This window comes from Pongo pygmaeus, chromosome 10, assembly GCF_028885625.2.
Source record: "Pongo pygmaeus isolate AG05252 chromosome 10, NHGRI_mPonPyg2-v2.0_pri, whole genome shotgun sequence".
NCBI lineage: Eukaryota > Metazoa > Chordata > Mammalia > Primates > Hominidae > Pongo > Pongo pygmaeus.
In genome coordinates, this window is record NC_072383.2 from 11,004,192 (window position 1) to 11,286,898 (window position 282,707).

General features: G+C 36.9%; 10 protein-coding genes and 1 pseudogene across 12 annotated transcripts; 1 reads left to right on the plus strand and 10 right to left on the minus strand.

Annotated features, from left to right (window-relative positions):
- Positions 1–1,052: 1,052 nt before the first annotated feature.
- Positions 1,053–2,156, minus strand: TAS2R7 (taste 2 receptor member 7). Its single transcript, XM_054444950.1, has one exon. It carries the CDS (start codon positions 2,089–2,091, stop codon positions 1,135–1,137), a length of 957 nt encoding a protein of 318 aa, XP_054300925.1. The 5' UTR covers positions 2,092–2,156; the 3' UTR covers positions 1,053–1,134.
- A 3,892-nt stretch (positions 2,157–6,048) lies between these two features.
- On the minus strand, positions 6,049–7,284 carry TAS2R8 (taste 2 receptor member 8). The gene has a single exon (XM_054444721.1). It carries the CDS (start codon positions 6,976–6,978, stop codon positions 6,049–6,051), a length of 930 nt encoding a protein of 309 aa, XP_054300696.1. The 5' UTR covers positions 6,979–7,284.
- Positions 7,285–9,091: 1,807 nt separating this feature from the next.
- Positions 9,092–10,165, minus strand: TAS2R9 (taste 2 receptor member 9). Its single transcript, XM_054444799.1, has one exon. It carries the CDS (start codon positions 10,070–10,072, stop codon positions 9,134–9,136), a length of 939 nt encoding a protein of 312 aa, XP_054300774.1. The 5' UTR covers positions 10,073–10,165; the 3' UTR covers positions 9,092–9,133.
- Positions 10,166–25,207: 15,042 nt separating this feature from the next.
- On the minus strand, positions 25,208–26,176 carry TAS2R10 (taste 2 receptor member 10). Its single transcript, XM_054443521.1, has one exon. The coding sequence runs from the start codon at positions 26,174–26,176 to the stop codon at positions 25,208–25,210; it is 969 nt and encodes a 322-aa protein (XP_054299496.1).
- Positions 26,177–66,339: 40,163 nt separating this feature from the next.
- On the minus strand, positions 66,340–69,963 carry PRR4 (proline rich 4). Its single transcript, XM_054445368.1, has 4 exons — positions 69,862–69,963; positions 68,858–68,893; positions 67,535–67,857; positions 66,340–66,441 (listed from the first exon to the last, which is right to left on the minus strand). The coding sequence occupies exons 1-3, from the start codon at positions 69,923–69,925 to the stop codon at positions 67,553–67,555; spliced, it is 405 nt and encodes a 134-aa protein (XP_054301343.1). The 5' UTR covers positions 69,926–69,963; the 3' UTR covers positions 66,340–66,441; positions 67,535–67,552.
- LOC129010833 (salivary acidic proline-rich phosphoprotein 1/2) lies at positions 67,755–142,691 on the minus strand. Of its 3 annotated transcripts, XR_008493064.2 has the most exons (5): positions 136,049–142,691; positions 135,080–135,115; positions 134,299–134,717; positions 68,858–68,893; positions 67,755–67,857 (listed from the first exon to the last, which is right to left on the minus strand). XR_008493064.2 is itself a non-coding variant. In XM_063672435.1 (4 exons), exons 1-3 carry the CDS (start codon positions 136,110–136,112, stop codon positions 134,317–134,319), a joined length of 501 nt encoding a protein of 166 aa, XP_063528505.1. In that variant the 5' UTR covers positions 136,113–142,691; the 3' UTR covers positions 111,842–113,626; positions 134,299–134,316. The 3 variants fall into 3 exon arrangements, 2 of the variants coding, with proteins under 2 accessions (XP_063528505.1, XP_054301341.1); XM_063672435.1 differs by lacking the exons at positions 67,755–67,857; positions 68,858–68,893 and adding an exon at positions 111,842–113,626; XM_054445366.2 differs by lacking the exons at positions 67,755–67,857; positions 68,858–68,893 and adding an exon at positions 133,118–133,208.
- Positions 142,692–143,214: 523 nt separating this feature from the next.
- Positions 143,215–162,828, minus strand: TAS2R13 (taste 2 receptor member 13). The gene is made up of 2 exons (XM_063672433.1): positions 157,829–162,828; positions 143,215–147,110 (listed from the first exon to the last, which is right to left on the minus strand). Exon 1 carries the CDS (start codon positions 161,057–161,059, stop codon positions 160,148–160,150), a length of 912 nt encoding a protein of 303 aa, XP_063528503.1. The 5' UTR covers positions 161,060–162,828; the 3' UTR covers positions 143,215–147,110; positions 157,829–160,147.
- A 17,944-nt stretch (positions 162,829–180,772) lies between these two features.
- Positions 180,773–183,714, plus strand: LOC129010835 (salivary acidic proline-rich phosphoprotein 1/2-like; annotated as a pseudogene).
- Positions 183,715–217,943: 34,229 nt separating this feature from the next.
- TAS2R14 (taste 2 receptor member 14) lies at positions 217,944–220,738 on the minus strand. The gene has a single exon (XM_054445352.2). It carries the CDS (start codon positions 220,396–220,398, stop codon positions 219,442–219,444), a length of 957 nt encoding a protein of 318 aa, XP_054301327.1. The 5' UTR covers positions 220,399–220,738; the 3' UTR covers positions 217,944–219,441.
- Positions 220,739–220,919: 181 nt separating this feature from the next.
- Positions 220,920–229,992, minus strand: LOC129010830 (taste receptor type 2 member 50-like). Its single transcript, XM_054445362.2, is given in 2 exon segments — positions 220,920–229,632; positions 229,635–229,992. Coding segments are annotated over 2 exon segments (861 nt in total). The 3' UTR covers positions 220,920–229,129.
- Positions 229,993–272,909: 42,917 nt separating this feature from the next.
- On the minus strand, positions 272,910–277,669 carry LOC129009933 (taste receptor type 2 member 45). The gene is made up of 2 exons (XM_063646903.1): positions 277,453–277,669; positions 272,910–274,335 (listed from the first exon to the last, which is right to left on the minus strand). The coding sequence occupies exons 1-2, from the start codon at positions 277,667–277,669 to the stop codon at positions 273,317–273,319; spliced, it is 1,236 nt and encodes a 411-aa protein (XP_063502973.1). The 3' UTR covers positions 272,910–273,316.
- Positions 277,670–282,707: the final 5,038 nt, after the last annotated feature.

The following is a 282,707-nucleotide window of genomic DNA, read 5'->3' on the forward strand; positions in this document are numbered from 1 at the left end:
GTATGTCCCAAATACATATTTCCTTTTGTGGCCTGACATATGGTATTGTCTGGAGAATATTCAATATATGCTTGAAAAGAGAACGTGTTCTCTCTTCCTTTTATGGAGTCTTCCATAAATATCAGATCAGGTTGCTTGATAGTGTTTGTTAATGTATTCTATATTCTTACAGATGTTCTGTTGTTCAACAATTACTGAAATAGAATCATTGAACCCTTTAAAAAAAGATGTCTTATATACAATCCAAACAATATTTCTCTGGGATGTAGAGATGATCTACATTGAGGCAATATATCCTTTGAGAGTTTTGACATTTTAGCATAACCATATATTAGCTTTTGATTGAATGTCTTGTCACAACATCTTGACAATCATTGCCTGGTGCAGTCTGTCGACATGCGTCTTTTGTGGAGAAATTTTCTTTGATAAATAATTAATAGTTCAATTTAGGTTTCTTATTTTATAGACATTTTCTACATAATTTTTCCCACTTTTACTTATAGATTGTCCTTCATTCATTGATCTGCAATTCTCAAATAATCTTTGAACTTACTGTGACAATATATTTGGCCATAATATATAACTTTTCTGTGATTATAAGATTATTCATAGAATTCCACAGCATTTATTAAGAACTGTCACTTTATTGAGTCTGTGCCTAAAGTAGAGCTTTGTTGGATGATCCAAGAAGAACCATCTAGTGAGGACTATGAGAAGGAACTAGTTGCTTTTCATAAAGATGCAAATAACAGCAAGATGCTGTTACAGTTGTTTTGAATTAGTCACACAACTTTGCATCTGGAAACAGGGTTTGGAACTATGAAAATGCCCTGTACTCTTGATAGTTGATATTATGATATTAATTTCTATTTGTTCTGAAACATGTTTTAAAAAACAGCAACTCTAAAGAAGGAAGAGTTAGAGAAGAGAGAAACAGGGAGACACAGACAGAGTTAGAAACAGAGACAGAGATAGAGAGATCCAGCCAGCTGTACATAAGATTCCCTACATTACAATTACAGATACACTAATTAAGTTTTAGGAGTAATTAATCACATAAAACATTAATGCAAGAACTGAAGTTAATTTAGAAACATCTTGTCTTTGTTTGTCCTAGAAAAGCATAGTTCCTCTTCAGATCTGTTTATGTTGTTGGAATTTTCTTCCTTTTAGGATAGACATTACTTTCCAAATCACCTTTAGAGATGCATGTCTTAATTTATTGTTCCCCAGTATTAGGATAAATGAATGACTTGAGGGGTAGATTAGAGCTATGGACTCACCAAAAATCACAGCTAATTCCGTCTCTGGCATAAAGTAGCTGGAGGTGGCGATGAGAAAGGACAAATAGTAGGCAATAAAGAGGAGAAGGAAGGAAATGACAGCTTTCAGGGCTCTCACATGGGCTTCTGTGCTGGGGTCTCTGCACCCTGTGGCACTGAGCTGCATTCGCCTGATATGTCTCCGCAGGGAGAGGATCAAGAGGAAGAAGGACATTAGGCACACACAAAAGGGGAGCAGGGTTGCCAGGTTGAGCAATAACTTGATAGAAGCATGTTGAGTTTTATTTACTCTGCAACTCCAAGTTAAGTTTGTTTTCCTCTTTGCCTTCACACAAAACCTGAAATCAGCATTCAAATTCTCAGTGGCTGGAAGGCTAATAAACACAGAGAGAACCATGCACCCCAGTAGAATCCAGGAAATCACCCTGTCAATTCTCCACTTCATCCAGAGGAAAAGTGGGTGAAAGAAATTAGCTATCTTGAAGAAGTAGTAAATGCTGAGGCAGGTTGCAAACCAGATACTTAAATGATTGGTTAGTATCCAGAAGAAGTCAATGATTCTCATTTCTTTACCGGTGGCATAGACATCTGGATATAGCACCAATATAAAACAATCTAATAGTATTACACACAATAGACAAATTCTGGATATGGCCAGACTTGTGAGGATTAAATCAATGGAGGCAATTTTCCTCTTCTTGATCCAGTCCATGCAGTTTACCAATCCGATGAATGCATTCCCTAAGATCCCCACTGAAAACTCTCCAACTGCTAAGAACAGTAAAGTAGTCTGCACTTTATCTGTCATGTTTAAATAGAGAAATATGCAATTAGTTTCTAGTTGACCTGATGGAGTTTGACATCCACACCTGCTTCTTAGATTTTGATGTAGTTTTCTTTACCTCTTTGTTGTGGTCTGTTTTGTGATGGAGACTGGAATGATAAATGAAGACTGAAGCTATCTTCATTAAATCCTAATTAGTCTTGACAAACAATGTGGTTGGCGATCCTTGGCCTGGCCACTGGATGCCCATTTACCTACTCAGCAGGTTGTAATTTTCCACATATGGTTAATTTAGGTTGAGCTACTGTTTACTAAGATGCAAATTAGGCCAATTCCCTTTCATGGTCCTGCATTGTCTTTCTGAGGCTAAGGTGTACGCATTTTGGATTCATTAATTTGTGATATATACTAGTAACCTCAGTAGGGTTGCTAGATTTAGCAACTAAAAATTCAGGACACCGAGTTAAACTTGAATTACAGGTAAAAAAATGAATAATTTTTTAGTGTATGTCCCTAATTACTTAAGATCAGTGCTTTCAGGAAGCACTGAAATTAGATTGAGTGTTCCATTCTGGCAACCTAAACATCAAGAATTTGGTAGCAAGTATAAAACTGGCAAAAATTGAAATTTCTTGAAGAATCTTTATTTTGCTGAATGTTAATATTGATAACTAGTAAAGAATCCGAAGTTTGGTTCCATAGTGAGAGTTATATGTTTTCAGGAAACTTAAAAAGTTAACACTAAATGTAGATTATTTGATTCCAAAGAAACTTTCGGTCTTTATTTTGGCTGTTCAGATGAACAATTATATGGCATAGTGTCTCTTAATACAATGCATTGTCTTATTGACCAAATGACATTTAATGGTTACTTAGCAATATTATATATAATAAGGTAAAGGATCTATAATAAAAAAGAGACTATTGATTATCTTTAAATTTTTCATTTTCACTTAAAATGTTCTCAAGGAAACTTTGAGAGGTATTAGATATGTCTGTTACCTTGTTTGTGGTGAAGATATCATGGGTGTTTGAAATTGTATACATTAAATATATGCAGTTCTTTTCATACCAATTATACTTTCATAAAGATTTCAAAAAATTTAAAAAATGTTCTCGAGGGTAGTTGTATGCATGAGAGAGAAGATAGTAAAATTCTGTATTTCATTCTCTCCACTGTCCCCCATACAAACTGCATGAGTATCTAGATCCTCAACTCTTCTAGCAGGAGACTGAAGATTAAACTTTCCACATCTCTAGAGATGAATTCTTAGTTTGAAATAGCTTCTCTAATTTAGAGTTACTGAGAAGCGCTTTACTACATGGGATTCCATAGAGTAGTTCTTGGATACTCACACTTTCCTGGGAATGCATGTATTCTCTTATCTTTCCTTAAAGGACACACCGTCATTCTGGAGATGTAGCCTTAATTTTTGGGCAATCTGCATGATTATGTAGCCATGTTCACAGGCAATTGGAACATCATCTATGATGGGACGAGCTTGGAAATGATCCCTGACCTAGACTCATCATTTCTTTTTGTTTTTTTTTTGTTGAGATGGAGTTTCTCTCTTATTGCTCAGGCTGGAGTGCAATTTTGGCTCACTGCAACCTCCACCTCCCAGGTCCAGGCGATTCTCCTGCCTTAGCCTGCCAAGTAGCTGGGATTACAGGCGTGTGCCACCATGCCTGGCTAATTTTGTATTTTTAGTAGATTCGGGGTTTCTCCATGTTGATCAGGCTGGTCTTGAACTTCTGACCTCAGGTGATCTGCCCGCCTTTGCCTCCCAAAGTTCTGGGATTACAGGTGTGAGCCACTGTGCTCGGCCTAGACTCATCATTTCTACCCCACAGTTTATCCTGGTAAATGAAGTGCTCACAGGAACTATGATGATATATTTGCTCAAATAATTTTTAGACTTTTTTTTGTTTAGTTTTGGAAATAAATGTAGATTTTATGCATACCAATGTTGCATAGCATGAAGTTATGTGAATACATAGTTAAGAAAAAAAGTTCTACAAGAGAGCATTTTGTCCTTGCGATAGTTTGCTGAGAATGATGGTTTCCAGCTTCGTGCATGTCCCTACAAAGGACATGAACTCTTCATTTTTTATGGCTGCATTGTATTCCATGGTGTATATGTGCCACATTTTCTTAATCCAGTCTATCATTGTTGGACATTTGGGTTGGTTCCAAGTCTTTGCTATTATGAATAGTGCAGCAAAAACCAAACACCGCATGTTCTCACTCATAGGTAGGAATTGAACGATGAGAACACATGGACACAGGAGGGGGAACATCACACACTGGAGACTGTTGTGGGGTGTGGAGAGGGGGGAGGGATAGCATTAGGAGATATACCTAATGCTAAATGATGAGTTAATGGGTGCAGCACACCAACATGGCACATGAATACATATGTAAGAAACCTGCACGTTGGGCACATGTACCCTAAAACTTAAAGTATAATAATAATAATAAAAAAGAGAGCATTTTGTAAAAAGCTTACTACTTTGAACCCCTGTCACTGTGGTCACTGGAGATGCCTGAAACATTGGAGAGGCAGGAAACAAAATATGGAAGAAAAAACCTTAACCCTAACGGGGTAAAACTTTCCCAAAAGTACTAATTCAATAAAACATTTATTTCATCTAAATCTTTGGAAAAATATAAAGTTCATCCTAGTATAAAATCTACAGGTATTTTGTAGAATACATTAATATATTTCATCAAGAGAACATGAATTCTTGTGTCTTGTAAAACAAAGAGTAACACACACAGCTAGCATATTAGAAATATAGTTCATAAAATTTATATACTTAGGGCTATAAATATTAGTATTTTACAGAGTGAGTTTTACATAATAAGACAAACAATTGGTAATTTTCTGGTAATTATATTTTAGTTATAATAAAAGGAAATTAGTAGATTGAAATACATCAGAATTAAACATAGAAAGTAATGGGAGTAAAAGCAATAATGTACAGCCATATTAGAACATATACAACCTGAGACATGCCAGACCAAACGTTTCAATAATATTATAGTGAGGATGGATTTCATGTTCACAGCAAAATTAAAAATTTTAGTGACTTATTTTCCTTCTTTTTTTAAAATAAAAATTACTCTGTATTTTTTGTAAGCATTCGTTGCTTCTTCCAATGACAGTATGTGCTTATTCCATGTTATACGCTATTTTCTTCCCAATTTCTTTCTTTTGTTAAGTCCTGAGTGAAAACGTTTGCAGGGTCTGGTTAGAGAAAAGAACCTGAGTGAGCAGTCTGATTGATATTTGTTATCCTCATTCTTTTATCCAGATTGTGAAGAGGGCTTAGGAACACCCCTTGGTGGGTGGCACTTGAATGGGTTTGATTCCCACGCAGGTGCTGCATGAAAAGCAAGTTGTTTGAGAGGAAATTTAATTTCAAGGAAAATAAATAGAAATCATCAGAATAAGATCAACCAGAAAATATTACCTAGGAGACCATGGAAATCATCATTCGGGAAAACCAAAGACAGACCAGAGAACATCTGAGTTCCTAGTCAATAAGCCAAATGGGAGTGACTCAGCAGAGCCACGAAAGGAGCACAGTTAAGGAGCGGCAATAAAAATGTATGACAGAGAAAAATGAAAAACCAGTTACTGTAGCTCAGGTTCACTTTACCATGAGCCAAAGTAAAATCTAAAAAGACTTCAACTAGGCAATACATGCCTAACACTTGCGTTGAGGAGACAAGAAGAGAAGCATGAGCTCTGAAATTCTTCGAGGAAAAGGAGTGTAAAGATGAGCATTTCTGGGTTGTAAAGAGACATAAAATATGTATTCATTAGTTTGCTACTAGGTCCTGATAATACTTAAAGGTATGCATCCAAAATAAATGAGATAACTGCAGAAAAGTGAGAATAGACTTATAAGAAAATTATATTTTTTATTAGAGAAGAAGATTTGATTTTAAATTCCATTTATGAAACTAAGATTTCATATCACGCAGGTGATTTTTATACATGTCAGCATTCTGACAGATGCCTGCCTCAGTTTGTTATTTAAAATAATTAAAATAAATGAGTGACCTGAAGGATAGAGAATTGCTACAATCTCTCCAAACGCCATAGCTAACTTGTATTTTGTCATAAGATAGCTAAAGGTCACCAAAAGAGAAGTAATATAGTATAGGAAAAAAAAGAAGATAAATGAAGTCATAGTTTTAATGGCTTTCACATGAGCTTCTGTGCTGGGGTCTCTACCGCTGGTAGCATAGAGTTTTATTTGCTTGGTATGTCTCTGTAAAGATCTTACTAAAAGGAAAAATGACATCAGTGACACAATAAATGGGACAATTGCAAGCAGGTTAAAGAGAGTCAAGGGTTCAAAATACAGCATTTTACTCACATGGAACATTTCAGTAATATTTCTTTTGTGTTTGGCAATTGCATGAAACCTATAATCACGACTCAGTACTATTGCTATTATAAGGCTGACCAACAAGGAAATGGCAAAACATCCCAGCAGGATCCAGCGAACCACCATATCAATTTTCTGCTTCAGCCAGAGAAAAAGTGGGTGAGAGGAATTTGCTATCTTGAGAAAATAGAAGACATTAAGGCAGGTGGTAAACCACATATTTAAGTAGTTGGCAAATGTCCAGAAGGTAGAAATGGCTATCTGTAGTTTACTTTTTGTATAAACATCTGGGTAAAGTACTGTTACAATGCCATTTACAACAATTACACTGATCAAACAAATTCTGGAGATAACTAAATTGGTGAGGATGTAGTCAGTTGTGGAGATCTTTTTCTTCTTAATCCAGTCAATCCAGTTGACTAGTGCAATGTATCCATTCCCCAATATTCCTAGTATGAATTCTCCAGTTATTAGGATTATAAAGATGTTATCTGCAGGACTGAACATATTTGCAGAGAGAACAATCTGATTTCAAATATCACTGTAGATGAGCTAATTTACAGGTGACCTGTTGAAGCGTGATAAATCAATTCTTTGAATCATGCAATAATGTTTTCATCTGCTGTTACTTTGACTTTGTTATCATTCCAGAAGTGTTCAGCTCTCCTCTGAAATAGGATTGTCTCTACATTCCTGAAGATGAAACCAACTAATGAGCAGCTTGACTACTTATTTATAGCCTGGAAAAATTATAATTATTACCCTTTAGTGAGTGATAACTGAAATGTTTGGCTGAAATTGCTCTCATGCAAATTCAAAGAGATTTTATATCATGAATTTGCAACAGGCTTCTTGCTGCAGCTCTATATTTGGACCTTCAAGTTGAGTTTTGAATAGGGAGTTGCAAAAAAAGGATAAATGTTTAATAAAAATACAACTGCATAAATAAAACTTCATTTTCATCATATAAGTTATAAATAAGCCACAAATCAGTTCTCCCAGATGCAAACAAATTTTCACTTTGGAAGTAATTAGTACAATTAGATTGTAGATAGTTAACATTTAGTCAGAGGATAATAATTCTTGTCTTCATTTAAATGGCTAATTAGGGAATGATATGATACAAATCTAATTAGAAATGACTTTTTTTTAGGCAGGCACATAGCAATATTTACTAAGAATTTGCTTTCTTTTCAATTGTTCCTTAGAAGTGAAATATGCCAGGTAAAGATTTGTTATCTTTAGTTTTTTTTAATGTGAGAAATACCCTTGAAGACAATTCACTTCCTGAAACATTGTCTCTTGTATAATAAGCATTGTAATCTAAAATTAAGGAAGTTTAAATTTTACATTATTCTAGTTCCAATCAACTCCTTTTATAAGATTTGTAATATCACAGTGCATATTATAGTCATATTTCCAGATAGGGCAAACACATAAAAAAGTAACTACTCGGGAGACTGAGGCAGGGGGTCACTTGAACCAGGAGGCAGAGGTTGCAGTGAGCCGAGATCGCACCACTGCACTCCAGCCTGGGCGATACAGTGAGACTCCATCTCAAAATAATAATAATAATAGTAATAATAATTTTTTTACCTACCAGTATTTCCAAGGAATAGTATGAATTCTACTATTAAATTAGATTTATTTGTTTTGGGGTGAGGGAAAGTACAACTTAGTCCAAAATACATTTGAATGTAGGTAATACAAATCACAATACCGTAGGGCTTCTTGTATTTAAATAGTTCTACAATGTATACAACACATGCAGGATTTTTTCTATTTCTTACCTGTGTAATGTGTAACAGGAAAGCATAAACTTAGTAACTTAAAGAAAACTAGTTACCTATAAACTACTGCTGGAAACAAAATAGAAAAGAAAATGATGCAGAGGGAAAAAAACACGTCAGAGATTTCTGAGTTAGAAGGCTAGAGAGAACATTCCAAAGCATCTTTGGGAACTGACTTCTAAAATTGCCATCACCAGCTAGAGTACTTATGAACAAGCTGACTACTGGGACCCTCAACCTTCTTTCTCAAGGTGGTTCTGCTATACATAACTGTGCCTCCTCTCCTGGTCAAACTTTCATTCTTGAGATTATACTCCTTTTCCCACATCATATCTCATCTTAGATAGAATCTCATTAAATACTGTTTTTCTCCTTTCTTAATCAAGACAAACCCTTCCAGAAATGGAGGGGAAAGGGCAGTGAAGGTAAGGACCAGCCTTCATTTCAAAGTAGAGAGTTGTTTTGCATGATTGATTTTATAGCAAGGGTTGATGAGTTCTAAAATCTTTTCCCCAAAGCTGGTTGCCTGACATTCTTCCACTCATTGAGTTCAAGGCCTTTGCCAGTTATTTGTCAGAAAATAAGTAGAACCTCTTTGTATTTAGTCAATGACATAAAATGATGCAATGTTAGTGTGGGATTTAGATGCATTTTTTTTCTGCAATGACAAAGAATATATGGTGCAATGATAACATTAGATTACCAATTAAACAAGACAAAAATGTGAAGGAACACAAAACAAATCTTCAGAATCATGATAGATATTAATGACTTCCAATAGCATATAAGAGAAAATGAATGCAAACAGGAGAAGGGAGAGTGGCTTTTGTTGATTTCTTTCTCCTTGTAGTCAGGATACTCTTTAGGGGTCTCTATGGAACAAAAGGCTTTCTTCTTCTAAGGAAACGCTTCACAAATCTTAACATCTTCAGAAAAGCTTCCCTCAACTTGCTGTTTCCCATGATTAGAATGAATGAATGGCTTGATGGGAAAGTGATAGTTACTATGTCACCAATCATCAACACTAATTTTCCCTGAGGAATGAGAGCACTAGATGTCATAACAAGAAAGACTGGGTAGTACACAATGAGGAGGAGCAGAAAGATGATCACTGCCTTTATGGCCCTCATGTGGGCCTCTGTACTGGGGTCTCTGAACCCTGTAGCAAGCAGTTGAATCTGCTTGGTGTGTCTAACTAGGGAGAAAAGTAACAAGGAAAACGAGATCAGGCAAAGGATAAAGGGAACCATCGCCCCCAGGTTCAGGGTTAACTGTTTGAAAGTACCTGGAATTTTACTCACTTTGAATTCCCAAGTAATGTTTTCTTCATGACTGACCTTGAAAAGGTGATACCACATATCATCATTCATTGCAACACTAATAACTAAGGAGATAAGAAAGGACCCCAGAAGAATCGCAAGGATGACCTTGTTGATCTTTAGCTTCAGCCAGAAGAAAAATGGGTGCGATATATTGGCTATCTTGAGTAAATAGAAGATACTGAGGCAAGAAGTAAACCAGAGACTTGAATTATTGGCAAATGTCCAGACAATATCCACAATGCTTACTAGCACGCTATTGCCATATGTAGTTGGAAAGAGCAGCATAAAGAAGCCATCTAATGATATTACACACAGCAAACAGATTCTGGAGATGGCCAAGCTGATCAGGATAATGTCAATCAAGGAAACATCTCTTCTTTTGAGCCAGTCAATGCAGTTAACTAGTACAATGAATCCATTTCCCCAAATCCCTATGGTCAATTCACCAGCAATTAAAATAATATATATTGCCTCTATTGCACTTGGCATGCCAGCAGATACTTGTGATTTTTGAATATCACTGATGATGAATTGACTTTCAGCTGACCAGTGAAGAACAATGTCTCTGTCTGCCACTTAGACCATGATATAGTTGTCTTTATCTCTCCTTTTTGTTAGCTGTGATGCAGACGAAGAAGATAGCCAGTCCTGCTCTGGGCTAGAGCTGCCTAAAGACTTCAATGACTGGGGCCAGTAATTTCCTTTGGTGCACTGATGACTGAAAGCCTCTAGGATGCAAATGGGAATGGATCTGATTTCTTAAATTTGCACAATCTTTCTCATTCTAAGCTCTGTATATTTTAGATTTACCAATCTGAGCTGTTGACCAGGAACTTCAAGAAGGTATCGATTGCTTGGAAAATATGGCTAGAATTTAATTTGCTGGACGACTATCCATCCTTGTTAGTATATTGACATAGCTATCGCTATTACAGATTTTAGGTTTAATGTGTTAGCTTGTGTAGCCAGTTTACTTGCTTGGTTGACTAAAACTTTAAACAAATTATTATTAACATTAAATGAGGCTTAAATGGCATAACTGGTGGAATGTAGAGGAAAGAATCTAAAGGTGTAGGAAGATAGGAGTATTAAGGTGAATTTATCGTATGGGAACTTCACCTTCTCCCCATTGTATGACTTAAGAGGGCCAAAAGAACACTCCATTCACTAGGGCATTGAGAAATACATTACTGAGGTAATTCCCTGTATCCTCAAAAAGCTCTGCAGTGTTTGTCTTCTCAACAGAAGGTACAATGAGGGAAATAAACATGACATTGTAGTGTTGTCAGTAAATGGGACACAGAAAATTCTGGTTTAGATGTTAGGGTTTCTTAGAGTGTTCTTGCTTTGTACCTGAATGTAGTTTCCGTACATAGAAAAAATAGTCAAAATACTGGTCACTTATCTTTAGAATGGAAACAGATCAGTCTGAACTGTGAGGAGGACAAAAAGCAAGAAAGTGATATTTTGGAACTAAAAAGCCTGACAGATATACAAGACTCTTCAATCTGTACTGAGTAATAAGAATACATGCTCTGAATTTTCTTAGCTCTATTTTTTGGCAGCAGGCGTCTTATAAATTAGTATGTTATTTATACACACACTGGAAACATACTGTTTTATTGGGACATATTGAAACATGTCATTGGGCATAGTAGAACATATCTGAAATAATAGAAAAAGGCACACAGCAATACACGGTTTCCAGAAATTTTATTTTGAAACTAATATTAAATTTTAAGGCAATGTTAAATGTTACTTATCAAACACAACAATACAAAGTATTTAATGAGATAATGTATCATATGTTCAGGGTTTTAGACAAAATAAAGAGATAAAAATTAATCTTGCAGATTTTTATGAGAAAGTAAATGGCTGTTGTTATTCTGTTAAGTAAAATTTGGGGTTTCTTTCATGCTTCTCTGTGAATTTTGTTTCTGAAGAAATATCAGATTATACAACTCAAAAATACGCATTGTGCTTGTCATGACCAAAGCCATAAAAGAGGTAATATTCTGAGAAGGACTTCACTAGAGTAAAGAAATTGATTTGCATCCAAATGACAGACAAGGTAGCACCATGTTTACATCTCAGGGAATGCAACATTTCATTATTTTAATTAAACTTTTTGAATGATAAAATTTTGTGGAGGGGAATAAAGTAGGTTCAACGTTATTATTTGGAAATGGAACTACTCTGGGATCAATTTGTAATGTTCAGAAAAGATGAAGATGAAAATATATCATGTAGTTGGGTGATTAATAACTGACATATTAAAATTTCTTGGTAAATTCAGATATAGAATCCAAGCTTGCCTTCTGAATCACAGTCTTTTCCCCTACATCAGTTCTTTTCTTTAGCCATGTGGAATACTGATCAATTTAAGAAAGTTATTATGCCTATATTCAAATGTAAATGAAAATATGCTATAGGATATGACCAGAGCTACCTAAGGGCCTATACTTACTAAAATGCCACCTTCTTTTATCTTTTCTTGCTATAAACAAAGCCCAAATGATCTCAATTTATTTGACACCATTGAATATTTTTTTGTGTGTGTATGTGTGTGTGTGTGTATGTGTTTATGTGTTATTTGCCCTTTGGATTTTATCTTAGCATTGAGAAGTTAAAGAGGGATCGTAGCTGACAGACTTTAATATGTATTTCCATTGCAGAAACACTTTAATCTAGAATGTTAGTTTATTGATTATTTCTGTCTCTACTAGAAAACAGATGAAATACTGGGAAACTTATGACATCATTTCCTGTATGTCTTTCTATGAGAAGTGAACAAACACAAACCTACTTAGGCAGATGTTTCTTAAATTTCATTTTCTTTCTTTGTTGAAATACTGTTTACCATTCTTTAGAACCTTACATCTTTTACAGGCATTTGTCCTTGAATTATGCCACTGATTATTACTGATCAAGAGAAATGACTATACTGTTCATATTTATAAATCAAGAACAGAATACTGCCACATTGTCCTATTTTCTGACAACTTATATTTTGAATAGTTGCTGACTTTATCTCCCACCCCATTCTAAACTCTTCACTATATCCATTGGGATCCCTAGTAAACCATTAGCAGAAGCTTTATATTCTCATTCATTTCTTTAACAGTTTACTTTATCTTCCTCATTCGAACTCTAGGTTCTGGAACTTTTTTGTTCAATGGGCTACTTTGCCAGTCTGTTGCATGCTATAATTTCAGAATAATGTTTTTAAGTGCATGAAATAAAAATATTTGAAATTTATAAGGAATCCATATATAATGCCTTTTTCCTGCAGTATGAAATATATTTTTAATATAATATAGGAATTTATGTGCTTTTTAATTGACATAACAAAAATATCTGGCAGATAAAGACCAGTGGTGAAAGTAAATGATAATAGGAGGTACCTGTAACAATAAAGATTTTTGACTTCCCGAAGTGAAAAAATTACAGATACTGCTGGTATGGTATGTGCTTGTTACTTACATTCAAGACAGAAGAAATACTAGATTTAAGCTAAGGATTAATAAAAATGAGTATATAATTTGGTGCCCCTCCCAGTTCATTCATCACTCATGTCCATGGATCTTTTCATTTTAATACTCTACAATTAAATCCTGTGGCAGCTGTTCACACCCTCATAGAAGTGGGTCTAAAGCTGGGGTGGGTATTCTTCTTTCCCTCTCTTGTAACTTTCAGATTATTCTCTTTCCTTTTTTTTTTTGAGACAAAGTTTCACTTTGTTGCTTAGGCTGGTCTTGAACTCCTGGCCTCTAGCGATCCTCCAGCCTTGGCCTCCCAAAGTGTTGAGATTACAAGTGTGAGCCACCATGCCTGGTCAGTTTATTCTTCCTCTAATTCCTCACAAGACATACAGCAGTTTGTTATCTCCTGTCATCACTCTGTACAAAATATTACCTTTCCTTGTCACAATCATAAGCCAGTCTTCCTTCCTTGATTTTTGCTTTCTACCTGAAATTAAGTAGTTAAATATACTAAATTTCACCACCATTCCTTTTGCTAAAGTTCCCCTATCTTTTTGTTGGATGAAATAATCTTCTATTTTTTAAAAATTCATTCAGTAATTTTGTTTGTTGTATTTTTAATTTTTTAAAATTTAATTATGGACATATAATAGTTGTACAGATGTATGGGGGTACATGTAAAACTCATGAAAACAGAGCAACATAAAGACCCCTGTTGAGAAGGGATACTATGAGTGAGAAATATGCATGTCTCTTTAAGAAGAGGAACAGTCTTAATTAATGGAGAACTATATAGAGGCAATAATTCAAGCATAAAACACTTTATTATAATAGTATATTGGGAATAGTCTTGTCTGTTTGTATAAAAATGGTGAAGAAATAGAATATTTGGGATCCATGGAGACAAATAATTTGTTTGCTAAATAACAAAGTTTGGACATGGCTTGAAATATATATAACAGTTAAGAGCTTCAGCTCTGGTGCCAGATAGCTGGAGTTGAAGCTCATTCTCAGTTTTAATGATTGTGTGATTTAGACTGTGCCGAATCTTTTCTTTCTCCAATGTGTAAAACATTGATCATAGTGCTATCTATCTCATAGAAATATTATACTTAAATAAAGTCTTGCATTTAAATACTTAGAATAGTTCTTACCATATATACTCAAAAAATTTTAGGTACTATTATTATTGAATTTTTTGGCATTCCATTCAATAAATCATGATTCTCTTAACTAGTTGTTTTGCTATAGAGCCTTTATTAATGTGTCTTAATTACAATTTCCTATCCATAATATTTGGCCAAATTTTATATTTTTTGATTGCCATAGTTTGAATGTTTGTATGCTCTTCAAAATTCATGTGGAAATGTAATCCCTAATGCAACAATATTAAGAGGTGGGACCTTTTAGGAGATGATTATGATGGGTTTGCCATTATGATGGGATTAAAAGGCCTGAAGGGAACTAAATAGGTCTTTTAGCCTTTCCCCTCTTCTGCTGTGAAAAGATACAGCATTCAAGGTTCCATGTTGGAAGCAGTGACGAGGCCCTCACTAGACACCAAACCTGCCACTGCCTTCGTCTGGGACTTTCTAGCCTTCAGCACTATGAAAAAATAAATTTCTGTTATTTATAAATTACCTCATCTCAGACATTTTTTATAGCAGCAAAATGTACTAAGACAATGCCAGTCACATGAAATCATAAAATATGGCAACATAATAATCATGGTTTAACAATTTGTTTTCCATTACTCACTGAAAATGTAAACAAACTTAAATGGACTTAGTTGTTTTTTTCCTTCATATGTAGTTCTTTTCTTTATTCAGTATTAATGCCCAGTGCATCTCATAATATTAATGGACAGGTGATTATTTTGTTTCTCTCTGCAATGGCATAAATCAAATGATTTTAATAGCATTTCAACTTAAACACAATAAGATATTTATTTATATTTGACAACACATCTAAATGTTCAGGTTAAGTAAAAATATTCTCAGATATATAGGTTTCAGCCATTTACTAAACATAGACTTTTTTTCAACATTTTGGAGGATGCACTAACAAAAACTATAATGGGGTGAGGAGATACCTATATGACATATGTAGAGTAAAGTTTATAAGAAATTTTGTAAGGCTTAGGATGTCAAAAAGTTTTAAAAAAATTAAGAAAAGAACACCTGTATACTATAAAAATCTTAAAACTCCAGTTGTAGGTACAAGATCAACACATAAAACTCTGTTGTGTTTCTACACACCAGCAATCTGAACAGTGAATATAAAAGGTAAATTAAGAAAACAATTCCAAAATAACGAAATAATTAGGAATAAATTTCACTAAAGAAGCAAAATACTTATATACAAAAAATGATGAAACATTGCTGAAAGACATTAAGGAAGACACAAGTAAGTAGAAAGACATCCCATGTTCATGGATAAGATGACTTGATATGGTTAAGATATCAATACTACCCAAAGAAATCTAAAGGTTCATTAAAATTCCTATCAAAAATTTCTACAGGTTTCTTTTCAGAAAGAGGAAAACTAATCCTCAAATTCGGGTGAAATTACAAGGGAATCCAAATATCCAAAACAATCTTTAAAAAGGAGAACAAAGTTGGAAAACTCACACTTAATATTTTTATTGTATATATATATGTATATATATATATTTTTTTTCCCTGCAGGCCTCATTAAGGCTTCCCTGAGCCCTGGGCTGGTTTCTGCCGTGGCAGATACCAGAAGATGCAAGCCTTGTCCCTGTTCACAGAAGATTCTAGCCAGATCAGGAGCTGAAGATAGCAAAAGAGGGAGAAGTCCAACCCACAGTCCCAGGCCCTGGTGAGTAAGGTCTGGTGTGAGGAGAAAGCTGATGATATGGAAGAGCATTCCAGTTCTGCTCCTTCTGCTTGGAAGTGGAGAATCCGGAGAACCTGGGGGATGCAAGATGGACGGGCTGCTCCTTGAGAACATCCAGTCTCCTAGAAAGAATGGTTGCTGTCAAGGTGACTGAATGAACTCAGCTATGCCTTGTTATTTTAAAGCCCACTGTCTGCTTTCTGAATTGACAATCAAGAATCCATGTGTGTCTTAAAGAATGATTATTCATTGTAGTAGAACCCATTGGGAGAAGCCTCTTGGCTCAGGAACTCCATCTGGCCACAGCTGATTGAATTAGGGATGGATACCTAACCCAAGTGGAGCCAATCTCATTCTGTGCCCACTGCAATGTAAGATGTAAAATAGGTATTTTTGTCTCCTTGGATGAGTGCTGTATCTTTGGTGTCTAGAATTCTGCCTACCACACAGTAGGGGCTCCATGAATGTTTAATGAACAAATGAATGAATAAATAAGTCTCTGTGAGGAATTTGGAATTTTGATCTTGGAAACACAGAGACTGGGAATTGTGGAAACTGAGTCACATTGGCTGCATAAGCTGGAAAGAATACCCACTTCTTCCCATATCTGAGGTCCTTGGGGCTATCTCAGTCATGACTAAGTCCTGACTCTTTCTAAAGATGATTGGGCTCCTCTTAACTTTAGGACAGGTGGCTCAACATCCTAACTATAAAGCTCCTTCCTCCTTTCCTGCTTACATTCATATCTGTTGCAACCAAAAACCTTTACTGACATGCTGAGAAATTTTGCACCTTAACATATCCTGTTCCCCACTCTAGGAGCTTCTCTAGGAGTGATAATCACTCCTGGCTGTACCTTGGGCTGCATCCAGATCTGCCCCAATGCCACCACCCCCAGCTCTGTGGGCTGTGGCTCTAAGACTACAGGGACCCAGAGGCAGGAAAAGGTGGCATCATGGAATTCCATGTCCTTTAGGGCAGGTGGGAGGTACTATGCCTCTTCTCCTTCCAAGACCCCTCACTATATCCTGCCCTCAGATATGGCTCTTGGGACCCTCAGGTCAGATACTCCTAATTTTTCATCTGCTTTTACTCTACAGATACAAAGGGGAGATGGCAAAGAAATCTACACATTCATTCAAATCCTTATTAAAAATTCTCACAGATGTTTTTTCAGAAACAGAAAAATTTATCCTCAAATCCATATGGAATTACAAGAAAACTTGAATTTCCAAAACAGTCTTAAAAATGGAGAACAAAGTTGGAAGGTTCGCACTTAATATTTTTAAAATTCACTACATTATTTCTCAGTCTTTTTGGCTAAGATCAAGTATAAAGCTTACTACAAAGCTACGGTAATCAAGACTGTGTTTTATTGGCATAAAGATAGACATATAGACCATTGTGATAGAATTGAGAATCTTGAAGTAAACCCATATATCTATGATTAATAGATTTTGACAAGTGTGTAAAAATTCCTTAGGGCATAAAGAGTCTTTTTGACAAATGATGCTAGGACAATTAGATATCCACATGCAAGAGAATGGACTTGGACCCCTAATTCACATCATATACAAAACGTAGCTCAATACAGATCAATGACCTAAATATAACGACTAAAACTAAATACACTTAGAAGAAAATCTAGTGATAATCTTTATGACCTTGGATTTGGCAATGGATTCTTACACATGACATAAAAAAGTAAGCCACAAAAGAAAAAAATACTTAAACTGGATTTCACGCAAAATAAAACTTTTGTTTATCACAAGCCACTCCAAGAAAGTGAAAAGACAATCTGTAGACTGGGGGAAAATATTTGCAGATCAGATAGTTGCGGTAGGTTTAACATTCGGAATATGTGAAGAATCTCTACAACCCAACAAAAAATCCAATTTTAAATTGGGCAAAAGATTTCAATGGACATTTCTCCATTGATTTACAAATGTCTAATAAGCACATAAAAAGACGCTAAGCATCATTAGTCGTCGGGGAAATGCAAACCAAAACTACAGTCACGTATTATTTCACATCCACTAGAATGGCTATAATAAAAATCCTGGAAAATAACAAGGGTGGGCAAGGATGTGGAAAATTTGGAACTCTCATACATTCTTGGTGGAAATGTACAATGATAAAACTACTGTGGAAAACAGTTTGGTGGCTCCACAAGAAGCTAAGCATAGGAATTGCTATATTATCTAGTAATTTCATTCCTAGTATATATTGAAAACAGGAACTCAAATAGATACTTATGTGCCAGCGTATATTGCAGCATAATTCACAATAGCCAAAATGTAGAAATCACCCAAGTGTTTTTCAACTGATGAATATCTAAACAAATTGTGGTGTATACACACAATAAAATATTATTCAGTCATACAAAAGAATGATGGTCTGATACATGTTAAAATATTGGTGAGCCTTAAAAACATGCTTAGTAAACTAAACCAGACACAAAATGAGAAAATCTGTGTGATTCTATTCATATGAATTATCTAGACTAGGCCAATTCATAAAGCCAAAAAGCAGATCAGAGGTCACCAGGAACTGTGGGAAAGGAAAAATAGGGAGTTACTGCCTCATGAGTCCAAATTTCTATTTGTGGTAATGTAAAAGTTTTGGAGACAGTGGTGATGCTTGCACAACATTGTGAATGTAATTAGTGCCACAGAATTATACACTTAAAATGGTTGAAATGACAAATTTGTTATATAAATGTTATCACAATAAAATTAAAACAAAATAAATCTGTAAATTAAAAAATTTAATATTCCAGACCATAAAAACATGCAGCATGGAAATGACTATCATTAGATAAGAACAAGTTAAACTTTTAATTTTATATGAAATGAACATAAAGATATCAATTTTAAACCCAGCACATGAAAATTTGATATCAATAGAAAACAGGAAAGGAAAAAAATCTAAAATAAAGCATTAAAATAGAGTAAAAAGAAGAAGTGAGAAGACAGAAAACAATGTAATCACAATTAAGTGTAAAAATGTTTCTCAGTAATAATTTTGAGATTACATTATTAAATAAAGTGTCAAAAATGAGATATTTGTTTTCTACAAGAGACATCTAAAAAATAAAATGCAGAAGTGTTGAAAATGCAGAGGTGGAAAACACATAATCTAGAAATAATAAATGCTTGAAGTGATGGGTCCTAAATATCTTGACTTTTATTGCACATTATATACATGAAACAAAATATCACATATACCTTACAAAGTTGGACAAATATTATGTATCAAAATAAAATAAAATAAAATGTAACAAAATTAGGGAATTTGCCAAGGGCAAAATAAAATTTAAAGCAAAAACTTTCATGACAAGGGTTTTTAATATCAGTAAAAATAACCATAAAAAAGTAATGACCATGAATAAAAATGCAATTATCAACATTGCTTCAAATTAAATGCAACTACAAATAAAATAATTATGAGCATAAACAAATAAATCAGTAATTGTCAGTGTAAGTTTACTAATTTAACTATTGGAAATTGTCATATATTAAAGATGTAAACAAGTAATATCATTAATATTGTTCAACTAACGTATATGCATTTAACTTTAACACCATCAAACTCGTTTAAAGAAAATCATTCACAAAAATGGATCATATATTGGGCCAAATAAATCTTATCCTAGGCCAAATATCATACACATATGCTGTCTGACTCAACTTAAATAAAATAAGATATCAATACAAAAGTTACCTCTAAAAATCTCATTATTGTTAAATATCTCTTGCATTAAAAGGAAAGTGTAAAGAATATTTTGAAATTCTTTGAATTGAATACAATGTAAGAACCATGTGCCAACATTTGTGGAATACATATAAGTTGATATTTGGGCAGAAAACATGCAATTTTGAACACCTTTACTAAAAAACAAAAAGAAAGAAAGATTGAACAAAGCTAGCGAAACAAACAACTTTTGCCTTCAAAAGTATGGCAAACCATTATCCTAAGCAAATTAACGCAGAAACAGAAAACCAACTATCACATGCTCTTGCTTATAAGAGGGAGCTAAACACTGGGACACACAGACAAAAAAATGGGAATAGACACCGGGGACTAAGTGGAGAGGGAGGGATGGCAGGGGTCAGGGGGCAAGGACTGTCAAACTACCTATTGAGTACCATGCTCACTACCTGGGTGATGGGTCCAATTATACCCCAAACCTCAGCATCAAGGAATATAACCTACTAACAAACCTGCACCTGTACTCCTTAATCTAAAATAGAAGTTAAAATTATTTTTATAAATTAAAAAAACTGTATACAAATATATGAAAAATCAGATGTCTGGAAAAATCCTTCCAGTCAGGAAAACATAAAGATACTGAAAAAGAAGCCTTCAGAAATATTTTTAAAGTGTATGGTCCAGCTGTCAAGAGAGTTAAAAAAGAATCCTCAGATGCCAAAAATAGTGGGAAAGTGCAAATCATGAGAGGAAACAGTGATGAAGATAGAGTTAGCCCCTAACTAACTATCTTGGAGTTGGATAGAGGAGGTTATCTAGGGGACCGCCTTGTCACTCTCCTGAGACCGCCTTGTCACTCTCCTTTAAACCAGTGTTTAAGTATTTTTTTATTTTGTTATTTTCTTAAATTGATGTTCTGCAGTGAAAAGGTATATGCAAAACTATCCCTAAAGGCTGAGGGAGCTGAGAGGCCAAAGAAAGAATCTAACAATTCCAGTTTCTCAAAAAGAAATGTATTTATTTATTTATAATTTTTACTTCAACAACTTTTTGGGTCCAAGTGTTTTTTTGTTACGTGGATGAGTTATATAGTGGTGAATTCTGAGATTTTAGTGCACCCATCACCTGAGTAGTGTAAATTGTACCTAATATGTAGCCTTTTTATCCCTATCCTCCCTTCCAGCCTCTCCCTTTTGAGTCTCTGAAGACCATGATATCACTCTGTATGTCTTTGTACACTCATAGCTTAGCTCCCACTTATAACTGAGAACATACAGTTTTTGGTTTTCCAGTACTGTGTTACTTCACTTAGAATAATGGCCTCCAGGTCTATCCAAGTTGCTGCAAAAAATATATATATATATCTTATACATATATATCTTGTACATATATATATCTTATACATATATATACAATCTTTTTTAAAAGAAAGGAATATTTAATAGGAACTTATAAACAGAAGCAATGTCTTGGGTGGCCTCAAGATATTGGATCCCCCCACCGCCCTCCAGAAAATATCCTTTATATATTAAGCTTTTTGGGTAAAACATGTGCAGCTCTTCATACCTCAGACTCCCTTGCTAAAACTTATGACCATTAAGAAGTTTAGATAAGCATCTTTATGAGGGTCTCTCTATGTCACAGGAATTATTTAAAGAACTTGCTGCAGAACACATTGGTATGCAGAAGTTAAACATCAGTCGTTGTGGTAGTTTCGCTTCAGGATGGCATCACTCTTTCTACGCAATAGGCTGTTTTCCTACGTTATATAATAATTACTGTACACATTTATCAGGTACATAGTGATATTTTGAAACATACAATGTATAGTGATTTGATAGGTTAATTAGAAGATCTATCATCTTAAACGTTTATCACTTCTTTGTTGGGAATATTAAAATCCTCCTTCCTGGTATTTAAAACTATGTATTATTGTTAGCTATAGTCATCCTATAGTCCTATAAAACACTAGAACGTATTCCTCCTATCTAGCTGTATTTTGTATACTTTTACAAACCCCTATCCTTCCCAGCCTCTGGTATACTCTGCTCTTCTTTTTACTTCTATGAGATCTTCTTTTTTTAGTTTCCTTATATGAGCGAGAATATGTGGCACTCAACTTTTTGTTTCTGGCTTATTTCAGGTACCATAATGTCTTCCCTTTCCATCCGTGTTATTGCAAATGACATTTCATTCTTTTAAAAAAAAACTGTTATGGCTAAATAGTATTCCATTGTGTACATATACAGCATTTTCTTCATCCATTCATAAACCAGTGCTTATGTTTTAAAAGACCATATGCATGTTGGGTAAGATACCTGGCTTGGACTTCTCCAAAGTTAGAAGTGAGATTGGATACTATCAATAAGCAAAGATCCCTGAAAGGCAAAGCCTTAATAGGCAAATGAGAAAATAATATACGTCCAACAAAAGGCTAAAGCAGGAGTACTTAACACTCAGCCAGGGCAGTGAATGCAAAGGGGAATGTAAAGGGGAATGAAAGAGGAATGTTGCTCTAAGAACTTGTTATAATAGCCTTTTACTCATGTATATTTGGGGCTAGAAGTTAAATTCTGTATAGCCTAAATCATTACAAACTGAAAAGTTTAGCTTAAAGAAGTTGAGACTGGAAGCGACCCCAGTCAGCCTTTACAAAGTCAAACTCTTTCTGGCAGACGTCACTGTAAACCTGACCTCAAAGAATTCCCACAGATAATATTCTAATAAAACTGAGTTCAAAATAAAATCATAAAACATATGAGGACCAAGCCAATATAATTGAAAGTTAGTACAAACAACAAAGTTAGTAATCAGAGCTACAAAGCCAGCAGATATCAGAATTAGAGCTTATGCAGTCTGTGCAAATGCTAGGGAAGGTTCTTTCTCTTCCCCTTGTTTCTCAAAGCAAGTATTACTAAACAGGTATTTTTTCACATGCCTCATCTTTTATTTAATTATATTTTTCATATGACATAAATTATTGCATAGAAAATTACATAATACTACAAGAAAATAAAAATTATCTATAATCCCAATATCCACAGATAAAGAACCTAGCCATCCAGTTTATGTATAAATGTAATCGAAACAGATTTTTTAAGTAACATGCTTATTATCTAACTGTCATCTATCTATGTTGAGATCTATTTTACAATGTATGTAGAAACATGTTAACAATGGTTAGTTGAGTACTGCAAATGTGCATAATCAGTTTATTCTTTATATATTTTTGTGTTTGCTAATTTTAGATGAAATGAAACTGTGTTTTATAGTAAAAAATACAGCTTTTGATGAAAGGAACATGTATCGGTAAAAATAAGCTAATATTGGCAAAAATAGCAGAAGAAAACATAAATCAATATGAGATCACGTAAATTACCCACCTATTTCCCCAAGCATTGCAAACTAAGTTACTTACTAAACAGCAAATTAAGAAAAAATCATAACACATATATGGCATAGTGTTAATGTATAAAGTAGTCACAAAATTGGTAAGAAAAACTATAAGACATTAACAAATAAGGAGAAAACAAATGAACAATTCCCAAATAGTATGTGCTATTGGTTAATCCTGTAATAATGCTTAACTTCACTAGTAATCAAATATATGTGAAGTAAAGATATTTTTGCAATCAAGGTAATGACATTAAAAATAATAACCTGTTTGATTTTGAGACTGGAACAAGATGGATATTTTTTCACTATTAACATATAGGTTTACTATATCTACAGAGCAATTTATCAGTTCTTCAAGGAATTTATCAAATTTCTCCCCATTGGAATTTTCATTAAAAATAATTTACATATTGCTCTCTCTATATAGTAGTCATACTGGACCTTTAGTTTCTGGAATATCCTCTACTCCTTCTTGCTTCAAGACCTCGACATGATGCTTTCCCACCCCAAATTTCTCCTCGTTTGTCCACCTTACTCCTACACATTATTTAGATATCAAATTAAACCATCTTAACCTCAGTGACATCTTGTCCATTCCCATGACCAGGTCAGGTCAGCATCCTATAGTTTTTCTCTCCCAATATCATAAATATAATTGTTTAAGTTAGCTAGCTATTCATTTGTTTTCTATTAGAATATATTATTAATTGTATTGATGTCTTGTTCACTACTATATCCTCAATATCTAGCCAAGTTAGCATTCAAATAGTATTCATATGAATGAATAGTATTCATGCTCTATAATACTCATATTATGTTTATTTCTAACAGTGGAAAACTGAAGACAACTTAAATGTAAATGATATGATAAACATTAAGTATATCATTGTATATTTGCAAGGGGAGTTATGCACCCCTTAAAACGATAATTATAAATAATTTTTGAAAACATGGGAAAATGAATAAATTCTACATAATCAACATAATCTATACAGAGAACATAGTTCTTTATACAATATAATTTCAAAGAAGCCAACCTGGTATATTTTGTTGAAATAGTCAGCAGCATTAGGTTTTTTTTTTCTGTTATCTCTTAACTATCTGTACATTCTAAACACAATAGTTTAAAAATATAAAAATATTGATTTGGAAACGCGACATAGAAAATTAATTAAGTCCTTATATTTGGAAATATTCCACTCATTAGGCCATAAGTATGAGATCAAGGCACTTTTGGAAGTTGCCAAAATAAGTCACTGAGTTTATAACCTCGGTTGGACACAAAAATTCACTTTAAAACCCAAAATTTGAAACATGCCTGTGAGTGCAAGTTTGTGTATATGAATGTGTGTGTGTGCATGTGTGTGTGTGTATGAAGCCCTAAGACAGAATATTTCATATTTCACACAGATTCTATCCTGTGTTCATCTTGTGTCGTTTGGTCAGGGACTGTGTTGAATCTTGCAGCCTTTGGATCTATGCTTCTAGAAAAATCTTTACTCAACTTTAATTGGTTCATAACCTGCCTTATCTCAAATCACTGATTTTGAAGAGTGTATTTACTTCATCAGTGTTTTGATCCCATATCCCTCAACTAGACTCTTGTTTCCCTAGCTATATTTCACAGAAGTACATCTATTACTCTCACTACTTGCTACACATCAAACATACACCAGTAAAAAAGGATGTTAGATTTTAAAAAATGAAAAAAAAAAACCTTTAAATAATTAAAATAGCATACTGAAAAGAAGCACCACCATCTGTCCTCACTTCCTCACTTCCATGTTCTAAACGTCAAGATTGATCTAATTTTCTTTCTTTCTTTGTTTGTTTTTTTCTTTGGGTTTTCTGGGAGAATGGGTGTCCTTGCTTCAGAAAAGTCAGGTAAAGCACAACAAGAAGTCTTATTTTAGAGCTTATTCTCACCGTTATAATCTTTACAGCAAATAGTCTCCAGGCTGATGGTTTTCCTCTAGGAAGTTTGTAGGAAGAAGTTGCAGGGTGGGGAAGCTGACTAAGCCACTGAATTTGCATGTGAGATTAAAATCCCCTCAAAGACTGAGATTCCCTGAAACATAGTCAAAACAATTATGGAAGATTTCAGTGATCTTTAATGACACAGTTAAAAAGACAATGCAAGAATGCAGTGCAATGAAACAGATCTTCACGGATTTATTCACTGGATTCTTCCCATGGAACATCCATTTCTTCCCAAGGTGTCTATGTGACTCTGAGATTTTTTCCTTTTCTCACAGCACTTCAATTGCTGTAGTACCCTCAAAGAGGCTTGCTTTAGCTTGCTGTTTCCTAGAATTAAGATAAATGAGTGACCCCAGGGATAGATGGCTGTGGTTGTCATTCCAAACATAAGCAGCAGTTTGTTTTCTGGCACAGTAAAACGTGATATTTCTAAGGCCATGCCTATAAAATACAAGATAAAAAGGATGATGAAAGATATCAAAACTTTCATTGCCTTCACGTGAGCTTCTGTGTTGGAGTCTCTCAATCCTGTCACATTCGATTGCATCTGCCTGTTGTGTCTCCAAAGGGAAATGATTAACAAAACGCATGTAATTAGGGATAGTGTAAAGAAGAAAATGACTCCCAGATTTAGCAAAATCTGTTTAATAAAGTATTCACTTTTATACATGTTGAGATGCCAGACTGTGTCATTCTTCATTTTGTGATCATTAAGAATCTTCACAATGTGTGCAAAATTAAGTAACGATGAAATAAGTAAGAATGCCATCATAAAGGGAAGAACCATATTTGTTCTACTCTTCAACCAGAGAAATATGTAGTTGGAAAAATTTGCTATCTTCAGGAAATAGAAGATGCTGAGGCTGGTGGCAAACCACATACTTGATTGATTACCAATTACCCAAATGTAACTAATATATTCAATTAGGTTACCGGAGGCATATATATCTGGAGAGAATATCTGTATAAATCCATCTGTAATTATTACCCATATCAGAAAAATTCTTGAAATAGCTAAGCCGGTGAGAATAAAGCCAATCGTAGATAACTTATTCTTGGCACAGTCAATGCAGTTTACAAGTCCAATAAATCCATTCCCCAAAACCCCAAATACTGACTCACTAATTACAACAAAAATGAAGATGCCTTCCACTACACTTAGCATATCTGCTAATTCTTAATATTGCTTCTGTTACATCTATCTTAGATTACCTGCTGCAGAATGAGGCATATATTGGCTGCTCGACGGAAGTGTGACTTTCTTCTCATTCATTATATAAAGACTTGAAATTGCCCCAGTAATGGCTTGAGATGGAATCAGAAATTTCTTAATGAAGACCTTTCCAAATATGTCTACAAAACATAGATAGTCTAGAGAATGTATGTTCAGACTGAATGCCTATCTATAATTTGTTAAAATGCAAATGAAAGTTTCTGTTTCATGGATTTTACATGTCCTCCTGAGACTATTTTGCATTTAATAAATTGAATTGTGGAGGAGGAGTGTCAAACATATACCTATAGAATGTAATGCAAAACAGAAACAAAAATTTTGACTTTATCTTTTAAAATATCAAATCATTACTTATGTCATTTATAATCAATTTATATATGTACAGAAAATACTATATAGAAGTGAAAAACAAATTTGGCCATTGTAGATACTTACTCTAAATGATTGATTTAATTTTTAATTAAAATTTAAGCTCAACTCTAGGTATGACAAGTTTCACAAATATATCACAAAACTGTTGCTGTTGTTTTATACTTATGGTTATTACACCCTTGAAGGTAGAAGATTATGTTGACTACCCTTGACATGAAAGGCTCTTAGGAATAATCTCTTCATTTAACACATTACTGTTTGTTGGCACCCATTCATTTATCCAACAAGTATTTACTGAATGTCTAGATACAACAAGTTCTCTTTTGATCTTTGAGGGAATATAGTGGTAGACAGAATTTCAAAACTTGTGTTATTTATAGAGTGTATATTCTAATGAGGGAGGTGGGAAACAATTAAGTAAATCAACATACTGATTTAAGAATTAAAAGTGAAATTAAAAGTGAAATCTAACATTTATTGAGATTTTATTATATTCCTAGCACTACGTTAAGTACCTTTTTCTCATCTTAATTCCACAAGCCTTCAATCCTTTAAAAGAGGGGCTACTTTTGTATTTACATTAAATATGAATAAACTAAACTTTGGAGAAAAGAAGACCTTCTCTCATTTATCCTGGCATGACTACCATAAATAAAATTGCACAATGATTTCAAAATGAAGTTAAATTAAGCATAGGAATAGACTACAAATGATAGCAAAACAAAACAAACCAACCAAAAGCAAGTAGAAAACTTAAATTCTCATGGGCTGCACATACTGAAATTGACAGATAAGAATATGTGTAGATAAATTAGCTAATGTATACACTGTTTACAAAAAACAAGATGTAATTTCAGAGAAGAGCAGCAAGAGACTGTCAGAAAGAAATGGGAACATTTGGGGAAAAAACTTCTAGAAATGGAGAATATAATTATATAAAATGTAAATGAACTAAAATACTCCAAGTAAAAAATTAATAGTAACACAGAAGAATTTAAAACTCTGACCATATACTGCTTACAATAAACACAATTTAAATATAGAAAAGGAAAACTTTAAAGTAAAATTATGGAAAAATAAGCCATGCAAACATCATCCAAAAGAAATCTGGCATAATTATAACAATATTATATAAAGCAGACTTTAAGGTAAGAAGCAGCATTAGAGAAGAAATGGGGAGTGTACTTCATAGTGATAAAAATGCTCAAATCTACAGAAAGGTAGGGTAATCCCAAAAATTTATGAACCAAATAATCTACCAAACATTTACAGAAAAGGAAAAATAAGACAAATCTACAATCATAATGAAAGACTGTAAAATACATAACTCAATAACTCATCTTAGAAACACCAAAAATCAATAGATGGAAAATACATGAAAAAACAATTGACAAACTTGTGTTCAACGGTAAAATAATTCATATTCTTTTCAAGCGCACATAGACTATTTTTACCAAGACTGATCATGAATCCAAAAGAATATCTCACAAGTGTTGAATGTTCTCTGAATTCAAAGGAATAAAATGAAGTTCAATGATAAAAAGATAACTAGAGAAAGAAACAATTTACTAAGACAAAAAACCTGTAAATACTCTTGAGTCAAAGAAGAAATAACAAAAATTAGAAAAATATTTTAAGTAAATAATACAGGTTGTGTATCCCTTATCTGAAATGTGTGAGACCAGAGAGCTTTGGATTTCGGATTTTTTTTCTTTTTTTTTAAATTTTGGAATATTTGCATCATACTGATTAAGCATCTCGAATCCAAAAATTTGAAATCCAAAATGTGCCAATGAGCATATCCTTTGAGTGTCATGTCAGTGCTCAAAGAGTTTCAGATTTCGGAGCATTTCAAATTTCAGATTTTTGGATTAGGGATACTCAACGTATAATAAAGAAATGACCTATTAAAATTTACATAATCCAATTAAAGCCATTCTTTGAAGGAAATTTGTAGCCTTGAATGCATCTTTTAGAAAGGAAGCGTAAAAACAGATGAATTTTGTTTTCATCTCAAGAAGCTGGAAAGTTAAGAGTGAAAGAAAATAGAAGTCAAGAAATTATAGTAACAGCAGAAATCACTGATAGAAAAGAATTAGGTACAGTAATATACTAATGTTGGTCAAAAGAAAATACAAATTACTACAGTCCTTAGAGATACCAAAAATATGGCCTGGGTGTGGTAGCTAATGCCTGTCATTTCAGCACTTTGGGAGGCCCAGGTGTGAGAATCACTTGAGTCCAGGAGTTTGAGACCAGCCTGGGAAACATAGCAGGACCCTATCTCTACTAAAAAAAATAAATAAATAAAAATAATTTAGCAGGGCATGGTGGTGTGCACCTGTAGTCCCAGCTACTTGGGAGGCCAAGGCAGGAGGATTGCCTGAGCCCAGGAGTTTGAACTTTCAGTGAGCTATAATTGGGCCACTGCACTCTAGCCTGAGTGACAGAGTGAGACCTCATCTCTCTCTCTCTCTCTCTCTCTCTATATATATATATATATAATATTATATAATATAGTTACATATCCTTGTATATAATCTTTTATTATAAGACGATACTGTGAACAACTTCATACAAAATTTCATCAAGAACACTTATAAGACACTTACAGGCTAATATAGCCTGAACGTAGATGCAAAAATTCCAAACAAAATAGAGTTCAGCGATATATAAAAGAATAATTCATTATAACAAATGGAGTTTTAAAAGCCAATTGTGAGACTAAAATGAAATAATTGAAGATACAGTCAGTTAACACAAAAGAAAGCCAGAAAAAGGACAGAGGGACAAAAATAAGTGAGATAAATGAAAAACATAGAGCAAAATGCAAGACTTACAGCCAACCATACTGATAATTACATTAAACATGATTTGACTAAACACTCTGATGAAAAGATAGAGATCATCAGAATGAATAAATGAAAGCACAATTAAATGTTATGCCTAGAACATAAAACATTAAACATAAAGGCACAGATAGATTGAATGTAAAGGAAAGAAAAAGCTATACTACGGAATTTGTAAACACAGAAAGCAGGACTGGTTCTATTCTCAAAGTGGCCATATTATCAAGACAAGTAGTAGAAAAACAGAGGGAAGTTGTATAATGACAAAATATTCAATTTATCAAAAATACTTAACAATCCTGAAGGTGTATCAGACTAATAATTGTGACTCAAAATAAATAAAGTAAAATTAACAGAACTAAAGCAAGTGATAGGCATAGCAAAGATGTAAAAACTCCTTTGCTGTGATCTGCATGTGTCTCCTCCAAAGTCTATATGTTGAAACTTAATTGCCAGTGTGCCAGTATTAAGAGATGGTTCCTTTAGGAGGTAATAAGGGCAGACCTCTCATGGATGAGATTAATGACCATTTTGATGTGCATTCTAGGTAAGATAGCTCTACATGCTTTAGATTGTGCAGTAGTAACTGGGCTCTTATGAAAGGGTTTTAACAACTTCCACAAGTTCTAGACTAATTTCTGCAGTTACATCAGCAGCAAAAATATTCACAAAAACAATGGTGCCACTGCATTTCAGCCTGGGTGACAGAGTGAGACTCCGTCTCAAAACAAACAAACAAACAACAAACAAAAAACATAAAGTAACTGGCTAAATCCACATTATTACAGAGACAAGATTGTTACCTAGAGGAAATAAGTGGTTTTCATTCTATTTTGCTTACTTCTGTTAAATTTCTAACATCCACCTTCTGTAGATCTTAATGAGTGGATTACAACCTACTCACACCTCTTTTTTTATATATAGGTGATTATTTTCTCTTTAAAATATTTTAAAAACTATTTTAGACGTCAGTCCTGGCCCAGGAAGAATTTATTTTATTTATTTATTTATTTATTTTTGAGACAGAGTCTCTCTCTGTCGCCCAGGCTGGAATGCAGTGGCGCGATCTCGGCTCACTGCAAGCTCCACCTCCTGGGTTCACGCCATTCTCCTGCCTCAGCCTCCCCAGTAGCTGGAACTATAGGCACCCGCCACCACGCCTGGCTAATTTTTTGTATTTTTAGTAGAGATGGGGTTTCACCGTGTTAGCCAGGATGGTCTCGATCTCCTGACCTCGTGATCTGCCCGCCTCGACCTCCCAAAGTGCTGGGATTACAGGCCTGAGCCCGCACCCGGCCAGGCCCAGGAAGAATTTAAATGGTACTCAGTGACACAGGACATATACAAAAAAAGAGTACAATGAAGCAAGAAAGATTCCACCAAGACTTCTTGTTGACTTCTCTCTCAGGCCAATCTGTGTAGCTAAGAGTGCCTGTCCTTTCAGGTCACACTTCAGGTGCCAGAGAATCCCCAAGAAAGTTTTCTTCATTTGGCCTTATCCAAAAATCACAACATATGAGTGACCCAAAGGATACTGACTTCATATCATAAACCAGATATCACAACCAGTTTGTTCTGTAGCAAAAAATACCCCCGTAAATGTCAAGAAAAGGGCAAATTTTTATAGAGCAACAAGACAAAGAAGGAAAACAGTTTTCTTGGCTCTGAAATGGGCCTGTATACTGGGGTCTCTGGAGTCCTTGAAATTGAACCTAATGTGTTTCATGTGTCTTCACGAAGAAAGGAGTAACAAGAAAAAGAAAATCAAGGAAATAGAGAAAGAAGAGAGAGATCCAATAATGAAGATAATTATATTATTAACATTTTTATTATTACTTACATTGAGTAATCCAGTCATATGTCCTTCATATTTTTTTGGACATGATACCAGAAGACATCAAAACTGTACGTCAAAGGAAAGTTGGTAAACAGAAAAGGCAGATACCAGTGGAAGTATGAAAGCTACCTTGTTAATTCTCCATTTTAGCCAAAAGTAAAAGAGGTAGGAGAAACTGACGATCTTTAGGAAATAAAAGACAGCAAGATAAGTAGCAAATCAAGTGCACAAGTGGTTGGTCAGTCTCCGGATGATGGTAAGTATATGGTTTCTTTCCCTAGCATCAGGGATTTTCTAATAGAAGAATATTGATTCTGGCTAAGGCCAAACTAGTAAGAATGAAGCCAACCATGCATAACTTTTGATTTCTCATCCAGGCAATGCAATTTGTGAGTCCAATGAATTAATTTCCTACATTCCTTTTATAAATCTCCCACCTATTACAATCATGAAAACCTCCAATATACTCAACATGGCTACAAAGAGAAAATTCCGATCTGCAGTTTGTTGTGTGACTAACTTTCAGATGACTTACTGGATAATAACATAGGTCTTATGTTTGATTGTACAGTGTTATTATTTTTATTTTATCATGGCTCTTCTTTTAGCTATAAAGTTTAGCAAACTGCAATAAGACAGTGAAATCACTCTCTGTAACATTCATTGAAAATTTCTAACTACCTCTGCTAAGAATTTCCAGTCTTGGTCCAGCTGTCGGCTACAAACTGTAAATTTCTTTATAGAAAGATGATTGACAAACCAAATTATCATTTGCTAACATGTAAATAAAGACAAATTTTCATTCTTTTGAATAAAATTATTTCTCCTCTTCCAATGAACTGTTTCATTTGATTTACAAATCTGAAGTTTGAAACAGAAACCTTTCACCGCATTAAAATTATTCAACATGTAGGGAAAACCAGCAATCCTTATGCTAATTAATTATAATGCAGTCACAGTGTAGATTGCTACATTACAAAGTAAAACACAGAGCTTGAAATTTTCAAGAAACTTAGTGGGCACTATATGAATCTAATATGAGTATCATAATTATCAGGAAATCTTCCCCCACCACTCCCTACCCCCCACTATAAAGATGCAGGCCTTTCAACTAATCTGTCAGTAGCATTTTAAACACATTTTTAAAAATGATGTCTTTCAATGAAACATAAGCACCCCAAACTAAACATGGAAAAAGTGAACTTCTTTTGTTTTCTCAAAAACAAGATTCTAGCACTTTGGGAGGCTGAGGCACGCGGATTGCTTGGGCCCAGGAGTTTGAGACCAGCTTGGGCAAAGTGGCAAAACCCCGACTCTACCAAAAATACAAAAATTAGCTGGGCTAGGTGTGTTGGTACACGCCTCTGATCCCAGATACACGGGAAGTGGAGGTGGGAGGATCACCTGAGCCCAGGGAGATTGATGCTGTAGTGAGCCACGAAAAAAAAAATGTTTTTTTTGAGATATAAGAGTCTTCAAATATTTCCACAGAACTTTGTTAAGGTTACATTGTTCTGAGGGGAAAATGCTTAAAAAGTCATGAATATACTTAGGATGATCTGTTATGTGTATATCCATATACACAGATATAGATACATATATGGCTACATATACATAAACATATACATGTATACAAATACACACAGACACATCTATTTATACACGCATTGTACTGTGATTTGTCCTCTACTTCTCTGCGTTTTAGCTTGTCTGGTTTTTGTTACTTGGATTGCTTCTTTTTTTGCATTATTTTATTATTTTTAATAAATGCAATAATTGTACATATTTATGTGATACAGTGTGATATATGAATACATGTATACAATGTGTCATGATCAAATCAAGGCAATTAGCATATCCATTTCTCAAATACTTAACATTTCTTTGTGTTGGGCACATTCAAAATTAGTTTTTCTAGCTCTTGTAAAATATACAATAAATTGTTGTAATTGTAGTCACCCTACTGTGCTATAGAACACTAGAACTTATTCCTTCTATCTAGCTATACTTTCGTATTTGTTAACCAACTTTTGGCTATCTCCCTCTCCCTTCTCCCCTATCACATCTCTAGGAACCATTATTCTGCTTCCTACTTCTATGGAATCAACTTTATTAGCTTCCACATATGAGTTTGAAGATGTCATGTTTGTCTTTCTGTATCTGGCTTATTTCACTTAACAGATGTTCTCCAGTCTCATGGATGCTACCGTAAATGACTAAATTTCCTTCTTTTAATGGCTAAATAGTATTCCATTCATTATGTATATATATCATATTTTCTAATCCAGTCAAATGTTAATGGACACTTAGGTTGATTTCATGTCTCAGCTATTATGAATGGTGTTGCAAAAAAACATGGGAGTGCAGATATCACTTTGACATTTTGATTTCCTGTCCTTTGGATACATACCCAGTAGTGGGATTGCTGGATCATATGGTAGTTATATTTTTAGTTTTTAAGAACTTCCATTCTGTTCTCCATAATGACTAAACTAATTTATATTTGTACCAACAGTGTGTAAAATTTCCTCCTCCACATCCTCACAAGCATTTGTGTTTTTTTTGGTCTTTTTGAAAATAGCCATTATAACTAGAATAAAATAACATCTCATTGAGGTTTTTATTTCCATTTCTCTGATGATTAGTTATATTGAGCACCTTTTTATATACCTATTGGCCATTTGTATGTCTTCTTTTGAGAGATATCTATTCAGTTAATTTGCCCATGTTTTAATCTAATTATTTGTGTTTTTGGCTAAGTTCCTTCTATAGTCTGGATATGAATTCCTTGATAAATGAATAGTTTTCAAATATTTCCTCTTATTCTAGAGGTTGTATCATCAGTCCGTCGATTGTATATTTGTGTATGCTTTTATCAAATCAACATAATGTAAACTAAATGAGATAAAGCCAAAATGTTCATTATCTTGCCTAACATAAAATGCATTATTCATCTAGTTTTATTGTTACTATTACATAATACTATAATTTTAATTTCACCATGATTATATAGTTACAATTCTGATGGAAACAGTGAAATATTCTCTTTTAACTTATTTCAGGCAGATAATTTCATCAGTGAAGCTCAATGATCTATCACCGAACATAATAAAAGAAGTTGGGTTAAATGAAAGAGATGTGTGCTGGGTTATTTGTTGTCTTCATTTTTGAGAGAATTACCAATCAATTCAGGTGTGTTTATGAGGATTTAGATTTCCTTATGTTCATGTAACACCGAAGGTTCCTCAGGACACAGAGAGAAGCCTGTTTCAGTTTGCTGTTCCATAAAATCAGAAAAAAATGAACAACTGAATAGATAGAAAAATGCTAACACAAGAGCAAAAATCTGTGCCACAGTGCTATCTAGATTAGAATAATTTCGCTTTATAATCATATTGCTCAAATAGTATATAATAAAGGGGAGCAGGAATGAAATTATAGATATTAGGGGACGTCAAACTTATCCTTGCATTCTTATCGTACAAAATTTCCTCAGTTTACATTTAAGCCCACATGTAAAATTACAGCAGAATATTCTGCAAATTGCCCAACAGGTGAGAATAAAATCTATCAGGGAGAGTTTTCAGCTCCTGATCCAATCAATTCAGTGAACCAGCACCATAACTCTACTTCTCTGAATCCCCATTATGAAATCTATAGCAGAAATCATTGTAAGTATATTCTTCAACATGTTTGCTGTGCTTGATTATGGGATCTCTGCCTTCTGTACACCACTGATTTATAAATAAGATGTTATAAATTTATGTATCCAAAGCTTTAGTGTTCAATATGTTTCTTTATCCTGTACTATTGATTGACATTGGAAAAGAACAGAATGCCTCCAGTGTGCTCCCAGACAAAGTCCTAGTTATCTTTGAAAAACAAAAACTACCTTTATTTTTCTCAGAATTTCAGCTAGTGATTTTCAAGGCAGATATTATATTACCTGCTGTTGTGACACTGTTCATAATTTCCTTGTAAATCTATCAACTAGGATTTGAATTCTGATTTGTTAAAATACAAAATAGAGATTTTAAAATATTTTTTTGCATCTTTTTTTCTTAAGATTTAAATGTTTTTTATTCATTCACCTTAGTTGTAAACTAGAAACATTAAACCAATCTAGAAAATACGGTGTCTTCATGGATCTCCTGAGAAGCAAGGCAGTCATTGGGATAAATGCCTATATGAGAAAGCAAGGGGAGAGTGAAAGGTGAACAGAGCTATGGTACTAGGATAAAACTTTGACCACTGTGAAGGAGAGAGAGAGGGAAAGAAGGAAGGTCTTAGGCAGCAGTGCAGTCATGAGAAAATTTCAAGATGTCCAGTAGGGAGTTATCAAGCCCAAGGTGCAAATTAGAGGAGTCCTGAGTCTCCCAGGAGCAGGCCTGACCATTGAATCTGCCCCCTTCTCCGTCTTTGGCTGAAAGCAGCTCATGGAAGTGAATGGGGTGATAGATTTCATAGCCTAGGTGCTGTGCTTGTTAGCTGTTGGGGAAATACGATTAAAAACAAAGTCTCCTCCCAACCCAGAAAGTCTCTCCAAAAATGTAGTAGAGAAAGAAAATAGTTTTCTTATTAAACAAATATTAAACCAGAATCTGATATACATTACAGGCAACCTACTAAGAGACTGCAAAGACAGAAAGAGATCTCACCTGTTTTTATATAGCCAATATATGCTTACTACCCAATATACACATTTTCTCAAGTTAAGTGATAACTAATCCCCAAGAAAGAGGACTTGGCAGCATTATTTATTACACATAGTTTATCTTAAATTTACCTGGAAATTGGGGTGGCCATCTGTGTTAGTTAATAGACTTTAAACAAAGGACAAATAAACACATATCTTTATGTAGGAGATAGTCTTGCCATTTGAAGCCTGGTGGCCATTGAAGTTAGGCTCCTGCTCCCAGCAGAAACTGAGAGATAAGGGTGCTTATTTGTAAGAGAGATGATTAAGCCTCTTTATTTTTAATGTGTATTTGCCCTTCTGCAGCTAATTGTGCTCTCTCAAGTCAGAGATTTCAGAGGCACATTCCTATCACATGCCACAAATGTCTAAAATGACAGTTTATCTTCTTACTCACCTCGCCAATACATATTATGTATAAAGTACCCAAGGTTTAAGTAAATACACAAAATCTGCTTTCTGATATTATATCAGGATCACTTAGAGTCTGTGGCAGTTTTGAAACATGGCTGCAAACTCTTTGATCCTCTTCCTTTTGAGGCCTAGGGTCTGCAGACCTTCCTCTTAAAACTGAGTGGGCTTGTAACTGCTTTAAACAATGACGTGTGGTGGAAATGACATTATATGCTTTCTAAGGCTATCAAGAAAAACTGTATGGCTTTTCTGTTACTCACTGGAAAGTTTCCTCTTACAATCCTGAACCACTTCATAAGAAGTCTGACAAAGTTGAGACCAGCATGCTGTGAGGAAGCTCAAGCCACACGAGGAGGCCACATGCAGGCAATACAGTCAACCATTTCAAATGAGCCCATACTTCTGATCATCCAAGTCCAGTGATAGATATGAAAGTAAAGGTCTGCTTGGTTATTGCAGCCCCTGCCACTTGAGTCATAGTCAGCTGTCTACATATTCTCAGGTGAAGGTCTAGACATTTTGAAGCAGAGACAAGCCTTCTCATAGTGCCCTGTCTGAATTCCTGACTCACAGAATCTGGAAGCATAATAAAATACTGTGTTTTACACCCACTAGAGCCTATTGGGGTGGGGGGTTGGGGGAGGAGGAACATCAGGAAGAATAGCTAGTAGATGGTGGGCTTAATAACTAGGTGATGGGCTGATCTGTGCATCAGACCACCATGGCACATGTTTACCGATGTAACCGCACATTCTGCACATGTACTCCAGAACTTAAAAGTTGAGGAAAAAATACATAAAATAAAATATTGTTGTTTTGTATCTCTGAGTTTTGGACTCAGGGTGTTTTAAAGATCAATGCATAACTAAAATAGAATTATTTAGCACATACATAAGGAAAGTCTTTCACTAGCTTAGTTTTTATTTTCTTAGCATCATTATTTATAGTAGCCAAAAGAGAAAAAAACCCAAATGTTCATCAATGAATAAATAAATAGACAAAAGGTGCTTTAGTCATGTAATCAAATATTATTTAACTATTAAAGGGAATAAAGTGCTGATACATACAACATGTGTGAGTCTTGAAATTATGCTAAGTAAAAGAAACCAATCACAAAAGACCCCATATTATATAGTGCCATTTAGTCGAAAGTCCAGAATAGGAAAATATACAGATACAGGAAGAAGAGTAATAGAAGCTTAGGCTGGGGTGGGGAGAAAGGTGGGATGATGGGGGAATACAGAGGTGACAGCTAAAGGCTATGAGGTTTCTTTTTGAGGTGATAAAATGTTCTACAGTTGAGAGTGGTGATGGTTGCACATGTCTGTGGAATATATTAAAAATCATTTAATTGAATACTAAATGAGTGAATTGTATATCATGTGAACTATATCTCAATAAAAGCATTTAAGGCAAAAACAAGTTACATATGACATTTTTCCTTATAGAATATGTAACATCTGTGTATATTTTTCAAAATTTTCTTATACCTTGCAGTAACACTATTAGCTCAGTCATCTTTAATTCTGGTGAGGTATAAATAAAATATCAAAAGCTTTACATCATTTCACTTTTGTTGACTATTACTTATTGAAAAACTTCTTACTCTTTGGATGAGACATGATAGGACAGGCTATGCTGTAGCATCTACAATGTGGGTTTCATGAAAGTTTCATTTCTCGGTTCACATTATATGACTAATTTAATTTAAAAATGTAGAGTGAGGTGAGGACAGTTTTCATGTAGTCTCTCTGGAATACAAGCTAGTGGAGTATCTAACACTAAACATGTGGCTTTCAAGTCCCTCACCTAGAAAGAAAACAGACACGGAGAGCCTTCTTTTACATATGAATATTCAACTGTTCCAATATGATTAGTTGAAAAGATAATCCTAATCTTTTGTTTTTTCAGTCTTTAAGTGCTCTTTTTTTATTCTCTGCCCCCTTTATTATTATTATTATTATTATTTGTTAATTTCATTATTATTATACTTTAAGTTTTAGGGTACATGTGCACAATGTGCAGGTTTGTTACATATGTATACATGTGCCACGTTGGTGTGCTGCACCTATTAACTCGTCATTTAGCATTAGGTATATCTCCTAATGCTATCCCTCCCCACTGCCCCCACCCCACAATAGTCCCTGGTGTGTGATGTTCCCCTTCCTGTGTCCATGTGTTCTCATTGTTCAATTCCCACCTATGAGTGAGAACACGCGGTGTTTGGTTTTTTGTCTTTGCAATAGTTTGCTGAGAATGATGGTTTCCAGCTTCATCCACGTCCCTACAAAGGACATGAACTCATCATTTTTTATGGCTGCATAGTATTCCATGGTGTATATGTGCCACATTTTCTTTTTTTGTGTGTGTGTGTAGATATCATTTTTGTAAAGGAAGTTAAACACTTAATAGCTTGTAATATAAAAATGACAATATAGAGTTAAAACATAGATTAAGTTGCTAATGGGTGTTAGAAGGGTGGGAAACTGAGAAAAATTTTATGCTCATATTTTTCTATAATATTCATTTTAAAAATTAGAGTCATATATTACCTTTATGGTTAGAAAATAATGGTAAAAATTTTTTAAGTACTGTTTAGTTTGTGTGACAGATTGTCTTTTCTTAGTTCTTTTTTTTAACTAAAATTTTATTATTATTATTATTATTATTATTATTATACCTTAGGTTTTATGGTACATGTGCGCAATGTGCAAGTAAGTTACATATGTATACATGTGCCATGCTGGTGCGCTGCATCCACTAACTCGTCATCTAGCATTAGGTATATCTCCCAATGCTATCCCTCCCCCCTCCCCCCACCCTATGACAGGCCCCGAAGTGTGATGTTCCCCTTCCTGTGTCCATGTGTTCTCATTGTTCAATTCCCACCTACGAGTGCGAATATGCGGTGTTTGTTTTTTTGTTCTTGCAATAGTTTACTGAGAATGATGATTTCCAATTTCATCCATGTCCCTACAAAGGACATGAACTCATCATTTTTTATGGCTGCATAGTATTCCATGGTGTATATGTGCCACATTTTCTCAATCCAGTCTATCATTGTTGGACATTTGGGTTGGTTCCAAGTCTTTGCTATTGTGAATAATCCCGCAATAAACATACGTGTGCATGTGTCTTTATAGCAGCATGATTTATAGTCCTTTGGGTATATACTCAGTAATGGGATGGCTGGGTCGAATGGAATTTCTAGTTCTAGATCCCTGAGGAATCGCCACACTGACTTCCACAAGGGTTGAACTAGTTTACAGTCCCACCAACAGTGTAAAAGTGTTCCTATTTCTCCACATCCTCTCCAGCACCTGTTGTTTCCTGACTTTTTAATGATTGCCATTCTAACTGATGTGAGATGGTATCTCATTGTGGTTTTGATTTGCATTTCTCTGATGGCCAGTGATGGTGAGCATTTTTTCATGTGTTTTTTGGCTGCATAAATCTCTTCTTTTGAGAAGTGTCTGTTCATGTCCTTCGCCCACTTTTTGATGGGGTTGTTTGTTTTTTTCTTGTAAATTTGTTTGAGTTTATTGTAGATTCTGGATATTAGCCCTTTGTCAGATGAGTAGGTTGTGAAAATTTTCTCCCATTTTGTAGGTTGCCTGTTCACTCTGATGGTAGTTTCTTTTGCTGTGCAGAAGCTCTTTAGTTTAATGAGATCCCATTTGTCAATTTTGGCTTTTGTGGCCATTGCTTTTGGTGTTTTAGACATGAAGTCCTTGCCCATGCCTATGTCCTGAATGGTAATGCCTAGGTTTTCTTCTAGGGTTTTTATGGTTTTAGGTCTAACATTTAAGTCTTTAATCCATCTTGAATTGATTTTTGTATAAGGTGTAAGGAAGGGATCCAGTTTCAGCTTTCTGCATATGGCTAGCCAGTTTTCCCAGCACAATTTATTAAATAGGGAATCCTTTCCCCATTTTTTGTTTTTGTCAGGTTTGTCAAAGATCAGATAGTTGTAGATATGTGGCATTATTTCTGACGGCTCTGTTCTGTTCCATTGATCTAGATCTCTGTTTTGGTACCAGTACCATGCTGTTTTGGTTACTGTAGACTTGTAGTATAGTTTGAAGTCAGGTAGTGTGATGCCTCCAGCTTTGTTCTTTTGGCTTAGGATTGACTTGGCGATGTGGGCTCTTTTTTGGTTCCATATGAACTTTAAAGTAGTTTTTTCCAATTCTGTGAAGAAAGTCATTGGTAGCTTGATGGGGATGGCATTGAATCTGTAAGTTACCTTGGGAAGGATGGCCATTTTCATGATATTGATTCTTCCTACCCATGAGCATGGAATGCTCTTCCATTTGTTTGTATCCTCTTTTATTTCCTTGAGCAGTGGTTTGTAGTTCTCCTTGAAGAGGTCTTTCACATCCCTTGTAAGTTGGATTCCTAGGTATTTTATTCTCTTTGAAGCAATTGTGAATGGGAGTTCACTCATGATTTGGCTCTCTGTTTGTCTGTTATTGATGTATAAGAATGCTTGTGATTTTTGTACATTGTTGTACATTGATTTTGTATCCTGAGACTTTGCTGAAGTTGTTTATCAGCTTAAGGAGATTTTGGGCTGAGCCAATGGGGTTTTCTAGATATACAATCATGTCATCTTCAAACAGGGACAATTTGACTTCCTCTTTTCCTAATTGACTACCCTTTATTTCCTTCTCCTGCCTAATTGCCCTGGCCAGAACTTCCAACACTATGTTGAATAGAAGTGGTGAGAGAGGGCATCCCTGTCTTTTGCCAGTTTTCAAAGGGAATGCTTCCAGTTTTTGCCCATTCAGTATGATATTGGCTGTGGGTTTGTCATAGATAGCTCTTATTATTTTGAGATACGTCCCATCAATACCTAATTTATTGAGAGTTTTTAGCATGAAGGGTTGTTGAATTTTGTCAAAGGCCTTTTCTGCATCTATTGAGATAATCATGTGGTTTTTGTCTTTGGTTCTGTTTATATGCTGGATTACATTTATTGATTTGCGTATATTGAACCAGCCTTGGATCCCAGGGATGAAGCCCACTTGATCATGGTGGATAAGCTTTTTGATGTGCTGCTGGATTCTGTTTGCCAGTATTTTATTGAGGATTTTTGCATCAATGTTCATCAAGGATATTGGTCTAAAATTCTCCTTTTTTGTTGTGTCTCTGCCAGGCTTTGGTATCAGGATGATGCTGGCCTCATAAAATGAGTTAGGGAGGATTCCCTCTTTTTCTATTGATTGGAATAGTTTCAGAAGGAATGGTACCAGTTCCTCCCTGTACCTCTGGTAGAATTCGGCTGTGAATCCGTCTGGTCCTGGACTTTTTTTGGTTGGTAAGCTATTGATTATTGCCACAATTTCAGAGCCTGTTATTGGTCTATTCAGAGATTCATCTTCTTCCTGGTTTAGTCTTGGGAGGGTGTATGTGTTGAGGAATTTATCCATTTCTTCTAGATTTTCTAGTTTATTTGCGTAGAGGTGTTTGTAGTATTCTCTGATGGTAGTTTGTATTTCTGTGGGATCGGTGGTGATATCCTCTTTATCATTTTTTATTGCATCTATTTGATTCTTCTCTCTTTTTTTCTTTATTAATCTTGCTAGCAGTCTATCAATTTTGTTGATCCTTTCAAAAAACCAGCTCTTGGATTCATTAATTTTTTGAAGGGTTTTTTGTGTCTCTATTTCCTTCAGTTCTGCTCTGATTTTAGTTATTTCTTGCCTTCTGCTAGCTTTTGAATGTGTTTGCTCTTGCTTTTCTAGTTCTTTTAATTGTGATGTTAGGGTGTCAATTTTGGATCTTTCCTGCTTTCTCTTGTGGGCATTTAGTGCTATAAATTTCCCTCTACACACTGCTTTGAATGCATCCCAGAGATTCTGGTATGTTGTGTCTTGGTTCTCGTTGGTTTCAAAGAACATCTTTATTTCTGCCTTCATTTCGTTATGTACCCAGTAGTCATTCAGGAGCAGGTTGTTCAGTTTCCATGTAGTTGAGCGGTTTTGAGTGAGATTCTTAATCCTGAGTTCTAGCTTGATGGCACTGTGATCTGAGAGATAGTTCATTATAATTTCTGTTCTTTTACATTTATTGAGGATAGCTTTACTTCCAAGTATGTGGTCAATTTTGGAATAGGTGTGGTGTGGTGCTGAAAAAAATGTATATTCTGTTGATTTGGGGTGGAGAGTTCTGTAGATGTCTATTAGGTCTGCTTGGTGCAGAGCTGAGTTCAATTCCTGGGTATCCTTGTTGACTTTCTGTCTCGTTGATCCGTCTAATGTTGACAGTGGGGTGTTAAAGTCTCCCATTATTAATGTGTGGGAGTCTAAGTCTCTTTGTAGGTCACTCAGGACTTGCTTTATGAATCTGGGTACTCTTGTATTGGGTGCATATATATTTAGGATAGTTAGCTCTTCTTGTTGAATTAATCCCTTTACCATTATGTAATGGCCTTCTTTGTCTCTTTTGATCTTTGTTGGTTTAAAGTCTGTTTTATCAGAGACTAGGATTGCAACCCCCGCCTTTTTTTGTTTTCCATTTCCTTGGTAGATCTTCCTCCATCCTTTTATTTTGAGCCTATGTGTGTCTCTGCACGTGAGATGGGTTTCCTGAATACAGCACACTGATGGGTCTTGAGTCTTTATCCAATTTGCCAGTCTGTGTCTTTTAATTGGAGCATTTAGTCCATTTACAATTAAAGTTAATATTGTTATGTGTGAATTTGATCCTGTCATTATGATGTTAGCTGGTTATTTTGCTCGTTAGTTGATGCAGTCTCTTCCTAGCCTCGATGGTCTTTACATTTTGGCATGATTTTGCAGTGGCTGGTACCGGTTGTGCCTTTCCATGTTTAGTGCTTCCTTCAGGAGCTCTTTTAGGGCAGGCCTCGTGGTGACAAAATCTCTCAGCATTTGCTTGTCTGTAAAGTATTTTATTTCTCCTTCACTTATGAAGCTTAGTTTGGCTGGTTATGAAATTCTAGGTTGAAAATTCTTTTCTTTAAGAATGTTGAATATTGGCCCCCACTCTCTTCTGGCTTGTAGGGTTTCTGCCGAGAGAGCCGCTGTTAGTCTGATGGGCTTCCCTTTGATGGTAACCGGACCTTTCTCTCTGGCTGCCCTTAACATTTTTTCCTTCATTTCAACTTTGGTGAATCTGACAATTATGTGTCTTGGAGTTGCTCTTCTCGAGGAGTATCTTTGTGGCGTTCTCTGTATTTCCTGAATCTGAATGTTGGCCTGCCTTGCTAGATTGGGGAAGTTCTCCTGGATAATATCCTGCAGAGTGTTTTCCAACTTGTTTCCATTCTCCCCGTCACTTTCAGGTACACCAATCAGACGTAGATTTGGTCTTTTCACATAGTCCCACATTTCTTGGAGGCTTTGCTCGTTTCTTTTTATTCTTTTTTCTCTAAACTTCCCTTCTCGCTTCATTTCATTCATTTCATCTTCCAGGGCTGATACTGTTTCTTCCATTTGATTGCATCGGCTCCTGAGGCTTCTGCATTCTTCACGTAGTTCTCGAGCCTTGGTTTTCAGCTCCATCAGCTCCTTTAAGCACTTCTCTGTATTGGTTATTCTAGTTATACATTCTTCTAAATTTTTTTCAAAGTTTTCAACTTCTTTGCCTTTGGTTTGAATATCCTCCCGTAGCTCAGAGTAATTTGATCGTCTGAAGCCTTCTTCTCCTAGCTTGTCAAAGTCATTCTTCGTCCAGCTTTGTTCCGTTGCTGGTGAGGAACTGCGTTCCTTTGGAGGAGGAGAGGTACTCTGCTTTTTAGAGTTTCCAGTTTTTCTGCTCTGTTTTTTCCCCATCTTTGTGGTTTTATCTACTTTTGGTCTTTGATGATGGTGATGTACAGATGGGTTTTTGGTGTGGATGTCCTTTCTGTTAGTTTTCCTTCTAACAGACAGGACCCTCAGCTGCAGGTCTGTTGGAGTACCTGGCCTGCCATGTGAGGTGTCAGTCTGCCCCTGCTGGGGGGTGCCTCCCAGTTAGGCTGCTCGGTGGTCAGGGGTCAGGGACCCACTTGAGGAGGCAGTCTGCCCGTTCTCAGATCTCCAGCTACGTGCTGGGAGAACCACTGCTCTCCTCAAAGGTGTCAGACAGGGACATTTAAGTCTGCAGAGGTTACTGCTGTCTTTTTGTTTGTCTGTGCCCTGCCCCCAGAGGTGGAGCCTACAGAGGCAGGCAGGCCTCCTTGAGCTGTGGTGGGCTCCACCCAGTTCAAGCTTCCAGGCTGCTTTGTTTACCTAAGCGAGCCTGGGCGATGGCGGGCGCCCCTCCCCCAGCCTCGCTGCAGCCTTGCTGTTTGATCTCAGACTGCTGTGCTAGCAATCAGGGAGACTCCGTGGGCGTAGGACCCTCTGAGCCAGGTGCGGGCTATACTCTCCTGGGGCACCGTTTCCTAAGCCCGTCGGAAAAGCACAGTATTCGGGTGGGAGTGGCCCGATTTTCCAGGTGCCGTCTGTCACCCCTGGAAAGGGAACTCCCTGACCCCTTGCACTTCCCGAGTGAGGCAATGCCTCGCCCCTGCTTCGGCTGGCGCACGGTGCACTCACCCACTGACCTGCGCCCACTGTCTGGCACTCCCTAGTGAGATGAACACGGTACCTCAGATGGAAATGCAGAAATCACCCGTCTTCTGCGTCGCTCACGCTGGGAGCTGTAGACCGGAGCTGTTCCTATTCGGCCATCTTGGCTCCTCCCGATCCCACATTTTCTTAATCCAGTCTATGATTGTTGGACATTTGGATTGGCATACATATGTAACTAACCTGCACATTGTGCACACGTACCCTAAAACTTAAAGTATAATAATAATAATAATAATAAAAGAAAACGTTACTTTCGCTGGGCCCGGTGGCTCGCGTCTGTAATTCCAGCCCTTTGAGAGGCCAAGGCGGGTGGATCACGAGGTCAGGAGATCAAGACCATCCTGGCTAACACGGTGAAACCCCGTCTCTACTAAAGCCCAATGCTCTTTTTTAGGGAAAAGAAATCTCAAGTATTCCTCAAACTATTACAGTTTGCAGAGGCAAAAGACATTGAAATCTTAGGACTCTTTGACTAAGTCACAAATAGAAAAATGAAAGACAAATGGAGGCTTGAGAGAGGCACCATCAAGAAGTGGGATTCTGAAACTCTGCCTCATTTCATGCCCTTCTCAAATGGGTGCCATGCTTATACACTCAGAAAGAAGACAGAATGTGGTACTTGTTGATGAGGAGGTGTCTAAGTTTCTCTTAGAAACTTCTGCATGTGAGTGAACCAAGCCTTTAACCAAATCCTTCTCACAGAGTGCATTTACACCCCATTTCCATTGTTAGGATATCAGCCCTGGAAGAGTGCCTTGCAGGTAGGAGAGGGACCGTTGTGCCACAGTCTCAATGGAATTTTACAGTTACTAACACTACTGGAGGCTGATGAAAGTGAATCAAATCATTTCTTAATTACAGATCAACTCAGCACCTCCACAAGAAGCAATGAGTTCTCCTCAGTTCATGTTTGTATTTTTTATCTTCTTTCCCTGATATTAGAGATTTGATGCTATCTTCAGAGATCATTTTAATCCACTGAAAAAGGATTCCAAACTGAACGCATTCCAGATGTTGAGATTAGCCTATGTAGTCTAATATGGAAATTAAAACAACCGCATTTCCTTCTGAGGTTTATCTTCTGTATTAGTCCGTTTTCGCATACCTGAAAAACACATACCTGAGACTAAGAAGAAAAAGAGATTTAATTGCACTTACAATTCCACGTGGCTGGGAGGCCTCAGAATCATGACAGGAGGCAAAAGGCACTTCTTACTTGGCAGTGGCAAGAGAAAATGAGGAGGAAGCAAAAGCAGAAGCCCCTGATAAACCCATCAGATCTCATGAGACTTATTCACTATCATGAGAATAGAATGGGAAAGACCGGCCCCATGATTCAATTACCTCCCCCTGGGTCCCTCCCACAACACGTGGGAATTCTAAGAGATACAATTCAAGTTGACATTTGGGTGGGGGACACAGACACACCATATCACCTTCCAAGCTCAATTGCCTGGATTTTTAATAACCTAGTAGACATAGATAAATAAGGCATTTCCCTTGAGTTTTCAAATTTCTTCCTTCCTGTCTCTCTAGGATGCGGATTCCACTCCAATCCAAGGAATATTATCTAAGGGAGAGCTGGAAGAAAAGCTATCAGATTTTTGTTGCATAGAATATACAATTCATTTTAAGACTCCAAAGCTTAGGGAAGCTGAATCAGGAAGTCCCAGCCTTAATACTTCACCTCACCCTTGGCATTTTCGGAGGCCCCTTATGAGGAACACGCAGTAAAATGGGTAGCTGGACACTGTGTATCATCTCATTTAAAGCACAAGGACAGAGAAGTTAGGGAATTACATCCCAAAGAAATTGGATCACACCCTCAAGGTCACAGTGATAAGTGAGAAAGGATGGGGCTGATTTTTTGAGTACTAATTCTCTTGTTTCTCCTAGTAACTCCTGTTGTTGTTTTTCTTTAATTTAGAAAATGAAGCAAATTCCTCATTAGCTGTGACTATCACAGTGCTATCCACCACTTTCTAAGATTATTCTGAGCTTTTGAACACCTACTACTACAAAATAGGAGATTGCATAATTGTAGAAAACTAGAGATACGTAGGATGTGTGCCCAGATAAGGGGAAAAAGCAAGGCATTGATCCTGGCTGAGTGGAAGGAATTGTATAAGGAAGGGAGAGGGGCATTTCTTAGCTGTACCCCATTTCATATAGGCTCAATAAATATTCGTTTGAGTTGAATTTTGAGAGTGGTTTTTATTTTATGAGGGAAGAGTTGCTTAGTTGCTTTGTGTTAATACCCATAGTAATTTTATTTCTCTCTAATACTTTACAAACAGACACCAACACTTTAGAGGGGCCACAGGAAAGCATGAAATGAATCTTGGAAAGTACGTCAGTTTTCCTGTTGCTGCAATAACACATTACCATAAACTTAGTGGCTTAAATAGACATAAATATTACCTTAGAGTTTTGTAGCTCAGATGTCCGAAATGAGTCTCATTGGGTTAAATCCACGTGTCAAGGCTGAGTCCCTTTCTGGGGACTCGAGAGAAGAATCTCATGTTCTTGCCCACGTTTCTTGGTGCTCTTCCACTTTCAAAGCCAGCAATGGCCAGTTGAGCCTCAGATCACATTGTATCGCATCACATCACCCTGGCACTAACTCTCCTGCCTCCCTCTTCCACATTTAAGGACCTTTGATTTACATTGAGTCCTTGGATAATCCAGGATAATTTCTCCATATTCAGGTCAATTGATTAGCAAACTTAATTCTCCTTTGCCATGTAAGTTAACATATTCACCTTCTAGGAACTAGGAAGTATGTATCTTTGGGAGGCCATTATTCTTCATAGCACACCCAGGATGGACATTTTACTCCTCTCAACCTGGTTTGGTTCAGTGGGGAGTAGCAGAAAGTTACCTGGCATTTTTTAGGTTTACACTAGGTATTTTCAAATAGGTATATATGAGTTTGTGTAAAATTAGTTAGTAGTGGAAGTATTCATATTTTGTAGTATGTGTATGCAATAATATAAATAACAACTGAAATGGCAGAAATTACTCTGAGGCTCCCTGATTTTGTAAGTTGGGGGCAATGAATATTTCAAAGTGGTGTGAGGACTTGGAGTAGGGAGGTATGAATTCTAGTTGTACTTATGCCATTTACTTTGGTTAATCATTCTAAGCCCCAGCTTCCCCTTGGAAAATGAGTCAGTTATACCAAATCAATTTGAAAGTTCTTTTTTGATTTTTAACATATTTCAACAAACAATATACCAATGTTTGGAGTCATAAACTTCTAAAATTATTAACCCATTAGTTTGTCTCAGGGAGAAATATTCTGATTATGATTATAATGAGTTTTATACCAGAGCACATCAAATGTTATTATTATTATTTTTTCTCTGGCTGCATCTAGCCTCTTTTTTTAAGGCTTTTCTTCTAAATAGAAAGTAGTTCCAAGGCGGTGAAACCCCGTCTCTACTAAAAATCCAAAAAAAAATTTAGCCGGGCATGGTGGTGGGCGCCTGTAGTCCCAGCTACTCAGGAGGCTGAGGCAGGAGAATGGCGTGAACCTGGGAGGCAGAGCTTGCAGTGAGCCGAGATAGCGCCACTGCACTCCGCCCTGGGCAAAAGAGCGAGACTCCGTCTCAAAAATAAAAAAAGAATTCCATTTTGGTTTATCTATAGTATTTTTGAGTGTATCTCTTTGTACAGATATTTTTAGTGCATGCTGTTATTTTATATCCCACCTATACAATTTGTCACAGCCTAATAGGTTCAACATTTTACCACTTTTGAGTGAAGTACAGAAATCTTATCCCCTGTGTCTCCCTTTACCCTCCTCTATAATATGATTGCCTTATTTATCTGTATGCACATAGAACCATATAAGATAATGTTATGTAATTTTTACTTCAACTGTCAAACATATTCAGAAAACTGAAGAGAATAAAAAGATGCATTTAATTTACCCATATTTTCCTTTTTGCATTGTTCTTTCTTTCTTCTTAAGTTTCAAGTTCCTTTTCTGGCCATGTCCTTTCTGTTTAAAGAACTTCCTTTAGCCATGTTTTAAGGTAGAGCTGCTGATGATATATATATATAAGTTTTTACTTATCGAATTCTTTATTTCCATTTCATTCCTAAAAGACAAATGGTCCCTTTTTAAAAATGAGGATTTATAGTTCTTTTATTTCAGCACTTTAAAAATGTGGCACTTCCTTATGGCTTTCATGTGCTTCTGATGATATTTTCTTCTTTCATTTGTATTATTCACCTGCCCTTATATATAAGCTAATTCCTCTATCTACTTTTTTTACTTGTCAGATGTTTGACTATGATATATATTGGTGTGGATTTCATTGTGTTTACCTTGGTTGGCATTAAGGTTTAAACTTTTGTGTGCCACAAATGCATACATTTAAATCTCAATCCCCAGTGTAAAAAAAAAAAAAGTCCTTAGTGTGACGGTATTTGGAGGTAATTAGGTTTAAATTAGATCACAAGGATGGAGCCCTCATGTTGGAGTTAGTACCCTTATAAAAAGAGGTGAAGACAAGTGATTCTGTTTTTGTCATGTGAGGATACAAGGAGAAGACGTCCTTCTGTAATCCAGAAGATGGCCCTCATCAGAACCCAACCATGTTGACATCATGACTGGGACTTCCTGCTTCCAGACCTGAGAGAATTAAATTTGTGTTGTTTGTAAGCTACCCAGTTTATGTTAAGGCAGCCCAAAGTGACCAAGGCAGTGGGGGTTTGCATGATTTTTGAAATCTGTAGGTTTATGTCTTTTGCCTAATTTGGAAAGTATTACCCTTACCTCCTTGAGTTCTTTTCCAGGCCTGCTCTATTTCTCCTTTTCTTCTGGGACTCAAATGATGTATTAGGTCTTTTGCTGTAATTCTACAAGTCCTGAGGCTCTGTTAATTTTTTTCCTATGTTTTCTCTGTTGTTCAGATTGGGTTATATCTGTTGTGCTTCATGTTGTTTTTTTATCAGGTTTTTGATTACTTAAGAAAAGCAAGTCTTCTTAATATTTAAAGAGATACGTTTTTTCTCAACCTTTAAATTTCTCTATTTGCTGTTAAAAATCTTTTTTCACATTAGTATTGTTAGCAGTGAACTCTGATGCTATTTATTCAAGTGTTCTTAACCTTTCTACATTTTTGACAACTTTCTCAAAATTAGATTTTAAATTAAGTCTTTTTCGCTTGGGATTGTTGTAGCTATGTGCTACATTTTATTTCCTATACATTTTAAAATAGCTTATTCAAATCCTGTGAAAAATGACATAGGTAATTTAACAGGAATAACATTGAATCTGTAGATTGCTTTGAGAAGTACGAACACTTAATGATATTGATTCTTTCCATCCATGAGCATGAAATGCTTTTCCGTTTGTTTTTTTGTCTGTGATTTCTTTCAGCAGTGTTTTGTAGATTTTTTTTTGAGGAGGTCTTCTACCTCTTTGGATAGACATGTTTCTAGATATTTCTTTTGTGTGTAGCTATTGAAAATGGAATTACATTCTTGATTTGGTTCTCAGCTTGAATATTATTGGTATCTAGAAATTCTACTGAATTTTGTATGGTTTTGTATCCTGAGACTTCCCTGCAGTTGTTAGATCTATGAGTCTTTTGGTGGACTCTTTGGGTCTTCTAGGTATAGAATTATATTGTCAGTGAAGAGAGATAATTCAACTTCCTCTTTTCCTATTTGGATGCCTTTTATTTCTTTTAAAAAAAGTTTCATTTTTAATTTGTGTGGGTATATAGTGGTGTATATATTTATGGGGTCCATGAAATGTTTTGACATAGGCATACAATAAGTAATAATCACATCATGGAATATGGAGTATCCATCCCCTCAAGCATTTATCCTTTGTGTTACACACAATCCAATTATACACTTTTAGTTATTTTAAAATGTACAATTAAATTATTGACTATATTCACCCTGTTGTGTTATAAATTATTAGGTCTTATTCATTCTAACTAATTTTTTATATTCATTAACCATTTATACCTTTCCCCAACACCCCACTATGTTTCCCAGCCTCTGGTAACTATCCTTCTACTCTCTATCTCTATGAGTCCATGAGTCGAATTGTTTTAATTAATTTAATTTTTAGATACCACAAATAAATGAGAACATGCTATGTTTGTCTTTCTGTGTCTGTCTTATTTTACTTAACCTAATGACCTCCAGTTCCATTCATATTGTTGCAAATGACAGGATCTGATTCTTTTTTATGGCCAAATTGTACTCTATTGTGTATATGTACCACATTTTCTTTATCCATTCATCTGTTGAGGAACACTTACATTGCTTCCAAATCTTGGCTATTGTGAACAGTGCTGTGACAAATATGGTAGTGCAGATATCTCTGGAACACTGATTTCCTTTCTTTTGGGTATATACCTAGGAGTGGGATTGCTGGATCATATAATAGTTCTATTCTTAGCTTTTTGAGGAACCTCCAAAGTGTTCTCTGTAGTAGCTGCACTGGTTTACATTTCTACCAACAGAGTACAAGTGTTCCCTTTTCTCCACATTCTTGCCAAATTTCATTATTGCCTATCTCTTAGATATAGGCCATTTTAACTGATATGAGATGATACCTTATTGTAGTTTTGATTTACATTTATCTGATGATCAAAAAGGTTGAGCACATTTTCACATGCCTGTTTGCCATTTGTACGTCTTCTTTTGAGAAATGTCCATTCAAATATTTTGCCTATTTTTAATTGAATTGTTAGATATTTTCCTACTGATTTATTTGAGTTCCTTATATATTCCAGTTATTAATCTTTTTTCAGATGGGTAGTTTGCGAATATTTTCTCCCATTCTGCTGGTTGTCTCTTCACTTTGTCAAGTTTTCACTTTGCTGTGCAGAAGAATTTAACTTAATGTGATCCCATTTGTCCATTTTTTGCATTGTTTGCCTGTGCTTGTGAAGTATGACAAAAGAAATCTTTGCCCAGTCCAGTGTCCTGGAGAGTTTCCCCAATGTTTTCTTGTGGTAGTTTCATAGTTTGAGGTCTTAGATTTAAGTATTTAATCCATTTTGATTTATGTTATGGTAATAGATGGAGGTCTAGTTTCATTCTTCTTCATACAGATATCTAGTTTTCCCAGCACCATTTATTGAAGAAACTGTCCTTTCTCCAATGTATGTCCTTGGTATCTTTGTTGAAAATGAGTTCACTGTAGGTGTGTGGGTTTGTTTCTCGGTTCTTCATTCTGTTCCATTGGTCTACATGTCTGTTTTTATGCCAGTACCATGCTGTTTTGGTTACGATAGCTGTGTAGCATACTTTGAAATCAGGTAATGTGATTCCTCCTGTTTTGTTCTCTTTGCTTAGGATTATTTTGGCTATTCTGTGTCTTTTGTGGTTCTATATGAACGTTAGGATTTTTTTCCATTTCTGTGAAGAATGTTATTGGTATTTTAATTGGAATTACATTGAAACTATAGATTGCTTTTGGTAGTATGGGTATTTTAGTGATATTGATTCTCTCAATCCATGAATGTGGCATATCTTTCCATTTTTTTGTGTGTCCTTTCAATTTCTTGCATTATTATTTTATAGTTTTCATTATAAAAATATTTCACTTCTTTGGTCGAGCTTATTTCTAGGCATCTTATTTTATTTGTAGCTTTCGTGAATGGGATTCCTTTCTTGATGTTTCTTGCAGAATGTTTGTTGTTGTTTTCATATAGAAATGCTACTGATTTTTGCATGTCGATTTTATATCCTTCAAATTTACTGACTTTTTAATATCAGTTTTAATAGCTTTTTCAGGGAGGCTTTATATTTTTTCAAATGTAAGATCATATCATCTGTAAACAAAGACAATTTGATATTTTCCTTTCCAATTTGGATTCCCTTCATTTCTTTCTCTAGTCTGAATGTTCTAGCTAGGACTTCCAGTATTATGTTGAATAATAGTGGTGAAAGTGGGCATCTTCCTCATATTCTAGATCTTCGAAGAAAGGCTTTCAGTTTTTCCCTATTCATTATAATGCTAGCTGTGTGTCTGTCATATATAACTTTTATTGTTTTGAAGTATGTTTCTTCTATCTCCAGTTTTTTTATGGCTTTTATCATGAAGGGATGTTGAGTTTATCAAATGCTTTTTCAACATCAATTGAAATGATCATATGGTTTATGACCTTCATTCTGGTGATGTAATATATACATTGATTAATTTGCATATGCTATACAAACCTTGCATCTCTGGGATCATCCCACTTGGTAATGATGAAGGTTTTTTTTTTTTTTTTAACATGTTGTTGAATTCTATTGGCTGAGTTCAACAAATGGAATTCAATGACATATTGAATTGTATTCAATATGTTGTTGAGGATTTTGCATTAAGGCATGCTTTTTGTTGAGAATTTTTACTTCAATCTTCATCAGGAATATTGGCCTCTTTTTTTTTATGTGTCTTTGTAGTTTTGGTACCACGGTAATACTGGCCTTATAGCCAGAATGAATTTTGAAGCATTCTGTACTCCTCCATTTTTTAAAATATTTTGAGTATCAGTTCTTCTTTAAATGTTTGGTTAAATTCAGCAGTGAAGCCATCAGGTTCTGGGCTTTTCTTACTGAAATATTTTTTATTATGGCTTTGATTTCTTTACTTGTTACTGGTCTATTCAGGTTTTGGATTTCTATATAGTTCAATCTTGGCAAGTTTTATTTGTCCAGGAATCTATCCATTTTCTCTAGGTTTTCCAATATATTAGCATATAGTTGCTCATAGAAGTGTCTAACAATTCTTTGTATTTCTGCGGTACTGGTTGTAATATTAGTTTCCTTTTTTATTTATGATTTTATTTATTTGAGTCTTTTCTCTTGCTTTCCTAATTAGTCTTTCCAGGAGTTTGCTAATTTGGTTTAACTTTTCAAAAAGTCAACTTGTTGTTTCATTCATCTTTTGTATTTTTTAATTTCAATTTTATTTATTTATGCTCTGATATTTATCTTCTATTAACTTTGAGTGTGGTTTGCTGTTACTTTTCTAGTTCTTTAAGATGCATCATCAAGTTGCCTATTTGGAGTTTTTCTACTCTTTTAATGGAAGTGCTTCTTGCTATAAACTTTCCTCTTCATATTATTTCTGCCATATTGCATAGGTTTTGATATATTATTTCCATTGTCATTTGTTTTATGACTTAAAAAAAATTCCTTTTAAATTTATTTATGACCCACTGGTAATTCCAGAGCATACAGTTCAAATTCCATGTGTTTATATAGTTCCAAGTTTCCTTCTGTTATTGATTTTACTTTTATTCCATTATGGTCAGATAAGATAGTTGACATGATTTCAATCTAAATTTTTTTAAATTTATCATTTGAGACTCTTTTTGTGTCCTAACATATTGTCAGTCCTATAGAATGTTTCATGTGCTCATGAAAAGCACCTGTATTCTGCAGCAGTTGGGTGAGATGTTCTGTAAAGTTTATGAGGTCAAATAATAAGAGCCGTATATGACAAACTCACAGCGAATATCATACTGAATGGGTAAAAGCTGGAACATTCCTCCTTGAAAACCAGCACAAAAAAGGATGCCCTCTGTCACCACTCCTATTCAACATAGCATTGGAAGCTCTGGCCAGGCAGTCAGGCGAGAGAAAGAAACAAAGCGTATTCAAATAGCAAAAGAGGAAGTCAAACTATCTTTACAGATGATATGATCCTATATTTAGAAAACCCCATCGTCGCAGCCCAAAAGCTTCATAAGTGGATAAGCAACTTCAGCAGAGTCTCAGGACACAAAATCAATATGCAAAAATTGCTAACGTTCCTATATACCAGCAATAGGCAAACAGAGAGCCAAATCATAAATGAACTCCCATTCACAATTGCCAAAAAATAATAAAATACCTTGGAATACAGCTAACAAGGGAAGCAAAGGACCTCTTCAAGAAGAACTACAAACCACCACTCAAAGAAACCAGAGTCAACAAAAACAAATAGAAAGACATTCCATGCTCATGTATAAGAAGAATCAATATTGTGAAAATGGCCATGCCAAAAGCAATTTATAGATACAATGCTATTCCCATTAAACTACATTGACATTCTTCATAGAATTAATATATATATTTATATATGTAAATATAAATATATATATATTATAAAGTTCATATGGAACTAAAAAAGAGCCCAAATAGCCAGGTCAATCCTAAGCAAAAAGAACAAAGCTGGAGGCATCATGCTACTCAACTTCAAACTATACAAGGCTGCAGTAACCGAAACAGCATGGTACTGGTACAAGAACAGAAACATAGACCAACAGAACAGAATTGAGAACCCAAAAATAAGACCACACACATGCAACCATCTGATCTTTGACAGACCTGACAAAAGCAAGAAATGGGGAAAGGATTCCCTGTTTAATAAATTGTGCTGGGATAACTGGCTAGCTATACGCAGAAAATTGAAACTGTACCCGTCCCGTACATCTTGTACAAAAATTAACTCAAAATGGATTAAAGACTTAAATATAAAACCCAAAACTATAAAAACCCTAGAAGAAAATCTAGGCAATACCATTAAGGACATAGGCAAAAGCAAATATTTCATGATGAAGACACCAAAAGCAATTGCAACAAAAGCAAAAACTGACAAATGGGATCTGATTAAACTAAACAGCTTCTGCACAGCAAAAGAAACTATCATCAGAGTGAACAGACAACCTACAGAATGGGAGAACATTTTTGGAATCTACTCATCTGACAAAGGTCTAACATCTGGTATCTATAAGGTACTTAAAAAAATTTGCAGGAAAAAAAAAAACACATTAAAATGTGGACAAAGGACATGAAAAGACACTTTTCAAAAGAAGACATACATGCAGCCAACAAACATATTTAAAAAAGCTCAGCATCACTGATCATTAGGGAAATGCAAATCAAAAACACCATGAGATACCATCTCACAGCAGTCAGAACGGCTATTATTAAAAAGTAAAAAAATAAAAGATGCTGGCGAGGTTGTGGACAAAAAGGAATGCTTTTACACTGTTGGTGGAAGTGTAAATTAGTTCAAACATTGTGGAAGACAGTGTGGTGATTCCTCAAGATCTACAGAAATACCATTTGACTCAGCAATCTCATTACTGGGTATATGCTCTAAAGAAAGGAAATTATTCTGTTATAAAGATACATGCACGCATATGTTCATCGCAGCACTATTCACAATAGGAAAGACATGGAATACCTAAATGCCCATCATTGACAGACTGGTTCAAGAAAATGTGGTACATGTACACCATCAAATACTATGCAGCCACGAAAAGGAATGAGATCATGTCCTTTGCAGGGACATGGATGGAGCTGGAAGCCATTAACCTCAGTACTTTAATGCAGGAACAGAAAACCAAACACCGCGTGTTCTCACTTATAAGTGGGAACTTAACGATGAGAACACATGGACACAGGGAAGGGAACAACACACACTGCGGCGTGTTGGAGGGTGGGGGCTGAGAGGAGGGAGAGCATCAGGAAAACAGCTAATGGTTGATGGGCTTAATACCTAGGTGATGGGATGATCTGTGCAGCAAACCACTATGGCACACATTTACCCATGTAACAAACCTGCACATCCCTGAACTTAAAAGTTGGAAATTTTTTTAATGTCTGTGAGGCCCTTTTTGTCTATGTACAGTTTAAATCCTGTATTTATTTCCTGATTTTCTGTCTAGATCATGTTACTGATAATGAGAATGAAGTGTTGAAGTCCTGAATGTTGTATTTGAGTCTATCTTTCCTTTTTTATCTAACAATATTTGCTTTATATATATATGGATGCTCTGGTGTTCAGTGCATGTATATTTACAATTGTAATATTCCCTTTCTAGATCTCTTTATTATTATACTTCTGTAGGCTTTTTTTATTCTTTATTCTTTTTTCTGTCTGCTTGTCTTAGGTTCTTCTTTTTGCAGCTGTTAACTTGTAGTCTATTTTGTCTGATGTAAATATAATATTTATTTCTTTCTTTTTCTCCCTTTTTATTGATTCTATCAGTGAGTTTTACAGTTTTGCATGTCTTTATTATGGGTTTAATCATCTTTTTACTTTTACATGTAACACTGCTTTGAGTATTTTTTTTTTGTAATGCCTATCTACTGGTGATTTATTTTCATAGTTTTTGCTTGTCTGTGTAAGATTTTATTTCTCCTTCATTTCTGAAGTACAGTTTTGCTCAGCATAGTATGCTTGGATGGTAGGGTTTCTTTCTCTGTATATTTTTAATATATCATCCCATTCTCTTCTGGCCTGTAAGATTTCTGCTGAGAAATATGTTATTAGTCTTAAGGGGATTCCTTTATATGTAACCTGAAACTTTTTTCTTTCTGTTTTTAAAAGGCTCAGAAGGGCCTATTTGGGCTTAATATATTTGGGGTTCTTTGAGCTTTCTGTACCTGAATATCCATCTGTTTTCCAAGACTTGGGAATTTTTATACTATTATTTCATTAAATATATTTTCCTTACCTTTGCCCTTCTCTTTTCCTTATAGAATGCCCATAATATGAACGTTTGTTTACTTAATGGCATCACATAAATTCTGTAGACTTTATTCATTCTTTATTCTTTTTTTTTCTTGTCTGCATGTCTTATTTCAAAATACCTATCTTCAAGTTTAAAAACTCTTTCTTCTGCTTGGTCTACTCCATTGTTGAAGCTCTCAATTATATTTTTTATTTATTTCTTGAATTATTTAGCTTTAGGATTTCTGTTTGATTCTTTGCTCAACTCTTTGTTGTATTAGTTATTCAAATCATGAATTGTCCTGATTTCATTGAAATGTATACCTGTGCTCTCTTGTTATCTCATTGAATTTCCTTAATGTTATTATTTTGATATATTTTTCTGGCATTTTATATATTTCCTTATAATTGGAGTCTCTTACTGGAGAATTATCATTTTTTGAAAGATATGTATATATGTTTCAAATATATACATATATACATATATGAAAGATATGTTTTTCATGGTTAATGGGTTTCTACCTTAATTTCTATGCATCCATTGGAAAAGTTGCCTCTTCCAATTTTATGGAGTATGTTTCACAGAGAGTGACTTATTTGTATGAGTGTACCTTGGGGTGTCTGTTTGGTATGGTGCATTGGCCCTGACTAGTAGTCACTACTAGTCACTACCAGGTGATGGTAGTTAGCGTATCGTTTCTTCAGCTGTAATCCACACTAGTGGTGTCTGCAAGTTTTTCTATGGCCTAGGCTAAGAGAGTTCATGGCAAAAATAGCATGGCTTTGCCATGGGTGAGCTTATCGTACTGTTTCTCAAGTCAGGTTTCTGACTGTAGTAATTACCAAAAAAACTAATATTCTTTGAATGTTAACAGGAAAGTAATTTCCCTGGAGGTTTTATCTTTCAAACTAATGCTCTTATTTCTAGATGTCACTGCCATTTATCATGAAAAGCCCATGACTGGAATACCCGATAAAACCAAAGATTTTCATATTTAATTTTATTCTTGGTCTTTGATTTTTCTCAGGAGTTGTTCTAGGACAGACTCAAGAATAGGGACTCATGTACTCTGCTCCAGTTTTATACCCTTCTTTTATAGGAGCCTCACATCACATCACATCACACCATACCACATCACATCACCATGGCACTGACTCTTTAATCTCTTTCACATTTAAGGACCTCTTAATTACTTTGGCCTCAACTAGATAATCCAGGATAATCTCTCTATATTAATGTTAATTGGCTAGCAACAATAATCCCCTTTGCCATGTAATTTAACATAGTGACTGGTTCCAGGGATTAGGAAGCATGCATGCGTGGGAGGCCATTATTCTTCATATTACAGACAGGATAAATATCTTACTCCTCTACACCTGGTTTGGTTCAGTGTGTGTGGTGGAGGGCAGAGGGAGATACAGTTAGCAAAGGTTTTGTTATGGTTACATTATATTTTTGCAAAAGAGTATGTATGATTTTGTATAAAATTATTTTGATATTACATATATTTGTACTTGCAGGCAGGTATATGCAAATAGTGTAAATGACAAGCAAACATGTCAAAAATTTACTTTTAGTTTCCCTGCATTTGTAAGGTGGGGATGATGAATACTTCAGAGTTGTGTGTAGACTTGAGAGTGGAGAAGATATGGATTCTAGTTCTAACTATGTTACTTACTGAGGCTAATGACATCAACCTCATCTTCCTCTTGAAAAATTAGTCAGTTAACCAAATTAAATTGAGAGCATCTTTTGACTTTTTAATACATTTCAACAAATAATACATCAATGTTTGGAATCATTAGGTTACAGAATTCTTAGCTCATTAGCTTGTCTCAGAAAGAAAATTTTAATTTACTATTATTTTTTGTACAACATGTAATAAATTCCTGACTCATATGACAAACTTGTTTTCAAGATTTTCAGATTTTATGTTTCTTTATCCTGGCTTGATAAAACCCATTGTCTCAGGACTTTTCTTTTAAATAGAAAAGTAGTCTGAAGGCTGGTCCTGATTTATTTTAAGACTGTAGTATTTCTCTTCTGCCAGTTAATGTTTTCACTTTTTCTTTCTATTTTCTTTTTATATCCAATACATTTCAGTATGAAATTTTGTGATGGGTCACTAGTCTGATGTGCACAATTTAGCCAGGAATAAATATTAGTGGATTCAAAATAGGCACTCAAACTGTCTGTCCAGATTTTTTAAGTGTTGTTGGTTTTTTTCTTTTATTTTGTTTTCAAATTTCAACTGATGAATCAAAGTAGCTGCCTAGAGAATAATGAGGTGGGTGCCAAACCTGGGTTTGTTGAAGGAGTTATAGCACCTGTGCCATGCTATAACTTAGATAAGTGACCTTATCTAAGCCCATGGCTTCAAATGCCACTGAAACTGGTGAATTTATTGTTTAGGAATGGAAGGGCTATAAAGATATTTGATGAAAGAAAACTAAGAAGATTTGTCACCAGAATGTCTACCTTTTAAAAGGGGGCTAAAGAAAATTCTCTAGCCAAGAAAAATAAATTAAAAAAGAAAGTTTAAAACACCAAGATTAAAGAAAACACAATGGAAAGGGAAAAAACGAATAAATTCATCTTCCTTTTCTTCTTCAGTTTGGTAAATGTATTTGACAGTTGCAGTTACAATTATGACATTATCAGCTGTGATTGTAAACTTGATTTCAGTGGCATTTGAAGCCATGCACTTAGACAAGGTCACTTAGGAATAGTGTAGATATCAGGACAAGTAAGACCTCTGGGACAGCCATGTGGGAACTTGACATAGCAAGCAAATGATGAGGAGCCCCACCCAGTGACTGTCTTCACACTAGCAGCTCTCAGTGAAGGCTTCTGTATTAGGTCATTCTTGTGTTGCCATAAAGAAACAGAGGGCCCCTGCAAGGTGGCTCACACCTGTAATCCCAGCACTTTGAGAGGCAGAGGCGGGCGGATCACGGAGTCAGGAGATTGAGACCATCCTGGTCAACACGGTGAAACCCCGTCTCTACTAAAAATACAAAAAATTAGCCGGGCGTGGTGGCAGGTTCCTGTAGTCCAGCTGCTCAGGAGGCTGAGGCAGGAGAATCACTTGAAGCCGGGAGGTGGAGGTTGCAGTGAGCCGAGATCGCGCCACTGCACTCCAGCCTGATGACAGAGAGAGACTCCATCTCAAAAAAATAAAAAAAAATAAAAAAAAAAGGTAATTAATAAAAGAGATTTAATTAGCTCATAGTTCTGCAGGGTGTACAGGCATGACACTAGTATCTGGTTAGCTTCTGATGAGGCCTCTGGAAGCTTACAGTCATGGCAAGAGGCAAAGGGGGAGGAGGCATGTCACATGGTGAGAGTGGGAGCAAGCAGGGGAGGCGCCACACACGTTCAAACAACCAGATCTTGCATGAACTCAGAGCAAGAACTCGCTAATCACCGAGAGAATGGTGTTAAACCAGGAGTGTCCAATCTTTTGGCTTCCCTAGGCCACATTGGAAGAAAAAGAATTGTCCTGGGCCATACAAAAAATATACTAACGATGGGTGATGAGCTAAAAAAAATTGCCAAAAAACTCAATGTTTTAAGAAAGTTTGTGAATTTGTATTGGGCCATATTCAAAGCCATTCTGGGCTGCATGCAGACTGCTGGCCATGGGTTGGACAAGCTTCTGCTACACCATTCATGAGGAATCTGCCCCCTGATCCAATCACCTCCTACCAGGTCCTATCACCAACATCGGGAATCACATTTCAACATGAGGTTTTCAGGGGACAAACATCCAAACCATATCAGCTTCCCTGTGCCAAGCATGGATGAAGCTGAGAGCTTTATATGGGTTACTTACAAAATATACATGTTTTATACAATAATATTAATAGTACAAAATAATTACTTTGTACCAAAAATTAATTGTACAAAATATTAATTAAAATATTTAACATAACATTTGTACAATGTATATAAAAATGTAAATATCCCATAAAATTTGATAATAGCATATGCTATTTTATTTCTATAATATAGACACTCTTCAATACTCAGCAACTTTGTTCACATTAGACCACTTTTATTTGTAATTATTGATACGTTGGGTCACAAACCTGCCATTTTACTTTGTGATTTCTGCTTATCTGTTTTTTTTTCTTTTTTTGTCATTGTTGTTTTGTATGTCTTGCTTCCATGTGTGTTACTTTAATTTTCTTTTTTTAGAATTCCATTGAAGTTTATCTGTGGTATTTTTGAGTATATCTCTGTGTGCAGACATCTTAGTGGATGCTGTAGGTTTTACATCACATGTAATAACTTATCATGGTTTAATAGGGTCAAAATTTTAGTACTTTGAAAGATGTATGGAAACCTCATTCCTTGATTCCCTGTATGTCTCTTTACCCTCCTCTGTTCCTTATATAGTTGTCTTAAATATTTATCTATATACACTTAAAATTGCATCTGATAATGTCATAATTTTAACTTCAGCTGTCAAATAAATTTACCAAACTGAAGAGGAAAAGGAAGATGAAGTTATCCATTTTTTCCCTTTCCATTGTGTTTTCTTTAATTTTGGTGTTTTAAAGTTTCTTTTTTAATCTTTTTTTATTTTTCCTGGATAGAGAATTTTCTTGAGCCCCTTTTTAAAAGGTAGACCTTCTGGTGACAAATCCTCTCAGTTTTCTTTCATCAAACGTCTTTATAGCCCTTCCATTCCTAAAAGATAAATACACCAGGTATAAAAACCAGAATCGAAAGTTATTTTATTTCATCACATAGACAGTGTTGTGCCACTTTTCTATGGCTTTCATCTGTTTCTGATGTTTCCTGCTTCCATTTGTATTGTTTTCTCTCCTATAGATGAGCTATTTCCTCTAGCTGCTTTCAAAATTTGTTCTTTCTTTTAATTTTCAGATATTTGACCATGGTATACCTTAGTTTGGATTCTTTGTGTTTGTCTTGGTTAGTTTTATGCACTGAAAGTTTGGGTCCCCTCAAAATTCATATGTAGACATCCTAAATTCAATTGTGATGTTATTTGGAGGTTAGGCCTTTGGGAGGTAATTAGGGTTAGATTAAGTCATGAGGGTGGGGCCCTCATGTTGAGATCAGAGGCCTTATTAAAAAAAAAAGAGAAAGAGAGAGGGAGAAGGAGACAAGAGATGTCTTTTTCTTCTCTCCAACATGTGAGGATACAATGAGATGATGTCCATCTACAGCCAAAAAATGTCTTCAGCAGAATTCAACTATGCTGGTATACTGATCATGGTCTTCCAGCCTCTAGTATTGTGCACAACACATTTCTGTTTTTATAAACCACCCATTCTATGGTATTCTGATACAGTAGCCTAAAATGGCTAAGAGATTTTGGGTTTGCTTGAATTTAGAAATCTGTGGGTTTTTGCCTATTGCCAAATTAAGGAAGTTTTCAGTCTTTGAGACCTTTCTCAAAGTTGCCCATTTCTTCTGTCCTTCTGGGACTCTGATAACACAAAAATTAGGCCTTCAGTTATAATACTACAGGTCCCTGAGGCTGTGTTTATAGTTTTTTCCTGCTTATCTTCTTGAATTTTTTATGTGGTTATTGTAAGTTTCAGTTCTAAAATTTCCATTCAGTTCTTTCATATATTTTAATTTCTTGGCTGAGATTATTTTTAAACTTTGTTTCATATATGTTTGTAAGTAATATACTGGAAGCATTTTTATGATGACTGCTTTAAAATCTTTTCTGAATAATTCTAACATCTTTGTCATTTTTGTTCTGGAATCTTCTAATTATCTTTTACATTCAAGTTGAGATTTTTCCTGGTTCTTGGTATACCAAATGATTTCTAAATGAACCAGGACATTTTAGGCATTATGAGACTCTAGAACTTATTTACCCCTTCTGTCTTAGCTAGCTTCCTCAGATACTACTCCAGCAAGGCAAGGGAGTGAGGGAGGGACACTGCATTACTGCCAGGTGATGGTAGAAATAAAGATTTCCTCTCAATCTCTGTTGACACCTAGGCAAGGGAATGTTCCTCATTACTGCTGGCTGGAGGGTGGATTCTGGGTCGCCACTAGGCCTCCACTGATAGCCTGTCTCGGAGGCGGAAGTGACTTGTTACTGTTTCCCACGTGGCCTCCACAAGCACCACCTGGTATGGAAAGGAGGGTGCTTCTTCATTGCTGCTTTTAGAGTAGATCCAGCTCCCCATTTGCTCTCCAGTCATATCAAGGTGTGGAAGGAGAGTAAGGGGCTTATTACCACAAGCTAGGGGATGAAAGTTCCAACTTCTGCTATTCTGAGATACTATTCTGGAGGAGGGTTGGGACACTTTGTCACAGCCTGGTAGGTGTGAAGATCTAAAGATCTAAGCTCTTCACTTGAGGTAATAGTGTTTTCTGTGGTACTTGACTACAGTAGAGTGGTTATTGTCTAAATGTTTTCTGCTTTGGTAGACTATTTCCTTGACCTTTGCCTAAAATAATAGGCTTTTGTTGGGAAATTCTCATATGTGCCTGTTAGTATTTCTATGTTGATGGCATTTTCAGCTAAAAGTCTGCAAATTATAAAGCAAAAAAGAAAACTTAGAGGATTCATCACTATACAATTTATTGAGTCCCTACCACATCTGCCTTGGTCTCTCCAGGTCTGAGTTTTCATATATTTTATATATAATGTTCAGGGTTCATAGTTTTTCTTAGTAGAAGGAATAGGGCAAAATACATTTACTCCATTTTTCTGGAAGCAGAAATTGGTTTACTTTCTGTAAGAAAGCAGCCGGTGAATTTCTGTCTAAACTATCTGCCTTTTCAAGAGGAACTGGGCTTTACTTCCCAGATTAACATCTGACCAACAATAGACCTACAGGTGGCATTACTCTCTGTATAGGTAGAGAAGAGGCTGAATATTAAATGTTAAAGAGCAGAATCGTTGGAATTTAAATGAAGAAGGAGACTTAGTTTTTATTCACATTAACCAACCACCTGATGACATGCAACAGTGCATTTGTTCATCAACATACCTTTTAGATGGCCTTTCTGCTTCTTTTTTGAATGGCTTTAATGCTAAAGAAAGCAAGTGTTTATCAAATAATCTATTTTTTAGATAACTCATTATTAGAAGTTAATTCATTATTAGAAAGATAATTTATTATTAGAAGGTAATTCATTATTAGAAAGAACAAAACGAGTCTTTTCTAATAAAAGAATAAATAAATTTAAATGTATTGAACTTTTATTGTTGTATATCACATAGGGTAATTTTATATACACGTTGCATTTTACAAGACTTAAATCGTGTAATTTTATATACATCATGTAGGGTAATTTTATATACATTTTATAAGGTAATTTTATATACATTATGCATTTAATTCTTGTAAGTAGCCCTCTGCCTTAGCCAGTTCGAGCTGCTATTAACAAAATATCTTATCTTGGGTAATTTATAAATAATATAAATGTATTTCTCATAGCTCTGGAGGCTGGAAAGTTGAAGATTGAGATGGTACCAGATTTGGGGTTGAGTGAGAGCCCATTCCAAACAGACAATTTCTCCTGGCTTCTCTCTCATGAGGCAGAAGTGTGGAAGAAGGATGAACATTGAGTCCTTACATGTCAAAAGAGATGGAACAGCTTAGCAGCCTTTGGGAGCCTCTTTTTATAGGGAAATTGATCCCATTCATGAAACTAGGGTCCACATGACTTAGTCACTTCCACCAAAGACTCCATCTCTTAATAACATTACATATGGAATTAAGTTTCAACATAAATTTATTTTGTAGAGACATAAACATTCAAACTATAGCATTCTGTCCCTGGTCATCCCTGTGAATATATGGTCTCACACACTAAGTACATTTATTTCATCCCCCAAATCCCAAAGTCTTAACTCATTCCAGCATCCACTGTAAAATCTAAATCCAAAGTCTCATCTGAATATCATCAAAATCAGATATGGTATGGCCAATTTTCTAATATTGAACCATCTTTAACATCCTCATCCTCTTTCAACATGGTTTATTATTCTTTTAGCATACTGTTCATTTGTTTATGTGCTATTGAATAGTTTCCCTAACAGAGTATCCTTGCTGTTCTATATATTTTGTTTAATGAAACTCAGAATGAATTCAGAAACTTGTTGTTTCCTGTACTTAAAAAATCTAAATAAGAATTATGTGCTTTTTAATGATAAAGACTGGATATTAAAATTTTCTGTATTCAGTGACATTGGAGGTGATAATGAGAGGTGGTTGGAGACAGTTACATATCAAATTCCTTTGCTTGTTAGGGTTATTTTCTATTCAACTTTCCCTCAGCATCTTGAGTTAAATTTGGCAGTCTGTTATCTGACAATAATACTGATATTGCTGGAATTTTCACAATCAGAACAGAGTTTTACTTAAATTTCTTGCCCTTTAAAATACATTATGCTGCACCCTTTATGAAATCCACTCAAGTTTTTATAAAGAATGGTGAAGGACTTAGGGAGGAAGAGAACTGAGCAATGAAAAAAGAGGAGAAAAGAGAATAGTGAGTTTTATGGAGAAGAGATCTAGACTACATTTATGCCCCTGGAAACCGGATTAATAGTTTTGGAAATTTTAAGAATTCCCCAGCACCTGCAACTCCCTTTCGTTTGTTATATATTCCTTGTTTTCCTAAAGTTACAAGAATATCAATGAAAGATGTAAAAATAATTTTAAGAATTTGCATTTGTGCTATGCAATCTAAGACAGAAGAGGAACAATGGAACCCTTTCCCCTTGGCAGCTGGCTTTATTAAGATAAAGGAGGAGGGAAGCCTGCTGGAAGCATCAATGAGCAGGAGTCCCAGATATTCTTAGATCGTATTAATGGCCCTCAAATTCTAGACTCAGAAACACACACAAAGAGAATCAACAATCAGAAATTGCATGCTATTAATATTTTATTGGTATACTGAAGAAAGAGTTATGACCATATTATTTCAATGTCATGGCTTTCTGAAGGAAGTTATCTTCTTATTTATTTTCTGAAACAAACAAACAAACAAGGAAATTTATACACAAGATACAACATGGCAAAACTTATCTAATTCCTTGATGATATTACTAAAGCAAATTATTGCTTTCAAGATTAAGAAAACAGATTATTTTTATGGTGTTTATGTTTTGGTTACTGTTCAAAACATTCAGGTCATATTTATGAAAATGACTGCAACTTGAACCTATAGTAGTGAAAACCTAATACAAGCCTACATATAAATTAACAGTGGTTGATTGAAGAAATCATGGTACAGTCACACAAGAGAATAGTATACAATTGTAACAACAAAACAAAAATGTACAAATAAATCACCAAGAAGATCTATAGGTCTCTGTGAAATGATAAAGTTATCTAAGACATATATTATTTGAAATAAGCAAATACAGATCTGCATATAAAATAATATAACATTTGTGGGAAAAATAATGATGTACGCTTATATACATATAAATATTTCCAGGAGGATGTTCAAAAAATTAATGGTGGTGACTTTTGGTGAGGGGTGTGGGTAAGTAGGATAAGGCATCACTTTAAGATTTAGCTTCATACCATTCTGTTCGGTTAGATTTTTTTTTCCTTGAGCATGTACTAATTTCAAAATAAGTATTTTAAAAATTAAATAAGATATAGGAGCATCAAGTTCAAGTATCATCTAGCAGGGACACTGGACCTGAGAGGCTGGTGTGAGGCAGGACTGAGCAAAGAGTCCTCTGGTAGAAACCTGAGAGAAACCTGAGATGGAGAGTCCTTGGGTTTGAGAAGGCAGACTCAAAGACAGGAGGCAGAGCACCAAAGGGAGAACACACCCCACTTCCTCATTACCAACTCATTTTAATGAGACAAGTCATCTTAAGAAAAAAGTTGGGGAGGTCAGTATTTCATAAGATAGGAATTCTTCGAACCGCTTGTTAAAAATACAAGGACTTGCAACCTTATCCAAGAATATCTGAATACAAATCTTTAGAAATGGGGTCCAGGATTATGTAATTTCAACATGTTTCCAATTGATTTGTGAACCTGATAAAGTTTGAGAATGGTAGCAGTTTGGGCATTTAATGGAGAATGAACTGGAATCATACCTGTCACTGAATTCTAGATTACCAGAGTGGCTGGTCCTGGGGATGTCTTCGTGGTCTGTCCCTCTGGAAGAATGACGATACTTCCTCCACGCTGACAGGAGGAAATTGGGGTAGAGAGAGGTGACGGCCTCCTTGTCGGGGTGGTCTTTGTTGATTTTGAAAAGGAGGTGGGGGAGGATGGCAGTGATGGCCTCCTGGTTGTGGTGGTCTCTGCTGAGGACCATCATCTTGGTTACCACTATCACCAGGGGTTCTAGGTAGGAGTCCTTCAGGAGGAGGTCTCTGGAGTCCCTGATCTGGCCTCTGACTTGAGTCCTCTGCATCTGTTTGAGTAATTAATGGACAAGAATGCATGAGCTCAGTGAAGAAAAACTCTCCTCTCTTTATACTTCTCTCACCTTACCACACAGCCCTGTTCTCCCCAAACCTGCTGCTTGACTGTCAACTTCCTTTGTGCCCACTGTTTTTTTTTTTTCCTTTTTATGCAGCTCTCAACTTAATCCATGTAAGAGTGATATAGAAAGTCTCATTTATTTGCTCTTGTGACAAGTATATTTCCTTAAATTTGAAAAGAGGGGTTCTTGCATATCTTAGAGTTGCCAGAGGATGTCTCCAAGGACAGGAAAAAAAAAAGCAAAAGCATTATAGCTTTCGGTTATGTTACTGGTTATTTTTTATTTTTTATTTTTGGTTGCTGCAACAACTTACAAACTGTGACTCCATCTCTGGGCACCTAAGCCCTATGTGGAAACTAGAGCTGATTTCCCAGGCTCCTGGAACCAAGTAGAGAAATACTAAGAGACAGAAGAGAAAGACAATCTGAAAGCCTGCACATGATCACTAAACAGCTGTGGCAAGTATTTATCATCTGTAGTGACACAGCTGAGTGCGTCAACACAGAGAAAAGACATTCATGCACTGATTTTTTTGTTTTGTTTTGCGTTTCTCCCTGAAGCCACACAACTGTGCAGGGGAACACTAGGGGAAGAAAGAAGCAGTTAAGGATGGAGGAGTCAAAATGAGAACACTTCTCATTTGTTCATCATCTCTCAGCAGTCATTCCAGCCTGGGAAAAAAGCCTGCCCACTCCTATTGTCCTCAAAGCCAGGCATCTCTGTATTCAAGTTGGTGGCCTGGCTCATGGTCCCCAGAATCAAAGATGGGTAAGAATTGCCTATATATTTAGGGGCACTAATATTAATCAATGCCTGACCCCTCTTACCACCTCCTCCCAAAAAATGATGAGAAGAAGACACTGAAAAAACTAAAAAAAATTCTAGTGGAAAAAAAAAAAGAAATGGATTGAGGATCATTGGGATTTACCTGGTGTGGTGGAAGTAAAGTCTTCATAGATCACATCTAGGAAAAGAAGCACAGGATGAAGTGAACATTACCTCATAAATCTTTCAGGGCTCACAGTGGTCTATAGGGAAAGGGGTCTTCTGGCCACACCCTGTGCATCCCCTGAGTTACCTCATCAACCATCTTCTGTGAAGCTGCTGGAAGGGGAGGAAGATGTTAGGGGAGGCAGGATTGTTACTACCGCTGAGCATCAACCACGAATTCAACATAGAAGAGTCCCTTTTTGTCATCCTTACGATCCCTCAAACCCTAATGCTAATTTAGGCACACTGCTCTGGGTATTTTCATGTCATATTTTAGATCTTTACCTTCTTCCTTCTTTAGATATTTTGATCATATTCACAAGCTTGCCCAAGAGGAGCAACCAGGAGTAAATATTTGGATGCAATCTTACACATACTGCCTGAAACATATTGAAATTTTAAATGTGATTGAAAGAAAAATGGGAATTTGGGGACCTGATATTTCTATACCACTATGTAGAAAGACACAAATGTATTATCCAGTCCTCTATGTCTGACAGTACTCTGATGTTTGTTAATCTCTTTCATTGATTCTGCATCCCCTGTACAGCAAGGACACCATCATTGCTGTCCACTGAGATTACTGTAGCATCTTCATAGCTGGACTTCCCTGGATCAGTCTTGCATTCTCCACTGCATCCTTCACAGCACAGCCAGGTCTTTCTAAAAATACAAATCTTACTTTGTCATTCCTCTAATTGAAATTCTCTATTGGGTTCCATGTGTATATCAAATAAAGTATAAGGTCTTGGCATGGAATGAGGGCACAACAGATGTCATCCTTGGAACGAGAGCTCCAAAGCCCTACCCTTCTTCTCAACCTCCTTCCTTCCCTCCTGCTCTTCCTCTGCGGTGGTGTAGGGTGAACCCCTAAGGCCCTACAAGAGTCACGGACCTTCATCCCACTCCCCATCTCCTTTTTTAAAAAAATTATTTTTTTACCATTATCTGTGCTCTGAGCTGAGCTCAGAGCCAGAAGGACCACTGAGAGCAGGACCAGCAGCATCTTGAAGGAGGCTCTGGAGTTGCTCCCAACTCTGTGTTGAGAGAAACATGGCAGCTCCCTTTATAAACATGAGCAGAACAATGACACCTTTGAGCTCCACACTGGGTGGACCTGAAAGATTAGGTTTTGCTTTCCTCTCATAAAGTTGAATGCATCTCTTATTACTTTTTGGGATTTTAGCCCAGCAGGATGTGGTGGTAGGATGTGGTTAGGTACAACCTGTGACTTGAGCATAGTTTCTGAAGAAACACTATCCAAGCAATCAGCACAAATACTACAATTGAAGTTTGGTCATCATTTGATTTTCAATTGGGTTAGACAGTTAGCCTTTCCCCTTCATTGGTTGTCTGTGTGCACACGTGCTTACATTTGTATATGTTTGTCAGCAGTGATCTTAGAGCCAGAAGTGAAAATAATTAATATCTCTAGCTATTAGTGTAGCATAAATTCCATTTTTATAGCATATGTACCTATATGGATGATATGTAGCTTAATTTCATAATAATATAGAGATCATTTCTGTTTAATGTTGAGTTGTGTGAGGACAACACACACTTGGGCACACGTGGATGACAGAAGGTTTACCCTCAGGCTACTCTGGCCCAAAGAGATTAAGATTCTCCTAATCTAGCACTAACCAGAGATACTTTATTGTTGTAGAACACAGGTATTAAAACATTCTATCTTTATTAATATCCTGGAGTTTAGTAAAGCAAAATTGGCCACAGAAAGCACCATTAGATTTCTGCATCAAAACAGTGTGAATACACAGTTCTTTGAACAAGCCATGCTATTTTATGTCCCTAAGACTTCTTCCATGGTCTTTCTCTTTTCTAGAATGTTCTGTAAGATTCAGTTTAGGTCTTACTTCTTGTACCAAATATTTTAATCACACTGGTTATTGAGTGGACACAATAATACAATCTAATTAGATAGTATGATAGCCTGTTGAAAGCCTCAAGTATTACATTGATTTTCTATTTTTTAATTGCTTTCCATGCTATTTGCTTCTCAGATTGCCTTCACCAAAGATTATTTTCTCTGCAATATTCTTACACTCATTCTTCTTCACTCTTGTGCTGAACCTTACTTGTTGATATGTTATATTGTGAATCAATCCTCTCTATGTCTATGTTTTATATCTGACTGCTTTCTTCATGTGTTCTGGGAGAAATCTTTATTTAATTTTCTAAACAAGGTTCTGTACTTCTCTTCGCTTGCTTTCTTCATCTTTGTTTTTAATATTTGGCACCAAGGTTTTGTGTTTCTAAAAAGTTTGGTAGGGTCCTGAGTTGGTAGCTCAATCTTCACCTGCTGATTTTTCTGTTCTATCTAGTAGTTTTCTGCTTATATTTTCATGGAACCCCTAGATCAATCAGTATCACCAGCTGCCACTTTTCATTACAGGCCTTGTATAGGTCTCGTATTATTGTTACATTTTTGTACAGGGCTGGTGATAAGTTGAGGATGGCTTGGTTGGAAGTATGACAGGGTCGGGGGAATGTGACTGGAAATCTTAAAGACAGGCCTCTTGACCATTGTGGATAAGTGGATCCTGTGCTGTGCAGATGAAGGTCTGGTCTGGCTCTTCTGAAGGGTTGGAGGTAATATTACAGGAAGATTTTCTTATCAATGGTGTTTGTTATGGATAACTTTACTTTGGCAAGGTGACCAAAAAAATAAATATTTTCTCTGGCATAATTATGGACATATTTTGAAGGTAAAATATATTATGAGTTAGCAATTCTTCTCTATGTGGGAAGCAGAAGAGTTCTAGCTGTGCTTTATGGGTTTTATGGGTGAGAGAGAGTAGTTGTTTGGGCCTACAGATCCAGTTGTGTTACTAGGATTGTTGCCTCTGATTTCACCAGACACTGTTTAACATGGAAACTGGAGATAAGCAGTCCTGCCTAGGTGGCTCATGGTAGACCATCAGGTAAGAAAGGAAGGTCAGAGAGAAGGAGCAGAAGGGTGTGCCATGCAGACATGATTCACTGTGGGTGGCTGAGGAAACTGCAGTCCTGGTGGAAGGCAGGCTTCTCCTTGGCTGGTGAGCAGGAAGACAACAGGTGATGCCTGCAAATATCACTCAGCTCAGACCCTTACCCTGACATTCTCCAATGTAAGCAATGAGAGAAAGAGGTGAATGTATCAGGAAATAATAAATATCAGCTATGATCTCACCACACACAACCACAACAGAGGTGATGGAGGAGCTGAAACAGACACTGTCAGTGAGTGAGGATGGGATCAAATCAAGAAGCAGGACTGCAGCAGGAGCTTAGGCACTTGTAGGTGAGTGGACGCTCTCAGCAATCCACTTGCCTTTTACAACAGATGAAAACTTAACATATCCCTAACATAATTCTTGATTTCTACTTCCTAAAACCTGCTCCCCTTCATACTAATTTGTTATGGCTACCCTAAAAACACGCCCCACAAGTGGCTTAAACAACAGAAATTTACTTTCTCATAGTTCTGGAGCTTGAAGTACAAGATTAAGGTGTCAACAGGTTTGGTGTCTTCTGAGGCCCTGTCTCCTTCACTTCTAGATGGCCAGTTCTTGCTGTATCTTCACATGGGGTTTTATTTGCAGACGTGCTTCCCTGGTATCCCTCTGTGGTCTGTGCTAATGTTCTTTTCTTATGAGGACAGGTGTCGGATTGGATTAGCACCAACCCTATCAGCCTCATTTTAACCTAATCACCTCTTTAAAGGCCATGCTGCAAATAAAGTCACATTCAGCAGTATCAGGGGTAAGGGATTCAACATGAGAGTTTGGAGGGAACACAATTTAGCTGATAACACCTCACAATCTTTTCTCAGTTCATGACATTTGTGTCACTCAACCATTCAAAAACATAAGTGTCACTCTTGATTGTTTAGTCCCCTCCGTGTACTGCCCTTGGCAAATGCAATTGGCTCTACCTTCAAAAGATATCCCATATATGATCAGTTGCATAATCTCTACCAGAAGGCCCTGGGTCAAGCCATGATTCTCCCTCCTGGAGGACTTTCAGCAGTCTCCAGCTGATCTTGGTGACATTCTTGCCCCTCACCACATCCCATGCAGTTCTCCTTACAACAGCCAGAGTGATCTTTTAAAAACAGAATTTAGAACATCAGCAAGATGGCTGACTAGAGTTCCCTGGCATTCATTTCCCCACAAAAAGAAATCAAGAAAACAAACCATTTTATGTCAGCTAGTGTGATTTAAAAAGTATGCTGGAGACCACCAGGGGAACAGAAAAACCTCTGTGAAGTACAGAAACTCAGTATAGCATCCTGCCTCTGACATACTCTCTCTTCAGTCAAGGTTGGCTCGGGGTCATCAGTAACTCCATTCTACAGGAAAAAGTAAGCTGTCAACAATCTTTGCCCCACTGTTATCACTGGCACCAAAACCAGTCTAGAGAGCAGTTGGGATTTCCAAACTGCATCACCTCATATAGTAAGAGCTCAACTTGAGCACCCTCTGCCCCTGCAATGTAAGGTGCTATGGCTCAGTGCCATCTCCAAACTAAACCTACATAGAGAATATGTCTTGCTTTGAGCATCAGTAGCACCCAGCTGTCTATGACTTGAGGCCCCACCATCATTCCAACACATTCATACAGGTATCTGCAGCACCATGACCCTAGCTTCCCAGAGCATAGCCACATAAACTAATCAAGACCCCGGCATCCGAACCCGTGTGGTGCACCACCAATCCAGGGAAGAAGTGAACAGCATGGAAGCCATCCAACTGCCTACTAGCCATGACACCCACATGTACATACACCTCACAACCAGCTAGTGTGCTGAGCCTGTGCATGCTGGTGCCCAACTTGAAAACTGGTCCTTTGGTGGGCCCACCCCCAGGACTACAGCCTGCTTGGGCCAAAACAACTCTGTGAGTTTGTGCATGGCCTAATAATTGGTCCTGCACTGACCCTGCCCCCTCAGATGGGACTCTGCAGAGATGGATGCCCTGCTACACCTGTGAGCACTGACAGCAACCCGCCCACCCAGCAGCAAGACCACAGTGCATGTAAGTGCACAAACCTTGAGAAAAGGCTCTTCCCACTGCTGCTGGTGGCACAGCTGCTGCTGTCACCACCGGGGGCTGCAGCAGTGCAATGCCAGTTGTACCCAGCAAAGTGGCAGGATCCCCAGCATTCTAGCATATACAGTGTTCTGCACTTCAGACACCAGAAAGGCCGTGAACCAGAGATAGGGAGCCAAAGCACATACTTTCCGGAACCAAAGAGCTACCTCCCTGTGACTGCTGACACAGACAGCAATGTCACCCCCCACAATACAGCAGCAGAGCTGCTGAGCACTTGCATGCAACCTGAAGACAGGCTCTCCCCACCTGCTGCTGAGGCTGCTGCTGCAGCTGGGGGCCAGATCGTGTGTCACTGGCAGCAACCTGACTTCCACCAGCAGCAGAGCCACTGTGAACTTGCACTGAGGACTGGCTTATGCTGCTGCCAGAAGCCAAAGTGTGCGCCACATTGCCAGAGAGCTGCTTGCTAGTGGCTGCTGCCACTGACAATAACCACACCCTGCCCTAGCAGCACAGTTGCAGCAAATTTTCATGTGCCTTGAGGACAGGCTTTCTTCAGGTATTGCTCCTGCTATTGCTCCTGCTACAGGCCTTCCAAGCTTGGTTCCATCATCCCAGTGCCCAGGCACACTACCCAGGGGTGTGGCAGTCCTTCTCCTGCTATGTAAGATGCCTGTTCCTGCTTTGCCATTTGCCATGAGTAAAAGCTCCCTGAGGCCTCCCCAGAAGCAGATGTCATTATGCTTCCTGTACAACCTATGAAACTGTGAGCCAATTAAACCTCTTTTCTTCATAAATTACCCACTCTCAGGTATTTCTTTATAGCAATGTGAGAATGAACCGATACAGAAAATTGGTACTGAAGAGTAGGGCATTGCTATAAAGATACCTAAAAGTGTGGAAGCGATTTTGGAGCCGAGTAATGAGCAGAGGTTAGAAGAGTTTGGAGGGCTCAGAAGACAGGAAGATAAGGGAAAATTTGGAACTTCCTAAAAACTTGTAAATTGTGACCAAAATGCTAATACTGATATGGAAAATGAAGTCTGGGCTGAGGAGGTCTCAGATAAAAATAAGGAACTTATTGGGAACAACTGGAGCAGTCACTTTTGTTATGCTTTAGCACAGAGCCTGGGTGCATTGTTCCCCTCCTTTAGGGACTTGTGGAACTTTGAACTTGTGAGTGATGATTTAGGGTATCTGGTGGAAGAGATTTCTAAGCAGCAAAGTGTTCAAGACATGACCTGGCTGCTTCTAACAAACCAAGCTCATATGCCTAATCAAAGAAATGAGCTAAAACTAGAATTTGTATTTAAAAGGGAAGCAGAGTGTAAAAGTTTGGAAAACTTGCAGCCTGGCCATGTGGTAGAAAAAAAATTCCCATTTTCTAGAGAAGAATTTACACCAGCTGCACAAATTTGCATGAGTAAAGAATAACCAAATGTTAATAGCCAAGACAATGGCGGAAAGACATTGAAGGCATTTCAGAGACTTTTGTGGCCATACCCGCATCACAGGGCTGGAGGCCTAGGAGGGAAGAATGGTTTCCCGGGCCAGGCCCAGGGCCCCACTGACCTGCACAGCCTCCAAACACTGTTTCCTGCATCCCAGCTGCTCCAGCTCCAGCTGTGGCTCAAAGGGGTCCAGGTGCAACTTGGGCTGCTGCTTCAGAGGATGCCAGGCATAAGCCTTGGCAGCTTCCATGTGGTGTTAAGTCTGTGAGTGTGCAGAGTGCAAGAGTTGAGGTTTGGGAGCCTCTCTTTTGATTTCAGAGGATCTATAGAAAAGCCTAAATGTCCAGGCAGAAGCCTGCTGCAGAGGCAGTGCCCTCACAGAGAACCTCTACTAGGGCAGTGCAAAGGGAAAATGTGGAGTTGGAACCCCTACACAGAGTCCCTACTGGGGCACTGCCTAGTGGAGCTGTGAGAAGAGAGCTGTCATCCTGCAGACCCCAGAATGATAGATCCTCTGACAGCTTGCACCATGCACCTGGAAAAGCTGCAGGCACTCAATGTCAGCCCTTGAGAGAAGCTGTGGGAAATGAACCCTGCAAAGCTACAGGGGTGGAACTGCCAAAGGCCTTGGGAACCAATTCCTTCCATCAGTAAGCCTGGATGTGAAACATAGAGTGAGTCAAATGAGGTTATTTTGCAGCTTTAAGATTTAATGACTTCCCTGCTCGTTTCAGATTTGCATGGGGCCTGTAGCCCCTTTCTTTTTACAGCTTTCTCTTTTTTGGAACAGGCGTGTTTACCCAATGCTTGTACCCTTCTTGTACCTTGGAAGTAACTGTTTTTTGATTTTACAGGCTTATAGGCGAAAGAGACTAGCCTTTTCTGAGATCAGCCTTTGGACTTTCGACTTTTGAGCTAATGATGAAATGATTTAAGACTTTGGGGGACTCCTGAGAAGGCATGATTGTATTTTGAAATGTGAGAAGGACATGAGATGTGGGAGTAGCGATGGGCTGAATGACATGGTTTGGATCTGTGTCCCCACCCAAATCTCATGTTGAATTGTAATCCCCAAGGTTGGGGAAGACTGGCCTGGTGGGAGGTGATTGGATCATGAGGGCAGATTCTTCATAACTGGTGTAGCACCATTCTGTCTCTGCTGTTCTTATGATGGTGAGTAAGTTCTCATGAGATCTGGTTGTTTAAAAGTGTGTTGCATCTCGCCCCCACTTGGTCCTGATCCTGCCATGTAAGACTCCTGCTCCAGCTTTGCCTTTTGCCACGAGTAAAATCTCCCTAAGGTTTCCCCAGAAGCATATGCTTCTATGCTTCCTGTACAGCCTGTGGAACCATGAGCCAATTAAACCTTTTTTTGAAAAATAAATTACTCACTCTCAGGTATTTCTTTATAGCAATGTGAGAATGGACTGATACAAAAATCTTCCCCTATGAAAGCCAATTTAAAAAACGGAAGAAGCAACTATTTCACCAGATGCACAGACATCAATGTAAGGACACAGGAAACATGAAAAAGCAAGAAAATATGACACCTCCAAATCAACACAATACTCCTCCAGCAGTAGATTCCAATGAAAAAGAAATTTATGTAATGTTGGGGAAAATATTTAAAAAATGATACTAATGGAGCTCAGTGAGATAAAAGAGAACACAGGTAAAAAATAGAAAGAAACCAGAAAACCATTTCAGGATATTAAAGAGAAATTCAACAATGAAATGGATATCATAAAAAAGAATCAAACAGAAACGCTGGAGATAAAGAAATCAATAAGTAAAAGAAAAATACATCTGAAAGCTTCAAAAATAGAATAGATCAATGAGAAGAAAGAACATCAGAACTTGAAAACAAATATTTTAAATAACCCAGTCAGACAAAAAAAGAGGGATAAAATGTGAAAAAGATGAACAAATCCTACATGACATAAGGGATGTCATAAAGCAACCAAATTTTTGAATTTGGGTTGTTCCCAAAGGCAAAATGAAAGGCAAAAACATAAAAAACCCATAAAATGAAATAATAGAATAAAACCTCTCAAGTCTAGCAAGAGAGTTAGACACCTAGATACAGAAAGCTTAGATAGATACAACACAAAAATATTTTCTTCATGTCACATTATACTCAAAGTGTCAAAAGTCAAAGAGAAAAACACTATAGAAGTGGCAGAGCAATATGGAAGAATAGAAGGCTCCACCAATCATCCCACCCACAGGAACACCAAATTTAACAACTATGTACATAATCAAAGCACTTCCATAAGAACCAAAAATCAGGTGATCACTCAAAGTACCTGCTTTTAACTTCATATTACTGAAAGAGGTATTGAAGAGGGTAGGAAAGACAGTCTTGTATTGCCATCGCCACCCTTCTCTTACCCCAGCAGCAACTACATAGAATGGAGAATCTGTAGACTTGGGGAGGGAGAGTGTGGTGATTTTGAAACTTTGCAGTGATTTTCAAACTTCGCATTGAAATCAGTGCTGCCTTGTGACAATGGAAGGCAAAACCGGGGTGAACTCAGCTGATGTCCACCCACAGAGGGAGCATATAGACCAGCCCTAGCCAGAAGAGAACTGTACATTCCAGCAGCCAGAACTCGAGTTCTGGCAAGCCTTGTCACTGTGGGCTACATAAACTTGACAGGCAGTCTAGGCCACAAGGACTACAAATCTTAGGTGAGTCCTAGTGCTCAGCTGGGCTCAGGGCAAGTAGACTGGCGGGGGCGGTGGGCACATGACCTGCTGAGACATCAGCTGGGGTGGCTAAGGCAGTGCTTGTGCCATCCCTCCCTCAACCCCCAGCTACACAACTTATGGCTCCAAAAGAGACCACTTCCTTCCACATGAGGAGAGGAGAAGGAAGAGTGAGGAGGACTTTGTCTGGTATCTTAGATACCAGCATAGCCTCAGTAGGTTAGAGCTCTGGTCAGAGTCATGAAGCCCTGATTTCAGACTCTAGCTCCCAGATGGCATTTCTAGACACACACTGGGCTGGAAGGAAACCTACTGCATTGAAAGGAAGAGCTAAGTAATGGAAGAACCAATCACCTGCTGATTAAAGAGCACTTGGGCCTTGAATAACACGCAGTGATATCCAGGTAGTATGCTGTGGGCCTTGAGTGAGACTCTGAGATGTGCTGGTTTCAAGTGAGACCCAACACATTCCTAGCTGTGGTGGGTATGGTCAGAGATTCCTCCTGCCTGAGAAAAGCAGAGAGAAAAAGTAAAGGGGACTTTGTCTTGAACCTTAGGTACCAGGTCAACCACAGAGGAGTATAACACCAAGTGGGCTCTTGGGGTCCCCAATTCCAGGCCCTGCCTCTTGGACAGCATTTATAGATCTGCTCTGGTCCAGACAGGGAGCCCACCACTATGAAATGTGAGTCCTAGATCTGGCAGCATTATTCACCACAGGCTGAATGAAGAGCCCTTGGTCCTTAAGTGAGCATCAATGGTAGCCTGAGAGTATTCCCATAGGCTTGTGGTGATGGTGGCCATGGGGCGAGGTGCCTCTGCCTATGAAAAGGGAAGATTAGAATGGGAAGAATTGCATCTACTGGTTTGAGTGCCAGCTTAACAGCAGTACAATAGAACACAAGGTAAATTTCCAAAGTTTTGGACTCTGGTCCGTGGCTCCTGGACAGCATTTTTGGACCTGCCTGGGGCTAAGGGATCTTGCTGCTATGAAGAGAAGCACATAAGCCTATCCGTAAGCCCCAAAGCAGTACTAAGAAGGAAGAGTATTGCTATATGTGCCTACATCAAAAAATTAAAAAACTGCAAATAAACAATCTAATGATGCATCTTAAAGAACTAGAAAAGCAAGAGCAAACCAAACCCAAAATTAGTAGAAAAAAGAAATAAAGACTAGAGCATAAATAAATGAAATTAAAATTAAAAAATACAACAGAAGAATGAAACAAAAAGTTTGTTTTTTGAGAAGATAAACAAAATTGACAAACCTTTTGACAGACTAACCAGGAAAACAAGAGAGAAAACTCAAATAAATAAAATCAGAGATGAAAAAGGAGATATTACAACCTACACCACAGAAATTCAGGGGATTATTAGAGACTACTGTGAGCAACTATATGCTAATAAATTGAAAAAACTAGAAGAAACTGATAAATTCCTAGACAAATGCAACCTGCCAAGATTGAAGTATACAGAAATCCAAAAATCTGAATAGACCAATAACAAGTGATGAGATCAAAGCCATAATAAAAAGTGTCCTAGCAAACAAAAGACCAGGACCTGATGACTTCACTGCTGAATTTTACCAAACATTTAAAGGAGAACTAATACTGATCCTTCTCAAACTATTCTGAAAAATAGAAAGGGAAGGAATACTTTCAAACTCATTTGGTGAGGTGAATATTACCCTAATATGAAAACTAGACAAAGACACATTAAAAAAAATACAGGCCAATATTTTGGACGAACATTGATACAAAAATTCTCAACAAAATGCTAGCAAACAGAATGCAACAGCCCATTAAAAATACAATTCATCATTACTATGTGGCATTTATCCTATGGATGCAAGAATAATTCAACATGTGCAAACCAATGAATGTTGATAAATCATATAAACAGAATGAAGGACAAAACTAATATGCATTGCAATAGATAATGAAAATCATTTGATAAAATTCAACATTCTGTCATGATAAAAACCATAAAAAACTGGGCATAGAAGGAAAATGCATCAACATTATTAAAACCATATATGACAGACCCACACCTAATATCATACGGAATGGGGAAAAACTGAAAGCTTTCCTCTAAGATCTGGAACATGACAAGGATGCCCACTGTCATCATTGTTATTCAGCACAGTACCCGGAATTTCTAACTACAGCAATCAGAGGAAAGAAAAGAGAAGGGAAGGAAAGGGAAGGGGAGAGGAGGGGAGGGAAGGGAAAAGAAAAGAGAGCATCCAAAATGGAAAGGAAGGAGTCAAATTATCCTTGTTTGCAGATGATGAAACTTTATATTTGGAAAAACCTAAAGACTCCACAAAAATATATTAGAACTGATAAATACATTCAGTAAAATTTCAGGATACAAAATCAACCTACAAAATTCAGTAACATTTTTATATGCCTATAGGGAACAGTCTGAAAAAAATCGAGAAAGTATTCTTATTTACAATAGCTACAAGTAAGATAAAATACCTAGGAATTAACCAAAGAAGTGAAAGATGAAAAGTATAAAAGTATAAAACATTGGTGCAAGAAATTGAAGATAACACACTAAAATGGAAAGACATTCTGTGCTCACGGATTGGAAGAATCAGTATTGTTAAAATGTCCATACTACCCAAAGCACTCTACAGATTCAATGCAATCCCTATCAAAGTATCAACGACATTCTTCACAGAAACAGAAAATACAATTCTAAAATTCATATGGTACCACAAAAGACTCAGAATAGCCAAAGCTATCCTAAGCAAAAAGAACAAATTTGGAGGAATCACATTACCTGACTTTAAATTGTCTTAAATACTACAGAACTATGGTAACAAAAATGGCATGACACTGGCATAGAAACAGACATTTTTGGACTGTGAGCCTGGCCTCTGTGAATCATTGCTTCAGCTCCTGATTGGTCCAGAGCCAAGGCCCTGGGCCAAGCTGAGTCACAAGTTCTCCAAGACAGCCCATGGACTAAGCACATTCCTTCCCCTTCCCAGTCCATAGATACCCTGGACCCCAGCCTCATAGAGGGCAACCCATTTGGGTCCCCCTGTCTGCTGGCAGAGAGCTTTCTTCTTTTGCTTGTTAAACTTATGCTTTAACCTCACACTTGTGTCCGTGCTTCTCAATCGTCTTGGACGTAGGAAAAAGAACTCCAGATATTATCTCAGACAATAAGAGACTGCTATCTTGGTGCGCTGGCAAAACTACAACACTACAACAAGAAAACTTTGGGGAAACTCTCCAGAACACCATAGTGGGCAAAGATTTCTTGAGTAATACCTCACAAGCACTGGCAACCAAAGCAAAAGTGAATAAATGGGATCACGTCAAGTTAAAAAGCTTTTTCACAACAAAGAAAACAATAGCAAAGACTTGGAACTAACCCAAATGTCCAACAATGATAGACTGGATTAAGAAAATGTGGCACATATACACCATGGAATACTATGCAGCCATAAAAAATGACGAGTTCATGTCCTTTGTAGGGAGATGGATGAAATTGGAAATCATCATTCTCAGTAAACTATCGCAAGGATAAAAAACCAAACACCACATGTTCTCACTCATAGATGGGAATTGAACAATGAGAACACATGGACACAGGAAGGGGAACATCACACTCAGGGGTGGGGGGATGGGGGAGGGAGGAGATATACCTAATGCTAAATGACGAGTTAATGGGTGCAGCACACCAGCATGGGACATGTATACATATGTAACTAACCTGCACATTGTGCACATGTACCCTAAAACTTAAAAGTATAATAATAATAAAAAAAAGAAAACAATTAACAAAATGAAAAGACATTCCACAAATATTTGCAAACTATCCATCTGACAAAGGATTAATAACCAAAACATAGAAGGAGCTCAAACAACTGTATAGGAAAAAATCTAACAATGCAATTTTAAAAATGGGCAAAAGATCTGAATAGACCTTTCTCAAAAGAAGACATACAAGTGGCAAACAGACATATGAAAAGGTACTTAACATCATCAATCATCAGAGTAATGCAAAATAAAACTACAGTGAGATATCTTTTCACCCCAGTTAAAATGGCTTTTATGCAAAAGACAGGCAATAACGAATGCTGGTGAGGATGTGTAGAAAAGGATACTCTTAAGCACGGCTTGTGGGAATGTAAATTAGTATAACCACTATGGAGAACAGTTTGGCAGTTCCTCAAATAACTAAAAATAGAGCTACCATACAATCCAGCAATTCCACTGCTAGGTATATAACCAAAAGAAAGGAAACCAATATATCAAATAGATATCTGCACTCCCATGTTTATTACAGCACTATGCATAATAGCCAAGATTTGGAAGCAACCTAAGTGTCATCAACAGATGAATGAATAAACAAAATGTGGTACATGTACACAGTAGAATATTATTCACCCATAAAAAGCATGAGATCCTGTCATTTACTACAACATAGATGCAACTGGAGGTGACTATGTTAAGTGAAATAAGCTAGGCACTGAAAGACAAACATTGCATGTTCTTTCTTGTCTGTGGGAGCTAAAAATTACAACAATTGAACCCATGGAGATAGATAGTATAGCAATGGTAACCAGAGGCCAGGAAGAATTGGCTGGGGTGGGGGTGTCAGGGTAAAAGTGGAGATTGGTAATGTGTACAAAAATAGCTAAAAATATGAATAAGACCTAGTTTTCACTAGCACAACGGAGTTACTATAGTAAACAATAATTTAATTGTACATTTAAAAATAACTACAAGAGTATAATTGGATTGTTTGAAACACAAAGAATAAATGCTTGAGGTGATGGATACTCCATTTGTCCTGTTGTGATTATTATGTATTACACGCCTGTATCAAAATATCTTATGTAACCCATAAATATATACACTTACTATGTACCCCCAAAATTAAAATTTAAAAAAAACTTCAAAGATAAAAATTATTAAAAAAGAGAAAAGCATCCAGTCATATGTAAGGGAACTATCACCAGACCAACAGAGAATTTATCAACAGAAAGTTTATAGGCTAGGAGAGAATAGTATGGAATATTCAAAGTTCTGGAAGAAACACTTTCAGTCATACATACTATACTCAGAAATGTTATCCTTCATAAATAAAGGGGAAATAAAATCTTTCACAGATAAGCAAAAGCTTTAGACTAACCTTACAACAAGTGCTCAAGGGAGTTCTACATCTGGAAGCAAACAGATGATAATCACTATTTTGAAAATACACAAATACTCACTGTTAGAGAAGACACACAAAGAAGAAAGAGAATCAAGTCTTATTATTTCAGAAAACTAAAAGAAATGATAAACAATAAGGAAGAAAGGAAGAAAGGGACACGTAAAACAACCAGGAAACAATAAGCAATATAGAAAAACCAAAACCTCACGTGTGAATAATAACCTTGAGGTAAACAAATTAAATTCCCCATTTAAAAGATATATAAGTCATATAAAAGGGAACCCCCATTAGATTAACAATGAATTTGTCAGAAGAAACCTTACAGGCCAGGAGAGAATGAGATGACATATTCAAAGTATTAAAACAAAAGAAATCTTATCAGCCAAGAATACCATTTCCAGCAAAGCTATTCTTCAAAAATGAAGTAGAAATAATGGCTTTCCTAAACAAGAAAAACTGGAAATTCATCACTACTACACTGGTCCTACAAGAAATGCTGAAGGAAATTCTATACCTTGAAGCAAGAAGACAATATGGTCCATCACAAAAACACACAAAAGTATAAAACTCACTGGTAAAGCAAATACACAAATGAAAAAGAGAAAGGATTCAAATTTTACCACTACATAAAATCAACAAATGACAATTATAAACAATAAAAAATATAGAAAGGTGAAAGGACATATGAAATAACCAGAAAACAATTAATAAAATGACAAGAATAAATCCTCCCGTAGTAATAATAAGCTTGATGGTAAATGAACTAAAATTTTCAGTTTAAAGATATAGACTGGCTTAATGGATTTTAAAAAGCATGACACAAGTATATGCTGCCAATAATAAAGTAAATTTCTCTGTAAAGACACATGGACTTAAAGTGAAGGGATGAAAAATGATATTCTATTCAAATAACAAAAAGTGAGAAGTACTATACTTGTATCAGATAAAACAGATTTTAATTTTTAATTTACAAACAGCAAAAAGACACAAAAAAGGTCATCATGTAAGATAAAGGGATCAATTCAGCAAGAGGGATAATACAATTCTAAATACTCAAACAACATTGGAGCACCCAGATATATAAGGCAAATATTATTAGATATAAAGGGGGAGATAGATTCCAACAGAATAATAGTTAGGGACTTCAATGCCCCACTCTTAGCCTTAGACACATAATCCAGAGTGAAAATTAAGAAATAAACATTGGATTTTAACTGCACTTTAGACATTTCTCAAAAAAAGATATACGAATGTCCAATAGGTATATAAAAAATGCTTAACATCACTAATCATCAGGGAAATGCAAATTAAAAACACAATATCATCCTTCTCCAGTTAGGATGGGTATTATTAAAAAGAAAAAAAAAACAGATGCTGGTGAGGATGCAAGGAAAAACTCTTACATACCGTTGGTGGGAATGTAAATTAGTACAGTCGCTATGGAAACAATATGGAGATTTCTCAAAATAACTAAAAATAGAATGACCATATGATCAAGCAATTTCACTTCTGGCTATTTATCCAAAGAAACAGAAATGAGGATATCAAAGGGATATCCATATTAAAATGTTGACTGCGACACTATTCACCATAGCAAAGATATGGAATCAATCTAAGTGTCCATCAGTGGACAAATGGATTTAAAAAACCAGTGGTATATATATACACAATGTAATACTATTCAGCCATAAAAAAAGAATAAAATAATGTAATTTGCAGCAACATGGATGGAACTGGAGGGCATTATGTTAAGGGAAATAAGCCAGGCACAGAAAAACAAATAGTGCATGTTCTCACTTATGTTGATCACACAGAGGTAGAGAATAGAATAATGGCTACAAGAGATGGACCAGTGTTTGTGAGGCGGGAGGACAAGTATGAAGAGGGGTTCGTTAATGGGTTCAAACATACAGTTAGAAGGAATAAATTCAAATATTTGATAACAGATTAGGGCGACTATGTTTAACAATATTTCAAAATAGCTAGAAGAAAGGACTTGAACAGTTCCCCCAAACATAGAAATGATAAATACTCAAGATGATAGATACCCTAACTTGATCATTATACATTCTGTATGCTTATAACAAAATATCGTGAGTCCCATAAATATATACAAACATTATGTATCAATTTTTAAAAATCAGGATTGATAGCTTTACTGCTGAATTCTACCAGACATTTAAAGAGGAATTGATACTAATTATCCTGAAACAATTCCAGATATTGCAGAGGAAGTAATACTTCCAAACGCATTTTACAAAGCCAGCATTACCCTGATTCCAAAACCAAAGATACAATGAATAAAAAAAGCCACAAGTCAACATCCCTGATGAACATCAATGCAAAAATTCAACAAGATTTTAGCAAAGTGAACGCAGCAGCACATGAAAAAGATGATTCACTATGATCAAGTGGGTTTTATTCAACATATACAAATCAATAAATATGATGCACCCTATTAACAAAATGAAGGACAAAGGCCATATGATCATCTCTATAGACACAGAGGAAGTACTTTGTAAAATTCAATATCCCTGCGTAATAAAAGCTCACAACAAATTAGACACACAAGATATGTACCTCAATACAAAAAGGCCATATATGACAAACCCACAGGTAACATCATGCAGAATAAGGAAAAGTGAAAGATTTCCTCTAAGATTAGGATAAAGATAAAGATGTTCACTTTCACCACTCCTATTCAACATAGTATTAAAAGTATTAGCTAGATATACTAGGCAAGAGAAAGAAATTTAAAAAATCGAAATTGAAAAGTAGGAAGTCAATCGTTCATCTTTTTGGATGACATGATCTGATTTATAGAAAACCCTAAAGACTTCAACAAAAAACTGTTAGAATAAATCCAGTAAAGTTGCAGAATAGAAAATTAATGTACAAAAATTAGTAGCATTTCTATATGCTAATGGTGAACTATATGAAAAATAATTCAGAAAACAATTTCATTTACAATAACCAAAAAAGAATAAAATACCTAGGAATAAACTTAACCAAGGAGGTAAAAGATCTCTAATACTGCAAACTATGAAACATTGATAAAAGGAATTGAAAAAGATACAAATAAATGAAAAAGATACTCTATGTTTATGGATTGGAACAATTAATATTGTGAAAGTGCCCATACTAATCAAAATGATCTTCAGATTTAATGCAATCCCAAACAAAATGCCGATGAGCATACTTCACAGAAATAAAAAAAGCAAACACATATTTCCTGCCTTTGAGTAATGTATGCTCGGAAAGGCGAAAAAGGCATTGAGGTACAAAAGCACATTATAAGATAGAAAACTCTATGTGCCATTTCCTATCATTTACCTTGATGTTAGATCCAGGAAACTCTCTCTATTTTTAGGTGAAATGATTAGCAAACTTAATTGCCCTTCGCCATGTAATTTAACATAAAACACAGGTTCTGGGAATTAAGATTTAAACATCTTTGTGAGGCCTATATTTTCCTCCTGCAGAGAGAACAGGTAATCTTACATCTCTCAAATTTGTTTCGGTTGTGTATGGAGACAGTTATCCCTGATTTGGTAATGTTTAAACTAGACTTTTGCAAAAGGATATGTATGAGTTTATATAAAATTTGATAGTATTGCATGTATTTATACTGTGCAATATGTGCATGCAATAGTTTAAGTGACAAAACTAAGTGGTACAAATTTACTTTGAGGTTGGCTGCATTTGTAAGTTGGGGCAGTCACTTCTTTGGAGTGTTGTGCAGACTTGGGAATGAGAAGCTGTAGATTTCATTCTAACTCTGCCACTTACAGCAGGACAACCACTTGCAAAGCCCAGCTTTCTCTATTAAAATAAGACCCTAAATCTTCCCAACACCAATAATGAAGATGATGTTTTCAGATCAGGAAAATGAAGGATTCTTCAGAAGGATCAGCACTGTGTCGGGGCAGCAACTGGAGATCTGAACAAAATAGCTACCTGGGCATCCAATCCCTCTACTGTGAAATGCATGATTCTCCAGACCTTTTGCAATACACGTAGAGCTTTCTGATCGTCTCAGTGTCTACTCTTAAGTATGAATTGAATCAAAGGTTGACCAGACAATTGAAGAAATTCTCCATCAGATGAGACTCAAAGAATCAGAACAAAGGGTAATTCTGAAGAAAAAGAGGTAAGATAAAGAGCAGAAGAAACGTTTACAAGACTGTAATTAATACATTCTGATATAACCATAAAACATAAAAGGATGCTATCAAATAGAAGATTGACCAGAGAACACAAAACAATATGAGTAATTGTAAATTAAATTGATAAGTTCAATAAAATGTAAAGTTAAGGAAATCCTCTATGAGGTAGAGCAAAAAGGCAAAGATATGGTCCATAATGTGAAGACAATTAAAAAATTCACCCAACATGAATTTTAGAAAAAGAAAACAGAGTATATATTGGGAAAGACATTATCAATTAAATACTGCAATACATTACCCAGAACTTAAGGATAATTCTCTTCATCATGAAAAAAGCCATTGATTATCTAAAAGACCAGATTTACCATTTTCAGGCCCCAGTGCAGGAAGACAAATGGAGCCTCACATACTCTATTTCTGAATAACCATACATTATAAAGTAAAATCGACCCTAGGTTCAGGTTAGGTTTCCATCCAAGTCCTGAAGCCTGTCCCTTGGAGACTGCCCTTCTAACCTGGCCTAGAGATAGAAGAATCATGTGTTTCCCTGCACCAACACCTGCTGATCCCGCAAGCTGAGAGGTGGGAAAATATGGAGTGGCAGGGCTGTCTGCTGGAGCAGTAGGCAGGAGCTGAGATGGGGCCCAGCAGTGACCTGGCCAAGAGACAGAAGACTCATGTGTTTCCCTGCACCAACCCTGACTGGTCCTGCAAGCTGAGAGGTGGGAAAGTATGGAGAGCCTCTAAGGAGTTTTCAGTTCAGCAAATCTATTTACCAGTCCCCAGATTTCTGTTTGATTTTTCAAAATTATTTCAATCTCTGTTAAAATTCTCTGATAAATCAATAAATTGCTTTCTATGCTATCTTGCAGGTACCTGATTTCCTTAAAATTGTTATTTTGAATTCTTGATCAGAGAGCTAACCAATTGTCATGTCATTGGGGTCAGTAACTCGTTTGGTACCTTTGTCCTTTTGGGAAGGCCATGGCTCTTTGCTTGCTGTTGTTTCCTGTGGGTATACTTCTATGTCTTTCCATAGAAGGGTTATTAATTAATTCCAGTTTTTCAGGTCTGGGGTGTGTTTGTTGTTATTGAGTCTATTTGCTTGGCAAATCCTCACTGCTGGGTTGTTCCTCCCTTTTGACTCTAGGTGGTGCCTTAACCTCACTTTTACCTTATCTTTCGTAAATGGTTGGAGTATTAACTGTCCTAAATGGGAAATGTCCCAAAGGAATTACCCTGGAAGTATGAGAACCTTGGCTAGAGGTTATGGTCTGGTGACCTAAGGAATGTAACTCCTAAAGCATGGTGTTATTGAACATCTACTCTGATTTGGCTTCTCCTTTGGCCAAGTTATGAACAGTGTCCAGAACTGGAGATGATCTTCCCTCCTCCCTATTTTGTCTCTTGCTCTCTTCAGGAATATTCCTCCCTGAGGACAGGGAATATTCATCTTCTCTAAGGGAGTCATAATGCATCTCATGGGCTAAGGAAGAACAAGTTTCTTGCCAGGGAATCCAAGGTGGTAAATAATCTGTTTGAGAACATCAATTTCACTTTATTCACTCTAAAATCCATGAATTGGGGGAGATTCTCTGCATGTGTGGTGCCAGGAAGAATAGGAAGGAGGGACATCACGGAGGTGGAAGTCCCATCTCCTACTGTCTTCTTGATGATTTTCCACTTCTCTTTGGCCCTGAGAACCATCTCATTTTCATACTTGAGCTATTATTGTTCCTGACATAGATCTCAATGCTCTATATTTGTTTTTGGTATTCTGTTTGTTGGGGTAGTAAGTCAGCTTGCCTCTACACCAACACTTTGGAACTAGTGGGTAGCTATTTTGTTGAGACAACCATATGCTATCTCTGAAACCACACTGACCCTTCAGAAAAGTCCTCCCTCTTTCTGACCTGCAAGAATAATAATCACTGCGGATACTTTGGAGCTGGTCTGGGTTCATTCCATTCCATCCAGCACTGCTGGCACCCATGTACTTCTCTGATGGGTCTGAGGACAAACCTACACAGCTTGTGCCAAGACCATTGCCAGTACCTACCTGCATGTGACACCTTGGATTCTTAGGACTGGCCTACATAGACCATTGCCATCACCATTACTACCAGCACATTCAACCTGGAAGCCTGAGGGTTGTCTTGCTACTGCTATTGCTATCACGACCATGCCAGGCACATTGCACAAAGTCTCAAGAACCACTTACTCACTGGGCCCACCACTGCAACTTCCAGCACCACAGGAAACTCCCTGGAGGTACAATAATTTACCCAACTGAACCTGCGGATATTGGTGTCAATGTTTGTTGTCTGGAGGCTCAAAGACCGGCATGCTCATTCCACTGCTGCCACTAACATGTGTTGCAGACTGGCCCATCTAGTACCCCTGTTCCCATCAAAACCTCACCAAAACTTTTACTAACAACCTCAGTCTTAGCAACTGAGGAAATCACAGACCACTGATCCTGACTAGAGACAAAGAAACCATACAGATATTATGCTAGTGTATACACCCAGAATCAAAGCGAAAGTGCTGTATGCAACCAACACTATAGATATATCTATAGAAAAAATAGTGTTCCCCTATGAAAGCCAATCAAGAAGAGGCTGTTACTCCAGATGTGCATATACTAATATAGGGACTCAATAAACATGGAGATGCTAGAAAACATGACACCCCTACAGGACCACAATTATTCTTCAGCAGGAGATTGCAACAAAAATAAAATCTATGAACTTCTAAAAAATTCATAAATATAATATCATAGAAGCTTAAATATAATAGAGCAAAGATAATCAATACAAAAATCTGAAAATAAATCAGAATATGAATAAGAAATTCACCAGATACCTAGATGTCATGAGAAAGACCAAACAGATATTCTGGTAGTAAAGAATTCGATGAATACAGTAAAAAAAAATATTTTCAAAAGCTTCAACAATAGACTAGGTAAGGCAGAAGAAAAAAATTCACCACTTGAGGACTAGATTTCTGAAATAAATCAGATAGAAAATATAATAAATCATCCAAATAAAGCCAGTATTAAATATAAAATACCATGTAGTTACCAAAGGTTTGATTCTGAGTATTCCAGAATACTCAAGAAGAAGAGATGGGCAAAGGCATGACAAAAATTTTAAACTAAGCACATGTACCCTAAAACTTAAAGTATGATAATAATAAAATAAAATAAAAAAAGAAAAAAATAATAGCTGAAAATTTGTCAAGTCAAGTCTAGCAAGAGATTTAGACATTCAAATAGAGGACCTCAATGATACTCAAATTGACACAACCCCAAAAGTCCTTCTCCAAGGCATAGAGTAGTAAAACAGTCAAAAGCCAAAAGTCGTTAATTCTAAAAAGATAAAAGCATCAAGTCATGATAACGGAACCCTCATCAGATTAACAGTGATTTTCACTGTATAAACTGTGAAAGAGAGATAAAATCATATATTTAAAGTGTTCAAAGAAAAAAAATCTGCCAGCCAAGAACACTATGTTCAGCAGAGGCAAACTTGAAAATGAAGTAACAATAAAGTTTTTCCCTGAAAAGCGAAAACAGAGAATTCATCACCACAAAGACTGCCCCGCAAGATACGCTTAAGGGAATTCTGCTCCTGAAAGCAAAAGTACAATATCTACCATCATGAAAACACAAAAAATTTAAAATACTCCCTAGTACAGCAGACAAATGAAGACTTGAAATGATATAAATTTTACTATTATAGAAAAATACTAAACCACAATAATAAAAAGTGAGAGAAAAAGAAACAAAGTATATGTAAAACAACCAAAAACAAATAACAAAATGAATGAAGTAATTTCTCACATATGAATAATAATCTTGATTGAAAATTGATTAAATTCTCCACTTGAAAGACATAGACTGGCTGAGTGAATTTTTAAAAAAATACCCTAACTATATGCTGCTTACAAGAATCTGACTTCACCTAATAAGACACATATAGACTGAAAGTGAAGGGATTGAAGAAAATATTCCATGTAAACAGAAACAAAAACAAGTCAAAATAGGTATATTTACATCAGATAAAATAGACTCTATGTCAAAAACAGTAAGGAGAGAAAAAGAAGGTTATTATATAAGAATAGAAAGATCACTTTAGCATGAGGATATAACAAAACTAAATATATTCCTCCAACACTAGAGTATACCTAGATACATAAAGCTATCATTATGACATCTAAAAGGATAAACAGATTCCAATACAATAGTAGTGTAAACTTTAACACCTGACTCTCAGCATTAAACAGACTATTTAGACAGAAAATCTACAAAGAAATATTGGACTTAAGAAGAAGGGGACGCAATATACATTATAGATATTTTTATTTAATAGTGGCAAAACATACCATTTTTCTCATTAGCCTGTGGAAGATTTTCTAGTATAGACCATATGTTAGGCCACAAAACAAGTCTCAGTACATTTTGAAAAAGCAGTATACATTAAAGTATTTTCTTATACCACAATGGATAAAACTAAAAATCAATATTAAGAGGAACTTTGGAAATTGTAAAAATACATGGAAATTAAACAACATGCTCCTGAGCAACCACTGGTTCAATGAAGAAATTTAGAAGAAAATTAAAATGTTTTTGAAATATGACAATGTAAACACAACATACAGCACAAATAGTGCTAAGAGGGGAGATGTTATGAATAAATTCTTTCATCCAAAAGTGGAGAGATTTCAATTAAACAACCCAGTGATCCACCTGAGGGAACTAGAAAACTGAAAACAAACTGAACCCCAAATTAGTGAAAGGAAAAATATAATAAAAATAAAAGCAGAACCAAACAACTAGAAACTAAAAAAAAAAAAACCCAAACTCAATGTAGTGAAAAGTTGGTTTATTGAAACAATAAATAAAATTCCTAAGTGTCTAGCTAGGCTATACTATATATATATATATAGTATAGCCTAGCTAGACACTTAGGAATTTTATATATATATATATATATATATATATATATATATATATACACACACACATATATATATGCATATATATTAGATATTGTATATATATACATATATAAATATATATATAGACAGAAAAACTGAATGAAACAAAATCAGAAACTAAAAAGAAGATATTACAACTTATATCATAGAAATAAAACTGTATATTTTGGACAATAATACACTAATGGAACCATATGTTTTGAACAACTCTACACTAAAATTGAACACCATGGAAAAAGATTAATTCCCCGACATATACAACTCACACAAAATGAGCTAGGAAAGAAGGGTAAACCTGAACAGACTAATAATGAGTAAAGAAATAGAATCAGTAATAAAAACGAAATCTCCCAACAAAGCAAAGTCTAGGCCTAGATGGTTTCACTGACGAATTCTACCAAACTTATAAGGAAAAAGGAAAAGCATTCCTCATCAAACAATTCCAACAAATTAAGAGGAGAGAATACTTCCTAACTAATTTTACAATGCCAGGAATACCCCAATGCTAAAAACACACAAGAACACAACAACTATAACTATAACAAAAATTAGAGGTCAGTATTTCTGATGAACACAGACACAAATATCCTCAACAAAATGTTAGAAAACCAAATCTAAGAACACATCAAAAAGATAATTAGCAATAATCAAGTGGTATTTATCCCAGGGATGCAAGAATGGTTCAGCATACATGAATCAATAAATGTGGTACATCACATTAACAGAATAAAGACAAAACCATATAAGCATATGAATAGATGTAGGAAAAAGCATTTGATAAAAGTTAGCATCCATTTATGATAAAAATTCCCAACAAACTACACAAAGAAGGAATATACCTCTATATAATGTAACCATGTGTGACAAACTCACACCTAACATACAGAATGGGGAAAACTGAAAGCCATTTCTCTAAAAACTGAAATAAGACACCACTCAGTCAACATTTTATTTATGTCATGTCCTAGTGAGAAGAATCAGGCAAGCCAAAAAAATAAAAGCCATCCAAATTGGAAAAGAGGAAGTTAAATTGTTCCTGTTCGCAGACGACATAGTCTTATATTAGGAAAAACACACTGGGGCCTTTCAGAGGGTAGAGGGTGGAAGGAGAAAGAGGATCAAGAAAAATAACTAATAGTACTAGGCTTGATACCTGGGTGATGAAATAATCTGTACGACAAACACTCATGACACAGGTTTACCTATTTGACAAACATACAGTTGTACGTCTGAACTTAAAATAAAAGTTAAAAAAATTGTTAACATAAAAAAAGAAAAATCTAAACTTCACCAAAAAAATTTAGGACTGTTCAATAACATTGCAGGATAAAATATCAATATGCAAAAATTAGTAGCATTTCTATATACTAGCAATAACCCAGCAGGAATGAAAAATCAGCTATGAAATTCCCTTTACAGAGCTATAAAAAATTAATTACTCAGTAATACATTTAACCAAGCAGACTGATGTTCACCAGGTATATGACTGAAAATGTCAGGCAATCATATTGAGCTTTTGTTTTTTCATCTGAAGAGTAAACATAATGCAAGGAATTATTAAAGGGCTACTGTAGGAATAAAAGAGCCAATGATATAAAACATTATTAGTATTCTAGGTACAATGGGATGATCATTACATCTTTGGCTATATACCCATATATGTATGAAAATTTATTGTATGATAGTGAAGCAATTCAACCAATGAAGAAAACTCGGTCATTCCATGTTGTTTGGGGACAATTCAATATCCAATTATTTTACAGACTAATTTTAGATCTCTACCTCACAGCATGTGCTTCCTCACAGCAGGTGGACTGATTTCTGAGAGAACAAGTCTAAATTACATGGCATTTTTATGATCTAGACTAAAAAGTTACTAAGCATCACTTCTTACATGCTCTATTGGTCAAAGCAGTTATAAAGGTCCACTGAGGTTCAAGGGGGAGGACTCAGATGTCACCAGTTGCAGGGAGAATATCAAGGTCCCATTGTAGTCAGAAAGCATGAGGTGAGAGAGAATCTTCTGGCCATCTTTGGAAGGTATGATCTGCCACACGTTCCAAATTTCAAGATGCTAAAAATGTAAGCATGTGCATCTAAAAATCAACAAATGTGGTAAGAAACCTATGGCAGAATTTATTATAAATGTTCTTAAGCAGAAGAGAAGACCCTGTTCCGAGAGAAAAGCTACATGTTCCCCTAAAAGAAAAGTGAATCTGTCATTAGTTACTTGAAAATAATCCCCTTTTAAAAATGCACACTTACCTGCTTCTTATATAATTTTATAACAATATGAGGAAGATTTGTGTTGCTTTTAATCCCATATAAAAGAAGGTATGATTGTATTTTTCCATAAAATTTGAAATTGAGTAATTAAAAGTTTCACAACACCCCCTGACATTGCTAAAACAGTGGTAAGCTGAGGCTAGACACTTTACTTTAGGCTAGTGAGCACTGTCTCCTTCTACAGCCCCAACCACTGACAAAGTAACACCAGCTCTGGGGCCAGGACATGGGAGATGCTCCCAGGCAGAAGCCTAATAGCAGTGCATATAATATACACATTTGTCTTTTGGTATACAACTCTCTAACCAATCTCCCTCGTGACTTTCTGAAATTTCAGATTTCTTGTGATAAATGAATCAAAATTTAGGTCATTTAAAATCATATCCACAATTTAACCAATGTCTCCCAAGACACCATGGAGTGACCAGATGTTTGATTTTGAGTATTCCAGAAAGAGGAGATAGACAAAGCCATGGAAAAAATTGTAAACACAATATTAGCTAAAAATTTGTCAAGTCTAGCAAGAGATCAGAACATCCATATATAGGACCTCAAATATATCCAAGCTGACACAACCCCAAAAGGCCTTCTCAAAGGCTCATAAGAGTCAAAATGTCAACAGTCAAAAACAAAGAGAAAATTCTAAGAACAGTAAGATAAAAGCGACAAGTCACATATTAGGGAAGCCTCATCAGATTAGGAGTGAATTTTCACAGGAGAAACTGTACAGGCCAGGAGAGAATGATATGACATATTCAAAGTGTTAAAAAAAATTCTGCCATCCACCAATACTATCTCCAGTAAAGCTAACCTTCAAAATGAAATAATAATAAAGTTTTTCCCTGAGATTCCAAACCTGAGAGAATTCATTACCACTAGACCTGCCCTACAACAAAATGACTAAGGGAATTCTGTAACTTGAAGCAAAAGGACAATATATACCATCATGAAAACACAAGAAACAAAAAGAAGTTCAAAGAGGCCAAAATGAAACTGTAATGTGGATGCCTAATGATTTTCCATCAGAACTCTCACATAATTTCCCTTGTTTCATAAGATAAATGACCATGAGCACTGTCGTGGTGAGGGACTCTGACGAAGCTTTCCCAGGCATTTTTCTACTAAAGCTTTGGCTAACTTTCTCAGGACATTTTTATAATAAGCAGTTATTGTCATTCCTTGGACCTCCAGAAACTCTACAAGCAAAACACGGAGACATTCCCAAATAAACTTTTGCCCTGACCTTTGCCCTTTGCCTATCCACCTTTGCTTTGACTGGACCACTTCCACCTCTTGGTAGCCATTGCTTTGATTGTGCTTTGTTTTCAGACTGTACCGGTAAAGCCATGTTTCAATTCCTGTTACAATTCCTTGAAAAGTACTTCAGGATCTTGATACCACTTTTTTGATAGTTACTTTTTCAGGGAAAGTTCTGTTCTTGTCTGTAGCTCTTGGTGCAAGAGCTTGGACATTCATTGCATGGAAAGTTTTTCTCAACTTTAGTTGTGCAGTTAGAATCATATAAGCTGAAACAATTGAGAAGTCTGCAGTGTTGGCTATTGTTTGTACTGTTAATCACCAGTCCTCTTTTATTAGGGTATAAGCAAGATAATTTATCCTTGCAAATTAATATGAGTGGTTGGCCGATGTAGGCTTTATGTTCAACATCATCTCATCCCTTCTTAAAATGAGTTATCTATTTGTGAACTTCTGGTTTTTTTGGCCATTGTCCCCATAAACTTTTTGTAAAGTATTCGTGATTTCACCATTCTTCCACCCAAGCTTCACCGGGAATTTGATGTAGGTATTTGCTACAGTTTGTGCAAAGTTCATGTTGGTCTTATATGGGCTCTTTTCAACTTCTGTCTTAGACTTCTTAATGCTATGAAGTACATCCTGTTCAGACATGTTATAACAAGACAGTCTGAGTTCATTTTGGTTCAAAAAAATGTTAAAATCCATGCATAGTTGTTTAAATACAATACGCATTTTTCATGAATTTTTAAGACCCAACATATTACAGGAAGATTTCATAATACAAGGTTTGCTATAGATACCTTTGCAATTTCTAGGTGACTAGGCAGACTCTTGGTTTTTTTGTTTTTTCCCTGGCATAAGGAGGGACATGTTCTGAAGGGGGAATATATTATCACTTGTCAAATATTATCTGTATATGTGGAAACTGAAACAGTTGTAACTGTGCTTTATGTGTATTAATTGAAGCAGAGAGTTGTTGCTTGGGCATAGAATGTACTCTGTTCTATTTGGGATATCTTGTACCTGGTTTCACCAGATATTACTTGGCAGTAGAAAACAGATGTTCAGTCCAGCATACATAGTTTATGGTAGCCCTTCAAGTAGGAAAAAATGTCAGAGAAGGAACAGAGTGGAGTGCAGGGCACATGTGCCTTGCTCTCCTTGTCTTGTGAATACAGGAAGAAAGCAGGAGATGCTTTTAAATATTGATCAGTTTAGGCCTTTTCCTGACCTTCTTCTATGCTTGCAAAGAGTGAAAGGGATGGGTGTATCAGGAAAGAACAAACATCAGCTATAAACTCATGGGAAACAATTAAAACAGAGGTTACCAAAGAGCCGAAAGACAGAGATAGGGTTGGTAAAGCAAGAACTATACTCTAGCAGCAGCTCAGGCACCTGGAGATGATTCAAAGTCCTCAGTAATTCACTTGCGTTCTAAAATGGTAGCAAACTTAAGATGTCTGAAGTCATGTTCTTGATTTCAACATTCTAATCCTTCTCTCCTCCGGATTATTTTGTTATACTTACCTAAGCAATTACCAAAGAGTGGTGTCTTAAGCAACAAAAATTCATTTTTTCACAGTTTCACCATGATCATGGTGTCAACAGGTTCAGTGTTTCTGAGGCCTGTTTCCTTAGATTCTAGACTTCTGCCTTCTTGCTATGTCCTCAAAAGGGGTTGCCTTGGTGCATGTGCACATTTGGTGTCTCTCTGTGTATGCAAATGTCTTCTTCTTATAAGGACACCTATCAGATGGGACTATGTGCCACCATAACAGCCTCATTTTAACTTAATCCACACATTTCAGTCCTTACCTCCAAATATGGTCATATTCTGAGAAGCCAGGAGTGAAGGCTTTCATCATATAAACAAGTGGAAACGAATTCAGCCCATAACACTACCCAATGTCTTCTCAGTCAATGACAGCAGTTTCATTTTGTTGTTTAAATATATTGGAATCATGTCTGTCTTTCTCTCACTGAGGCATGGTCCATGAGCAAATTCAGTGGGCTCACCTCTAAATCCCTCACAATATGAACACTTGCATATTCTCTACTACAGGGCTGTGGTTCATGCCATGATTCTCTCTCCAGGAGGATGTTAAGAACCTTAGCCAGGTCTTGATAACATTCTTGGTACATCCCATATCAGCTCTCTCCACAATAGCCAGAGCGACCTTTTACAGATGAAAATTAGATCATATCACATTTGTGCTTCAGATACACCAGTGTTCTTTATTGCACTGGTAATAAGTTCTAAATTTCATATGTCAACTCCTTCATATCCACATGACTTTCTCTTTCTTGAAGAGTGGGAGATTCTTTGAATAGGACAGAAAAGAGAATCTTCCTTAACTTCATCATGAACTAGCTTGTCTGCAATACAAAAGGGTTGTCTTGCAGGAGAGGTGAACATGAAGAGAGTGGATGGACGTGTGATGTGATGGAGTGAACTGCATTGAGTCCCTGTGGTCTGGGAGGAGTTCATGTGAATCAGTGGAATACCTGTGCCCATTGAATCAACTAAACATTCTTATGATATAATTAGCAATGAAACAAAAATGTCTCTGAGAATTCAAATTTGCATAGATTTTTCTAAAAATCATGGCTACAAAATTATGATACTGGTGTACATATTTTAATGTGTTTATCTTCATAAAGGTGTATTTCATAATTATTTTAGGATATTATTATTATTCTATGAACACAGTGTAGCCATGATTGTTTATAATAAAAATATTTGTTAAGCATTTAATGTATGCCATTTAATCTTTAGAACCAGCTTATTAGGTAAGAATGCTGTTTACTACCATCTCAGTTTTATAGGTGAGCTGACTGAGGCACATGCCAAGGTTATTAGAATGGTAATCAGTGGTATAGACGGCAGTCAGTTCAGAGCCTATGTTCTTGCCTACTGTACTCTACCACTTTTTTGCTATTTACTTATACATTTATTTACTCCCAAGAAAGTCAGAAGAAATGAGGTCCAGAAAATAAACTCAGGTACAAGTAATAAGAGATGGGTGAGGTAAAACTTGTCCTGAGACCTTAACAGTTGAGGTAAGAAAAAACTCTTTTCTTGAGTAAATAAGTTTGTTTCTAAATCATAACACATAATTCCCCAGTCCTGTTTTTCTTTTCATCTTTACATAAAATATACTCATTAGAATGTGGACATCTTTGGGACCCCCACGTTTTCCTCCCACAGACAGGATAGGCAACCTTACTCCTCTCAACTTTGTTTCAGTAGTGTGTGTGGAGATAGTTATCCAGGATTTGATAATGCAGTACTTGGTCTTATCTTGTTGCTCTCTTTACAGAGAAACATTCCACTTTTTCTCTGGTGCCACAGAGCAGAAACAGTGAATTTATTCTCTTTTCAAATTCTTCACCTGCTCCCACAGGCCTGGAAAAGCATTTAGTTCAGCCTGTATCCACTCCTATAATTTCTATGTTTTATTTATGGCTGAATTTTTAAAGTACTTACTAATGAGAGTAAAAGGAATGAACAAAGCTTTTGATTATGGTGTTTTTGTAGAGCGCCCTCTAAAGTGCAGGACCCAGGATAGGAGACCCTCTTGACATACAGAGTGCCCAACACAATAAATGGGAAAAACCCATATCAACTTATATCTAATAAACTCTTAATGATAAGAAAGATCCTGAAGATTCAACTTTGAAAAAGTAGTCATAGAAAAGATATTGAGAATCGGAATCTTAATGGAACAATAGAAGTCAGAAGACAGTCCAACAGTGTTTTCTTGGTGTTTCATTTTATTTTTGTTTTTAGATGTGTATTTACTTATTTGAACTCAGATGGGTTTCTGTGTTAGTTCATTTCTACTGCTCTGACAAGACCACACATTGGTCATCATTAAAGAACAGAAATTTGTTTCGTACCATTCTGTAGGCTAGGCAGTCTAAGATTAAGGCATCAACAGATTCAGTGTCTGGTGAGAGCTTCTCTTTGCTTCCAAGATGGTTCCTTGTTGCTGCCGCGGAGCAGGGGTTTAAAAATTCTAAGTAAAAATAACACTCAAACTAGAATCCTATATCCGGTCAGGTAATCATTTAAGTGTGAAGATAACATAACCCATCTGACACCATGAAAAATCTTGAAATATTTTGCTTCTCATATGCTGAAGCTATGCTAGCATGTATTTCACAGGAGAAGAAGAAAACCAGGAAAGAGCAAGGCAGTAACTCAGGATATACATTATCCTACTTAAAAAGGAGAAATGGGAATTTCCAGGACAAAAGCCAATTATCTGACATTTGAGAGTGAGGAAAATTGTACTAGGAGGGATTTTGCAGGTCTGTTGGAAGTTTAAGGAAGACTTAGATGTTTTTTAAAACAAAGCAAATAATTGAGAAACAGATAATTATTAACTTTGTGGTTGGACATGGGAGTTTTGCAAGGAAATAAATGTAAGTACAATTAACATGTAGATTCAGATACACAGTAGTGTTGACATTGGTGATTGTAGGATACAATCATGAACACAAAGCAAAGAAAACCTCCTCATTCTAAAAAAAGAAAAATATTTGACTACCGAAGAGACCTGACTTTCTAGCGGGACCTACTAGGAGGAAGCAGATACATGCCTGTCACTCACCACTCTGGTTTCCGTATTGGAATCAATTTGAGAACAGAAGAGCTTGTTATAAAGGTCAGGAGGGGACTGAATAATTGGAGGTGGGAGAGTTCTCCTTCTCCTCTCTATGTATCTACTTCTCTGTTGTGCCCAAGGAGAGAGCTGTTTAGAGACTCACTCCATAGAGCAGCTTCACATGGCAGCTGGGTGTTCTCAGTGCAAGTGATGTGTGAGAGAGAGAGACAGAGGAATAGAGAGAGACAGAGAGACAGAGAGAAGGGGGGAATTGAAAAACAAAAGATGAAGTCACAGTTTCTTTTATAACTTAATCTCATTGGTAACATACCACCATTTCTGCCACAGTTTGTTGGTCACACAAACCAATCCTGATATAATGTGGTAGGAACTACTTAAGAGTGATAATATTAGATAGTAGAAATATTGAATAAGGCTATCTCATAGTGACTACGGTTTAATAAATAAATAAAGCAGGTTAAGAAGAATAAAGGGTTCTGTGTATCCAAAGAAGGCTTTAATGTGGTAAGATTTGAACACATTTGAATAAAATGCAAACACATGTTTGATAAAGGTAGGAACAAACTTGGTATGTTGAAAGAATGTCAAGAAGGCCAACCATCCATAGTGTCCAAAGAAACCCACAGCCTCAATGCAATCCTTATCAATATACCAATGTCATTTTTTCACAGAATTAGAAATATAATCCAAAATTACTTATGGAAGCAAAAAAGAGCCCAAAGAGCCAAAGCAATCCTGAGCAGAATGAACAAATGGGGAAGTGTTACATTGCCTAAGTTCAAATTATATGACTATGGTAATGAAGACAGGATATTACTGGTATGAAAATAGGCATATAGATCAGTGGAACAGAATAAAAGAACCAGAAATAAAGCAACATATTTTCAGGCAACTGATCCTTGACAAAGCAGATAAGAATGTACATTTGGGAAATATCACTTGTTTCAATATCTGATGCTGAGAAAATTGGATTTTCATAAGCAGGAGAATGAAACTGGGCCCCTATCTCTCACATCTCTCATATAGAAAAATAACTCAGGATTGATTAAAGACTTAAGTGTAAAATGTGGATATATAATAATACAAGAAAATTTCTGGACATTGGCTCAGAAAAGAACTTATGACTAAGACCTGAAAAACACAGGCAACAAAAACCAAATTGGATAAATGGCCCTTAATTAATCTAAAAACAATCTACACAGAAAAATAAATCATCAACAAGGTCAACAGACAACCTGCAGAATGAGAGAAAATATTTGCAAACTATGTATCCAACAGGGAACTAATATGCAGAGTATACAAGAAAGTCAAACTACTCAACAACAACAAAAAATTTCATTAAGAAGAAGATAAAGAACATGAATCGATGTCTTTCAAAAGAAGACATACATTTGGGAGGCTGAGGCGGGCGGATCACCTGAGGACAGTAGCTCGAGACCAGCCTGGCCAACATGGCAAAACCCTGTCTCTACTAAAAATACAAAAATTAGGCTGTCACGGTGGCTCACTCCTGTAATACCAGCACTTTGGGAGGCCAAGCTTGGTGGATCCTGAGGTCAGTAGTCCGAGACCAGGCTCGCCAACATAGCGAAACCCTGTCTCTACTAAAAATACAAAAATTAGCTAGGCATGGTGGTGTACACCTGTAGTCCCAGCTACTCGGGAGGCTGAGGCAGAAGAATTGCTTGAACCCCAGAGGCGGAGGTTGCAGTGAGCTGAGATAGTGCCATTGCACTCTAGCCTGGGCGACAAGAGCAAAACTCCATCACAAAGAAAAAAAAAATCCTTGAACCCGGGAGGCAGAGGTTGCAGTGAGCCAATATCACGCCACTGTACTCCAGCCTGGGTAACAGAGTGAGACTCCCTCTTGAAAAAAAAAAAAAGACATACAAATGGCAAACAGTAAATGAAAACATGTTCAACATCACTAATTATTAAAGTAGTGCAAATGAAAATCACAATGAGATATCATCTTTCCTCTCTCAGTCAGAATGACTATTATTAAAAGGGCAAAAAACAACAGATGTTGGTAAGGATATAGAGAAAGGAGAACTCTTATATACCCTTGGCGGAAATGTAAGTTAGTAGGACTTCTAATGAAAACAGTATGATTTCTCAAAGAATTAAACTAGAACTGCATTTCCACTGAGCAACGCTACTACTAGGCAACACCCCATCTCCCCAGAGGAAAGGTAGTCAGTATATCAAATACATACCTTGCACGTTTATTGTAGCAACATTACCAGTGACAAATATATGGAATCAACCAAAGTACCCATCAATGAATCATTGGATGAAAAATGTGATTATATGTACACAATGCCATACTACTCAGTCATGAAGGCAGAATAAAACCACATATTTTGCAGCAATATGGATGGAACTGGAGGTCATTTTTCTTAAGAAAAACAGGCTAGATACAGAAAATAAAATATAGCATGCTCTCACTCACAAGTGGTTGATAAAAAATGTGTTTGCATGGATGTACAGAGTGAAATGATAGACAGTGAAGACTTGGAAGTGTAGGGGGAAGAGGGGTTGAATAGTGAGATATCAATTAGTAAATACATTGTTTGTCATTATAGTGATGAATACCGTGACTTAAGCTCTATGTAATCTATGTAACAAAATTGAACTTGTAACACATATTTTTGGCAAATAAAATTTAAAAAAATAAACAGAAAATCTTGACATACTGCTCCCCCACCTCTGCCTTAAAAAGAAGACTACTACCTGTGTGGCCATAGCAGAATGAATTAAGTATGGGGCAGTCCCCAGTCCCAGAGACAGTTAGGGCTCAATACATACGACTTCAGCCATAGTTAAAATTAGGATTTTGTTCTTATTGAGTAAAAGTGGTGGCAATCAACTGGAAAACATAGAAGAGTAACATAATTTTTAAATTATTACTGTGGGGAATTGACTGTGGAGAAATAAATAGAACCACTATTTGGTGTAAACTGCAGATGAGGCTTGCTTAGATGGGCTGATAGAAATGAAAGTGGTGAAATTGGCTGCAGTAGGAAATTATTTTGAAGGTTGAACTTCATGATAACATAGCTCATTTGACTAGATGTAATGTGATGTAATAGGAAAAGAGAAGACTCAAGAATAAATTTTAGTTGGCTTAATTAACTAGATGAATGTAGATGCTATTTACTAGGACGAAATTGAGCTGGAAGAGGAGTAACTTTGTAGTTGTAGGAGGGAAGAGGCAGAGGTAGGAGAAACCCTAGGAGAGAGTGGGAGGTCCCTAAGATATTGGTAAAGCATTCCCAAAAGAAGGGTAGGATCAATGGTGTTAAACTGCTGAGGGGTCACAGGAGATGTAGGACTGAGAATTGACTCCTGAAATGAGTGGAATGGAGGCAGTAGATAACCTTGACAGACTTAGAGTGGAAACAACAAAAGCATAATGTGTGTAAGAAAAAATTGAAGGTGAGAGGATGGGGAAATAATCACATATGTATGTTTCAAGAATTTTTACAATAAAAATGGCAGACAAATGATATGGTAGAAAAAAAGCACTAAGAGTCTTAGGAAAACCTCTGTAGAAATGGGTGATGTTTCAGCAGGCTTTTGCTGATTGAAATAATCCCATAGAGCATAGGTGTGAGAATCAGAAGGCAAAGGATCACATGCAGAAGCAAAATTCTTGATTGGGCAATGTGGTTCAGAATCAAGAGGGAAGGTAAGAGATAGGGGTAGGGAGGTTTCAACTACGATAATAGGAGAGAAGCCAGAGAATGCATGAGGCCAGGCAACTCCTATACAGGAGCCTTCAGCTCTCATAACAACTACCAATCTTTTCTCAGTCACTGACAGGTGTTCACTCAGTTGTTCAGAAATCCTCACCCCCCCCAGGCACTGGCCATTAGCAAATCCAATTGCCTCAGCTTTTGAAATACATTTCAAATATGATCACTTGCATAATCTTTACTAGAAGGCAATTGTTCAGTCCATGATGCTCTCTTCTGAATGACTTTAACAGCTCCAGCTGGTCTTGGTAACATTCCTCACCCAGCACATTTCATATCAGTTCTCCTCCTAACAGTCAGTGTAACCTTTTTAAAGTATAAATTAGATCATTGCACTTTTGTGCTTCAAATCCTCTAAGTTTTTCATTCTGCACTTGTAATAAGATTCAAGTTTCATACCTCAGCTGTTTCACACCCACACATCTCTCTTTTGTTGAAGAACAGGAAGTTCTCTGAATGGAAGGGAAAGCAGAATCTTCTTCAGCTTCACCACGGACTAGTTTGTCTGAAATACTTCCGGGCGATTTATCAGGAGAGATGAACGTTGGCACAGTGAATGAACTTCTCGTGAGAAAAAGTGAATTGCATTGAGTTCTTGTGGTCTGGGAGGAGTTCATGTGAATAGGAAGAACGATTGTGTTCATTCCATAAACTAAACATTCTGATAATATAGGAAGCAAACAACCACAATAGTCTCTGAGAATTCAACTTTGCTTTAACTTGACTAAAAATTTTGGTTACACTAGTATGATAGATTTTATTTTTTAAAATTGATATTGAAGCCTCATAAATACGTTTTCACAATTAGTGTATTTATATTCTTTCCACCTATACTAACCAAGACTGATTATAATAGAAAACATTTCTCCTTCTTTCCTTCTTTCCTACTTTCCTTCTTTCCTTCTTTCCTTCTTTCTTTCTTTTCTTTCTTTTCTTTTCTTTCTTTCTTTCTTGACGGAGTCTCGCTCTGTCGCCCAGGCTGGAGTGCAGTGGCGCGATCTCGGCTCATTGCAAGCTCCGCCTCCCGGGTTCACGCCATTCTGCTGCCTCAGCCTCCCGAGTACCTGGGACTACAGGCGCCCGCCACCACGCCCAGCTAATTTTGTTTTTTGTATGTCTTTAGTAGAAACAGGGTTTCACCGTGTTAGCCAGGATGGTCTAGATCTCCTGACCTCGTGATCCACCTGCCTCGGCCTCCCAAAGTGCTGGGATTACAGGCGTGAGCCACCACGCCCGGACAGAAAACATTTCTTAAGCATTTACTATATGCCATTTAATTTTTAGAGCCATCTTATTGGGGAGATATGACTTCATTATTATTATCTTAATTTTCTAGATGAGAATGACTTAGGTGCATGCTTGGGTTTGTATAAAGGTAGTAAGTGGAATGGAAGGCAGTTATCAGAGTTGAGTTATTGTTACTGTACTACACTAGTGACTTGCTCTTCATTTATGCATTTTATTACTAGAAAGTGAGAGGGAATGAGGTCTAGAGAACAAACATAAGTTCCTGTATTAGGAGATATTTAAGGTTAAATTTTCCTGAGATTTTCACGAGTGAGGTGAGAAAAAAAATATTTTTTCCTGAGTAAGTAAATTTGTTTTAAATCATAATCATGAGCATATTTATAAGACTTCTAGTATTCTGCTTTCGCCCTTGCCATCATATAAAGGTCCTCATACAGATTAACTCCTTTCTTTCTAATTACAAGACCCTGTCAATGTCGATGCTGTATGTGCTTTCTTAATCCATGCTACATGCCTTTTTCTGCAGACATATTAGCATTGGCAAAATTTGTGGGTGCCCTTTCAAATAGACTAATCTTTGATTCTTGTAATCACAATTAATTTGTGACAGGTGTTTACCCCATTATTCAGAAATCCTCACTCCCCCCAGGCACTGGCCATTAGCAAATACAATTGCCTCAACTTTTGAAATACATTTCAAATATAATCATCAGTATAAGTGATAATATTTGTAAAATGTGTAAAATTTTAAGAATCTAAGAGGGAAGGAGACTGGTCAGAGAATTGTCTATGGCAGCATAAATTTATGTCCCTCTTGCACAGCTTTCAGTCCTCTGCATGAGAGTTTCTCCTATGTCCTGGCTTCAGAGCTGGTGTTCCTTCTCTGTGGTTGGGGTGCAGCTCATCAGCCTAAGGTCACGTGTCTGTAGCCTCAGTTTACCAGTGTAATAACAATGTCAAGGGTTGCTCTGAAACTTTCATTTACACATCCTTTCAGTTCACACAGAAATACAATCACAACTTATAAGAAATACAAAGCCATATACATGTAATATCATATTTTATGTATATTTACAAAGAAGATAAACTGAGACATTTAAAAGAGGAATTTTGTTAATGTGATTAATCAATGACTCACTTTTTAAAAAGATATTTTTTTCTCTGACAAAAACAATTTTGTCCCTCTTGCATAAGAATCATAAATCACTACTGTAATTTTTAAATTTCCAAATGCAATTTGTGTATATTTAGCATCTTGGAAATTGGGATGTGTGGCACAATGTATTTTCCAAAGATGGTCACAACAGTATCCTTCCTCTAATGTTTTCTTCTTACAGTGGGACCTTGACGTCTTCTGTTGAAGTGGTGAGATCTGTTTTTATGCCCTTGAACGTAGGTGGAACTTTGTTACTGCCATGATCAATAGAGTAGGTCAGAAGTGGTATTTCTGACTTTTGTATCTAGATGATAAAAATGCCTTGCAACCCCATCTTGTTCTCTAAGGAAACTGCCACGTGCTGTGAGGACGCCCCTGCTGTGAGACAGAGATCTAAAATTTGTTTTTAAAATAATTGGATACATTATTGTCCCAAAAAATATGAAATAACCAAGTTTTCCTTAGTGATTGGATTGCTATCTCTATCATAATTTTAATTTCTATATGTGCATGGTTATATAGCTAAAGATTTATTGATTATCTCTTTCTATTATGTGATGTTTCAGATGCCTTTGCTCTTTTAGTCCTTACAATAGTGTTTGAGGATTTCTTGCATTTATTTTCATTTTTCACAGGAAAAAATAAAATCTTAATATCATTGACTGCCTTTCCCAAAGCCATACACTTTATAGGAATCAGCATAGGAAATACAACAGAGAGAGAGAGAGAAAGAGAGAGAGAGGGAGAGAGAGAGAGAGAATAGGAGAGAATGACCTTATTCATTAGAACAACTTAAAATCCTTAGGATCCAATAACAGTAAATGGACAGGATTCAATTGAAGAAGAATAACTAAACATTGATGCAGAATATATACTAAAACCTGTGTACATGTAAATTTCTGGATGGGAAAATGCAACATTCAAATAGAGCCAATTTTCCAGGTGATCCTGTGTAAATTGAGTGCACCACTGTCCTTTCTACCTGTCTGGTTTCGGTTGATTCATGAACTCAGTTATTTTTCATCATTTCAATTCCACAATTTTGTCTACATTTATTGTGTACCGTCATCTCTTTTTTCATTCTCCTTGCCCTTAGGTATTAATTTCCTTTTTGTTTCTTTATTGTAAGTTTATTGGGACATTGGGAAAAAGCAAAAATCAGTACATGTGTTCAATGAAGTGTGTATTACAATACCCTTAGGATAAAGAGACAAATTCCTTATTACACTTTAAAACAATTCTATAAATTGTCCTATTGCTTATTCCTTTTTCTTTGTAAGTGTATTCAAGTTATTTTACAAGTCAAACTATTATTACCTGTATTCCCAATTTTAGCATGAGAATCTGCTGTCCTTTCTTTGCTGATTGCATTAAATAGAACGTGACTATGAGTTCATAATCAGATGGTTAGTTTTCACAAGGTTACTGAGTAAACTCAACCTGCCTCTGCAACTCTGGAGACAATTTTAAGTGACAAATACTTTTTTATACTCTAATAGGCTAACAAAGATGGTTTTCTATAGCAAACATACATAGTTTCAAGTCTATCACTTATCCATCTTTAGAGCTGCCAAAACAAATCTCTCTGTATTATACAAAACCTTTTGTGTCTTTTACTAAACAGATATAGACAGAAACGCAAGTTTATGATAAGATATAAAATGATTCTAAATGTATCTTATACTAATTATTTTATAGCTAAACCTAGTTTATATACCAGTTTTCCTGATTGTATGAAACGTGCCTTTTTACATTTTTATTCAACAATTGAAGGCTTATTTAAATGAGCATCCAAACAAGATTGACTTGTTGCCTTTGGTCAGATTTGACTGGTCTGTGAAGGTAATGAAGCTTGAATTTTGGGGCCCTTTTCTGCATAGGCCCCTTCCAAGACCCTGTTTAGATTGAACAGAAGAAAAAATGTGGTCTTCTTTCTGCCCACTCCTTCACTCAAGCCCTTACTTATTTTTCCATCTTCCACTCACACATGGGGCCATAAGATTTCAAGACTTTCGGGCCCCTAAAACATACTTTAACAGCCTGAGGAATATCTGAGACTTCTTCTGAAAAGAAGGCTTGGGAATACCTACAGGAGCAAATTTCTAAATAATCTGATTCTTACATCCACAAATAATGGCTAAGTATATTCCAGCACTTCTCTAAATGTACTGGGGATTGCAGATTGTAGATGGAGGAATCTAGAAGTCATATTTTATTGGTGGCCAAAGGGCCTACTGAAATGAAAGTAGTTGTATTATGTCAAATTCTTGCTCTTCCGTGAGTTTCTCCTTTGCAGAACATACTCCTTGTGGAATGCTCCACTCCTTCAGGATTTGTAGGGTTCTCACTTCCCAGCATAGAGTGAATAGTCAATGTTAGCTGTGTCTTCCTTCCTTTACAACCAGTGGGGGAGTCAGAGAAAATCTCACATTTGACTACAAGAGCAAGGGGCAGCTTCATGGCCCAAATCCATTTGGGCATTTCTGCTAGTGTCCCGGCCACACCTGTTTTCACACCATCCAGAGATGTGACAATTACTAACACGGGGAGGTTCTTTGATTTTTAAGAGAAAGAGTAATTTCCCCTGAGGCTTTACCCTTTAAATGAAGACATTTATTCACTGATTTCTAGTACATGCCACTGCTGTTTATTCTGAAGAGCTCATGACTAGACCACCAGGTACAGCCATAGATTTTTGTATTTGTTCTTTATTCCTGGTCTTTCTTGGGAGACATTCCAGGACAGATTTAGTAAGTCAAACTCTGAAATTCTGCCTCCATTTTGTACCTTCTTACCCAGGCATCATGTTCACTTAGCTAAATCCACACTTGGGTAGAGGAGAGAATATGGTGCTAGTACATGAGGACATGTCTGGTTCACCTGCCACCCTTAGGAACTTCTGAGTGTGAATGGACCAAGTGTTTTTACCAAATCCTTCTTGGGGAGTGAATTTACACTCCATTTCTATTGTCAGGATATCAACCCTGTCAAAGGGCCTTGGTAGTTAGGAAAAGGAGTGTTTTTGTGCCACAGACTCAGAGAAATCCTACAATTACTAAGACTATGGGAAGGTGACAACAGAATGCTAGACACATAGTGAATTATTCTTATTAAAGTGAATCAAAGCATTTCTTAATTGAAGATCAACCCAGCACCTCCACAGGAAACAGAGTCCATTCCAGGACTGGTTTGTAATTTTCATCTCTTTTTCCCTGATTATCTTACTAGATAATTCATGCAATTTCAAATGGGGTTATTTTAATCTCCCATAAAATGATTCCAAACTTAAAACTTCCCAGTTGCTATAAGCTATAAAATCTAACATGGAGGTTAAAGACGACATCTTTTCTCCCTGTTGTTTTTGTTAACTTGTTAACTTAGAAAATGAAGCACTTTTTTTATCAACCCTGAGTGTCCTCCTGCTATCCTCCATTTTCTAAGAAGATTCTGAGCTGTAGGACAAGACAACCACTAAATTACAGAAGATGGAATAATTGTAGAAATCTAGAGAAGCATAGGATATGCACAAAGGAGGCATAGGTCCTGGCTGAGGGGAGGAAATTGTACCAGCATGAAGGAAGGACAATTATTAGCTGTTCTCCATTGAATATGGGCTCAATAATTATTCATTGGAATGAAATTTTGAGAGTGGTTTTTACTTTATGAGGAAAGATGTTGCTTATTGCCTTGTGTTAATAGCCATGATAATTTTATTCCTCTCTAATATTTTATAAACTGGCACTAACACATTATAGCGGCCACAATAAAAGCATGAAATGAATGTTTGGAAAGTACATTAGTTTTCCTATTGCTGCAATAAATAACTCATTACCACAGAGTGAGTGGCTTTGTAGCTCAGAAGTCAGAAATGAGTCTCCCTGGCTTAAATCCGTGTGGAAAGGCTGAGTTTCATGCTGGAGTCTCCAGGGCAGAACTCATTTTCTTGCCCACATTCCTGGGCCCTCTTCCATCTTCAATGCCAGCAATAGCCAGATGAGCCTCCCATCACATCACGTCACATCACCCTGGCACTGGCTCTTCTGCCTCCCTCCTCAACATTTAAGGATGTTGTGATTACATTGCGTGTACTTGGATGATCCAGTAAAGTCTCTCTAAATTCAGGTCAATTGATTAACAAACTTAATACCCCTTTGTCATGTAAGTTAACATACACACTGGTTCTGGGAATTAGGAAGGGTGTGTCTCTGGGAGGCCGTTAATCGTCATAGCACACGCGGGACGGACATCTTACTCCCCGGAACTGGTTTGGCTCAGGGCAGGTGGAGAGAGTGGCCCAGGCGTCTTCCAGATATTTGCACGAGGATATGAATGACTTTATGTCAAATTAGTTGTAATGCCAATATTTGTACTTTAAATTATGTATCTACACAATAGTGTAGGTCAAAAACTGAAATGGCAGAAATTTACTTTCAATTACCATTTTCATTTCATGTAATTGTTAATAACATAGAGCTATTTTTGTTTATTTTATAATTATGCTCTTTTTGATCGTTTTCTTTCTCCCTATCTTCTACGGATTCCTTGAAAAGGTTTCTTGATTCCATTTTAGTTGATCTGCAAAGCTTTTGAGTGTCTTTCTCTATACAGCATTTTTAATGGTTGCTCCAGGTATTACATTACATATACACAGCTTGTCACAATCTGGTGATGTGCACATTTTACCCTACCGGAGTGAAATATGAAAACTTTACATCCCTGTTGTTAACCCACTCCTTTTTGTAATATAATCATCTTAAATATATCTCTACATACATTTAGCACCACAGTACATTTTATAATTTATGCTTCAACATGACATTATTAACTTTCAATTTTGCAGCTCAGAAATACGAACTGGGTCTCAAGGCTGAGTTTCTTTCTGGGGGCTCTAGAGAAGAATCTTATTTTTTTGCCGCATTCCCTGGACCTCTTTCCTCTTCAACACTAGCAATAGCCAGTTGAGCCATTTGAAATTCATGAAAAAACTTGAGAAGAAAAGGAAGATGTTTTGTTTTTACCTACTTTTTTCCCCCATTTTCTGTTTCTTTCTTTTCTTTTCTTTTTTTGCTTCATTTTTGATGTTACAAAAATTTCTTCTCTATTCTTTCTTTTCTGTTTAGAGAACTTCCTTGAGCCATTTTTTTAAAAATAGGTTTGTTGGAAACAAATTCTCTTAGGTTTTTTTTTTCTTTTCATTCTTTTGAGAATAACTGGATTTCTGTCTCATTGAAGGATAGTTTTGTTGGACATAAACCTCTGATTGGCCTTTTTTTTCTTTCAGCATTTCAAATATTTGAGCTACATTCTTCTGTTTCTTCTGGTTTCTGGTAGTAACGCCACTGTTATTCACATTCACATTCCTATAACTATGGTAGTATTTCTTTCTAGCTGCTTTGAAAACATTTTCTTCATTTTAATTTTCAGAAATTTTACTACAGAGCTGCTGGGCATACATTTCCTTGGGTATATTTTGGTCGGGATTTGCTCAATTTCTTGCATCTGCAGGTTTATGCCCATTGCAAGTTTGGGGAATTTTTGGCCATTCTATCTTTGAGTCCTCTTTCAATACCATCCTCATTGTTCTCTTTTTCTGAAACTCAGAATGCATGAATATCACATCATTTGTTATAGCCTTTCATATTTGTGACACAATGTAAAATTTTTTTCAATTATTTTACCCTTTGTTGTTCAGAGTGTACAATTTCTATTAATCCAACCTCAAAAACACGGAGTATTTCCTCTATCATTTTATTTCTGCTGTTGATTACACACAATGATTTTTAAAATTTTATACATTATATATCTCAGTTCTAAAGTTTCTATTTTATTAACTTCTATACTTACTTTTTCTCTGCTGAGAAGTTTTTTTTCATTTATTTTTAAAGTGCACATATTGATGTTTTAAAGAATGGCTATAACAGCTGCTTTAAAATCTTATCATTTCAATTCCAAGTTGCTTCAAAGTTGTCATCTCTTGATTGTTTCATTCTTTAATAATTGGTCAATTATTTCTGTTTTTTTTAATGTACTGAGTGACTTTCTATTTTGTCTTGCACACATGCATTTGCTCTGTTTGCAATACACAAAAAGTTCAATAAGGCAAGCTTTGAACATTGGAAGGCAGAGGCACTCATGCTACATCATAATCCACCCGCTGGTTCACATGCCAGAAGGATTTGTCCCATTAACATTTTTCTACTTGGAGCTTGTGCCTGGGTGATTCTCTCTGGTGCTTATGAGATAATATTATAAGTATTTAATATTGTACCATACATTCAGATGTGAAAACCACACAAGACAGTGCATCAAATATGTCCTGAGGGCCCAATTTATGAAGTATTTCTATCTTTTTTCTTTTGTGTACTGTTGGCTGAAACCACATCAATTGAACTCAGGCACTTTTCTTCCTACAGGAACAGCAGAGTTTGACACCTTCTTATTAGAAGCTATCACAGTAGTCAGGCGCCTCTGCTGTCTTCTGATTGGGGATTTATAGAGTGCAGGACAATGACGCTCAGGTAAAAAGAACATCTACATGCTTGGCGTGATGGCTCATGCCTGTAATTCCACTGCTTTCGGAGGCCGACGTGGGAGGAATGCTTGATGCCAGGAATTCCAGTGCAACATATTAAGATGCCTTGTCTTTACAAAAAATTACAAATTTATCCTGTTCCAGTTGGTGTGCCTGTACTCCTAGTGACTTGGAATAGTGAGCTGGAAGGATTACTTGAACTCAGGAGATTGAGGCTGCAGTGAGCCAGGATTGTGCCACTGCACTGTAGCCCAAGCAAAAGAGCAGGACCCAGTCTCTAAAAAGAAAAAGGAAAAAGAAAGGATGACTAGAGCAACCAAAAAGGCTTTTTTCCCCTTAGTTTTTTGCGCAGATCCTACCTTCTTCTTTTTTTTTTTTTTAATTGTACTTTAAGTTCTAGGGTACATGTGCACAATGTGCAGGTTTGTTACATATGTATACATGTGCCATGTTGGTGTGCTGCACCCATTAACTCAACATTTACATTAGGTATATGTCCTAATGCTATCCCTCCCCCTCCCCCCACCTCACAACAAGCCCCGGTGTGTGATGTTCCCCTTCCTGTGTCCAAGTATTCTCATTCTTCAATTCCCACCTATCAGTGAGAACATGTGGTGTTTGGTTTTTTGTCCTTGTGATAGTTTGCTGAGAATGATGGTTTCCAGCTTCATCCATGTCCCTACAAAGGACATGAACTCATCATTTTTTATGGCTGCATAGTATTCCACGGTATATATGTGCCACATTTTCTTAATCCAGTCTATCATTGATGGACATTTGGGTTAGTTCCAAGTCTTTGCTATTGTGAATAGTGCCGCAATAAACATATGTGTGCATGTGTCTTTATAGCAACATGTTTTATAATCCTTTGGGTATATACCCAGTAATGGGATGGCTGGGTCAAACAGTATTTCTAGTTCTAGATCCCTGAGGAATTGCCACACTGACTTCCACAATGGTTGAACTAGTTTACAGTCCCACCAACAGTGTAAAAGTGTTCCTATGTCTCCACATCCTCTTCAGCACCTGTTGTTTCCTGACTTTTTAATGATTGCCATTCTAACTGGTGTGAGATGGTATCTCATTGTAGTTTTGATTTGCATTTCTCTGATGGCCATTGATGATGAGCATTTTTTCATGTGTCTGTTGGCTGCATAAATGTCTTCTTTTGAGAAGTGTCTGTTCATATCCTTTGCTCACTTTTTGATGGGATTTTTTTTTCTTGTAAATTTGTTTGAGTTCTTTGTAGATTCTGGATATTAGCCCTTTGTCAGATGAATAGATTGCAAAAATTTTCTCCCATTCTGTAGGTTGCCTGTTCACTCTGATGGTAGTTTCCTTTCTGTACAGAAGCTCTTTAGTTTAATTAGATCCCATTTGTCAATTTTGGCTTTTGTTGCCATTGCTTTTGGTGTTTTAGACATGAAGTCCTTGCCCATGCCTATGTCCTGAATGGTATTGCCTAGGTTTTCTTCTAGGGTTTTTATGGTTTTAGGTCTAACATGTAAGTCTTTAATCCATCTTCAATTAATTTTTGTATAAGATGTAAGGAAGTTTAGCAGTTTCAGCTTTCTACATATGGCTAGCCAGTTTTCCCAGCACCATTTATTAAATAGGGAATCCTTTCCCCATTGCTTGTTTTTGTCAGGTTTGTCAAAGATCAGATGCATGTAGATGTGTGGTATTATTTCTGAGGGCTCTGTTCTGTTCCATTGGTCTATATCTCTGTTTTTGTACCAGTACCATGCTGTTTTGGTTACTGTAGCCTTGTAGTATAGTTTGAAGTCAATGCAACAAGAAGCTCTAACTATCCTAAATATATATGCACCCAATACAGGAGCACCCAGATTCATAAAGCAAGTCCTTAGAGACCTACAAAGAGACTTAGACTCCCACACAATAATAATGGGAGACTTTAACAACCCACTGTCAACATTAGAGAGATCAATGAGATGAAAGTTAAAAAGGATATCCAGGAATTGAACCAAGTGGACCTAATAGACATCTATAGAACTCTCCACCCCAAATCAACAGAATATACATTCTTCTCAGCACCACATCGCCCTTATTCCAAAATTGACCACATAGTTGGAAGTAAGGCACTCCTCTGCAAATGTAAAAGAACAGAAATTATAACAAACTGTCTCTCAGATTCTACTGTCTTTAAAGTGCATCTCCCAGTGTCTACAGAAGCAGCAGACTTGGAGTCTCTTCCTTTCCTTCCTCTCACATGCCTTTGTGGCTCCATCCTGTATCTGTCAGCACGCCTTTTTCCACTCTCACAGAACCAAGTACAGTAGTGATTTGAGCACCTATAAGCAATTTGAGTCCTTACCCTACTTGATGTTTTGCAATATTTTGGGGTGAGTGTATAGGACTTTTGGTCCGCCTTGGGTCAGTGAGCTCTCAGGCCCAGCTTGAATCCTTAATGGAATTGAGATCAACATAGAAAAAGAAGTAGTAAGAGGGATATGGACTAAGGGTCTTCATGCAAGTAAACACGACACATTTATTTTCAAATTCAAGCACTGCAGACACTGCTCAAGGCTCAACTGAATAAACACATAAATGTTACATTTTCCCAATGACCTGTAACAGCTTTGGGGGATCTTTAATCCTTCTATTTCCTGTTATCTGTGGAAGAGAGTCAAAATTAAAGTCTCATTTGGGAAGTTTGTTTCAATTCTAACACCTGATACTCAGGCTTCAACCATTGCCCAATCCTAATCATTAATGAGCAATATAAAGGGATAATATTGAGAATATTTATCAACCAATTGTCATACATTTTAAACAGCATGCCAGCTATTGGTATGTCTTTTTTACATTATTAACTGAAAAATAATGGATGTCATTTACAGGCATTATGACATTATGAAACAAAAGGAAATCCAAAGGAACCAAATTAGGATTGTAAGGTGGATGCCTAATGATTTTCCATCAGAACTCTCACACAATGGCCCTGTTTGATGAGAGAAATGAGCAGGAGCACTGTTGTGGTGAAGGACTCTGCTGAAGCTCCCCCACGCATTTCTCTACTAAAGCTTTGGCTTTCTCACAGTATTCTCAGAATAAGCAGATACTATCATTCTTTGGCCCTCCACGAAGTCAACAAGCAAAATGCCTCATGCTTCCCAATAAACTCTTGCCATGACCTTTGCACTTTTATTACCACTTTTGTTTTGATTGGACTTTTCTACCTCTTTGTAGCTATTGCTTTAACTGTATTTGTTTTCAGGATTGTACTGGTAGAGCCAGGTTGCATCTCCCATTACAATTTCTTGAAGAAATGCTTGAAGATCTTCATCCCCCTTGTTTAAAATTTCATGGAAAGTTCTGCTTCTGTCTGTAGCTTATCTTTTTGCCACAATTTTGGCATCCATTGAGTGAAAAAGTTACTTAGCATTAATTATTCAATTAGAATCAGGTAAGGGGAACCAACTGAGAATTTTGTAATGTTGGCTGTTGTTTGTACTGTTAGTCATTGGTTGTCTTCTAATAGGGTGTAAACAAGATAAATTTTATCCATGCAATTTGATATGAATCCTCATCTCTATGGGCTTTAGGTTCAACATCATCTCATCCCTTCTTGAAATGAGTTACCTACTTGTGAACTGCTGAGTTTTGGTCCATTATCCCCATCAGTGTTTCAGAAAGCATCATTGATTTCACATTCTTCCACCCAAGTTTCACCATGAATTTGATGTTTGTACTCTTTAATTTTAGAAGAATTCATGTTGCTCTCATAGGGGACCTTTTGAATCTGCTCTTATTTTTCTTGATGTCTCAACTAGCTCCTGTTCAGACATGTTATAGCACGTCAGTCTGGGTTTATTTTGGTGCAAAAAAATTGGAATCCATTCATGTTATTTTTAGTATAACATACACTTTCCATGAAGATTTTAAAGTCCCACTGTATTACAGGAAGTCTTCTTAATACAATAAGCTTTGCTACAGGTAACTTTGACTTTTCCAACTGACCAAGCAATTGTTTTCTTATTTCTCCCGGCATAAATAGAGATATTTGCTGAAGGAGGAATATAATAGCAGTGACCAAATATTCTCCAGCTGTGTAGAAAGTCAAACAGTTGTAACTAGGCTTCCCATGCTTTAATGGAGGTACAGAGTAGCTGCTTGGGCCTAGTAGATGCCCTGATGTTATACGATTATCTCTGGTTTCACCAAACCTTATTTTAAAAGAGAAACTTCTCTCTATCCCCTGAATTTCTTTGTTATAGCTGCCAACAAAATATCATGAACTGAGTGTCTTAAACAACAGCAATTATTTTTTCACAGTTCTGGATGCTCAAGTTCATGATGAAGGTGTCAGCAGGTTCAGCTCTTCTGGGGCCTGTCTGCTTGGTATCTAGATATCTGCCTTCTTGCTGTGTCCTCACATGGGGCTGCCTCTGTGCATATGCACTTCTTGTGTCTCTCTGTGTGTGCACATTTCCAATTCTTATAAAGACTCAAATCCGATTGGATTTTGCCCCATTGTAACACCCTCATTTTAACTTGATCACCTCTTTTTAGGCTCTTTCTCTAAGTGCAATCATATTCTAAGGAATGAAGGGTTGGTCTTTCAACATATGAATATGGGGAACACAATTCAGCCCATAACAACACCCAATCCCTTCTCAGTCAATGACTGCTGTTTCCTTCAATTATTCAAATACATTGGAGTCAGGTTTGCATTTTTCTTCCTTATGCTTGGTCCACTTGAAAATTCAGTGGATTCCACCTCAAAATACATTGCAGTATGACCAGTTGCATATTCTCTAGTACAAGGCTCTGGTGTATGCCAAGATTCTCTCTCCTGGAGGATGGTAAGAGGCTCCATCTGGTCTTTGTAACAAGAATGTTACATTTTATATCAATTCTCCTCACAGTAGTCAGAGTGATCTTTTACAAATGGAAATGAGATCTGATCAATTTTGTGCTTCAAATCTTCTAAGTTTTTTTTAATTGGACTTGTAATAAGATCTAAATTACATACCTGAGCTATTTCATACCCACATGACTCTACCTTACCTAAATAGTGGGAGGTTCTCTGAATGGGACATAGAGAAGAACCTTCTTCAACTTCACCGTGCACTAGTTTGTCTGGAACACTAAAAGGTGAAGCAGAGTTGAAAGACAATAAACTTGTAGCTACAAGTGGGAGACAGCAGAGGTAGGAGAAACCCTAGGAGACAGTGAGAAACCCCTGAAGATGTTGATAAAGTGTTCCAAGAAGAAGGATATGTTCAATAGTGATATATCGCTCAGAGGTCAAATGAGATGCAAGACTGAAAACGGACTCCTGAACTGACTGGAATGAAGGTCAGAGGTGACCATCACAAAATTGGAGTGCAAAGTATGTAAGCCTCTATAATGAATGTGGAAGAAAAATTGGAGGTGAGGGAATGGAAGCAATACAATGTTTCATGAACTCTTGCAATAAGGATGGCCGACAAATGATGTGATAGTGAAGAAGTATTAAGAGCCTTAGAAAGACCTTTGTAAAAATGGGAGATTTTTCAGCATGTTTGTGCTTACTGAAATAACCTCATGGAACATAGATATATGATTCAGGAGACAAATGCTCGAACTGTCCAGTTCTCTGGACAACTTTGTGGTGGTTGGTCAAGTTAGCGATGGTTGTGGTGAAATCATTTTGTTCTGATTGCTCCTGGATTTCTCAGTGAAATCACTTATGCTATCATCTGAGACAGTGCAGTACTCTAATATTGAACCATTCTTATCATTTTCTTTAAACTTGGTAGATTATTTTCAGCACAGCCTTGACTTGTTTATTTATTTCTGAGTATTTTTTAAAGGAATATCTTTGCAGGTCTCTATATTTTGATTAGTTAACCTCACAGAATAAATTCTGAAACATGTTAACCTGTTTTATAATTTAGAAAAAAATAGAATTATCTTTTGTTACTGAGTTAAAACTTCGATGCTACAATTTTAAGCGTTCATTGACATTGGTGATGACAGTGAGAGCTTCTTACCAAGTTTCTTGTCAACTTCTTCCGTTTCTTTTAGGCTATTTCATATTCAACCTTTCCTAAACTTCTTGAGTCAATTTGATAATTTACATTATGTAAAGTAATGTCAATTTCATTGAAATTTTACATAATGTTATCTTATTCTTTCCAGAATTCACATATCAATAATTAAATTCCCCCTCTCATTTTGTAGTTATCATTGTTTTCTGATTCTTTTTATAAATGGAATTACAAGAAGTATGCATCTTTTATTTTAGTTTAAAAGCTAAATTTTCTGTCTGCTATAAACTAGGTTCTTTTCTGTTTTCTCATTCTAGATATTTTAATTTTGGTGGCAACAAACATTGACATTATGCAGGCATATTATAATATACTAACCAATATGTTACTAATCTGTTAGAAGACTAAAAGAACCTTGCATTTCTAATTGACAAAATGAAATTTTCATTTTAAGTATCTACCGATATAGATGACATACGAGCAGGTACTAACTTAAAAAAAAACTAATTATATTTTTATAAATAGGCTAATAGGAAAGAAAATGCTTAAAATTTATTAATAGAACAAGTGATCCTATTTTGTTTGAAAGTCTGGAAAAAATGTCAGACTATTGTAATCAGATCTTTTGATAAAGCAATTTGAAGATTTTTAATTTTGAAGCATTTAATTCCTCACAAATTCATGTCTGCTGTTCTTTCCTAAAATTCTTATTGGGAAGCTGACATGCCAGTCTCCACCAGATTTTTATATATGTTATAGCCTTAGTCTTCATCCTTTAAGCTAGTCTATTTGGTTATTCTCCTTCTAGAAGAGGAAACTGAGGTTCTGAAAGTTCTAAGACACTTTCTATGAGTCCGAAGCTATAACAGCAAGAAGAGGAGTTAGGCCTTAAACTGAAGTATGAGAGATTCCAAATTATTCTCCCCTTAAAATCATGCTGTTTTCCTGATTATCTGAAATATGTCTTGTTTTGTATTTTATTGAACAATTGAAGTCTTATTTAAATGAGCATCCAAACAGGATTGACATGCTGCATTTTGTCAGATTTAAATGGCCTATGAAATGAAGAAAGCTTGAACTCCAGGGTCCTCCTTCTGCATAGTCACTTTCCAAGACTCTGTTTAGACTGAACACAAGAAAAAGGTATTAACAAGTTTTATGCTGGGCTCTACTTCTACCCACTTTTTCACAAAGCCTTTATTTATTTTTCTGTCTTCCACTTACCCAAAGAGTCATAAGATGTCAACACCTTATGCACCCCCAACACAAACTTCAGTAGTTCCAAAGATATCTGAGATGTTTTTCTGAAAAGAAGACTTGGAAATTGCTACAGAAGCCAATGTTGAAATAATCTGATTTTTATATCTACAGATAATAGCTAACTATATTCCAGCACTGCTGTAAATGTACTGTGGGATTGCAGATTGTATAATAGATGAAGGAATCTAGAAATTATTCTGTGTTAGTGGCTAAAGGGCCTATTAAAATGAGGCTGCTTGTATGACTTTAAATTTTTGCTATTCCACTACTTTCTCCTTTGCAGAACATACTCCCCAATGCTGCCCTCCATCACTATTTGTAGGATTCCCACTTCCCAGCATAGAATGAATGGTAAATGTTAGCTTATGTCTTCTTTCCTTTACATCCATGCGGGAGTTAGAGAAATTCTCATGTTTGACTACAAGAGCAAGAGGCAGCTTCATGGCACAAATTCACCTGGTCCTTTCTGCTAGTGTCTTGGCCCCACCTGTTTCCACATCTGCCTATCTAGAGATTGTGCTGATTGTGACAATTATCAACACAGGGAGGTTATTTGATTTTTAATAGGAAGAGTAATTTCTCTGGAGGTTTTGCCCTTTAAAAAAAGAAATTTATTCCCTGATTTCTCATACATGTCACTACTGTTTATTCTGAAGAGCCCATGACTAGAATACCAGATAAAACCAGAGACTTTTGTATTTTTCTTTATTCCTGGTATTTTGAGAGAATTCCAGGACAGATTTAATAAGTAACTGAACTTCTGTCCCTATTTTATACTCTTCTTATCCAGGCATCATGTTCACTTAGCTGAGTCCACACTTGGGGAGAAGAGAGAATATGGTGCTAGCTCATGAGGATAGGTCCAGTTCACCTGCCACTCTTAGTAACTTCTGAGTGTGGGTGGACCAAGCCTTTAACCAAATTCTTCTCAGAGAGTGTATTTCCACTCCATTTCCATTGGCAGGATATCAGTCCTGGCAGAACACCTTGACAGTTAAGAAAGGGGGGATTTTGGTGCCACAGACTCAGGGGAATCATACATTTACTAACCCTACAGGAGGCAGATAGTATAATGCTTAGACACACGGTGAGTGATTCTTACTGCAAGTGAATCAAACCGTTTCTTCATTGTAGATCAACCCAGCACCTCCATAGGAAGCAGAGTCCATTTCAGTACCCATTTGTGATTTTCATCCTTTTTACCCCTGATACCTTGCTAGAGATTTCATACCATTTTCAATGAGGATTTTTATCCTTCAAAAAAGGATTTCAAACTTTAATCTTACCAGATGCTAATATCAGCTATAAAATCTAACGTGGATGTTAAAGACAATTTTTTTCTCCCTGCTTCTGTTGTTTTTGTTAATTTAGAAAATGACATAAATTAAATTCTTAATTTAATTTAATTTAATTTTAAGTTCCAGGATACATGTGCAGGACATGCCGGTTTGTTACATAGGTAAACGTGAGTCATGGTGGTTTGCTGCAACTGTTAGCCCGTCACCAAAATATTAAGCTCTGCATGCATTAACTATTTATCCTGATGCTGTCCATCCCCACACACTCCCCATAGGCCCCAGTGTGTGTTGTTCCCTTCTTTGTGTCCATGTGTTCTCATTGAAGCAACTATTTTACTAGCCATGAGTGTCTGCCTTCTATCCATCGCTTTCTAAGAAGGTTCTGAGCTTTAGAACAAGGCCACCACATGAGTACAGGACATAGTGAAGAATGAATTATATTAAAAAAATAAAAAATAAATAAGAAACCAAGGCCAGCACTAAAGTATAGGAGGTTGAATAATTGTAGAAATCTAGATCAGCACAGGATGTGCCCAGCTGATGCATTAATCCTGGCTGAATGGAGGAAATTGAATGAGGATGGGGGAGGAACATTTCTTAGCTATTCCCCATTTAATATTTAATATTTGATAATTTAATAATTGAGTTTTGAGAGTGGTTTTTATTTTGTAGGGGAAGATGTCACTTAGTTGCCTTGTGTTAATAGGCATGGTAATTTTATTGCTCCCTGATACTTGACACACTGGCAGGAACACTTCAGGAGACCACAGAAAAGCATGAAATGAATCTGTGGAAAGTTTACTGGTTTTCCTATGCTACAATAACACATTACCACAAAGTAAGTGACTTTGTAACTTAAAATTCAGAAATGAGTCACACTGTCTTAAATCCACATGGAAAGGCTAAGTTTCATGCTGGAGTTTCTAGGGAAGACTCCCATACCTCTCTCTTCGACATATAAGGACCATGTGACTACATTGGGTCCACCTAGGTAATCCAGGAAAATCTCTTGACATTTAGGTCAACTGATTCGCAAATGTAATCCCCCTTTGTCATGTAAGTTAACATATTCACTGATTCTGGGAATGAGGAAGTGTGTGTCTCTGTGTGTGCCTCTGGGAAGTCATTATCCTTCATAGCACACACAGGATGGGCATCTTACTCTTCTAGGCCTGGTTTGGTTCAGTGCAGGGTGGAGAGACTCACCCAGGCTTCTTCCAGATATTCACGTGAAAGTGTAAATGAGTTCATATAAAATTAGTTGTAATGCAAATATTTTACTTTAAAGTATATATCTACTCAATAGTGTAAGTCAGAAACTGAAATGGCAGAAAGCTACTTTTAATCACCATTTACATTTAATGTAATTGTTGGTATTTTTGAGCCATTTTTATTTTTCATATTTATACTACTTTTGATTGTTTTTCTTTTTCTCAATCTATGGATTCCTTGAAAATGTTTTTTTGATTCCATTTTAGTTGATCTGTAAATTTTTTGCGTGACTCTCTATACAGCATTGTTAGTGGTTGCTCTGTGTTACATTATGCATACGTAGCTTTTCACAGTCTAGTGCTGTGCACATTTTACCCTATTCAGTAAAATATGGAAACCTTGCTTTCCTGTCTTTTTAACTGCTCCCTCTTTCCCACTGTTTGTAACAGAATCATATTAAATATATGTCTACATGCATTTATGCCACAGTAAATTTTGTCATTTTTGCTTTGACATAAATTTATTGTCTTCCAAGTTTGCAGCTCAGAAATCTGAACTGGGTCTCACTGCGTTAAATCCATGTCTCAAGGCTGAGTTCCTTCCTGGAGTCTCTAGAAGAAAAGCTCATTATCTTGCCGCGTTCCTTGGCCCTCTTCCATCTTTAAAGCTAGCAATGGCCAGTTGGAGCCATTTGAAACTCGTGCAGAAAATGTGAGAAGGAAAGAAAGTTATTTTGTGTTTACCTACTTTGTATTTCCAATTTTTGTTTTTGGCTTGTTGTCATTGTTGTTGTTGTTGCTCATTCTTGTTGTTGTTGCTCATTCTTGATGTTCCAAAAAAATCCTATTCTATTTTTTCCTTTATGATTAGTGACCTTCATAGAACCATTTTATAAGATAGGTTTGTTGGAAAGAAATTCTTAGATTTTTTTTTCTATCTTCTAAGAATGCTTGTATTTTCTTTTTATTGATGAGTAGTTATATTGGACATAAACATCTGGTTGACATTTTTTTTTCTTTCAGCACTTTGAATATTTTAGCTACATCCTGTTGGTTATTCTGCTCTCTAGTAATAACACCACTGTTACTCACATTGTGTTTTCCCTATAGCTATGGTGTCATTTCTTTCTTGCTGCTTTCAAAACATTTCTTTTAGTTTTTAGAGATTTGACTACAGTGTTGCTTGCATGGGTTTTCTTGGGTATATTCTGGTTGGCATTTGCTCAGCTTCTTGCATCTGTAGGTTTATGTCCATTGCAAGTTTGGAGAATTTTCAGCCATTATATCTTTGAGTTATCTTTCAATAGCATCCTCATTGTTCTTCCCTTCTGAAGCTCAGATTTTATCATTATCACATTATTTGTTATAACCTTTCGTGTTCATAATAGTATTTAAAATTTTACCCTGTGTTCATCAGAGTATATAATTTCTATTAATCCAGCCTCAAGAATACTGACTCTTTCCTCCATCATTTCCTTTCTGTTACTGATCACACTAAATAATATTTTATTTAATTTTTTACACTACATATCTCAGTATCAAAATTTCTATGTCATTATATTATATAGTTTCTTTTTTCTGCTGGGAACTTTTTTTTCCATTTAAACTGAGAGCGTACACATTGACCTCATAATGGATGTCTATAACACCTGCTTCAATGAGATTGAAAGTCTCACCGTTTTAATATCCAGTTGTTTCAAGGTTATCATCTCTTGATTATTTATCTCCTTGAGAATTGGTTGATTGTTTCTGATTTTATAAAGTATGTTGAGCAATTTTCTATTTTATCCCACACACAGGATTTTCTCTGTTTACAGTACATAATAAATTCAATGAAGGAAGTTTTAGACATTGGAGGGTAGAGGCCCTCTTGCTTAATTGAGATCCACTCACTGGTTCAGATGGCAGGGGATTTTGTCCCACTAACATTTTTCTACTTGGAGCTTCTGCCTGGATGATCCTTTATGGCTCTTATGAGATAAAACTATAAGTATATTTAACATCATAGCATACATAGTGTGCACTGAAGGGGTCCCAAAAAATTCCTATTCACAAAGTCTTTTTTAATTTTCTTTTGTGCATCATTTGCTCAAATCTCAATTGAATTTGAGGACTTCTTTTTCCTTTTTTCCCTACAGAAACAACACAATTTAATTTAACACCTGCTTAATTAGAGTCTGTTACAGTATCCAGGTAGGCCTGCTGTCTTCTGATTGGGGATTTACAGAAAGTAGATAATATGGCTGAGGTAAAATCGATGACTACAGGCCTGGCACAATGGCTCATGCCTGTAATCCCACTACTTTCAAAGGCAGAAGTGGGAGGATTCCTTGACACAAGGAATTTGAGATATGCTTGGGCAACATAGTAAGATCCAGTCTTTACAAAAAAATTGCAAAAGGATCCTGGCTCGGTGGTTTGCGTCTGTAGACCCAGCTATTTGGGAGGGTGAGCTGGGAGTATAGATTGAGCCTGGGATATCAAGGCTACGGTGAGCCATGATTACACCACTGCACTCCAGCCTAAGAGAGAGAGCAAGTCAAAGTCTGAAAAAACAAGAACAATGAAAACCACCCAAAAAACAAAAAAGACTAGGGCCACCAAAAAGGCTTTCTTTTTCACTTGACTTCTTGCTCCAGGGTTTACCTTTTTAAAGTGCACCTCCCAGCGTCTAGGGAGTCTACAGAATTGGAGTCTCTTCCTTTCTTGCCTCAGTATCACAAGTGGCTGCATCCTATATCCTTCACTTCCTTCATTGCACTCCTTCCCCATTTCCCACAGAGCCAAGTAGAATAGTGATTTGAACACATATACGCAATTTTAATCCCTACCCTCCTTGATGTTTTACAAAATTTTGAGATGGATCTGTAAGGCTTTTGTCTCATTTGAGTAAGGGATATCTCAGGCCCAGCTCAAATCCTTAAAGGAACTGAGATCAGAGTAGAGGAATAGAAGTGATAAGGGAGATACATATAAAGTGTCTTCATGCAAGTAAACAAGACACATTTAATTTCAAATTCAAGCAGTGCACACATTGATGGAGTATCTTTAATTCTTCTACCTCTTGTTATCTATGGAAAAAAGCAAATATAAAAGTGTCATTTGGTAAGTTTGTTTCAATGCTACCATCAGATACTCAGTTTTCAAACATTTCCCTAACCTACTCATTAATGAACAGCATAAGGGAAATTTTCATACATTTTGGTCAACATACCAGCTATTGGTGTGTCCTTTTTACATTATTAGCTGAAGAATAATAAATAGCCTTTACAGATGTTACGAGATTACAAAACAAAAAGCATCCAAAGGATCTAAATTAGGGTGTAATGTGGATGCCTAATGGTTTTCTATCAGAACTCTCACCAATTGCCCTGTTTGATGAGAGAAATGAGCAGGAGCTCTGTCGTGGTGAAGGACTCTGCTGAAGCTCCCCTGGGCATTTCTCTACTAAAATTCTTGCTTTCTCAAAATATTCTCAGAATAAGCATATATTGTCCTTCTCTGGCCCTTCGGAAAGTCAACAAGCAAAATGCCTTCAGCTTCCCAGTAAACTCTTGCCATTACCTTTGCACTTTCCTCATCCACTCTTCTTTGACTGGACCACTTCCACCTCTTGGTAGCCATTGCTTTGATTGTGCTTTGTTTCATGATTGTACTGATAAAGCCATGTTACATCTGCTGTCACAATTCTTTGAAGAAATGCTTCAGGATCTTTATCCCCTTATTTAAATTTTCAGGGAAACTTCTGCTCTTGTCTGTAGCTGCTCTGGTTGCCACAGTTTTGGTATCCACAGAGTGAAAAATTTGCTCAACATTAATTTTTCAGTTAGAATCATGTAAGATGAACCAATTAAAAAACCTGAAGGGTTGGCTATTGTTCATACTCTTAATCTTCATTCCTCTTCTATCATGGTATCCACAAGATACATTTGATATGAATACTCTGTCACTGTAGGCTTGAGGTTCAGCACCATCTCATCCCTTCTTGAAATAACATATCTATTTGTGAACTGCTGATTTCTTCAGCCATTATCCACATGAACTTTTCAGAAAGCATCAGTGGTTTTACCTTCTTTCATGCAAGCTTAACCATAAATTTTATGTTTGTTTTCACTTTAATTTTAGAAAACTGTATTTTCCTCTTATAGGGGATGTTTTGAAACTCCTGTCTTATTTTTCATTATTCTTTGAAATAGCTCCTATTCAGACATCTTACAGCATATCAGTTTAGGTTCATTTTGATGCCAAAAATGTGGAATCCTTTTATGGTATTCTTAATATAACATACATTTTCATGAACTTTTTAAAGACCTACTACATTACAGGAAGACCTTTCAATAATATAAGAATTGCTACAGGTAACTTTGAATTTTCTAGTTGACTAGGCAGATTAACTTTCTGTTTCTCTGCTGACATAAATAGTGATGTGGGTTGAGAAGGAATATAATACCAGTGGTCAAATATTCTGCAGCTATGTGGAAAGTCAAACAGTTTCAACTAAGTGTCACATGCTTTAAGGGAGTCATAGAGTAGCTGCTTGGGCCTAGCAGGTGCCCTGATGTTAATGGGATGATTGTCTCTGGTTTCACCAAACATTACTTCAAAAGAGTTACTGGACATGAGCAGTTTTGCCTAGGTAGCTTACAGTAGACCTTCAGGTAGGTAAGGAAGGTCAGAGAGAATGAGCAGAGGTGAATGTCAGTCAGATGTGCCTCTTTGAGTGGGTAGCTGAGGAAGCTCTAGTCCTGGTGGGAGGCAGGCTTCTCCTTGTCTCCCGAGTCCAGGAAGGGAACAGGTGATGCCTCCACATATCACTCAACTCATACCCTATTCCTGACCTTCTCTAATGTCAGAAATGAATGAGAGAGATTTGTGTTTCAGGCAAGAGTAAATATTGGGTCTCAACCTACCGGACAACCAAAACAGAGATTACTAAAGAGCTGAAGGAGACACTGTCACTGACTTAGAATGGAGTCAAACCCAGGAGCAGGACTGCAGCAGGCGCTTAGGCTTCTGTACATGGGTCAAGGACCTCAGCAATCCACCTGTCATTTAAAATGAATGTAAACATACCATGTACCAAGTAGAATCTTGATTTCCACCTCCTATAACCTGTTCTCTTTAATATCAACAATCATTAATTTCAGATCAAGAAATAAGAATATATTGAGAAACACATCAATGAAACAATACATTTCCCAGAACTAAAGGATAATTCTCCATATCGAAACGGCCCAATGATTATCCAAAAGCCCAAATTTAACATTTGCAGGGCTCAGTGCAAGAAGACAATTGGTGGCTAACATGCTCCAACTCTTAATAATCACACATTATAAAGCAAGCTAGACTCTAGGTTTAGATCACATTTCCATGTAAGTCCTTCAGCCTGTTGCTTGGAGATTGCCCATATAAGCTGGCATAGAGACTAAAGGTGTCTGTGTTTTCCTGTAACAATCCTGACCCCGCAATCTGAGAGGTGGGAGGAGGGGGGCACAGGGCTGTCTGCTAGAGAAGCACACTAGACGTTGTGTTGGAGCCCAGGACTGATCAGGCCAAGCTTCGAGAGCCCCTGCCGGGCATGTTATGCTCCCCTATGCCTCACTTCTGAGTTTGGACTAGTAGAAATTTCTACACAGCTCCCAATTATAACCCTACTGAGCATAGGACTGACAGAGAATAATAACCAGAATATACAAACAAACAACTCAAAAACAACAAAATAGTCCAATAAAAAGTGGACAAGAGATAGAAATGGACATCTTTTCAAATAAGACATACAAATAATCAACAGTATGTGAAAAATACTCTATATCACTAATCATCAGAGAAATAAAACTCAAAACCACAGTGAGATATCACCTTACCCTAGTCAGAATGGCTATGATTAAAACAAACAAACAAACAAAACAGATGTTGGGATGGATGTGGAGAAAGGAGTGCTCTTATACACCCTGATTGGAAAGTAAATTAGTAAAAAAAAGTAAATTCCATAAACTCTATGGAAAACAGTATGATTTCTCAAAGAACTAAAACTCGGATTACTATTCAATCTAGCAATCTTACTACTGTATCTATGCAGAGGAAATGAAATCATTATATGAAAAATAAATCTGCACTTCTATGTTTACTGAAACACCACACACAATAGCAAAGATATGGCATCAACCTAAGTAACCATCAATGGATACCTAGGAAACCCCAAGTATGGAAACAACGGAAACCCATCAATGGGTTTGTAGGTAAAGAAATTGTGATATATACACAATGCAATACTACTCTGCAAAAAAAAAAAAAAAAAAAAAAAGGAAAGAAAGAAATCGCTCCTTTTGTAGCAATACGAATGGAACTGGATGTGACAGATAATATGCTATGTGAAAAAGGCCAGATACAGAAAGTCAAGTATAACATGTTGTCACTAATAAGTAGGGGCGAAAATGTGTTTACATAGATATAGAGGGTAGAACTACAGACACTGAAGCCTTGGAAGAGTGAGTGGGTGGGAGGGAATTAAGAGTTAGACATTAATTAGTAAATGCAATATTTGTTATTCTTGTTATGGAACCCCTAAGGCCATGATTTAACCATTATGCAATCTATACATGTAACAAAATTACCTTTGAACCACATATATTTATAAAAATAAAGTTTAAAAATAAATTGAGGTAAGCCGCTTGTGGTGGCTCATGCCTGTAATCACAGCACTTTGGGAGGCCGAGGCAGGTGGATCACAAGGTCAGGAGTTCGAGACCAGCCTGACCAACATGGTGAAATCCCGTCTTAACTAAAAATACAAAAATTAGCCAGGCATGGTGGTGCATGCTTGTAATCCCAGCTACTCAGGAGGCTGAGGCAGAAGAATCGCTTGAACCTGGGAGGCGGAGGTTGCAGTGAGCCGATATCTTGCCACTGCACTCCAGCCTAGGTGACAGAACGAGACTCCATCTCAAAATAAATAAATAAAATTGAAGGCAAATTTAAGCAATTTTTTCAAAAAAGAAAAAGAAGGAGATGGAGTAGAAGGAGAAATAAAAAAGAAGGAAGAGGAGAAGGAAGAAAGAAGAAGAAAAAAGGAGAAGAAAAAGAAGAAGAAGGAGGAGGAGGACGAAGAGGAGGAGGAGAGGAAAAAGAAGGAGGAGGAGGAGGGAGAAGGGAGGAGAAGGAGGGAGGAGGGAGGTGGGAGGAGTGAGGAGGAGATGACAACAAAGAAGACCAGTGTGGCCATAGCTGGATCAATTAGGTATAGAGCAGTCAATAAGTTCAGAGACTGGTAGGGCTCTACCCTAAGGAACTTGACCACACTCAAAATTAGGATTTTGTTCTTACGGTGTAAAAGAGGGGCAAATGCACTAAAAAATATATATGTGTAATACGATTATTAAATAGTTACAGTGGGGAACTGTTGAGAAAAAATAGATTTGCAATTTGGAGTAAGGTAGAAATGAGACTTGCTTAGATGGGCAGATAGTGATGATGGTGCTTAAAAATGGCTGCAATAGAAATGTACTTGAAGGTTGAACTTTAAAATAGTAGCATAGTCCATTTGACCTGATGTAATGTGATGTATGAGGAAGAGTCAAGAATGAGTTGCAGTTGGCTAAATCACATTGATGAATATAGATGCTATTTACCAAGATGAAACAGATTTGAGAGACAATAAACTTGTAGCTGCAGGAGGGAGGCAGCAGAGGTAGACGAAACCATAGGAGACAGTGAGACATCCCTGGAGATGTTGATAAACTGTCCCAAAAAGGATATGTTCAATAGTGTTACATTGCTCAGAGGTCAAATGAGATGCAAGACTGAAAACGGATTCCTAAACTGACTAGAATAAAGGTCAAAGATGACCGTCACAAAATTGTAGTGCAAAGTATGAAAGCCTGTATAATGAATGTGGAAGAGAAATTGGAGGTGAGTGAATGGAGCAAATACTATAGTCATATGTTTCAAGAACTTTGCAATAAGGAAGGCGGACAAATAATGTCACAGTAAGGAAGCATTAAGAGCTTTAGGGAGACCTTAGTAAAAATAAGAGATGTTTCAGCAAATTTGTGCTGATTGAAATAATCTCATGGAGCATACAGGTAAGATTCAAGAGACAAAAAGATCATGTGCAGAATCAAAATCCTTGATTAGGCAATAAGATATAAAATCAAGTAGGAAGGGAAAAGATAGAGGCAAGGAGGCTTCACCTAGGATAATAGGAGAGAACTCAGCTCCAGCTGCATGTGGGTTGGTCAACTTGGTGGCTGTTTTGGTGAGATCATTCTGTTCTGATTGTTTTTTACCTTCTTAGTGAAAGCACTTAGGCTATCAGTGGAGACAGTGGCAGTTTTCTAATATTGAGCCATCCTCACCGTCCTCTTTCAACATGGTGGATTATTTTCCGCACAGCATTGACTTCTTTATTTACTTCTGAGTATTTTTCCTTTGCAGGTCTACCTATTTTCATTAATGAGCCTCACAGAATGAATTCTGAATGTTTTTAACCTTTGTTATAATTTAGAAAAACTTAAACTAGAAATATCTGTTCCTAGTGATTAACAAATTCAACATAAGAATTTTCTGTGTTCATTGACATTGGAAATGACGCTGAAAGTTGCTTGCAGAGAGTCTCCTATCAACATCATTCATTTCTCTTAGGTTATTTTATATTCAATTTTTCTGAAACTCCTTGAGTCATATTTGATAACTTATGTTAAAGTAATGTTAATTTCATGGAAATTTTTATATCAGAAGAGTTTTACATCATGTTATCTGATTTTTTTCAAAATTTTACACATTCATGATTAATTTCTCCCTCTCATTTCTGAAGTTTGTATTGTTTTCTGTTTTTTTAAATGAAATTATAAGATGTATGTATCTTTTATTTTTGCTTAAGAACTAGACTTTCTGTCTGTTATAAATTAGATTGCTTCTCTGTTTTCTCATTCTAGATATTTTAATTTGGGTGATCCACATAAAAAATTAACATTACGCAGGCAATATTTCACTATATTAACTAACACATTCATAAGCTCTTAGATTTCAAAAGCCTGCATTTCTAATTGTCATAATTAAATTTCCATAAGCAGATACTATTTTTTTAAAAAAAAAACCTAATTAGAATTTTATGGGCCTGATAAGAAAGAAAATGCTAAAAAGTATCCAAATATGCAATGTGTTCCTATTTTGTTTGAAAGCCTAGAAAAAAACAATATCAGAGACTATTGTACTTAGATTTTTTGACAAAGAAATCTTAAGATTTTTAACTCGGGAGCATTTAATTCCTCACAATTTCATGTCTGCTGTTCTTTCCTAAAATCATTATTGTGAAGCAGACATGACTATATCCACTAGTTTTTCATGTATGTGATCTGCTTAGTCTTCATCCATTAGGGGAGCCATTTTGATTATTCAAAAATTTAGAAGAGGAAACTTAGGCTCTGAGACGTAAGTAGCTTCCTATGAGTCCAGAGTTAGCAAGACAGAGTTCTTAAACTGCAATATGAGAGATTCCAAATTCTTTGCCCATTCAAGTCATGCTGCCTCTGATGAAATCCATTTAGGTTTTCTTAAGAATAGTAAGACTCATCGGCAGGGACAGAACTGATCAGTGATAAAATAGGGGAAAATAGGTCTAGTGGCTTCTGGGGAATACAGGCATAGAACCATACTCATTTCCCTAGAAAACAAAATCGGTTACTTTCGAACTTGTTAAAATTTCTCTCAGCTTCTGGGATTTTCTTTCATTGGTATTGTTTTGCTTACATTCATAAGCTGACTAGAATATCAGGAAATGACATGAAAATAATTGTACAATTTAAATTCGAGCTATAGAAGACAGAGAAGGAAAGAAACAGTGGAACTCCTTCCCCAGGCGGATGACTTAATAAGGATAAGGAGGAGAGAAGCTTGCTGGAAACATCAAGGAGAAGGAGTCCTGGATGTTCTTACAATGTGAACATGGATGGGTCTCAGATTCTAGAGTCCTAAACACTCAGAAAGAGACACCACCATAAGAAATTGCAAGCTGATTGTTTTATTGGTATACTGAAGTTAGAGCATGACGCCATGTTTCATGGCATTTGAAACACTGTTATCTTCTTATTCACTTCCTGAAAAAGACAAGCAAACAAGGAAGATTATAGACAACACCTGACATGGCAGGAAATGTCTAATCCCTCACTGGGGGTTACTGCAGTGATGGAGATGCAAGCCCCTACTCTTACCCTCTATCCGTTCTACAGCCCCCTTCTCCTTAGTAATATTTTCTTTGTTCACTCTTTAAGCCATTGCACGTAATGTGATTTAAAGTGTTGCTTAGATGAGAAAGAGAAACAATGGGCACTGCAACATATCATGTAACAGTGAGAATGTGAATTCAGCCTCAATGTCCAGTGACAGGGATTGGTTAAATAGATTACGGAACAACCAAACAATAGAATAGTATACAATTGTAAAAACAAACTAACCAATAAACACTGAAGAGATCTAAATGAACTCATGAGAAAGTTTTCTAAACAATAAATTTTTCCAATGAATAAGACACAAATCTGAATATACAGTATGGTACACGTGGTTGTAATGAAAGCATTGTATATATTTATGTAGCAATAAATATTTCAAAAAGGAGATTCCAAAGAGTAAAAGGTGGAGGTTTTGAGAAGGTTAGAAGGGAGGAAAGATGAGTTAGGCTCTTACTATTTAGCTCTGTACATTTCGGTTCAGTGAGATTAGTTTTTGTTAGCTTAAGCATGTATGACTTTAAATGTAAGTATATTAAAAATGAGATACCATTTAACAACTGAAAGTTCAAGGACCACTTAGTAGGAATACTGGACCTGAAAGCCTGATGTGAGGCAGGACTGTGCAAAGCATGTTCAGGTGAAAACGTTAAATGGGGGTCTGAGTTTGAGGAAAGAAAACAGAGAGCCAAAGGGGGAACATGGTTCTACGTCCTCATTGTCAACCCTATTTAAGACACGTAATTTGAAGATAGTGATTCTCAAAATCAGAATTGCCTTCAAGAGCTTCTGTAAAACACAGGGTCTTGATACCCTATACAAGAATATCTGAATAACAATTTTTAGAAATGTGTTCCAGGACAAGGCAATATTAACAGGTTTTCAGAGAATTCATTGGCACAGTGAAGTTGGAGAACTGTAGCAGTTGGAGACTTCAATGGAAAATAAACTGGAATCGTACCTGTCATTGAATCCTAGATTACTGAGGGGACTGCCCCTGTGGAGGTCCTTGTGGGCGGCCCCCTTGGGGAGGTGGTCCCTGGGGTCTTCCATGAGGAGGTGGAGGAGGACGTTGCTGATGGCCTCCCTGATGGGGTAGTCCTTGTAGCCTTCCTTGAGGAGGATGGGGATGGCCTCCCTGATGGGGTGGTCCTTGTGGCCTTCCTTGAGGAGGATGGTGATGGCCTCCCTGTTGGGGTGGTCCTTGTGGCTTTCCTTGAGGACGTGGTGGACCTTGTTGCTGCTGGCCTCCTTGTTGGGGTGGTCCCTGCTGAGGGCCATCATCCTGGTTCCCATCACCAGCAGAGGGTTGAGATTGCTGTCCTCCCAAAGGTGGTCCCTGACGCTCCTCATCTAGGAACTGCTCAGAGTCTCCTCCATCTGTGTGAGTTGAAACAAGAAGAGCTGAGCTCAGTGCTGGAAAACCCTCCTGTCTTCATACCTCTCTGTCTTCACCACACGGCCGGCCCCTCTCTCCCTGACCTGCCTCTCAACTCCCAACCTTCCCCCTTCCCAATGCTTCCTGATTAGAACTCCTCTTCATCCACATAAGGTGATGAAAAATCGAATTTCTTTACTCATGGTCCCCAGAATCAAGGTTGGGAGAAAACTGTTTATATCTCTGGGGCACTGATATTAGCCAATTCCTGACAAGAAAATGATGACAAGAAGACACTGGAGAACTGATCAATTCTTCAGGAAAAAATGGAGACAGAGTTTACTGAGAATTTATTGGGATTTACCTGATATTACGAAGGGAACGTCTTCCTGGCTGACATCTAGAAAAGAAGTACAGGATGATGGGAAAAGTTACTTCATGAATCTTTCAGGGCTCATAGTGTTCTAAGAGGAAAAGGGCCCTCCGATCACACCCTGTGCATCCCCTTGGTGACCTCACTAGCCACCGTCTGATGCTACTGGAAGTGGAGGAAGATGTAAGGGGGAAGCAGGGTTGTTAACTACACTGAGTGTCAACCAGGAACTCAATATAGTAGGGCCCGTGTTTGTCCTCTCATGATTCCCCAAACCTTAGTGCTTATTTAGTTAAACTGCTCTGAGTATTTCAATGACATATTTGGGGATTCTTCTGCCCTCTTTCATCTGTAAATATGTTGCTAATGTTTGCAAGCTTTCTCAACAGGAGCCACCAGACATAGCCACTTGGATATAATCTTACACATGCCATTCCCAGCACATTGAAATACTACATTCAGGAGAGAGAAAAATGACAATGTTTCACTTTGGTTATTCTTTAACTCTATGTAGACAGAGAGAAGTGTTTACCCAATTCTCTGCCTCGGCAGTAGCTCTGACATGTGTGTATTTCCTTCATCGATGCTCATCCACTGTACAGCAAGGCCACCATCATCCCCGTCTACTGGGATCAGTACAGGATCTTCACAGCTGCACTTCCCTGAATCTGTCTTTCATTCTCCACGTCCTTCCCAGCAGTCCCATGTCTCTGTATAATGCAAATCTCACTCTCTCACACCCCTAGTATAAATTCTTTATCGGATTCTATTTGTGCAACAAATAAACTATGAGGCCTTGATGAGGAACGAAGGTACAATAGGTCTTCTGATCCTCAGCATGAGAACTCTGCAGTCCCATCTGTTTTCTCATCCTCCTCTCTTCCCTCCACTTTCCTCCTCTATAGCATTTGCCTGTAAACCCCAATCAGAGTCACAATATCTACCCCCAATTCGGCTTACCTTCATTTAAGTCCTGAGCTGAGCTGAAGGCCAGCAGGGCCACTGACAGCAGAATCAGAAGCATCTTGCAGGAGGCTCTGGTGTTACTCCTAACTTTGTGCTGGGAGAAACGTGGCAGCTCCCTTTATAAAGACAAGCAGGACAATGGCGCATTTGAGCTCCCTACCAGGTGGGCCTCCTTGCCTCAGATACTGGGTTCTGCTTTGCTTACTTCAGGTCAAGTGTATCCCTCATTTCTTTTGGGACTCTAGCCCAGCAGGAAGGGTTGTGTAGGATGTTGTTTGTGTCTAATTCCTAAAAGGCATAACTATGACTTGGACAAATGTTTTGACGGAACTGTGTCCAAGCAATTAGCACAGTGTCAGGATTGAACTTTAGACATCTTTTGGTTTTCAATCTCTTTGGTAAGACTGCTATTCTGCTTTCCACTGTGCTTTTCATTTCTGTGTATGTGAGTTTGTGTGGGTGTGTCGAGGGGGTGGACACTGATCCTACAGCTAACAGTGAAGATGGTCAATATCTCTGACTCTTTTGATAGCCTATTTCCATCTCTCATGATGTGTGTGTGTGTGGATATTTTCACATTTAGCTAAATTTTTCATGTAACAGAGGTGGTCTTGCTTATCTGTGAGATGTGTGAGGACAGCACACTCCCAGGCACACATATATGAGAGAAAGGTGCTCGCAGCCTGCTCAGGCTACAAGAATTGTCCAAACTTCTGTGAATCTCACTACACTCAGGCAAGCCTTGGTGCTGTACAACACAGGCAAGCTAAAACATTTGTATTTTAAAAATATCTTTAGGGTTTATTAAAGCAAAACTGAACACAGAAACCACCAAGGAATTTCTAGACCTGAACAAACTGAATATATGGTTGCCTAAGTGAGCCACACGATGTCATATAGCTAAGACCTCCACTTTCTCCAGAATATTCTATAGAATTCATCCTCTATTTCTTCTAATAAATATTGTAATTGTCATCACTGATAATTAAATGGCCACAATTATACATTCAACTAAGATAATTTGTAATGCCTGTCCAAGCCTCAATTGCCTTGATTGATTGGTCTTCTGTTTTTTACTCAGTAATTATGTCACCTGTTTCATCAGAGTGTTCTTTCTCACAGAGGATTTTTATCTGTAATATTCTAATACTCATTCTTTCTCATTCTTTTTCTCACACTTATTTGTTGATATTTTGTATTCTGAGTCTACCTTTCTTCCTATATCTTTTTTTTTCCTCCCCACAAAGATGTCCTTTATTTATCCTTCTAAGTAATGGTGTGTGGTACTCCTCACTACCTTTACTTTCATTTTTGTCTGTATAATTTGATAATAAAAAATTAAGTTTCCAAAAAGCCCTGTCAGGGTCCTGGTTTTGTAGCTCTCTCCTCAGCTGCTGATTGCTCCGTGATACCTAGAAATTCCCTGTTCATCAATTCATGAAATAAAATACTCACTATCACCAGCTGCACTTTCCATTTCAGACCTTGAGTAGGTCTTGTGTAATTTTTCACTTTTTGTGCATGGCTAGTCTTTATTTGAGGATAGCTTGGTTGGAGGCATGGCTGAGAGGCCAGGTGACAGAAAATCATAAAGACAAGGCCCTAGACAGGTGTGCATGAGTGGATCCTGTGCTGGGCATACGAGGGTCTGGTCTGGCTCTTCTGAAAAGTTGCAGATAATAATACAAGAAGGCTTCCTAGTAGATTAGATTTTGCTACAGAAAACATTGTTCTTGTAAGGGACCCAGGCAGATTGGTATTTTCCCTGGAATAAATATAGATCTATTTCAGGGAGAATGCATTCTTAATTGGCAATTCTTCTCTGGCCCTATGGGAAGTAGATCAGTTCTAGCTGGGCTTTCTGAGTTGTATCTTAGGCACAGAGTAGTTGCTTGACCCCAGCAGCTCCCAATGCATTATGGAGATTATTGTCTCTGGTTTCACCGGATACTGTTTCCCATAGGACCTGGAGATGAGCAGTCCTGCCTCAGTGACTTCAGGTCAACCATGTCAAAAGGAAGGTCAGAGAAAAGGAACAAAAAGGAGTGCCAGGCAGATATTGCCTGATGATGTGGGCGACTGAGGAAGCTGCAGGCCTGGTGCAAGACAGGTTTCTCCTTGGAAGCAGAGTACAGGAAAAGAACAGGAAATGCTCCTAAAGGTCACTCGGCTCAGGCCTGTTCCCTAAGCTTCTCCAGTGTCAGCAATCAGCGAGAGACTAGTGTATCAGGAAAGCATAAGTATCAGCTATGCTCTCACTAGACACATCAAAAACAGAGGTAATGGAATAGCTGAAAGGGATACTGTCTGTGAGTGAGGGTGGGTGAAAGGGAGAAGCAGGACTGCTGCAGGAGCTTGGGTACCTAGAGGTGGGTGGCAGCCCTCAGCACCACACTTGCCTTCTACTATAGATGTTCATATTCTGAGGCCCTGAAGGGCCAGTCTTCAAAGTAGAAATTTTAGGATTCATCTTTCATAACACATCCCAACATTTTCTCGGTCACTGACAGGTGTTTACCTAGTGGTTCAAAAATCCTCACTCCCTCCAGGAACTTACGCATTAGCCGATCTAACTGCCTCCACTTTCAGAATACATCCCAAATATGACCACTTGCCTGATCTTTACTAGAAGGTGATTGTTCAGCCATGATGCTCTCTCCTGGAGGACTTTACCAGCCTCCAGCTGGTCTTAGTAATGTTCTTGCCCCAGCTCATCCCATATCAGCTCCCTCACAACAATCAGAGTTATCATTTAAAAGTAGAAATTAGGTCATATCACATTTGTGCTTCAAATCTCCTGTTTTCTCTTCTGCACTTGTGATAAGATCCAAATTTCATGCCTCAGCTCTTTCACACCCACATGCCTCACTCTTTTGAAAACCAGGAAGCTCTCTGAATGGAACAGAAAGTAGAATCTTCTTCAACTTCACCATGCTCTAGTTTGCCTGGAACACTAAAGATGGTTTGCCAGGAAAGATGAACATTGGCAGAGGGGATAAACTTCTCTGAGAGTCAGTGAGTTTCATTGAGTCGCTGTGGTCTGGCAGTGTTAGGAATTGGCAGAATTACTGTATTAATTGCACCAACTAAGCATTCTGATAATACATTTAGCAAATAAAAAGTCTCTGAGACTTCAACTTGCTTTGACTTGTCTAAGAATTTTGGTGACACTATTATGGCGGTCTTCTATATTTTTTAATTTGATGTTAACGGTCCATAAATGTATATATTTCACAATTAATTTAGCATATTTCTTTTTTTTTTTTGAGATGGTGTCTTGCTCTGTCGCCCAGGCTGGGGTGCAGTGGCATGATCTCAGTTCACTGCAACTTCCACCTCCCGGGTTCAAGCAATTCTCCTGCCTCAGCCTCCCAAGTAGCTGGGATTACAGGCCCTCGCCACCATGCCTAATTTTTTCCCATCTCTACTAAAAATACAAAAAAAAATATATATCTAAAGAAATTAAGTCACATGGCTAAGGTCACTGTAGTAAATGAGGAAAAATTAAGTTGATCTTCTCTTCTCTTCGTAATTCCAGTTTAACCGGATGTTGTTGATGTTGTTTTCAATTTAGAAAATATGGCAAATTGTTCATTAGCCATGAGTATCACTCTGCTATTCACCACTTTCTAAGAAGGCGCTTATCTTTAGAACAAGGCTAACACTAAATTACAGGAAATTGAGTAATTGTGGGAAACTAGAGAAGAATAGTATGTATAATGGGTCTTACTCAGTTAGATCCACCTGTCAAGGCTGAGTCCCTTTCTGGAGTCTTTAGAGAAGAACCCATTTTTTGTCCACATTACTTGGCCCTCTCCCATCTTCAATGCCAGCAATAGCCAGTTGAGCCTCCCATCACATAGCATCACATCACCCTTGCACTGACTCTTCTGCCTCCCTCTTCTACAGTTAATGACCTTATGGTTATACTGAGTCCACCTGGATAATCCAGGATAACCTTTCTAAATTCAGGTCAATTGATTCACAAATGTAATTTCCCTTTGTCATGTAAGTTAATATATTCACTTGCCTGAGAATTAGGAAGTGTGTGACTTTGGGAGGCTGTTAATCTTCATAGAACACACAGGATGGACATCTTACCCATCTAGACCTGGTTTGGCTCAGTGAGAGCTGGAGAGACTCACCCAGGCTTTTTCCAGATATTTTCATGAGAATATGAATGAGTTTATATATAATTAGTTGTTATACAAATGTTTGTGACTTAAAGTATATATCTATGCAAAAATGTAGATCACAAACTGAGATGGCAAAAATTTACTTTCAATAACCATTGACACTTAATGCATTTTTTCATATTTTAGAGCCGTCATATTTTTTGTTTTTTATTTATACTACTTTTGATTGTTTTCTTTTTCCTGATCTCCTATGGGGCCCTTGAAAATGTTTTATAATTCTATTTTAGTTGATCCATATAGTTTTTGAGGTATCTCTCTGAACAGCATTTTTAGTGATTCTTCTGTTTTACTTTACATGTACATAGCTTATAATCTAGTGGTGTACACTTTTTACCAGTTTTAGTGAAGTATGGAAACCTTACATCCCTTTATAATTTTTAGGTCAAAATGAATTTATTATTTGTCAGTTTTGTAGGTCAGAAATCTGAACTGGGGTTCACTGAGTTAAATTCATGTGTCAAGGCTGAGTTTCCTCCTAGAGGCTCTAGAGAAGAATGTCATTTTTCCACATTTCCTGTCTCTCTTCCGTCTTCGATGCTAGCAATGGCTGGTTAAAACATATGAAGAAAACTCAAGTGAAAAAGGAAGATATATTGTGTTTGCCCACTTTCCCCCTTTGTGTTATTTTTACTTCATTCTTGATGTTCCACAAATTCCTCTTCTATTCTTTCCTTTATGTTTAGAGAACTTCATTTGGCCATTAATTAAAGATAGGTTTGTTGGAAAGAAATTCTTCTAGGTTTCTAGCTTTTCTTTTTTTCTTAGAATGCCTGGATTTCCTTTACATTAATGAAGGATATTTTTATTGAACATAAACCTCTGGTAGACCATTTCTTCTTTTGAGCACTTTAAATATTTGTACTCCTTTCTACTGTTATTTCTGGTTTCTGGTGATAATAACCACTGTTATTCATATTGTATTTTCCCTATAACTATGATGTCATTTCCTTCTTTCTGCTTTCAAGATTTTGTCTTTAATTTTCAGAAATTGGACAATGAATTTCCCTGGCATGGATTTCATTGGTTGTATTCTGGTTGGGATTTGCTCAGCTTCTTGTATCTGTAGGTTTATGCTCTTTGCCGTGTTTGGAAAATTTTTGACCATTATTCCTCTGAGTCTTCTTTCAACACCAACCTCTTTGTTCTGTTTTTCTGAAACTCAGAATGCATGATAGTACATCATTTGTTATAGCCTTTCATATTCATGATATGATGTATAATTTTTTCAATTATTTTACCCTGTATTGTTTAGAGTATATAATTTCTATTGATCCAACCTAAAGAACACTGTCTTTCCTCCATCATTTTCTTTATGCTATTTATCATACTGAATAAAGGTTTTTTTAGACATTATATTTTTTATTTCTAAAATATCTGTTTTCTTAATTTATAATTTATAATTCCTATTTTTCTGCTGACAAGTTTTTCCTTTCCATTCATTTTGAGTGTCTACCTTGACCTCATGAAGGATGGGTACAACCGCTCCTGTAAAGTCTTTGGTCATTTTAATATCTAAGTCATTTCAAGGTTGTCATTTCTTGATTGTTTCATTCCTTGAGAAATGGTCGATTTTTTGTGAGTTGTTTTGAGTACATTGAGTAATTTTCGATTTTATCTTGCACAGAGGGATTTTCTCTGTTTGCAATACACAAAAAGCCCAATAAGGGTAGGTTCGGACATTGGAGGGTGAAGGCACTTATGGTAAATTATGCTCCACCCACTGGCTCAAATGGCCAGGGAGTTTGCCCCACTAACATTTTTGGTGCTTTTCCCTGGGTCAATCTCTCTGGCACTTATGAGATAATATTTTAAGTATTTAATATCATAGCATACATACAGATATAAAGACAACAAAAAACAGTGCATCGAATGGGTCCAAAGGGCCCTATCCACAAAGTCTTCCTAACTTTGGTGTGTGTGTGTGTGTGTGTGTGCACTGTTTGTTCAATCCTCATCAGTTGAACTCAGGAACTTCTTTTTCCTTTTTCTTTCTAAACCTGCTTGTTAGAGGCTGTCACAGTAGCCAGGAGGCCCTGCTATCTTCTATTTGAGTATTTATAGAATGCAGGAAAATGAGGGTAAACTATAAAGAATGACTGTAGGCCTGCCCGGTGCAGTGGCTCATGCCTGTAATATCAGCACTTGGAGAGGCAGAGGTGGGAGGACTGCTTAAGGCCAGGAGTTCTAGACCAGCCTGGGTGACATAGTGAGACTCTTCTGTCTTTAGAAAACATTAAAAAATTATCCAGGCATGATGGTGTGTGCCTGTTGTCCTAGTCATTTGGGTGGCTGAGGTGGGAGGAAAAGAAGGGAAGGAAAGAGGAGGGGATGGGAGGGGAGGGGAGGGTTGGCTTTTTTCTTTTTTTTCCTCCTGGCTTCTTGCCCTTCTTTCTAGTGCACTTCCCAGTAGGGTCTCTTTTGTATTTCCTCACATGCTATTGTCCTCCATCCTTTGGCACCCCTTCCCCCAACCCCTGGAACCAAGTAGAATGGTGATTTGTGCACATATATCCAACAGGGCTATACTAATTTGAGTCCCTACTCTCCTTGAAGCTTTGCAATATGTTGGGATGATTCTGTAGGGTCTTTGATGTCCCTTGGGTCAGGAAGATCTCAGGCCCAGCCCGAATTCCTAAAGCAATTGACATCAGAATAGAGGTAAAGAAGTTATCAGAGAAATATAGAGAAACTGTCTTCAGGCCAGTATGCAAGACACATTTACTTTCAACTAAGCATTATTGCCACTGCTCAATGGTTAACTGAATAAGCATCTGAGTGTAACAACTTTGGGAGATCCTTAATCTTTTCACCTTTCCACCAAAGGCCTGTAACAACTTTGGGAGATCTTTAATCTGTCCACCTAATGTGATCTGGAGAAGAGAGCAAAATCTAAAAGTGTCATTTGGAAGTCTGTTTCAGTTCTAACAGTGGTACTCAGTTTTCACCCACTTACCAATCCTCCTCTTTAATGAGCAACATAATAGAAGAATATTTATTTACCAATTACAAACATTTTAGTCAACAGTTAGCTACCAGTTCCCATGGACTTTCAGCAAATCCTATTAATCAGCTTGTAGGATCCTTCACTTTCTCCTCAGAAGACCAGGTCTTTGCGCTGTGTTCCATCCTTGTTGCCAAAATTATTATAAGCTAACAACTTAGCTTGTCACTTGTTATACTTGCAGAAGACACAGGATGGTTTATTATTCACCGAAGTACTAGCAGTAGCCAGAGGAACATCATCATACTGTTTCTTCAAGCTTCAGTCCCCTCACAGGGATAAGATTAGAACCTGATGTTACATGCGCATGTAGTGGTGTCTATCAAAAGAGAAATCTCAAAATTAGGAAACTCTGGTCTTAAAAACTTTGATCACTGTGAGTAACCTGTCCATCTTCCCTTCTGAGGAAGAAGGTTTACACTGGAATGTAAGCAAATATCTCTGGAGAGAAGAAGAAGAAGAAGAGAAGAAGAAGAGTCTTTATCTTTAAACAAATCTGCCTTCTGACCAAGAGGGATACCCTATTTCTAAATCCAAAGGCTCTTTGCCATGACCTGGTCTTGGGCAAAGTGAACGAGACTCCTAGGGCACAAAATGTAAAAAGGCATTCAATAGGTTGCAGGGCCCTAAAACCAAGTGACTCCTCAAACTTTGCACCCTGCGTACCTTGCTCACCTGATCCTAGTTGAGGCCCTTCTGTTTGCTCATCAAACGTACTGTTTGCTCACAAGATAAGAGCTAGACCATGCAGAAGTGCAACACATTCACACAGAATTTTTTTCCCAACATCCTTCCCCAAGATCAAGGTTACACAGTTACCAAAGATTGTAGAGTATTCTGAATATATCTATTTTCTTCGTGGACAGAACTAAGTTCATCAGAAGTAACTTTTTAAAAAAATGTTTCTTTCTTTTGCATACAATTTGTTTTTATTTTTGATTAAGAGATGAGTCCAGAGGTAAGGGGGACAGGAGGAGAACTGTGACATCAGGGATGACGCTACCGTTTGAGAGCACTGGAACAGTTAGAAAGGATTGAAAGGAAAGTGAATAATCTTATTTCATAAGGGTATGTCATTTTATGATTTAAATTAAGTCTGTGATTATCACTTAGCAAAATTGCGAAAATCATTATCAGAATATCCCATATCATGATAGGAGGAAGAAAAAGAAGTAAAATCTAAAATTGTTATGGAGGTAAATAGAAGACTGCCATAAACAAGTTATCTATAGAATTATGGGGCTTAGGAATTCACAGTACCCTATAAACAAGAACACAGCTTTGAGAATGTCTATACTCTAATTTTTAAAAGTGAACTATATTTTGTGAATTTTTCACCCACAAATTATTTTAACTGGAAGCCATCACAGCTCATTAATCAGCAATTGGTGAAGGACTAAAGCAGCCCAAATCGTTCCTGTCTCAAAGTAAGGCCTGCTTGGAAGCAAGTGTGAACTGGGGATGTATGTACAGAAATCAGAGCCTAAGTATGGTAAGTTGGACATTTCAGAGATAAGGAAGGCAGCTGGAGTATGTGAAATCTTGTATCAATAACTGATTTATTTTTTCAGTCCTAATTGCTATTATGGAATTTGTGTTTTTCATTATTACATCTTCATAGAGCATGATTTTTAACTTCAGAACAATTTACATTTTATGCTGGATAATTCTGTTGTGAGGGGCTGTCATGTGCATTGTGAGATATTGAGCAGCATCCTTGTCCTCGTACAGTTACCAGGTAAAATACAGGGTGTTCCAGTTCAATTTGAATTTCAAATAAGCAGCAAATAATTGTCTTTGTCTGTGTATCCAATTATCAGTGCTGCAGGTCTGTAATTGGTCCTCCATAGCACACTTACATTATGATGTAAACTTATATTATGGTTATCACAAGTAATACTTATTTATAAATTTATTCTTCTTGTTTTTTTTTTTGTCTGAAGTGTAAATTTAACTAGGCCTCATATATTTTTATTTGCTTAACTGTTAACATTACAATAGATGCCAGCAGCATCCCTCCAATTTTAACTGAAATGTCTCCAGGCATTATTAAATGTCCCCTAGGGGGCAAAATTGCCCTGTGTGGAGAACCACTGTCCTAAAGGGATTTAATCCTTTGCACATGGAAATCTCATAGTCTATTCTCTGGATATTTTAATTTTGTTCACACATTTAAAATTTCATTTTAGGCCTGCAATGTCCAGGTTATTTTTCTAGGGTTACTTTTTGTTCTATCGATTACTATATAATTGACTTTTTAAAATACTTTCTGCAATGTTGAAAATTTGTCTTTTGACTTTACTGCTGAAAACTATATTATTTGCTTGCAATATGTTCTTTCATTTCTTAGAAAGAACATAATTGTTCTTCAAAATCTGCTTCCAATTATTTCATTTTAAGTATTTATTACTGTTTACCTTAAACTTGCGATTGTGTTCTTTTATTTAACCTGCTATTTTTACATGCTTTCTCATTACAATTTTAAGAGGAGATGTTCTTATTAAATTCAATTCTGTAAACTGACTGGTTATCCCTGATTTGTTTTTCTTTTCAAACCTTTATTTATTTTTCTTTCTTTACACAGTGACTTTCATCAAATGAGATCCTGTATTTGTTACTATCATCTTGGCTTTCTATATTTTTATTTACTAAACCTGGTAACTCTACACTAGATGCCAGCATCAGTCCTCCAATTTTGCTTACTTAAAATCTTACTGATTTTTTAATATGGGTCCTTGCCTTCCTTACACAGTTAACCAATTGAGCAAAATTTTATTGTTACTCCAAAGATTCAGATTCTAGATTCCAAGTCTGTTGTAGATGGTCAAGATTGTAACATTTTTGATGGTCAAGGTTGCTTAGTGTTTTTAACTGAAAATGACTGAAAATATTAATAGAATATGGCTTATATTTGGAAATAACTCTTAGTGATGTGCATTTCAATTGACTTTGTTTCATATCCTCAAAGTTTTCACTAAGCTGCAGACTCTACTAACTATTTTCATTTGAGTTTTCCTTCCTAGTTTTAAATTATCAATTGATCATCATTTTTAGGATAGGAACTAAATCCCTATGTGTTTATACATGTAAATCTGATTTTATATACACTCTATACACATACATAGATATTATAATTCTTGATGTATTTCTATTCTATTCTAATGCTTATGCAACATATTAATAAAATTTAAAGATAGAGTAACCTATTATACTGTTCACAGTGCCTAATGTAAAATGCATTTTCAATATATTAGAATTTTACTATTAAATACATAATCTCCATATATGGTGCAAACAAGGTAGCAATCTGTTCTGCTTAATTTAAATCAGCAAGTATTTTCAATAATGCTCAATGTATCATAGAACATAATGAGAAAATAAGAGGTAGGTGAAAGACACAAATGTGTAGCCCTCCTGTTCTTCTTCTTCCTTTTTTTTCTTTCTCAGAATATCATCAGTCATATCAGGCATGTTTATAAAAATGAGAGATTATGTCCTTTTTGGCATACTTCATCTTCTTCAGGACACAGAGAGAAGCTTGCTTCAGTTTGCTGTCCCGTAAAATTAGAAGAAATGAATGGCCAGATGGATGGAAAAATACCAGCACACTACTAAAAGTCCTTGCCACAATGAAGTTTAGAAGAGGACAGGCCAATGTTAGTATGATACTGATGAAATGATGCACAATAAATAGGAGTAGAAATGAAATTATAGCTTTTATAGGTCTTACATGGGCTTCTGTGCTGGGATCCCTGGAATAAATACCATGTAGCTTCATCTGCCTGGTGTGGCTCCATAAGGAGAGGATTAAGAGAAGAATGGAAGCCAGTGTTTCCACAAAAGGAAGGATGAACATCATCTGAAGGAGAAACAGAGAAGTGAAATCATGCATGGTATCCATATAATTAAATGTCAAGTTGCCTTTTATTGTTACCCGTTCTTGGATTAAACTATTAATTACTATTTCCTTCAAAATGGAAGTTGTGCAGAAAGAGATCATTGCCTCTAGTACAATAAAGAGAAGAACCTTGTGAATTTTCCGTTTCATTCAGAGGAAAATGGGGTTGGAGAAGTTGGCTACCTTGAGGAAACAGAAGGCACTGAGGCAGGTGGTACAGGACAGGCAGAAATAGCTGGATCCTGTCCAGAGAATGTCAAAACTTACTGCAAGATTCTTAGAATCAGGCATTTTCTCATAGCATATATTGAAAGAGATAGCTAAAATTGTTATCTACAGGAAACATATCCTGGAGATGGCCAAGCAGTTGAGAATAAAATCAATCAGGGAGACCTTTCAGTTCCTGATTCAGTCAATGATATTAACCAATACAATGAATCAATTTCCCACAGTCCCCATTATGAATTACACAACAGGAATTATTATAAACAGTGTCTCCCAAATGCTTGACATGCCTCTACATAGTGAATCTCTGCCTTCAATACACCATTGGCTGATTGATTCTAGCTGCACTGTTATAGATTTATGTATCCAAAGGAGTGACTTCTTTCTGTTTTATTGATGGCCATTGGTGGAGTCTAGAGAGATCCAAGGTGTGCTCTAAAATTAGATTTCAACTAAATTGTAAAATATACAAATTTTTTTCCCTTGAGGGTATCAGCTAGTGAGTTTCAAGGCAAATATTATATTCCCTGCTACTATTGACTCTGGTTGTATTTTACATGGAAAGTTCTGCATTCAAATTTGAACCCTCATTTGTTAACATGCAAAATTGAAGTAGATTCTCCTTTATAGTTTTACAATGCCATCTTTTGCTTAAAAGTTATTCATTTGTATGATGTATCCCTTTGATTCATCTACCACCCTGGGCTAGAAACTCTAAGCCCCCATATAGAAAAATGCAGTATATATTTAGAGTTTATGATCAGCATATTTCTTCATTATCAACCTCACTAATGCAGATTATTTATAAAATATGCAGTTTAAGAAAATGGAGAAAACTGCTCTCTGATATAATAACAAATCTTTTAGAGAGTATGGAAGTTTTAAGCCGGGCGCGGTGGCTCACGCCTGTAATCCCAGCACTTTGGAAGGCCAAGGCAGGTGGATCACCTGAGGTCAGGAGTTCGAGACCAGCCTGGCCAACATGGTGAAACCCTGTCTCTACTAAAAATACAAAAATTAGCTGGGCGCGGTGGCATGCTCCTGTAATCCCAGTTACTCAGGAGGCTGAGGCAGGAGAATCGCTTGAACCCAGGAGGCAGAGGTTGCAGTGAGCCGAGATCACACTACTGCACTCCAGCCTGGGTGACAGAGTGAGATCCGTCTCAAAAAAAAAAGAGAGAGAGACAGTATGCAAGTTTTGAAACATACGATACATACTTTGGCACTTCTTCTATTGATATCTTAGGAGTCTGTGTACTCTGTCCTTAAATCTAGAATGGTTTGTGACTAATTCAACTAATAAAAATGGTATAATAATTCTGAAGCTAAATCATAAAAAGCCATGCAGTTTTTTCTTAATCACTGCAATATTTACTCTTGGAGTCCTAAGCCACATGTAAGTAGTCCATCTACTCTGAGGTCACAATGTCCAAACCACATGCAGAGGCCATGTGCAGGCCCTCTGGCTCATCGTCCCACATGAGCCCAGCTTTTAAGTCCTTTTACTGGAGGTACTAAACCTATGAGCCAAGAAAACGATATTTGACCTGTCTGATATGGTAGATACTAGCCACATGTCACACATGGCTTTTTAAATTCACATTAATAAAAATTAAATAAGATTAAAAGTACAGAGCCTCAGTATTACTAACCATGTTTCAAATGCTCACTAGCCACATGTGACTATTGACTATTTTATAGCCAACATACATAGAGGATATTTCTATCATTGCCTATCATTGACATTTCTATGTACTTCTCAGCTCCGCCTTAGATAAGTTCAGCCCCTAGTCACTTGAATTGCCCCCAATTGTTCATAACTTTCTGGCTAAAGGCTTAGACATTCTGGAACAAAAAGAAGCCATCCCTGCTATGCCTTGAACAAAACCCTAACCTACAGAATCTTTAAGTGAATTAGTCTATTCTCGCATTGCTATAAAGAAACACCTGAAACTGGGTAATTTATAAAGAAAAGAGGTTTAATTGGCTCATGGCTTCACAGGCTGTACAGGAAGCATGGGAGCATCTGTTTTTGGGGAGGCCTCAGGAAATGTATAATGATGGCGGAAGGCAACGGGGAATCAGATACATCTTCACATGGTTGGAGCAGGAGGAAGAGAAAGATGGAGGAGGTGCCATACACTTTTAAACAACCAAATATTGTGATAACTCACTCACTCACTATTGCCACACCACCACCAAGGGGGATGGTGTTAAACCATTAGAAACTGCCCCCCATAATCCAATCACCTCCCACCAGGCCCCACCTCCAACATTGGGGGTTACAATTCAATATGAGATTTGGGCGAGGACAGAAATTCAAACCATATCAACAAGAACAATAAAATGGCTGTTATTTTACACCATGAAGTTTCTGGGTGATTTTATTATGCAGCAATAAAGCATCAGAATAGAATTATGTAGCATATGAATGGTATCAATATTTTGTTATTTCTAATTTCCATGTCTCTTTTTCTCTTCTATCCCAAATAAAGGTATCCATAGCATCTTTATTTTCCTCAGTGTAAGGGGAACTTGTATAAATTTTCCATAATTTTTCATACGTTGAGCTGAACTTAATCTTAATTCTGATGAGGTCAAACCAGGAAAGGCCAATTAGTCATGTTCTTTGTGTAATGCAACTGCTGCATTTCCCTCCCAAAGTAGCTAGTCCAAAATCTAGTGACATTCAAAAACAATGTAGGTATAATATAGGCCTAAGAGGAGTCAAAGAAATGAATGAGTTGGACAGCCCACCAAAAGATACAACCTAGGTAAATTCACAAAGAAAACTGCATGACTAAAAGAAAGGCTAATTGTGATAGGCAAATATGAAATGCAAACAAAACTGAAACTGAAATAAACAAAGGGAAATTCAGGAAAATATTATATGCTGAAAAAGGGTTATTTTGTCTTATTGAATATCTTCTTTGTTCCAGCCCTCTAGGAGGTGGGATGAAGCATTAAATACAACTATTTTTAAATGACCTCAATAAGTTGACATTCTGAAAAGATGAACTCTAAACAGATAACTAATAAAATATATATCATACAGATATAAAATATAGTTTATAAGAAGTTGCAAATATAAGTAGAGAGGGGAAATAGAAAGTATGTCAGAAGAGGGGTTGAAATTTTAAATAAGGTGATTAGGGAAGGACTCATTGAGAAGGTGATGTCTGAACAAAGACCTAAAGTAGGTAAAGAAATTATCCATGTTTTGTCTGGGTAAAGTACATTCCAGACACAGGGAACAGTATTATCAGTGTGCTAACATTGGATGTACCTAGTGTGTCTGAGGAAGAACAAGGAAAGCAGTGTGACTGTTGCAGAGATGAGAGAGTGAGACCACTAAGAGTGAAATCACAGAAGGAAGAGGCATGTGCCCAGAAGGCAGCACATACAGTCAAAAGAGATGATTTTAGAACTTTAATATTTAACGCCTGCCCTGCTGTGTTTTGTACTTGTGTGGTGCCTACTGCCCTTCTCTTGTGGCTGATTTCTCCCTTTTGGAATGAGAATGTCTATCCAATGCCTGTACAACAACTGTATCTTGTAAGGAAATAAATTGTTTTTCATTTCACAGGCTCATAGCTGGAAGGAACTTGACTTGAGTCTCAAATGAGACTTTGGACTTCAGACATTTGAATTGATGCTGCAACATGTTAAGAATTGGGGGACTATTGTTGGGATGGAATGATTACATTTTTTTTTATGTGAGAAGGACACGAGTTTTCAGGGGACCAAGTCAGAATGCTACGGTTTGTACATGGTTTGTTTGTCCCCTTCAGAACTCATATTGGGATTTGATCCCCAAAGTAGTGGTGTTGGGAGATTGAGCTTAGTGAGAAGTGTTTGAGTCATAGGGTTGGATCCCTCATGAATGGCTTGGTACCATTTTCAAGGTAGTGAGTGAGTTCTCACTCTCACAAGACTGAATTTGTTCTGGGGGAATGAGTTGTTTTTCATGAGAGTGAATTGTTATAAAGCCAGGGTGCCTCTTTGGTTTATTCTCTCTTCACATGTGCCCGCTTCTGCTTTGACCTTCTCCACCATGGTTTGACCCAGCACAAAAGCTCTCAGCAGAAACTAAGCAGATGCTAATGCCATGCTTCTTGTACAGCCTGCAGAACCATGAGCTAAATAAACCTCTTTTATTTATAAATTACTTAGCTTCAGGCATTCCTTTATAGCAACACAAACAGACCAAGAAATTGGGGAATAATATTTATAAAATTATTTCAGTGAATTAAATTAGATAAAATGGACAAATTCCTTGAAAGAAATTACTGAATCAGGCACACAAAGAAATAGAAAATCTTAGTGTCTATTTTTAAAAATTGAATTCTTAATTTAAAACTTTCCCACAAAGCAAGGGATGACCTGAATGTTTATTTTCATCACATATTTAAGAAGAAAAAAATACCACCCTACACAAATTTTTCAACGAAGTCTCATAAAGGTTAACTCTGTGAGCTTTATTTCAAGAAGGAAAGTGGAAATCTACCAGAATCATAAGGACGCACAGATCCCAGGGAGGGGAACATGGGCAAACAAGCCCCCATGATGGCACCCAGTTATAAAAGTGAATGAAGCTCCAGTAGGTGAGAGAGGCAGAGAGCCTCCCTCTGTGACTCACCTTTCCACTGGGGATCTGAGCAACCCAGGCTGAGTAAGAGTACCTTGTTTCTCCAAAGCCCTGGAGATAACTTGGAGAGAGGCTTAGAGACATTGTAAGGGAAAGACACCGGGAAAAGGTTCAGGCCTTTTCTCAGACCCAGGACTGACAGCAGGATACCATTTTTAATTCAGGTGCATACAAAGTCAATCATATTTTGGTGACTCGGCAGCATAGCTGTGCAGGCATTTTAGTCTAGGGCCAGATATTGGAGCACCTGCTCTAGAGCAGGGTGGGGACCTCCATGGCCAGAATTGTGGGGAAAAAAAACCTTGGCAGCAAACACTGAAATTGTGCTCTTCCCCATCACAGGCCTGGGGCAGGAGGGGAGCTGCTACAGCCAGTTTATCCTATGTGATGAGACTTGCAACCAGGCAGCTTAGCTACCTGGAACTAGTCTGTGTGTGTCATTGCTGGGTACCCCATCCTGCTCCCTTGTGATTGTGGTGCAGCAGACTCTCCTCCACTCCACCTCTAGGCAGAAATCTGGGCATTTGGATCACTCATTCACCTGGTTCAGCAGCTTCATCTTCTCCACCCTTTCTGTGCAGAGATCCTGGAACAGGGAGGCTCTCTCTGCTTCACGCCTAGGCAGATCTCAGGATTTTGGAGCACCTGCTAGCATGGTTCAGCACCCTGAACCACCTAACCTTCCTTGACGTAAGTCACGGTGCAGTGGGGCCCTCTCTGCTCCACATCCAGGCAGAACTCTAGACATTTGAAGGACCCATTCACCTGGCTCAGCAGCCTACCCTCCCCTCCCCTTCCTGTGCATAGATTTTGATGCAGGGAGGTCCTCTCCACTGCATACCCAAGCATTCAAAGCACCTGCTCACACAGACTGGCAACCTGTGCTGCCTCACCCTTCCTGTTCAGAGATCCATGTACAGGGCTGACCCTCTCTGTTTTATGCCCAGGCAAATATCCAAGCATTCAGAGTACCTGCCTGCTGGGTTAAGCAGCCTGAGTCACCCCATCTACCCTGTGCAGAAATCTTGGTTGGTGGGGGTGGGTTCTGCTCCACAAACAGGCAGATTTCCAGGCATTCAGAGCCCCCACTCTCCTGCATTAAGAGTTTAGGCCAACTTCTCCAATATCCCTGTGCAAAGAACTTGGAGCCAAGGGGGTTACCTAGCTCCACCCCTAGACAGAACTCTGGTCACTTGGTAGCCACTTAGTAGATTCTCCCTCAGTGTTGGTGCTTGTGTCTGCCATTGGAAGACCTATAGGTGGACCTGCCTTGTCTGGCCCCACCCACCTTGCTCCCCACAACCCCCAAGGCTGAGCAGGGAGTTCACACCACTGTGTACTCCATGAGTCAGCCCATTATCTGCAGCAACAGAGAGTTTCTTCCAGTAAACAAGGATCAAATATATAACCATCACATTGTCCACAACTGGCTCTTACCTATAAGTGCCATCTACTGGCTTGTAGGTTGAACCGCACAGTCTAATATAAAACCTGCAAACTATGAGTGCATAGGGCTATAGAAGCTGGGCAAAAGACCCTACCCAGAATTCTCTAAAGTCACACCTCCTAAGGAGGGAGGGGGAATGGAAAGGGAAAGAAAAAAAGAACAATAATATTATAGGGAAATAAAGAGAAAAATCCTACCTTATGAAAATAATTACAAAAATTAGAAGTGCCAGTATTGCCAGAGGAAGAGGAAACAGAACAAGAAAAAAGTGAATGTAATGAAATCAACACCATCAAAGGAGCACATTACCTCTCCAGCAATGGTCCCCAACCAAAACAAAAGCTCAGATATGACAGATAAAAAATTCAAAGTATAGATTGCAAGGAAGCTCAATGAGATGCAAGACAAGGCTGAAAATGAACACAGAGAAATTTCTAAAGCAATCCAGGAAATGAAGAAAGAAATATACATCCTACAAAGAAATCAATCAGAGCTTCTGGAATTGAGAAACTTACTTAAGGAATTATAAAGTACAGTTGAAAGCTTTATCTCATAGACTGGAACAAGCAGAAGAGTTTCAGACCTTGAAAACTGGTCTTTTGAACTAACCCAGAAAAAAAAAATTAAAAAGAATTTAAAAATATGAATACAGTCTTAGAGCAATATGGGATTATGTGAAGCAACCAAACTCATAAACTGCTGGCATTCCTGAGAAAGAAGGAGAAATAGTTAATAACCTAGAAAACATATTTGAGGAAATAATTTAAGAAAATTTCCCTAATCTTGCTGGAGAGGTAGACATACAGATACAAGAAATCAAGAGGACACCTGACTGATACTATAGGAAATGAACATCACCAAAGCATATAGTTGCCAGACTATCCAAGGTCTACACTAAAGAAAAAAAACCTTAAAGGCACCTAGAGAAAAAGATCAGATCACATACAAAGGGAACCCCATAAGGCCAAGTATACAGCTCAGCAGAAACCTTACAAGCCAGGAGAGACTGGAGGCCTACTTTCAGCATTCTTAAAGGAAAGAAAATTTTCAAATCAATAATTGTATATTCCAGCAAACTAACCTTTATAACTGAAGGAGAAATAAAATGTTTTATAGACAAGCAAGGGGTAAAGGAATTTATTACCACTGGACCAGTCTTACAAGAGATCCTTAAGGGAGTTCTAAACATGAAAATCTGCTACCAAAATAGCACACCTAAGCACATAGCCCAAGGCCCTATAAAGAAACCACACAATAGAAACTACAAAGCACCCAGCTAACAACTTCACAATAGAATCAAAACTTCACATAGCAATATTAGCCTTGAATGTAAATGGTCTAAATACCCTCACTTAAAAGTCACAGAGTGGCAAATTGAATAAAAAACAAAAGCCATCTGTCTGCTGTCTTCAAGAAACCCATCTCACATGTAATGTTACTGTCACTCTCAAAGTAAAGGGTTGTAGAAGGATCTGTAACACAAATAGACAAGAAAAAAAGAAAGAAACACTATTCCTATATAAGATAAAACAGATTTTAAACCAACAGCAGTAAAAAAATGACAAAGAAAGGTACTACATAATAATAAAGGGTTCAATTCAACAAGAAGACTTAACTGCCCCAAATATACATGCGCTCAGTGTTGGAGCACCCAGATTCATAAAACAAATACTTCCAGACCTATGAAAAGATTTAGATACCCACTCAATAATACTGGGGGACTTCAACACCCCACTGAGAAGATTAGACAGATCATTGAGGCAGAAAACTAACAAGGAAATTCTGGACTCTTGAAAAAACCCTTAAATAATTAGGCATTGAAGGAACATACCTCAAAATAATAAGAGCCATCTATGACAAAACTACAGCTAACATTACACTGAACATGCAAAAACTGAAAGCATTCCACTTGAGAACTGGAACAAGAAAAGTGTCCCCACTCCCATCACTCCTATTCAACATAGTATTGAAAGTCCTAGCCAGGACAATCAGGCAAGAAAAAAAAAAGGCATCCAAATAGAAAAAAAAAAGCCATAGTCAAGCTATATCTCTTTGCTGATGTGAATCCATACATAGAAACCCCTAAAGGCTATGCCAAAAGGCTCCTGACACAGATAAAGGACTTCTGTAAAGTTTCAGGATACAAATCAATGCACAAATATCAGTAGCATTTCTATACACTAAAAATCTTCAAGCTGAAAGCCAAATCAAGAATGCAATCCCATTTACAATAGCCTCAAAAAAAAAAAAAAAAAAAAACTAGGACTACAGCTAAACAAGGAAGTGAAAGAGAACTGTGAAACACTGCTGAAAGAAATCATAGATGACACAAACAAATGTAAAAGCATTCCATGCTCATGGATAGGAAGAATCAATATTGTTAAAATGGTTGTACTGCCCAAAGCAATTTACAGATTCAACTCTATTCCTATCAAGCTACCAATGTAATTTTGCACAGAACTAGAAAAAAAAACTATTTTAAAATTCATATAAAACCAAAAAAATAGCCCAAATAGCAAAAGCAATCCTAAGCAAAAAGAAAAAAGCCAGAGGAATCACATTACCTGACTTCAAACTACACTATAAAGCTGCAGTAACCAAAACAGCATGGTAATGTTATAAAAACAGACACATAGACCAATGGAACAGAATAGAGAACCCAGAAATAAAGACACACAACTAGCATCTGATGTTTGACAAAACTGACAAAAATAAAGAATGGGGAAAGGACTCCCTATTCAGTAAATGGTGCTGGGATATCTGGCTAGCCATAAGCAAAAGAATTAAACTGAGCTTTTACCTTTCACCATATACAAAAATTAACTCAGGATGGGTCAAAAATTTAAATGTAAGACTTTACACTACAATAATCCTGGAAGAAAACTTAGGAAACACCATTCTAAACACTGGCCTTGGGAAATAATTTATGACTAAGTCCCCAAAAGCAATTGCAACAAAAAACAAAAATTGACAAGTGGGACCTAATTAAACTAAAGAACTTCTGCACACATTGTATAAACTATCAACAGATTAAACAGACAACCTATAGAATGTAAGATTTGCAAACTATGCATGCAACAAGGGTCTAATATTCCAAATCTATAAGGAACTAAAACAATTGAACAAGCAGAAAACACATAACCCCTTTAAAAATGAGCAAAAGACATGAACAGGAACTTTTCAAAAGAAGACATACAAGCAGCCAACAAATATTTTAAAAGGCTCAACATCACTAATCATTAGAGACATGCAAATCAAAACCACAGAGGTACCATCTCACACCAGTCAGAATGGCTACTATCAAAAAGTTAAAAAAATAAAAAAACAGATGCTAGTGAAGCTGTGGAGCAATGGGAACACTTGTACCCTGTTGGTGGGTATGCAAATTACTTCAGCCACTGTAGAAAGCAGTTTGAAGATTTCTCAAAGAACTTAAACTACCATTTAACCTAGTCATCCCATTACTCAGTATACTATATGTATGCCACACTTTTTTGGTCTAATCCATTTCTTTTTTTGAGACAGAGTCTCACTCTGTTGCCCTCTCACTCTGTTCACAAGAAAATAAATCATTCCACCAGAAAGACACATGTACTCTCACAATTTCATTGGAACAGTATTCACAATAGCAAAGGCATGGAATCAACCTACATGCCCATCAACAATGGATTACAGGTCAGGCACAGTGGCTCATGCCTGTAATCCCAGCACTTTGGGAGGTCAAGGTGGGCAGATCACCTGTGGTCAGCAGTTCAAGACCAGCCTGGCCAACATGGTGAAACTCTGTCTCTACTAAAAATACAAAAATTAGCCAGGTGTCCTGGCACCCGCCAGTAATCCCAGCTACTTGGGAGGCTGAGGCAGAAGAATCGCTTGAACCTGGGAGGCAGAGGCAGCAGTGAGCTGAGATCATGTCACTGCACTTCAGCCTGAGAAACAGAGTAAGATTCTGTCTCAAAAAAAAAAAAATGGATTAGACCAAAAAAGTGTGGTATATATAGACCATAGAATACTATGTAGCCATTAAAAAAAATGAAATCATGTCCTTTGCAGCAACATGGATTCAGCTAAAGGCCATTGTCCTGAGTGAATTAATGCAGAAACAGAAAACCAAATACTGCAAGTTTCACTTATAAATGGGAACTACACAATTTTAACTAACACTACTAAGTGATAGAATTGAGAATTGTACCTCTGACTCCAGACTCAGTCCTTAACTATTATAGTGTTTTTTGTGGAGACCATATGAGTGCAGAGGTGAAAATCCTGACAGATTGAAAGATGCTATTGGGTAAATAAACTACAAGAGAGTTCAGAGAAATTAATGATAAAAATGATCATACTACTCCTCTCACTTACCTAATTTTTAAGCAAACCCATTTGGGAGGTCCTTTCTAAAAAGAAAATAAAAGAGAGAAAATGAGAATGCTCAAGTAGGTAGTACTATTGAAACAGGCTACTAAAAATGCATGTGGTATCACCAAAGAACCTGTTCTGACAGCAGAGAAAATGAAATCAGGCTTTCTGTCATTATACTCAAGGATAACTGTGCCTTATTGCAAATATTTATTCCAAATGATCCATAAAATATCTTTGAATTTTGAAAGCAAAAAAAGTTAAAAATAATTTTCTTATAGGAAAATCGTTGATTATTGAACTTCATTAAGAGTTTTTAATGCCCTCTCTTTGAAAGACACTGTAAAGAAAATGAAATGACAAGCCTCTGGCTGGCAGAAAATATTTATAAAACATATGTCTGATAAAGAACTTATATTCAGACTGATATGGTCTGGCTGTGTCCCCACCCAAATCTCATCTTGAATTGTAGCTCCCATAATTCCCATGTGTTATGTGAGGGACTCAGTGGGAGATAATTGAATCATGGGGGTGGTTTCGCCCATACTGTTCTCATGGTAGTGAATAAGTCTCATGAAACTTGATGTTTTTATAAGGGGTTTCCCCTTTCGCTTGGCTCTCATTCTTTCTTGACTGCCACCATGTAAGACGTGACTTTCACCTCTGCCATTATTGTGACGCCTTTCCAGCCATGTGGAACTGTGAGTCAATTAAACCTCTTTTTCTTTATAAGTTACCCAGTCTTGAGTATGTCTTTATTAGCAGCATGAAAATGGACTAATACAGAGACTATATAAAGAACATTAACAACTCAGTAATAAAAACAGAAAGCAATGAATCAAGCTAAATAGTTGGCAAAAGGTTTAAACAAACATTTTGTAAAAAGAGGTTTTATGAATGACCCAAAGCACATGAAAAAATGTTCAGCCTCACTAGCCATTAGGAAAATGTGAATTAAAACTATGATGAGATGCCATTACATTCTGACTAGAATGGCCAAAATAAAAAACAAAACAGAGTACCTACCAACTTTTGGCCAGAATGTGAAATAACTGAAACACTCGTATATTGCTGGCAATAATATGAAATGGTGCAACCACTCTATAGAACTCTGGCAGTTTTTTTAAGTTAAACGTACACTTACCATATGATTTGACATTTTTACTCATAGGTATTTACTCAAGAGTGAGGAAGTCATATATCCAGAAGAAGAGACATACATGAATGTTGATACCAGTTTTATCTATAATGGCCAATAATTGAAAACCATTCAAATGTTCATTAACAGGAAAGAGAAATTTTTTAATGTGGGATATCCGACACTACTCAGGAATACTGCTCAGGAGCAAACTACTGATTAATACAACAAAATAGAAAAACTTCAAAAACATTATGCTGAGTTAAGCCTCACATATAACAATACACACTCTATAACTGTGTGTGTGTGTGTGTGTGTGTGTGTATATGGCATCTATATATCTATATATCTACATATATAGATATATAGATGCATAAAATTGTAGAAATCAAAAACTCTCTTATTGTTACCAAAAGCAGATAAGTAGTTGCTTGGAAAAAAGGGCTGGAGAGGAGAGGGTAAACTGCAAAGGGCACTGACATTGTGGTCACACAAGTATATACATTGTCAAAACTCTAACTGAAATGTGGACTAACATGTTGCATTTTATTATATGTAAATTATACCTCAATAATATTTACTTTAAAAGGCATAATGTAAAATATGTATGTACACATACATACAATATAATTACTAAAAAACCCTTATCTTTTTATGTGGCAGTTACTCATATTAAACTTTTTAACCCTCACAATTCTCTCAACCCATCAGCATAGTAATAGTGGCAAGTCCAAACTTCCCTAATTCTATTCCAAATAACTGTTCTAGTTATCTGTAACTCACCATTTAAATAGGAGTACTTGAGATAATAAAATAATTACCTAAATCACCCATCCCAATGAATGATTTAGAATTGAAGAGCCATCGCCAAACAAAAGATTGTAGATTTACAATTAACATCTAAGTATGCTGTAGTATATGTTTTTAATTTACAATAGAATCTGCCAATAATTTCCTCAAATAAGTTTCAAATTCCTAATAATGTAGAAATACATGTCATAAATACATAATATTCTTAGGTAAGATGCTATTATAGAGAAGAATTTAAAAAATTTACAGTGACCTTCACAATAAAAGAAACCAGGGGAAGCATAAAATATCTTTTAAACTCCTTGTAGACTCCTGTTTCTGTCTGCAATATTCAATAATCTGTGGTCTGAATGGCTTATGAAATTGTGAGTTTCTCATCGTTTAGCCCATACCTTAGCTGCCACCAAAAGAAAGGCCTGTCTTAACTTAGGGTTTCCTAGAATCAGAAGAAAGGAGTGGCTTGAAGGATAGAAGAGTCCAATCGTCTCACAAAGCATGTAGATCGCTGTGTTCTGATACAGCTCAGAAATCCATGATATGAGAATACATAGAAAGAAACTAGCATAGAGTAAAAGGAATGAGATCACAATTTTCAAGGCATTTGTATGGACCTTGGTCCTGGGCTCTCTGTGTCCTTTGTAATTGAGTTGCATTTTCTGGAGATGTTTCTGCAGGGAGAAAATTAACAGGGAAAAAGAGATGAGGGCCACAGTAAATGGTGTTAGACTGAACATAGTCATAGTGAATTTGACCGACACTGAAAATGTTACAAAGTCACTCATACTGAAATTCCAAGTTGTGTTTCCTTCATATCGGTCCAGCCAGTCTTTTATATGTATGTTTATTTGTATCAGATTTAAAAATAAGAAGACCAAGCTTCCTAGCAGTATCATCAGAATCACTTTGTTTACTCTCCACTTCAAATAGAGAAAAGCAGGGCTAGAGAAACTTGCTATTTTGAGCAAATAAAAGATGCTGAGGATTGTAGCAAGCCAGAGACTGAAGTGATTAGAAACTATCCAGCTAAAAATCATAATTCTTAATCCTGTTCCAGACACAAATATGGCTAGATAATGCAGAGCTAAAAACCAACTTACTAATATTTCCCAGATCAGCCCAATTCTGGAGATTGCCAAGATAATGAGGAGTTTATCAACTGAGGACAGCTCTCTTTTACTGACCCAGTCAATGTAGTTTATCAGTACTATAAATCCATTGCTCAAATTCCCAATTATGAATTCTGCAATTATTACAAGAGTGAGGATACTCGGCAGGGCACTTTCCATGTCAGAACAGAGACAGTTCAATGTTTAATGTCACTGCTGGTTATTCACTGATCTAAAATGCTATTCATATCTTTGAGTGTCCAGTGGAGTTCTTCTTCCTTCTCCTTTTTCTGCTCCTTCTTTCATTGTTGGCTCAATGTCAAAGCAGAAATCTTTAAAGTTTGCTGATCGATCTTCACATAGCTATTCTGGTGATATCTTTATTTTTCTTCAATTTCTCTGCTGAGCCCTAGCTAAGATATTTATGTCTTCACCATGCGCAGAAATATTTCATAGATGATTATGAAGCAAAGTTAAACTCACATTTGCAACCATGCAAATAAAGATATATTCTCTTTCATTGTTTTGTACTTTTTTGCCTTGTCTGAGCATAGAAAATTAGATTCAACCAGCTTGATTTCTGAGGTACAAATATTATAAAAATCTGATTCATAGAATATGTAGCTAAATGAAGCTTTTATGGCTAATAGCATAGCCAATGAAGATTCATAAAATATGCAAAGACAGACCTATGCTATTTCAAAAGAGTGCTCAATTTCTTGTGGAGCTAAAGCTGGATCTGGTCAGTACTGTGACTAAAGAGAAACTCGTTTACGAAGCATCCATCTTTCTCATTCCCTGCCTCATCACTACTTAGCAGTGCTCACCACCATCCCTCCATAGGCACCAAATGCCTTCACATTTTATCCACTTTTCCGCTCATATTTCTTTTTTAAACTTAAAAGTGATTAAAAAACAAATTTTACAAAATCAGCAACAGCTACCAAAGAAAGCAGTACTGTATTACATCATAACTTGCAAAACTGATAACCAAGCAAAGAAACAGATACACTAGTTCCCCTTATCCACAAGGCATATGTCCCAAGACCCCCAGTGGATGCCTAAAACAGCAGATAGTGCCAAACTCTATATACAATATATTTTTTTCCTGTATTCACCTACCTATGATAAAGTTTAATTTATAAATCAAGCACAGTAAAAGATTACAAAAATAACTAATAATAAAATAGAACAATTAAAACAATATACTATAATAAAAGTTGCCAGGAGTTGTGGTTCATCCCTGTAATCCTAGCACTTTGGGAGGTTGAGGCGGGAGGACTGCTGGAGCCCAAAAGTTTGAGACCAGCCTGGGCAACATAGGGAGACCCTATCTCTAAAATAAATAAAAATTTAAAAAATAAAAAGTAAAAAATGTGTTAAAATATATAGTGTGGTGTCTCTCACTCTCTCAAGATACCTTACTGTACTGTAAAAACCTATTTTTGGACTGTGGTTGACCCTGGGTCACTGAAACTGCAGATAAGGGGGAACTAATGTGTTCATTGTGAAGAGTCAAGGTTCCTCACCCAGCCCCACTCTTTCAAAAACTACCAAAAAAAAGTGAATTACCAAAATTCTGAAAAAGTGGAGACTCAAGAAAGATTGCCTAATTCAAAATTAATGTAAATAAAACACTTTGTTATCTTGATTATAAGATAATAAATAGCCATTTAGCTGGATGAATACAAAGCTATTTTTATTTAATAAACATAAAATTTGTGAATTATGAATGCTTGTACTTTATTACTCATGCAATCTTTATTGGGTGATCTACAGAGTACTAAAAAATTTACAAAATAATTGCATCATCTTTAATGATTTGCAAGTTTCAACTATAATTTAAAATAGGTAGATATTTTCTGTTTTGTTGTTACAATGGTATATTTGTCAAGATAGAATAGAAAATATCTCCTTTAACAGTTTGTTAGCTTTGTATATTTATGACCTTTAAATATCTAGCTATGTGGCATGTGGTCTTCCATTTGCATTCTTGACCCAGGCCTGAAGAGATCTTTTATACTTTTTCATTTTAGGGTGGTCTTCCTACCTATCTAGAGAAAAGGGTTTGGGAATGCCGGTCACAACTTGATAATACCCCAAATCTGTACAAATAGGCCTGAGGGATGGTACTGTACTTGTTGGTATATGAAAAAATACGATGGTTTTTTAGAACTTGTGACATAACACATGACAAAGACATAGAGAATGGATAGCAGGCTTGCGGTTCTGAGCTGCATTTTCCTGGTGTGTTTCCATAAGAGAAAACATTTAAAAATATGAATGTAATCAAAGAGATGTAGTCTCTCACTTCTATAAGAGAAAGAGAATAGATGCTAGGGAGCATCACGGAAAAACTTTTTCAGCAGTCTGAACTGAAAAGGAAAATGAGGCAAAGGGCAGGAAGAGGAAACAATGAAAGGTTTGAGTATGTAAAGTATTTTTTAAGTCACTGATGGATGCAGTTTGCCAACGTTGTGTTAGGATATTTGCATCTATGTTTATGAGGAATATTGACATTTAATTTTCATTTCTCATATTGTGCCTATGAGAATTTGATATCAAGATTTAGCTAACCTCATATCATTTGTTTAGAAATATTTCTTTTCTCTTTTTCATTTTTGCTGCCTATTATTGTTACATATAACACATATAGAACATTTCATGAAGGCTAAATGCTATAAAGTGCACACTAATTTAAACACCTCCCATGGCAAGAAAGAGAATTTTGTAAACCCCGTAACACCTTATTTGCTCCTTTCTAATCATAACGCCTATCTTCATTCCAGAAGTAACAACTATCTGCAATTCAAATCATGTTATTGTTTAACTTTGTATATTTTAATTTGAATATGTATCCCTAAGCACTAGCTTGGTTTTGCCTGGTTTTGGATTGCACATGAATGGAATAATACTGTACATAATATTTTTGAATTTAACTATTTTTGATCACTATTGTTTTTAAAATTAATCATGTTGCATATAAGGATAGATCATTTATTCAATTGCTGCATAGTATTAATGGAATGACAATTCAAAATTTATCTAGTCTAGTGGAAAAACAAAGTTGGTTTATTTTGAGTTTGGAGACTATGATGATGATGATACTACGAACATTCTTTAACATGTAACTTATTATTCAGTACATGAGCGTACATTTCTATGATCTTGATCTGGAACCATTCTGTTGCCTATTTCTTCTGGTCTTGTTTTGGCAGTTACGATTTTCTAGATATTTGGCAGTTTCAATTATTTATGTTTTCACATAATTTTGATTATTATATCATCTTATTAAATTTTTAATACCAACAGAATATATCCTTTAAATTCTTCATATTATTTGCTTTTCTTTTCATGATTTATCTTACCAGAAGTTTGCCTATTTTGTTAGTTTATTCAAGTCTGTCTTGGTTGATCTTTTCAGAGGTATTATCTTTCATTAATTTCATCTCTTATATTGTTATTTAATTATTTTTACTTCCGTTGAGTATGTTTGCTGTTGTATTCCTGGTATATGTTTTCCTCTTAGAATTTTTAAGCATTTCTCACAAGATTTTACTATATTTTATTATACTTAATTTTAAATATTTTCTAAATTTATTGTGATTTTTCTTCCACCAGACTATTTTTAAAATATATGTTCAAGTTTCCATTTACATAAAATTTTCTCTGCTAAAATTTATGTTATGCATATATGGTCAATTTTGATAAATGTTTTGTGTTTGCTGAAAATAATGTGTATCCTGTAGCTTTGGGGTGCAATGTTTCACACATCCACTAGATCTATTTGTAATCATATTATTTAAATCCTATTTACCTTTTCTGAGTTTTGTCTTCTTATTCTATTATTTCTTGAGATTTAATGTTAAACTATCCTGCTATGAGTATAGGTTTATCTATGTCTTTTAGAAGTCCTGTCAACTTTTACTTTACATATTTTGATGCCATGCTGATGAGTGCATAGAGCATTAGAATTGTAGTATCTTCATGGCAAATGTAACCGCTACTCACATGAGGTGACATTATCTATTCTAATGTCTTTTTCCTTAAAATCTATTTAGCCTCACACCTGAAATCCCAGCACTTTGGGAGGCCGAGGCGGGCGGATCATGAGGTCAGGAGATCGAGACCAGCCTGGCTAACACATGGTGAAACTCCGTCTCTACTAAAAATACAAAAAATTAGCCAGGCATCGTGGCGGGCACCCGTAGTCCCAACTACTCGGGAGGCAGAGGCAGGAGAATGGCAGGAACCCGGGAGGTGGAGCTTGCAGTGAGCCAAGATCGCGCCACTGTACTCCAGTGTGGGCGACAAAGCGAGAGTCTGTCTCAAAAAAAAAAAAAAAAAAGTCTATTTAGTACATATTAAAATGATTACATTAGCTTATTTTTGTTAGTGTTTTATGGTGTGATTTTTCTAAATTTTACTTTTAACTTCTCTTTGTTATTAGGATTTAGATATATATCTTGTACATAGCATAGAGGTCGTAAAATGGGACCTAGAGCTGCATGCTAACATTTTATTCCTTGTAGGATAAGAAATGTAGTCTTGTAGGAGTCCCCTCTCCCCCTTGAAGTTGTATATTATCATGTAAATTTTTGGTCAATAAAATATTGTGGAAATGACATGTTGCTTCAGAGTGAGAACATTTACTCACCAGTATAAGACTGCAAATTTCTCATCTTCTTGCCTTGACACTCAAACAAGGGTCAATAAAGCATCTATCAGCCTGGATTCTTTTGTGAACACTATGAGCACAGGACACGTAACAGAAATGAAAAACAAAAACAAACAACAAACACTTCTCCTATGTGGAGTCCCTGAGATTTGGGGATCTTGTTAGTACAGCACAGACTAAGCTATCTTGGCTAGTATGAGACTGGCCTCTTGAAATCAGGCGCTGCTAAAACAAAACACCTAACTTATGTGACACTGGCTTAATACTTGATTCATTGGCAGTGAGTGGCAAGAAAAAACATTATTGTTTACTGTAAAACAAGATAGGGAGTGGCAAAACATTCGATAGCAGTCACCTGTGGTTACGTGGGAGGTAGATCACATATTTGAAAGTTTTGTAACTCTAGAAAAAAAATATAATTGAATATACTAATGGTTCATTTGGCAATTAAAAAATTTGAGTTTAGAAAATAATTGCCTACTATCTAGCTAAATAGAAAACAGAGGGAGATGCTCTAGAAGAAAATGATATTTATGTGGGAGAATATTGCAACGAGAATACATGTGCCATAGTAAATTATGTGTGTTCAGGGACATTAAAAAAGACAAGGATTTCTAAAAGAGGAAGATTACATAATTGTTTTGAGATAATTAACCTTGGATCCAAGGATCAAGAACAATGGTGACACCTGTCTAAGATTAGACAAGGAGCTTCTGAGCAGATGTCCTTGCAGAAGTATCTTTTTGTGTAGGGTTGCAGTGGCCTTTGTGCAATGTTGTTGTTTTGTAGAGTCTTTTCTGATAGCTCTTCTTATAAGTCGTATTTACATTAAGAACTCTCCCCTCATGGCCTTCTCCAGCTCCATTTGTCAGAGTTTTAACACAAATGACTTCATTTTGATTCTGACAATTTTATACTACTTTGCAAGCAGGAAAAAAATATATCAGAAGGAAGAGTCTAGAAACTTGAAATTTTGCAGAGCTGGAACAGGCAACTGCTTCTCAACACTGAATAGTATTTGAGTTTCTAAGCCTGGTTAAAACAGCCTTGGCTGGGCACAGTGGCTCACGCCTGTAATCCCAGCACTTTGGGAGGCTGAGGCAGGTGGATCACAAGGTCAGGAGATCAAGACCATCCTGGCTAACACGGTGAAACCCCATCTCTACTAAAAATACAAAAAATTAGCCTGGTGTGGTGGCGGGCACCTGTAGTCCCAGCTGCTTGGGAGGCTGAGGCAGGAGAATGGTGTGAACCCGGGAGGCAGAGCTTGCAGTGAGCCAAGATCATGCCACTGCACTGCAGCCTGGGCGACAGAGCGAGACTCCGTCTCAAAAAACAAAAAACAAATAAACAAAAAAACTCAGCCTCAAGACTAGGATTATCTCAAGGGTATGGTTGTTACATCTATGTTAAAAATTCTGACTGGATTGTATTTACAGAAAAAGGTTCAACTGACAGTTACTGTTCTTTCAGTTTGACAAGGTAATATCAAGGCAGAGTGATTAAATATCTGGTTTCCCAAATGACGCTTTACAATGCTCAAAGTATCTGATATTAAATCCAGAGGGAAAAGCAGAGGGGTGAAAAAGCAACAAAATACAGCAAATATAAGAAGCAGCAGACTAGACAAAAACTGTGACTTGTTTGTTTGTATGTAAAGCTGACTGGAATTAAGTAGACTAAAAAATTGAGTTTCTTAAAAAATTGTGCTTCTGAAAGAAATGCCAACCCAAACTAGGTCACACGTGTCAAAGTATATTAAAATGGAGGCCAGGTCTGAAGAATCCCTAGGCAGACAAAGCCAGTTAGGTCTCATATGACCTTAAAACTGATTGATTTACAAAAGTAAGCAAAAATTAACTTGAGCTATTTTTTATAAATGCCTATAGTAAAGAAAAACAGAACTTAAACTCAACCAATCAAAGACGGCCAACAGGATAGCCAAACATTTGATTGGTTAGCTGTAAAGGTACCTTATTTCATCTGTCCTGTCTTTGCTTTTCTTCTGTGTCTGTCCTATAAAAGCGTCCCCATTGCATTCCCTCAGTAGAGCTCTGGTGTGCTCTACTCCACCTCAGTTTGGAGCTTTCCAATTTATGAGCCATCATTTGCAAATAAACTTTTAAAAAACTTTAGTGTGCCTTAGTTGACCTTATTAACACATGTTGATCTAAAACCCTGTATTAGTCTGTTCTCATGTTTCTAATAAAGACATACACAAGACTACGTAATTTATAAAGGAAAGAGGTTTAATGAACTCACAGTTCTACGTGGCTGAGGAGGCCTCACAATCATGGCGGAAGACAAAGAAAGAGGAAAGGGACATCTTACGTGGCAGCAGACAAGAGAGAGTTTGCAAGGCAACTCCCCTTTATAAAACCATCAGATCTCATGAGACTTACTTATTCATCACAAGAACAGCATGGGAAAGACTCGTCCACATGATTCAATTGCCTCCCGCTGGGTCCCTCCCCATGGCACATGGGAATTATGGGAGCCACAATTCAAGATGAGATTTGGATGGGGACACAAACAAACCATATCAAACCCTATTCCAGAGATATAGTTTAACATATTATGAAGACAAATGGGAGCTCACAGTCAATATGAGACTCTCTAGAAGATTACACTTTTTTTCCTAGTTCTAAAATTACATCTTTTTTAATGAGACTTATATTCTTTCCCCAACTCAGAACATTTCCCTGTCCTTAAGGGAGACTTGCCACAGATAGAGAACCATACAAAATAACAGTAACAACCACATAAACTGTCATGTTAGCTATGAAAAGAGTTAGTGGAAGGAATGGGCTCTCACCAAGACAGTGAAAAATAGAGGTAGGTGGTAAACAAATATGCAAAAGGACCATTCAGAAACCCAAGCAAACTGTCATTATCCCCATTTTACCGGTGCTATAAAGACCTGAAAAGAAGTGCCACAGAAATGGATTAGTGTTATCATCAACAAATATATTTGAGCCGGGCACCGTGGCTCACATCTATAATTCCAGCATTTTGGGAGGCCAAAATGGGAGGAGATCTTGAGCCCAGGAGTTTGAGACCAACCTGAACAACATAGAGAGACCACCTCTCTACAAAATAAGATAAGATAAAATAATAAAATAAAATAAAATAAAATAAAATAGCTGGGCATGGTGGTGCACACCTGTAGTCCCACCTACTTAGAAGGCTGAGGTGGAAGGATTGCTTGAGCCCAGAAGGCCCAGGCTGCAGTGAGCCATGCTTATGCCACTGCCCATCAGCCTGGGTGACAGAGTGAGACTCATATATATGTATACATTTAAATATATGTATACATCGGTGAGACTCATATATACAGATATGTATATATTTGTACATATGAGATAAGCTGGTGAGAATGAGGTCATTGAAGCAGATATCCCATTCCTTGCCAATTAAGTCAGTGATGAATTCCATAGTTAATACCACATGAAAATGTCCTCCTCTATACCTGGATTCTCTTCAGAGAGAAAAATTCCTAATTTTATAATAATTTCTTATTTTCAACTAAGGGATTAATATAATAATTAAAGGATTAATATTTAATATTTATTGTTTCAGTACTTCTTTCTTGCTATGTCCATTAATTCCATTGCTCATTGTTAATTTGTTGTTAATTGCATTAAAATCAGTTCTTCTGTAGGATCAGGTCATATTGATCTTTATGAAATCAGAGCAATCATTATTCAAATGTTTCACCTGGCAATTTTCATACTAACAAATATTTTATTTGTTTCATAAGAGCCACAGGTGATAGCTTTCCATATTCAAAAGAATACCCAATGAAGTCTAGTGTTCTCAGATGCAGTTATGGACAGTTTTCCTTTCACTGTTTTCACTTTTTGCTTCACCCTAAACTGCAATTTATGAACACATTACAGTCCCCAATTAGGAGACAGGACATTGAAGAATGGCATTAGCAGGAGATTTCTGAATTCAGTAGCAGGAATGAACTCAAAACCAGCAGTACTGAGTCAGTTCTTGTTCTCTTGAGACTGAATTCGTGTTCATGGAAATGTTTCCGCAAGACTGAGTGGTTACAGTGTCAGAAGGCTTCTCAGGTTTTGCCTCTTCACACATGTCCACTTCCCCTTTGACCTTCTGCCATGTCAAGATACAGCAGGAAAGCCCTCACCAGAAGCTGAGCAGATGTCAGTGTCATGCTTTTTGAGCTTCCCAGCTTGCAGAAACATTAGGTCTTTATAGACTGTCCAGCTTCAATACTACGCAGCCTTAAAAAGGAACAAGATCATGTCCTTTGCAGGGACATGGATGAAGCTGGAAGCCATTATCCTCAGTGAACTAATGCAGGAACAGAAAACCAAACACTGCATATTCTTGCTTATAATTGGGAGGTGAACAGTGAGATCACATGGACACAGGGAGGGGAACAACACCTACCAGGCATATTGGGGCAGGGCGGGGGTGGGAGAGCGTTAGAGAAAAGAGTTGATGCATGCTGGGCTTAATATCTAGGTGATAGGTTGATAGGTGCAGCAAACCACCATGGCACACATTAACCTATGTAACAAACCTGCGCATCCTGCACATGTACCCCAGAACTTAATAAATAAATAAATAAATAATACATTTTTAAAAGATCCACATGATCAAAAATGCAAAAAAAATTAAATTATCTAACTTCAGGTATTCTTTTATAGCAACATAAAATGGACTAACACAAAACTCTGTGGTGAAATCTCCAATTATTTGTAAGATGAAGTCGTAGAAGTGGGTGAAGTCCAAAAAGCAGGTTATAATCTATATAAATATTTAAGACTTTTATTAATATTGACAAAGGCACCTACAAAATGCATACACCAATATAAGCTCTCACTAGCATTAAACGAGACTGCTCCTAACTTTGCACACATTATAATTCTATGTAACAATTTACAAAAGCAAAATGTGGCCAATTTGAAATGCAGAATAGAGCACTTGTTATTCATTTTACCATAGTACTATACTAAACTTACGTTTTTGTTTAAATGTGAGGCTGAATTTTTTATATATGATAATCTGGTTTTTAAAATTATTTCCATCTTTTTTATAAAATAGTAAAAGTATTAAATTTTTTTCTACTGTTCATATTGCAAATAGATTTTAAAGTTTTTAGTCTATTGCTTACGTTTTTATATTATTTTCTTGAGGCATTCAGAAATTCTTCCAGTCATGCTATTAAATGCATTCATTTTAAATGTACTCTGCCTTTAATATCATGTTTAAACATGTCTTCCCAACTTTCAATATTACAAAACAATTCTTGGTATTTTCTCTGTTTGATTATGTTTACTTTTTCAATTCTGTATTTAATCCTCTTATTTACTTTGGAAGAAGAAGTGTGTTACACATTTGTCTTATTTCAAATTGCAATATTGTTGTTACAATACTAATTATTGCAGGGTTAATTTTTCTTCACATATTTAAGATGGAAAAATCTATCTCACATATATTTGTAAACAAAAAAAGATATTTATAAACTCTATAATTTTTTTGTTGCACTGGAGTTTCCTCATTCTTTCATGATGTTATGCTCTGCCACTCTTTAAAGAGAAGAGTTGGAGGACATGAAAGGTGAGAGGATAGACATGTAACTAATTATTTGTTGGACACCTAACTTAGGATGGACAGATTATATTATTTTTATCAGCAAATGTGAACTCATCAGTCTTTTCCTTAATGACATGTGCTTCCTCAAATTAAAGGCAGTAGAGTCTTATTTTGATTTTCTTGTAAAAGTTTTAAAGAATTGTTTTCAAATCTAAAGTGATAGTACATCTAATGTAGTTTTTCTGTTTGTTGTGAGTTAGAAATACAATTTTGTCCCAATATTAAATGACAGAGGTCTCAATATCATTAGTTGAACAGTCTACGTTTTTTTGTTGTTGATTTCTAATGCCAAATCTATCACGTACGGAAGTTCCTATGTGATAAGAATAAACAACCTGGTCTCACCAGACCTGTCTTTAGTTTGATCTGCTGATCTATTATTTATTATATACATTTTATTTCTGTGTCACAACCTTCATTGTTTTGATTTTTTTAATAATTTTTTTGAGACACAGTCTTGCTCTGTCTCAAAAAATATTAAAAAAATTTCTTTTTAATCTTTTTTTTTTTTTTTCCCGTCAGAGTCTTGCTCTGTAGCCCAGGCTGGAGTGGCTCAATTAAGGCTCACTTCAGCCTTGACCTCCTGGGCTCAAACAATCCTCCTGTTCATTCTCTGATGTATCTAGGACTACAGTTGCCACTATACCCAGCTACTTTTTTGATGCTTTTAGAGACAAGGTCTCACCGTGTTGCTCAAGTGGGTCTTGAATGTCTTAACTCAAGTGATCTTCCCATCTCAGCCTCCCAACATGCTGGGATTACAAGTATAAGCCACTAAATAAATAATTTAAATAAATCTTGCTATCTACTGGATACCCCTACCTTAATTTTCTTTTTCAAGAATTGTCTGAATTATTTTTGAATACTTAATTCATGTGTAATTTAGGACTATTATGTCAACTTGAAAATAAATTTCTTTAAGATTCTGGTTAGAATTATACTGAATATATGAATTAATTTGAGCATAATCAGCATCTTTGAAAATTAATTTTTGCATATCTATATAGTTCAAATCCTTCACTAAAGTATTATAGTTATGTAATTTCACAATATATAACATCATGAAACACTTTTGTGAGACTTAGTCATAATCAAAATATAGTTCTTATTTGTAATAAGAAAGGGAATTTTTTTAATTCCACATTTTAATGGACCAGTGCTGGTGAATAGGTGTAATTTTAGCCCATATATATTGATGTTGTACTCAGCAAGCTTGTCAAATTTGTGTTATTTCAAAAGTTTTCCTGTTGATTTTTAAATTTTCTAGGTGGAATTACTACTATCAGCATATAATTTCTTTAAATTTCCATCCAAATTCCTATGTAACAATATTTTTGTCAAAGTGTATTAGTTAAATTACCTAACAAAATTGTCAATAAACAAGTATCTTTGTCTTAATCTTGATTAAATGAAAAGTTCTATGTTACACTAATAACTATGCTTCTGTATTTGTTTAGTAGACATACAAGTTATTAAATGTTGCTTCTATTTAAACTTGGTTTGGGTATTTATCTTGATTAGGAGTTAAATTAGATCAAACATTTTTGCAACATCTGTTGAGATAATTTTATGTAAATTAAAATTATTTACTTTCTAGTTTTAAATTATCTTCAAATTCTTAGAATGAATCTTTTCATTTGTAATATATTTTAAGTATATATTATGAGACTTATTTACTTTTACACTTTTTTTTAGCAGTTTTGCACCTGTATCTGATTGCCTATCTTCTCATTATTTGCTGTCCTGTACTGTTTTTACTCATTTTGAGGGTAATTTTTTAACTTCTTAAAATAAATGAGAATAAAACATTTAGGTTCACTGAATTAGTTTGGAGAAGGTAAAAATTATGACATTTTTAAACTCAGTAAAACTTTTTTATAAATCCATCTGAATTTGATATCTTGTGTATATTTTGATAGTCCATTCAAAATCTTTGAAATTGTTGATTTATTAAAGTTTTTTACTACTAATATAAATTTTTGTTGACCTTTGCTTGTTAAAAACTTGGCAATTTCAACTGAGTTTTTAAATTTTGGAATAAAATTATTAAGAACATTGATTATATAAAGCTCTGCTATGTAGTATTTTCTACATTTCATCAATTTTTCTGCTTCTCATATTTCTTGATCAGTACCATCAGACTTTTGAATTTCCTAATCTTTAAAAGATTTTGCTTGTGCTACCATTGTCTTATATTTTGATTTTCTATTTATTTATTCATTCATTTATATATTTACTATTTTTATTTTGGTTGACATCCAAAAGCATAATTACTGCCCTTCAGACAAATTCTAACTTTTCCTTTTGCTGAGTCTATGACTTGGGAAATTTACTTAACCTTTCTATCCCTTGGTTTTTTGTTTGTTTAGTTTTTGAGACAAGGTCTCACGCTGTCACCTGGGGCTGGAGTGCAGTGGTGGGATCTTGGCTCACTGTAGTTTTGACCTCACAGGCTCAAGTGATCCTTCCACCTCAGCCTCCCTAGTAGCTGGTACTACAAATGTGCACCACCATACCCGGCTAATTTTTGTATTGTTTGTAGAGGGCGGTGGGGTCTCACCATATTGCCCAGGTTTGTCTCGAACTCCTGAACTCAAGCATCCACCTGTCTTGACCTCCCAATGTTCTGGGATTACAGGCAGGTGCCACAGCACCCTGTCATGCCTCTGATTCTTTATCAACCAAAGGGAATGAGACTGTTTTTAGGAATAAATATAAAATAAATAGCACACCTAAACTTAGAACAGTACCATGTACTAAGTAAGCGCAAGGTACATATTAGCTCCTTCTTAAATTCTTCACCCTTCTTTGAATTTTTCTGTTGTTCATTTTTCTTAACTGAAGGTGAATATGTGCCTCATTCATCTGGAAAGCTTTTTTATAAAACATGTACTAATGGATATGAATTCTTAGCTTTACCTGGTTTTTTCATTTTGATTGTGAAAAGCTTTTTCATTGCTGAGTTCTAAACATTTATCTTTTGTGTAGAAATGTTTATCTTTTTCTTAGTTATAGAGAATAGTTTAAATTTCAAACTTTTTTGATTGATTTAACATTTTACTACTTTACATTCTACGTAATATTCTGTGGAATCTGTTCTTTGTTACAGTGTACCTGGTTTAGGTGTGTAAATGTTTCATGTATATTTGAATGTTTGTGTCCAGATTTCTGTCAAGTAAAGATTTCTACATAAAAGTATTGAATTAATTTTTGCTAATTGCTTTCTTAAAATATTCCATATCATTCTTTCTTCTGCTTGATATGGCAGTTTATTAAGTGTGTCTTACATTCTTATTATTTGTGGATTCTTCAGTTTCTGTTTGTGAGGCTTTTGCTTTATCTATTTATCTAATGCATTGTTAGGTGTGTCCAAATTCATAATTATTGCATCTTTTCCATGAATTTTTTTTTCTTTTTTTTTTTTTTTTGAGATGGGGTTTCGCTCTTGTTGCCCAGGCTGGAGTGCAATGGTGTGATCTTGGCTCAGTGCCACCTCCGCCTCCCGGGTTCAAGTAATTCTCCTGCCTCAGTCTGCTGAGTAGCTGGGATTACAGGCACACACCACCATGCCCAGCTAATATTTTGTATTTTTAGTAGAGATGGGGGTTTCACCACATTGGCCAGGCTGGTCTTGAACCCCTGACCTCAGGTGATCTGCCCGCCTTGGCCTCCCAAAGTGTGGGGATTACAGGCGTGAGCCAACATGCCCAGCCTTCAGTGAATTGTTTTATTCTTACTACTCTGTAATCACCTGTCTTTAACTGTTACTGCTGTTTACTTTAAACGTTATGTGATTATTAGTTATAATTCAGTTAAATATGACAAATATAAACAAGCAGTTGAATATATGCACGTGGAAGAGCATGTATCTTTCACATAACTAAAAAACACATAGGAAAGTTTTTGTGGCACAAATTGTCCAAGGGAATAGTGTGATTCTATCACTAACAAATGGTAGGATAATAGATATTAGGCATAACTAGCAGTCACTGTGCTCATTAGTTAGTGGTAGATTCTATCCATTTATTTTCTGTCCCTGTGGTTTTCTGCTTTAGGTATGCTTCTTGAAAGCAGAACAAAGTCGTGTTTTGTTTTCTTATTTATTCTCTGTCTTTTGATAGATCAAGTAAATTTATTTAAATTCATGAAAATTTCTGATAACATTGAACTTGCTTTTACTGTCTTATTAAAAATTTTGCTAGTTATCACTCTCTTTTCTCTCTTTTTTTGCTTTGAGATTAAAGTGATAAGTTCCTTTTATTCATTTCTCCATCTGTTCTTTTTTTTTTTTTTGAGACGGAGTCTCTCTCTGTTGCCCAGGCTGGAGTGCAGTGGCGCGATCTCGGCTCACTGCAAGCTCCGCCTCCCGGGTTCACTCCATTCTCCTGCCTCAGCCTCCCGAGTAGCTGGGACTACAGGCACCCGCCACCACGCCCGGCTAATTTTTTGTATTTTTAATAGAGACGGGGTTTCGCCGTGTTAGCCAGGATGGTCTCCATCTCCTGACCTCGTGATCCACCCACCTCGGGCTCCCGAAGTGCTGGGATTACAGGCGTGAGACACTGAGCCCAGCCTCATTTCTCCATCTTTTCAAAGTTTCTATTTTTATATAACAAATCATTCCCCAAATTACAGGCTTAAAACAGCAGTTTATTATTTTTTTCCTCATGATTCTGTGAATTGCCTGGGCTTATTGGATAGTCTCTCATTGTGGTATTTCACGTAGTAGCCATCAGATGAGGGATGGGACCACAGTCATCTGAAGGCTCAAATGGGATGAACATCTACAATGGTCCAACTCAATGGCTGACATAGGGAGGATTCCCTCTTTTTCTACTGATTGGAACAGTTTCAGAAGGAATGGTACCAGCTCCTCCTTGTAACTCTGGTAGAATTCGGCTGTGATTCCGTCTGGTACTGGACTTTTTTTGGTTGGTAGGCTATTAATTATTGCCTCAATTTCAGAGCCTGTTACTGGTCATTTCAGGGATTCAAATTCTTCCTGGTTTAGTCTTGGGAGGGTATATGTGTCGAGGAATGTATCTATTTCTTCTAGATTTTCTAGTTTATTTGCATAGAGGTGTTTATAGTTTTCTCTGATGGTAGTTTGTATTTCTGTGGAATCAGTGGTGATATCCCCTTTATCATTTTTTATTGTGTCTATTTGATTCTTCTCTCTTTTCTTCTTTATTAGTCTTGCTAGTGGTCTATCAATTTTGTTGATGTTTTCAAAAACACCAGCTCCTGGATTCATGGATTTTTTGAAGGGTGTTTTGTGTCTCTATCTCCTTCAATTCTGCTCTGATCTTAGTTGTTTCTTGCCGTCTGCAAGCTTTTGAATGTGTTTGGAGAGCAGTTTCTCATAAAAGCTTGTGGATTCAAGCGTAAAAGTGGCAATCCACTCTGACTCCCCTCTCCACTGCAGAGAGCTTTCTTCTTTCACTTATTAAACTTTTGCTCCAACCTCACCCTTTTGTGTCCACACTCCTTAATTTTCTTGGTCATGAGACCATGAGCTCAGATAACACCTTAGTAATAATATCAATGACCCGGACCTGTTTTGGTAACACCAGCTCTGGGGCCAGGACACAGGGGGACTCTCAGGCAGAAGACTGAAATCTGTGCAAGTGGTATACAGATTTATCCCTTCATACACAAATCTCAGGCCAGTCTCTCTCAGACATCTAAAATTTTACATTCATTGTGATGAGAATCAACATTTTTGGTCCATTTCAAAGGATAGGCTCAAGTTCTGCCAATGCTAATATGACTCGGCACAAAAATGCATGTGACATGTATTAAGAAAGCACATAGAGGATCTACATTGACCGGGTTTTCATAATCACAAAAAACGAATTAATTTGTATGAGTATCTTTATATGAAGGCAAGGAGGAAAACAGGTTACTGGAAGCCTGAGTAAATGTGCTTATGATTTAAAACAAACTTATTCCCTCAGGAAAAATATATTTCTTGCCTCACCTGTTAAAGTCTTAGGAAAGCTTAACCTTGATAATCTCCTAATAACAGAACTTATGTTTCTTTTCTGAACCTCATTCCCTCTCATATTGTAGTAATGAAATGAATAAATGAATAGCAAGGGAGTAGTGGAGCACACTAAACTCCGAGTACTGACTGCCTTCTATTCCACTTACTACCTTTATAAGAACATTGTTATGTACCTAAGTCATGTCATCTATAAAACTAAGGTAATGATAACAATCATATGTTCCTAATATAATGGTTTTGATGATTAAGTGGAATACAGTAAATGTTTAAAAATGTTTTCTATTATAACCAATTTGGCTAGGATAGGTGGAAAGAATGGAAATATGCTAAATTAATTGTGAAATGTATAATATATATTAATAGGTCATCAACATCAAATTAAAAAATATAGATGGTTACCATGATAATGAAACCAAAGGTTTTAGACAAGTCAAAGCAAAGCTGAAGTCTCAGAGACTATTGTGTTTATTTGCTAACTGTATTATCAGACTGCTTAGTTGATACAATGAATACGAAAATGCTTCCAATTCACATAAACTGCCACACAAGCAACTCAATGCAATTCACTCACTCTTGGAGAAGTTTATCCCCTCTGCCAATGTTCATCTTTCCTGGCAAACCATCCTTCAGTATTCCAGGCAAACTAAAGCAAGGTGAAGTTGAAGAAGATCCTACTTTCTATTCCATTCAGAGAGCTTCCGGGTCTTCAAAAAAGATTCAGTCATGTGGGTGTGAAAGAGCTGAGGCATGAAATCTGGACCTTATTCTAAGTCCAGAAGGAAAAACAAGGGGTTTGAAGCACAAAGGTGATATGATCTAATTTCTACTTTTAAATGATCACTCTGATTGTCGTGAGGGAACTGATATGGGATGTACTGGGGGAATAATGTTACCAAGACCAGGTAGAGGCTGTTAAAGTCCTGCAGGAGAGAGCATCGTGGGCTGAACAACAACCTTCTAGTAAAGACCATGCAAGTGGACACATTTGAGATGTATTTTGAAGATGGAAGCAATTAGATAAGCTAATGGGTAGTGCCTGGAGGGAGTGAGGATTTTTGAACCACTAGGTAAACACCTGTGAGTAACAGAGAAAAAGTTGGGTTGTGTTATGAGAGATGAGTCCTAAAATTTCATATGTTGAAGACTGACGCTTCAGGACCTCAGAATGTGAACATCCATAGTAGAAGGGAATTGTGGTGTTGAGGGCTGCCACCCACTCTAGGTGCCGAAGCTCCTGCAGCAGTCCTACTTCTACCTGTCACCCACACTCACTCCCAGACAGTGTCCCCTTCAGCTCTTCCATCACCTCTGCTTTTGATTTGGCTGGTGAGAGCATAGCTGGTATTTATGCTTTCCTGATATGCTAGTCTCTTTCACTGATTGTTGACATTGGAGAAGGTCATGGAATGGACCTGAGCTGAGCGACCTTTAGGAGCATTTCCTGTTCTTTTCCTGTACTCTGCTGCCAAGGAGAAATCTGTCTTTCACCAGGCCTGCAGCTTTCTCAGTTACCCACATCATCAGGCAATATCTGCCTGGCACTCCTCTTTGTTCCTTTTCTCTGACCTTCTTTTTTGACATGATGGTTGACCTGAAGTCACCGAGGCAGGACTGCTCATCTCCAGGTCTAATGGAAAACAGTATCTGGTGAAACCAAAGACAATAATCCCAGTAACCCATTGGGAGCTGCTTGGCTTAAGAAACTACCCTGTGCCTAAGATACAACCGATCAAGCCCAGCTAAAACTGATCCACTTTCCACAGGGCTAGAGAAGAATTGCCAATTAAGAATGCATTCCCACTTCAAATATGTCTATATTTATATCAGGGAAAATACCAATCTGCCTGGGTCCCTTATGAGAACATTGTTGTCTGTCGAAAAATCTAATCTATTAGGAAGCCTTCTTGTTTTGTTATCTGCAACTCTTCAGAAGGGCCAGACCAGACCCTCGTATGCCCAGCACAGGATCCGCTCATGCACACCCGTCTAGGGCCTTGTCTTTATGATTTTCTGTCACATGGCCTCTCAGCCATGCCTCCAACCAAGCTATCCTCAAATAAAGACTAGCCATGCACAGAAAGTGAAAAATTACACAAGACCTACTCAAGGTCTGAAATGGAAAGTGCAGCTGGTGATAGTGAATATTTTATTTTATGAATTGATGAACAGGGAATTTCTAGGTATCACAGAGCAATCAGCAGCTGAGAAGAGAGCTACCAATCCAGGACCCTGAAAGGACTTTTTGGAAACTTAATAGTTTATTGTCCAATTGTAGAGACAAAAATGAAAATAAAGGTAGTGAAGTGTATAATACACCATTACTTAGAAGATTAAATAAATGTCATTCCCAAAAGTCATTTGGGGAGAAAAAAACTATATAGGAAGAAAATTACACATATCAACAAATAAATGTAAGAATATCAACAAATAAATGTAAGAATATAAAATATCAACAAATAAATGTAAGAAAGAGAATGAGAAAGAATTAGTATTAGAATATTATAGAAAAAATCCTCTGTGTGAAATAACAGTCTGATGAAACAGGTGACATAAATACTGAGTAAAAAACAGACGACCAATCAAGGCATTTGAGGCTTGGATAGGCATTACAAATCATCAAGTTGAATATATAAGTATGGCCACTTAGTTATTAGTGATGAAGACTACGGTATTTGTTAGAAGAAATAAAGTAGATGATGAATTCTATAGAATATTCTGGAGAAAGTGGAGGTCTTAGCTATATGACATCGTTTGGCTCACTTAGGGAACCATGTATCAGTTTGTTCAGGTCTAGAAATTCCTTGATGGTTTCTGTGTTCAATTTTGCTTTAATAACCCCTAAAGATATTTTTTCAAATACAAATTTTTTAGCTTGCACGTGTTGTGCAGCACCAAGGCTTGCCTAAATCTAGTGAGATCCACAGAGTTTGGAAAGTTCCTGTAGCCTGAGCAGGCTGCGGGGCAGCTTTCTGTCATCTATGTGTGCCCAGCAGTGTGCTGTCCTCACACATCTCATGGATAAGCAGAGAGCATCTCCATTACACGAAAAATTTAGTTGAATATACAAATGTCCATGCACACACATAAAGAGAGATGGAAATAGGCTGTAAAAAGAGTCAGAGATATTGACCATCTTCACTGTTAGCTGTAGGATTGCTGCCTACCCCCGACACACCCACACAAACTCACATACACACAAATGAAAAGCACAGTGGAAAGCAGAATAGCAGTCTTTCCAAACAGATTGAAAAACAAATGACCTCTAAAGTTCAGTCCTGACACTGTGCTGATTGCTTGGACACAGATCCATCAAAACATTTGTCCAAGTCATAGTTGTACCTTTTAGAAATTAGACACAAACAACATCCTACCCAACCCTTCCTGCTGGGCTAGAGTCCCAAAAGAAATGAGGCATACACTTGACCTGAAGTAAGCAAAGCAGAACCCAGTCTCTGAGGTGAGGATGCCCACCCACTAGGGAGCTCAAATGTGCGATTGTCCTGCTTGTCTTTCTTTATAAAGGGAGCTGCCACATTTCTCCCAGCACAAAGTTGAGAGTGACACCAGAGCCTCCTGCAAGATGCTTCTGATTCTGCTGTGAGTGGCCCTGCTGGCCTTCAGCTCAGCTCAGGCTTCAAATGAAGGTAAGACGAATTTGGGGAAGATATTGTGACTCTGATTGGGGTTTATGGGTGAAAGCTATAGACGGGGAAAGTGGAGGGAAGAGAGGAGGATGAGAAAACAGATGGGACTGAAGAGTTCTCATGCCAAGGATCAGAAGACCTCTTGTGCCTTCATTCCTCATCAGGGCCTCATAATTTATTGATTGCACAAATAGAACCCAATAAAGAATTTGTACCGGGGGAGTGAGAGAGTGAGATTTGCATTTATAGAGACATGGGACTGCTGGGAAGGATGTGGAGAATGAAAGACAGATTCAGGGAAGTGCAGCTGTGAAGATCCTGTACTGATCCCAGTAGACAGGGATGATGGTGGCCTCGCTGTACAGTGGATGAGCATCGATGAAGGAGATAAACACATGTCAGAGCTACTGCCGAGGCGGAGAATTGGGTAAACACTTGTCTCTGTCTACATAGAGTTAGAGAATAACCAGAGTGAAACATTGTCATTTTTCTCTCTCCTGAATGTAGTATTTCAATGTGCTGGGAATGGCATGTGTAAGATTGCTTCTAAGTGGCTATGTCTGGTGGCTCCTATTGAGAAAGCTTGCAAACATTAGCAACATATTTAGAGATGAAAGAGTGCAGAAGAATCCCCAAGTATGTCATTGAAATTCTCAGAGCAATTTAACTAAATAAGCACTAAGCCTTGCAGAATCATAAAAGGACAAACACGGGCCCTTCTATGTTGAGTTCTTAGTTGATGCTCAGCGTAGTAACAATCCTGCTACCCCTTACATCTTCTTCCACTTGTAGTAGCATCAGAGAGTGGCTGATGAGATCACAAAGGGGATGCACAGGGTGTGATCAGAGGTCCTTTATCCTCATAGAACACTATGAGCCCTGATTGATACATGAAGTAACTTTTCCCATCATCCTGTACTTCTTTTCTAGATGTCAGCCAGGAGGATGTTCCCCTCGTAATATCAGGTAAATCCCAATAAATTCTCAGTAAACTCCATCTCCATTTTTCCCTGAAAAATTGATCGGTTCTCCAGTGTCTTCTTATCATCATTTTCTTGTCAGGAATTGGCTAATATCAGTGCCCCAGAGATATAAACAGTTTTCTCCCAACCTTGATTCTGGGACCATGAGTAAAGAAATTTGATTTTTCATCACCCTCTTGTGGATTAAAAGGAGTTCTAATCAGGAAGCATTGGGAAGGGGGGAGGTTGGGAGTTGAGAGGCAGGTCAGGGAGAGAGGGGCCGGCCGTGTGGTGAAGACAGAGAAGTATGAAGACAGGAGGGTTTTCCAGCACTGAGCTCAGCTCTTCTTGTTTCAACTCACACAGATGGAGGAGACTCTGAGCAGTTCCTAGATGAGGAGCGTCAGGGACCACCTTTGGGAGGACAGCAATCTCAACCCTCTGCTGGTGATGGGAACCAGGATGATGGCCCTCAGCAGAGACCACCCCAACAAGGAGGCCAGCAGCAACAAGGTCCACCACGTCCTCAAGGAAAGCCACAAGGACCACCCCAACAGGGAGGCCATCAGCAACGTCCTCCCCCACCTCCTCATGGAAGACCCCAGGGACCACCTCCCCAAGGGGGCCGCCCACAAGGACCTCCACAGGGGCAGTCTCCTCAGTAATCTAGGATTCAATGACAGGTACGATTCCAGTTTATTATCCATCAAAGTCTCCAACTGCTACAGTTCTTCAACTTCATTGTGCCAATGATGAAAAGCTGTTAATATTTTTGTGTCCTGGAACACATTTCTCATGAGTTTTGTTCAAATATTCTGGGATAGGGTAGCAAGACCTTGTTTTTAAACAATCTCTTGAAGGCAATTCCGATTTTGAGAATCACTATCTTCAAATTACCTCTCTGAAATAGGGTTGAGAATGAGGACATAGAATCATGTTCTCCCTTTGGCGTTCTGTTTCCTTTCCTCAAACTCAAAGACTCTCATTTATTTAAAGTTTTACCTGAACACTCCTTGTTCAGGAGAGGCTCAGTCCTGCCTCATACTAGTCTTTCAAGTCCAGTATTCCTGCTAAATGGTCCTCGGACTTTCAGCTGTTAAATGGTATCTCATTTTTTTTAAACACATTTAGAGTCACGCATGCTTAAGCTAACAAAAACTAATCTCACTGAACAGAAATGTACCAAGCTACATAGTAATTCATTTTTCCTCCCTTGTACCCTTCCCAAAACTCCTACTGTTTACTCTTCGGAACCTCCTCTTTGAAATATTTATTGCTACATAACTATATATAATCTTCCCACCACTAATACCACACTTTATATTCAGATCTGTGTCTTACTTATTGGAAAAATTTATTTCTTAGCTTTCACATGAGTTCATTTAGATCTCTTCAGTGTTTATTGGTTAGTTTTTTTTTACAATTATATACAATGCTATTTGGTTGTTCCGTAATTTACTTAACCAATCCCTGTCACTGATCATTGAGGCTGCTTTCACACTGTCACTGTTACAGGATATGTTGCAGTGACCATCTTTGTGAAAATAACCCTTAACATATCCAACAGCCACAAAGCATGAACAACCTAACAATAATCGTTTTTCTTCCTCATCTCAGCAACAGTTTAAAGCACATTACGTGCAATGGCATAGAAAGTGTGAACAAAGAAAATGATATTAAGGAGGAGGGGCTGTAGAAGGGATGGAGGGCAAGAGGATGGTTTTGCTTCTGCCTCACTGCAGTAACACCAATGAGGGATTAGACATTTCCTGCCGTGTCAAGTCTTGCCTATAATCTTCCTTGTTTGTCTTTTTCAGGAAGTGAATAAGAAGATAACAGTGTTTCAAATTCCTTGAAACATAATGTGATCATGCTCTAACTACAATATACCAATAAAATAATCAGCTTGCAATTTCTGATTGTGGTGTCTTCTTCTGAGTGTTTGGGACTCTGGAATCTGAGACCCATTTGCATATTGTACGAACATCCAGGACCCCTTCTCCTTGATGTTTCCAGCAAGCTTCTCTCCTCCTTATCCTTATTAAGTCATCTGTCGGGGGAAGGAGTTCCGCTGTTTCTTTCCTTCTCTGTCTTCTGTAGCTCTAATTTAAATTGCACAATTATTTTCGGGTCATTTCCTGATATTGCAGTCAGCTTATGAATGTAAGCAAAACAGTACCAATGAAAGAAAGTCCCAGAAGCTGAGAGAAATTTTAACAAGTTTGAGAAAGTAACTTATTTTGTTTTCTAGGGAAATGAGTATGGTTCTATGCCTGTATTCCCTAGAAGCCACTAGACCTATTTTCCCCTATTTTATCACTGATCAGTTCTGTCCCTGCCTATGATTCTCACCATTCTTAAGAAAACCTGAATGGATTTAATCAAGGAGGCAGCATGATTTGAATGGGCAAAGGATTTGGAGTCTCTCAGATTTTAGTTTAAGACCTCTTTCTTGCTAGCTCTGGACTCTTAGGCAGCTACTTACAAGTCTCAGAGCCTCAATTTCCTCTTCTAAAATGAGAATAATAAAAATAGCTCCCCTAATGGATGAAGACTAAGCAGATCACATACATAAAAAACTAATGGAGATTGTCATGTCTGCTCCCCAATAATGATTTTAAGAAGATCAGACATGAAATTGTGAGGAATTAAATGCTCCAAGTTACCAATTTTAAGATTTCTTTGTGAAAAAATCTAAGTACAATAGTCTCTGACATTGTTTTTTTCTAAGCTTTCAAACAAAATAGGATCACTTTGTCTACTCATATATTTTTTAGCATTTTCTTTTTACCAGGCTATTTGTAAAAGTCCAAGTAGTTCTCTTCATTGAAAAATAGTTAGTACCTGCTTGTATGTTGTCTATATTGGTAGATATTTAAAGTGGAAATTTGATTATGACAATTAGAAATGCTGGCTTTTGAAATCTAACAACTTAGGAATGTGTTAGTGAATATAGTGAAATGTTGCTCATATAATATCAATCTTTAAATATTAAAGTGTGGAAAGAAAAAAAATTTCAACCAGATATTTACGTCCAGCAAAAGTACTCACCAATAATAAAAGGAAAATCCAAGCATTCTTGGAAGACAGAAAAGAAAAAAAATTCTAAGAGAATTTCTTTCCAACAAACCTATCCCATAAAATGGCTCTGTGAAGGTCACTAATCATAAAAGAAAAGATAGAAGAGGACTTTTTGGAAGGTCAATAATGAATAACAACAACAACAACAGTAATGACAATAAACCAAAAATAAAAACTGGTAATACAAAGTAGGTAAATACAAAATATTTTTCTTTCCTTCTCGAGTTTTCTGCATGAGTTTCAAATGGCTCAACTGGCCATTGCTAGCTTTAAAGATGGAAGATGGCCAAGGAATGCGGCAAGATAGTGAGATTTTTCTCTAGAGCCTCCAGAAAGGAACTCAACCTTGAGACATGGATTTAACCCATTGAGACCCAGTTCAGATTTCTGAGCTGCAAACTTGGAAGACAATAAATTATGTCAAAGCAAAAATGACAACACTTACTGTGAGGCTAAATGCATGTAGAGATATATTTAATATGATTCTATTACAAACAGGAGTGGTTAAGAAGACAAGAAGCAATTTTTCTATATTTCACATAATATGGTAAAATGTGTACACCACTAGACTGTGAAAAACTATGTTTTTCATAGTTACATAACACAGAGCAACCACTAACAATGCTGTATAGAGAGTCATGCAAAAAACTTACAGATCAAGTAAAATGGAATCAGAAAACATTCTTAAGGCATCCATAGGAGATCGGGAAAAAGAAAACAAAAGTATTACAAATATGAAAAACAAAAATGTCTCAGAAATACCAACAATTACATTAAGTATAAATGGTTATTAAAAGTAAATTTCTGCCATTTCAGTTTCTGACTTATACTATTGCATAGATATGTACTTTAAAGTACAAATATTTCCATTACATCTAATTTTATATGAATTCATTTGCACCCTCATGTGACTACCTGGAAGAAGCCTGGGTAACTCTCTTCACCCTGCATTGAATCAAACCAGGTCTAGGAGAGTAAGATGTCCTTCCAGTTTGTGCAACGAAGAATAATGGCCTCCGAGAGAGACACACACACACACAGACACACACTTCCTAATTCCCAGAACCAGTGAATATGTTAACTTGCATGACAAAGGGAGATTACATTTGTGAATCAATTGACCTGAATTTAGAGAGATTATCCTGCATTATTCAGGTGGACTCCTTGTAACCACAAGCTCATTAAATGCAGAAGAGTCAGTGCCAGTGTGAGGTGATGTGATGGGAAGCTCAACCGGCTATTGCTGGCATAGAAGATGGAAGAGGGCCAAGGAATATGGGCAAAAAATGGGTTCTTCTCTAGAGACTCCAGAAAGGGACTCAGCCTTGACATGTTGATCTAACCCAGTGAGACCCATTTCAGAATCCTGAGCAACGAAGCTGTAAGGTAATAAGTTCATGTTCTGTGAAGCCCACTGAGTTTGTGGTAATGTGTTATTGCAGCAATAGGAAAACATATATTTGCCACAGATTCTTTCATGCTTTTGTGTAGCCTCTGTCTTTTTAGTGTAAAGTGATGCCCACCTATAAAGTTTCAGAGAGGAATAAAATTACTATGGTATTAACACAAGGCAACTGAGAATCCATTCCCTCATAACAGAAAAACCAGTTTCATAAGTCAAGTCCAGTGAATAATTATTGAGCCCACATTCAAACGAGAACAGCTAAGAAATGTCCTTCTGCCATCCTTGTATAATTCAGTGCCTCAGCAGGGTACATCCTATGCTTCTCTAGTTTCCAAAAATGACTCAACCTCCTGTGATTTAGTGGTAGCCTTGTTCTAATTTTCAGAGTCTTCTTTGTGGTGGAGAGCAGAGTGATACTTATGGCTAATGAAAAATTTGCTGTAGTTTTCTACACTGAAAACTACAACAACAACATCCCGTTAAACTGGCATTATCAGGGGAAGAGAAGCAATGTTCAAAAGATCAGCCTCATCCTTCCTCATTTACTACAGTGACCTTAGCCAAGTGGCTTAATTTCTTTTGGTATAATTCTTTATCCTCTCTCCCGCTTCTTGTGCCTTCAATAAGATATTCACATACTGTCCGGACAACCATGTTACTGTGCGAAGAAACTACTCTGGGGCTTCCAAAAAAGTCAGGAGTGAGACATAATATTAAAGTGGTCCTCCTGTTTCAGAGCCATTTGGCTTTAGCATTTACAACTGAAGAATATGTTCAATGCATCAGAAAAACTGATGACTTTTCCTTGAGCTGTGCCTTTGATAAGAGTCTATGGATTGGTTTGGAACCCACATTTTAGAAAGAGAGACATGAAGAAATTTTGAAAAACAAGAGAGAGGCCTTGTTGATCTTATGCTTATTTGATGACACTAGCAGAAATGACCAGATGGATTTGGGCCATGAAGCTGCTTCTTGCTATTGTAGTCAAACGTGAGAATTTTCCTGACCTTTCCATGGGTTGTAAAGTAAGGAAGACATAGTTAACACTTACCATTCATGCCATATTGGGAAGTAGAAACCCTACAAATACTGAAGGAGGACACCAATCTGCAGGGAGCATGTTTTGCAAAGGATACACCAAGTGGGAGAGCAAGAATTTAAAGAAATACAATCAACCTCATTTTATTTATTTTAATTATACTTTAAGTTCTAGGGTACATGTGCACAAAGTGCAGGTTTGTTACACATGTATACATGTGCTATGTTGGTGTGCTGCACCCATTAACTCACCATTTAGCATTAGGTATAACTCCTAATGCTATCCCTCCCCCCTCCCCCCACTCCACAACAGGCCCCGGTGTGTGATGTTCCCCACCCTGTATCCAAGGGTTCTGATTGTTCAATTCCCACCTATGAGTGAGAACATGTGGTGTTTGGGTTTTTGTCCTTGCGATAGTTTGCGGAGAATGATAGTTTCCAGCTTCATCCATGTCCATACAAAGGACATGAACTCATCCTTTTTTATGGCTGCATAGTATTCCATGGTGTATATGTGCCACATTTTCTTAATCCAGTCTATCATTGTTGGATATTTGGGTTGGTTCCAAGTCTTTGCTATTGTGAATAGTGCCACAATAAATATACGTGTGCATGTGTCTTTATAGCAGCATGATTTATAATCCTTTGGGTATATACCCAGTAATGGGATGGCTGGGTCAAATGGTATTTTTAGTTCTAGATCCTTGAGGAATCGCCACACTGATTTCCACAATGGTTGAACCAGTTTACAGTCCCAAGAACAGTGTAAAAGTGTTCCTATTTCTCCACATCCTCTCCAGCACCTGTTGTTTCCTGACCTTTTAATGATCGCCATTCTAACTGGTGTGAGATGGTATCTCATTGTGGTTTTGATTTGCATTTCTCTGATGGCCAGTGATGATGAGCATTTTTTCATGTGTCTGTTGGCTGCATAAATGTCTTCTTTTGAGAAGTGTCTGTTCATATCCTTTGCCCATTTGTTGATGGGGTTGTTTGTATTTTTCTTACAAATTTGTTTGAGTTCTTTGTAGATTCTGGATATTAGCCTTTTGTCAGATGAGTAGATTGCAAAAATTTTCTCCCATTCTGTAGGTTGCCTGTTCACTCTGATGGTAGTTTCTTTTGCTGTGCAGAAGCTCTTTAGTTTAATTAGATCCTATTTGTCAATTTTGGCTTTTGTTGCCATTGCTTTTGGTGCTTTAGACATGAAGTCCTTGCCCATGCCTATGTCCTGAAGGGTATTGCCTAGGTTTTCTTCTAGGGTTTTTATGGTTTTAGGTCTAACATTTAAGTCTTTAATCCATCTTGAATTAATTTTTGTATAAGGTGTAAGGAAGGGATCCAGTTTCAGCCTTCTAGATGTGGCTAGCCAGTTTTCCCAGCACCGTTTGTTAAATAGGGAATTGTTTCCCAGTTTCTTGTTTTTGTCAGGTTTGTCAAAGATCAGATAGTTGTAGATGTGTGGTATTATTTCTGAGGGCTCTGTTCTGTTCCATTGGTCTATATCTCTGTTTTGGTACCAGTACCATGCTGTTTTGGTTACTGTAGACTTGCAGTATAGTTTGAAGTCAGGTAGCGTGATGCCTCCAGCTTTGTTCTTTTGACTTAGGATTGAATTGGCAATGCAGGCTCTTTTTTGGTTCCATATGAACTTTAAAGTATTTTTTTCCAATTCTGTGAAGAAAGTCATTGGTAGCTTGATGGGGATGGCATTGAATCTATAAATTACCTTGGGCAGTATGGCCATTTTCACAATATTAATTCTTCTTATCCATGAGCATGGAATGTTCTTCCATTTGTTTGTATCCTCTTTTATTTCGTTGAGCAGTGGTTTGTAGTTCTCCTTGAAGAGGTCCTTCACATCCCTTGTAAGTTGGATTTCTAGGTATTTTATTCTCTTTGAAGCAATTATGAATGGGAGTTCACTCATGATTTGGCTCTCTGTTTGTCTGTTATTGGTGTATGAGAATGCTTGTGATTTTTGCACAATGATTTTGTATCCTGAGACTTTGCTGAAGTTGCTTATCAGCTTAAGGAGATTTTGGGCTGAGATGATGGGGTTTTCTAGATATACAATCATGTCATCTGCAAACAGGGACAATTTGTTTTCCTCTTTTCCTAATTGAATACCCTTTATTTCTTTCTCCTGCCTGATTGCCCTGGCCAGAACTTCCAATACTAAGTTGAATAGGAGTGGTGAGAGGATATGAACAGACACTTCTCAAAAGAAGACATTTATGCAGCCAACAGACACATGAAAAAATGCTCATCATCACTGACCATCAGAGAAACACAAATCAAAACCACAATGAGATACCATCTCACACAATTTAGAATGGCAATCATTAAAAAGTCAGGAAACAACAGGTGCTGGAGAGGACGTGGAGAAATAGGAACAATTTTACACTGTTGATGGGACTGTAAACTAGTTCAATCTTTGTGGAAGACAGTATGGCGATTCCTCAGGCATCTAGAACTAGAAATACCATTTGACCCAGCCATCCCATTACTGGGTATATACCCAAAGGATTATAAATCATGCTGCTATAAAGACACATGCACACGTATGTTTATTGCAGCACTATTCACAATAGCTAAGACTTGGAACCAACCCAAATGTCCAACAACAATAGACTGGATTAAGAAAATGTGGCACATATACACCATGGAATACTATGCAGCCATAAAAAAGGATGAGTTCATGTCCTTTGTAGGGACATGGATGAAGCTGGAAACCATCATTCTCAGCAAACTATTGCAAGGACAAAAACCAAACACCGCATGTTCTCACTCATAGGTGGGAATTGAACAATGAGAACTCTTGGACACAGGAAGGGGAACATCACACACCGGGTCCTGTTGTAGGGTGGGGTGAGGGGAGGGATAGCATTAGGAGTTATACCTAGTGTAAATGACGAGTTAATGGGTGCAGCACATCAACGTGACACATATATACATATGTAAGAAACCTGCATGTTGTGCACATGTACCCTAGAACTTAAAGTATAATAAAAAAAAAAAGAAAGCACATGCAGGATCTACACTGACAGAGTTTTAGAAATTAGAATGAAAAGGGATTCATCTGTATGAGTATCTTTATATGAAGGCAAGTGGAGAGCACAATACTAGAAACTTTGTAATTGTGCTTATGATTTAAAACAAACCTATTCACTCAGGAAAAAATATTTTTTCTCATCTCACCTGTGAAAGTCTTAGGAAAATATAACCTTACAAATCTTCTAATTGAAACTTGTGTTTGTCCTCTGGACCTCATTCCATCTCACTTTCTAGTGAAGAGCAAGTCACCAGTGGAGCACAGTAAGCAAGAACTCAGCTCTGAGAACTGACGGCCTTCCAGTCTACTTGCTACCTTTATACAAACCCTACGCATGCACCAAAGTCATCTCATCTAGAAAATTAAGAAAATAATAATAATCATGTTTCCATAAAAAATGGTTCTGAAGGTTAAATGGCCTATAGTAAATGCTTAATAAATATTTCCTATTATAACCAATTTGGCTATGTAGGTGGAAAGAATATAAATACACTAAAATAATTGTGAAATATTTATTTATGAAGCATCAACATCAAATTAAAAATATACATAACCATCATAATAGTGTAACCAAAATATTTAGACAAGTCAAAGCAAAGTTGAAGTCTCAAAAACAAGTGTGTCGATTTGCTAACTGTATTATCAGAATGGTTAGTTGATGCAATGAACCCAATAATTCTTCCTATTCATGTGAACTCTTCCCAGACCACAAGGACTAACTGCAACTCACTCTTTCAAAAGTAGCAGTTTATCCACTGTCATTTTTATCTTTCCATAGAAGTCAGTCTTTAGTGTTCCAGGCAAACTAGTATATGGTACAGTTGAAGATTTTGCTTTCTGTCTTATTCAGAGAGCTTCCTAGTCTTGAAGAAAGAAAGAGACATGTGGGTATGAGAGGGCGCAGGCATGAAATTTGTATCTTATCACAAGTGCAGAAAGAAAACACAAGAGCATTTGAAGCACAAGGGTGTTATGATCTAATTTCTACTTTTAAAAGATCACTTTGACTGTTGAGAGAAAAGCTGATATGGAATGTGCCAGGCAAAGAATGTTACCAAGACCAGTGAGGGGGCTGTTAAAGTCCTTCAGAAGAGAGCAACATGGGCTGAATAGTCACCTTCTAGTAAAGATTATGCAAGTGGTCATATTTGGGACACATTTTGAAAGTGAAAGTAATTGACCCACTAATAGGCAGTGCCTGGAAGGAGTGAGGATTTTTGAACAACTGGGTGAACACCTGCCAGTGACTAAGAACAGATTGGGAGGTGTTATGGGCTGAATTTCATTTCTGACAAATTTTGTATGAAAATTGAACCATCACGATCTCAAAATATGAACATCTGTATTAGAAAGCAAGTGGATTGCTGAAGGCCTCTACTTACCTGCAGTTGCCCAAGATCCTGCTGTGATCCTGCTTCTCTCTTTAAGCCACTCTCACTCTCAGACAGTGTCCCTTTCAGCTCTTCCATCACCTCTGTTTTTGTTATGCCTGTTGAGTGCATAGCTGATATTTACTCTTTCCTGATCCTCTGATCACTTTTACTCATTGTTGATTTTGAAGAAGGCTGGGGAAAAGGCCTGAGCTGAGTGACATTTGGAGGCATCACCTTCTCTTTCTATACTCTCCAGTCAAGGTAGTCTGTCTTGCACCAGAACTTCAGCTTCCTCAGTTGCAGAGAATATGAGGCAGTGTCTCCCTAGAACTTCCCTTTGTTCTTTGCTGACCTTCCTCTTATACCTGATGGTCTACTTTAAGCTTCCTAGGCGGGACTGCTCATCTTCAGTTCCTATGTAAAGCAACGTCTGGTGAAACCAGAGACAATAATCCCGGTAACACAGTGGGACCTGCTAGGTCCAAGCGTCTACTCTCCACCTAAGACAAAACTCATAAAGCACAGTTAGAACCGATCCACTTCCCACAGAGCCAGAGAAGCATTGCCAATTAATAATATATTCCCTCTTCAAATATGTCTATAATTATGCCAGGAAAAATACCAATCTGCCAGGGCCCCATGCAAGGACAAAGTTATCTGTAGCAAAGCCTATTGTATTAGGAAACCTTCCTGTACTACTATCTGCAACCCTTCAGAAGGGCCAGACCAGACCCTCATATGCATAGCCTAGGATCCACTCATCCACACCTGTCATGGGGCCTGTCTTTAGGAATTCAGGTCACATGGGCCCCCAGCTATGCTTGCAACCAAGCTATCCTGAAATTATCACTAACTGCGCACAAAAAGTGAACAGTGGCAGAAGACCTACACAAGATCTGAAATGGTAAGTGGCACCTGGTGATACTGACTAACGTGTATCTTTCAAGAATTGATGGTGAGGGAACTATTAGGTTTAACAGAAGAATCAGTGGCTGAAAAAAAGAGGGATCAATGCAGGACCCTGATGATTTTTTGGAAACACAACACTTTATGACAAAATTATACAGACTCAAATGAAACAAATGTCATGAGGCGTACCATACATCATTACTTAGATGGTAAAATAAAGGATGTCTTCCAAAATTCACTGGGGGGGGGGGGGTGGGGAGGGGCCGGAAAACAGATATAAGAAGAAAAATACACATAGTGAGGTTGACTCAGAATATGAAATATCAAGTATCAGAATGAGAGTGAGGAGGAATGGGTATCAGAATGTTGTAGAAAAAAAAATCCTCTATGTGGAACAACAACCTGAGAAAACAGGCAACACAAATGTTGGCTAAAAACCAGAAGACCAATACAATGCAAGAGACGATTTGTTGGGAGTATCTCGTTATCTTACTGCTATGTATAATTGTGGCCACTTAATTAGGAGTGGCAGAGATTCAAAGTATTTCCTAGAAGAAATAAAGTGGAATTTGAATTTTATAGAATGTTCCAGAGAAAGGGGAGATCATGAAGGAGGTCTTAGTGACATGAGAATGCGTGGCTCACTCAAGGAACCGTGTATTCAGTTTGTTCAGGTCTAGAAATTCCCCAGTAGTTTCTGTGCTCAGTTTTGTTTTAATAACCCCTAAACATACTTTGAAAGTACAAAATTTTAGCCTTCCTGTGTTGCACAACTCCAAGCCTTCCCTGAGTGGAGTGAGAGCCACAGAAGTTTAGATAATTTTGATAGCCTGAGCAGGCTGTAGGGCAGCTTTCTGTCATCTATGTGTGCCCAGGAGTGTGTTGTCTTCACACATCTCACAGATAAGCAGACTGATCTCTATCACACCAAAATTTTTGCTAAATGTGAAACTATCTGTAAACACACATCATAAGAGGTGGAAGTAGGCTATAATCAGATCCAGAGATCTTAACCATCTGCACTGTTGGCCGTAGGATTACTGCCCAAACACACACACAGAGAAATGAAAAGCGTGGTGGAAAATCAAAAAACGGTCTTACTAAACAGACTGAAAATCAAAAAATGTCTAAAGTTCATTTCTGACACTGAGCTGATTGCTTGCACTGAGGTCCTTCAAAACTTCTGTTCAAGTCGTAGTTGTACCTTTTAGAAATGAGACACAAACAACATCCTACCCAACGCTTCCTGCTGTGCTAAAGGCTCGAAGAGAAATAAGGGATAAACTGGACCTGCAGTGAGGAAAGCAGAACCCAGTCTGTCAAATGGTGATGACCACCCAGTAGGGAGCTCAAAAGTGCCATTGTTCTGCTTGTCTGTATAAAGGGAACTTCCATGTTTCTCCCAGCACAAAGTTGGGAGCAACTCCACAGTCTCCTGCAAGATGCTGCTGATTCTGCTGTCAGTGGCCCTGCTGGCCTTGAGCTCAGCTCAGAGCTTAAATGAAGATAAGAAAAATTGGGAGATGATGCTGTGACTCTGCTTGGGGCTTAGGAGCTCACACTTTAGAGGGGGATAGTGGAGCAAAGAGGGGAGGATGAGAAAACAGATTAGACTGCAGAGTTCTCATGCCTAGGATCAGAAGACCTGTTGTGCCTGCATTTCACACCAACGTCTTATAATTTATTTAATACACAAATAGCACCTAATAAAGAATTTCTACCAGAGGAATGACAGAGTAAGATTTGCATTTGTAGAGACTTAGGACTGTGCTGTGAAGGATGCAGTGGAGAATGCAAGGCAGATTCAAGGAAGTGCAGCTGTGAAGATCCTGTACTGATCTCAGTAGACAGGGATGATGGTGGCCTTGCTGTACAGCGGATCAGCATCAGTGAAGGAGATAAACACACATCAGAGCTACTGCAGAGACAGAGAACTGGATAAAACACTTGTCACTGTCTACATAGTGATAGAGAATAATCAATGTGAAATATTTTTGTTTTTCCCTCCCCCACATGTCGTATTTCAATGTGCTGTGAGGTTTATGTGTAAGATTGTATCCAAGTGCTTATTCCTGGTTGCACCTATTGAGAAAGTATGTGAACATAAGCAATGTGTTTACAGAAGAAAGAGGGCAGAGAATCCCCAAATACGACATTCAAATCCTCAAAGCAGTTTAACTAAATTAGCATTAAAGCTTGAGGCATCAGGGAGGACACAAAGGGGCTCTTCTATGTTGAGCTCATGGGTGATGCTCAGTGCAGCAACAACATTTCTTCCCCAGACATCTTCCTCCTCTTCCAGCAGCTTTACAGATGGTGGCTGATGAGGTACCTTAGGGGATGCACAGGGTGTGGTCAGAAGACGTTTTTCTCTGTACAACACCGTGAGCCCTGAAGGATTCACGAAATGACTTTTCTCTTCATCATATGCATCTTTTCTACATGTCATCCAGGATGACATTCTCTCCACAATGTCAGGTAAATCCCAATTTATTCTCAATGAACTTTTCTCTTTCTCTTGTGGAATTGTTCAGTTCTCCAGTGTCTTCTTATCATCATTTTCTTCTCAGGAGTTGACTAATGATAGTGCCCCTAGAGATATAGGCAATCATCATGCAACCTTGATTCTGGGGAACGTGAGCAAAGAATGCAACTTTTCATCATCCTTATGTGGGTCAAGAGGAGTTCTGATGAGGAACCTGAGAGGCAGGTTCTGGGAGAGAGGGGCTATGTGATAAGGACAGAGAATCATGGAGACAGGAGGGTCTTCCAGCACTAAGCTCAGCTCTTCTGGTGTCAGCTCACACAGATGAGGGAGACTCTAACCAGAGCCCAGATGAGGAACCTGAGACCACCTTTTGGAGGACTCCCACCTGAACCCCCTGTTGATGATAGAAACCAGGGTAATGGTCCTCAGCAGGGAGCACCCCACAAGGAGGCAGGTACCAACTTGGATCCCCACCTTCTCCTGGAAACCAGCAAAGACCACTCCCACAAGCAGGCAACCACCACCATGGTCCTCCATATCTTCCAGGAAAGCCACAAGGACCAGCCCAACCAGGAGGCCACCCCTATCGCCCTTCCCCACCTCCTCCTGGAAAACCCCAGGGACCACCTCCGTCTTCCCAAGGGGCCAGACCACCAAGCCCTCCCCAGGGACAGCCTCCCCAGTAATCTAGTATTCAATGTCAGGTATGATTCCAGTTTGTTCTCCATCAAAGACTCCAACTACTACAGTTCTCCAACTTTATTTTGCTGATGAATCACCTGAAAACCCCTTGATACTGCCTTGTCCAGGACCCCATTTCTAATTTGTATTCAGATATTCTGGGAAAGGGTAGCAAGATGCTGTATTTTTAACAAACTTTTGAATGTAATTCTGATTTTGAGAATCGCTGTCTTCGAATCACCTGTCTTAAATTGGTTTGGCAATGAGGACATAGAACCATGTTCTTCCTTGGTGCTCTGTCTTCTGTCCACAAACTCAAAGACCTCGCATTTAAAGTTTTCACCTGAGCACTCTTGGCTGAGTTGTGCCTCACAACAGCTTCTCAAGTCCAGTATTCCTGCTAAATGGTCGTTGGACCATTTAACAGCTGTTAAATGGTGTATCATTTTTAATACTTACTTTGAAATTAGGACATAATTAAGCTAACAAAAAAAACCTCACTGAACAGGAGTGTGTGGAGCTAAATAGTAACAGCATAACTCATAGTTCCTCCTCTCTCCCCTTTTCCAAAGCATCACTGTGTACCCTTTGGAACCTCCTCTTTGAAATATTTATTGGTAAATATATATATATTTGTGTGTGTGTGTGTGTGTGTATATATATATATATATATATACACAAACACATTTTCCCCAGCTTTATCTTTGATCAGTTGTGTCCCTGCCTGTGATTCTCACCATTCTTAAAGAAAATCTGAATGGATTTCGTCAAGGAGACAGCATGATTTTAAAGGGCTAAGAATTTCGAATCTCTCAGATTTCAGTTTAAGCCTAACTCTTTTTCTTGCTATTATAACTTTGGACTCATTGAAAGTGACTTAGAACTTTCAGAACCTCCGTTTCCTCTTTTAAAAGGAGAATAACCAAATTGACTGCCTTAAAGGATGAAGACTAAAGATGTAATATAAATAAAAATTTAGCAGAGATTGGCATGTCAGCTTCCCAATAAGAATTTTAGGAAAGAGCAGCAGACATGAGTTTGTGAGGAATTAAAAGCTTCAAACTTAAAAATCTTAAGATTGCTTTATCAAAGATCAAATTACAATAGTCTCTGACATTGTTTTTCTTTCCAGGCTTTCAAACAAAATCAGATCACTTGTTCAATTAATGTATTTTTAGCATGTTCTTTCTTATGAGCCTATTTATAAAAAAAAATTTGTTTTTTTTAAAGTTAGTAACTGGAGGAGCCAAGATGGCCGAATAGGAACAGCTCCGGTGGTCTACAGCTCCCAGCGTGAGCGACGCAGAAGACGGGTGATTTCTGCATTTCCATCTGAGGTACCGTGTTCATCTCACTAGGGAGTGCCAGACAGTGGGCGCAGGTCAGTGGGTGAGTGCACCGTGCGCCAGCCGAAGCAGGGGCGAGGCATTGCCTCACTCGGGAAGCACAAGGGGTCAGGGAGTTCCCTTTCCAGGGGTGACAGACGGCACCTGGAAAATCGGGCCACTCCCACCCGAATACTGTGCTTTTCCGACGGGCTTAGGAAACGGTGCCCCAGGAGAGTATAGCCTGCACCTGGCTCAGAGGGTCCTACGCCCACGGAGTCTCGCTGATTGCTAGCACAGCAGTCTGAGATCAAACAGCAAGTCGGCAGCGAGGCTGGGGGAGGGGCGCCCGCCATTGCCCAGGCTCGCTTAGGTAAACAAAGCAGCCTGGAAGCTTGAACTGGGTGGAGCCCACCACAGCTCAAGGAGGCCTGCCTGCCTCTGTAGGCTCCATCTCTGGGGGCAGGGCACACACAAACAAAAAGACAGCAGTAACCTCTGCAGACTTAAATGTCCCTGTCTGACAGCTTTGAGGAGAGCAGTGGTTCTCCTAGCACGCAGCTGGAGATCTGAGAAAGGGCTGACTGCCTCCTCAAGTGGGTCCCTGACCCCTGACCCCCGAGCAGCCTAACTGGGAGGCACTCCCCAGCAGGGGCAGACTGACACCTCACACGGCAGGCCAGGTACTCCAACAGACCTGCAGCTGAGGGTCCTGTCTGTTAGAAGGAAAACTAACAGAAAGGACATCCACACCAAAAACCCATCTGTACATCACCATCAGCAAAGACCAAAAGTAGATAAAACCACAAAGATGGGGAAAAAACAGAGCAGAAAAACTGGAAACTCTAAAAACCAGAGTACCTCTCCTCCTCCAAAGGAACGCAGTTCCTCACCAGCAACGGAACAAAGCTGGACGGAGAATGACTTTGACGAGCTGAGAGAAGAAGGCTTCAGACGATCAAATTACTCCGAGCTACGGGAGGATATTCAAACCAAAGGCAAAGAAGTTGAAAACTTTGAAAAAAATTTAGAAGAATGTATAACTAGAATAACCAATACAGAGAAGTGCTTAAAGGAGCTGATGGAGCTGAAAACCAAGGCTCGAGAATTACGTGAAGAATGCAGAAGCCTCAGGAGCCGATGCGATCAAATGGAAGAAAGGGTATCAGCCCTGGAAGATGAAATGAATGAAATGAAGCGAGAAGGGAAGTTTAGGAAAAAAGAATAAAAAGAAACAAGCAAAGCCTCCAAGAAATGTGGGACTATGTGAAAAGACCAAATCTACGTCTGATTGGTGTACCTGAAAGTGACGGGGAGAATGGAAACAAGTTGGAAAACACTCTGCAGGATATTATCCAGGAGAACTTCCCCAATCTAGCAAGGCAGGCCAACATTCAGATTCAGGAAATACAGAGAACGCCACAAAGATACTCCTCGAGAAGAGCAACTCCAAGACACATAATTGTCAGATTCACCAAAGTTGAAATGAAGGAAAAAATGTTAAGGGCAGCCAGAGAGAAAGGTCGGGTTACCATCAAAGGGAAGCCCATCAGACTAACAGCGGATCTCTCGGCAGAAACCCTACAAGCCAGAAGGGAGTGGGGGCCAATATTCAACATTCTTAAAGAAAAGAATTTTCAACCCAGAATTTCATATCCTGCCAAACTAAGCTTCATAAGTGAAGGAGAAATAAAATACTTTACAGACAAGCAAATGCTGAGAGATTTTGTCACCACCAGGCCTGCCCTAAAAGAGCTCCTGAAGGAAGCACTAAACATGGAAAGGCACAACTGGTACCAGCCACTGCAAAATCATACCGAAATGTAAAGACCATCGAGACTAGGAAGAGACTGCATCAACTAACAAGCAAAATAACCAGCTAATATCATAATGACAGGATCAGATTCACACATAACAATATTAACTTTAAATGTAAATGGACCAAATGCTCCAATTAAAAGACACAGACTGGCAAATTGGGTAAAGACTCAAGACCCATCAGTGTGCTGTATTCAGGAAACCCATCTCACGTGCAGAGACACACATAGGCTCAGAATAAAAGGATGGAGGAAGATCTACCAAGCAAATGGAAAACAAAAAAAGGCAGGGGTTGCAATCCTAGTCTCTGATAAAACAGACTTTAAACCAACAAAGATCAAAAGAGACAAAGAAGGCCATTCCATAATGGTAAAGGGATTAATTCAACAAGAAGAGCTAACTATCCTAAATATATATGCACCCAATACAGGAGCACCCAGATTCATAAAGCAAGTCCTGAGTGACCTACAAAGAGACTTAGACTCCCACACATTAATAATAGGAGACTTTAACACCCCACTGTCAACATTAGACAGATCAACGAGACAGAAAGTCAACAAGGATACCCAGGAATTGAATTCAGCTCTGCACCAAGCGGACCTAATAGACATCTACAGAACTCTCCACCCCAAATCAACAGAATATACATTTTTTTCAGCACCACACCACACCTATTCCAAAATTGACCATATACTTGGAAGTAAAGCTCTCCTCAATAAATGTAAAAGAACAGAAATTATAACAAACTATCTCTCAGATCACAGTGCAATCAAGCTAGAATTCAGGATTAAGAATCTCACTCAAAACCGCTCAACTACGTGGAAACTGAAAAACCTGCTCCTGAATGACTACTGGGTACATAACGAAATGAAGGCAGAAATAAAGATGTTCTTTGAAACCAACGAGAACCAAGACACAACATACCAGAATCTCTGGGATGCATTCAAAGCAGTGTGTAGAGGGAAATTTATAGCACTAAATGCCCACAAGAGAAAGCAGGAAAGATCCAAAATTGACACCCTAACATCACAATTAAAAGAACTAGAAAAGCAAGAGCAAACACATTCAAAAGCTAGCAGAAGGCAAGAAATAACTAAAATCAGAGCAGAACTGAAGGAAATAGAGACACAAAAAACCCTTCAAAAAATCAATGAATCCAGGAGCTGGTTTTTTGAAAGGATCAACAAAATTGATAGACCGCTAGCAAGATTAATAAAGAAAAAAAGAGAGAAGAATCAAATAGATGCAATAAAAAATGATAAAGGGGATATCACCACCGATCCCACAGAAATACAAACTACCATCAGAGAATATTACAAACACCTCTACGCAAATAAACTAGAAAATCTAGAAGAAATGGATAAATTCCTCAACACATACACCCTCCCAAGACTAAACCAGGAAGAAGTTGAATCTCTGAATAGACCAATAACAGGAGCTGAAATTGTGGCAATAATCAATAGCTTACCAACCAAAAAAAGTCCAGGACCAGATGGGTTCACAGCCGAATTCTACCAGAGGTACAAGGAGGAGCTGGTACCATTCCTTCTGAAACTATTCCAATCAATAGAAAAAGAGGGAATCCTCCCTAACTCATTTTATGAGGCCAGCATCATCCTGATACCAAAGCCTGGCAGAGACACAACAAAAAAAGAGAATTTTAGACCAATAACCTTGATGAACATTGATGCAAAAATCCTCAATAAAATACTGGCAAAGAGAATCCAGCAGCACATCAAAAAGCTTATCCACCATGATCAAGTGGGCTTCATCCCTGGGATGCAAGGCTGGTTCAATATACGCAAATCAATAAATGTAATCCAGCATATAAACAGAACCAACGACAAAAACCACATGATTATCTCAATAGATGCAGAAAAGGCCTTTGACAAAATTCAACAACCTTCATGCTAAAAACTCTCAATAAATTAGGTATTGATGGGACGTATCTCAAAATAATAAGAGCTATTTATGACAAACCCACAGCCAATATCATACTGAATGGGCAAAAACTGGAAGCATTCCCTTTGAAAACTGGCACAAGAGAGGGATGCCCTCTCTCACCACTTCTATTCAGCATAGTGTTGGAAGTTCTGGCCAGGGCAATTAGGCAAGAGAAGGAAATCAAGGGTATTCAATTAGGAAAAGAGGAAGTCAAATTGTCCCTGTTTGCAGATGACATGATAGTATATCTAGAAAACCCCATTGTCTCAGCCCAAAATCTCCTTCAGCTGATAAGCAACTTCAGCAAAGTCTCAGGATACAAAAACAATGTACAAAAATCACAAGCATTCTTATACATCAATAACAGACAAACAGAGAGCCAAATCATGAGTGAACTCCCATTCACAATTGCTTCAAAGAGAATAAAATACCTAGGAATCCAACTTACTAGGGATGTGAAGGACCTCTTCAAGGAGAACTACAAACCACTGCTCAAGGAAATAAAAGAGGATACAAACAAATGGAAGAACATTCCATGCTCATGGGTAGGAAGAATCAATATCATGAAAATGGCCATCCTTCCCAAGGTAATTTACAGATTCAATGCCATCCCCATCAAGTTACCAATGACTTTCTTCACAGAATTGGAAAAAACTACTTTAAAGTTCATATGGAACCAAAAAAGAGCCCGCATCGCCAAGTCAATCCTAAGCCAAAAGAACAAAGCTGGAGGCATCACACTACCTGACTTCAAACTATACTACAAGGCTACAGTAACCAAAACAGCATGGTACTGGTACCGAAACAGAGATATAGATCAATGGAACAGAACAGAGACGTCAGAAGTAATGCCACATATCTACAACTATCTGATCTTTGACAAACCTGAGAAAAACAAGAAATGGGGAAAGGATTCCCTATTTAATAAATGGTGCTGGGAAAACTGGCTAGCCATATGTAGAAAGCTGAAACTGGATCTCTTCCTTACACCTTATACAAAAATCAATTCAAGATGGATTAAAGACTTAAATGTTAGACCTAAAACCATAAAAACCCTAGAAGAAAACCTAGGCATTACCATTCAGGACATAGGCATGGGCAAGGACTTCATGTCTAAAACACCAAAAGCAATGGCAACAAAAGCCAAAATTGACAAATAGGATCTAATTAAACTAAAGAGCTTCTGCACAGCAAAGGAAACTACCATCAGAGTGAACAGGCAACCTACAAAATGGGAGAAAATTTTCACAACCTACTCATCTGACAAAGGGCTAATATCCAGAATCTACAATGAACTCCAACAAATTTACAAGAAAAAAACAAACAACCCCATCAAAAAGTGGGCGAAGGACATGAACAGACACTTCTCAAAAGAAGACATTTATGCAGCCAAAAAACACATGAAAAAATGCTCACCATCACTGGCCATCAGAGAAATGCAAATCAAAACCACAATGAGATACCATCTCACACCAGTTAGAATGGCAATCATTAAAAAGTCAGGAAACAACAGGTGCTGGAGAGGATGTGGAGAAATAGGAACACTTTTACACTGTTGGTGGGACTGTAAACTAGTTCAGCATTGTGGAAGTCAGTGTGGCGATTCCTCAGGGATCTAGAGCTAGAAATTCCATTTGACCCAGCCATCCCATTACTGGGTATATACCCAAAGGACTATAAATCATGCTGCTATAAAGACACATGCACACATATGTTTATTGCAGCATTATTCACAATAGCAAAGACTTGGAACCAACCCAAATGTCCAAAAATGATAGACTGGATTAAGAAAATGTGGCACATATACACCATGGAATACTATGCAGCCATAAAAAATGATGAGTTCATGTCCTTTGTAGGGACATGGATGAAATTGGAAATCATCATTCTCAGTAAACTATCGCAAGAACAAAAAACCAAACACCGCATATTCTCACTCATAGGTGGGAATTGAACAATGAGAACACATGGACACAGGAAGGGGAACATCACCCTCTGGGGACTGTTGTGGGGTGGGGGGAGGGGGGAGGGATAGCATTGGGAGATATACCTAATGCTAGATGACGAGTTGGTGGGTGCAGCGCACCAGCATGGCACATGTATACATATGTAACTTACCTGCACGTTGCGCACATGTACCATAGAGCCTAAAGTATAATAATAATAAAAAAATAATAATAATAATAATAAAAAAGAAAAAGAAAAAAAAATAAAAAATAAAAAATAAAGTTAGTAACTGCTTGTATGTTGTCCATATCGGTAGATATTTAAAATGAAAATTTCATTAGGTCCATTAGAAATTTAAGTTTCTTTTAGTCTTCTAACAGATTAGTAAAATATTAGTTAATATATTAAAATATTGGCTGCATAATGTCAATGTTTGTTTGCCACCAAAATTAAAATGTCTAGAATGAGAAAACAGAAAATAACCTAGTTTAAAACAGATGGAAAATCTAGGTTTTCTTTTTTTTTAAAAAGATGCATACTTCTTGTAATTACATTTTTAAAAGTATTAGAAAACAATACTAACTACAAAATGAGAAGAGAAATTTAAGTATTGATGTGTGAATTTTTGAAAGAATAAGATAACATTATGTAAAGTCTTCTGATGTAAAATTTCAATGAAATTGATATTACTTTACATAATGTAAATTATCAAATGTGACTCAAGAATTTGAGGAAAGTTTTAATATAAAATAACCTAAAATAAATGGAAGAAATTGACAGGAAACTCTCGGTAAGTAGCCCTCACTGTCATTGCCAATGTCAATGAACACAGAAAATTTTAATGTCGAATTTCTAACTCATTAACAAAAGACAAATCTAATTTCATTTTTTCTAAATTATAAAACAAGTTATCATGTTTCAGAATTTATTCTGTGAGGCTCATTAATCAAAATATAGAGACTTGCAAAGTTATTCCTTTAAAAAATGTCAAGAAGTAATAAACAAGTCAATGCTGTGGTGAAAACAATCCACCATGTTTAAAGAGAATGGTAAGAACGGTTCAATGTTAGAATATTGCATCTGTTTCAGATGATAGCATAAGTGCTTTCACTAAGAATTTCAAAGACAATCACAACAGAACGATCTCACCACAACCACCACCATGGTGCCCAGAGAACTGGACAGCTCAAGCTTCTGTCTCCTGAATCTTATATCTATCTCCATGAGATTATTTCAATCAGCACAAACCTGCTGAAACATCTCCCATTTTTACAAAGGTCTTCGGAAGGCTCTTACTACTCCTTTACTATCACATTATTTATCTGCCATCCTTACTGCAAAAGTCTTGAAACATTGTGTTGCTTCCATTCCCTCACCTTCAATTTTTCTGCCACATTCATTATAGAGGCTTTCATACTTTGCACTCCAATTTTGTGATGGTCACCTTTGACCTTCATTCCAGTCAATTCAGGAGTCCATTTTCAGTGTTGCATCTCATTTGTCCTCTGAGTAATGTGACACTATTGAACATATCCTTCTTTTTGGAACACCTTATCAACATCTCCAGGGATCTCTCACTGTCTCCTAGGGTTTCTCCTACCTCTGCTGCCTCCCACCTGTAGCTACAAGTTTATTGTCTTTCAACTCTCTTTCATCTTGGTAAATAACATCTATATTCGTCTATGTGATTAAGCCAACTGCGAGTCATTCTTGACTCTTCCTCCTACATCACATTACATCAGGTCAAACAGACTATGCTACTATTTTAAAGTTCAACCTGCAAAATACGTTTCTACTGCAGCCATTTTTCTTTCTTTTTTTTAAAATTTTATTATTATTACACTTTTAGTTTTAGGGTACATGTGCACAATGTGCAGGTTAGTTACATATGTATACATGTGCCATGCTGGTGTGCTGCACCCATTAACTCATCATTTAGCATTAGGTATATCTCCTAATGCTAACCCTCCCCCCTCCCCTCACCCCACAACAGTCCCCAGAGTGTGATGTTCCCCTTCCTGTGTCCTTGTGTTCTCATTGTTCAATTCCCACCTATGAGTGAGAACATGGGGTGTTTGGTTTTTTGTCCTTCTAATAGTTTACTGAGAATGATGATTTCCAATTTCATCCATTTTTCAACACAATCATCACTATCTGTCCACCTAAGCAAGCCTGATTTCTACCTTACTCCAAATAGCAAGTCTATTGTTTCCCAACAATCAATTCCCCACTGTAACTATTTAATATTCATATTACATGTGTATGTTTCTAGTGTATTTCAACTTCTTTTACATCATAAGAACAAAATCCTAATTTTGAGTGTGGCCAAGTGCCTTTTCATGAAGCCCTACTTTTCTCTGAATTTATTGACTGCTGTATACCTAATTGACTGTGCTATGGCCCTCTCCTTTTCAGTCTTCTTCTTCTCCTTTATTTTTGAAAATTATGCTTAGATTTGCCCTCTATTTATTTTTAAATTTTATGTGTATAAATATATGTGGTGCAATGGTAATTTTGTTATATGCATAGATTGCATACTTAGTAATTCAGGGATTTAGGGTATCCATAATCAGAATAACATACAGTGTATTTATTAATGTATGTCTCACTATTTACCTCTCTCCCACCCCCTCACCCTTCTAAGTCTTCATTGACTGTCATTCCACTCTCTACATCTACCTAAATGCATTCTATTTTTTTAAACACCACACTTATGAGTGAGAACATGTTATATTTGACTTTTTGTGTCTGTCTTGTTTCATTTAACACATTGTCTATCATGCCCAGTTCCATTCATGTTGTTGTAAAATGAGTGACTTTATTTTTCTCTTTGGCAGAGTAGTATTGCATTGTGTATATGTCCCACAATTTCTTTATCCACAAACCTATTGATGGATGCTTAGGTTGCTGCCATATCTTTACTATTGTGAATGTTGCTGCCATAAACAAAAGTGCAGATATGCTGTTCATATACTGTTTTCTTTCCTTTGGGTAGATATCTGGTAGTAAGATTGCTAGATTGAATAGTAGTTCTAGTTTAAGTTCTTTGAGAAATACTGTTTTCAGTATTCAGTATTCAGAGATTGTAGTAATTTACATTTCATTCAGAGAGTATAAGAGTTCTCCTTGCCCCATATCCTCACCCACATCTGTTATTTTTTGTTTCTTTAATCATAGCCATTCTGATTTGGATAAGGTGGTATCTTGTTGTGGTTTTAATTTTTATTCCTCCGATGATTAGTGATGTTAGTGATATAGAGCATTTCTCACATACTGTTGGTCATTTGTCTTCTTTGAAAAGATGTTCATTTCTGTTTTTTGTCCCTTTATAATGGAATATCTTCTTGTTGTTGTTGAGTTGTTTGAGTTTCTTTTATCTTCTGGATATTATTCCCTGTTGATGCATAGTTTGCAGATATTTTTATTCTGCAGGTGGTCTGTCGACTCTGTTGATGATATTGTTTGCTGTGCCGAAGCTTTTTAGTTTTAGTCCCATTTATCTATTTTTGTCTGAGTGTTCTGTGCTTTTGAGGTTAGCCAACTGAATTGGACCAAACAGGACATCTAGGTAGACAGGTTTGCCCACACTGCCCAGTTTCACTCCCTACCAGTCCTGTGCTCAGTGGAGGTATTATTGGGAGCTGCTAAGGACTTTCTGGTAGTCTAAAATCAGAAGTGAGTTACGGGCGAGCACAAGATGCCTAGTATGCTCTGTAGGAGCTTAACCAGATCAGTCCTGGGCACCAACCCAGCTTCTGGTCTTCTTCAGCAGACATCCCTGTGCCTTCCCCGCCTACCACCTCTCAGCTTTCAGGGTCAGACTTGGTGCAGAGAAAAATGTGCTCCTTTAGTCTCTAGGCCAGGTTATAAGGGCAATTTCCAAGCAACAGGCCACAAGACTCAGTTGGAAATGTGATCTGAACCTGCAGCCTAGCTTGCTTTAGAACGTGTGTTATTCAGAGATAGATCATGACCGGGCTGATTCTTGTACTCACATACAGTGAGCCACTAAATTAATAATTTTAATAAATCTTGTTATCTGCTGGATATCCCTACCTTAATTTTCTTTTTCAAGAGTTGTCTGATCTATTTTTGAATATTTAATTTTTCTTGTGTAATTTACAATTATTTTGTCAACCTTTAAAATACATTTCTTTAAGATTCTGGTTAGAATTGATTGAATATATGAATTAATTTGAGCATAATCAAAGTCTTAGAAAATTAATTTTTGCATATCTCTCTAGTCTAAATCCTTCAGTAAAATATTATAGTTATGTAATTTTACAATATATAACATCATGAAACACTTCTGTGAGACTTAGTCATAATCAATTTTTTATGGTTCTTATTGGTAATAAGAAACGGAGTTTTTAAAAATTATACCTTTTAATGGACTACTGCCGGTGAATAGGTGTAATTTTAGCCCATAAATATTGATATTGTATCCTTCAAGCTTGTCTAATTTGTTTTATTTTAAAAGTTTTCCTGTTGATTTTTTAATTATCATGGCAGAATTACTACCATCAGCATATAATTTCTTTAAATTTCCATCCAAATTTCCACATAACAATATTTTTGTCAAAATGCATCAGTTATATTATGTAATAAAATGGTCAATAGACAAGTATCTTTTTCTTAATCTTGATTAAATAATTCTGTGTTACACTAATAACTATGCTTCTGTATTGGTTTAGTAGACATGCTTACAGGTTATTAAAGTTTGCTTCCATTTAAACTTGGTCTGGGTATTTATCTTGATTAGGAATTAAATTAGATGAAACAATTTTGCAACATCTGTTGAGATAGCTTTATGTAAATTAAAATTATTTACTTTCTAGTTTTAAATTATCTTCAAATTCTTAGAATGAATCTTTATATGTGTAATATATTTTAAGTATGTATTATGGCACTTATTTACTTTCACACTTTTTTTGCAGTTTTGTGCCTGTATTTAATCACCTACCTTATCATTATTTGCTGTCCTGTACTGTTATTGCTTATTTTGAGGATAATTTTTTAACTTCTTAAAATAAACGAGAATGAAACATTTAGGTTCACTGCAATACTTTGGAGAAGGTAAACATTATGACACATTTAAACTTAGTAAAATTTTTTATAAATCCACCTGAATTTGATAACTTGTATATATTTTGACAGTCCATTCAAAATCTTTGAAATTGTTGATTTATTAAAGTTTTTTTAGGAGTAATATAATTTTTTGTTGATTTATGCTTTTTAAAAATTTGACAATTTCAACTGAGTTTTTAAATTTTGGAATATAATTATTTACAACATTGAGTATATAAAGTTCTGCTATTTAATATTTTCTACTTTTCATTAATCAGGTTTTCTGCTTCTTGTATTTCTTAATCAATACTATCAGACCTTTGAATTTACTAATCTTTAAAAGATTTTTTTTTCTATTAAAGAATTTCCAAACTTAGAAGTATTGAGTGATTTTAGAAAGTATGCTGGATGCACACTATATTTTATATACCATCAGTAAGCAAATAGAAAATAAAATATACAAATAATATCATGTGAGGAACATAAAATACCAAATGTCTATAAACAGAATAAAAATGTTTGAGAGGTTGATATTGAGAACTACAAATAAATTGCTGTTGAGAGGCAAAAAATAATAATAATAATAATAAAAAATAAAATAAAATAAAATAAATAAAAGATTTTGGTTGTGCTACCATTGTCTACTATAGTTTAGTTTTCTATTTATTTATTCTTTAATTATTTTCTACTTTTATTCTGGCTGACATCCAAAAGCATAATTACTGTCACCTCAGAGAAATTCTAAATTTTCCTTTTGCTGAGTCTATGATTTGGGGATATTTACTTAACCTTTCTATGCCTCAGTTTTTTGTTTGTTTCTTTTCTGAGACAAGGTCTCTCCCTGTCACCCAAGGCCTGGAGTGTAGTGGCACAATCTCATCTCACTGTAGCCTTGACCTCCCAGGCTCAAGCATCCTCCCACCTCAGCCTCCCTAGTAGCTGGGACCACAGATGTGAAGCGCTATGCCTGGCTAATTTTTGTGTTATTTGTAGAGAAAGGGGTCTCACCATATTACCCCAGCTGGTCCCGAACTTCTGATTTCAAGCATCTACCTACCGTGACCTCCCAAGGTTCTGGGATTACAGGCATGCGCCACCACGCCCTGCCATGCCTCTGATTCCTTGTACCAAAGGGAATGAGAATGTTTTAAGGATTAAATATAAAATAAATAGCACACATAAAGCACCTAGAATAGTACCATGTACAAAATAAGCACTGGGTAAATTTTAGCTCCTTTTTTTTTTTTTTGACGGAGAGTCTCGCTCTGTCGCCCAGGCTGGAGTGCAGTGGCACGATCTCTGCTCACTGCAAGCTCCGCCTCCCGAGTTCAGGCCATTCTCCTGCCTCAGCCTCCCAAGTAGCTGGGACTACAGGCTCCCGCCACGACGTCCGGCTAATTTTTTTGTATTTTTAGTAGAGACGGTGTTTCACTGTATTAGCCGGGATGGTCTCGATCTCCTGACCTCGTGGTCTGCCTGCCTCAACCTCCCAAAGTGCTGGGATTACAGGCGCGAGCCACCGCACCCCGCAAGCTCCTTCTTAACTTCTTCACCCATCTTTGAATTTTTCTGTTGTTCATTTTTCTTAACTCAAGGTGAATATGTGCCCTATTCACCTAGAAAACTTTTCTTATAATACTTGTGCTAATGGATACGTATTCTTAGCTTTAGCTGGTTTTTTCATTTTGATTATGAACAGCTTTTTTCATTGTTGAGTTCTAAACATTTATCTTTTACTTAGAAACGTTTATCTTTTTCTTAGTTATAGAGAACAGTTTAATTTTCAAACTTTTGATCGGTTTAACATTTTATTACTTTACATTCTGTGTAATATCTATTCCTTGGAATCTGTTCTTTGTTAGAGTGTATACGGTTTAGGTGTGTAAATGTTTCATGTGTATTTGAAATGATTGTGTACAGATTTCTGTCAATTACAGGTTTCTACATAAAAATATTGAATTAATTTTTGCGAATTATATTCTTAAAATATTCCATATCATTCTTACTTCTGCTTGATATATGAGTTTATGAAGTGTATCTTACATCCTCATTATTTGTGGGTTCATCAGTTTGTCTTTGTGATGGTTTGGCTTTTGCTTTATCTATTTGTGTAATGCATTGCTATGTATGTTCAAACTCAAAGTATCTATCTTTCACATAACTAAAAAGTACATAGGAAAGCTTTTGTGGTGCAAATTGTCCAAGGGAATAGTGTGATTCTATCACTAACAAACAATAGGATAATAGATATTAGGAATAAGTAACAGTCACTGTGCTCATTAGTATGTTGTATATTTCTATCCATTTATTTTCTGTTACTGCGGTTTTCTGCTCTAGGTATGCCTCTTGAAAACAGAATATAGTTTTTTGTTTTCTTACTTATTTTCTGTCTTTTGATAGATCAGGCAAATTTATTTAAATTCATGAAAATTTCTGAAAACATCGAACTTGCTTTTACTGTCTTGTTAAAATTTTGCTAGTTAACACTCTTTTTTTTCTCTTTGTGCTTTGTGATTAAATTGATAAGTTCTTTTTATTCATTTCTCCATCTATTCTAAGTTTCTATTTTTATATTACAAATCATCCCCCAAATTGCTGGCTTAAAACAGCAGATTATTATTTTTTTTCCTCGTGATTCTGTGAATTGCCTGGGCTTATTGGGTAGTCTCTGATTGTGGTATTTCATGTAGTTGCCATCAGATGAGGGATGGGACCACAGTCATCTCAAGGCTCAGATGAGCTGAACATCTACAGTGGTCCATCCCAATGGCTGAGAGTTGATGCAGGTTTTCAGTGAGATGCTTAGCAGGAGCTATCCATCAAGACACCTACAAGGGTCGCTCTTTGTGACTTGGAATTCCAGTAGTATGATGGCTGAGTTCCACAAGTGAATGCCCCTGAAGGCAGGAATCCTGCCCGTATCAGAACACTGGACCTGGTAACATCACATATGCCATATGATCAAGGCAGAGCCTATCCAAATTTGAAGGGAGATGAAGCAGACCTCCTTCTTGATAGGAAAAGTGTCCAAAAATTGTGGCCTTCATTAAACCATCATTATTATCTATAATTTTCAGAATTACACTTTCTTTTTTCTGTTTATTTAAGCTACCTAAACTTGCTAAAACACAAACTTTTTTAAGGCAAAATTTAATGTCTCCATTCTATTTCTTTCAATCATGACTAACTCATTAGTATCCCATTGTACTTGATCATCCTGCATATTTTCAAATATTCCACTAGCTTATGATAGATTCTACAACTGTTATATTTGAAGCTCATCTCTGTAGGGTAATTATATGTCAAATAGTATATGTCTTGGAAAAATACTTAGCAAAAATATTGGAAATTATAGAAGATAATGAATATAATTGTAGCAGAAGTTTAGACACTTTTGACAAATGAAAGATAAAAAATTTTAAAAGAAATATCTTAAGTAATATAGTAAATATACTTAATATTATAGCTATATTTCTTTCGAAGTTTATAACCTAAAGTAAAAAGCATATGCTTTTCTGATAGAATGTATTTAAATAAAATAAAATAAATAAAATAAAATGGAATTCTACAGAGTACTTTTATAAATCAGATTATTTTAGCCCTAGAAAATAATTAAAAATGAAAGTCAAATACAAATCAAACCACTTGTATTCTTGAAACATTTAAATAATGGAAACATATGAGCAAACAGAAAACTTAAATTTACTGATAATTCTGAAAATAAAATTGTGATTGAGTGTGAAAATTGATGTGACTTGATTTACACAATAGTCAGAAAACATTTTAGAAATTGATAGCTTTATAATGCAACCAGGAGTATTGAAAAAAAAGTAAGCAATGAGCTCAAATAATTAAAAGTGAGAGACAAAATACACTTGGGAGAACAGAAATAAGAATTAATGAAAATTTAAAAGATTAAATGAATGAGAAGAAATGATTCATAAATTTTGAACTAACAGTAATAACTTCTTGAAAATCCAATAAAATTGGCAAAAGATTGTGAAAATTCTTGAAGAATAAAGGAAACAGATAATCTTCAGAGTAATCAGGTAAAGCCTAAACAAGTGTTTTAAAAGATGAGTTTTTCCTACATTCTGAAAAGCAAACATGAAAAACTGAACACAGTTTTTACAGATATACAATATGGAGTGATTTATACACAAAATGACCTTAAAAATATATTAAACTCGTTATAGTAGTTAATGTCTAAGTAAAATATTATGAAATTTAATAGAGAATTCACTCCTCCCAAAAGCACCTTCATGGAAGATTCCTCACTAACAGGCAGTCCTTTAATACGATGATTTATACAAAACGCTGAAAAGAAGAGAAGTACCCCAAGTTCTTGAAAAAAAATTTTTTTGATATGACTACTCTAACAACAGTAATAACTATAAATCTCACTTTAAAAACTAAATAATTTAAAACAAATTAAAGTGATATATGAATTAAATGACCAAGCAGACTTGATTCTAGGAATGTTAAGGAATGTTCATTATTTGTTTTGGATAATGAAATCAGCAGAGGAAAAAAAATATGATCATCTCAAAAGATGCCAACTTTTGAGTTTGATAATATTTAATATATTTTAAAAAAAATAATTCTTGTAAAATAGTTTTTTGACTAGCCTTCTGACCATGATTAAAATGGTGTACCTCAAAGTAACTGCTAACCTTATGTGTATCCGCAACACCCTGAAAAATTATCTAATAAAAAGGCACAAAGAAAAAGCTTGTCAATGTTGTGGGTAATTAGAAAGTGAATAATTTTATTTAATATTAGATAAACAAGCACATAAAAGAGATAAACATATTCAAATGGAAGGAGTAAAATTACCACCACATGCAGATCTGTTTTTCTATCCAGGAAATAACAAGAGAATCTACTCAGGTAAAAAAGGAAAGGAAGGAAAGTCATTGTAATTAAAACAAAATTTAATACAATAGCTGTTTATTAATTCAGTTTCTAAAGAATCTTTGTGATTACACAATAACCAGCTAGTAAATATAATAAGAAAATGATTATTCACAAAGGAACCAAAAGGCCTAGTCTTCGAATTTTTAATGCCATTGTGATAGCCAGCATCTGATTATTTTACTCTAAGTTATTTCTACTTCTGATTTTAAGAACAGCTTCTTTCCCAGTGATGGGTTCCCCCTAGTGATGTATTCTCTTCACCACAAGAGCTTGCAGCTCTGGCTGCTGGAAATTCTTGAACTCAGAGAGTGTACATATAAATTTATAAGCCAGGTCTGGAAAATACCTGTGATATGCAAGCTTCAGTTTCAGTGGAGTAAGTTTGCTCTTGCCGTCCTCCTCTATATAGTTCATTCAATCATTTATCCGATTGTTAATTGGTTAAATATTTATTGAACTACTCTGTGTCCAGGCTTTCTTTTAGGTCATCAGGCTACAAAAATGGAAAAGACTAACAATTTTGCTGCTCTGATAAATCATACATTCTACTCTAGACATAGAATGTAATGAAACAGCATTTCATTGTATTCAAAATTTAGTAACATTGACCTTTGGTCATTATTATCATTTATCTCTCTACTTGAACTTGATTTTAGATGAGTTTTGACATACTATACTTGGATTAACTTCAACTTCCTTTCTTTCCAGTGTCAAATCAATCCTGGTATGAGTTACATGTATCTGAAGTTCACGTTTTTGTCATAAATTTTTCTAATTCTTTTCTTAATTTCCATTCATTTTTGGACTCACCAATCATGCAGAGGTGCATGATCAAATAAAATATACATTTAAAAAGCATGCTCACAAAGTAAGATAAATGTTGGAGATTCATACATTAAAATCTAAATTGTGTACATATTTTGCAATTATAATGAGAAATATTAATGAATTCCCAATAATATTTGCAAATTTCCTAATTTTATGTATTTATAAAGTGATTATATACTATATGTTTTATAAATATTTTGTAATATATATTACAGATATATAATGAATCACTGAATGAAAAGGTAATAAGGTGGAAAGAGTGAGTGAAATACAGGTTGCTTTTTGATTCTGAGAAATGTCTAACAACTATTTGTAAATTGATTCTTATAATTTGAAAACTGTTATGCATAAAAATTATTACTGTTATATTTCAATAAATACAGTTGATCCTGAAAAACATGAAGGTTAGAGTCCCTGACCCCTCATGAAGTCAAAACTCCACTATTAATTTTGACTTCCCAAAAACCTGACTAATATTCTGTTTACTGGATGCCTTACCAAGAACAAAAAAAGATTAGCACATATTTTGTGTGTTATATGTATTGCATGCTGTATTCTTTTAATAAATAAGCTAGAGAAAAGAAAATATTATTAAGAAAATCATAAGGAAGAGAAAATATATTTACAATTCATTAAGTACAAGTGGATCATCATAAAGGTCTTCATCCTGGTTGTCTTCAGTTTGAGTACAAGGCTGAGGAGGAGGAGGAAGAGAAGGGGTTGGTCTTGCTGTCTTAGGCAGGGTGGCAGCGGCAGAAGAAAATCTGTGTGTAAGTGGACCCATGCAATGCAAACCCACATTTTTGAAGGGTCAACTGTGTATGTCCACTGTGCATATTTTTCATACCTATATTAACATTTTCCAAATAAATAAAAACTGAAGCAGTGTTTACATTATTTGTTGCTGGCAAAATTCCTGTATAATTAGGTAATCCTTGTAATTTTTCATTTGTATAAATATTTTAAACATATACATGCAACTAACATTTAATAGCTGTATATAAGAGCATTTTTATGATAAATATTGGAAAATTATTCAATATCACACATTGTAGAATAACCTCGAAAGGAAGACAAAACGCTACACAAGAATTTTTAACATTTCTTTTCTAGATTATGTGAGATGGTCACCAGAATGGTCTATGAATGTGAGGGTTTCCCAACTTTGACCCACACCTCAGCTGCCACAGCACCAAAACAGAGATACCTTTTGTAGCGTACTGTGTCCCAGAATCAGGATAAATGAAGTGCCTGAAGGATAAACAAGTGCAGTAGCCTGGCTAAGCGTAAGGGCCAGTTTGTTCTGTATCATCTCAGAATGGAAAATCACTACAAGGAAAGACAGAAAGTAAATAGCAAATAATAAGAGGAAAAGCATCACAGGTATCATGGCTCTTATATTGGCCTTGACTCTAGGATCTCTGAATTCCATTGCATTGAGCTTCATACGTTTGAGATATTTCCATAGGGAGATTAACAAGAGAAAAACATTTAGGAATAGAGAAAAGGGTAAATATAATCAGTTTTATGAAGTTTACACTGTCACTCCTTTCAGAACTTGAAGTGACATTTCTTTCACATGGATGTACCCAGATATTTAGAAACATGCTTGCCATGCTAAGATTAAAGGGCAATGAGACGAATAGACTTAACAACATGACCAGAATTATCGGTTCAACTCTGTGCAGCAAGTGAAGAAACACAGATTTGAAAAATTGAGTATCTTGAGAAAATAAAAGAGGCTGAGGCTTGTGACAAACCAGATGCTTAAAAAATAAGCCACATTCCGAGCAATAGCAAGTATAACTTTCTTTCCGCTCATCTGTAAAGATAACTACAGCTCCTCTATAAACCATCTCACCATTATTACCAAAATCAGACAAATTCTGGAGACAGTCAAAGCAGTGAGGATTCCAAGATCTCTTTCACATCTTGACCCAGTCAATTCCGTTCACCAGTGTTATGAATCCATTCCCCAAAATTCCACTTAGGAATTCTATATTTATTATTATAGTGAGGATACTACGCAAGGCATTTAGCATGGCTGCAAAGAAAGAACTCCAATGTCTAACTGCAATGCTGACAATTTCTTCATCTATCACATGTACACGTTATACATACTTATTAATTGGATGTGCAGTTAATTTCTTCCTTCAAAGCAAAACTATAGGCTCAATATGAAAGTAGAAAGCACTAAGGTGTACTAATGAATGGGCACATAGCTTTTTTCACAAAAGGATTATTTTGCCCCAGATAGTTATCTGCATTCTGATCCATATACTGTATGTTCTTAACATAAAGTGAAATTTCTCATACTTCATGTTGAAAGAAAAAACTGACTTCTCATTGCTAATAGACAAAGACAATTCTCTGCATCATTGTGCATGTTTGCTTTATCTAATCTCTTCACAATTTGCTCATTAGTTTTAATTGTTATGAATCACATTAAAATTCAATGCATAGAAGTATAACATATAGCAAATATGTAAATTAGTAGATGGAGTATATTGAGCACTAAAATCATCTCCACTGAGGAATGCTGAGGGAAGACTAAAGGGATATTTTCATAGTTTATCCAAAGCTCTTATAATTCAAAGCATTGAAATTTACTGAATGAATCCAGAGGAGCTGTAACTCTTGAATGCTGAGTGCTGATAATTTACATTTATTTATCAATTAGTTGTTTGCAAGTTCCAGTATACACACACTTTGCAGAATAACCTTATAGGATTATTGTCCAGGAATGACTGCTGTCTTTTTGGCAATAAGAATATAGGGCTCAGGAAATCATATGGATTCAAAACCTTTGATTTTCAAATAATTAATTCTTTCTTCATTAATATTTATTAAGCTTCTCCTGACATTAAAAAATATTACATATCAAAATATTTTAAAAACATAATTACCCTTGATATTCTCTAATACTTAACTGAAAATATCCAGGAAGCTTTGAGAACCATTTACAGGGCTTATGAAAACTGATAGAACTCTGTATTAATCCCACACAGCAGCCTCTTTGTTAAAGCCAGATAGGGACAATACTGAGAATGCAGAGGAACATCTGCAGAGCATGAATTGTCATCATTTTGTGCTTCTCCACTACTCAGTAATACCCACTCCCCTAGAGTTATCAAAGGTTGGGTTTTATTCAGCTTCCCCACACCTCTGCTGAGCAGCATCTGTTCTATGGCTGTTAAATCTTACTCCAAAGTAAGTAAGTACAGGTTTGCTAAACAACACGGTGGAGTTAAATCCCAATATATTCTTATTTCTTCAAGAAAATTTTTAGAGCAATAGAGAGCAATAAACTACATCAGCAAAGAACTGTAATGTCTATATGATCCTCGAATTTGGAGGGATCCAGATTGAGGAGTTAAGCAGGCAAAAATGGGAAATTTTAAGAAAAAACTTTCAAGGATTGGAGTGCCAACACATGACCCAGGCAGAGGTAGGATGGACATTACAGGCTTGGCATCTTCCAGGATATTGAGCTGAATTTGAGGAACACACCAATTCCTACAAGAATGAAAATGGGGTAACGGAGTAGGCTCTGAAACTGAATTTTCATGGAGCATTCGATGATGAAACAAAACATAGGCCCCAGGAAAGCTAGAACTCACTTCAGAGGAGCTCTCTGCTATTGCTCTCCTATCCTTCCCACCCGCCCCTCCCCACCCCCCCCCCCCCGCTACACACACACATACACACACCCTTGCAGCTTTCTTCCCTTAAAAACTTACTATTGGAGAAGACAAACCAGAAAGGTAGATAAGACAACAAGAATTCCTACATATTTTATTCCAGTAAACATAAGGCCCAGGCTAAGATCAAAAAATTAGAATAGGAAATAATAATATTTGATTCTTCTAAAGTTGCAAAGAGAAGCTTTCTAAGAATGCATATTTGTGTGCAGTTTTCCTCCTGAATTGTTTCTCATACGCCACTTGAGGTATACTTGACATGCAATAATTTGTACAGATATAAAGTGTACAATTTCATGAGTGTCTCTCCATGTGATACTCATCACATGTGAAACCATCACTATAATCAGGTAACAAACATATATATTACCCCCAAAACTTTCCTTTATGTTCCTGTGTTATTCCTCCAACTTACCACTGCCCATTCTTTATCAAACCCCCAGTTCCCAGGCAATCATGGATCTGCTTTCAATCACTATAGATTAGTTTCCATATTCTAGAAGGGTGTATAAATGGAATCATACATCATTGTGTTTTCTCTGTGCCCACAGACGCCTGTTTCTTCCTCTTTTTATAAAGACACCAGTCCTATTGTATTACGGCCTCACTGTATGGCCTAATTTTACCTTAACTACCTACTTAAAAGCCTCATATCCAAATACAGTCACATTGAGAGTGCGGGCTTCAAAACATGGATTTTGGAGACAAACAAGTTAGTCCCTAACAGTGTTTCTGAAGCAGATTGGTTAGTAACATTTTCAGTAAGGAGGTATGTTTAGTAAATAGCTCTCATCTTTTTTTAAGGGGAGAGGGGAATGTTATTATTTAATTCAAACCCCAGAACAAATTTTTAGCAAAGAATTCAGGATTATAGTTACATTCCTTAGCCCTTGAAAAAATGAATCAGTTGTCTTCTGGCATACAATTCTTTGACACAATTTTTCATGTTCTTCAAACTGGGATTATTTTCCCCTTTTGGAGATTACCTCTCGCTACCTTGCAGCTACTTTCTGAATTCCAATTTGCCTCTAAGGTTGCAATTTTCTTTCTCTGTGTGTGTGTGTGTGTGCGCGCGCGCACGTGTGTGTGTATGAATATGTATATTGTATTTTATTAAGTCTAGAATGCATAGACTAGAAGACATATCATTGTTTTATGTACCACCATTAACAAGTAACATTATTTTAATTGGTCAGAGGAGAGGGAAAATATGATCATCTTAATAAACAGCAAAAAAAGTGATAGTTTTTAACAGAGATTTTATTATAATACTACACACAGGAAGATAGGAAACAAATATTCTCCCTGAAGATTATTTTTAAAAGAATTTATCTCAAAGCTAGAGTCAGTATTATGTTTATTGTTAAAACACTAGAAAACACTCCATTTGCAAAGATAGCAGTTACGATCAGAATTGCTTAACACTTTGAATGTTCAAACTATTTCATTATATAACCGATACCAAAAAAAGAATTACAAGTAGTAAAATGGAGAAGTAAAATAATCATTATAAATCACTATATGCAGATGATATAATTTTCTATCTGCAAAGACAAGAGAATGAGCAAAGCAAATGTGATAGTTTAGTAAGGCTTCTAATTCAACAAACAAAGCAAATTAGTTTTTTGCATACATGTTAATCAGGTACTAAATATTATACAAAAATTAAAAACATTTAATATAGGTACTAAAATTCCATATTATTTTATGTACTTTATCTACCAGATTGAGATGTAAGTTTAAGCAGCCTATTTTCAGTAACTGTGTCACACACACACACACGTATCTTATACATTATAGGTTTCTCATTTAAAAATCTCAAAAAAGGTTAATGATTGATACAAAATCTATATTATCTATTTGTATAAGAACTCTTTATAGTATTCACATTCTTCTCTGTATTGTAATATACATACTTTCATATATCCTAATTTGTGATATGTTTGGATGGTGTTGATTCCAAACATATCTTTGTAAAATTCCTATACATAATGAAAGAATCTTAAGGAAGTATAAATTTATATCACACCCAAGAATTTCTTAGGAACTATTTTTTTCTAATATATTCAAGATGATTCCCTAAATCCTTTGTGACCTGAGGGCTCCCCATCTTTGAACCTGTATTTCAGCCACCATAGCACTGACAGAGAGGCCTGTCTCAGCTTCTTGTTTCCAAGAATCAGAATACATGAGTGACATGAAGGATAAGCCATTCCCATCACCTGGGAAAGAATAATTAGATTTTCCTCCAACCATCCAGAGGTCCAAACTGCTATGAAAAAAGACAGAGAGAAAATGGGATAGAGTAGGAGGAAAGCAATCACAGTTTGCATAACTCCTCTGTGGGCTTTGGTGCTGGCATCTCCAGATGCTTTGACAGTGTGCTGCATCTTCTTGCAGTGTTTCCACAGGGAGAAGGTGAGGAGAAGAAAAATTGCCAGGGACAAAATAAAGGGTATGAAAATGAACACACTGCTGGTTAATGCAATAAGACTGGAAAATCGTGTAAAGTCATTTGAATCAGAACTGCAAGTCTTGTTTCCTCCGTATCCGTTGATACTGGCATTTATATGGATGTTTATCAGTGCAATATTTAAAAACAAGAAGACTGAAGTCACAAGAAGCAGCACCAAAACCACCTTTTTAACTCTCCACTTTAGGTAGATAAAAATAGAGTTAGAAAAATTGGCTATCTTGAGAAAATAAAAAGTACCGAGGCCTGTAGCTAACCAGACACTAAAATGATTGGTCACTGCCCAGATATTAGTAAGCATTCTGAACATTTTTTCAGTGGCAAACAAAGCTGGGAAAAACGCAGACACACACCAGCTTCCGAATATTAACCAAACCAGGCTAATTCTAGAGATTGCCAAAGCAGTGAGGAGCTGATCAACTAAAGAGATCTTTCTTCTCTTGACCCAGTCAATACAGTTCACCAGTGCTATGAAACTATTTCCTAAATTTCCAATTATAAATTCCACAATTAAAACGAATGTAGATATGTTCTTTATGACACCACCCATTGCCTATAAGAGAATGTCCCAATGTCTAATATCACTGCTGAAGACTTCTTAATACATTCATCTAAAATGCTATGTATATATGATTCTTGAAAATTCAATATGTTCCCTTTAAAAAGGGAATGTTAAACCAGCAACCATCCAGATTTGTTAATGGCTGGGTTTAAAGCTGTCTTCATAAAAATCTCTGTATTTCCGCAGACAGCTCAGCTGAGCTTCATCCAGATGCTGTGTGCCTTATACACAGTAGGCTGAAGGCTTTTGTAGTTGGTGAAAAAGGAAACACTGAATTCTCATTTGCAAACATGGAAATAAAGACATATTTATTTTCATTGGTTTTTTTTTTTGTCTTGTCTACATACTTCAGTCTCTCAAATTGAGTTCTGGGGAAGTATCATTACAAAAATTGGTATATGAAACTTTCTAAGCACTGAGAATTTTTACATACTTCCGAGTTTGGGTGGAGAAAAATGGGGAGATGATGGTGAAAGTGTACAGAGCCTCAGTTAGACAAGAGGAATAAGTTTTGTTTTGCTTTTTTGAGATCTATTGAACAGCATTGTGAGTATGGTTAATAATAGTGTATTGTACATTAAAAAATTGCTGAAAAAGTAACTTTCAAATGTTCTCACCATAAAAAAAATTTGTTACCAGTCATTTGTTATGTTAATATATTATCATTTGATAAGTTAATTAGTTTCATTTAATTATTCCACATAGTATTCATAAATCATAATAACATTTGATACCTCATAAATGTATGCAAGTAAAATATGTCAATTTACAATAAAAATAAAGAAAATAAAGAAAAATCAGATGGTTTTTTAAAGTTAAGTCTGTAAAGGGACTTATTCATAGTTATCCAAAGCTCCTCCTACAAAGTAGCAGAGTTTTCTAATAATCTTGTGGAAGATATTATTCCTAGAATGCTGGGTACCAAGAATAATACTTTTCTAATTATTTTACTTTTTACAAGTACATGCACACCAAACATGTGCGCGCATGTGCGCGCGCGCACACACACACACACACACACAAACACATACATTTATTTGGGATCTAAAACTTTTTCTCTTTTCACTTTAACAATTCAGGCTTTTTACTTTCAGCATTTATTATGCATCTAGTTCATGTTTAGTACTGTGATAGTTTTAAACACATTTAAAAAGACTTGCGAGTTTATATTAAATAGTATTAAACGTAAATATTCTGGAGACTTTGGAAATAGTTTTTCTGTACATGTGAGAAGAGGTGGAAGTCTATCTGTTGTCTCATAAAGCAGTCACTGTGTTTGAATGAGTCCATCCACATAGCAAGAATCCTTATTCTGTGCCTCTCCCCTGCCCAGTAGAGCACATTGCTTCATCAGCACCAAATACCTTCACATTTTTTTCACATATACTCACTCTCCCAGCAATGTCTGCTCCATGATCCTCACTACAGGGACCAATGTAGATAAAGGATGACATACTGTCTAGCCAAGATGGGGAAATCAGCAGTATGATACAGTCATTCTTCTTCAATAGCTAAAAAAGTAAGTAAAGTGAGCAAAGCACCAATGAAACAAATTCAGCAACAGCTACCAAAGAAAGTAGAAAAATATGCCTCATAAACGTCAAAGATGGCAGAGAAAGTTGCAAGGTGTTCCACTATGAAGAACTGATCCGTCACCTTCAGTCCCCTGAAGCAATGCTAAGCAAAAATAAAATAAAATAAAACCAAATATCTTGGAAATTACCGTACATTTAGTCAAGAGAGCTATTGAAAAGGCAAACTCAGCTAGCATGGACAAATATTAAGGAAAAATCCCAAGGCTAGAAGTACAAACGTACTATCCATGTAGAGACAAGAAGGTTACCCTGGCCTCGCTATATCCAGGCAATAAAGACGAGGTTGGGAAAGAAGACAAAGAGAAAGACAAACTACCATGGTGGGTGGGGGTTGTGTGGTGGGTTCCGTTGAGACTTCATGGATACTTTGAAAAGAGAGCAGAGCTCAAGTCTCCAGTGAGAGCTACAATAATCCCAGAGGGTCTCACCCAAAGGCCCTCAGCACTTGCATCATTCATGCTGGGCTGAGAACACTAGGTTTTCATTGGAACAACAGCTCTTAGGGAAACACAATCTTTTTCAGAAAAACAGCGGCAAAAATAATAATTCCCACACACTACATCCAGAAATTAGAATAACAAGTCAGTTCCTCAGAAAAGAGCAGTGTCTTAATCCATTTCAGTGTTAAAGTTACATTTAGGTGTATACAGAACAGACTAGTGTGTTTCATTTTAACTTTTTTATGCATCCAAATTTATGTACTAACTGTATCAAATGCAGAGGAGAAACTCGGTTGAACAACCATCATCCTGTCTATATATTTCTCTACTGAGATTATTATGTCCATAATGAAAATTCCCCATGCATCAATCAACACCTATATTGCTGATTTTTCTTCTCACTTTATTTTTTATGTATTTTTAAATTTATTTTGGGAGTGCATGTGATAATTTATTACTTTTAAATTGCAAAAACTGCAATTACTTTTGCACCAAACTTATATATTCGTAGAATTCATAAATATCAAATCTGTGTAATTCGGGTATCCTTTTTCTTAAACATTTCTTTCTCCTTTATATTAGAAACATTTGAATCATTCTCTTCCAGCTATTTTTAAATACATTACTGTAAACTGTAGTCACCCTACAGATCTACCAAACACTAGGTCTTATGTCTTTTATTAAACTTTACATTTGTACCCCTTAATCAGCCTCTCCTCATATCCTCCCTTATCTTTCCTGGCCTATATTGCTTTTAAATTTTAGAAGCCAGGTCCCTGTAACTCTCATTTAGCAAAAATTAAAGTAAAACTATTGAAACTTCCTTAGTCTCCCTAGCTTTTTGGTAGTATTCTTTTTTTTTTTTTTTTTTTTGAGACGGAGTCCTGCTCTGTCGCCCAGGCTGGAGTGCAGTGGTGCGATCTCTGCTCACTGCAAGCTCTGCCTCCCAGGTTCACGCCATTCTCCTGCCTCAGCCTCCCGAGTGGCTGGAACTACAGACACCTGCCACCATGCCCGGCTAATTTTTTGTATTTTTAGTAGAGACAGGGTTTCACTGTGTTAGCCAGGATGGTCTCGATCTTCTGACCTCGTGATCCACCCGCCCCAGCCTCCCAAAGTACTGGGATTACAGGTATAAGCCACTGCGCCCAACCGGTAGTATTCCTTTTTAAATGTAACTTTGACTACTCAAGAAAAAAAAAAGTTTACATAATGTGATATATGTAAATATATATATATGAATAAAAATATACATATAATCACCAATGTGAATGGCATACAATGAGATATCATCTCACACCAGTCAGAATGGCAAGTATTAAAAAGTCAAAATACAACAGATGCTGGCGAGACTGTGAAGAAATAGGAATGCTTTTACACTGTTGGTGGGAATGTAAATTAGTTCTACCATTATGGAAGACAACATGGGGATTCCCCAAGGATCTAGCACCAGAAATACAATCTGACCCATCAAACTCATTACTGTGTATATACCCAAAGAAATATAAATCATTCTGTTATAAAGATACATGCACGTGTATGCTTATTACAACACTATTCACAATAGCAAAGACATGGAATTAACCCAAGTGCCCATCAATGATAGACTGGATAAAGAAAATGTGGTACATATACACCATGAAATACTATGCAGCCATAAAAAGGAATAAGATCATGTCCTTTGCAGGGACATGGATGAAGCTGGAAACCATCATCCTCAGCAAACTAACACAGGAACAGAAAACCAAAGACTGCATGCTCTCACTCATAAGTGGGAGCTGAACAATGAGAACTCCTGGACGCAGAGAGGGGAACAACATACACTGGGACCTGTCGGTGGTAGGGGGAGAACATCAGGATAAGTAGCTAAAGCATGCGGGCTTAATACGTAGTGGATAGGTTGATAGGTGCAGCGAATGACCATGTCACATGTATACCTATGTAACAAACCTGCACCTTCTGAACATGTATCCCAGAACTTAAAATTAAATAAAAAATTTAAATATATATATATATATTTATATATATACACATACATATATGAGTAATCAGCCTTATTCCTCTCTATTGAATGATTTGGCTAGATTATCAGTAAGAAGACTGTATGAGATCACCAAGAAAAAAAACATAATTGGTTAGAGATTAAACAATTGAACCCTCAGGCAGTCTGATATTGTCAGTTTAGGGAGAAGAGAAAGGACTAACAAAGACAGACTGAAAAGTGGTGCCCAGTGAACAGGGATAAAACCAGGAGAGTGCTGCATCCTGGGATGCAAATAAACTATGTTCAATGCTGCTGATAGGGTATGCAACATGAAGACTAATAATTGGCAACACAGACTCACTAGTGAGCTTGCAAATGTCAGATTCAATGAAGTGCTGACAGCAACAGCCACACTGGAATGGGTTTATAAGCCAACAGTTGAAGAGGCTTCATACTTTCATAAATACTTATAAAACAAGAGAAAAACAGAGCTGGAAAGCTGATTCCTGAAGTCAGCCTTTGAAATGGAAAATCACCAAGTCAAAGTCCCTCAGCCAGTTCTCAGGACTGAGCCAATTCAGAGAACCAGAGTTCAGTAATTGGAAGGGAAGCTTAAGTTCCCTTGAGAAAGGATGCTGAGAATTCACCACTGGGTACCTAAAAAGAATATCAAGAATATCCAAGATGTATTCCTATGATGCTTAGTCAAACACCTGTAGCCATTTCCCAGATAACAGTACCCAGAGGAAACGACACCACATATACATAGTATCTGAGAGTTTTAGGTGTGGGGCCTGAATTAACACTAATATCTGGGTACCTAAAAAGACTGTGGTCCATGGGATGGAGTGTGAGTTTTTGAAGGTCAGATGGTACCTAGAGCTTTGGCTCATGACCATCCCAAGGTGGACATAATGGGCTTGTCATTATCACCTATCTGGCAGAACTCTCACATTGTTTCCTGACCTGTATACTTAGGGTCATTATTGTAAGGAGTAACAAGCAGAAGCCTCTGAAACTCATCACTCCTGGCAAGACCATAATGAAAAAATAATAACTGCATTTTTCAAGAAGTAGAATTGATCACTGACACCGCAACAAACTTGAAAGTTATGGGGGTCGGGGGTGGCAGTCCCATTGATATCCCTATTGAGCTAACCCATCTGGTCTCTGCAAACACCAGATAAATTATACCACGAATGCAGATTATCACAAACTTAGATTGCACTTGCAAATGCTCTCCAGGGTGTGGGACATTAACTGAGCAAAGCATAGCTTCCGGTAAATACAGTAAGAAAAATACCACTGCTTCACTGTTTTATATCAGGACTATGTCATATCTACTTTTAGTTTAATTGATATTTTGCAAAACATCATGCTAGTTCAATATATTAATTATATTACATTAAGTAGTACCCATAAGCAGAAAGTATTCCTTAAATATAGTAAAATACTGTAACAATAAACAGAAATAAAATACCAGAAGAAGAGAGATAAACCTCAGCAGATTCAGGAACCTAAAACAGGTGATGTTTTTAGGGGTTCAGTGGTCCTGGTCCACATATCAAGACATCATTTTTAAAGTATATGGCATGTTTCCCTATATATACTTCTTATCACTAAAGAAGAGGGACAGTGTTTTGGGGGCCTATTTGGATTTGGGAGGCAACATATACTACATTTGAGGATATTGCTCTGATGTACTAACAGAATTTCCTTAAGGGCTACTGGTCTCAAGTGGAACCCAGAACAAAAGAGGGCTCTACAACAGATACAGGCTCTGGCCCAAGCTGCTCTGCCCCTTGTGCCAGATGATCCAGCAGAATTCAAAGCTACTAGAGGGCATGATAAGACTCGGTACCTATCTCTGTTAAGCCCATAGAAGAGAGGAGAGCAAACTCCTAGAGAATTAGAGTAAGACTATCCCCTCTTCAGCAGAGGTGTGCCCTCTGTCTCTAAAACAAAACAGCAGGTGCAGAATATTAATCCAAGCATAGAGTCCCTGTAAGTACAAGCCCCTCTAAGCATAAGACTTTGTGCAACTGTGCGTGTCATATGATTATAAAGCCTGCCATGATTGGAGTGCATGAGCACATCTGAGTGGCATAAGGAGTGAAAGTGAACCATCTCCCATTCCCCTGGTCAGCACCTTGCCTTACCCAGATCATCCTTCCATTTGGGACTTGAATGGATCACCACACTGTGGGCATGAGGTCTGACTTTCAGAACCACCAGCTAGGGACTGGATGATGGAAGGCAGAATAGGAGAGATGGTAGTTTTGCCTTAGGGAAACCTTGACCAAGGGAAAATAAAAGACAGATGACAGCTGAGCAGATACATTCTCCCTACGCTTTCTCTTCCATGGACTAATGCTGGCTGTAGTTTCCCCTTGCAGCACTTCTGGAAAAGTGCTGGGAGCCAAGTGCATGCATCTGATGACCCCCATGCTGTCTCTCTCACCTCACTGTGAAGTAGAGGCCATCAGTGTCATATCATACGTCACCACACATTGTTTCACATCTGCTCTTGCCTCAATTTCCACATGTCCTTGCCGCTGCTGTCCTGGACTTACCTTCCAAATAAGTATCATCACTTTAATATCAGACATTGGCTCTAGTTCTAGAAACCTGAGGCTAAGATATTTATTCAGTTCTACAATTATAATTCATTCACATTTTTGTGAGTTTATAATATGGCAATTAAAGTATTCATTTAGAAAGGATAATAAAACTATATGCAAATAACATTGTAGTAAGGTGTTTGGTAATTGAATTTTCTAAAATCAAACATCATTACTGTTTATACAATAACCAGCTAGAAAATATCGTAATACAAACATATCATTCACAATAAAAATATATGCATATATACAAAAATCTTTAATATGCTTTTTAAAAAGTACTGTAATAGGTGCCATCTGATTTTCATGTTCTACCTTGTCTCCACATCACACATCTGATATAGCTTCATCAAGTCTATATTGTAGTGATATTTCATCTAGAATTGTGGAATAGCCACACTTTTGGTCTAAGAAATGCTTCTTCTTGGATAAGCCTGTAATCATAACCTGAAAGCAGAACAGGAAAATTCATGCTACTATAGATTTTGTGATGACTGTCATTTTCATTGGTTCACCATCACAATATATCTAATTTATGCATGTATTCACCAATTTATTTGTTCATCAAAATATCAGTTTTGAGCACTTACTCTATGTGCTGTCTTTTAGGTCCGGGGAGTCAACAGTAAGCAAGATCTGTATGATCTCTGGTGTTTTTGAACCAGGAAAAATGTGTGATAAACAAGTAACTAAATCACATGTAGAGACGATTTATCTCAAAGTTTAGATAACATTGTAATTATTTCATAGCACCAAGAATTAATACAGTTGTGTGGAATTTATTTGTTGAACAAGGTTACACATTTCCTTCCTATAATTGAAGTTGCTATCACTGAATGTGTCAATACACTTTCTCTCATTTCATCACCTACAAGACTATAATAAAATACATATTTAAGACATTTTCTATAATCAATACGTAGATTTCATAGATGTCATCTTAACATTTGCAGAAAATTTCCTTTCATTATGTTCCATAATTTCTATACCATTTTTACATTGAAGATTTTCTAAGATGGGGAAGATTTGAGTTCTTTTACGTAAAGTTTAAAAATAATTTTAAATGTGGAAGATAAAGGAGATAATTGGCAAGTCAGAGGCTCTGAAGTGGTTTAGAATAAAAACTGAAATATTCAACATCAGGTTTCAACTTCAAAAAAGGTTTTTTTAATTTAAAAACTGGAATAAATGACATATTTAACTGCATATTGAGACTTACGACAGCATTGAAGAAGTCATAATTATGTTTCTTTCTTCATCCTTATTATATAAATGATTTTTTCTCAACTCTTCACATACTTACATCTAATCTAATTTTCCTCAGTGCTGTTTATATTAGACATACACAAAATGTATTCTAAATATATTTGTCACCCTTGAATTTTATGGTGTGAATCATTTTCTAACAATAATTCTGTTCACCTTAAACTAAACATAAAATTTTAATACATGATGGAATAAAAACTACCCCAAAGATAAAACCTCATTATTGATTTAGAATCGAATGTCCTTATTATCCAAAAATTGGATGTTCAAACAATGATATTGAAGCACACTGTGGTACATATGTATGATACAAATCACAATGGAAAGGAACAATGATTTCCTGAGATAAGCTGTCAGTTCTTAAAAATTATAAATAGAGATCATAAATTTTTCAAATAAAACATGATGACATGAAATATATATGTGAAATACACATGATTTCATAATTCTGAGAAACTTATTACCATATTTTGTGTAATTTGGCAGTTTGGAAAAAAATTGATTAACATGATGTTATTGTGCCTGTCTCTTAAGTGTTTTATATACATATACACACACATACATACATAACTTTTATGCTAACTTTGGTAAAAGACTTTTCTAGGTCTTTTGGAAATTACTCAAACACATACTCTATGGAAAAATGAGTAGAAAGTATAAAATGTTCCAGACACCATCAGTTTGTTTTCTCCTAGAAAACACAGGATTTCCCACAGGTGAATCTAGAAAGTTGAGAGTTTCCATTCTTTCACTCAGCACTTAATCTGACCAAAAAAATAAAAAAATAATAATAATACAATTAAAAAAAGGAAATTACTGTTTTAGCTTCTTGCTTCTCCAAATTAGGATGAATGAGTGGAATGAAGGATATATGATTCCAATAGCATGGCAGAGCATGACGACAGGTTCATTGGGCAGCCTCCTAGGATTCCAAACCGAAATGATTAGGAACAGAGAGGAAACTGCACATAAAAGCTTTGCAAACACAGTTTGCAAAGCTTTTATGTGGACCTTGGTGCTGGGATCTTGAGCTCCTTTGCCATGGAGCTGCATCTTCTTGAGATATTTACTCAGAGAACAGATTAACAGCGGAAAATATATCAGGGATATAGTAAAAGGTATTAAGTTTGCCAGCATGGATGCAGTCAAGTTTGAAAGGTATATTGTGTTTCTCGATTTGATCTTCCAAGTGACGTTTCCTTCATATTCTTTTATCCACACATTCATATCCATGTTTACCATCACAAGATGACAAACCAGCAATAGCAAAGGCCCCAGCACTATCACTGGAATGACACTGTTAAGTCTCTTTTTAGGTGAAGAAACATAAGGTTGGAGAAATTGGCAATCGTGAGCAAATAAAATATGCTGAGGCTACTGGCAAGCCAGATGCTGAAATGATTGGTGACTGTCTGGACATTGTAAACAGTAATTCTTAATTCCAAACTATATGAAGTTGGATTCAACACTATTGAATACCAATGTAACAATACTATCCAGAGCAAACCAACTCTGGAGACTGACAGAGCAGTGAGAATTTGATCAGCTGAGGGGATCTTTTGTCTCTTGGTCCAGCCAATAAAATTCACCAGTTCTGTGAACCCACTGGCAAAATTTCCAATAACAAATAGGACCACTACAAGAATTGAAACAATAATGTGTAGAAAAGTTATCATATCTGAACAGAAAAAGAAAGAAAAAAATACAAGCTTAATATCACTGGTTGTGATTTCTTCAATAGCTTGACCTTAAAAGTTGTATACACCTGATTTCTAAATGGGCCATAACATTCTTTTTACTTTTAAACACTGTGACCGATGTCAAACAAAAATGAACCAGCTTATGCTAATGGATAATTTGATGCTGTCTTTATGGAAAACATTCTTATTTTCAAAACAGCTCAAATTAACTTATTCATTCCATGTCTGTTCTTGTAATAGGATGGAATTTTTTGTACTAAAGTTGAAGTGAAGCCTAAATATTCATTTGCCAGCATGCAAATAAAAACATATCTTCTTTCATTGTTTTGCGATGTTTTGCTTGTTTAACAATTCATAATTTGTGTTCAGCAACTTCAGTTGTTAATAGGGAAATTTTACCACCCAGTACATAGTTCATACAGTAAATGTCTAAATTGTTAAAAAGAGCTTATTCATAAATAGGATCATCACCAATAATGGATTGATTTTTATACAAGATTTAAATCCATAGAATCCAAACTTTTTTTAATCAAAATTATCCATAGATTTCTTGAGAAATACAGGAAGGCCAATACACCTTAAAATCTGGTTGCTGCTAACCAATACTGTTGGATGAATTTATCATTACCAAGCTCATAAACACACAAACACACACACACGTACACACACACACATGCACACACAAACACACAATCTTACACCCCTCAGGGATGGAAGGAGTTATTTTCTTGGAAAATGAGTTTCCAGGAGGTAATCCTGGTGAAATTAGTCCTATTTTCCCACTCAGCATTTTCACCCCATACAAAAATATGTATCAAACATATCGCTCATGCTTCGGTCCTTAGTAAAGTTACTCTCAAGTCTATCTGAGAGTAACTAAACTAATACAGGTAGTCGCTAAACCAAGAGTGTGGGTAATACGTCCACTCTTGTGTCGGAAATTCAGGAACGAAAAGAAAAACAGATGAGGAAAGGCAGTTTTGACATGTGAGGTAGATAACTAAAGCTAGTAGAAAACCTTTGGAAAGATCTTGGTACTGCAGGTAAAACATTCTCTTATTTCCACATGTTGTAGCTAAAATAAATTTCCTACTTCAGCTCTCTTAGAGTTGTATGTGAATGTATACAAATGGTGGATTTTTTCCTAGGTGTATAATGAGCAGTGTAATTAACAATTTTTATGGAATTCTTCTCCGAATTAATACTTTCAAAATTTTTTTATTATACTTTAACTTCTGGGGTACATGTGCAGAACGTGCAGCTTTGTTACATAGGTATACACATGCCATGGTGGTTTGCTGCACCCATCAACCTGTCACCTACATTAGGTGTTTCTCCTAATGCTATCCCTACCTTAGCCACAGACCCCACAACAGGCCCCGGTGTGTGATGTTCCCCTCCCTGTGTCCATATGTTCTCATTGTTCAACTCCCACCAATAAGTGAGAACATGCGGTATTTGGTTTTCTGTTCTTGTGATAGTTTGGTGAGAATGATGGTTTCCAGCTTCATCCATGTCCCTGCAAAGGACATGAATTCATCCTTTTTTTGTGGCTGCATAGTATTCCATGGTGTATATGTGCCACATTTTCTTTATCCAGTCTATTATTGATGGATATTTGGGTTGGTTCCAAGTCTTTGCTATTATGAATAGTGCCACAATAAACATACGTGTGCATGTGTCTTTAGAGTGGAATGATTTATAAACCTTTGGGTATGTACCCAGTAATGACATTGCTGGGTCAAATGGTATTTCTAGTTCTAGACCCTTGAGGAATCCCCACACTGTCTTCCACAATGGTTGAACTAATTTGCACTCCCAGCAACAGTGTAAAAGTGTCCCTATTTCTCCACATCCTCTCCAGCATCTGTTGTTTCCTGACTTTTTAATGATCACCATTCTAACTGGCATGAGATGATATCTCATTGCAGTTTTGATGTGCATTTCTCTAATGACCAGGAGATGGCTGAGATGACAAGGTTTTCTAAATATACAATCATGTCATCTGCAAACAGAGACAATTTGACCTCCTTTCTTCCTATTTGAATACGCTTTATTTCTTTCTCTTGCCTGATTTCCCTGGCCAGAACTTCCAATACTATGTTGAATACGAGTGGTGAGAGAGGGCATCCTTGTCTTGTGACGGTTTTCAAAGGAAATGCTTCCAGGTTTTGCCCATTCAGTATGATATCGGCTGTGGGTTTTTCATAAATAGCTCTTACTATTTTGAGATACATTCCATCGACACCTAGTTTATTGAGAGTTTTTAGCATGAAGGGTGTTGAATTTTGTCGAAGGCCTTTTCTGCGTCTATTGAGATAAACGTGGTTTTTGTCATTGGTTCTGTTTATGTGATGGATTACATTTACTGATCTGCATATGTTGACTAGCCCTGCATCCCAGGGATGAAGCCAACTTGATCGTGGTGGATAAGCTTTTTGATGTGCTGCTGGATTCGGTTTTTTATTTTATTGAGGATTTTTGAAATGATGTTCTTCAAGGATATTGGCCTGAAATTCTCTTTTTTTATTGTGTCTTTGCCAGGTTTGGGTATCAGGATGATGCTGGCCTCATAAAATGAGTTAGGAAGGTTTTCCTCTTTTTCTATTGTTTGGAATAATTTCAGAAGGAATGGTACCAGATCCTCTTTGTACCTCTGGTAGAATTTGGCTGTGAATCTGTCTGGTCCTGGCCTTTTTTTGGTTGCTAGGCTATTAATGCCTCAAATTCAGAAGGTGTTATTGGTCTATTCAGGGATTCCCCTTCTTCATGGTTTAGACTTGGGAGGGTGTATGTGTCCAGGAATTTATCTATTTCTCCTAGATTTTCTAGTTTATTTGCATACAGGTGTTTATAGTATTCTCTGATGGTAGTTTGTATTTCTGTGAAATCAGTGGTGATATCCCCTATATCATTTTTTATTGCATCTATTTGATTCTTCTCTCTTTTCTTCTTTATTAGTCTGGCTAGCGATCTATTCTGTTTATCTTTTCAAAAAACCAGCCCTGGATTCTTTGATTTTGGAAGGGCTTTTCATGTCATGTCTCTGTCTCCTTCAGTTCTGCTCTGATCTTAGTTATATCTTGTCTTCTGCTAGCTTTTGAATTTGTTTGCTCTCACTTCTCTACTTACTTTAATTTTGATGTTAGGGTGTCAATTTTAGAGCTTTCTTGTTTTCTCTTGTGGGCATTTCATGCTATAAATTTCCCTCTACACACCGCTTCACTGTTTGAAATATGTCCCAGAGATTCTGGTACGTTGTGTCTTCATTCTAATAGCTCTTCTTACTGCATTGACACCTTTACTGTTATGTAATGCCCTTCTTTGTCTCTTTTGATCTTTGTTGGTTTAAATTCTGTTTTATCAGAGATTAGGTTTGCAACTTCTGCTTTTTTTTGCTTTCCATTTGCTTGGTAAATATTTTTCCATCCCTTTATTTTGAGCCTATGTGTGTCTTCGCACATGATATGGGTCTCCTAAATATAGCAGACTGATGGGTCTTGACTCTTTATCCAATTTGCCAGTCTGTGCCTTTTAATTGGGGAATTTAGCCCATTTACATTTAAGGTTAATATTGTTATGTGTGAATTTGATCCATCACTATGATGCTAGCTGGTTGTTTTATCCATTAGTTGATGCAGTTTCTTCATAGTGTTGATATTCCTTACAATTTGGTATGTTTTTGCAGTGGCTGATACTGGTTGTTCCTTTCCATGTTTAGTGCTTCCTTCAGGAGCTCTTGTAAGGAAGGCCTGGTGGTGACAAAATCTCTCAGCATTTGCTTGTCTGTAAAGGATTTTATTTCTCCTTTGCTTATGAAGCTTAGTTTGGCTGGGTATGAAATTCTCAGTTGAAAATCCTTCTCTTTAAGAATGTTGAATATTGGCCCCTACTCACTTCTGGCTTGTAGGGTTTCTGCCAAGAGATCCACTGTTAGTCTGATGGGCTTCCCTTTCTGGGTAACCTGACTTTCTCTCTGGCTGTCCTTAACAGTTTTTCATTCATTTCAACCTTGGTGAATCTGACAATTATGTGTCTTGGTGTTGCTCTTCTCGAGGAGTATCTTTGTGGTGTTCTCTGTATTTCCTGAATTTGAATGTTGGCCTGTCTTAGTCAGTTGGGGAAGTTCTCCTGGAAAATATTCTGAAGAGTATTTTCCAACTTGGTTCCATTCTCCCCATCACTTTCAGGTAAACCAATCAGATGTAGGTTTGGTCTTTTCACATAGTCCTATATTTCTTGGAGGTTTTGTTTGTTCCTTTTTATTCTTTCTTCTCTAATCTTGTCTTCTAGCTTTATTTCATTAAGTTCATCTTCAATCATTGATATCCTTTCTTCTGCTTGATCGATTTGGCTATTGGTACTTGTGTATGCTTCATGAAGTTCTTGTGCTGTGTTTTTCAACTCCATAAGGTCATTTATGTTCTTCTCTAAACTGGTTATTCTAGTTAGCAATTTGTCTAACCTTTTTTCAAGTTTCTTTGCTTCCTTGCATTGGGTTAGAACGTGCTCCTTTAGCTCAGAGGAGTTTGTTATTATCCACCTCCTGAAGCCTACCTTTGTCAATTCATCAAACTCATTCTCTGTTCAGTTTTGTTCCCTTGCTGGCGAGGAGTTGTGATGCTTTGAAGGAGAAGAGGCATTCTGTTTTTTTGGAATTTCTAGCTTTTTTGTGCTGGTTTCTCCCCATCTTTGTGGATTTATCTACCTGTGGTCTTTGATGTTGGTGACCTTTGGATGGGGTCTTCGGGTGGAAGTGCTATTCCTTTTTGTTTATTAGCTTTCCCTCTGACAGTCAGGCCCCTCTGCTGCAGGTCTGCTGGAGTTTGCTAGAGGTCCACTCCCTACCCTGTTTGCCTGGATATCACCAGCAGAGGCTGCAGAACAGAAAAGATTGCTGCCTGTTCTTTCCTCTGGAAGCTTTGTACCAGAGGGGCACCTGCCAGAAGCCAACCAGAGCTCTCCTGTATGAGGTGTCTGTTGGTCCCTACTGGGAGCTGTCTCCAAGTCAGGATACACGGGGGTCAGGGACCCATTTGAGGAGACAGTCTGACCCTTAGCAGAGCTAAAACACTGTGCTGGGAGGTCCGCTGCTCTCTTCAGAGCCATCAGACTGGGACGTTTAAGTCTGCTTAAGCTGCGCCCACAGCTACCCCTTCCCCCAGGAGTTCTGTCCTGGGGAGATGGGGATATTATCTATAAGTCCCTGACTGGGGCTGCTGCCTTTTTTTCAGAGATGCCCTGCCCAGAGAGGAGAAACCTGGCAGTCTGGCCACAGCAGCCTTGCTGAGCTGCTGTGGGCTCCACCCAGTTCAAACTTCCTGGCAGCTATGTTTACACTGTGAGCATAAAACCACCTACTCAAGACTCAGTAATGGTGAATGCCCCTCCCCCTACCAAGCTCAAGCATCCCAGGTTGATCTCAGACTGCTGCTGTGCTGGCAGCAAGAATTTCAAGCCAGTGGATCTTAATTTGCTGGGCTCCATGGGAGTGGGACCCGCTGAGCCAGACTACTTGGCTCTCTGGCTTTGGCACTCCTTTCCAGGGGAGTGAACGGTTCTGTCTCACTGGTGTTCCAGGCACCACTGGGATATGGAAAAAAAAAAAACCTTCAGTGTCTGCCCAAACAGCCATCCAGTTTTGTGCTTGAAACCCAGGGCCCTCCCGGCGTGGGCACCAGGGGGAATCTCCTGGTCAGCAGGTTGTGAAGACCATGGGACAAGCACAGTATCTGGGCTGGAGTGCCCATTTCCTCAGGCTCAGTCCCTTATGGCTTCCCTTGGGTAGGGGAGAAAATTCCCCGACCCCTTGTGCTTCCCAGGTGAGGTGATGCCTCACCCTGCTTCAACTTGCCCTCTGTGGGCTGCACCCACTGTCCAACCAATCCCAATGAGATGAACTGGGTATCTCAGTTGGAAATGCAGAAATCACCCCCCTTCTACATTGATCTTGCTGGGAGCTGCAGACCATAGCTGTTCCTATTCAGCAATCTTGCCAGCAAGCCAGATTATTTTCCTAATTAATACTTTTTAGATAAAATTATAATGCACACTTAAAAATGAGCCAAAACAAAAATGGTAAACACAACAAAGTATCATAAACACTCATGTAACCATCATGCAGAGCAAGACATGGAACATTGCAAAGAGCCTAGGCGCACCTCCACGCTACTTTTCAAGCCCCCTAACATTTCTTCAAATTTCCTGGGGTAAGCAATGTATATAATTTGTGATGATCATTTACTTTATTGTCTTTATACCTTACCAACTAGCTATTCAGCCCTAAACTCCATAACATTGTTTTACCTACTTTAAATCATATGTAAATGTCATCTTGCATGTTCTTGTTCATGGCTTCTTGGACTCAACGTTATGTTTCTGAAATTTAGTTACATAGTTGCATGTACATGATTCACTTCTTTTTATTTCTCTATATTTTCCATTGTATAAATTTACTGTGATGGTTCATCCATCCTTAGTTGATATCTACCTGGGGGTTTTCATGTTTAAGCAGTTATGAATAATGCTACTAAGAGCATTCTTTCACATATAATTTGATGCAATTTCTTTGGATACGTAGAATTGCAGGGATCTTGAATATGATTTTCAAATTCTCTTTACAGAAGTAAAAAAGTCCAAAATACAATTTAACTACCTTTACTCTTTTTATCTTTACCTTCAGTCTTTATATAGCAATTGGGAGGCTGAGGAAGGCGGATTACCTGAGGTCACGAGTTTGAGACCAGCCTGGCCAATATGGTGTAACTCCATCTCTACTAAAAATACAAAAAATTGGCCAGGCACGGTGGCTCACACCTGTAATCTCAGCACTTTGGGATGCCAAGACAGGCAGATCACCTGAGGTTGGGAGTTCAAGATTAACCTGAACAACATGGAGAAACCCCGTCTCTACTAAAAATACAAAATTAGACAGATGTGGTGGTACATGCCTGTAATCCCAGCTACTCGGGAGGCTGAGGCAGGGGAATCACTTGAACCCAGGAGGCGGAGGTCACGGTGAGCCAAGATCACATCATTGCACTCCAGCTTCAGCAACAGGAGCGAAACTCCGTCTAAAAAACAAACAAACAAACAAAACCAAAAAGGAAACATTAGCTGGGCTTGGTGGCAGATGCCTGTAATCCCAGCTACTCGGGAGGGAAGCTGAGGCAGGAGAATCACTTGAACCTGGGAAGGGGAGGTTGCAGTGAGCCAAGATCATGCCATTGCACTTCAGCCGGGGCAACAAGAGCAAAACTCTGCCAAAAAAAAAAAGACACTACCTGAGACTAGGTACTTTATAAACAAAAGAGGTTTAATTGACTCACAGTTTCACATGGCTGGGGAGGTCGCAGGAAACTTACAATCATGGATGGTGAGAAAAAAGCAGGCACCTTCTTCACAAGGCTGTAGGAAGGAGTGACCAGGGAGAAATGCCAGACACTTATCAAACAACCAGAACTTGTGAGAGAACTCACACACTATAATGATAACAGAAAGGGGGAAATCTGTATCTGCCCCCATGATCCAATCCCCTCCAACAAGGTCCCTCCCTTGATACATGGGGATTACAATTTGATATGAGATTTGATATCAGATTGTTTGCAACTCAAAGGATAAATGTTTGAGGAGATGAAAGCCCCATTCCCTATGATGTGCTTATTTCACATTGCATGCCTGTATCAAAACACCTCATGTACTCCATGAATATATATAGCTACTATGTATGCACAAAATAAAAAATAAAAATAAAAATAAATAAAGATGGGTACATTTTATCACTTTTGGAAAAATCTCCAGAAGGTTTCTTATGCCCCATTTTCTATCTTCTAATCTTCCAGGATTCCAGAATTACGTTAGATATTCTGGCTGTAGCTTCAATATCTCTTACCCTCTGGTCTTATATTTTCCATCTCTTTGTCTCTTTTTACTTTATACTTCATTCTGTCTACTTATCTTCCTATTCACTAATTCTCTCTTCTCTCATATCTAACTTGATGTTAACACTGTCTATTGGATTTTCAGTGTTGATTATCCATTTTTTTAGTTTTATTATTTTGGTGGTAGAAATAATCTTTTATTCTGCTTCCATAAATCATCTTCTATGGGAAGACTGAAAAAAACTACTCTTACCACCAAGTTCTTAAAGAAAGTGTTTTGGGTTTCTATTGGTGGTGGTTGTTTTCTAGTACGCTTGACATTAAGACTAAAAATATTCTACTTTTCTCAACACTTTGGTCACAGAATAGAATAAAAGCATGGCCTAGGCATTCTTCTGCAAGTTGGAAAAAGCTGGAGCTTGATTTCATGTGAGTAGCATTTTTGGATAGCCCCTTGTCTGTTGATGGGCCCTCACCACAAACTCTCCTCAAAAGAAAATTCGATGAGCAGCACTGGGTTTCAAAATGCCATCCAAATAAATAAAATATAGTACCTTGAGCACAGCTACACTGCTCTAATCCATGAATTAACTTTTATTATGTTTATACTGCAGAAATAGGGGGCTCTTTGTCATTACACAAATGAGGTATCAAAGGTGTGAGGGCTAGCTTATGTTTGATTTGTTTAGTTCTAAAATTCTCTGTTTAAAAATATGAGATTGATCATGAAATGGCTTAGTTATCTCTCTTATTATGGAATTGTATTTGCACTAAACACTAAATCTTACAGTGTTTAGTGTTCCTTGGATTAGTTTAAGGTCATCCATAAACAATTATTTTCTTAATCAAAGTATTTTAAACTAAACTTCACTTAATTTCTAAATATAGATGTATTCAGCTTGACTTGAATTTTACTGTTTACTAATGTAACTTACCCATAATGATAATATTTTAAAAACTACTTTAACATTATCCAAATTATGAATGTAAATTTTCAAAAATAAATTATTTAATAGAATAAATGTAGATAGAGATGATGATATTAATGATGACAATAATGGCAGCTACAAGGGAGAATGCTATCTGATAAAGGTGACTTCAGTCCATTATTCTATGTGCTAGAAGTCAGGGTGATGGGAGAACACTATTCCTCACGGCTTTGTAATTCTCATATTATTCTCAGCATCAGGGCTTAAACTGGAAGAATATCTTCACATAATAATTCATCAAGAGTAACTTAAAACCAACTCAATTTCCAATGATTTACTTGCTACATTTTTCCTTTTACTAAATTCTAAAAATCATGGCAAACATGACCTCCAACAAATAGTACTCTCCATTTGGTTTCTTTCTTTCTCTTTCTTTCTTTCTCTCTCTTTCTCTCTTTCTTTCTTTCTCTCTCTCTCTCTTTCTTTCTCTCGCTCTCTTTCTTTCTTTTTTCTTTTTCTTTCTTCTTTCTTTCTTCCTTTCTTCTTTTTTAATTTTCATTTGAACATGTACAAAGATTCTGCAATTATACAGTATATAAACTTTATTACATATATCAATAGCATCATTAGCAAGCCAAATTCTTTCAAATGCTTATTTACATTCTCAGCTACTATGACTAAATCTGGATTATTTTATTATAGCAGCCGAAGTAGCATGACAAATTAAAAAAACCCCAAAGATTGCACAAAATAAGTTTTATACTTTAAAGCATTTAGCTTTCCCTGATTTTTCTCTAATAGCCAAGAAATATATAGTAGAAAAATATTTTCTCAAACACACGTGTGCACCTATTGATCACATATTGTGATATTTGAATGGTAACAATATGAGTATAATTATTTTACTTAGGATAAATTTAGGGATAATTATTTTATATATTTAATATCCATGGTCATATAGTTTGTTGGAAATTCACTAATTTCTGCCATTTCAAAATGTGCATTGTAAATAATTAAATTGGAAATAAGAACAAAAGGTGGCTAGCAATGTACAGATATACAAAATTTGATGTATCTTTTTTCAATTTTTATTTTAGGTTTGGGGGTACCTGTGAAGCTTTGTTACATAGATAAAAATGTGTCATGGGAGTTTGTTGTACATGTTATTACAGGTATTAAGCTCAGTACCCAATAGTTATCTTTTCTGCTACTTTCCCTCTTCCCACCCTCCCCCATCAAGTAGACCACAGAATCTGTTATTTCCTTCTTTGTGTTCATAAGCTCTAATCATTTAGCTCCCAGTTATAAGTGAGAACATGTGTTATTTGATTTTCTGTTTCTGCATTCATTTGATAAGGATGATAGCCTCCAGCTGCCTCCATGTTCCCACAAAAGACACAATCTCATTCTTTTTTATGGGCTGCATAATATTCAATGGTGTATATGCACCCCTTTTTTTTTATCCAGTCTGTCATTAATGGACATTTAGGTTGATTCCATGTCTTTGCTATTGTGAACAGTGCTGCAATGAGTATTCGAATGCATGCAGCTTTATGGTAAAATGCTTTATATTTCTCTGGGTATATATCCAGTAATGGGATTGCTAGGTCGAATGGTAGTTCTGTTTTGAGCTGTTTGAGAAATCACCATACTGCTTTCCAAAATGGTTGAACTAATTTACATGCCCATCAACAGTGTATAAGGGTTTTCTTTTCTTCACAACCTCACTGGTATGTTATTTTTTTACTTTTTTTTCCAAACGTTATTGAGGATCACGTGGTGTTTGGTTACATGAGTAAGTTCATTAGTGCTTATTTGTGAGATTTTGATGTACTCATCACCCTAACAATATACACCACACCCTATTTGTAGTCTTTCATCCTTGTCCCCGTCCCACACTTCCCCTCAAGTCGCCAAAGTCCATTGTATCATTCTTATGCCTTTGTGTTCTCATAGCTTAGCTCTCACATATCAGTGAGAATACACAATGTTTGCTTTTCCATTCCTGAGTTGCTTCACTTAGAATAATAGTCTCCAGTCTCATCCAGGTCAGTGCAAATGCTGTTAAATCATGTCTTTTGCTGAATAGCGTTTCATTACATATATATATATATATAGGATTACATATATATGATTCATTCATTACATATATATATATAAGATTATATAGTTGGTGTGTGTGTGTATATATATATACACCAATGAGTGGATAAAGAAACTTATATATATATAATATATATTATATGTTATATATTATATATTATATATAATAAATATTGGATATTGGATACTGACTGATGGGCATTTGGGCTGGTTCTATGATTTCGCATTGTGAATTGTGCTGCTATAAACTTGCATGTGCAAGTATCTTTCTTGTATAATGACTTATTTTCCCCTGGTTAGATACCCAGTACTGTGAATGCTGGATCAAATGATCATATCAGCGAACAATGGCAGTTTGACTTCCTTTTTACCTATTTGGATGCCCTTTCTTTCTCTTGCTTGATTGTTCTGGCTAGGACTTCCAGGACTATGTGGAAGAAGAGTGATGAGAATGGGCACACTTGTCTTGTTCCAGTTGTCAGAGGAAATGTTTTCCCCCATTCAGTATCATGTTGGCTGTGGGTTTGTCATAGATGGCTTTTATTACATTGAGGTATGCCCCTTGTATGCCAATTTTGCTGAGAGTTTTAATCATAAAGGGATGCTGGATTTTGTTGAATTCTTTTTCTGCATCTATTGAGATGATCATGTGATTTTTGTTTTTAATTCTGTTTATGTGGTGTACCACATTTAGTGACTTGCATATGTTAAACCATCCCTGCATCCCTGGTATGAAACCCACTTGATCATGGTGGATTATCTTTTTGATATGTTGTTGGATTCTCTTAGCTAGTATTTTGTTAAGGATTTTAGCATCTGTGTTCATCAAGGATGTCAGCCCATAGTTCTCTTTTTTGGTTATGTCCTTTCCTGGTTTTGGTATTAGGGTGATGCTGGCTTCATAGAGTCAATTGGGGAGGGTTCCCTCTTTATCTTGCGGTATAGCGACAATAGTATTGGTACTAATTCTTCTCTGAAGGGCTGGTAGAATTCTGCTGTGAATTCATCTGGTCCTGGACTTTTTTTGTTGGTAATTTTTTAATTACCATTTCAATCTTGCTGCTTGTTGTTGGTCTGTTCAGTGTATCTAACTCTTCCTGATTTAAGCTAGGAGGGTTGTGTTTTTTCAGAAATTTATCGATCTCTTTTAGGTTTTCTAGTTTGTGCACGTAAAGGTGTTCATTGCAGCCTTGAATGAACTTTTGTATTTCTGTGGTGTCAGTTGTAATAGCTCCTGTTTAATTTCTTATTGAGGTTATTTGGATTTTCTCTCTTCTTTTCTTGGTTAATCTTGTTAATGGCCTATCAATTTTATTTATCTTTCAAAGAACTAGTTTTTTGTTTCATTTATTTATTTATTTATTTTGGTTTCAATTTTATTTAGTTCTGCCCTGATCTTGGTTATTTCCTTTCTTCTGCTGAATTTGAGTTTGATTTGTTCTTGTTTCTCTAGTTCCTTGAGGTGTGACCTTAGATTGTTTATTTGTGCTCTTCCAGACTTTTTGATATAGGCATCTAGGGCTATGAACTTTCCTCTTAGCACCACCTTTGCTGTATCCCAGAGGTTTTGATAGGTTGTGTTACTATTGTCATTCAGTTTGAAGAATTTTTTAATTTCCATCTTGATTTCATTTTTGACCCAACGATCACTCAGGAGCAGGTTATCTAATTTCCATGTATTTGCATGATTTTGAAAGTTCTCTTCGGAGTTGATTTCCAGTTTTATTCCGCTGTGGTCTGAGAGAGTGTTTGATATAATTTCTATGTTTTTAAATTTATTGAGGCTCATTTTGTGGTCCATCATATGGTCTATCTTGTAGAAAGTTCCATGCACTGTTGAATAGAACATGTATACTGGGGTTGTTGGATGGAATATTCTATATATATCTGCTAAGTCCATTTGTTCCAAGGTATAGTTTAAATCCATTGTTTCTTTGCTAATTTTCTCTCTTGATGACTTGTCTAGTGCTGTCAGCAGACTATTGATGTCCCCCACTATTATTATGTTGCTGTTTATTTCATTTCTTAGGTCTATTAATAATTGTTTTATAAATTTGGGAGCTCCAGTGTTAGGTGCGTATATGTTTAGGACTGTGATATTTTCCTGTTGGACAAGGCCTTTTACCATTATACAATGTCCCTCTTCATCTTTTTCAACTGCTGTTGTTTTAAAGTTTGTTTTGTCTGATGTAAGATTAGCTACTCCTGTTTGCTTTTGGCATTCAATTGCATTAAATGCCCTTTACCAAGACTTTACTTTAAATTTATGTTAGTCCTTATGTGTTAAGTGAGTCTCTTGAAAGTAGAATATGGTTGGTGAATTCTTATCCATTCTGCAGTTCTATACCTTTTAATTCCAGCATTTAGGCTATTTACATTAAATATTAGTATTGAGATGTGAGGTACCATTACATTAATCATGCTATTTGTTGCCTGGGTACCTTGGTTTTTTAATTTTTGTTTCAGTTTTTTTAAAATTGTATTTTTATTTTATAGGTCCTGTGAGATTTATGCTTTAAAGAGGTTCTGTTCTGATGTGTTTCCAGGATTTGTTTCAAGATTTAGAGCTCCTTTTAGCGGTTCTCGTAGTTCTGGCTTGGTAGTGGCTAATTCTCTCAGCATTTCTTCATCTAAAAGAGACTGTATCTTTCTTCCATATATGATGCTTAGTTTTGCTGGATACAAAATTCTTAACTGATAATTGTTTTGTTTGAGGAGGCTGAAGATAGGGCCCCAATCCCTTCTAGCTTGTAGAGTTTCTGCTGAGGAATCTGCTGTTAATCTGATAGGTTTTCCCTTATAGGTTACCTGGTGCTTTTGTCTCACAGCTCACAGCTCTTAAGATTCTTTCCTTCATCTTAACTCTAGACCATCTGATGACAATGTGTCTAGGTGATGATCTTTTTGCAATGAATTTCCCATGTGTTCTTGGTGCTTCCTGTATTTGGATGTCTAGGTTTCTAGCAAGGTAGGGGACGTTTCCCTCAATTATTCCCCCACATATGTTTTCCAAACCTTTAGATTTTTCTTTTCCTCAGAAACATCAATTATTCTTAGGTTTGGTCGTTTAACATAATCCCAGACTTCCTGAGGCTTTGTTCATATTTTCTTTTTCTTTTTTCTTTGTCTTTGTTGGTTTGGGTTAATTCAAAGACTTTGCCTTTCAGCCCTGAATTACTTATTTCTACTTGTTCAGTTCTATTGCTGAGACTATAAGTGTGTCCAATATTTCCTGAAGTTTTTATTGTTTTTTATTTACTTATTTGAATATCTACTTATTTACTTATTTGAATATTTCTCCCTTCACTTCTTGTATCACTTTTTTGGATTTCCTTGCATTAGGCTTCACCTTTCTCTGGTGCCTTTCTGATTAGCTTAATAACTAACCTCCTGAATTTTTTTTTCAGGTAAATCAGGGATTTCTTCTTGGTTTGGATCCATTGCTGGTGAGCTAGTGTGATGTTTGGGGAGTGTTAAAGAGCCTTGTTTTCTCATATTACCAGAGTTGGTTTTCTGGCTCCTCCTCATTTGGGTAGGCTCTGTCAGAGAAAAGATCTAGGGCTGAAGGCTGTTGTTCAGACTTTTTTGTTCCAGAGGGTGTTTCTTTGATGTAGTATTCTCCTTGTCAGGATGTGGCTTCCTGACGGCTGAGCTGTAGTAATTGTTATCTCTCTTCTTGATCTAGTCACCAAGAAAGTCCACCAGGCTCCAGGCTGATACTGGGGTTGTCTGCACAGAGTCCAGTGATGTAAACCATCTGTCGGTCCCTCAACTGTGGATACCAGCACCTGTTCTGGTGGAGGTGACGGGGGGGGGGGGGGTTAAATGGACTCTGTATGGGTTCTTAGCTTTGGTGGTTTAATGATCTATTTTTGTGTGGTTGGCCTCCTACCAGGAGGTAGTGCTTTCTAGAGAGCATCAGCTGTGATAGTATGAAGAGGCACCGGCAGTGGGTAAGTCGCTAGAACTCTCAAGAGTATAGGCCCTTTGTGCTCAGAATACCAGGGTGGGTAGGGAAGTACCTACCATCAGGTGGGGCAGAGCTAAGCATGTCTGAGCTCAGACTCACTCTCTCCTGCTGTGGCTGCTAGGGGGGACGGGGGTGAGGTTTCCAGGTTAATGGAGTTACGCACCTAGAAGGAAGCTGCCTCTACTGAGTCATGCAGGTTGTCATGGAAGTGAGAGAAAGCTGGCAGTCACAGGCCTGACCCACCTCCCATGCAATCCAAAGGGCTGGTCTCACTCCCACCATGCCTCCCCAATGGCACCCTGTCTGTTTCCAGACTGGGCAAGCAGGGCTGAGAACTTGCCACAGGCTACCCACCTCCTAGCTGTGAAAGAAAGTAGGACTTTAGTTCTTCCCCCGCCTATTTAGTCTGCACAATGGATTTGAATTCTTCCCTCAGTTCTGGCCAGGAGGCTTCTCGATGACTTCAAATTGTTCCAAAATTCAGTTGGTGATTTCCTTCTCTCTGTGGCATTTCCCTCTGGTCACCCTCCCAAAGGATCTTTGTGATGCCACACAGGAATAGCCTGCTTGAGGACACAGCGAGCTCACAGGGCCTTTTCTACTGCTCCCTCTACTCCTGTATTTTGCTCAGCTCTCTAAATTGACTTAGCTCCAGGTAAGGTTGTAATCTTTTCCCACAAAATAGACCTTTGGTTTTCCCAGGGGAGGTTGTGTTTGGGGGCAGAGGATCTCCCTTTCCCTCTTCTGCAATTTGGGCCCTCACAGTATTTGGGGTGTCTCCCAGGTTCTGCAGGAGCAGTCCACTTTCTTCAGAAAATCTGTGGGTCCTCTCACATTTCCTGATTTTTTCCTGCAGTCCTTCTGGAGCTAAAATTCATGATTCAAGCCTTCCCAAGCTACTCTGTCTTTCCAAGTCAGAACTGCAATTTAGTCCTGCCTCCCATCCACCATGATGGAGCGGATTGTTTTTCACATTTTAGTAATAGCCATTCTGACTGGTGTGAGATGGTACCTCATTGTGGTTTTGATTTGGATTTCTCTAATGATCAGTGATATTAAGTTTTTATTCATATGCTTCTTGGTCACATGTATGTCTTCTTTTGAGAAGTGTCTGTTCAAGTCTTTTGCCCACTTTTTAACGTGGTTGTTTTTCTCTTGTAAATTCAAGTTCCTTATAGATGTTGGATATAAGGCCTTTGTCAGATGCATTGTTTGCAAATATTTTCTTTGATTCTGTAGGTTGTCGATTTACTCTGTTGATATTTTCTTTTGTTGTGCAGGGGCTCTTAAGTTTAATAGGATCCCATTTGTCAATTTTTGTTTTTGTTGTGATTGCTTTTGATGTCTTTGCCATGAAATCTTTGCTCATTCCTACGTCCAGGATGGTATTGCCTAGGTTATCTTCCAGGGCTTTTACAGGTTTCTGTTTTACATTTAGGTCTTTAATCCATTTTGACTTGATTTTTTTATATGGTACAGGGAAGAATTTCAGATTTGATCTTCTGCAGATAGCTAGCCAGTTACTCCAGTGCTATTTATTGAATATGAAGTCTTGTTCCCATTGCTTGTTTTTGCCAGCTTTGTCAAAGATTAGATAGTCATAAATGTGTGGCCTTATTTCTGGGATCTCTATTCTGTCCCATTGGTCTATGTACCTGTTTTTATACCAGTACCATGCTGTATTGGTCACTGTAGCTCTGTAACATAGTTTGAAGTTGGGTAATGTGATTCCTCTAGCTTTGTTAGCTCTGTTGTTTTCACTTAGTATTACTTTAACTATTAGGGCTCTTTTTTGGTTCCATATAAATTGTAAAATAAATGTTTCCAGTTCTGTGAAGAATCTCATTGGTAGTTTGATAAGAATAACATTGAATCTGTACATTCCTTTGGTCAGTACAGCCATTTTAATAATTGATTCTTTGTATCCATGAACATGGGATGTTTTCCCATTTGTTTGTGTCTTCTCTGATCTTTTTGGGAAGTTTTTTTGTAATTCTTATTGTGCAGATTTTTCACTTCCCTGGTTTGCTGTATTCCTAGGTATTTTTTGTGTGTGTGGCAATTGTGAATGGGATTGTCTTCCTGATTTGATTGTTGTTGGTGTATAGGAATACAAGTGTTTTTTGTACATTGATTTTGTATCCTGCAACTTTTCTGAAGTTGTTTATCAGATGAAGGAGCTTTTGAGCCAAGACTATGGGGTTTTGTAGATAGAGAATATGTCACCTGCAAGCAGTTTGACATACTCTATGGTTCTTTGGGCGTCCTTTATTTCTTTCTCTTACCTGATTGCTCTGGCCAGGACTTCCAATACTATGTTGAAAAGAAATGGTGAGAGAGGGAATCCTTGCCTTTTGCTGGTTTTCAAGAGGAATGCTTCCAGCTTTTGCCCATTCAGTATGATGTTGGCTGTGGGTTTGTCATAGATGGCTCATTATTTTTAGTATGTTCCTTCAATATCTAATTTTTTGAAATAGTTTAACATGAAGGGATGTTGAATTTTTATCAAAAGCCTTTTCTGCATTTATTGAGATAATCATGTGGTTTTTGTCTTTAGTTCTGTTTATGTGATGAATCACATTTATTGATTTTTGTATGTTGAACTAACTTTGCATGCCAGGATAAGGCCTATTTGATCATGGTGGATTAGCTTTTTGATGTGCTGGTGGATTCAGTTTGCAAAGGTTTTGTTGAGGATTTTTGCATCAGTGTCCATCAAGGATATTGGTCTGTAATTTTATGTTGCTGTTGTGTCTCTGCCAGGTTTTGGTATCAAGATGATGCTGGCCTCATACAATGAATTAAAGAGAAGTCTCCCTAAACTTTTTGGATTAGTTCCTGTAAAAATGGTAACAGCTCTTCTTTGTACACCTGGTAGAATTTGGCTGTGAATCCAGCAGGTCTTGGGCTTTGTTGGGTTCATAGGCTATTTATTACTGATTCAATTTTGGAGTTCATTATTGGTCTGTGCAGGGAACAAATTTCTTCCTGGTCCAATCTTGGGAGTATAGGGTGAAATTCACCCACGATATTTCATGTAGGTTCTTTTCTATTTTCCCTAAGTGTCGGCCAGTCTGAGAAATAAAGAGACAGAGTACAAAGGAGAGAAATTTTAAAGCTGGGTGTCTGGGGGAGACATCACATGTCGGCAGGTTCCGTGATGCCCCCTGAGCTGTGAAACCAGCAAGTTTTTATTAGGGATTTTCGAAAGGGGAGGGAGTGTACGAATAGGGTGTGGGTCACAGAGATCACGTGCTTCACAAGGTAATAAAATATCAAAAGGCAAATGGGGGTAGGGCGAGATCACAGGACCACAGGACCGGGGCAAAATTAAAATTGCTAGTGAAGTTTCGGGCATGAATTGTCATGGATAACATCTTACCAGGAGACAGGGTTTGAGAGCAGACAACCGGTCTGACCAAAATTTATTAGGCAGGAATTTCCTCATCCTAATAAGCCTGGGAGTGCTACAGGAGACCAGGGCTTATTTCATCCCTCAGCTAAGACTGTAAAAGACAGCCATCCCCAAAGCAGCCATTTCAGAGGCCTCCCCTCAGGGGCGCATTCTGTTTCTCAGGGATGTTCCTTGCTGAGAGAAAGAATTCAGTGAATTTCTCCTATTTGCTTTTGAAAGAAGAGTCCCTGAACATTGCTGTTATCCTGTTCTTTTTTCAAGGTGCCCAGATATCATATTGTTCAAACACACAGGCTCTACAAACAATTTGTGCAGTTAATGCAATCATCACAGGGTCCTGAGGCAACATACATCCTCCTCAGCTTATGAAGACGACGGGATTAAGAGACTAAGGTAAAGACAGGTATAGGAAATCACAAGGGTATTGATTGGGGAAGTGATAAGTGTCCATGAAATCTTCACAATTTATGTTCAGAGACTGCAGTAAAGACAGGCATAAGAAATTATAAAAGTATTAATTTGGGGAACTAATAAATGTCCATGAAATCTTCACAATTTATGTTCTTCTGCCATGGCTTCAGCCAGTCCCTCGGTTTGGGGTCTCTGACTTCCCGCAGCAGGGAGGGTGTATGTGTCCAGGAATTTATCTATCTCTTCTAGGTTTTCTAGTTTGTCTGCATAGAGGTGTTTATAGTGGTTCTGATGGCTGTTTCCATTTCTGTAGGGTAAGTAATAACATTCCTTTAATCATTTCTAATTGTGTTTATTTGGATCTTCTCTCTTTTCTTCTTAATTAGTCTAGCTAGTGGCCTATTTTATAATTATTTTTAATTCCAACTCCTAAATTCATTGATCTTTTGAATGGTTTCTTGTGTCTTGATTTCCTTCAGTTCAGCTCTGATTTGTGTTATTCCTTATCTTCTGCTAGCTTTGGGGTTGATTTGTTCTTTTTTCTCTAATTCTTTCAATTTTGAATTTAGATTGTTAATTTGAGGCCTTACAAACTTTTTGATGTGGGCATTTAGTGCTATGAATTTCCCTCTTACTACTGCCTTAGTTGTGTCCCAGAGATTCTGGTTTGTTGTATCTTTGTTCTTATTATTTTTATACAACTTCTTGATTTCAGACTTAATTTTGTTATTTATCTAAAAGTCATCCAGGAGCATGATGTTTAATTTCCATGTAATTGTATGCTTTAATAATTTTCATTGTGTTGACTTTTATTTTTATTGCACTGTGGCCTGAGAGTGTGTTTGGTATGATTTTGGTTATTTTACATTTGTTGAGGATTGTTTTATATCCAATTATGTGGTTGATTATAGAGTATGTGCCATGTGGTGATGAAAAGAATGTATATTCTCTTATTTGGGGATGGACACTTCTGTAAAGGTCTATCAGATCCATTTGGTCCAATGCTGAGTTTAGGTCCTAAATATCTTCGTTAATTTTCTGCCTGTATGATCTAATACTGTCAGTGGAGTGTTGATGTCACTCACTATTATTGGGTGGGAGTGTATGTCTCTTTGTAGGTCTCTAAGTACTTGCCTCATGAATCCAGACATTCTTGTATTGGGTGTATATCTTTTTGGGATTGTTAGGTCTTCTTGTTAAATTGAACACTTTACCATTATGTTATATCCTTGCTTGTCTTTTTTTAAAAAACTTTTGTTTGTTTGAAATCTGTTTTGTTTGAAATTAGGATTGCAACCACCCCTTTTTTCAGTTTTCCATTTGCTTGGTAGATTTTTCTCCATTTATTTATTTTGAGCCTATGAGTGTCATTATATTTGAGATGGGTCTCTTGAAGACAGAATACCATTGGGTCTTGCTTTTTTATCCTGCTTGCCATTCTGTGCTGTTTAATTGTGTCATTTAGCCCATTTACATTCAAGATTAATATTGATATGTGTGGATTTGATCCTGTCATTGTGCTGTTAGCTTGTTATTATGTTGTCTTGTTTGTGTTGTTGCTTTACAGTGACACAGGTCTCTGTGTTTCAGGGTTTTTTTTTATTAGCTCGTAGTGGTGTTCTTTTCTATACTAAATGCCCCTTTCAAGATCTCTTGTAAGGCAGATCTGGTGATAATAAAGTCCCTCAACATTTGCTTACCTGAAGAAAATCTTCTTTCTCCTTCACTTAAAAAGCTTAATTTGGTTGGATATGAAATTCTTGGTTGAAGATTTTTTTCTTTAAGAATGTTGAATATAGGCCGCCAATCTCTTCTGATTTGTAAGAACTCAGCTGACAGATCTGCTGTTACCATGATAGAAATCCCTTTGTAGGTGACCTGCCCTTTCTCTCTGGCTGCCTTTAACATTCTTTCTTTTATTTCAATCTTGGAAAATCTGATGATTATATATCTTGGAGATGATCTTGTGTAGAATCTTGCATGAGTTCTCTGTATTTCCTGAATATGTCTGTTGGCCTCTATAGCAAGGTTGGGAAAGAGTTCATGAATGATATTCTGAAATATACTTTCCAAGTTGTTTGCTTTCTGGCTCTCCCTTTCAGGGATTCCAATGATTTACAGATTTAACCTCTTTTTATAATCCCATACTTCTCAGGGGCTTTGTCCATTTCTTTTTATGCTTTTTCTTATTTTTGTCTGACTGTATTATTTCAGAAAACCAGTCTTCAAGTTCTGAAATTCTTTCCTCAGATTAGTATATTCTGCTGATAATCTTTGTGATTGAATTGTGAAATTCTTGTATCGTGTTATTCAGCTCTGTCAGACCCATTAAATTCTTTTTAATACTGGTTATTTCATCCTTCAGCGCCTGTATCACATTATTGTGATTCTTATTTTCCTTGGATTGGGTTTTATCTTCCTCCCAAATCTCGATAATCTTTGTTTCTGCCATATACTGTATTCTGTCATTCTAGCCAGTTCAACCTTGTTAAGAACTCGTGTTGGAGAATTGTTGCAGTGTTTTGGAGGAAATATGATATTCTGGCCATTTGAGTTATTGCATTTGTTCTTTCTCATCTCTGTATGTGGGTGTTTCTTTAACTGCAGTGTATATTGAGCACAGTCAATAGACTTCCTTTCTGGATGTTTTCACCAGGGAGAACCTTTGTGCAGGGTATTTATTTGAAGCTGACTTTGTGTCTCTGGCTTCAGAGGGGGTTATGTTAGTGAGGCATTTTTGGTGTTGAAGTTTTGGGGTGTAATTCAGCAGGTGACCCTTCAGCTTATTGGTCAGTTGATAGACTCTTGCTTAATTATGTGGTTCCCCTATGTTTCCTCACAGTTGCAGCCATGTTCTCTCTCAGCGTTCTGAAGATGTAGGTTCCTTGTGCCCTTCAGTCCTGGCTACAGTTCAAAACTTGGCATTCCTGAGCTGCCAACTGCAGCCCTGGTACAATCTCAGTGTTTATGTTCCTTTCCCAGTTTAGAGGCAGCACTGGAAGAGATCTTAGTAGTGGCTGTGGCCCAGAGTCAACCTCTGGGGGCTCCATCCCAGAGAGATGCAGGTCAGCAATCACTCAGTGCAGTCAGTCCAAGATGGAGGGTTTGTGCTGTGGGCCCAAGTCAGGGGTTCCCTGTCTGATGACCAGCATTGGGAGGTGTGGGGTTTGTGGGACCCGTGGAAGTCTAACTGGGTTTCTCTCCTTGGGTTGACTGCATCTTGTTGGAGGTATGGATAAGGCACTTAGGATCTTTGCTCCTTCATTAGTCCAAGAGTGGCAAGGGCAGTTCTACTGCAGAGACAGTGGCAGAGAGGCTTTCAGTTGCTCCTGGAGGCTTTGTCCAAGATTAGCATTAAGAATTTAAATTTACATTTCTAGATTATACCTTCTTTTACAAATTAATTTAAAGAAAGGCTTATAATTTTAACTTGTATTTCTCACTAACATAATGCACTATGCTTCTTTGTTAAGCAAAAACACAATAATTATAATACCATTGTATCTATGCACATATGTAGTTTTGGCTTAATTTTTTATTTATTATTTTACTTTATTTTCTGATTTTTAAATATTTTTACTATTGTGGAACATAACGTAGTTATGAAAAGTAACAAAACTTAAATACACTGTTAGGGAAAAAATTATAAGTTTATCTCCCACGTTTACCACACCTTGGCCAAAAAATAAAATTTGCCAAAAATCCAGACAATCCCCATATATACCTTCTTGTTGATATTGTTTCTCTTTAGTTTTCTTCCTCCCAACTATCCCAGTTGTTATGATAATCACTTATATGTTTCATTTTAGAGTTTTGCCACCAATGTAATAAATTACAATGTATTAAAATATATTTTTGCAAACTTCATATAAATTGAATTAAATTGAATGTTTTTCCAATATTGATAATTCCTCTCACATCTGTATTAGCTATTTAGCTCAAATTTGTTCATTTTCTTTGTTAAATAAATTCTTTTTAAACATGTCACTCTGGTTTGCTTTTTGATTGCTGTATAGTACTCTACCATATAAGTATGCCATAACTTATTTATCATTTTGTCACTGATGGACATTTGGGAGACTTCTAAACTTTAGCTATTAAAACACAGTGATACACACTTTTTTCATATGTATTCCAGTAGGAGTACAAATATTGGGTCTTATGAGGTGATCCTCCATCATAATCAGATTATGTCATACTCAGTCAAAGGAATTCTTTCAATTGAAAATCCTAGGAGAAGTGTCTGAAAATTTTCAGTGCCTCATGTCCTTTTCAAAATTAGAAACATTAGAATAATTTTTGCACTTTTATATTTATATAAAATATTATTAAACTTAACATTTTAAAATGTAAATTCACATTTGAAATGTACCTGTAGTTTAAAAATTACATATTACTCTTTTTTCATGCTATGACTCTGATTTCATATACATTTCTTAAGAATAAATTATATATTTTATATACTTATTTGTATTACGTTATTAACTTTTCTAATCTTTTTTCTTGAAGTTTCAAATTCTCTTTTGTTATCAGCAAGTAGAGTCATACCAGACGTATTTTCTTCAATCAAACATTATGTCAAATGACTTTGAGAAAATATGATTAGTTATCAGCATATTGTAAGGGAAAATAAGATTGTTTAGATTGTTTAATAACCCTTGGAAGAACTCATTAAAAAAGTGTTAAAATATTAAAATGATTATACATTTAAAATAGGCATCATAGGAAAATAGAAATTCTATCATTACTAGTATGAAAAAAAAAGATTGGTAGTAAACTTCCCATGTCTGAACAAACACACATTAAAAAAGGGCAAGCCCAGTATCACTGGTCATGATCCCCTTTAAGGTCTTGATCTTAAACTCTATGAGATCTGGATTTCCGAACGCGCAGTAAAATTCTTGGTTCTTCTAAATTCAATTCTGGGACCAATGTCAAATAGGAAAGCACTACGGCATACTAATGGATGAGTTCAATGCTGTCTTTATGGAAAACGTAATTTTCAAAACGGCTCAAATTAACTACTATTTAAACAACGTCTCTTCTTGCTATAGGCTTTTTTCATAATAATTTTGAAGTAAAAGCCGATTTCTCATTTGCAAGCATGCAAATGAAGACATATTCTCTTTCACTGTTTTGCAATATTTTCCTTGTGTAGCCATAATTTATGTTCAGCAACATCACTTGCTATGGAACTTTTTAAACCCAATGCATAGATCATATATTGGATGTCTAAATTTCTGAAGGAAGCTTGATCATAACTTGTATCATGACTGCTGTTAATTTATTTTTCTCAATACCAGATACATGTAAACAGAATCTAAATTTTTCCTATCAAAAGTACTCAAGATTTTCTTGGGAAGACATATACACCCATACACATATATATATACCCCACATGAATGGGAATAGTTTTTGTCCTATAGTTTCCAAAATGGAAAATAAATTTTAGGGATGTCATGCAGGTTGAAATGGCCCTATTTTCCCACTCATAATTTTCAGCCCATTTTCAATATTTATCAAACTGATCTCTCATCCTTGGGCTTTTAAGGAAGTCATTCTCTTAAGTCAATTTGATATACAAATATTAATTATTTAATTAAATATTCAGCATTTTTGTAAATATTCCTTGAGCACTTAAAAAATGTGTTTTCAATTGAAGAATATTGACTTCTCTGTATATGAATATTTGGATATTTTTCTTTCATTTTAACTTATTTTTATTATTTAATGGTTTAAGATTAACAGATGTTAGAATCAGTCTCCCATGTTGGGTTTTATTCATTCTGAGTTTTTACAGTATAATTGTTTCTAAGAAAGGATCTTGGAGTCAGACTGCCAGGAAAGGAAATCCGGTTCTCTGCTTCATATAGGTATGATCTGAGAATCTATTTTACAACAGCCTTAGGATAGCTATCTATTAAATGCAGATGATAATAATACCCTCTTTGGATAGTCTTTATGAAGAGTTAGTACACATTTGTATAACTGATTTCAATTTCACCTCTCTGGTTCAGGCACGAAACAAGGATTGCTCGTGTTTTATTTGATCTTGTGTTACTTGATACAGAGAAGTTATCTGTGAAAACTTCCACTTTTGAATAGTTATAATAGGTTCAAGAAAGCAAGATGTCCTTCTGCAACAACTAGGATAAGATAAATAAAGGGGCCAAAATTATGTTTGTATTCATCAAAGAGCTTGCAAGCAATAAGGACCACCTGAAATGAAATCCAGCACAAGGTGAGTCTTTATGTGTGAAGAGCAATTTATAATGCAACCCTCATCACATCACAGAAAGCTTTTTCTGCAGAAAATGTAAAACTACTCCAAAAATATGCCTGGAAATGCCAAGTGATTAGGCCAATAAAATAATTTTTTTAAAATACAAAGTTGGAGGATTAGCTTCTCATTTCAAAGTTTACTACGAGTTTACTGGACTAAATCAAGACACTGTGGTAATTGCATTATGAGAGACAAAAAGAACAATGAAACACAATTGAGAGTCCAGAAATTAGTAATGACATTCATGGTCAGCTGATTTTTAAAGTCATACCATTGCAATTCATAGGAATTAATCACTTTTCTCAACAAATGATTCTGGGAAAATTAAATATCCACATGCATAAAGATGAATTTAGGCTACTGCCAATGCCCACATGAAGCTGGCAGCCTTGGGCCAGGCTGCACCCCATCCTAGTCCAAGAGCCTATACCCTGCCACACGGCTGCTGCTGGCATGTGTTAACAAGCTTGCATTACACTGTCACTATTCAATGAAGAGCTTTGGCTGGTACCACCCTTCAGAGTGTTGTGGCCAGCAATTCAGGAACGCAATGGCCCTTCCAGCACAGCAGATTCCCAATGTTGAGGGGCTAGAGAATAAAGTCCGGTGTCCAAAACTAGACCCCAGAGTTAGAGTTAGAAATCTTGGCCCCGCTAAAATCTACCAGAAACAAACTCATTTGATGGAATCTGCAGTGAAACCCCAATACATCAAAGAAGATAAAAACAGAAAAAAAAAAATCCAAAGAATGGCAACTTAAAAGACTGAAGAATATCAGCCCACAGAGATGAGAAAGAATCAGCACAATAGCTGTGGCAACTCAAAAAGCCAGAGTGTCTTCTTACCTCCAAAAGACCACGCTGGTTCCCTCCCAGGCTGAAAAGGCAGAAATATGATTCAGAACATGGATAGGAACAAAGATCAATGAGATTCAGGAGAAAGTCAAAATACAATCCAAAGATTCTGAGGAATGCCATAAAATGATACAGAGGACACAAGACAAAATGGTCATTTTAAGAAAAAATCTAACTGATCTGATAGAGCTGAAAACATCACTTCAATAATTTCAGAATACAAATGCAAGTGTTAACAACAGAATCAACAAAGCTGGGGAAAGAATCTCAGAGCTCAAGACCAGCCCTCTGAAATTACTCAGTCAGGCAAAAATAAAGAAAAATAATGAAGAAGAATGCACAAAACCTCCAAGAAATATAAGATTTTGTCAAGACACTAAATATATGACTCATTGGCATCCATGAAATACAGGAATAGAAGGCAAACAACTTGGAAAACCTATTTCAGGATATAGTCCACAAAAATTTCCTCAACTTTGTTAGAGATGCCAGCATTCAAATTCAGGAAATGCAGAGAACCCCTATGAAATACTACACAAGCAGACTATACCCAAGACACATAGTCATCAGATTCTCCAAGGTAAAAATGAAAGAAAAAGTGCCATAGGCATCTAGAGAGAAAGGGCAGGTCGCCTACAAAGGGAACAGCATTGAGCTAACAGGGGACCTGTTAGCAGAAACTCTACAATCAGGACGAGATGGGGGATCATATTCAGAAATTTTTTGAAAGAGAATGTCCGACCAAGAATTTCATATCCAGCCAAACTAAACTTCATAAGTGAAGTAGAAATAAGATCTTTTTCAGACAAACAAATGCTAAGGGATTCCATTACCACCAGACCCGCCTCACAAGAGGTCCTGAATGGATTGCTAATCATAGAAAAGAAAGACCATTATCAGCCACAACAAAATCACACTTAAGGCCATAGACCAGTATACTATGAAGTAACCACAGAAACCAGTCTGCATGATAAGCAGCTAACAACATAATGAAAGGATCAAATTCCCACATATCAATACTAACCTTGAATGTAAACAGGTTAAACACCCCAACTAAGGCACATAGAGGCAATTTGGATAAAGAAGCAAGATGCAATGGTATAGTGTCTTCAAGAGACTCACTTACATGCAGTGATACCCATAAGCTCAAATTTAAAAGATGGAGAAAAATCTACCAAGCAAATGGAAAATAGAAGCAGGGTTGCTATTCTAACTTCTTTTTTTCTTTTTCTTTTTTTCTTCTTGTTTTTTGTTTGTTTGTTTGTTTGTTTTGAGTCAGAGTCTCACTCTGTTCCCCAGGCCATAGTGCAGTGGCACAATCTCAGCCTACCACAACCTCTACCTCCTGGTTTCAAGAAATCCTCCCAACTCAGCCTTGCAAGTACTTGGGACCACATGTGTGCACCACCATGACTGGCTAATTTTTGCCTTTTTTTTTTTTCTTGATAGAGACAGGATTTTGTCATGTTGCTCAGGCTGGTCTCAAACTCCTGTGGTCAAGTGATCCACACACCTCAGCTTCCCAAAGTGCTGGTATTACAAGTCTGAGCCATGACACCTGATCTTGTTAATCGAATTTCATACAAAACTGTCTTTAACCAGCAAAGATCAAGAAGAAACAGAAGGGCATTACATAATTGAAAAAAGCTCAATTCAGCAGGAAAACATTACTATTCTAAATGTATATGCACCCAACAAAAGAACACCCAGATTCATAAAGCAAGTTCTCAGAGACCTACTAAAAGATTTAGAAAACCACACAATAATAGTAAGAGATTTCAACACACCACCAACAGCATTAGACAGGACATCAAAGCTGAAAACTATCAAAGGCATTCAGGACCTGAAATAGACACTTAACCAAATGAACCTAATAGACATCCACAAAACGGTTCACCCCAAAACAACAGAATAAACATTCTTCTCATCTGCACATGGCATATAATCTAAAATCAACCACACAATCTAACATAAAACAATTCCTAGCAAATATGAAACAAGGAAAACCATACCAACCACATTCTTGGACCACAGCAAAATAAAAATATAAATAAATACTAAGAAAATACCTTAAAACCATATAATTCATAGAAATTAAACAACCCTCTGCTGAATGACTTTTGGGTACATATTGAAATTGAGGTAGAAATCAAGAAATTCTTTGAACATAATGAGAACAAGGATACAACATACCAGAATCCCTGGGATATGGATAAGGCAGTGTTAAGAGAAAAGTTTGTAGCAATAAACACCCACATCAAAAAGTTAGAATGATCTCAAATTAATAACATAACTTCACAAGAGAAACAAAACAAACAAGAGCAAACCAATGCCAAAGCTCGCAAAAGACAATAAATAACCAAAATCAGAGCTGAACTGAAGGAAATTGTGATTAAAAAACATACAAAAGGTCAGTGAATCCAGGATTTGATGTTTTTAAAAAATTAATATGATAGACCCCTAACCAGACTAATAAAGAAAAAAAGAGAGAAGATCCAAATAAACACAATCAAAAATGACAAAATGGATATTACCACTGACCCCAGTGAAACACAAACAATCCTCCCAAACTACTGTCAACACCTCTATGCCCACAAGCTAGAAAACCTAGAAGAAATGGATAAACTACTGGATACATACAACCTTTCAAGACTGAATCAGTAAGAAATTGAATCCCTGAGCAAACCAATAACAAGTTCCAGATTGAAAGGGTAATAAAGAGAGGGAGGAGCCAAGATGGCCGAATAGGAACAGCTCCGGTCTACAGCTCCCAGCGCGAGCAACGCAGAAGATGGATGATTTCTGCATTTCCATCTGAGGTACCGTGTACATCTCACTAGGGAGTGCCAGACAGTGGGCGCAGGTCAGTGGGTGAGTGCACCGTGCGCCAGCCGAAGCAGGGGCGAGGCATTGCCTCACTTGGGAAGTGCAAGGGGTCAGGGAGTTCCCTTTCCAGGGGTGACAGACAGCACCTGGAAAATCGGGCCACTCCCACCCGGATACTGTGCTTTTCCGACGGGCTTAGGAAACGGTGCCCCAGGAGAGTATAGCCCTCACCTGGCTCAGAGGGTCCTACGCCCACGGAGTCTCACTGATTGATAGCACAGCAGTCTGAGATCAAACAGCAAGTCGGCGGCGAGGCTGGGGGAGGGGCGCCCGCCATTGCCCAGGCTCGCTTAGGTAAACAAAGCAGCCTGGAAGCTTGAACTGGGTGGAGCCCACCACAGCTCAAGGAGGCCTGCCTGCCTCTGTAGGCTCCACCTCTGGGGGCAGGCACAGACAAACAAAAAGACAGCAGTAACCTCTGCAGACTTAAATGTCCCTGTCTGACAGCTTTGAGGAGAGCAGTGGTTCTCCCAGCACGCAGCTGGAGATCTGAGAATGGGCAGACTGCCTCCTCAAGTGGGTCCCTGACCCCTGACCCCCGAGCAGCCTAACTGGGAGGCACCCCCAGCAGGGGCAGACTGACACCTCACACGGCAGGCCAGGTACTCCAACAGACCTGCAGCTGAGGGTCCTGTCTGTTAGAAGGAAAACTAACAGAAAGGACATCCACACCAAAAACCCATCTGTACATCACCATCATCAAAGACCAAAAGTAGATAAAACCACAAAGATGGGGAAAAAACAGAGCAGAAAAACTGGAAACTCTAAAAAGCAGAGTACCTCTCCTCCTCCAAAGGAACGCAGTTCCTCACCAGCAAGGGAACAAAGCTGGACGGAGAATGACTTTGACGAGCTGAGAGAAGAAGGCTTCAGACGATCAAATTACTCCGAGCTACGGGAGGATATTCAAACCAAAGGCAAAGAAGTTGAAAACTTTGAAAAAAATTTAGAAGAATGTATAACTAGAATAACCAATACAGAGAAGTGCTTAAAGGAGCTGATGGAGCTGAAAACCAAGGCTCAAGTACTACGTGAAGAATGCAGAAGCCTCAGGAGTCAATGCAATCAAATGGAAGAAAGGGTATCAGCCCTGGAAGATGAAATGAATGAAATGAAGCGAGAAGGGAAGTTTAGAGAAAAAAGAATAAAAACAAACGAGCAAAGCCTTCAAGAAATGTGGGACTATGTGAAAAGACCAAATCTACATCTGATTGGTGTACCTGAAAGTGACGGGGAGAATGGAAACAAGTTGGAAAACACTCTGCAGGATATTATCCAGGAGAACTTCCCCAATCTAGCAAGGCAGGCCAACATTCAGATTCAGGAAATACAGAGAACGCCACAAAGATACTCCTCAAGAAGAGCAACTCCAAGACACATAATTGTCAGATTCACCAAAGTTGAAATGAAGGAAAAAATGTTAAGGGCAGCCAGAGAGAAAGGTCGGGTTACCATCAAAGGGAAGCCCATCAGACTAACAGCGGATCTCTCGGCAGAAACCCTACAAGCCAGAAGGGAGTGGGGCCAAATATTCAACATTCTTAAAGAAAAGAATTTTCAACCCAGAATTTCATATCCTGCCAAACTAAGCTTCATAAGTGAAAGAGAAATAAAATACTTTACAGACAAGCAAATGCTGAGAGATTTTGTCACCACCAGGCCAGCCCTAAAAGAGCTCCTGAAGGAAGCGCTAAACATGGAAAGGCACAACCGGTACCAGCCACTGCAAAATCATACCGAAATGTAAAGACCATCGAGACTAGGAAGAGACTGCATCAACTAACGAGCAAAATAACCAGCTAACATCATAATGACAGGATCAGATTCACACATAACAATATTAACTTTAAATGTAAATGGACTAAATGCTCCAATTAAAAGACACAGACTGGCAAATTGGATAAAGACTCAAGACCCATCAGTGTGCTGTATTCAGGAAACCCATCTCACGTGCAGAGACACACATAGGCTCAGAATAAAAGGATGGAGGAAGATCTACCAAGCAAATGGAAAACAAAAAAAGGCAGGGGTTGCAATCCTAGTCTCTGATAAAACAGACTTTAAACCAACAAAGATCAAAAGAGACAAAGAAGGCCATTACATAATGGTAAAGGGATGAATTCAACAAGAAGAGCTAACTATCCTAAATATATATGCACCCAATACAGGAGCACCCAGATTCATAAAGCAAGTCCTCAGTGACCTAGAAAGAGACTTCGACTCCCACACATTGAGACTTTAACACCCCACTGTCAACATTAGACAGAACAACGAGACAGAAAGTCAACAAGGATACCCAGGAATTGAACTCAGCTCTGCACCAAGCGGACCTAATAGACATCTACAGAACTCCCCACCCCAAATCAACAGAATATACATTTTTTTCAGCACCACACCACACCTATTCCAAAATTGACCATATACTTCGAAGTAAAGCTCTCCTCAATAAATGTAAAAGAACAGAAATTATAACAAACTATCTCTCAGATCACAGTGCAATCAAGCTAGAACTCAGGATTAAGATTCTCACTCAAAACCGCTCAACTACATGGAAACTGAACAACCTGCTCCTGAATGACTACTGGGTACATAACGAAATGAAGGCAGAAATAAAGATGTTCTTTGAAACCAACGAGAACCAAGACACAACATACCAGAATCTCTGGGATGCATTCAAAGCAGTGTGTAGAGGGAAATTTATAGCACTAAATGCCCACAAGAGAAAGCAGGAAAGATCCAAAATTGACACCCTAACATCACAATTAAAAGAACTAGAAAAGCAAGAGCAAACACATTCAAAAGCTAGCAGAAGGCAAGAAATAACTAAAATCAGAGCAGAACTGAAGGAAATAGAGACACAAAAAACCCTTCAAAAAATCAATGAATCCAGGAGCTGGTTTTTTGAAAGGATCAACAAAATTGATAGACCGCTAGCAAGATTAATAAAGAAAAAAAGAGAGAAGAATCAAATAGATGCAATAAAAAATGATAAAGGGGATATCACCACCGATCCCACAGAAATACAAACTACCATCAGAGAATATTACAAACACCTCTACGCAAATAAACTAGAAAATCTAGAAGAAATGGATAAATTCCTCAACACATACACCCTCCCAAGACTAAACCAGGAAGAAGTTGAATCTCTGAATAGACCAATAACAGGAGCTGAAATTGTGGCAATAATCAATAGCTTACCAACCAAAAAGAGTCCAGGACCAGATGGGTTCACAGCCGAATTCTACCAGAGGTACAAGGAGGAGCTGGTACCATTCCTTCTGAAACTATTCCAATCAATAGAAAAAGAGGGAATCCTCCCTAACTCATTTTATGAGGCCAGCATCATCCTGATACCAAAGCCTGGCAGAGACACAACAAAAAAAGAGAATTTTAGACCAATAACCTTGATGAACATTGATGCAAAAATCCTCAATAAAATACTGGCAAACAGAATCCAGCAGCACATCAAAAAGCTTATCCACCATGATCAAGTGGGCTTCATCCCTGGGATGCAAGGCTGGTTCAATATACGCAAATCAATAAATGTAATCCAGCATATAAACAGAACCAACGACAAAAACCACATGATTATCTCAATAGATGCAGAAAAGGCCTTTGACAAAATTCAACAACCCTTCATGCTAAAAACTCTCAATAAATTAGGTATTGATGGGACGTATCTCAAAATAATAAGAGCTATTTATGACAAACCCACAGCCAATATCATACTGAATGGGCAAAAACTGGAAGCATTCCCTTTGAAAACTGGCACAAGACAGGGATGCCCTCTCTCACCACTTCTATTCAACATAGTGTTGGAACTTCTGGCCAGGGCAATTAGGCAAGAGAAGGAAATCAAGGGTATTCAATTAGGAAAAGAGGAAGTCAAATTGTCCCTGTTTGCAGATGACATGATAGTATATCTAGAAAACCCCATTGTCTCAGCCCAAAATCTCCTTAAGCTGATAAGCAACTTCAGCAAAGTCTCAGGATACGAAATCAATGTACAAAAATCACAAGCATTCTTATACATCAATAACAGACAAACAGAGGGCCAAATCATGAGTGAACTCCCATTCACAATTGCTTCAAAGAGAATAAAATACCTAGGAATCCAACTTACAAGGGATGTGAAGGACCTCTTCAAGGAGAACTACAAACCACTGCTCAAGGAAATAAAAGAGGATACAAACAAATGGAAGAACATTCCATGCTCATGGGTAGGAAGAATCAATATCATGAAAATGGCCATCCTTCCCAAGGTAATTTACAGATTCAATGCCATCCCCATCAAGTTACCAATGACTTTCTTCACAGAATTGGAAAAAACTACTTTAAAGTTCATATGGAACCAAGAAAGAGCCCGCATCGCCAAGTCAATCCTAAGCCAAAAGAACAAAGCTGGAGGCATCACACTACCTGACTTCAAACTATACTACAAGGCTACAGTAACCAAAACAGCATGGTACTGGTACCAAAACAGAGATATAGATCAATGGAATAGAACAGAGCCGTCAGAAATAATGCCACATATCTACAACTATCTGATCTTTGACAAACCTGAGAAAAAGAAGAAATGGGGAAAGGATTCCCTATTTAATAAATGGTGCTGAGAAAACTGGCTAGCCATATGTAGAAAGCTGAAACTGGATCCCTTCCTTACACCTTATACAAAAATCAATTCAAGATGGATTGAAGACTTAAATGTTAGACCTAAAACCATAAAAACCCTAGAAGAAAACCTAGGCATTACCATTCAGGACATAGGCATGGGCAAGGACTTCATGTCTAAAACACCAAAAGCAATGGCAACAAAAGCCAAAATTGACAAATGGGATCTAATTAAACTAAAGAGCTTCTGCACAGCAAAGGAAACTACCATCAGAGTGAACAGGCAACCTACAAAATGGGAGAAAATTTTCGCAACCTACTCATCTGACAAAGGGCTAATATCCAGAATCTACAATGAACTCCAACAAATTTACAAGAAAAAAACAAACAACCCCATCAAAAAGTGGGCGAAGGACATGAACAGACACTTCTCAAAAGAAGACATTTATGCAGCCAAAAAACACATGAAAAAATGCTCACCATCACTGGCCATCAGAGAAATGCAAATCAAAACCACAATGAGATACCATCTCACACCAGTTAGAATGGCAATCATTAAAAAGTCAGGAAACAACAGGTGCTGGAGAGGATGTGGAGAAATAGGAACACTTTGACACTGTTGGTGGGACTGTAAACTAGTTCAACCCTTGTGGAAGTCAGTGTGGCGATTCCTCAGGGATCTAGAACTAGAAATTCTATTTGACCCAGCCATCCCATTACTGGGTATATACCCAAAGGACTATAAATCATGCTGCTATAAAGACACATGCACACGTATGTTTATTGCAGCATTATTCACAATAGCAAAGACTTGGAACCAACCCAAATGTCCAACAATGATAGACTGGATTAAGAAAATGTGGCACATATACACCATGGAATACTATGCAGCCATAAAAAATGATGAGTTCACGTCCTTTGTAGGGACATGGATGAAATTGGAAATCATCATTCTCAGTAAACTATCGCAAGAAGAAAAAATCAAACACTGCATATTCTCACTCATAGGTGGGAATTGAACAATGAGAACACATGGACACAGGAAGGGGAACATCACACTTCAGGGACTGTTGTGGGGTGGGGGGAGGGGGGAGGGATAGCATTGGGAGATATACCTAATGCTAGATGACGAGTTGGTGGGTGCAGCGCACCAGCATGGCACATGTATACATATGTAACTTACCTGCACATTGCGCACATGTACCATAGAGCCTAAAGTATAATAAGAATAGGAATAATAATAATAATAAAAAGAAAAAAAAATTTAAATGTTTAACGTTTATAAATGATGATTATTACTTTGGTTACACAAAAGTTTTTAAAAAGCAAAAATGGCACTATATTTCAGTTTCATAGAAAATTCCAATATATTATCAAATTATTGATGAATAAAAGACTCTTAGTCCCTTAAAAAAAAAAAAAAAAAGAAAGGGTAATAAAAAGCCTACCAGACAAACAAACAAAAAATGCCTAGGACCTGATGGATTCTCAGCAGAATTCTACCATATGTATAAAGAAGAACTGGTACCATTCATACTAAACCTACTCTAAAAAACTGAGGAAAAGAGACTCCACCCTAACTCATTCTACAAGGCCATTATCACCCTGATACCAAAACCAGGCGGAGACACAACAAAAAAAGAAAACATCTTTGATAAACATAGATTTAAAAAAATCACTCAACAAAATGCCAGCAAGCTGAATCCAGCAGCACATCAAAAAGCTAATCCACCATAACCAAGTAGGCTTTATCACTGGGATACAAGTTTGGTTAAACATATGTAAATCAATATATGTGATTCATCACATAAGTGAAACTAACAAAAACCACATTATTATCTCAATAGATGCAGAAAAGGCTTTCAATAAAATTCAATTATCTCTTCATATTAAAAACTCTCAACAAACTAGGCATTGAAGATATATACTTCACAATAATAAGAGCCACCCATGACAAACCCACAGCCAATATTATACTAAATGGGCAAAACTGGAAGCATTACCCCTTGAAAACAGGAACAAGACAAGGGTGTCCTCTCTCACCATCCTTATTCAATAGTACTGGAAGTTCTGGTCAAAGCAATCAGGAAGAGAAATAAATAAAAGGCATCCCAATAGGAAGAGAAGAAGTCAAATTATCCCTGTTTGCAGATAATATGATTTTATACCTAGAAATCCCCACAGTCTCTGGCCAAAATCTCCTTGGTCTGATAAACAAACTCAGAAAATTCCCAGGATACAAAATCAATGTACAAAAATTAGTAGCATTCCTATATCAACAAAATTCAAGCAAAGACAAATCAAGAAGGCAATCCCTTTCACAATAGTCACAAAAAATAAAAAATATAGGAATACAGCTGACCAGGGAGGTGAAATATCTCTACAAAGAATATTACAAGAGACTATTCAATTAAATCCAATAAGACACAGACAAATGGGAAAATGTTCCAGGCTCATGGATGGGAAGAATAAATATTGTTTAAATGCCCATACTGCCCAAACCAATTTACAGATTCAGTGCTATTCCTGTCAAATTGTCATTGATATTCTTCACAAAATTAGAAACAAACTATTTTAAAATTCATTGGGAATGAAAAAAACAGCCCAAATAGCCAAGACAATACCAAACAAAAAGAACAAAGCAGGAGGTATAACATCACCTGACTTTGAACCATACTACAAGGATACAGAGACTAAAACAGCATGGTACTGGTACAAAAACAGGCACGTAGACCAAGGGAACAGAATAGAGACCCCAGAAATAATGCCACCCACCTACAACCATCTAATCTTCAACAAAGTTAACAAAAACAAGCAATGAGGAGAGACTCCCTACTCTATAAATGGTGCTGGGATAACTGGATAGCCATGTGCAGAAGATGGAAACTGGACACCTTCCTTATACATACAGAAAAATCAATGCAAGCTGGGTTAAATAATAAAATGTAAAACCTAAAACTATTTCTTTAAAAAACGGAAACATAACCTGGTAAACACCATTCTGGACATAGGACCTGGCAAAGATTTCATGGCAAAGACACCAAAATCAATTGCAACAAAAACAAAAATTGAAAAGTGGAACCTAATTAAACTGAAGAGCTTCTGCACAAGAAAAGAAACTATCAACAGAGTAAACAGAGACCTGCAGAATGGGAGAAAATATTTTGTGAACTATGTAACTGACAAAGGCGTAATATCTGGAACATACAATGAATTTACATTTACAAGCAAAAAACAAATACCACCGTTAAAAATTTGATAAAGGACATGAACAATTTTCAAGTGAAGACATACACTCAGCCAACAAACACATGAAAAAATGCTCAATACAACTAATCATTAAAGAAATGCGATTCAAAACCACAATGAGATACCATCTCATACCAGTCAGAATAGCTATTACTAAAAACTCAAAAAAAACCAACAGATTCTGGCAAGATTGTGGTGAAAGGGAATGCTTTCACACTGCTGGTGGGAAGGTAAATTAGTCTAGCCATTGTGGAAATCAGTATGGCAATTTTCCAAAGAACTTAAAACAGAATTACCATTCAAACCAGCAATTCCATTATTGGACATATATCCAAAGAAATATAAATTGTTATACCATAAAGACACATGCATGCAAATATTCATGACAGAACTATTCATAATAGCAAAGACATGGAATAAACCTAAATGCCCATAAATAGTAGACTGGATAAAGAAAATATGGTACATATACACCATGGAATACTATGCAGTCATTAGAAAAAAAACAAGATGATGTAGCAACATGGGTGGAGCTGGAGGCCGTGATCCTGAGCCAACAAACATGGAAAGAGAAAACAAATACCACATGTTCTCACTTATAAGTGGGTGCTAAACATTGAGTACAGATGGACACAAAGAAGGGAACAACAGACACCAGGGTCTATGTGAACAGAGAGAAGGAGGAGAGTGAAGATAAAAGAGATACCTATCAGGTACTCTGCTTACCACCCGAGTGACAAAATAATCTGTACACGATGTGCCTGAGACGTGCAATTTACTTACATAACAAACCTGCACATGAACCCCAGAATCTAAAATAAAAGCTAAAAAAAGAAAAAAAAAAACTGCAAAGTGAAGTGAGATTTCTCTTTAAATAAGGTAGTATTGGAGGCCTCAATGATTCAGTGATATCTGAGGAGTGATAATGTTCAGTGTTGATATCTGAGAAAGAGCAATCCAAGAAGAAGGGACACAAGTATGAAGTCCCTGAGGCAATGCTTGGCATATTCAAGAAGTGACACAAAGGCCAGTGTTGTTAGCATGGGATAAGCCAGGTGTTTTAGGACACACAGGCAGACAAAATCAGATCATTCAAATGATTATAAGACTTTGTAAGGATTTGGCCTTTACTCTGAATTAGATGAAAGCCACTGAAAAATATGGAGGAGAAGAATGGCATGATCAAATTTGCATTTTTACAGGTTCTCTCTGGCTGCTGCCTTGAGAATACATCAGGATAAAAGGATGTGCAGAACTAGAAAGAATAATTAGAAACTCATGGCAAATATCCTGGCAAGATATGCGGCAGTTTAGACTAGTATGGCAGAGTGATGACAAGGGATTGGATTCTGTATGTTTTTGAGGGTAGAGTCAACAAAATTTGCTGATGCCTTAGAGATGAGTTCTGAAAGAGAGAAAATGTTGACTCCATTTTTTTAGTCTAAGCATCTGAAAGTCTGAAGTAGTCATTAGCAGAAGAGGGAAAGACTGTAGAAGAAACAAATCTGACAATTGGGGGAAGAACAGTATTTTGATTTGGACATGTTAGTTCAAGCTCTTGTTAGGCATCCAAATGAAGATGTCAAATAGGCTATTAGAGAAAGGATTCCAGAGACCAGCGTTGAGATCTCAGCTGAAAGATTAAATGTTGGCATCATCAGCACACAGAAAATAAGTAAGGCCATGAGTAGATGAGCTTACCTAAGAAGCGGGAGTTAAAAGAGAAGGAAAAAAAAGTAAACTTAGGCCCTTAACTCATAAGTAATTGATCATAGAGAAAAAAACTTAAGAAATAAGATGCTAACAGATACTGAGACATTGTACAAAATGCAAGAAATCAAAAATGGGTTAGTAAACCATAATTCTATCTATGTATTTCTTCACTTATATCATTATCTAATTATATATAGATCATCATATAATTAAAATCCCCCATGTATCAATCTGCCAATATCTGCATTGCTATATTAAAATGATATATATGAATATATAGATGAATAATCAGCCTTATTCCTCTCTATTGAACCATTTGGCTACATTATCAGTAAGGAGACTGCATGAGATCACCAACAAAACAAGCCTGATTGATTAAAGATTGAAGAATTGAGACCTTGGGCAGTGTGACATTTTCAGTTTAGAGGCAAGAGAAAGAACTAGCAAAGGAGATTGAGAAGAGGTGCCCAGTGAACAACGATAAAATCAGAAGAGGGCAGCATCCCCCCAGTAAACCATGTTCAATGTTGCTAATAGAGCATGCAACATGAAGACTAACCATTGGCAACATGCACTCACTGGTGATCTTAACAAATGTCAGATTTAATGGAGTGGTGACAGCAACAGCCTCATTGGATTGGGCTGATAGGCCAATAGTTGAAGAGGCTTCATACTTTGCTAAATAACTATAAACCAAGAGGAAAACAGAGTTGAAAAAGCTGAGTCCTGAGGTCAGCCTCTGATGTGACAAATCAAAGACCCTCAGCCAGTTCTCAGGACTGAGCCAATTCACAGAAGCAGAGATAAACGACTGAAAGGAAGCTTAAGTCCTCTTGATAATGAACACTGGGGGTGGTAGTACATTTTATATCCCTATTCAGTTAACCTATCTGGCCTCTGCCAAAACCAGATGGTTTATAAGATGAATGCACATTAGCATAAACTTAAATCGCACTTGCAGATGCTCTCTAGGATGCGGTACCTTCACTGAGCAGAACGTGGTTTCCGGTACTTTGTATGTGGCTTTTGATTTGGCGAATGTTTTTAAATCTACACCCTTTGTGAGAGAAAATCAAAACAATTTGTTTGTTGGGGTAAGAACAAAAGCACTGCTTCACTGTTTTATGTCAGAGCTGTGTCACTTCTGTTTTCAGTTTAATTGGCATTTTGCAAAACATCATGCTAACTCAATATACTAATAATATTACTTTAATTGGTATTCATAAGCAGGAAGTGGCAAGTTCCTTAAATATAGTAAAATAGTATTTCTTTGAACAGAAGTAAAATACCAGAAGAAGAGAGACACAAACCTCAGCAGTTTCAGGGACTTATAACATAGATGGTGTTTTTAGAGGTCCAATGTTCCTGGTCCTTGTGTCAAAACATCCTTTTTAAAGTAAATGGCATGTTTCCTGATACATAATTCTTCTCACTAAAAAAGAGGTACAGTGTTTTTTGGGCCTATTGGGATTTTGGAGTCAACGTATTCCTCATTTGAGGATATTGCTCTGAACTCACTAATGGAGTTTCCAAAGGCTGCTGTTCTCAAGTGGAACCCAGAACAAAAAAGGGCTCCATAGCAGCTATAGGGTCTGGCCTAAGCTGCTCTGCCCATTGTGCCAAATGATCCAGCAGAATTCAAACATGCTAGAGGCATGCATAGTGGGCATTATAGGACTCTGTCCAAGTCTCTGACAAATCCATAGGAGAAGGGAGAGAAAACCCCTAGGGAATTAGTGCAAGACCATTCCCTCTTCAGCAGAGGCGTGCCCTCTGTCTCAAAAACAAAACAGCAGGTGCAGAAGATTAGACACAAGAGAAAGAACCAGCAAAGGAGATTGAGAAGAGGTGCCCAGTGAACAATGATAAAATCAGAAGATGGCAGCATCCCCCAAATAAACCAGGTTCAATGCTGCTAATAGAGCATGCAACAGGAAGACTAACCATTGCCTCTCTAAGCACGAGCACCTCTAAGCACAAGACCCTGTGCAACAGTGGAAATCATATGCCCATAAAGCCAGCCATGATTGGAAGACATGAGCAAATCCGAGTGGTACAAGGAGTAGACGGTATTGGACTTAAACATGTGCTTCCTCAGATTCCCTTAACTGTCTCTTATTCTCTAGGCCAGCACCTTGCCTGATCCAGATCATCCTACCATCCTTCCTATAGGGACTTGAATGGAACACCACACTGTGGGCATGAGGTCTGTCTTTCATAAAAGCCACCAACGGACTAGATGATGGAAAGCAGAACGGAAGAGATGGTAGTTCTGCTTCAGAGAAACCCTGGCCAATGGGAAATAGAAGACAGAAGACAGCTGAACAGATACATTCTCCCTCCTCTCTCGCTTCCATGGACTAATGCTGGCTGTGGTATCCCCTTGTAGCCTTTCTGGAAAAGTACTGGGGTCCAAGTGCATGTATCTGATGACCACCATGCTGTCTCTCTCACCTTATAATGAAGTGGCCACAACACAGTCACATACACACAACACATTGTTACAATACATCCCAACACGTTCTTTCACATCTGCTCTTGCCTCAATTTCCACGTGCTCTTGCCTCAATTTCCATGTGTCCCTGCCATTGCTGCTCTGGACTTACCTTCCAAAGAAATGTTATCACTTTAATATCAGACATTGGCTCTAGTTCTAGACCCCCAAAGCTAAGATATTCATTCAGTGGTATAATTTATTTTTCACTCACTTTTCTGTGATTTTATAATGTGGCAATTAAAATGTTCATTTAGAAAAGATATTAAAAATATTGTATAAAATCACATTTTAGTAAGGTAATTCATAACTAACTCAATTTTTAAAATTGAAATGCCATTTTTTACGTAATAACCAGCTAGAAATATCACAATACAAATATATCATTCACAATCGAGAAAATATATACAAATATCCAAAAATCTTTTTTATGCTTTTTTGAAGGTATTGTAGTAGGTGCCATCTGATTTTGATGTTCCACCTTGTCTCCATGTTTTTCGTCTGATATAGCTGCATCAAGGCTCTATTATAGCGATATTTCCCCTACAAGTATGGAATAACCACACTTTTACTCTGAAAAATGCTTCTTCTTAGATAATCCTGTCATCTCAACCAGAAGCCAGAATAGGCAAATTCATGCAACTGTAGATTTCGTGATGAGTTTCATTTTCATTGGTTCACCACCCCAATATATATAATTTATTAATGTATTCACTAATTCATTTGTTCATCAAAATATTTTTGGCTATCTATTTTTTATGAGGTCTTTTAGGTCCTGGGAGTCAACGATAAGCAAGGTCTACAGGATCTCTGTTTGTTGTTGTTGTTGTTTTGTTTTGTTTTTTTTGAGACGGAGTTTTGCTCTGTTGCCCAGGCTGGAGTGCAGTGGCGCCATCTCCGCTCTCTGCAAACTCCACCTCCTGGGTTCACGCCATTCTCCTGCCTCAGCCTCCGGAGTAGCTGGGACTACAGGTGCCCGCCACTACGCCCGGCTAATTTTTTTGTATTTTTAGTAGAAACCGGGTTTCACCGTGTTAGCCAGGGTGGTCTCGATCTCCTGACCTCGTGATCTGCCTGCCTTGGCCTCCCAAAGTGCTGGGATTACAGGCGTGAGAAACCGAGCCTGGCCAGAATCTTTGTTTTTATGGTGCTTACATTGTACCAGGAAAGATAAATAATAAACAAACAACTAAATCAAATGATTTATCTCAAGGTTTAGATAACATTGTTAAAATTTCATAACTCCAAGAATTGATACAGTCTGTAGAATTTACTTGTTTAATGATGCTATACATTTTTTCTATAATAGAACTTGCTATCACTGAATATGTCAACACACTTTCTCTCACTGCATTATTTGCAACTAGATTATAATAAAACATATATTTAAATCATTTCCTATCATCAATACATAGATTTCATAGATGTCATTTTAAAATTTGCAGGAAATATAATTCAAATGATTTTCATAATTTCTATACTGTTTTTACATTGAGTATTTTTTCAAGTAATAAAGATTTGAGTTCATTTATGTGATGTTTAAAAAGATTTTTAAATGTGGAAGATAGTGGAGATAATTGACAATTCAGGGGCTCTGAAGTAGTTTAGGAAAAAAACGGAAATATTTGGTATCAGATCTCAATTTCAAAATAGGTTTTCTTTATCTCAAAAACTGGAAGAAATGACTTTTCTAACTGTATATGGAGACTTATGACAGCACTTAAGAGGTCAGCATTGTGTTTCTTTCTTCATCCCTATTACAGATATGACTTTTTTCTCAGTTGTTCACATATTGGTATAAAATCTAATATTCCTCAGTACTGATTATGGTAGACATATACAAAATGTATTCCAAATACATTTGTCATTCTTCAATTTTATTTTGTGCATAGTTTTCTAACAATAGTTTGCTTTAAATTAAACATAAAATTAGAATTCATTATGAAACAAAAACTACCCCAAAGATAAAACCTCATTATTGATTTAGATTAGAATGCTCATACCGTCTAAAAAACTAGATGTTCAAATAATCATGTTTAAGCACGGTATGGTACATATGTATGGTACAAATAGCAGTGGAAAAGAGCAATGATTTTGTGAAATAAGATGTAAGTTCTTAACAATTATAAATAGAGATCATAAATTTTTCAAATGAAACATGATAATATGAACTGTATTGTGAATACACATGGCTTCATGATTCTGAAAAATTTCTTACAATGTTTTCTATAATTTGGCAGTTTGTAAAAAATGATTAAGGTTATGTTATTGTCACTCTAAGTGTTTCATATACACATACACATGCATATATAGATACTTTTTACACTAACTTTAGGTAAAAGACTTTTCTAGATATACTTTTGGAAATTACTCAAAAACATACAATACAGAAAAACCAGTAGAAAGTATAAAATGTTCCAGACAACATCAGTTTGTTTTCTCTTGGAGACACACAATGTCCCACTTGTGAATCTAGAAATTTGAGAGTTTCAGGTCTTTTACTCAGCACTTAATCTGACACAAAATCAAAAGAAAGGTCTGTTTTAGCTTCTTGCTTCCCCAGATTAGGATGAATGAATGAAATGAAGGATATATAATTGCAGTAGTTTGGCAGAGCATGAGGACAGGTTCATTCTGCAGCCTCCTTCTAAACTTCCAAATCGATGTGATTGGGGACAGAAAGTAAACAGCAAATAACAAGAGGAAGGAGATCACCATTTGCAAAACTTTTATGTGGACCTTGGTGTTGGAATCTGGAGATCCTTTGCCATGGAGCTGCATCTTCTTGAGATGTTTACTCAAAGAACAGATTAAGAGCAGAAAAGATAACAGGGACAGAGTAAAGGGTATTAAGTTTGCAAGCATGGTTAGAGTCATTTCTGAAAGGTGCGTTGGATCACTCAATTTGATCTCCCAACTCACGTTTCCTTCATATTCTTTTGTCCACATACTCTCATCCATGTTTACCACAACAATATGGCAAACCAAAAATAACAAAGACCCCAATAGTATCACTGGAATGACACTCTTAATTCTCCTTTTTAAGTGAAGAAAAATAAAGTTGGAGAAATTGGCAATCTTGAGCAAATAAAATATGCTGAGGCTAGTAGCAATCCAGATGCGGAAATGGTTGGTTACAGCCCAGGCATTAATAGTAGTAATTCTTACTCCTAAACTATGTAAACCTGGATTCAAAACAGTTGCATTCCAATGTAATAATATTACCCAGAGCAAACCCATTCTGGAGACTGCCAGAGCAGTGAGAATTTGGTCAGCAAAGGAGATCTTTTGTCTCTTGACCCACTCAATGGAATTTACCAATGCTATGAAGCCATTAGCAAAATTTCCAAGAACAAATGTAACCACTTCTAGAATGGAAAAAATGATGGGTAGAAAAGTTATCGTGTCTGAACAGACAAAAAGATAGAAAAAATGAAGGCCTAACAACACTGGCTGTGATTCCTTTAATAGCCTGACCTTAAATTTTATGTGCACCTGATTTCTGAATGTGCAGTAACATTCTTTTTACTTTCAAATACTGTGACCAGTGTCAAACAAGAAAGTAGCAGTTTATGCTAATTGATGAGTTCGATACTGTATTTATGGAAAACATTCTAATTTTCAAACAGCTCAACTTAACTCATTCATTCAATGTCCCTTCTTGTTACAGACTTGTTAGATACTGAAGTAGAAGTGAAACCGGAATTTTCATTTGCCAGCATGCAAATAAAGACATATTCTCTTTCAATGTTTTGCAATGGTTTCCTCGTTTCACTTCTGCATAATTTGTGTTCAGCAACTTTAGCTGTTTGCTATGGAAAATGTACCACATAGTTTATACAAGTAAATGCCTAAATCTTAAAGGGAGATTAGTCATAACTAGGATCATCACCATGACCAATTTTTATGCTAGATTTAAATAGACAAAATCCAAACTTTTTAATCAAAATCATTGAAAATTTTCTTGGGAACTGTGGGAATGCCAATACACCTTAAAATCTTATTCCTGCTAACCAGTACTTTTGTATGACATTATTGTTAATAAGCTCATAAAACATACACACATAGACAGACACACACACATACACACACCCCTCCAGAAAAAAATGAATTTTTAAAATAATTTCCAAAATGGAAAATGTATTTCCAGGAGGTCATCCTGGTGGAATTAGTCCTATTTTCCCACTCAGGGTTTTCAGCCCATAAAAATATATCAAACGTATCTCTCATACTTAGACCCTTGGTAAAGTTACTCTCAAGTCCATTTAATGTCTAAATATTTGTTATTTCATTAGAATATTCAACATTTTCGTAAATATTCCTGAGTATCCCATTATTTGACATATAATCTTGTAGTATTTTCCCATCACAGACAGGGTGGCCCCTGGACTCTGAGCACACTCACATAGCTTGCTTTGGTTAACAGAAAATTGGTAGACTTCACACAGAGGTTTGAGATGGTTTCCACACTGGAGTTTCTTTTCCTTTTGTGTTTATTATGAGAACATTGCCTGGCTACTACACTGTTCCCAGAAGGAGAATGAGAAAATAATGGAGTCAGTTTGTCCCTGCCTTATCCAGCCTAAATTGTCCAAACTCTAACTAATTCCAAGACGCAGAACTTGGCCCATCTCATATCACCAGAACCATCCACCAAACCCAGCTTAGAAAAACTGAATCCAAAGACATGTGAGATATCAATATGCAATGTAGAGTTAGAGAGGTTTCTCTGGCAGAAAAACCTAACTGATATAGGTACTCTGCTAAACCAAGCGTGTGGGAAATATGTCTACCCTTGTTGTGTCAGGAATACAGGAGCCAAAAGAAAAATAGATAAGGAATGGCAAAGTTTTGTCATGCAAGGTAGATAACTAAAGGTAGAGACTGGGCGCGGTGGCTCACGCCTGTAATCTCAGCACTTTGGAAGGCTGTGGTGGGCAGATCAAGAGGTCAGGAGATCGAGACCATCCTGGCTAACACACTGAAACCCCGTCTCTACAAAAAATACAAAAAATTAGCCTGGTATGGTGGTGGGCGCCTGTAGTTCCAGCTACTCGGGAGGCTGAGGCAGGAGAATGGCGTGAACCCAGGAGGGGGAGCTTGCAGTGAGGGGAGATGGCGCCACCACACTCCAGCCTGGGCGACAGAGCAAGACTCCACCTAAAAAAAAAAAAAAAAAATGAAAAAGTGGAAAAAAACCTTTGGAAAGATCTGGGTACTTCAGGTAACAGCTTCTCTTATTTCTACATGTTGTACCTAAAATAAAGTTTCTACTTCAACTCTCTTACAGTTGTATGTAAAGATATATAAATAGTGAATTTTTTCCTAGGTATATAATGAGCAACCAATAATTTTTATGGTGTACTTCTCCTAATACATAATTTTTAAAATTATAATGCACACTTAGAAATGAGTCAAAGTAAAAATGGTAAACACAGCAATGTATTATAAACACTCATGTAACCATCATGTAGGGCAAGATGTGGAACATTGCAAAGAGCCTAGGTCCACCCCCATGCTGCTTTTCAAGCCCCTAAATGTTTCTTCACACCTGTTAACAATTTTCTACTGTTCCCAACACTTGGGTCACAGAAAACAATAAAAGCTTCGTCTAGGCCTTATCCTGCAAGTTGGAAGAAACAGGAAATTGATTTCATGTGATTAGCTTTTTGTTTTGTTTTGTTTTGTTTTTGGGATAGCAGCTTGATGAGTCCTCACCTCAAACTCTCCTTACAGGGAAATTCAATGAACAGCACTGGATCTCAAAATGCCGTTCCAATAAATAAAATATACTACCTCAATTACAGATACACCATTGTATTCCATGAATTAACTTTTATTTTGCTTGTAATGTAGAAATGGGGCTCTGTGCTTTCAAGCTGCATCATTACCCAAGTGAGAGATCAAAGATGTGAGGGGGAACTTACATTTGATTTGTTTAGTCCTAAAATCCTGTCTTTAAAAATAAGAGATTAGGTTGTGGTGGCACGTGCCTGTCATCTCAGCTACTCAGGAGGCTGAGGCAGGAGAATCGCTTGAACCCAAGAGGCAGAGGTTGCAGTGAGCTGAGATGGCGCCACTGCACTCCAGCCTGGGCTAGAGAGCGAGACTCCATCTCAAAAGAAAAATAAATAAATAATAAAAATAATAAATAAATAAAAATAACAGATTGATCATGAAATGGTTTATCTCTCTGATTAAAGAATAGTATTTATGTTGAAAACTAAATCTTTATTATAGTGTTCCTTGGATTAGTTTAAGGTCATCCATAAATAACTATTTTCTTAAGCAATGTATTTTAAACTAAACTTAATTTCTAAATCTAAATGTATTTAGCTTGACTTGAACTTTACCGTTTACTAATGTAACTTACCCATAATACCCATTCTTTTTTTAAATTACATAGGCATTATCCAATTTATGAATGTACATATTTCAAAAAGTAAATTATTTAATGGGATAGATGTAGATAGAGATGATGATGATAGCTACAAGGTAGAATGCTGTCTAATAAATGTGACTTCATTCATTTTTCTAAGTGCTACAATTCAGGGTAATGGGATAACACAATTATTCTTTCTCCTGGCTTTATGATTCTCATATTATTCTCAGCATCAGGGCTTAGACTGGAACAATACCTCTGATGGAGGACATTTCCCTGACCCCTTCATGGGAGGGAACTGGGGCGCACTGACGCTGGAACCAGCCAGCTGCTTTAGGGCTGGCAGGGGTGAAATCCACTCGCTGGGACCCACTGCGCCCACCCCTCATGGGAGGGAGCACACAGGTCAACAGATGCAGGAGCACTTTTGGATGCCAGCAGGAACAAATTCTGTGCAGGCCCCGCAGCAGCATCTAGGGGGGTGCCGCCACCCCCGAAACCTCGAGGGGGAGGGTGTTACAGTGCTCTTTTAGCTCTGTTATCTGCAGACGGCTTAAGTGTTAGTAGCTCAGTGGGCCCTTTGCCTTTTCGCTTCAGGCGGCTGCCTCTTGCCAGCAAGGGCAGAGGTTCAGTGTAACAACCTTTTGTATCTGCATTCCTGGCTCCTGAGCTCTTGTCCAGCTTCCAAGAAAAATGAGGTTGCACAACCGAATTGGAGGATGGTAAATGCGGGAGATTTTATTGTTGATGGAAGTGACTCTCAGCAGGAAGGCGAGCTGGGAAGGGAATGAGAAGCAGGAAGGTAATCTTCCCCTGAAGTCCGGCTGTCTCCATCCAGACTCTTCTCGAAAGTCACGCCTTCAACCTGTCCCTCTGAAGTCAAGCCACTTCTCTCCGACATCCCACCATAGTCTGTAACATTGAGCTGCTTCTCCTCTAGATCTTCAGCCACTTCCCACTACCGGCGGAGCCTGGGGTTTTATGGGCATAGGATGAGGAGTGGGGCAGGCCAAAAAAGGCACATTTGAGTGGGAAAACAGGGTTAGAAGTACTCCCTTTGGGCCACAGTCTCAGGCTATTAGGCTTGAGAGTGGGGCTTTAGCTGAGGACCCGCCCTTTTCTGTCTAGAATTTCCCAGCCTCCTGTTCCTATCACCTTCGCATAGTATTTCAACAATGACAACTTTAAACCAACATATTTCCAATAATTTGCTTGCCATTTTTTTCTTTTATTAAATTCTAAAAATCATGGCAAACATGACTTCCAACAAATAGCACTTGCTCTTTGGTTTTTTGTTGTTGTTGTTGTTTTGCATTTTCATATGAACATGTACAAATACTCTGTGCAATTATACAGTACATAAACTTTATTATATGTGTCAGTAGCATCATTAGCAAGCCAAATTCTTTCAAATGGTTATTTACATTCTCAGCTACTGTGATGAAATATGGAGTATTTTATTTTATTTTATTTTATTTATTTTATTTTATTTTGAGATGGAGTCTCACTCTGTTGCCCAGGCTAGAGTGCAATCTCGGCTCACTGCAACCTCTGACTCCCAGGTTCAAGTGATTCTCCTTGCCTCAGCCTCCTGAGCAGCTGGGATTAAAGGCGTCCACCACCACACAGGCTAATTTTTGTATTTTTTAGCAGAGATGGGGTTTTGCCATGTTGGCCAGGCTAGTCTTGAACTCCTGACCTCAAGTGATCTGCCTGTCTCAGCCTCCCAAAGTGCTAGGATTACAGGTGTGAGCCACTGCACCTGGTTCCTTGGAGTATTTTATTATAGCAAGCAATGCAGCACTACATATACAGAAATATACCCAAAGATTACACTAAATAAGTTCTACACTTTAACACATTTAACTTTCCAGTGTTTTCTCTAATAGAGAGCCAAAAAATTATAGAAATGAAACATTTTTTCTAACACATATGTGTGCACATACTGTGATTTTTGAATGGTAACAATATGACTGAAATTATTTTATTTGATATACCTAATGCTAGATGACGAGTTAGTGGGTGCAGCGCACCAGCATGGCACATGTATACATATGTAACTTACTTGCACATTGCGCACATGTACCATAAAACCTAAAGTATAATAATAATAAAAAATAAATAAAATAAAATAAAAACAAAACAAAAAAGAAAAAAAAAGGATAAATTTAGGGAGAATTGTCCCATATATTTAATATCAACAGTATTATAATTTATTGAAAATTCAGTAATTTCTGTCACTTTGTGCATTGCAAATAATTAAACTGGAAATAAGAACAAAAGGTGTCCAGCAATATATCAATATTCAAAATTTGATGGTTCAAATTAAGATTAGCATTAAGAATTTGAATTTATAGTTCTTGCTTATATATTATTTTTAAAATTAAAGAAAAGTTTAATTTTTTTTTGAGATGGAGTTTCATTCTTGTTGCCCAGGCTGGAATGCAATGGCACAATTTCAGCCCACTATAACCTCCGCCTCCCAGGTTGAAGCGATTCGCCTGCCTCAGCCTCCCTAGTAGTTGGGATTACAGGCGCCTGCCACCACGCCCAGCTAATTTTTTATATTTTTTAGTAGATACGGGCTTTCACCATGTTGGCCAGGCTGGTCTTGAACTCCTGACCTCAGGTGATCCACCCGCCTCAGCCTCCCAAAATGCTGGGATTACAGGCGTGAGCCACCGTGCCCAGCCCTAAAATTTTAACTTGCATTTATAACTACTATAATAGTCTATTTGACTTCATTCAGCAAAAACTCTAATAATTATAATTCTATCTATGAGAATATGTAGTTTCAGTGTAATTTTATATTCATTATTTTACTTTTTTTGCCTTTTAAATATTTTTATTATTGTGGAACATAGCATACAGACAGAAAGCAACAAAACCTAAAAGCACAGTATGAGAAAAAATTATAATTTTACCCCCCGTGTTTAACACATCTTGGTCAAAAAATAGAATTTTCCAGCCATCCAGACATTCCCCATATACGCCTTCTTGTTGATCCCATTCTCTTGTTTTCCTCCTCGCTACCGTCCATATTGTTGTAATAGTCACTCATATGTTTCACTTTAGAGTTTTGTCACCAGTGTAATAAATTGCAATGTGTTAAAGATATATTTTTGAAAACTTTATATAAATGGAATTAAAATGAATGTTTTTTCACTATTGATAGATCCTCTTACATTTGTGAGTATTATCTAATCAGCTCAAATTTGTTTATTTTCTTTGTTATATACATTTTTTGTAAACATGTCTCTCTAGTTGGTTCATTTTGATTACTGTATAGTAATATAGTATTATATAGGTATGCTATAATTTATGTATCTATTTTATCACTGATGGACATTTGAGAAACTTCTCAACTTTAGCTGTGAAAGCACAGTGATATTCATGTGTGTGTATACATTTTCTGGTAAGAGTACCTGTACTGAGTCTTAAGATGTGCTCCTTCATCTTCATCAGATAATGTCATACGAAGCCAAGGAGTTATATCAATTTGTACTTCTAGGAGCAGTGTTTGAAAATTCTCATTTCTTCTTGTCCTTTTCAAAATTAGTAATATCAGAATAATTTTCACACTTTTATATTTATATAAAAATTATTAAACTTAACATTTTATAATTCTTTTTCTATTCAATTTTAAAACGTAACTTTAGTTCAAAAATTACATATTACTCTTTTATCATTCTATGATTGTGATTTTATACACATTTCTTAAGAATGAATTGTATATTTTATGCACTTATTCATATTCTATTATTAAATTTTCTAATCATTTTTCATGAAGTTTCACATTCTCATTTGATATCAGCAAATATAATTATACCAGAGATATTCCTTCAATCAAACATTATGTCAAATGATTTTGAGAAAATATGATTAGTTATTGGCATATTGCAAGGGAAATTTGGAGTGTTTAACAGGCCCTGAAAGGACTCATACAAAGTGTTGAAATATAAAAATGTTTATGCATTTAATGTAGGTATCACGAGGAAATACAAATTCTACCGTTACTAGTATGGAAAAAAATGATTGGTGGTAAACTTCCCGTTAACTAAACAAACACACCTTCAAAAAAGGCACGTCTGATATCACTGGTCATGATCCCCCTTAAGGTCCTGACCTTAAACTCTATGTGTACCTGAATTCTGAATGTGCACTAACATTTTTGATGTTTTAAATTCAGTTGTGTGACCAACGTCAAACAGTAAAGCAGCAGCGCATGCTTATAGATGAGTTCAGTGCTGTCTTTATGGAAAATATGTTATTCTCAGAACAGCTCAAGTTAACTACTGTTCATACACCGTCTGTTCTTTCTATTTTTTCTTTTGAAAAAATTCGATAAAATTTTTCATAATGATGTTGAAGTAAAAGCTGATTTCTCATTTGCAAGCATGCAAATGAAGACATATTCTCTTTCATTGTTTTGCAATTTTTTCCCTCTTTAACTTCTCCATAATTTTTGTTCGGCAACATCAGTTGTTAGGAAAATTTTAAAACCCAATACATAGATTATATATTGGATATCTACATTTTTGGAGGGAGTTTGGTCGTAACTAGAATCATGGCCAAAGTGAATTTGTTTTTCTCAGTACCAGATTTATGTAGACAGAATCCAACTTTTCCTATCAAATGCATTCAAGAGTTTTTTGGGAACTCTAGGAAGGCCAGTACTCTTTAAAATCTGGTTGCTGCTAATACCTCTGTATAACCTTATTGTTAACAAGCCAATTAACACGTACAAAGCACCCCCCCACCACACACACACACACACACACCACGTGGATGGGAGGAATTATTGTCCTATAATTTTCAAAATGAAAAATAAATTTCAGGGAGGTCATGTACTTTGAAAAGGCCCTATTTTCCTACTCATGCTTTTTAGCCCATTTTCAACATTTATCAAACTGAGCTCTCATGCTTAGGTCTATGAGTAAGTTATTCTTTTGAGTCTATTAAGTCTTTTTTTTTCTATTTTTTATTATACTTTGTTTTAGGGTACATGTGCACAACGTGCAGGTTTGTTACATATGTATACATGTGCCATGTTGGTGTGCTGCACCCATTAACTCGTCATTTAGCATTAGGTATATCTCCTAATGCTATCTCTCCGCCCCCCTCCACCCCACAACAGTCCCCAGAGTGTGATGTTCCCCTTCCTGTGTCCATGTGTTCTCATTGTTCAATTCCTACCTATGAGTGAGAACATGCGGTGTTTGGTTTTTTGTCGTTGTGCTAGTTTGCTGAGAACAAGTCTATTAAGTCTTTAAATATTAATTATTTAATTAAAAATATTAAGCAATTTTGTAAATATTCCTTGAGCACTTAAAAAACATGTGTTTTCCATTGAAGAAACTAGACTTCTCTACATGTGATATTTGAATATAATTTTTTTAAATTTATTTTTGATTACTTAATGGCTTAAGATTAATAGATGCTAAAATAAGACTCCAGCCTTGGATTGTATTTCTTTTCAGTTTTGATAATATAATTGTTTCTAAGAAAGGA

What these genes read in the sequence shown, in the direction of transcription:
- TAS2R7 (XM_054444950.1), bottom strand. Translation starts at nt 2,091, where the DNA reads ATGACAGATAAAGTGCAGACTACTTTACTGTTCTTAGCAGTTGGAGAG.
- TAS2R8 (XM_054444721.1), bottom strand. Translation starts at nt 6,978, where the DNA reads ATGTTCAGTCCTGCAGATAACATCTTTATAATCCTAATAACTGGAGAA.
- TAS2R9 (XM_054444799.1), bottom strand. Translation starts at nt 10,072, where the DNA reads ATGCCAAGTGCAATAGAGGCAATATATATTATTTTAATTGCTGGTGAA.
- TAS2R10 (XM_054443521.1), bottom strand. Translation starts at nt 26,176, where the DNA reads ATGCTAAGTGTAGTGGAAGGCATCTTCATTTTTGTTGTAATTAGTGAG.
- PRR4 (XM_054445368.1), bottom strand. Translation starts at nt 69,925, where the DNA reads ATGCTGCTGGTCCTGCTCTCAGTGGTCCTTCTGGCTCTGAGCTCAGCT. An exon ending in AGCTCAGAGCACAGATAATG is followed by an intron (nt 68,894 to 69,861) that starts GTAAAAAAATAA and finishes TTCTTTTCCTAG; the next exon opens with ATGTGATCTATGAAGACTTT. An exon ending in CTTTACTTCCACCACACCAG is followed by an intron (nt 67,858 to 68,857) that starts GTAAATCCCAAT and finishes TTACTCAAACAG; the next exon opens with ATGCAGAGGACTCAAGTCAG.
- LOC129010833 (XM_063672435.1), bottom strand. Translation starts at nt 136,112, where the DNA reads ATGCTTCTGATTCTGCTGTCAGTGGCCCTGCTGGCCTTCAGCTCAGCT. An exon ending in AGCTCAGGACTTAAATGAAG is followed by an intron (nt 135,116 to 136,048) that starts GTAAGCCGAATT and finishes CTTCTTTTCTAG; the next exon opens with ATGTCAGCCAGGAAGACGTT. An exon ending in CGTTCCCTTCGTAATATCAG is followed by an intron (nt 134,718 to 135,079) that starts GTAAATCCCAAT and finishes CAACTCACACAG; the next exon opens with ATGGAGGAGACTCTGAGCAG.
- TAS2R13 (XM_063672433.1), bottom strand. Translation starts at nt 161,059, where the DNA reads ATGGAAAGTGCCCTGCCGAGTATCCTCACTCTTGTAATAATTGCAGAA.
- TAS2R14 (XM_054445352.2), bottom strand. Translation starts at nt 220,398, where the DNA reads ATGGGTGGTGTCATAAAGAACATATCTACATTCGTTTTAATTGTGGAA.
- LOC129009933 (XM_063646903.1), bottom strand. Translation starts at nt 277,669, where the DNA reads ATGCTGCTGCGGGGCCTGCACAGAATTTGTTCCTGCTGGCATCCAAAA. An exon ending in GGAAATGTCCTCCATCAGAG is followed by an intron (nt 274,336 to 277,452) that starts GTATTGTTCCAG and finishes GAAAGTAAAAAG; the next exon opens with AATGTTACTGCACATTCAGA.